At 46.5% G+C, this 275123-nt stretch overlaps 13 protein-coding genes, 1 long non-coding RNA gene and 2 pseudogenes across 24 annotated transcripts; 10 read left to right on the forward strand and 6 right to left on the reverse strand.

Annotated features, from left to right (window-relative positions):
* Positions 1 to 4944: 4944 nt before the first annotated feature.
* LOC141582477 (mitochondrial import receptor subunit TOM6 homolog pseudogene) lies at positions 4945 to 15132 on the forward strand (annotated as a pseudogene).
* A 6357-nt stretch (positions 15133 to 21489) lies between these two features.
* On the reverse strand, positions 21490 to 52178 carry TRIM4 (tripartite motif containing 4). Of its 2 annotated transcripts, XM_074390537.1 has the most exons (7): positions 51639 to 52178; positions 49375 to 49452; positions 42645 to 42740; positions 41648 to 41878; positions 36074 to 36096; positions 35716 to 35813; positions 21490 to 24797 (listed from the first exon to the last, which is right to left on the reverse strand). In XM_074390537.1, the coding sequence occupies exons 1-7, from the start codon at positions 52029 to 52031 to the stop codon at positions 24214 to 24216; spliced, it is 1503 nt and encodes a 500-aa protein (XP_074246638.1). In that variant the 5' UTR covers positions 52032 to 52178; the 3' UTR covers positions 21490 to 24213. The 2 variants fall into 2 exon arrangements, with proteins under 2 accessions (XP_074246638.1, XP_010343053.2); XM_010344751.3 differs by lacking the exon at positions 49375 to 49452 and having other exon boundaries at positions 51639 to 52177.
* Positions 52179 to 56084: 3906 nt separating this feature from the next.
* GJC3 (gap junction protein gamma 3) lies at positions 56085 to 65285 on the reverse strand. The gene is given in 4 exon segments (XM_003945222.4): positions 56085 to 56419; positions 62249 to 62359; positions 62362 to 63026; positions 65154 to 65285. Coding segments are annotated over 3 exon segments (834 nt in total). The 5' UTR covers position 63026; positions 65154 to 65285; the 3' UTR covers positions 56085 to 56360.
* A 26408-nt stretch (positions 65286 to 91693) lies between these two features.
* On the reverse strand, positions 91694 to 100968 carry LOC101035916 (zinc-alpha-2-glycoprotein). Of its 2 annotated transcripts, XM_074390334.1 has the most exons (5): positions 100837 to 100968; positions 96989 to 97249; positions 94280 to 94327; positions 93155 to 93430; positions 91694 to 92251 (listed from the first exon to the last, which is right to left on the reverse strand). In XM_074390334.1, the coding sequence occupies exons 1-5, from the start codon at positions 100901 to 100903 to the stop codon at positions 91968 to 91970; spliced, it is 936 nt and encodes a 311-aa protein (XP_074246435.1). In that variant the 5' UTR covers positions 100904 to 100968; the 3' UTR covers positions 91694 to 91967. The 2 variants fall into 2 exon arrangements, with proteins under 2 accessions (XP_074246435.1, XP_003934262.2); XM_003934213.4 differs by lacking the exon at positions 94280 to 94327 and having other exon boundaries at positions 100837 to 100961.
* Positions 100969 to 110315: 9347 nt separating this feature from the next.
* Positions 110316 to 117518, forward strand: LOC101036757 (zinc-alpha-2-glycoprotein-like). The gene is made up of 4 exons (XM_039460278.2): positions 110316 to 110445; positions 112385 to 112645; positions 115490 to 115765; positions 116967 to 117518. The coding sequence occupies exons 1-4, from the start codon at positions 110370 to 110372 to the stop codon at positions 117248 to 117250; spliced, it is 897 nt and encodes a 298-aa protein (XP_039316212.1). The 5' UTR covers positions 110316 to 110369; the 3' UTR covers positions 117251 to 117518.
* LOC101036438 (gap junction gamma-3 protein-like) lies at positions 117342 to 120213 on the forward strand (annotated as a pseudogene).
* An 8086-nt stretch (positions 120214 to 128299) lies between these two features.
* On the forward strand, positions 128300 to 146693 carry LOC141582454 (uncharacterized). Of its 3 annotated transcripts, none has more exons than XR_012515299.1 (4): positions 128300 to 132484; positions 138296 to 138477; positions 139602 to 139687; positions 141472 to 146693. It is a non-coding gene; the product is annotated as an uncharacterized LOC141582454 (long non-coding RNA). The 3 variants fall into 3 exon arrangements; XR_012515300.1 differs by having other exon boundaries at positions 128300 to 128985; positions 132367 to 138477; XR_012515298.1 differs by having other exon boundaries at positions 128300 to 138477.
* A 4809-nt stretch (positions 146694 to 151502) lies between these two features.
* Positions 151503 to 175038, forward strand: ZKSCAN1 (zinc finger with KRAB and SCAN domains 1). 2 transcript variants are annotated; one of them, XR_012515297.1, is made up of 7 exons: positions 151503 to 151643; positions 160007 to 160522; positions 160749 to 160902; positions 162521 to 162612; positions 162914 to 163040; positions 167039 to 170237; positions 170597 to 175038. XR_012515297.1 is itself a non-coding variant. In XM_003934212.4 (6 exons), exons 2-6 carry the CDS (start codon positions 160097 to 160099, stop codon positions 167929 to 167931), a joined length of 1692 nt encoding a protein of 563 aa, XP_003934261.1. In that variant the 5' UTR covers positions 151503 to 151643; positions 160007 to 160096; the 3' UTR covers positions 167932 to 175038. The 2 variants fall into 2 exon arrangements, 1 of the variants encoding a protein (XP_003934261.1); XM_003934212.4 differs by having other exon boundaries at positions 167039 to 175038.
* A 7925-nt stretch (positions 175039 to 182963) lies between these two features.
* Positions 182964 to 206947, forward strand: ZSCAN21 (zinc finger and SCAN domain containing 21). 2 transcript variants are annotated; one of them, XM_003934211.4, is made up of 4 exons: positions 182964 to 183045; positions 189802 to 190296; positions 190575 to 190767; positions 198152 to 206947. In XM_003934211.4, the coding sequence occupies exons 2-4, from the start codon at positions 189901 to 189903 to the stop codon at positions 198979 to 198981; spliced, it is 1419 nt and encodes a 472-aa protein (XP_003934260.1). In that variant the 5' UTR covers positions 182964 to 183045; positions 189802 to 189900; the 3' UTR covers positions 198982 to 206947. The 2 variants fall into 2 exon arrangements, with proteins under 2 accessions (XP_003934260.1, XP_074246861.1); XM_074390760.1 differs by lacking the exon at positions 182964 to 183045 and adding an exon at positions 183107 to 183849.
* Positions 199146 to 215261, reverse strand: ZNF3 (zinc finger protein 3). 3 transcript variants are annotated; one of them, XM_010344743.2, is made up of 5 exons: positions 215172 to 215261; positions 212503 to 212591; positions 212093 to 212219; positions 210146 to 210181; positions 206689 to 208936 (listed from the first exon to the last, which is right to left on the reverse strand). In XM_010344743.2, the coding sequence occupies exons 1-5, from the start codon at positions 215224 to 215226 to the stop codon at positions 207870 to 207872; spliced, it is 1374 nt and encodes a 457-aa protein (XP_010343045.1). In that variant the 5' UTR covers positions 215227 to 215261; the 3' UTR covers positions 206689 to 207869. The 3 variants fall into 3 exon arrangements, with proteins under 3 accessions (XP_074246862.1, XP_010343045.1, XP_010343046.1); XM_074390761.1 differs by lacking the exons at positions 206689 to 208936; positions 210146 to 210181 and adding an exon at positions 199146 to 199270; XM_010344744.3 differs by lacking the exon at positions 210146 to 210181.
* A 17031-nt stretch (positions 215262 to 232292) lies between these two features.
* On the forward strand, positions 232293 to 235277 carry COPS6 (COP9 signalosome subunit 6). Its single transcript, XM_003934204.4, has 10 exons — positions 232293 to 232405; positions 232629 to 232754; positions 232954 to 233085; positions 233728 to 233816; positions 233917 to 233979; positions 234232 to 234279; positions 234367 to 234481; positions 234567 to 234659; positions 234758 to 234858; positions 234989 to 235277. The coding sequence occupies exons 1-10, from the start codon at positions 232339 to 232341 to the stop codon at positions 235127 to 235129; spliced, it is 975 nt and encodes a 324-aa protein (XP_003934253.1). The 5' UTR covers positions 232293 to 232338; the 3' UTR covers positions 235130 to 235277.
* An 814-nt stretch (positions 235278 to 236091) lies between these two features.
* MCM7 (minichromosome maintenance complex component 7) lies at positions 236092 to 244472 on the reverse strand. 2 transcript variants are annotated; one of them, XM_003934195.4, is made up of 15 exons: positions 244308 to 244472; positions 243031 to 243110; positions 242549 to 242713; positions 242258 to 242382; positions 242003 to 242183; positions 241549 to 241686; positions 241112 to 241261; positions 240808 to 240922; positions 240586 to 240717; positions 240268 to 240351; positions 239311 to 239704; positions 238937 to 239020; positions 237503 to 237671; positions 236634 to 236743; positions 236092 to 236451 (listed from the first exon to the last, which is right to left on the reverse strand). In XM_003934195.4, the coding sequence occupies exons 1-15, from the start codon at positions 244336 to 244338 to the stop codon at positions 236250 to 236252; spliced, it is 2160 nt and encodes a 719-aa protein (XP_003934244.1). In that variant the 5' UTR covers positions 244339 to 244472; the 3' UTR covers positions 236092 to 236249. The 2 variants fall into 2 exon arrangements, with proteins under 2 accessions (XP_003934244.1, XP_010343038.1); XM_010344736.3 differs by lacking the exon at positions 244308 to 244472 and adding an exon at positions 243250 to 243772.
* Positions 244473 to 244593: 121 nt separating this feature from the next.
* On the forward strand, positions 244594 to 250633 carry AP4M1 (adaptor related protein complex 4 subunit mu 1). The gene is made up of 15 exons (XM_003934203.4): positions 244594 to 244817; positions 244925 to 245013; positions 245728 to 245834; positions 245918 to 246014; positions 246926 to 247036; positions 247129 to 247209; positions 247582 to 247644; positions 248349 to 248415; positions 248514 to 248567; positions 248704 to 248810; positions 248911 to 249005; positions 249422 to 249466; positions 249704 to 249754; positions 249867 to 249978; positions 250123 to 250633. Exons 1-15 carry the CDS (start codon positions 244760 to 244762, stop codon positions 250345 to 250347), a joined length of 1362 nt encoding a protein of 453 aa, XP_003934252.1. The 5' UTR covers positions 244594 to 244759; the 3' UTR covers positions 250348 to 250633.
* Positions 250541 to 263173, reverse strand: TAF6 (TATA-box binding protein associated factor 6). 2 transcript variants are annotated; one of them, XM_010344739.3, is made up of 16 exons: positions 263132 to 263173; positions 262697 to 262903; positions 257432 to 257643; positions 257239 to 257325; positions 256958 to 257111; positions 256690 to 256746; positions 256137 to 256256; positions 255440 to 255585; positions 255254 to 255331; positions 255060 to 255161; positions 254184 to 254366; positions 253570 to 253644; positions 253342 to 253467; positions 251821 to 251994; positions 251386 to 251583; positions 250541 to 251076 (listed from the first exon to the last, which is right to left on the reverse strand). In XM_010344739.3, exons 3-16 carry the CDS (start codon positions 257585 to 257587, stop codon positions 250696 to 250698), a joined length of 2037 nt encoding a protein of 678 aa, XP_010343041.1. In that variant the 5' UTR covers positions 257588 to 257643; positions 262697 to 262903; positions 263132 to 263173; the 3' UTR covers positions 250541 to 250695. The 2 variants fall into 2 exon arrangements, with proteins under 2 accessions (XP_010343041.1, XP_010343040.1); XM_010344738.3 differs by having other exon boundaries at positions 263007 to 263160.
* A 217-nt stretch (positions 263174 to 263390) lies between these two features.
* CNPY4 (canopy FGF signaling regulator 4) lies at positions 263391 to 269294 on the forward strand. Its single transcript, XM_003934206.4, has 6 exons — positions 263391 to 263663; positions 266041 to 266167; positions 266266 to 266362; positions 266569 to 266691; positions 267972 to 268089; positions 268183 to 269294. Exons 1-6 carry the CDS (start codon positions 263522 to 263524, stop codon positions 268341 to 268343), a joined length of 768 nt encoding a protein of 255 aa, XP_003934255.1. The 5' UTR covers positions 263391 to 263521; the 3' UTR covers positions 268344 to 269294.
* A 627-nt stretch (positions 269295 to 269921) lies between these two features.
* MBLAC1 (metallo-beta-lactamase domain containing 1) lies at positions 269922 to 271610 on the forward strand. The gene is made up of 2 exons (XM_010344735.3): positions 269922 to 270198; positions 270469 to 271610. The coding sequence occupies exon 2, from the start codon at positions 270497 to 270499 to the stop codon at positions 271295 to 271297; it is 801 nt and encodes a 266-aa protein (XP_010343037.1). The 5' UTR covers positions 269922 to 270198; positions 270469 to 270496; the 3' UTR covers positions 271298 to 271610.
* The last annotated feature ends 3513 nt before the right edge of the window (positions 271611 to 275123 follow it).

Raw genomic sequence — 275123 nt, forward strand, 5'->3', positions numbered from 1 at the left:
AATCAAAAACTGCATGGTCTCACTCGTAGGTGGGTGTTGAACAATGAGAACACATGGACACAGGGAGGGGAGCATCACACACCAGGGACTGTTGGAGGGGGCTATAGGAGGGACAGCAGGGGGTGGGGAGGTTGGGGAGGGATAATGGGGAGAAATGCCAGATATAGGTGACAGGGGGATGGAGGCAGCAAACCACCTTGCCATTAAGTACCGATGCAACAACCCTGCATGATCTGCACATGTACCGCAGAACCTAAAGTGCAATTAAAAAAATAAGAAAAAGAAAATTTGCAGATTCTCCTAGCTCTTTGGGGCCCCAGGCAACAAGGCACCATGGTATCAGTCAGTCCAGGAATATCCTTCTCTCCTTTTTTTTTTTTTTTTTACAATAACCAAGTTGAGAACGCTCAGGTTGGCATCCACAATGCAACTACAAACTGATTTTCTCTTTCTTTCTCCTGTTCTCCTTGGTCTGTAACAGGAATGCCCCTTACTCAGTAGCAGGTGGACACGGCCATGGGTCAAGACACCCCGCTTCATGGGGAAAAGTTTGTCATTCCCACCACTAATTCGGACCACATAACCCTTCTATTCTTCACCCAGAGTGTCAGCAGCAACTTCTGTGGCCATACACTTCTCATAAAAAGTATGAAGTTTGCGTACATTGTCCACTTCAGTGACAGCCTAGCCTAGCAGCCAGTGGCTGGGAAGATGTCCAGCTTCATCCTGAAGCAGCTGAACGCCTCTGAGATGCCACAGAAAAGAGGCTCAAAGAGTTTTTTTTTGTTTTGTTTTGTTTTTTAGATTAAATCTCACTCTTACCCAGGCTGGAGTGCAGTGTCAGGATCTTGGCTCACTGCAGCATCTGTCTCCCAGGTTCAGGCAATTCTCCTGCCTCACCCTCCTGAGTAGCTGGGATTACAGGCATGTGCCACCACACCCAGTTAATTTTTGTATTTTTAGTAGAGATGGGGTTTCATCGTGGTCTCGAACTCCTGACCTCGTGATCCACCCGCCTAGGCCTCCCAAAGTGCTGGGATTACAGGTGTGAACCGTCGCGCCCGGTTGAGATATTTTTGTTTTGTTTTTTTTTGTTGTTGAGACGGAGTTTCGCTCTTGTTACCCAGGCTGGAGTGCAATGGTGCGATCTTGGCTCACCACAACCTCCACCTCCTGGGTTCAGGCAATTCTCCTGCCTCAGCCTCCTGAGTAGCTGGGATTACAGGCATGTGCCACCGTGCCCAGCTAATTTTTGTATTTTTAGTAGAGACGGGGTTTCACCATGTTGACCAGGATGGTGTCTATCTCTTGACTTCGTGATCCACCCGCCTCTGCCTCCCAAAGTGCTGGGATTACAGGCGTGAGCCACTGCGCCCGGCAAGATATTTTTAAAGCCATGTCCATAGCAGCATTATTCACAATATCCAAAAGGTGGACACAGCCCAAGTGTCTATTGACATAAGAATGGGTAAATGAAACATGATATATACACACAATGGAAGGTTATTCAGCCTTAAAAAGAAAGGCAGGTCTGACACATGTTACAAATGGATGAACTTTGAGGTTATGCTCAGTGAAATAAGCCAGACACAAAAGGACAAATACTATATGATTCCACGCATGTGAGGTATTTAGAGAAGTCAAAATTATAGACACAGAAAGTAGAATGATGGTTGCTGTGGGCTGGGGGGAGGGACAAATTGGGAGTCATTTCTTTAAGGGGTTCAAGGGTCCAGTTTGGAAAGATGAAAAGAGTTCCGGACATTGAATGCACGACAGTGTGAATGTACTTAACAGCATTGACTGTCCCACTTAAAAATGGTTAAGATGGCGAATTTTATGCTTTGTGGTTTTTACCTCAATTTAAAAAGGGGCCATCAACACAAACTTTGGAGTTCTGATCTCATACAATCAATGAGATGAATTCCCTGGATACAAGAGAAAAGTAGGGAATTGTGAAGATTTCCCCTGGAGACTAAACGTAGCAAATTAAACCTCTGAAGTCCATTGCGGAAAAACCCTAAGGGGATGGTCTGTCTGGAGCCCAGGAGAAATGGTCCCAGCAGGACCCCAGGCAATTACTGCACATTTATTTCTAACGATGCCCACTGGAGGTTGCTCCCTAGACTTCAAGAGCAGCCCTGCAAATAAGCTGAGGGTGAAGCCCAGTCACCTCTCCTTGGCCCATGCACCAGGGAATAAGGCTCTGTTATCTCCGGCCACCACCCTCTCCCTGCCTCCCCGCCATCTGCTTTCTCATCTTGCTTTCCACGGGGCCCAGGCTTGTGTCCCGGGTCCCAGGCTGCTTCTGAGCTTCCCGCCCTCCTGAGAGAGGAAAGGCCACTCAGGAGGAGGCAGAGGCCTCAGGTGGGGTTCGCAGAAATCAGACCAACTGGACAGGTCAGTGCCCATGTAGGGAAAGAGGGTAAATTAATTCAACCATTGTGGAAGACAGTGTGGCGATTCCTCAATGACCTAAAAATAGAAATCCCATTTGACCCAGCAATCCCATTACTGGGTATATATCCAAAGGATTATAAATAATTTTACTATAAGGACACATGCACACGAATGTTCACTGCAGCACTGTTTACAATAGCAAAGACCTGGAACCAACCCAAATGCCCATCGATGATAGACTGGATAGGGAAAATGTGGTACATATACACCATGGAATATTACACAGCCATAAAAAACGATGACTTTGCGTCCTTTGTAGGGACATGGATGAACCTGGAAACCATCATTCTCAGTAAACTGACACAAGAGCAGAAAATCAAACACCGCATGTTCTCACTCATAGGCGGGTGTTGAGCAATGAGAACACATGGACACAGGGAGGGGAGCACTACACGCTGGGGGGTCTGTTGGGGGGGTATGGGGGAGGGACGGAGAGGTGGGGAGGTGGGAGGAGATAGCATGGGGAGAAATGACAGATACAGGTGAGGGGAAGGAAGGCAGCAAAACACACTGCCATGTGTGTACCTATGCAACAATCTTGCATGTCCTTCACATGTACCCCCAAACCTAAAATGCAATAAAAAAAAAAAGAAACAGAGACACTCCTCCCCAAAGTCCCTAAATGTCTAGCCAAAGACATGTCCTCCTCCTCCACTTCTCAAAGACAAGCAGAACCTGACCCTGAAGGGACCTTAGAAACCATCCAGGGATCCAACCCCATCATTTTAGCAAAGAACAGACTTCCTACATCACAAAGGATTCGATTCCTGGACAACCTCTCTCAGCTTCTGCCCTCATCCCTACAGTGGAGGATTCTCCAGCAATTTCATTACCCAGCAATCCCAGCCCCTTCTAAGATTGCATCTAGGCAGAAACAGAAAATGTTTGCTGGTGCTAATACAGGCTTAGAAGCAGAACGGGTGACTGCCTGCAATGACCACATTGTCACATAGTGAATAATGTAGGCCACTTGGCAGGGAAAAAGCTAGTGGAAGTTAATCCTCAGACTGTTCTCATCACCCTCGAAATGAACATCTTGTGTTTGTTGGCACATGCACAAACATTCTGGCACAGATGCCATCTGCATGTGAAGGTTATTATGCGTTCTGCTGTGAAAATCTATATCCTAGCCGCATGTCCAGACATCGACACAATATTTCATATTTACTCTCTGTGTAGTGTTCCATGGTAACATATTCAAGCTTATGTGCATGGCATTTGAGGTTGGGGCATGGAAAAATACTGAGGCACTGTGTATGTTACTTGTGCATGGAAATGAAACTCCTTAACCCTGAAAACAGGACAGGGAGTAAAATGTGTGGTGTAATAGGAAACCCTAAAAGTGGCCTCCTAAGAATGCAGTTTAAGTGTGTACAAGGTCACAGGCGCCTCAGCAACCCACCTCAAATAACCATTTGATGGATATTGATAGTTAATACAAGCCCTTTCAACAAATGCTTGGTGGAAAAGTCATGGGGAAAACTCTCTCAAAAAAGCTACCCACTAGCCCCGCTCAGCTAAGGTTGTCTGAGTACTTCACTCTTGGCCTTCAGTGCAAGTTGTGAGATCTGCAAGTGGTCCCCGCGATGTGATCACCTTCAAGTCATGCCTGAAGGAGGAGAGCTTATCAATTTTCAGGAAATCCCAGTAAGGGACAGTCCTAACTCCCATCAGGAGGATGGGACGCATGCATAAAATATCAGGGGCTAGGTTATCATGAGTCAAGAAATGACCAAAAGCAGAAAGTATTTTTTAAAACAGTGCAACAGCTACTTAAGTCTATCCAATGCACTGGAAAGCCTGGAGCTCTATACAGGTTTATGCTCTTAATTTGGCAAAAATGCCCTTGGTGTCCTAATCAAGGAATCTTGGATTTATAATTATGGGAGCAGGAAGATTGCAGCCTACGAAAAGGATGTAAGCAAGGTCATTTTACTAATGTTACTATTTTAACCACCTGGGCACTGTTTACGCGCTGCCTTGTATCCTCTTTATCTGCCAGACTGCAGTAAGTCAAACCACCCATCTTCTCCACCTAAAGGGAATTCCGGAGATTTAAAGGAGAAGGAAAAACAGAAACCAAAACAACAGGGAGAAACCTCTCTTCCCCGCTTCAACCTCTTCTATGTGGAATAATGAAGACACTTTTGCTACTAAGGATAAGAACGGACCAAAGCCTTTTCCTCCCCCTATAGAAAAGCCACTGCTCTCTTTTCTTCCACCCTTAAGAAAAACCTGCATCTGTTGGCCCCATCCCCATCAACAGCGCCTCCCATTCCCCTTCAAAAAAGTAAAGCATTCTCAGCAAACTGACACAAGAACAGAAAACCAAACACCGTATGTTAGCACTCATAGGCGGGTGTTGAACAGAACACGTGGACACAGGGAGCGGAGGGTCACACGCGGCAGTCAGTTGGGGCTGGTAGGGGAGGGACAGCGGGGATGGGGAGGGTGGGGAGGGATAATGAGGGGAGAAATACCAGATATAGGTGATGGGGGGATGGAGGCAGCAAACCACCTTGCCGTGTGTGTACCTATGCAACAATCCTGCATGATCTGCACATGTCCCCCAGAACCTAAATTACAATTGAAAAAAAAAAAAGTAAAGGCTGCCCAAGGAACAGTTTAAAAAAACAAAAACAAAAACAAAAAAAACCCGGTCAGCAATCATCTATATAATTGGGTGGCCCTGTCTCCTTAACAAACTTCCCTGCTGGAGGGGCCCTTCCAGGAGGGAAGGAAAGTGGCTGATTACAATTGTCTTTCTAATATGCGAGTTCCCACTTCCTACTTCCAGTATCAGCCTTTCTGGCCTTGTCTTTTTTCTGTTTCCATAAAGTATAGCAAAAAGTTGCATGCTGCCTCCTGGGTTTTATCCCAAATAGCTCTAGCTTTCTTGGTGCCCACAAAAGCCTGGGGCAGGAAAGTTGCTAAAATGCCATGAAGTGCCCATTTAGTCGCCGGCACTCTGGGCAAGTTGCCACTTTCTGGGTTTGCGGTGATGCTCAGGCAGAGTCCACGGGTGGCTGCAGGCAGCTCCAGCCCAGTCCTAAAACTCCTCCTCACCATGGCCACGTACCTTAGTCACTGTGTCCGAAAAGCGGCCTGCTGCTTGCTGTGCTGTGGCCTTTTCTACTTCTGCCCTTCCCTGCCACCCCTCACATGTCTCAGTTAATAAACAATTCCTTGTCTTCCCTAGACCCCCCAAAAATGGCTAAAAAAAAACCAGTCCATGTGCACTCCAACCTTACTAGCCTATGGTGGGCAGAAAAGCATAAAGCAGCCTAAAGTACAAAGTCCTGGGAAGAAGCCCGCTAATAAGGGGAGCTCTCCCACAGCCACGTGTAAAATGCTAACCAGGCGAAGGTAAACAGCTCTGCCAGCTGCTGTCATCTCCAAAAAATAAACGCAGCAGTAAAAAATGTTCGTTTTGCTTTTTTATACAATGTTTTAAAACACTGTTGCTAAAAAACTTCAGAGCAAACCCTGTGCTGCATGTCAGCCTCCCCTGAGCCTCTCTGCTTAGGGGTGGTAGAAATCATCCAAAGCCCAGTATATTTTCAGTACCTTACCTTACAGGGTTGGCTCCGAGTGTGGGTGGCCTAAAAAATACAGGAAAGGTCTTCTCCCAGCCGGTGACTCTCTTGCCTCCTGCCTCCGCCCTGATACGCACGCTTTACCACCTGGTCATTCTCGGGCCGCTTGCTGCCACTTGTAGCCTGCCTCCTCTCAGGGCTAAAGCACCAACAGGTGTCAGGCTATTAAAAACGAAAAAAAGGCTGCCTAAAAAGCCCAAAGCAAGTGTAACAAAACAAAACGAAACAAAAAAACGGCCACAGCCCTGCTTTCCCAAGCTTACTTCTAAAACATTCCAGCTAAAGGCTAATGCAAAAAACATGGCCAGCACCTAAAAACATTTTTTAAAGTTTTTTGGTTTTTGCACACACAAGTTAACTCAATGCAGGTTTCTCCTAGTAACTTGCAGTCGTAATAATGCCTTTCATGGGCTAAAATGTAATAAAAATCACTTAAAATATTCATCTCTTCCATGCCTTAGTTTAATAGGGAGACTTTATGTTTTGCTATTTCTGCATTTTATGTGTTACGTACCTGTCTCATAATCCCTCTAAACACATACAAAAAGCTACAAAGAGCTTCTCTTCTAAAAAAAAAAAAAAAAAAGGCAGCATTGCGTTCAATTGTCAAAATACAACCCTGCTACCCTTTTCCTACCATTAAGCAGAAAACCATTTCATACTATCCTAGCTTGTAATCTTAATTAGCAAGTAGAAATAGCTAACTTTATTAGTAATATCAGCTTCCGTTTTCCAGCCTCTAAACTTCTAAACTTTTTACAAACTCTGCCTATGAAATTTTTATCTATTGTTATTTCTAAGCCCTTGCTTCATATCACTACTGTCTTTAAAATAGTTCAAAAAAAAGGTAAAGCAGCTATAACGTAGCAAAATGTCATGCAAAACTAACAGCACAAAATCCAAAAACTTTTTAAAAGTATGCAACAGGTGAAGTTAAGTGCCCTAATATTAGCTTTACAAACTTTTTCTCGCCAAAACGTAAACATAGGTAGTGATTCCGCTTATGCAGTGTACAGTATGACTCATTTAAATCTTGCACATGTAAAAATGTACTAATGAGTTACTAATGAATCTCTACTAGCTTCGTTTCTTGCAGCACAAAAGCTCCTCTGTGCCTGTCTGTCATCACTATCTTTACATCCCACACATTCACTCTCAGTCTAGCTTACCTAGTTCCTTATAAGAAAAAAAATAAAAACTCAAGCTAATACTCTAATATAACCACAAATGTGGTTTGCAAACTTTCCTGCTTTTTTGCAAGCTTAAGCTCATTTTTTTAATCAAAATGCCCACAGTCTTAAACAAGTTTCATTTAACACTTGCTCAAGCTCAAATAATGATCAAAACTTGTCCGAATTGCCAATAGCATTCTCTCTCTCCTTTTTCCTTAAGGCCTAATGCCAACCCACAAAGTTTAATGCCTAATGCTATTCACCCTTTAAATGTCTTAAATTTCTCCACATAACCGTAAACACTTACACAGGCTTAATACATGCTAACCCCAAAAACTTAAAAAAAACACACACACACAACTAAAAATACAATTGCTCATTTGTTTCAATCTGTTATAACTTTAAGCCTTCCACAAACTATAAAAACTAATAAACCTTACTTAGTGCTCGATTTGCATATGCATGGCATGCAACATAAAACTAGCATTCCCTATAACAACCATTCAGCCCAGTATTAAATAAACTCATTAAACTCTTAAAGTTTAATAAACAAAAAAGGGGGAATATGGGGCTCTCTTTTTGAGAACAGGAGACCACCACACAACCCCCTCCCAATGATGAAAGACCTGTCAGGAAGCTTCCTATTATGGCTTCCAGAAGGGTGCCGGTGAGCGCTGCCGGCTCGGCTAATAAAACCCCCGAAATACCGGAATACCGGACAACGTGGGAGATTGGCTTCGGGGCATCTGCCGCTTTTCCACTGATAGGAATGACTTTCGGAGGAACTTGATCCTCAATTTGGGACTCTGCTGCGGGAGTTTGAATGGCCAGGAACTTGAGTGACATTGACCTCATGGCACCTCAGCCAGGGGTGTAGCCAAACAGACAAATGGAATCCTGTGCTGAACCTGAACCTTCCAAAAAACAGCCTACAATCTGTGACCATCACAAGACGTGCCCTGATGGCAGCTGAAGTTTGATTCAGATGGGCACTTTCCTTCTCCTTATCCCTGCCTAGTTTCCTTTTGTTCCTTGAGTCCACGCAGAATTCCATTCTCTGGTCAGCAAACAAGTTTAAGCTAAAGTATTGCCTCTGTTCTGTAAAGTTCTGTACAAAGTTCCTAAGCTTCTCCAGGGGGTGAACTTTGTTCTTGTCCTGAGAAATAACAATGCTGTTTTAACAAACATTTGAAATAAATACTGCACATAAAAAAAAAAAAAAGAAAGAAAGAAAGACCTGTCATTGGAGAATCAACCAGCAATGATGGTGATGGCTCGGAGGGCGCCTGACGTTACTTGAGGATAGCTAAAGACACTGGATCAACAAGCAACTAACTGACTTGCCACCGTGGAAGCCCCTGCAACTGCAGAGAACAGGTTTCTGATGTATCTGGCTGTAACTGGGGAAAATTCTGAGAAAGTAAGACAAACAGGAATGTTAGTGAGGGAAGAAAACGTTTTGGGTCAATGGGGAACATATTGGAAATCCTGGCATGGGAAAAGGTCCACACCGGTACTTCAACCATATCAGGAGCCTGCGTTGAAAGTATCAGCTGTTCAACCACATTCTGATACTGCTTGCAAGTTCAGTGGAAACTAGGAAACAACCACCAGAAAGAGGGATTAGACGACTCATGGTCACAAGCCCTCTCCCCACAGAGGATGAGGGGACAAACCTTCAGCAACTCAGAATTACTCAGGGATATAAGCCCAGGCAGCCTGGCCAACAATGGCAACGCCCTCAGGTCCCCTTCCAGGCTGTGGAAACCTTATCTTCACTTGCTCAATAAACTGCATTGCTGCTCACTCTCTCAGTCCTTGAACTCTTGTCTGGAGCTGGAGCACCCACCGTGGGGTTAAGGCTCTCTGCTGGGTTCTTCCCTGCGAGAGCAAGGGAAGCCAAGAACCTGAGCCTGGAGTCCACACTGCAGATTTGGTTACATTAGGGTGGCTGGTAATGCTTGTCCTTTGCCAAGTGGGATCAGCTCAAGAACATGTTTATTGAAGTCATCTTCTATACCCCCATTTGTTTGAGATGGAGTCTCACTCTGTCATCCAGGCTGGAGTGCAGTGGCACATTCTCAGCTCACTGCAACCTCCGACTCTGGTTCAAGTGATTCTCCTGCCTCAGCCACCTGAGTAGCTGGGATTACAGGCACGAGCCACCACGCCCAGCTAATTTTTGTATTTTTAGTAGAGATGGGGTTTCACCATGTTGACCAGGATGGTCTCGATCTCCTGACCTCATGATCTAGCCACCTCAGCCTCCCAAAGTGCTGGGATTACAAGAGTGAGCCACCATGCCTGGCCTGTCCCTCTGTCTTTAATGTTATTACATGGTGGGATGCTGACCCACCTTTGTCATCTAGTAATACTTCTTGGACAGAAGGTTAATAAATTCCCCTGTCTTACCCCTTAACTAAAAATTTGAGATGAATTAAACTTAGTAACTCCTGAATTTTATTGTCTAGTAATCCTCCTCTTTGCTTCTCCACAGTAGCACCTAATACGTGTGTTATTTTCATTCCTCAGAACTGTCTTCACTATCAGCCCAAAAGGGATGCTAAGCGTGCAAATTTAACCTTTATTTCTGTTGTTACTATTAATCTTACTAAGGTCTCTAATCAAGCTACATTAGTGCCTAATCTTCCTATATGCCACCCAAGTAGTATGTCTGCAAATCAAACTACTAAATTTGGAAGTCCCCCCAATAGTTCTATCACTTGGTCAAAGTATAGGCTTTCAGAACCAATACTACAACTAAAAGGAAAACAAGCATTAAGCCCTGCCCACACCCAATTTGGAAATGACAACGTCCCTTTTTTAAATGGGTTCTTACACATGGTAAGTACATGACTAGTGGTGGCAACTATACCCTCTCTTTGCACAATAATGTTACTAATACAGTCCTAATTTGTACTACACCCCCCCCCCCATACTTCTGTTTGGGCAAGGCGTTCCTAACATAAAACAAAATCCATCCTTTTATAGTATTAAAGTCTCTTCCAATAGTTGGTATGCTACATGCTTGTCTCATGAAAACATTACACAGTTAAATATAACCTGTGTCATAATTTTAAAATGGCATGCAAAATTGCAACTTCCTGTAAATTTAACCTGAAGCTGGGAAAAAAATTTCCTCTTGTAGTTATTTTAAAAAGCTCATCTGTAAGGGGCTTATCACAAACATATGTCTTCTCAAATTTTTAGTCTTAAGTGTAAATTTTAAAAACAACTTTAAAAATGGTCATAGCAATTACCAACAAGTACCCTTCAGCAATTATAAAAAGGCTTTCAATGGTTAAACCCAAACACTTAGTTGTCTGGGTTAAACATACACATTTGGGTAATGGCTGCTATACTGATTTTTTGTATCTGTTTGCTAGACATTTGCAAGTGCTCTATGCTGCCACCCAATGCATCTACAACCAGGAAAAAATAAAAGCTTACCTCGCATTAGCTAACCAGCACGCTCTAAGAATAAAAAGGGGGAGATGTGGGGGGCACATGGCAACATATTCAAGCTTATGTAGATGGCATTTGAGGTCAGGGCATGGGAAAATACAGAGGCATGTTATTTATGCATGGGAATAAAACTCCTTTACCCTAAAAGCAGGACAGGGAGTAAAGTGGGTGTTGTAATAAAAAATGCTAAAAACAGTCTTCTAAAAATTCAGTTTAAGTGTGTACAAGGTCATAGGTGCCTCAGCAATCCACCTCAAATAACCATTTATGTCCAGAGTTAATACAAGCCCTTTCAATAAATACTTAGTGAACAAATGCTGGGGCGAACTTTCTCAAATAAGCTACTGCCATCCCCACTCAGTTAAAGTTGTCTAAGTACTTAATTCTTGGCATTCACTGCAAGCTATAAGCTCTGCATTCCATATCATTGATATGTCATTGTTTGCAAGCAATTCTCCTATTATTTTGGACATTTGGGTGTCTCAAACTTTTTTAAACTTAATGGTGTCTCAACAAACACCTTTGAACCAATTATCTTTTTCTGTCTGATTGTTTCCTTCTGTGTGCTCTCAAACATAAAATTCCTACATTTGTATACATTTATTTCATCTCTGTAAGTCTTTCTAAGTGAGATAAGAGCACCCACTTAAACAGTTTGCGGTAGAATTTAAAAACTAATACTGAAATAGCACATTGTCTGTTCCACAGTGCACATTTGTTAAAAATCAAGACAATTTAACCTATATAGAGACAGAAAGAGTAGAAAGATGGTGAACAGAAACTGGGAAATGGAGTAGAGAAGGGAGTGGAGACATTGGATTATTGGTAACACAAAGGATAAATTCTTGAGGGGGTAGATACCCCATTTTACATGATGTGATTATTATGCACTTCACCCACTATCAAAACATCTCATGTATGCCATAAGTATTTATCCCAACTATGTGCCCACAAAAATTGAAAATAAAAAAACTTAGAAACGTATTTTAATTTCAACCCACAATGTTATATCCAGTCAAGCTAAGCTTCATAAGTAAAGGAGAAATAAAATCCTTTACAGATAAGCAAATGCTGAGGGATTTTGTCACCACCAGGCTGGCCTTACAAGAGCTCTTGCAGGAAGCACTAAATATGGTAGGGAAAAACCAGGACCAGCCACTGGAAAAGCAAACCAAAATGTAAACTTCATCAACACTATGAAAAAACTGTATCAACTACTGGGCAAAATAACCAGCTAGCATCATAATGACAGGATCAAATTTACACATAACAGTGTTAACCTTAAATTTAAATGGGCTAAATGTCCCAATTAAAAGGCACAGACTGGCAAGTTGGATAGAGTCAAGACCCATCAGCGTGCTATATTCAGGAGACCCATCTCAGATGCTAAGACACACATAGGATCAAAATAAAGGGATGGAGGAATATTTACCAAGCAAATGGAAAGCAAAGAAAAGCAGGGGTTGCAATCCTAGTCTCTGATAAAAACTTTAAACCAACAAAGATAAAAAAAGACAAAGAAGGGCATTACATAATGGTAAAGGGATCAATGCAACAAGAAGAGCTAACTATCCTAAGTATACATGCACCCAATACAGGAGCACCCAGAATCACAAAGCAAGTTCTTAGAGACCTACAAAGAGACCTAGACTCCCACACAATAATAGAGACTTTAACATCCCACTGTCAATATTAGACAGATTAACAAGACAGAAAATTAACAAGGGTACTCAGGAATTGAACTCAGCTCTGGACCAAGTAGATCTAATAGACATCTACAGAACTCTCCACCCCAAATCAACAGACTATACGTTCTTCTCAGCACCACATAGCACTTATCCTAAAATCAACCACATAATTGGAAGTAAAACACTCATCAGCAAATGCAAAAGAACAGAAATCATAACAAACAGTCTCTCAGACCACAGTGCAATCAAATTAGAACTCAGAATTAAGAATCTCACTCAAAACCACACAACTACATGGAAACTGAACCACCTGCTCCTGAATCACTCCTGGGTAAATAACGAAATTAAGGCAGAAATAAATAAGTTCTTTGAAACCAATGAGAACAAAGACACAATGTACCACAATTTCTGGGACACAGCTAAAACAGTGTTTAGAGGGAAATTTGTAGCACTAAATGCCCACAGGAAAAAGCAAGAAAGATCTAAAATCAACACCCTAACATCACAATTAAAACAACTAGAGAAGCAACAGCAAACAAATTTAAAAGCTAATAGAAGGCAAGAAATAACTAAGATCAAAGCAGAAATGAAGGAGATAGAGACATGACAAACCTTTTTAAAAAAATCAGTGACTGCCGGGCGCGGTGGCTCAAGCCTGTAATCCCAGCACTTTGGGAGGCCGAGGCGGGTGGATCACAAGGTCAAGAGATCGAGACCATCCTGGTCAACATGGTGAAACCCTGTCTCTACTAAAAATACAAAAAATTAGCTGGGCATGGTGGCGTGTGCCTGTAATCCCAGCTACTCAGGAGGCTGAGGCAGGAGAATTGCCTGAACCCAGGAGGCGGAGGTTGCGGTGAGCCGAGATCGCGCCATTGCACTCCAGCCTGGGTAACAAGAGTGAAACTCTGTCTCAAAAAAAAAAAAAAAAAAAAAATCAGTGACTCCAGGAGCTGGTTTTTTGAAAAGATTAACAAAATACAAAATACATAGACCACTAGGCAAACTAATAAAGAAGAAAAGAGAGAAGAATCCAATAAATGCAATAAAAAATGATAAAGGGAAGATCACCACTGATTCCACAGGAATACAAACTATCATCAGAGAACACTATAAACACCTCTATGCAAATTCAGCTAGAAAATCTAGAAGAAATTGATACATATACCATCCCAAGACTAAACCAGGAAGAAGTCAAATCCCTGAATAGATCAATAACAAGTTCTGAAACTGAGGTGGTAATTAATAGCCTACCAACTAAAAGAAAAGCCCAGGACCCTATGGATTCAAGGCTGAATTCTACCAGAGGTACAAAAAGGAGCTAGTACCGTTCCTTCTGAAACATTCCAAACTATAGAAAAAGAGAAACTCCTCCATAACTCACTTTATGAGGCCAGCATCATCAAAACCTGGTATCAAAACCTGGCAGAGACACAACAAAAAAATAAAAAAACAAAAAAAGAAAATTTCAGGCCAATATTCCTGATGAATATCCACATGAAAATCGTCAATAATATACTGGCAAATGGAATCCAGCAGCACATCTAAAAGCTTATCCACCATGATCAAGTTGGCTTCATTCTTGGGATGCAAGGCTGGTTCAACATATGCAAATCAATAAACATAATCCATCACATAAACAGAACCAATGACAAAAACCACATGATTATCTCAACAGATGAAGAAAAGGCCTTTGATGAAATTCAACACTTCTTCATGCTAAAAACACTCAATAAACTAGGTGTTGACAGGACATATCTCAAAATAATAAGAGCTATTTATGTCAAACCCACACCAATATCACACTGAATGGGCAAAAGCTGGAAGCATTCCCTTTTAAAACTGGCACAAGACAAGGATGCCCTCTCTCACCACCCTATTCAACACAGTATTGGAAGTTCTGGCCAGGGAAATCAGGCCAGAGAAATAAGAGAAGATGCAAACAAATTGAAAAACATTCCATGCTCATGAATAGGAAGAATCAATATCATGAAAACGGTCATACTGCCCAAAATTTATAGATTGAGTGCTATCCCCATCAAGCTACCATTGACTTTCTTCACAGAATTAGAAAAAACTACTTTAAATTTTATATGGAACCAAAAAAAAAAAAAAAGCCCACACAGCCAAGACAATCCTAAGCAAAAATAACAAAAATCCTAATTTCTGTTCTTTTGCATTTGCTGTGGAGTGTTTTATTTCCAATTATGTGGTTGATTTTAGAACAAGTGCGATGTGGTGCTGAGAAGAATGTGTAGTCATGTCACTGCACTCCAGCCTGGGTGACAGAGTGAGACTCCATCCCAAAAATAAACAAACAACAACAACAAACCCAGTAACCTTAATTGATCCCTCAAATATCCATTCTATCCTTTTTTGTGTTTTTTCTCCTAAATGTCTTTGTAGACCTTCATGCAGTGCAGATTATCTACTTAGAAGAACTCAGAACTGAATACATTCTTCCAAGTATTTGATCAGTAAGAAAGAGGTCCCATCTATTACTCCTTCTTTTCTAAGGCAGCCAACAGTCTCATCTTTCTGGCTGTCACTTCACACTAGTATTTCATACTTAGCTCCTGGTGGACTAAAAGCTCAACTTCTCCCATGCTCCTCCTGATCACTCCAACCCATTAGAGATCTCCACACACTTCCCTTTTATTTAAGTATCTGTATAATTCTATATCTCTTTCCTTATTGGTGTCCATATTTCTCTTCCAGGGTGTAAATTTTTCACCATCTGCCCCATGTTTCTGTTCCTCTCTTCAGTAAATTTCCTAATAATTTCCAATTTTGATACAGAGTGCATTGAATCTGTAGTTTGCTTTGGGCAATATGAACATTTTAACAATATTATTCTTCTAATTCATTTACATGAAATGTCTTTTCATTTATTTGTGTTTTCTCTACTCCAAAACAACATAATACATATTCTTATCATCTTCAGTGGCACATACTCTAAAATCAACCAGTCGGCCATAAAACAATTCTCCACAAATTAAAAGCAAACAAACAAAATTATACCAACCACACTCTCAGACCATAACATAATAAAAATAGAATAAAATAATAACAGCATGCAAAACTATAAAATTACATGGAAATTAAACAACCTGCTACTGAATGACTCTGGGTAAATAATGAAATTAAGGCAGAAATCTTAGTGTAAGGTCTCAGGAAGGGGTCCAGTTTCTGCTTTCTGCACATGGCTAGCCAGTTTTCCCAACACTATTACACTAAAATTAACTCCAGATGGATTAAAGACTTAAACCTAAGACCTAACACCATAAAAACCCTAGAAGAAAATCTAGGCAAAACCATTCAGGACATAGGCGTAGGCAAGGACTTCATGACCAAACACCAAAAGCATTGGCAACAAAATCCAAAATAGACAAATGGGACCTAATCAAACTCCACAGCTTCTACACGGCAAAAGAAACAGTCATTAGAGTAAATGGGCAACCAACAGAATGGGAAAAAATTTTTGCTGTTTACCCATCTGACAAAGGGCTGATATCCAGAATTTACAAAGAAATAAAACAGATTTACAAGAAAAAAACAAACAAGCCCATTCAAAAGTGGGCAAAGGATATGAACAGATACTTTACAAAAGAAGACATAGGCCGGGCGCGGTGGCTCAAGCCTGTAATCCCAGCACTTTGGGAGGCCGAGGTGGGTGGATCACGAGGTCGAGAGATCGAGACCATCCTGGCCAACAAGGTAAAACCCCGTCTCTACTAAAAATACAAAAAATTAGCTGGGCATGGTGGCGCGTGCCTGTAATCCCAGCTACTCAGGAGGCTGAGGCAGGAGAATTGCCTGAACCCAGGAGGCGGAGGTTGCAGTGAGCCGAGATCGCACCATTGCACTCTAGCCTGGGTAACAAGAGCAAAACTCCATCTCAAAAAAAAAAAAAAAAAAAAAAAAAAGAAGACATAAATGAGACCAACAAACATATGAAAAAAAATGCTCATGATCACTGGTCATTAGAAAAATGCAAATCAAAACTACATTGAGATACCATCTCACACCAGTTAGAATGGCAATCATTAAAAAATCTGGAGACAACAGATGCTGGAAAGGATGAAGAGAAATAGGAACACTTTTACACTGTTGGTGGGAGTGTAAATTAGTTCAACCATTGTGGAAGACAGTGTGGCGATTCCTCAAGGACCTAGAAATAGAAATTCCATTTGACCCAGCAATCCCATTACTGGGTATATATCCAAAGGATTATAAATTGTTCTACTATAAGGACACATGCACACAAATGTTCACTGCAGCACTGTTTACAATAGCAAAGACCTGGAACCAACCCAAATGCCCATCGATGATAGACGGGACAGGGAAAATGTGGCACATATACACCATGGAATATTATGCAGCCATCAAAAACGATGAGTTTGTATCCTTTGTAGGGACATGGATGAACCTGGAAACCATAATTCTCAGCAAACTGACACAAGAGCAGAAAATCAAACACTGCATGTTCTCACTTATAGGCGGGTGTTGAACAATGAGAACACATGGACACAGGGAGGGGAGCACTACACACTGGGGTCTGTTGAGGGGAAATAGGGGAGGGACAGCGGGGGATGGGGAGTTGCGGGAGATAGCATGGGGAGAAATGCCAGATGTAGGTGACGGGGAGGAAGGCAGCAAATCACACTGCCACGTGTGTACCTATGCAACAATCTTGCATGTTCTTCACATGTACCCCAAAACCTAAAATGCAATTTAAAAAAAAAGAAAGAAATTAAGGCAGAAATCAAGAAATTATTTGAAACTAGTGGGAACAAAGATATAATATACCAAAATCTCTGGGACATGGCCAAAACAGTGTTAAGTGGAAAGTTTATAGCACTAAATGCCCACATTAGAAAGCTAGAATCTCAAATTAACAACCTAATATCGCACCTTGAGGAACTAGAAAAACAAGAGCAAACCAAACTCAAAGCCAGCAAGAGACAAGAAATAATTAAAATCAGCACTGAACTAAATGAAATTCAGATGCGAAAAACCATACAAAATATCAAAGAAACCAGAAGTTTATGTTTGAAAGAATAAGATTGATAGACCACTACATAGACTAATAAAGAAAAAAAGAGAGAAGATCCAAATAAACACAATCAGAAATGACAAGGGGACATTACCACTGACCCAACAGAAATATATTTTTAAAAAAAAAACAACCCTCAGACAGTATAAAGAACACCTCTGTGCACATAGGCTGGAAAACCTACTAAAAGTGGCTAAAGTCCTGGAAACAAACACTCTCCCATGATTGAACCAGGAAGAAAGTAAAAATCTGAACAGACCAATAACAAGTTCCAATCTTGAATCAGTAATAAAAAGCCTGACAACCAGATAAAGCCCAGGATCAGAAGGATTCACAGCTGAATTCCACTGGGTGTATAAAGAAGAGCTGGTGTCATTCCTGCTGAAACTATCCAAAAAACTGAAGGGGAGGAACTCCTTCCTACTGCATTCTATGAGATCAGGATCATCCTGATACAAAAACATGTCAGAGACACAACAAAAATGGAAAACTTCAGGTTAATATTCTTAAAAAACATAGATGGAAAAATTCTCAACAAAATGCTAGCAAACCTAATCCAGCACAGCAAAAAGGTAATCCACCACTATCAAGTAGGGTTTATCCCTGGGATGCAAGGTTTATTCAACATATGCAAATCAGTAGGTGTAATTTATTACAGAAACAGAACTAAAAACAAAAACCATATGATTATATCAATATATGCAGAATATATTGGGAGTCATCCATCTGGTAGGAGGGCAGGTGGATGACTACAAAGGGGACTCACAAGGTAATGATAGTTCTATTTGATACTGGAGTAATAAATACATAATTCATACATTTGTCAAAACCCATAGAACCATACATCAATAAAGAGCGAACTTTAATATGTATAAAATTTTAAAAATTTAACAGGATGTTGGCAGAATTCCAGGATGAAATGCAGACTGTGAGGAAGAATCTAACTATATTACAAATCTATTACACAATTTCACTGAAGATGATGAAGTGGTAGGGGAAGGAGTTCAATGAAATAACTTTGGAAAATGCTGTTTTGATAGGAAAACATAAGGTTAAAAACAAAAGGAATTGTACACAAACACTATACTCCAGTTGATAAATTTCTCACGAGAAGACAGGTTAACAATTCTGAATCTGCTTTGCGTGTATGACGGGGTTATAAATAAATGGATGGTGGCTGGGGACAGCCAGGTTTCTATCAAAGAAAATTACAGATGATAAGAAAGGAGGGAAGACTAGAATGAATCTCATGGAACTGGATTAAAGTTGGAGATATCAGTATTAATTCATGCTTAGCTGAAGATATAGATGGGTAGATAAAGAAATGTGCATACACTATGGGTATTGTGATGGTTAATACTGGGCATCAACTTGATTGGATTGAAGAAAGTAAAGTACTGATCCTGTGTGTTTGTGAGGGTGTTGCCAAAGGAGATTAGCATGTGAGTCAGTGGGCTGAGAAAGGCAGACCTACCCTTAATCTAAGTGGGTACTATCTAATCAGCTGTCAGCACAGCCAGGATATAAAGCAGGCAGAAAAATCTGAAAAGGCTAGAGTGGCTCAGCCTCCCAGCCTACATCTTCTCCCGTGCTGAATGCTTCCTACACTTGAACATCAGACTCCAAGTTCTTCAGCTTTGGGCCTCAGACTGGTTTCCTTACTCCTCAGCTCCTCAGGTCCTCAGATGAGTCTGCATAATGTGCAGACACCACCCAAAATTGGGCAGCTGCAGCACTACAGCCCCTTTCTAGGACATTCCTGAAGGACAGGAAGTCTGTTAGCTAATTCACTGCAACAGACTGACCTGTAAGAGTGTGTGACTTAAGGTCTTCGTGGCCTTAGGTCTTATTTATACTTTGGTATCTTATTGTCACAGAGCCCATTTTGTTAATCCTGTTGTCTCTATCTTAATATTAATGCTGGGCAATTGTTGTCTAAACTCCAAAAGGGAGGAATTGCACCTGAGGCATGTCTAACTTCTCAGCCCATCATGGCCAGATATTTGTTTTTTAGATTTCTCTGGAGTCCCCTTAGCCAAGAGGGGGTTCATTCAGTCAGACAGGAGGCTTAGGATTTTTGGTTTACAACTGACCGTTTATTCTCAATCCTGTTTGTGTATCAAGAAGCATGGAAAGAGTTTATGGTTTTTGTTGTTGTTGTTGGCTTTTTAAATAAAAATGAATACCTAGGTCCCATCCCATACCTGATGAGACCAGAGGGGTCAATATCAAGACTCAAGCACAGCAACAAAGAACTGTGAAGAATAGGATGGGTAAAGAATTTTTGTTTTCTCAGTTGAAAATGCAAGTTCTTTGCAATTGTATGAAGGGGGACTCATGAAGGCTTAAGAGGAAAAGTTTGGAATCATTGCCACCAAAGATGTAAAAACAAGTCGGGTGACGAAAAAGTTTACCATGCATCTCTAAGAGCCCACTTGAAGGCAGAAAGCAAGAATTTGTAGTAGAATCAATCAACATTTCAACAGCCAGAAGGAAGAGAGGAAAGGCACTAATGAGTTTCCAAAGGATTGGATGTAAAGCAGGCACTCAAGGATGTCCTGACGGGCAAGTATATTCATTTCCCAAGGTGGCCATAACAAACTGGGTGGCTTAAAACTATTGAAACTTATTGTCAAACCTCAGTTTTCACGGCTAGAAATCATAAACCAAGATGTTGATGGGGCCATGCTTCTAAGGAAGGGTTCAACCTTCCTCTTCCCCAGTTTCTGGTAGCCCCAGGTACTCCTTGGCTTGTGACAGCGTAACTCCAATCTCTGCCTCCATCTCCCAGAGCCTCTTTCATGTTGTTTCCATCTTGCATTTTTCTGTGTGTGTGGGCATGAGTGTGTGAATGTGTACATTAATTTCTTTCTTTTTATAAGGACATCAGTCATTTGAATTAGAGCCTACCCAAATGACCTTACCTTGTTTATATCTGCAAACATCCTAATTCCAAATAAGGTCATATTCACAGGTAGCACTTCAACACATCTTTTTGGGGAACATAATTCAACCTGTAACAGCAAATTATCCTGGGAAGTTGAGAACTCAGTAGAAATTGTTGAATCAGGGGGCTGCTCGGGCTGAATAGGAAGACAAGATGGCTGAGATATAAGCAGAGGAGGGGAGTTAGAGAAGATGCTGTAAGTTGTGTAAGAATCCCCACTACTGGCCGGGCGCGGTGGCTCAAGCCTGTAATCCCAGTACTTTGGGAGGCCGAGGCGGGTGGATCACAAGGTCGAGAGATCGAGACCATCCTGGTCAACATGGTGAAACCCCGTCTCTACTAAAAATACATAAAATTAGCTGGGCATGGTGGCACGTGCCTGTAATCCCAGCTACTCAGGAGGCTGAGGCAGGAGAATTGCCTGAACCCAGGAGGTGGAGGTTGCAGTGAGCCGAGATCGCGCCATTGCACTCCAGCCTGGGTAACAAGAGCGAAACTCCGTCTCAAAAAAAAAAAAAAAAACAAACAAACAAAAAAAAAAGAATCCCCACTACTATCATTCAACCCAGCAATCCCATTATTGGGTATATGCCCAATACCCAAAGGCATCATTCGACTATAGAAGCATATGCATTTATATATTCATTGCAGCACTATTCACAATAGCAAAGACACGGAATCAACCTAAATGCCCATCAACAGTAGACTTGATAAAGAAAATGTAGTACATATACACCATGGAATACTATGCAGCCATAAAAAAGAGATCATGTCTTTTTGCAGTAACATGAGTGGAGCTGGAGGCCATTATCCTAAGCAAACACAGGAACAGAAAACCAAACATTACATGTTCTTACTTATAAGGGGAAGCTAAATTTGAGCATCCATGGACACAAGTAGGGAACAATAGACACCAGGGCCTACTTGAAGGTAAAGGGTGGAAAAAGGTATCGAAAAAGTACCTATTGGGTACTAAGCTTATTACCGAGGTAATGAAATAATATGTACACCAAATCCCTGTGACATGCAATTGATCTATAGAATAAACCTGCATGTGTTCCTCTGAAACTAAAATATAAGTTTAAAAAAAAAAAGCCTCATTAAATTGCTGCCTGAAAGTCTTTATTGAAAATCTGGAAGAAAATACATTAAAATGTTAGTAGTACAGAACTTTAATTTTTATACTTTTTTTATCTTATAAACTTTCTACAATAAGTACACGACTTTATATGAGAAAAGCAATCATTATTTTAAAAATAACTATCCAGTAACTGCCACAATCTCCTGAGTCCAGACAATCTAGAGCAGAAGGGTAGAGTGAGGAAAACATACATAGGATTAAAAAAAAATATGTAACAAAATCAAAACCTGAAACAAAGATCAACATCCAGTTAAAGCTTCTGAATAAAGGGAGAGTAGATAGGGGCATGGGCCTTCATCTCAGACAAATCTGGATTTTAATCCCAACACTGCCATTTACCAGCTAGCCAAAAATGAGCTAGTTACTCTATAAAGAGTTTGGTTTCCTCATTTGTACAAATAGGATTTTTCTTTCCATCTCACTGAGTTGTGATGAGAGTCATATGCCATAGTATATGAAGAGGCTAGCAAAAGGTATTTAACAAGCATTCCAACATTCTCATGATGACATGAATAACCCTGCACATACAATATAGGTACTTGATAAATACACAGCACAGTTAATAGTTGAGGGCAGAGACATGGTTGGGAAAGAGGGACTGCAACGTGGGCAGAGTGAGGGGAGAGTCCCACAATTTTTTCTTTTTTTTTTTGAGGTGTAACATCAGTCTTTAATGCTGTCACGCTGCATTGACAAGTCACACACTTTGGTCTCATGTTGGCAGTGGCAATTTACAATGAGTCTAAAGGTCTGAGCACCAGATTGGTATCCAGGAACAGACATTTGTTCCAACTCTCCCTCTCTCCCCAAGATTTCTTCAGAATTCCATTATGGCCCGATACAGAAAACAGTGGCTGCTAGGGACTGGTTTTATTTGAGTGTACACCAATTATACATGGATTATAAAAACCTATTTACAGATGTTCACAGTGCTCCTATAATCAGAAGCAAAGACCCTTTTATCAAAAGGGATTATATCTAGGGGCTGTGGAAAATTCAAAAGGATCAGATCCCTTTGAAAGAGTCCATAGTCCATGAAACAAAAAATTACCTAGGCCACTGGTTAGCCCCAGTGTGCCAAGATTGCCTCACAGAAATGCAAAGCGTGTGATCCATAAAGTGTACACATTCAGCTTTCTAGAGCCAGAGGTCTGGAGGGTCTCTTGCTGGGGCCAGGCTCGCAGACCCTTGCGGGAGAGGTGGCTGCACTTACTGGAGTCACTCGCTGGAAGCTGGCCCCTTGGTCCTGCTGGAATAAGAGGTTATCGCTTGTGGGTGCCAGCCAGGCAGTTCTGCAGGAATAGTTTAGAGGTTCTCAATTTGAGATGGTCAAAGAGAAGACAAGATTCTTCAGGGGAAGAGCAAGACAGGGGAGACAAATACAGAAAAAATACACAAACTGATTACACAACAGAAACAGAGTGTACAGAGTCTGGCAACCAAGACAGCAAGTTGACATCATCTACCAGCCAGAAGCAAAGGGACACAGGGCGATTAAGTCCAGCTGCTGGTCTGCCTCTTGCCCCTGGATAAGGACTGGAGGAGGAGGATGTGGGCCCCTCCCGGGAGGGCTGCCATACCCAGCGGGGCAGACTGGAATGCCTTTTCCTGCTGTTCCAACCAACTGATGCCTTATCACTCAAAAAACCACTCAAGTCTAGTGTACCACTCTGAAGGATTGTAATATATGCTCTGGAAAACATTCAGCAGTACGAAAACCTTCCCTGGGCCCTCCTGCCCTCTCATGGTCCACAACTCGTAGAAAGGTCCAGAAATCCTTGAGCCCTGGAAACGTCCCTGGTCAGTCCTTGGAGAGCTCCAGGTAGCTATATTGGAAGAACCTTCTCAAGTATGGATCTTGATGTCTGGGGGAGATTCCCACAATTTTCTAAGACTAAAAAGTGGGGGAATCAGTAGTTACTAGAAAAAAGAGGCAATGCTCAACTGGATAGAAAAGGATTCTATGCCTTTGTCAAAGTTCACAGAAGTGAAATAAGCCTATACTGTGAGCTGTTCACACTATGTGCCTTTACTGCCAGTTACGGTACTTCAGGCTGCAAGTAACCAAATACAACTGAAACTGCCTTATACAATAAGGGCATCATTATCTCATATTAACAAGGAGCTTGAGATCAAGGAAACTTCAACAATTTAAGAATGGCAACAAAGACTGTTTCTTCTACCTTTCCACCATTCCTGTGTTCTCAGTTCCAATGTGGCTGCTAACATCCATATGTCTTCCCCATATATCTCTTTAAAAGCTACAAAAAGATTCCCCAAAAGCACTTTGGAAAACTTTCTGTCCCATCTCCATTGGCCAGAACCACCTCCCATGGGACTACCTCTTCTGAAGCACACAAAGGGCAGATACTGAACGGCTCGATTAGGGAGATTCGGAAGATGGACTACCCAGGATAGAGACATGATGGGCAGAAAAGGGCCAGGGACGTGTGTTCCTGAGTTGGACTACAGAGAAGGAGTTTTGCTCAGGGGAAGAAAAGCCTCATTTCAGCTGGGCATGGTGGCACGTGCCTGTAATCCCAGCTATTCAGGAGGCTGAGGCAGGAGAATTGCCTGAACCCAGGAGGCGGAGGTTGCGGTGAGCCGAGATCGCGCCATTGCACTCCAGCCTGGGTAACTAGAGCGAAACTCCGTCTCAAAAAAAAAAAAAAAATGAAAAGAAAAGCCTCATTTCCCATCAGTCACTGGTGGAATGACTAAAGATGCTAATGGACTCAACCAAAAAAATGGCCGGAGGCGTGAGACAGAAGAACAAGAAAACGTGTGCAGGTGCACTCCGTCCACAGCGCTGTAGAAGGAGACATTCCCAGTCCCACGATCCAGGTAAACCCCCACCCGGTGGACAGCGGGCTCTTGCTGGGTGGGACTTCCAGGGAAGCCTGTCAAGGGCCAGCAGCCAGCAGCACTCCAATAAACTGCCCAGATTCCCACATCTGGGGACATTTTTGAACGATCAGTAATTCCCATGACGTCCTCCCGACACACCCCAACAGCAACCTCCAGACTATCTCTTCTCTCAATTTCCCAGTAATGTTTCCCTGAGGTGAAAACATTTTTCCCTAGAACACAGGGTAAGTGCTGAAATTTCTCTACATGAGCGGTCTTCTGAGGATTCCTCCATCCAGCGACAAAGTTCCACGCTGTAGAAAACACTGGCCAAGAACTGGCTGATGCTACATTTTTCACATATCTCCCTTCCTGGGAGAAGACGAGTTTGGGATGCGCTGTGTCTTCAGCTAGGTTTACAGCCACTGTGGAGAAAATGAGAGCTGAGGTAAGTAGTGCAACAGCTTATCGTCAACCCTTCCCCAGAAATGCCCATCTTTTCCAGCATCAGTTTCATCTTGCTCCTCCTAACAAGCACTCATGACTCCTCACTGCTGTCCAACTGATCCTCAGCCAGGCCTAGCTGCCCACAGCATGGCCTTTAGCAACCTGAAGTCCTCATTTTCCTTCTGCCCTAAAAGACTAAGCCCTAGGCTGAGCATGGTAGCTCACAACTGTAATCCCAGCACTTTGGGAGGTTGAGGCAAGGAGATCACTTGAGGTTACAAGTTTGAGACCAGCCTGGCAACATGGCAAAACCCTGTCTCTACTGTAAACACCAAAAAAACAAACAAACAAACAAACAAACAAACAAAAAAACACCACACTAGCCCAACGTGATGGCGAGCTCCTGTAAACCCAGGCAGTCAAGGGGCTGATACAAGATAATCACTTGAGGAATATATGTTAAGAGTTTGACAAATGTTTTTCCTGCTTCAACTGAGATAATCACACAGTTTTCCTTTCTTTCTTTCTTTTTTTTAACTTTAATGATATAAATCACATTGATTTTCAAATGTATCCAGTAGGCATAGGTTGCAGTGAGTCAATATCATGTCACTGCACTAAAGCCAGGGTGACCGAGTAAGACTCCAGCTACAAAAAAAAAAAAAAAAAAAAAAAAAAAAAAAAAAAAACTAAGCTCTAGCAACAGGATCTAATTATTTCATGACCCAAGTTTTCCCAATCAGCCTAAAATTTGGAGAGATATTTACAAATTCTCACATGTTGACTCAAAACTAAAACCAAGGCTGCTGACTAGCTGGTTCTCTGGCTACATACACACAAGTGTCACACAGGAGAAAATAACAAGGTCTCTCTTCACAGGTTCCAGCTGTTTACAGGGCATCTCCACAAATCTCCCCACAGCTCATCCAAAACTGAATTATCCTACACCCGCTTCTTTCCTCTCGGGACTGATCCACTTCATATGCAGACATCGTGCCTCCTGTGTTCTCTAAGGTGTCAGTTACCTCCGCCGGAACACTCAGGCTTTGAAATCTTTATTTTCAACTCTTTTTTCCTCTAACCTTCAATAGTAATTAGTCACCAGGTCCTGCCAATTCTACCTCTGAAATTTGTCACTCAGGTTCTTTTCCTCCCCTGCACTCCACTGCCACTGCCTTTACTCCCATCTCCAGCATCAGTGTGTTAATAACATCCTCCCTGGCCTCCCTGCCTCCAAATTCTCTTCCCTCCCACTCTCCACGTCTTGAGTTTGAGGATATATATTTTTTTAAATCAGGAATGTATGTTAGAGTTTGACAAATGTTTTTCCTGCTTCAACCGAGACAATCACATAGTTTTTTGTTTGTTTGTTTGTTTTTTTAACTTTAATGATATAAATTACATCGATTTTCAAATGTTAAACCAACCACGCTCTTCTGGGATAAATCCCATATTACTGTGATTATTATGTACTACGCTTTTTGTGCATCAAAGGATATATAAATTGGTCATAATTATTACATATCCTTTTAATATATTGTTGGATTCAATTTGCTAAAGTTTTCTTAGAATTTAGGTATCTAGGCCGGGCGCGGTGGCTCAAGCCTGTAATCCCAGCACTTTGGGAGGCCGAGGCGGGTAGATCACGAGGTCAAGAGATCGAGATCATCCTGGTCAACATAGTGAAACCTTGTCTCTACTAAAAATACAAAAAATTAGCTGGGCATGGTGGCACGTGCCTGTAATCCCAGCTACTCAGGAGACTGAGGCAGGAGAATTGCCTGAACCCAGGAGGTGGAGGTTGCGGTGAGCCGAGATCGCGCCATTGCACTCCAGCCTGGGTAACAAGAGTGAAACTCCGTCTCAAAAAAAAAAAGAATTTAGGTATCTATGTTCACGAGAGACACTGATCTGTAATTCTTTTCTCTTGTAATGTCTTTGTCCGACTTTGCCATCATGGTAATACAGACCTCACAGAAAGAACTGGGAAATATTCCCTCTTCAAATTTCAGTAAGAGTTCATGAAGAATTGGCATTTATTTCTTAAATGTTTGGTAAAATGTCTCACCAAGAAAGCCATTTGGGGGATAGGTGCAGTGGCTCATGCCTGTAATCCCAATACTTTGGGAGGCCAAAGTGGGAGGATCACGAGGTCAGGAGGTCTAGACCAGCCTGGTCAATATGGTGAAACCCCGTCTCTACTAAAAAAAAAAAAAATACAAAAATTAGTCAGGCGTGGTGGTACCACCTGGAGTCCCAGCTACTAAGGAGGCTGAGGCAGGAGAATTGCTTAAACCATTGATTGTGCCACTGCACCCCAGCCTGGGTGACAGAGTGAGACTCTGTCTCAAAGAAAAAAAAAGAAAAGAAAAGAAAAGAAACAAAACTAAAGCCATTTGAAAGGTTTCTAATACTAATTTCTTTCATAGAAAGGAGATTCTTCCAGTTACCTGTATCTTCATGAGTCAGCTTTGGTAATTTGTGTCTTTTAAGGACTTTGTCCATTTCATCTATGTTGTCAAGTTTATTGGCAAAAAGTTGCTCCTAATATTCTATTATCCTTTTAATATCTGTAATGACATCACCTTTCTCATTTTTGACATTAGTAATGTGTATCTTCTTTTTTTCTGATCATTTTGATTAAAGGTCTGTCAATTTTACTGAAATTCTCAAAGGACCAGCTTTTGGTTTCCTTGGTTTCTGTTGGCTTTCTATATTTCATTGCAGTGATTTCCGCTTTGATTTTTATTATTTCCATTCTTCTGTTAACTTTGGGCTTTACTTGCTCCTCTTTCTCTAGTTTCTTAAGGTGGAAGCTGAGGTCAGTGATTTAAGAAGTTTCTTCTTTCCAATATAGCACTACACACTTTTCTTTAAGTACTGCTTTAGATGCATCCTACAAATTCTGATAGGTTGTGTTTTCCTTTTGATTCCATTCAAAGTACTTCTTAATTTGCCTTTTGATTTCTTCTTTAATTCAAGGGTTACTAAAAAGTCTATTTAGTTTTTTTGACATTTGGAGGGTTTTCAAAGGATATTTTGATACTGATTCCTATCAATTCCACTGTGATCAGAGAACATACTCTGTATGACTTGAATCCTCTTGACACCTGCTTTACGGCCAGCTTAGTCTAACTTGGAAAATGTTTCACATACACTGAAAAAATATGTCGTATATAACTGCTGGGTGAACTGTTCTATAAATAATGGAATCAAGTTGATTGATAGTTATTCAAGTCTACTATATCCTTGCTGATTTACTGCCTAATTGTTCTGAAAATTATTAAAAACACCAAAGGTAATTGTGAATTTGCCTATTTCTCCTTGCAGCTCTATTAGTTTTTTGCTTAATACAGAAGCACTGTCAAGTGCATAAATGTTTAGAACTTGCATCCTCTTGATGGACTGGCCCCTTTATCATTAGGATATAACATTCTTTATCTCTGCTAATAACCTTTGCTCAGTAATCTACTTTGATACTAATATACCCACTCCAGATCTATTAACATGACGTATCTTTTTCCATTCTTCTGCTTTAAACATATATGGTTCTTTATATTTAATGTGTTTCCTCTTTTCCAGTATGCAGTTGGGTCTTGCTTTTTTTTTTTTTTAGCCAATCCAACCAGCTTCTGCCTTTTGATTACAGCATTCAGACCATTTATAGTCAATGTGATTATTAATATGATTAATTTGTCTATTATTTTGCTGTTTTCTATTTGTCCTATATATTCTTTTCCTGCCTTATTTTTAATCATTTTTTATAATTCCACTTTACTTCCTTTATTGATTAGCTACAACTCTTTTATTTTAGTGGTTTAAGATTTATAGTATCATATGACAGACGCACCTCACAGCAGTAACTCAAGCATACCCTGAGAATGACCATATGGTCTAAGGAGAATGTGTGTTCAGACTTCCAAGCTAACAAATGTGGGAGTGGCCAACCCAGAGATTTGCTCCTTATCTATGACGGACATCTGAATAGCTGAACCTCTGGCCCATTCTTGGAATGCAGGCTGTACAGAAGACCAAGACCCTTTGTTTCAAGTTAAATGGAGGTTGTTAGGAGGAGGCTGCTAAGTGAAAATGCTATCTGCATGCTTTTTACACACAGTAGCAATTGGTTTTTGTGTCCAGCCCACTGCTCCTGGATCACCCAGCATGTAAGTTCTCAATAAACCCTATGTCTCATTCACTGGCTCCAGGTCTCTTCCACCTCTCAGACACAGTGCCATCACTACTGGAATTAATAGGGATCTAACACAATTAGCCCAGCATAAGATTGGAGAAAATTCCACGAATGCCAAGACAATGGGATCGGGGAGAGGAAATCCACAGGGGAAATCCTGGGCTGGCTGTCCACATGTATGTAGGGCCCGATAGCCACTATCCTTGATGGGTGGGGCCCACCAGGTGAGTATGGGAATACCCCCAAAATGCTAAAAGTCCTAGAACTGCTGCAGGGGGTGGATCCAACTAAGGGAAAGTCAAACACCCAAGTTGTGGCAGCTACAGTTGGCTGGTCACTCCTGTGCCCAAAGGCTAAGCCTGTGGCACAGGCAAGGGTGTACCAGTTACAAGATGAGCTGCAACTAGAAAGAGATACATTAGCTCAGGCTGAAGTGTTGGAGAGCTCACTGTCCCACCTCTGGGAACAGGATGACAGAATGGAGACACTGGTTTGTTGAGGAGCCTGTTTTAAGTGTCACTGACTGCCACATGGGGTTAGGACTATCATGACTATGTCCTGGGACCCTGGGGAGAGATCTAGTGGGGAAAAGGATGACGACTGGGATGAGTCCATAGAGTTTCCCATCCTCTCGGCATGTCTAATGTTCACCACCAAGATGAAAGAGGACCAACCACACCCAGGGGGGTAGCCCTGCAAGACTTGCCTCCACCTGAAAGAAGGTAGATCACCACAATGCAGGATTGTACTGCTGTGGAATTGGTGAAGCTGGGAAATAGGTTCAGACAGAGTGGGAGACAGTCGATCCCACTCTCCCTGGGATTTTACACTCTCCCAGTTGGTAGGAATGGATTTTCAATGTTCCCAATGCAGATAATGACAAATGTTTGAGGTAGTAAATACGCTAATTACTCTGATTTGATCATTATGCATTTTATACACGTATAGAAACATCACACTGTACCCCATAAATATGTGCAATTATGTAGCAACTAAAAAAAAAGATTTCTCAAGTCAGTTCTTGTACTCCATGGGGGAAGGGCCTAGAATAGAATATACAGGTCACACCTATTTTACATCCTACTCCCCCATCCCCCTGTACTTCTAAAATAACGAATCCCAGTCCTCCTTGTACAAGGAAACAATCATCCTCTTATAGAACATTATAATACCGCCCCCCGCCCTGACTGTCTTACTCTGGCTTCTTGCAAAGCATCGCGGAGAGCCCAAGCCACTGGGTATTGTAAACCAGGCATCAGGCCACTGCCAGGGTTGGTGCTCTCAGAATAACACAACTTCCTGTGTCTTACTAAATTAAATGGCTTCCCCTTTCTTGTACCCACTAAACATCTCACCTGTTGCCCATAGATGGGGTGCAGCAAACTACTTCACCAACTGGGTGCACATGGTGACCTCTCTCCAGAACACAACAGACTACTGGGTCTGCAGAGGGCTTCCCCTCTCCTCCACAGTGGGCCTGCCAAGGCGCATCCACGCTGCTAACCTGAGTGCCTGGAGCCACAACTATACTTGGCATAATGAACCTCACTCACTTCCCTTTAGCAACACCATCACATTATGCAGTGAGTTTCCCACCATCAATGAGACAAAATGACATATTTTCCACCTTGTATGGGAGCAAGTTAATGATACCCCAGCTGTGACGTATATTGTACACGAAGGACAAGGGTAAGTGACAAGAGTGCAGATACAGGTAGTTAAGTCATGCACCCTTATGTATTGAAAGGCATGATAAGAGCATGTCACAAGCTAAACCCATAATATGGTTTAGCTACCCCCACAGCAATGCAACCAATCCCTTCAAATAGCTAACAGTATGTGGCTAGGGTGGCACAGTGACTGTCTCTATTCGAGGGCCCATGCCCTCCCCTTGGGGGATGGGTAGATGGCAACCACAGCTGGCCCTACTTACCCTACAATTGGGCTGGTAGATACACCTGGGGTCACCCTTACCTGCCAGAAACATTCTGTTCCATTTAGACACCATTCCTACTAACTGGGAGAGTGTAAAAGCCAGGCACTTCCAGAAGTGTGCATCCTGGTGGTTTTATCCTTTGGCCATTTTTGCCCCCAAGTGGCAGCAACAGATATAGAGCTGCAAATTGGAGCCTTCACTAAACATATGGCTGCAGCCTTCAAGGATACCTGTGCCATGCCATTACTCTTCACTGGGCAACTATGTAAAATTGCATGGCCCTGGACATCTTAACTGCTGCCCAGGGTGAAGTTGCACATTAATATATACACTAATGTGGTACATATATCCCTGATTACTCTCACATGACAACCGGGGCTATGTGAACCCTAGAAACCCATATTTCAGCTATAGCATCTCTATCTTATGACCCTATAACCATGTGGTTTAATCAACTTCAAGTGCTTGGAAAAGCTTTCTGGAAAGTATAATTGTTACTATGCTTGTCATTGTCTTTTGTTGCAGTGGTTTCTACTGCTGCTGCGGCATCTGGCAGCAATGCTCCTGCACATACCTTGACCCAGGGAAACTGCAGAGAATGGTATGATAAGAACAGGGGGCCACTCAAGCGTATGCTGGGCTGTAGTGTATGGCAGATGCACCTGACAGCAATTAACTCCAGCACACCCTATGGTCTAAGAAGACTGTGTGTCCAGAGTTCCAAGCTAAGGAATCCAGGAGTGGCCAACCCAGAAATGCATTCCTTATCTATCAAGGCCATGTGAACTCCTGGTCTATTTCTTGGAAAGCAAGCTATATAGTGAATCAAGGCCATTTCTATTGGGTTAAATGGAGGATGCCAGGTGGAGATTGCTAAATGAAAATGCCATCTATAACCTGCGTGCTTTTCACAAATTGTTGCTTTTCACAAATTGTAGGAGTTGTTTTCCTGTCCAGCCGGCTGTTCTTGGACTGCCCTGCATGTAGGTTTTCAATAAACCCTATGTCTCCTTCACGATTCCAAGTCTCTTTGGCCTTTCAGACGTGGTGCCATCCTTAATGAAGTCAGCAGGGGCCTGGCACAAGTATACACCTTTTTATTAGTCTCCCTTCAAGTGATATGACACCACTTCACATATAAGAACTGTATCACGGTATACTTTCATCTCCCCTCTCCCAATCTTCACACTACTGTTGTCACACATTTTATTTATAAATATTTTATAAACTCCAAAATACACCACTTTTGTCTGTTGAAATAGTCGATTATTATTAGTCAGGGTTCTCCGAAGGAACAGAACCAAAAGGATGCATATGCCCACGTGTTATGTGTGTGTAGTGTGTGGGTGCATGTGTGCACACATGCTTTCTGGGTTTTGAGATGGGGTCTTGCTCTGTTGCCCAGGCTGGGGTCCAGTGGTGCAATCATAGCTCACTGCAGCCTCAATCTCCTGGGCTTAAGCCATACTCCCGCTGTGGCCTCCCAAGTAGATGGGACTACAGGCAGACACCAGTATGCTCAGCTAATTATTTTATTTTTTGTAGAGGCAGGGTCTCACTATGTTGCACAGGCTGGTCTCGAACTCCAGGCCTCAAGCAGTCCTCCTAACTCAGCCTCCCAAAGCGCTAGCATTACGGATGTGAGCTACCACATCCATCCAGTGTATGAGATTTAATATAAGGAATTGATTAGTGTGATTGTTGCTACTGGAAAGTCCAAATCTGCTGTGTGAGTTGGCAGGCTCAAGACCCAGATAGAGTTGGTGTTCTAGTTTGAAAGTCATTAGACAGGAAGAGCCAATGCTGCAGGTGAAGTCCAAGGCAGTAGTACGCTGTAGAAATCCATCTTGCTCAGGGGAAAGGTCAGCCTTTTTTTTTTTTTTTAACTATTCAGGCCCTCAATTGATTAGATGAGGCCCACCCACATTATGAAGGGCAATCTACACAGGCCTACTAATTTAAATGTTAATCTCATCCAAAATCACCCTCACAAAAACACCCAAAATAATTTTTGACCAATATCTGGGCACTATATGGCCCAGCGTAGTTGACATATAAACTTACCATCACAATTCCTTTTTAAAGGAATAAATAATGACACTAATATATATTTATTCACATCATTACCATTTCTGGTGCTCTTTTATTCCTTTGTGTGGAGATTTCCACCTGGCATTTTCCTTCTGCCTGAAAGACTCTGTCAATCTGCTGTAAACTCTTTCTTTTAGGCTTTAATTTACCTTCAAACTTCTTTATTTCACCTTTGTTTTTGAAGAATATTTTTTGCCAGTTCTAGAACTCTAGGTTAACAGTTTATTCGTTCAGGACTTTAGAGTTTGCTCACTTACACTGTTTCCATTGAGAAGTGTGATGTCATCTTTGTCATCCATTACTTTCCACTTCAAGTAACATGTCCTTTCTCCTGGTTGCATTTAAGATTTTCTTTTTATTACTGGCAAGTTATGATGAGCCTTGGTGTATTTTTCTTCGTATTTCTCGTACTTAAGGTTTGTGGAGCATCTTGAATCTGCAGACTTAGTTTCCATTACATTCAGAAAATCTTTGGCCATTATTTCTTCAAGTATTTTTCCTATTCCATCCCCATCCCCACTCCTCTCCTTCAGGGACTCCAATCAGCATAGATAAGGCTGTATAAATTTGTCCCACAGGTCACTGATGTTGTGTTCTTTAAAATTCTTTTATTCTGTGTATATTTCATTTTGGGTAGTTTCCATTGCTCTGTCTTCTAGTTCGCCATTTTTTTCTTTTGTAATATTTAATCAACTATTAATCCCATTCTGTACATTCTTCACCTTAATCACCAGTCTTCATCTTTAAAATTCTGATCTGGTCTCCATATACCTCTGTGCAGAATATACTTATAATAAATTTTTTAATATCCTTCCATGCTTATTCTAACATCTGTGTCAATTCTAGGTCAGTTTCAGTTGATTATTTTCCTCCATTATGTGTCACTGTTTTCCTATCTTTTTCAATGTGTGACAATATTTGACTGGATGCCAGACATTGTGAATTTAGATTGTTAGGTGCTCTTCTTTTTGTTTATTCCTACCAATTTTCTAGGGCTTTATTCTGAAATGCAGTTAAGTTATTTGGAAAGAGTTTGATCCTCTTGGGTCTTGCTTTCATGATCTGTAAGGTGGGTGTGGAGCAGTACCAGAGAGCAGTACTCTCTACTGATGAACCAAGATTTTCCTGAGTATGCTACCCAGTGCCCATGATCCATGAGTTTTCTGGTCTGGCTGATACGAACCAGCATTGTTCCTGGCCCTGTGTGAGCACCAGGAACCATTCCCTCTAATAGTTTTAGAAGCTTCTATCTCCAGCCATGGGTAGATTTTCATAGGCATGTGCGGATCAGAACTCTGCTGAACACCTAGGAAGTTCCTCCATAGATGGCGAGGGTTCTCTCTCTGTCCGGCTCTCTCCTCTCCAGGACACCACCCAGTACTTTGTGCACTCTCACTGCTTTGTTCTCCGTGGACTCCTGGCTCCATTCCTCAACTCAGCAAGTCTCCCTCACTCTCCCTCAGTTAAGCCAGCCTTAGACGGCCTAGAAACTTCCTCAGGCAGAGGGTAGGGCAATCATAGGTTGACCTTGTTTGTTTCACATTTCTCAAAAATCACCGTCCTTCACTGCCTGATGTCTGGTGCTTTGAAAACTTGTTGTTTGACATACTGTGCCTGTTTTGTTTTTGTGTTTTTATTTTAGTGGCTGCAGATAAGAAAATAATTCCTATTTACTCCATTCTGGCTGAAAGTAAACCTCTACGACATGGTTCTTTCTTTTTTATTGAAGACACGGTCTCACTCTGTTACCCAGGCTGAAGTGCAGTGGCATGATCTCCACTCACTGCAACCTCTGCCTCCCATGTTTAAGCAATTCTTCTGCCTAAGCCTCCTGAGTAGCTGGGATTACAGGTACACACCACCATGCCCAGCTAATTTTTCTATTTTAGTAGAGGCGAGATGTCACCATGCTGGCCAGGCTGACCTCAAACTCCTGACCTCAAGTGATCCGCCTGCCTCAGCCTCCCAAAGTACTGGGATTACAGGCAGGAGCCATTGCACCCAGCCTACAACACGGTTCTCAATCAAGGATGTGCACACGAGAATTGCCAGCACAGCTTCTACAGCATGTACATGCCTTGGTGCCTCCCTGGAGATCCAATGAGTTTATTATATTCAGTCTGTCCTACATTCATCTTCTCAACTTCAACCTCTACCTTTCCCCAAAATACACCTTGTTCTTTAGCCTCATTGGATACCTGCCCCTCCATTTTCTCCACACCTTAACTCACACTGCTGCCTCTGCTTGAAACAATCATCCCCATTTTCCACCTGCCAAACTCCTACTAATCCCTCAAATCTCAAAACTGTCACCTCTGCTGTGAAAACTTTCCCATCTCACCCCCAACAGAGCCCTTCCCTAAACTTCTGTAACATTTTATTTCTACTGCCAGCAAACACTGGCTCCTACTATATTATAGTGAGTGCTGTGTGTCTGTCTCTCCAACGTGCTTATGAACGCATAAAGAAGTGAACAGATTTTTTAATCACTAGCACCCCATAACAATGTGTTAAATAAATGTTTGTTGAATGAAGTATATATCCATTTATTAACCATCTTTTCTGACACTCTTACTAGCTGCATGCTCTGTTTCCTCCTACCTCTTCGGACTTCTCTGTTTATTCTCTTATCTGAAAGATTTCTAAGGAGTCCCAAGTCCTAGAAATTTCTGCTCACCTTGAAATCGCTTTAGCATTTCCTTCATCAATGGTATCTGACACACTGTTTTCATCTTTGGAGCTTCAAGGGAATAGTTCACATCCTGGATCTCACTCCTAAGAAAGTAGAGAAGACTGATCTTACTGGACAACTAGGGTAACCAAGACCCTCACTCGCAGTCAAAGGTTCTCAGCCCAAAGTTCAGATGGCTTTTGTTCCCATTCCTCCTTCCAGAAGTGATCAGGAGTATTTTTCCTCAGATCCCCTTCAGGGTATGCTCAGACTGACCCGTGGAGCCCAGGCCTTGTTTCCCCTCTGCTCAGCCTGTACCTTTACCATGCCACCCAGGTCCCCATAAGAGAACAGGAGTGCATACCTGGTCAACACATCTTTCGGATTCTGTGAAAAGAAGGAAGAAATAAGCAAGTTATGAATCTTCTCCTAGAGATCTGGGACACAACTATGTGAGCAGGTATTTTCTGACAGTTGCTTTTGCACATGTCACATATGATTTTCTGCTGCCAAAGCCAATGGATTGACAGAATCTGGTCGTTTGTTTCATTGGCTCCTCTGCACTATTCGACAATGCTGACTGGTCCCTTTCCTAGGCCTCTACTCTTTCTCCTTGGGCACCATGACATGAACTGGGTCCTGGCTTCCCGCCAGCCTCCCCAACTAGTTTCCATCACAGAGCCCGCTCCTACGCCTGCCTTTTGGTGGAGTCCTCAGAAGCGCCAGCTTTGAGCTTCTGCTCTTCTCCTTCCCTTTGTCTTACAAGATTACTTTTAAATTATAATCGTAAGGGATATTTTATTATGCCCAAGTCCAAAGAGTTTTTTCTACAGGTAAATTTTACTAAACTTTAAGGAACTGAAAATGCCTAAGTTGTAACAGAAAAGAGAAAAACAGAAAATTTTCCCAACTGATTTTTCAGAGACTATTATGGTCCTTAAGCCATGAAACAAAATATTTAAAAAAATATATAAACCCGTTTTACTTAAACACATAGATGCAAAAATTCTAAGTAACAAAATCAGGTAACCAGTGCCAACATGTATTTAAAAAATACAGCTCCTCCAAAAACCTGTAACCCAGCCTAATCATGAGAAAATCATTAGACAAATTCCAATGGGGGAAGCCTACAAAATACCTGACTAGCACTCCTCAAAAACTGTCAATGTCATCAAAAACCAGAAAAGTCTGAGAAAATGGCACAGCCAAGAGGCAACTAAGGAGAGACACTGACAACCAAATATAATCTGGATTCCTAGGTGTGGGTCTGGAGAATAAAATGAACACTAGATAAAAACTGAGGAAATGGAAATAAACGACGAACTCTAGTTAATAATACTCTACCACTGGTTCATTAATTGTAACAAATGAACTATATTAACACTAGATGTTGACAACACAGGAAACTGGGTAAAGGGGTATGTGAGAACTCTGTCCGATCTTCTCAACTTTTTTGTAAATCTAAATTGTTCATTTAAAAAATGGTTAATTACCACATGAAAAGTGCTCAATCTCACTAGTTATCAGGAAAATAACTTCATCAGGACAGGTGTAGTGGCTCATGCCTGTAATCCCAGCACTTTGGGAGGCTAAGATGGGTGGATCACTTAAGGTCAGGAGTGTGAGATCAGCCTGGCCAACACAGTGAAACACTGTCTCTATGAAAATACAAAAATTAGCCAGGCATGGTGGCAGGTGTCTATAACCCCAGTTATGTGGGCGGCTGAGGCATAAGAATTGCTTGAGCCTAGGAGGCAGAAGTTGCATTAAGCCAAGATGGTGCCACTGCACTCCGGCCTAGCAACAGAGTGAGACCCTGTGTTTAAAAAAAAAAAAAAAAAAAGAAACTATCTTTATCAAGGAAAGGTAGATATATATATATATATATATCTCCATATAAGTTTAGAAAGAGGGAAGGGGTGCTGACTAAGGGCAGAAGATGACATTCTGCACCCTTCAACATGGCTAAATTAAACAAGTGACAAATCTAAGTATTGGTGAGGATGCAGAGCAACTGGATCTCTAACTTTACACATTGCTAACAATACTGTAAACTAGAACCATCACTTTGTACCAGTTTGAAAATGGTTTGGAATCATCTACTAAAGCTGAACACACATGTATGTTCTACAACCCGGAATTGTTCTCACAGGTATACAGCTAATAGAAATGTGTATAAATGTGCAGCCAAAAAGATATGTTCACAAATATCCCTGTTTTTACTTAATAATAAAAACAGAAATCATCCAAATTTCCCTCTAAAGAAAAATGAATAATATGCTTTGGTATATTAATATAATGGAATATGACAGGCACTACTGATGTTTTGGTCTCAATAAGTCTTTGCTGGGAGCTGAAGGCAGGCATGTCTTGTACATTACAGAATGTTTGGTAGTATCCTACACACAAGAGATGCTAATAGTAACCACCCTCGAGTTGTGACAACCAAAAATGTCTCCATAAAACGTCAGATTTTGCACTCTGAGGGAGCCAAATCACCCTGATTGAAAACACTGGTGTATAGCAATGAAAAAAATACTTACTGCATGAATCCATCTCACAAACGTAATGTGAGCAAAAGAAGCCAATACAAAAGAGTGCATCCTGTAAGATACTCACTCAAAAATACGCACGAGTGCCAGGCGCAGTGGCTCATGCCTGTAATCCCAATGCTTTGCAAGGCCGAGGTAAATGCATCACTTGAGGTCAGGAGTTCGAGAACAGCCTGGCCAACATGGCGAAATCCCGTCTCTACTAAAAATAAAAAATTAGCCAGGCGTGGTGGCACATGCCTGTAATCCCAGCCACTTGGGAGGCTGAGGCAGAAGAATCGCTTAAACCCAGGAGGCAGAGGTTACAGTGAGCTGAGATCACATCACTGCACTCCAGCCTAGGCAATATAGCAAGATTCCATCTCAAAAAAAAAAAAAAAAGCAAAACGAAACAAGAGTATGAGCGGCCCAGAAGGAGGCTATCCTTTGAGGAGAAGGGAAGGGCGTATTGACTGGGGACATGAGGAAGCTTCTAGGATGCTATGTGTGTTCTACTTTTTGACTTCAGTAGTAGTTACATGAGTGGTCCCTTTGTGATAGTATGTCAAACTTATGATTTACACATTTTTCTCCATGGGTGTCATACTTTTTATTTAAATAGAGACAAGGTCTTGCTAAGTTGCCCAGGCTAGTGCAAATTCCTGAGTTCAAGAGATCCTCCCACCTCAGCTTCCCAAAGTGCTGGGATTACAGGCATGAGCCACTGTACCCGGCCTTAAAACGTGTTTTAATGTTTATTATGACAATAAATGTAACAACTTGTCAAAACCTGTGGAATACAGAGCAATACTTAAAGATAAAAGTATAACAAATAAATTTACCAGCAAACAAAAGGGTAAATATAAATAAGCCAAGCATTCCAACTCAAGAAGTTGAAAACTAGAGAAGAAACCCCAAGACCAATTTAAATAAAACAGCTGGGGACATGCCTCACACCTGTAATCCCCCAACCCTTTGGGAGGTCAAGGTGGGAAAATTACTTGCGCCCAGAAGCTCAAGTGTGCAGTGAGCTATGAACACACCACTGTACTCCAGCCCAGGTGACAAAGCAAGAGCCTGTCTCAAAACCTACATAAATAAAATAAAAATAAAGATAAAAAAGAGCAGATATTAATGGTTTCACTGCAGCATTATTTGCAGTGGTGATGGTGTTGGAGGCAACCTGGGTTATCTATTACTGGAAAAAGGAAGAGGTAAAATGTGAAGTATGCACACGTGAGTTAGAAATGGGTCATGGGGTAAAAGTGAAGAAATAAATTTTAAAAATGGATGGAGAGATAAGTATAGTAAGTTCTCTCAGGCTCTGACATTCTATGTTTCAGTTTCATTTTTTCTTTGTTTTACCTTGTTTTTTGGAGACAGTCTTACTCTGCAGTACAGTGGCACGATCTCGGCTCACTGCAATCTGTCTCCTGGGTTCAAATGATTCTCCTGCCTCACCCTCTCAAGTAGCTGGGACTACAGGTGCCTAACACCATGCAGGACTAATTTTTGTATTTTCAGTAGAGACAGAGTTTCACCATGTTGGCCAGGGTGGTCTCTAACTCCTGACCTCAGGTGATCTGCCCACCTCAGCCTACCAAAGTGCTGCGATTACAGGCATGAGCTACTGCACCCAGCCCCACTTTCATCTTTTTTAATCATTTCCCTAACTTTGCATTTCTGTTTGTTGATATAATTTTTTTGTAAGCATTCTGCTGGTTCACATGTATCTCAGAGGTTTCAAATTCTAATTAGATGTTAAGCCTGTATTTTAAATGTGTTATTTCAGAGACTTTTTCATGACACACATTTGGATATGTACTTGGAACTTCATTCCTTAATCATGCTGTAAAACTTTTGCATAATTCTTGGAAATCATTACATTTAATATTAAATGTTGTATCTATCACATAAAACCCAGCTAGCAATTTCTTATTGATAATAACTAGTGATTGGGTCCAGGTTTCTCTCTTCCTTAAGAGTAGAACAGAATGTTGTCTCTTGCTTACGAAAAAAATAGTAATGGTACACAGAAAATGTTTTTGAGAATATCTTTCAGAGATCATTTCACCTTCAGTCACATGATACGGAAGAAAGAGAAGTTCTAAGACATCTGAGGCCCAACATGAATTATTTCAGCAGTCACAAATGTAGGACCCTACCCAGAAACTAAAAGAAGCGATAAGGATACTTCACCTAAAGAGAATATAAAGGTAAAGATTAACTCAAAGGAAGGCCTTTTGATAACAAACTGGCCTAACGACCCAACCTTAAATGCTGAGTTACAATTGTAATTTTTTGAATGTTGCTAGATACTGGAAATTATTTAAATGAAAGCGCCACTCAAAATATGGGGATAAGAACAAAGTTTAATTAAGCTGTGATTGTAATAAATATAAGCGAGAAAGATATGTTTCTCTTATTGTTGATACAATTATGTACTTGGGAGTTTTATGCTTGCTTTGTTTTATTTTTTTTTTTTTGAGACGGAGTTTCGCTCTTATTACCCAGGCTGGAGTGCAATGGTGCGATCTCAGCTCACCACAACCTCCACCTCCTGGGTTCAGGCAATTCTCCTGCCTCAGCCTCCTGAGTAGCTGGGATTACAGGCACACGCCACCACGCCCAGCTAATTTTTTGTATTTTTAGTAGAGACGGGGTTTCACCATGTTGACCAGGATGGTCTCGATCTCTTGACCTCGTGATCCACCCGCCTCAGCCTCCCAAAGTGCTGGGATTACAGGCTTGAGCCACTGCACCCGGCCTGTTTTATTGTTTAGTAAAGAATTATAAATGTACAAATAAGAAGAATGAAAAAGTCTCAGACATGCTAAGTGTCTGATCCTAGATGAACTATGAGACCATGTGAATCAACTTATCTCCTATGACCTGAGCTCAGCATACCTAAATTTCACATTCATTTCCTTTGAATGGTGAATCTGACTTTGTAGTTGTGTGACAGCAGTAACAGAACTAGCAACAGGCTGGGCGCGGTGGCTCAAGCCTGTAATCCCAGCACTTTGGGGGGCCGAGGCGGGTGGATCACGAGGTCGAGAGATCGAGACCATCCTGGTCAACAAGGTGAAACCCCGTCTCTACTAAAAATACAAAAAGTTAGCTGGGCATGGTGGTGCGTGCCTGTAATCCCAGCTACTTAGGAGGCTGAGGCAGGAGAATTGCCTGAGCCCAGGAGGCGGAGGTTGCAGTGAGCCGAGATCGCGCCATTGCACTCCAGCCTGGGTAACAAGAGCGAAACTCCGTCTCAAAAAAAAAAAAAAGAACTAGCAACAGAGATAAGACATGTCTATGAAACCCACTCACCAGGAAGGACATTCAGCTCTTAAGACAAGAGGGAGCTCAGTTATGAAGGAAGACAAGATCATCCCCACCCATAACTGTCTCACCTGCAACATCTCCAGGCTGGAGGCCTGCCTCTTCTCCCCAACCTCTAAGATGAGCTTCTTCAATGAAGCAATTGTTTGATTGAGTTTTATCCTGTTCTCATTCAGCTTCGTCTTTGTCTCTTCTTCTTCTTTGCTCAGTCTCTGAAGAAACAGGTCCTCTTCTTCCACCAGGAAGTTGTGCAGCTTTGAAAACTCCGCGCTGATTCTCATTCGCTGACTCTTTATCTTATCCTATGGCCACATAAGATTTGCTCACTCCTTTTTCTGCCTGACCCCAGCTACTAAATTCCTTACACAATTCCCCAGTAATCCACAGTCCTTTCCATCTTAATCAATCCCTCTAAAAAAGCTCCTGCCCATCCCCTTAAGTTTCCATTACTCCTTTATTTATATCTACTTGATAGCTCTATCCTAGTCATTATAGTACTCATTCATTCTTCCTAACATTTCAGTCTCTACTACTGACAAGTTTTAAACTAAAACAAACTTTTAAATCTACCACTTAGTTTAGCCCTCAGAACACTGGTTTAGTTTTGTTAAATCTTTAGGAGTGTGTGTGTGTATGTGTGTGCGCACAAGCACCCATGTATACTTCCCAACTACAATTAGCCTCCCTGAAAACAAATCCATTCACCTGTTTCCTTCCACAATGCCATGGGCCCAAACCGACTCCAACGTAGGGAGTGTATTTAGGAAAAGGTAAGAAGGATAGGGGCGCTCCCTTAAAGTAGAGACATGGAGATGAAATATGTGGAACTCATACCACCCAAAGACACTGGCAGCAGGGACAGGTACTTCCTCTCCTATCCCCGTATCTACAAGGGGCCTGACAATTGATGACACCCAGAAAGCTCTTCTTTCAATCACATGCTATGGAGGAAACAGAGGTTCTGAGGCATCCTGCAAACACCATGACCAAAAGGACTTCAGAAGTAAGAAATGTCCCAGACCGAAAGGACCTCAGGAGCAAGAAACGTCCAACTACTTCTGCTATTACCTTCCACTGTGTAGCGTTCTTTGCTTCTGCATCCTGTAATTGCAAGACTCTCTTCATCTTGGCCCCAAGATCACGCTGAGATTGAAGAAGTTTCTCCTGCCAGCAGAAACACGCACAGGTAAGAAAACATGTCTCCAATCACCATCATCTTCTTTTTTCCTTTCTTTTTTTTTTTTTTGAGACAAAGTCTCATTTGTCACCCAGGCTGGACTGCAGTGGCCTGATCATGGCTCACTGCAGCCTCAGTCTCCCAAGCCCAAGTGATCCTCCCACCTCAGCCTCCCAAGTAGCTGGGACTACAGGCACACTCCACCAGGCCCGGATAATTTTTTTATGTTTCGTAGTGACAAAGTCTCCCTATGTTGCCCAGGCTGGTCTTGAACTCCTGGGCTCAACAGATCCGCCCACCTCAGCCTCCCAAAGTGCTGGGATTACAGGAATGAGCCACCGTGCCTGGCAGCTTCATTTTTTAAGAGCTAAAAGTCACTTAATCAAAACAGAGAATGAGATTGAGAAAATACTGAAGATAGCCACAGGCCTCTGATAAGAACTATTCTGGCCTGAAAAAATCACAACACTATATTGAGTTTTCCTAGTAAGTTGGCAAAAACATAAGAAGATTAACAAATATCTCCTCCTGGCAGGGAGAAGGCCTCTGGCACCACAGGAGATGAAAAAGGTGCCTTTTTTTTTGAGGGACAACTGGCAGGATTTAACAAAATTTAAAATGTGTATAATGCTACTTCTAATAATCTATGCAACAAAACACTAGCAAAAATAACCAATATGTAAAGAAATGGTCACTACAGCATTATTCATTATCCACTAATTAGGAATTATTAAATAAATTATGGTATACTGATGCTTTGCATCAATTTCGGGTAGCTGTCTATATACTGACATGAAATACACAGTAAGCTGAAAGCAAGCTGTAAGACAATATGTATTGTATAATTCTGTATTAAAAAGACTAAACTTGTGTATGCACATATGTGTTCATCTGTGTGTGTGTGTATTTGTACATGAAGACAAGGGAAATCTGGAAGGATTTATACCTAAGTATTAATGCTGGCGACTTCCAAGGAATAAGAATGGCTTACAAGTTGGGAGATGGGGTACTAGAAATCTTATACATTTTTGCTTTAATTTCTACAAGTGTCATATACCATTTTTATAATTTAAAAACCCGAGTAAGTTCTTTAAAAATAAAGCAAGTCAATCAACATTGACAAATTGGGCTGAGGGGCAGCACCCAATAGCAGAATGTGAGCTGCAAGGGCAGAGATGGAGGCAGAGACAGGTTAGAGAAACACGCAAGAGAAAAACCCACTGGAACTGATGACCATATGGCTGCAGGAGGAGAGTCCACATGTACCCGCTGGGTTCTAGTTTAAGTAACCGGATGGACTGCAGGTTATTTATCAAATTAAAAAATATAGGAAGATAAGCAGTGTGTAAATGGAGGAAGGAAAATAAATTCCACCTAAATAAATTGAGTTTGAGATGCCTGCGGGACCTGCAAGTGGATATGTTAGCAGTCGAGTCAGGAAGGAGAGCTATGCTGCAGAAGCAGATTTCAGGATTAAAGAACAGGTGGCGGTTAGGGCCTTGGGTGAGTGTAAAATCACCCAGTAAGATTCTACAGAATAAGAGGATGAAGGGTAGAACTGGCAACAGCTACATTTAAGCAGTATGTAGAGGATAAAAATCCTGCAAAGAAGCTAAGGTGAGCAGCTGGTAAAAAACCAAGAGAGAGAGAGAGAGAAAAAAAAAAAAAAAAGAGAGAATGGTTTTTCCTTTGCCAAAGGAAGAGACCATTTAAATTACAAAATTAGTGAATAGTGTCAAATGCTGGACAGTGGCCTGGGGCAACTTTCTATAAGTTTGAATATATGTCAAAAAAAAAAAAAAAAAGGAAATGATTAGACCTAAGAAATAATCTGTAAAAAAAAAAAAAAAAAAAAAAGAGAGAGAGAGAGAAAGGAAAAAAATAATAATCTGTACAACTTTTTAAATTCTTCCCTAGAAAAATAATAATGACTAATAGGTATAACTTTTCATCCAATCATTTACAAGTGACAATAGTTAATATCAAGTTAAATAACTGTCAAGGCTGATAACATCAAAGTTGGCAAGGATATGGAGCAACTGGAACTCTTACACAACATCGGTGGGTGAGTGGAATGTTACCACCATTTTGGAAGAACGTCCAGCATAAAACTAAACATACATTAATCCTAGGGTACAGCAATTCTACTCCTAGACCCAGGAAAAATGAAAACATGTACCCATAAATAAACATGTACAAGAATATTCACAGCAGCTTCTAGAAGCTGCAAACAGCCCAGGTATTCACTGATAGGAAGGTGGGTTAAAAAATGGCAAAAACCACAATTACATTTGCACCCACCTATACAAAATACGAATCTCAAAATCAATATGCTGAGCAAAAGGATCCTACATAAGAATACAGACAATGGAATCACATTTATATGAAGTTCTAGAAAAGGTAAAACTTAATTTGTGTTTGAAAAAAAATCAGAATGGTGGTTATCCTGGTAGAGGAAGGGTGCAGAGAACAACTGGGAAAGGGCATGAAAGAGTTCTCTGGGTGGTAATATCCTTATCTTGAGAAGGGCATTTGTCAAAGCTCAGCAAATGTACAACTAAGATTTGTGTTTTTCATTGTATTAAATTTTACCTAAAAAAATACCATAGGCCAGGCTCGGTGGCTCACATCTATAACCCCAGCACTTTGGGAGGCCAAGGCAGGTGGATCACCTGAGGCCAAGAGTTCGAGACCAGCCTGGCCAACCTGGTGAAACCCTATCTCTACTAAAATCCAAAAAAACAGCCAGGTGTGGTGGCACAGGCCTGTAATCCAGCTACTTGGGAGAATGAGGCAGAAGAATCGCTTCAACACAGAGGCGAAGGTTGCAGTGAGCCAGCATTGCACCACTGCACTCCAGCCTGGGTGACAGAGCGAGACTCTACTTATTAAAAAAAAAAAAAGTACCATAAACAAATGTTAAGCCTGGTTAATGATATACATGCTAAAGTATTTTGTTTGCAATTGAATTTTAAAAGCTTCGAAAGGAAGTAAGAATTGATGTATTAAGAGAGACACAGACAACAGCTATGTGATAAACAAGTCAAATGTTAATGGTAGAATCTAGATGTAGGCATACTGGTGTTATTATAAAATTCTTCCAACTTTATGCTTGAAATTTTCATGGCAAAATGAAATAGGAAAAAATAAAATTAAGTTATAAAAAGGATTTATACAGTTCTGTTAAATGGCACAGTATCATCTGTGCTATTTTCTTTCTACCATGTTTCCCAACATTACATAATCTATTTATCATCTTTAGTGGTTAACTTTAATAGGCATATAACCCTGCTACTCAGTAAGCTCTCTTATGTAATTTCACCTCTTTATTCAATTATAACTGCCACTTTATAGTCACTGTCAAATACGATGTATATGAGGTTTGTAATGAGATAAATATTTGCTCCTTCAAACATGACCAGGCTTTTTGGAACGTTCTCACTTTTGCTTAACAATGAAAAAATAATTATCTACTAAATAGGATTTTCTATTTTTAAGAAAGCCTTAACAAGTCAGCGTGCATGAATGATCTCATATGGTTCTATTATTCAAGACTCTACCTAAGTCTTTTTGAATCCAGCCACAGTTGGGATCTAAACTGGGAGGTGAGTTAACTTGGCAATCCTTGGGGGAAATTAGAAAACACCTTCCCTGCAACAACAGAAACTGCCAGGAGGTGGCAGGAGCGCAACACCAAGCATTTCAATCTGGGTTAGAAATACCGGAAATTTAAAAAATCACTTTCTCTTCATTTAGCACCAGAAAATTGTATATATATAAAACATAAGTATAATAAAAGGCGTACTTTTACAGAATGAAGACATTTACTGATTGTGATCATGTAGTTCAAACAACATTAAACTTCCAAAGATCCTAGTTTCACTCTAGACTTTCAAACCAGCTGTGCATCTGTGAGCAAGTCAGCCTCACTTATTTTCTGATCAAAGCTCCCTTACTTATAAAATGAAGACAATTGGACTAAATGTCTCTTAAATACCATCCCAGCTCTTAAGTTTTGTGAATTCCAGTCACTGTAACTCCTGCAATCAATCCAAGGTGGTAGGTCTACCTGCAAAATATACCTCAAATCTGCCTACGTGCCATCCCCACTGCCACTGCTAGTTTAAGCCATCACATCTTTCGCCTGGACAACTACAATAACCTCCTGATTGCTCTCCCTACTTACACATGTCCTTCTCTCATACAATATCCACAAAGCCGCTGTAGTAGCGTGATCATAACTCACTGCAGCCTCCAACTCCTCAGTACTTGTCTTGGCCTCCCAAGTAGCTGGGACTACAGGTGTGCATCACTGAATCCAGCTAATTTTTGTATTTTTTGTATTATGGTATCTCAAGTTGCCTAAGGTGGTCCTGAACTCCTGGGCTCAAGTGATCCTCATGCCTCAGCCTCCCAAAGTTTGGGATTACAGGTATGAGACACCACACCTATCCTTGGAATAACTTTTCTAAAAACTAATCAGGTATTGTCACTCTCCTGCTCAAGATTCTTCACTGACTTTCCTTCTCACCAAGAAAATTCTAACACTTTATTGTGGCCCAACATAAGCTGGCCGCTGCCTACATCTCATCTCACTTCTCATGCTACCTTTCGCTTTGCTCTTGGTCCTCCAGGCACAGAGACCTTCTTCCTGTCCCATAAACCAACCCAGCTCTCCCCAGCCTCAGGATCTCTTCCCAGTTACTCAGATGGCTGACTCCTCATCCAGCAAGTTTCAACTGCAATGATGTCACCTCCTCAGAAAAGACTGCTCACCTGATTGAAGCCCCTTCTTTTTTTTTTTTTTTTTTTTTTTTTGAGACGGAATCTTGCTCTGCACCCAGGCTGGAGTGCAGTGGCATGATCTTGGCTCACTACAACCTCTGCCTCCCGGGTTCAAGCAATTCTCCTGCATCAGCCTCCCAAGTAGCTGGGATTATAAGTGCCCATCGCCCAGCTAATCTTTGTATTTTTAGTAAAGACAGGGTTTCGTCATGTTGGCCAGGCTGTTCTTGAACTCCTGACCTCAAGTGATCCTCGTGCCTCAGCCTCCTAAAGTGCTGGGATTACAGGCGTGGGATAGAACTTTCTTTTTCTTTCCCAGCATGCCAACACCATCTGTAATGATTTCATTAATTTGTCAGTCTATTGTCTACCTCCACTCTCTGCCCAACTGGACTGTGAGCTCCATGGAAAGCCTTTACCTGCCTTGTTTACCACTGGATTCCCAGCGCTGCATCTGGTCCCATACCACAGCACCTGACACAAAACCAGTGCTAATAAATATCTTGAATGAATTAACAGAATGGAGGGATTAGCCCCTAGAGTCAGGCATAAAGGAAAAAAGAGCTGCGCTTGGAAGCCTTTTCCATGCAAACAATTTGCATCCAGAGATTTATGAAGCTATTTCGCTTTCTCTTTTTCTCCCCTCACCATAATGGGTTTAGAATGGGGATATTTTCCATGGATTTAGGGAACTTCCAGCTGTCTAACTTTTAAGACATAGTCCACCCGTCTGAGTATATGATGAGAATGGGATACAGGGCAGCTCCACACAGGAGCAGTTTATGTTTTTCAAACTACCTTGGGGTGGGGATGGAATAAAAAAGTGGTTGAATGGGGCAATGACTAAGCAGAGCAGGATGGACAGATGGGCAGGTATCAGAGAATTCTGCCCAGTGACCTGCATCCTGAACACCTATGCAGTCAACCTTGAGACATTCAGTTCATCCCAGTGTAATCCTTACCCACTTGCTCCTGTCCTGTTGGGCCACTGTGTTTAATCCTGAAATCCCACCTCTTCTTTAGTGGTTAGAGGACATCAGTTCAAGCTTAGCCACTTCCTAGCTCTGTGACCTTAGGGGCACATAACCTCACATCTCTGTGCTACTGTTGCCTCATCTTCAAAAAGGGAATAACAGAATCCACCAAACAGGATGTCTATGAGGATTTAAAAATTACAAGATGAAAAATGCTTAGACCTGTTGAGTGGTACATAAGAAGTAATGAACCACTGATAGCTATTACTGCTGAAGATGGAAGATGTAAGGGCTCCGTTCCCCTTTCATACCCATCCACTCATATTTTCCTCGGCCCCCACCCACAAGTGTATTTTCCCTTCCGTTTATCTGATGGATCCTCTCCATGTCTTTTGCTGGCTACTAACCATTGACATTTTCAAAGCTTCTCTTTGTGCTTTATTTTTATTTTTATTTTTAACCCTCTATGTGGTCCCCCTAGGAGAATCTCATCTTCTTACTTCTTCCATGACTTCAAGAATAGGCTGAGGATTCTAAAATGTTATTTCTAGCCTCCAAGGCACCCCAGCTCCTGTCCCTCTTCCTTGGACTTCCTGTCAGTTATGTCACACTCAATATATCCCACAATGAGCATGGGATCTTCTGTCCTAAGACTATACTTCCTCCTGTGTACCTTACCTCAGTTAACATGACAGTCATCTACCTGCCATCTGAAGCAGAAATCTGGACTACCATCCAAAATTCTCTCTCTGTCTCACCCACCAAGTCTAACTGGTCACCAAGTTACTCAACTCCAGCTCATAATCACTCCATCCCTCCCTCTCCATCACCCCTGCCCTGAACTAATTCAGGCCCTTATTACCTCCTGGTTAGAATGGTACCACAGCAGCCTAACTGGCCTTCTCTTCCATTCATCCATGTGGATGTCCAAGTTACCCTTCTAAAACATTTATATCATTCCCTGCCTTAAAACCCTGTAATAACTCCTCATTGCCTGAAAGAGAAAAGTCAATCTTTTTAGTATGGCAAATAAGATCCTTCATGATAAAGCCCTGACTTTTTCTTCAAGCTCATGGCCCACCATCCCCGCTTCCCATGCTCCACGCTCCAGAAGTACTGAGCAACCTCCAGGCCCCTCACACATCACATGCTATTCCACTCCACCACATTTGGAATATGCTGTTCCTCTGGCCTGAAATACCCTCTACCCTACCTCTGTGTACCCTTCAAGAGCTAACACGTTTAACTCCTCAATGGAGCCTTTCCTCACTCCTCAGTGATCACTCTGACCTCAGACCTTCTGCACACTTGGTAAATACTTCAACAACTCTCACATGCACTGAAATTAATGTTCTACACACTTAAGTTCCTTACAAGACAAGGCCCATGTCTTTCTCATCCACTTAAGTCCAGATTCTAAAACAAAGTTTGGCATACAGTAAGCATCAATAAACGTTACTGAGTGAAGGAATGAACATACACTTTCTAGTCCAGCTTTGTGTCTGTTTCCTGTTCATAGTCAGCTGGTAGAACTGTACACTATTTTACAGTTTCCAAACATTTTCACTGTCATTAAATTTGTGTGTTTGGCCAGGCAGGGTGGCACACGCCTGTAATCCCAGCACTTCAGGAGGTAAAGACGGGTGGATCACCTGAGGTCAGGAGTTCAAGACCAGCCTGGCCAACATGGTGAAACCCCCGTCTCTACTAAAAATACAAAATTAGCTGGGCATGGTGGCACGTGCCTGTAATCTCAGCTACTCGGGAGGCTGAGGCAGGGGAATCACTTAAAACCGGGAGGCAGAGGTTTCAGTGAGTCGAGATTGTGCCACTGCACTCCAGCCTAAGTGACAGTGCAAGACTCCATCTCAAATATAAATAAATTAAATAAATAAATAAAATTTTGTGTTTATGTACTTACTGCAGATCAATTCTGCTGGAGACCCCTGGAGTTACAGCATCAGTAATGGAAGGGGGTGGGGCTACTCTGGAAAGGATGATCAGGGAAGGTCTTCAAGCTAAACAGTTAAAAGGATCTAAAGGATAGAAGATGTGGGTAAAGAAAGAGAGCAGACTTGAAACAAAAGCAAGAAAGCCAGTGTGGCTGAAGCAGAGTAAGGTAAACTGACTTACACAACTGAAGCTTCTTAACCCATGAGATAGATAGGACAGATAATCCCAAAATTCAAATGTTAAGTGATTTTCCCAACTGATGAAGGAAGCTAGTAACAAAGCCCGCCCTCATCATTACAAGTCAGGCTTTTTCCACACCATCAGTTGTCTATTACATCTACAGATATAGACAGGCACTGTCCAATACAGCATCCATTTAGCCACACAAACACCTAAAATGTAGATATTCCAAACTGCTAAGTGTTATAAACGTAAAATACACACTGATTTCAGACCTATTATGAAAAAGGAGTATAAAATATCCACTGAGGCCGGGCACAGTGGTTACGCCTGTAATCCCAGCACTATGGGAGGCCAAGGGGGACGGATCACTTGAGGTCAAGAGTTCGACACCATCCTGGCCAACATGGTGAAACCCCGTCTCTACTAAAAATACAAAATTTAGCCAGGCCTGGTGGTGTGCGCCTGTAATGCCAGCTACTTGGGAGGCTGAGGCAGGAGAATTGCTGGAACCTCGGAAGCGGAGGTTGCAGTGAGCCAAGACAGCGCCACTGCGCTCCTGCATGGGCAACAAAGTGAGCCTCAAAAACTCATTGATAATTTTCATCTCAATTTCGAATATTTGGGGTAATGATTAAATAAGACATATTATTAAAATTAACATCGCCTCACTTCCTTATGTTTCTATAAAGATTTTAAATTACATATGTGGTCTGTATTACTTCTATTGGACAGCAGCGGCACACAGGCTCTTCAGTATGTTTTTCTTTATCAGGCGCTCCCCAAGGGCCAATTCCTTGAAAATTCTACACAAGAATTCAGAGCTGGTTTAACCCAACTCTGAATTTCGCATGTTGCTTAAAACTTCTTTGAGCTTCAGGGCTTTCATGCTTCCTTCTAACAGGAATGACGGCCACTTCGTAGCTCTTTTAGGAGAATTTAAGTAAACTTTATCGGGCAATATCGTAATGGTCACCGCTACGGCCAGCTCACCCGGTAGCTCTCGACGGCTTCGTCGATGGGTGTCATGACGTGGGTCTGGTGCTGCTGGGACTCCCTGCACACCAGGCACACCGGCAGCTGGTCATCCTCGCAGAAGAGCCGCAGCGGTTCCCAGTGGCGGCCGCAAAGGCCGGGGGGCACCGGGCCCTGGAGCCGGCGCTGCGTCCTCTCCGTCAGCCTGGCCAGGGCCCAGTTGGGTCGCAGGGCGGCGGGCGCCGATGGGTGCCGGCATTCGGGGCAGGGGAACGGGCCGCCGCCCGGCACGCAGCTGCGGTGTAAGCAGCTGCGGCAGAAATTGTGGCCACACTCGATGGACACCGGGTCCCGGAAGTAGTCCAGGCAGATGGAGCAGGTCAACTCCTCCTGGAGGTCCTTAATTTCCATCCTGCTTCCCTGCCCAGGAGCCGGGGTCCGACGTGAGGCTCGGGAGAAGCCAGCCAGCTGCGAGATATCGCTGGGAAGCCAGACGACTTCCGAACCGCGGCAGGCGCCTCACGTAGGAGACGCCACAGCATCTCTTCCGGGTTCAAGACCCAATAGGAACTCGCGGGCATTGCCAAGCCTGAACGCGCAAGACCGGAAGCTGCTGGGTTTCCGGGAGGGAAGCGCGCGAGGGTTGGCCCAAGCCTGGGCGCGGGGCAGGACGGGACGGTGGGCGGCTCCTCCAAACGGCTATAGAGACGCAGAAATCCCTGTGGAAGTCTAGAGGGGACTTGGATAAGGTATTAGAGCTAGACGACCTACAGCCCCTGGTGGAATCAATGGAGGAGATGCTTCTCATCTTGTCCATGCTTTCCAAGTTTCGGGGTTCTGGTCTGTGTTCGCCTGCTAGTCCGATTTAAGTTCTGCAGTCTCAGGAGTTCTGGGCGAGCTGCAGCCTAGGGGCCTGCAAAGCCAGGAAGACTTGAAGGATCTGTGTTGCTAGGCCTGGAGTTTGGCTATCGTGGTGCTGTGTGCTTTAGGTTGGCTCTCCCTGAAATCTTCCCTTTTGATTCAACCGCATTCTCCAGGGAGAGGAACCCATTCTTGCCCTGGATCCCAAGGTCTGGTTGAGTTCCTAGAAAGGCAGGACTTCCTACGAAGGCCCACTGACTCCCCCTGGTGTTTGAGAAGTCAAGGGTACCTTGAGAGCCAACTTTTGGGGAGAAGAGCAGGAAAGGCAGTATTTAGCGCACAAGCTGCTGGGGAGCTTGATTTCCGTATCTTCCCAAGCATGGAAAACAGATGCTTGGTAGAGGAAGCCTGTTCTCAGAGCTTGAGACATACAGTGCAGTAGAGGTTCTAATAGTTAAGTTAGGAAAAGAGAATTTGGGGTTAGATGGTCTTCCCCAGGTATGAGATTTCCCATAAGTATTTTAGGTGGTTCAACTCTCAGGAGGTCTGGGAGCTTCAGGAAGCCCTAAGACAACTTTGGGTGATTTGCTGTGGGTGGCTGTCATCTAAGACAGTAGGAAGTAGCAGGTCCTGTGGCAGCCCTTGCTAGAAGTTCCTGACAATTCTACCTGAGGAGATAAAGACCATGGTGTGAAAGCAACACTTGGAGAGTGGAGCTAGCTGAAGCTGTAGCTCTTGTGGAAACTGTGAAAGACCTGAAAGGACCAAGAGAATGAGTGACGAAGAAGTCAAGTTGTTTAAATGGGGATGATTTGGATTTAGAGATACAACCATTTTGCCATCCCAAGAAACTTCCATGGAGGCTTTCAACAAATAATGTGCTTGCCTGCTTCAGGGAATTATCTATATATCTTAAGTGGATTTTTGATCTTGTGTTTATGAGGTACTTTGCTTTTTATTCTTACCACTTTCTCCCTTTTCTTGTGAATGAGAATTGTTAAAAGAAAAGCTCTGGACCAACAAATTTAGCAGAAGTTCTTTGCACCAAGAACAACTCATGAATTAGGCAGCACTCAGAACCAAAAGAGGTTCAGAGAGCTCTGCCCAGCAGTTTGAACTTTTGTTGGAAGCAAAGTAATCACCTGATTGGCTAACAGCTAGGTGTCTGCCTTATTTGGCCATGATATGATGAGGCATTTGCCTTATTGGGGCTTGGTCTGATCAGCTGTCTGTTAATTGGCTGAAGGTAGGCTGTGATTGGCTGAAACACAGCTATTTGCTATTTAAAAAAAAAGTTAGGCTTCAGTTTGTTTACATACTAAGTTTGGTTGTATTTTGTTATATAGGAACTCAAGTAGCAAGACAGCCTCAGGCTTTTTGCTTATTTAACAAAATTTCCATTGTTTTTATGTCCCAATATCAAATACTGCCTTTCCCATAATAATTTTTCTCGGTAAGTAGTATGATTAAATGATTAGAAAAAGGAGTTCCTGAGATATCTGTTTGGGGTCATTGATAAAAGTTCCACTGAATATCTATTTTTAAAACTTTTAAATTAGACAACTGCTGAATTCATTTTCTTTGCAAATTGGAATACTCCATGGAGAAGTAATCTGAGTCTTTAATATACCAAGCAGGAAGGAATGCTCTTAACCATGAATATTTATGGCATGTGTGTGTCTGTCTATGTGTCTACTTAAGTATTAGATGAGAAGTTTCAGCGTTCCTGCAAAGTATCTATTTCCTTTACAGTAATCAATTAAATCTTTTCAGGTAAATCCCTTAAAATCCTTATGTCTTCATTCCTGCCATACCAGAGATGACCTTCCTTCTTTACTGAGGCTCCCTAATTCACTATTTTCTCCATCAAAAAATGTCTGTAAGTCTGTGTACCAGCCAACGTTCAATCAGAGAAGTGGAATCACTATGACTCTTTATGTTCACAGGGCAAGCAGTTGAGGAGGGAAGATGAACAGAAAGTAGAGAAGAATAAGAATGAATTGGAACCTAAGACATGAGCTGGTCATTCTTTCCCTGTCTCCAACTTTAAAGATATGGATATCCTTGCTAGAGGAGCTGACACTCTTCACCACAGGACTAGACACACACATGGCTCAGGAATCAAAAAAGCTGAAGGATGGCCCAACATGTGCAACCCAGGGGAAGGCTTCTTCCCCATCCCAACAAGGTGAACCAGCTGATTGGTGACAAAGTGCATGAGCTGCAGTAGCACCTAGTGTCCCTGCACCACCCTTTCCCTTTCAAGTATAAAACTGGAGAGCTGCTTCAGTTCTCTCCTTCAAGACTTACACACCAATATCTTTTTTTGGCCTGTTCTAACCAGAAACAAAAGGGAAGGAAATTCTGGGAAACATAATTTAGCTTATCAAAGTTGACATATTTCAAAATTACTACCGTCCACTCTGTATGGAGTTGACAGCCGTACAGACCTCTAAACATACCTTCAAAATAAAGCCCACATCCTGCACATAAGTTATCTCTAGAGAAATTTGACGTCTGTTGTGCACTGAGGATAACAAACTGTAAACCTAGCCCAGTTGCTGACTAGATTGATACAACTGAACCAACACTATGCACTCAAGGGCACTAAAGACCTAGCAGAAGCAAAGACACACTCATCTCCAAGCATAAAAAATACTTCATACTATGAAGAGGGAATTGAAAAAATAATTTAGGCAAAAAAAAAAAAAACCCCACATGTCCAACTTTTAACAGAAAGAAAAAAAAAAGATGCATACATGAAGACAAGAAAAAACACAGTCCAAAGAGAGAAAACAAATCAGTAGAACCTGACTCATAAGACATAGACATTAGAACTATCAAAGATTTTTAAATAACTTTGATTAATGTGATGAAGGCCCTAAGGGGAAAGGTAAACAAAATGCAAGCTCAGATGGGTGATTTTAGCAAATAGATGGAAACTATAAGGAAAAATAAAATAGAAACTATAAAAATAAAACAATTTAATAATAGAGATGAAGAATGCCTTCTGTGGGCCCATTGGTAGACTCACACAATTGAGGGAAAAAAAGATCAAACTTGAAGGTAGGTAAATAGAAATTACTGAACCACAAAGAAAAAAAAAAGTGACAAAAACAGAACAGAGCACCAAGACTGGTGGGAAAATATCAATATCAAATCAAGAAATAATGGCTGAGAATTTCCAAAATTTGTAAGGCACCAAACCAATCCAAGGAGTTCAGAGAACACCGATCAGGATAAATTTTTTAAAAAGAAACTAAGCTTATTGTATTGATACTTGATACACTGCCTAACATCTCCAGATGATCTATTATTTCTGGAAGTTTCCTTTATTATATTGCTTACTTCAGAGAGATATACCCTTGGCTTCATGTTATGGCCAATGGTATAGTCAGTATTCTCAGAGAGAAAGGACTGGTTTCATTTTACCTCCATCCTTTGTTTCTGTCAGAAAACCTCCCGTACCACCAAGTACTCCTTCTCTACACTGCCCATGGAAACGACGAGTCCAGTTCTCATGTCCCAGACTAGCCTTTTGTTACCCACACAATGAATACGTTAAATTGCTTGGCAGGTGACAGTCCAATGGCCACAACCAAGGAGGATGTCTCAAGGGGATTTTATTATTTGTAATAAGTAAGGAGAATACTGAGAATAATACCCCAAAGCAGTGCCTCCCTGAGCAATGGTGCAAACATGGCTTTTATTAGGCTGGTTATCTGAGTCATTGTATGTAGAGGTGGAGTCAAGGCAGCACAGTCCCAGTTGTCAATCATGCTTCTACATATGTCACATGTATAGAAAATGGTGAATAAGCTTCTTGGGCTGGATTTTTAGTATGGTGATGAGGAAAGTTGGCCAAAGTTCATCTCCAATTCAGACATCTTTGGGTCCAAATGGTTTTTGTTTTTCCTGGGCTGAGCTTCTTCCTGGAACTTTTCAAAACAAAAATTCAAGGTATAACACTTACAAGTGGGTAACTTTTTCACAGTGCATACCCAAAACCCCAGGGACCCTGGGTTACCCTTGAGGTTGTACTCATGTGGGACCTGTCAGAAGAGTACTACAAAGCCTTTGAAAACAACCCTCAGAAGGCTGGTTGAAACTTAAAACTTGAACCCAAGTGGGTTAATTACCTGTTAAAACGTAAATATCAACATCCTCCACCAAATTTAACCAAGACCCAGAGCATCCTAATAACATTCAAAATGTCCAGGATACAATCCAAAATTAAGTGGCATGTGAAGAACCAGGAAAATCTCAACTCACATTGGAGAAAAAGTAACAGATGCAATATATAAGTTGCCACACATGTTGGAATTATCAAGACCATAAAGCAGCTATTCAAATGGAAAGTTAAAAAGTCTCAGAGAAGCAATAGCAAATATAAAGAATAGCCCCATAGAAATTTTAGAATGGGGGGCCGGGCGCGGTGGCTCAAGCCTGTAATCCCAGCACTTTGGGAGGCCGAGGCGGGTGGATCACGAGGTCGAGAGATCGAGACCATCCTGGCCAACATGGTAAAACCCCGTCTCTACTAAAAATACAAAAAAAAAATTAGCTGGGCATGGTGGCGCTTGCCTGTAATCCCAGCTACTCAGGAGGCTGAGGCAGGAGAATTGCTTGAACCCAGGAGGCGGAGGTTGCGGTGAGCCAAGATCGCGCCATTGCGCTCCAGCTTGGGTAACAAGAGCGAAACTCCGTCTCAAAAAAAAAAAAAAAAAAAAAAAAAAAGAAAAGAAAAGAAAAAAGAAATTTTAGAATGGGAAAATACAAAAAATGTCATTGCATCATATCCAGGGTACATGCTGTCAACATTGCTTATCACTGTTGATGTTAATCTTGATCACCTGGCTGAGGTGGCATTTGATGGGTTTTTCCACTGTAAAGTTATACTTCTCCTCTTCCCCCATCTTAGTCTTTAGTGGGAAGTCACTATGTGCAACCCATGCCTAAACAGTGAGTAGCTGGTGGGCACGGTGGTTCACACCTGTAATTCCAGCACTTTGGGAGGCTGAGGTGGGTGGATCACATGAGGTCAGGAGTTCGAGAGCAGCCTGGCCAACATGGTGAAACCCCATCTCTACTAAAAATACAAAAATTAGCTAGGCATGGTAGTGCACTTCTGTAATCCTACCTACTCAGGAGGCTGAGGCAGGAGAATTGCTTGAACCTGGGAGGCAGAGGTTGTAGTGAGCTGAGATCCTGTCATTACACTCCAGCCTGCGCAACAAGAGCAAAACTCCATCTCAAAAAAAAAAAAAGTGAGTAGTTATATTTCACCTCCTTGGAGGAGAGTATCTACATTCTTCTGCATGAAAAATTTATCTCCTGCTTATTCAATTATTTATATTATGAACCCATGGATTCTTACTTTATACTTTGGGTTATAATCCAGTACTATGTTGTTTATTTTACTGCTCAGATTATTCCTGTGCTGGCCATTGGGAGCTTTTTTTCAGTTGACACCTGTGTCCCTTTGACAAACTCCTATCATTTTGTAGGGAAGAAGGAGGTGCACTTTCTACCACTAAAAAATCCTCCAATTTTATCTTGTATTTCTCTTCCCTAACCCTAAAGTCAATCATTTGCATTTCTCTAATGATAAATTATGTTAAACATCTTTTCATATGCTTTCTTATTATCTGTATATCTTCTTTGATGATTACCAGAGGATGGGAAGGTAGTAGGGTGAAAGTGGAGATGGTTAATGAGTACAAAAAATAGAAAGAATGAATTAAGAACTAGTGGTTGATAGCACAGCAGGATGATTACAGTCAAAAATAATTGTACATAATGAAATAATTAGTATAATTAGATTGTTTATAACAGAGGCTGAGGTGATAGATGCTCCATTTACCCTGATGTGATTGTTACACATTGAATACCTGTATCAAAATACCTCATGTACCCCATAAATATATAACCTACTAGGTCCATAAAAATTTTAAGTAAAAAAGTTTTTGAAAAAGAAATAGTGCTGAGACAACTGGATATCCACATGCAACAGATGAAGTTTGACATTTATCTTACACCATACACAAAAATTAACTCAAAACCAATCAGAGACCTAATTGTAAAAGCTGAAACTATAAAACTCTTAGCTGGAAACATAGGCATAAATCTTCATGACCATGAATTGGGCAATAGTTTCTTAAAAAGTACAAAAAAATCATAAGCAACAAAAGAAAAAAATGGATAAGTTAGACTTCATCAAAATTTAAAACTTTTGTGCATCATTATCAAAGTGAAAGACAATCATAGAATGAGAGAAAATATTTGGAAATCATACAAACAACAATAAGTATCTAATACCAGCAATATATAAAGAGCTCTTACAATGCAACACCAAAAATACAAAAAAAAAAAAAAACCCTATTTATAAATGGGCAAAGAATTTGAATAGACATTTCTCCAGAGAAGATATACAAATGACCAATAAGCACATGGAAAAACATTCAATGTCATTAGCCATTAGGGAAGTACAAATCAAAACTACAATGACATACCATTTCACACCCACTAGGATGGCTAAAATTTAATAAATAAAAAGTGTTCCCACACTGCTGATAAGAATGTAAAAATAGTGCTGCTGCTGTGGAAAACAGTTTGGCAGTTCCTCAAAAGTCAAGATGTGGAGTTTCCATATGACCCAGAAATTCTATTCCTGGGTATTTACCCAAGAGAACTGGAAACGTGTTCACACAACACTAAAACTAGGGCCAGGTGTAGAGGCTCAGGCCTGTTGTCCCCGCTCTTTGGGAGGCTAAGGCAGGCAGATCACCTGAGGTCAGGAGTTCAAGATCAGCTTGGCCAACATGACAAAACCCTGTCTCTACAACACATATAAAAATTAGCTGGGTATGGTAGTGCGCGCCTGTAGTCCCAGCTACCCAGGAGGCTGAAGCAGGAGAATCACTTGAACCCTGGAGGTGGAGGTTGCAATGAGCCAAGATCACACCACTGCACTCCAGCCTAGGTGACAGACTGACACTCCATCTCCCCCTGAAAAAAAGTGGTACACATATGTTCACAGCAGTGGTAGTCATAAGAGCCAAAAAATAGAAACAACCCAAATGTCCAGAGACTGAAGAATGTATAAACAAAATGTGGTATATCCTAACAGTGGAATAACATTCAACCATAAAAAGGAGTGTAGTACTAAAACATGCCACAACATGAATGAACCTCAAGTTATTCTCAGCGAAAGAAGCCAGACATGAAAGTCCACATTACGCATGATTCCATTTGTATGAAAGAGCAGGAAAACCAATAGAGACAAAAAGTAGAATGATGGTTGTATATTTTGGGTTGGAATAAGAGATTGAGGGTAACATGAGGGGATAGGGTTTTTTAAGTTGATGAAAATATTATTAAATTGGTAGTGTTGATGGATATACAACTCTGAATATACTAAAAGCCATTTAACTGTATACTTCTGTCACTGGTAGAGGGTCGTGACTGCAAGTTGTCCAGGTTCTTGGTGTTTTGAACAAGGAATTGGACAAAATGCCCAGCAAAGCAAAGAAAGAATAAAGCAACAAAAGAATGAAAGCAGGGATTTATTGAAAAGGAAAATACACTCCACAGTGTGGAAGTGGCCAAAGCAGCAGCTAAAGGGCTCCGATACCCACTAGAAGTTTCCCATTGGCCACTTCATGCTCACGTCTTGTAAATAAGCCCACAATCAGTCTGATTTGTTGCAGAAAACAACCAATCAGAGACCAGGGTGAAGTTGCAAAGTTACAAAGGAAGGCTTGTCTGCAAACAGCCTGATTTGTTGGAGACAGACAATTTCTCATCTGCTGTGCAGAAAAGGTGGGGCAGGGGGGTTTGCACAAGAAGTGGCCTCTGGTCCTTTTGTTACTTAGGGTTTTCCTCTCAATTTCATCCTAGGAAGTTGGTGTGAAACAGCCTCATGTTCCCTGAGTCCAGACCCTATTCTGCCTCCCTTTAAGTGGATAAATTATAGGATGTGTGAATTATATCTCAATAAAGTTGTTTTAAAAAGGGATGGTATAAGGAAGAATTCCAAATGATGGCATTTGCTTTCTTCTTTGGTCACTTTGGCTGGGCTCTGGCTACAGTGGGTGAGGGATTCTTACAAAGCACTTGTGCAGCAGGAAGAAAAAAAAATGTCCTAGTTATTGCCAAAGCATCCCTTGGGAACCTCTAACTTAACTTAGGAATAACTTGGGATTCAGACAGATTAAACAAACAAAGAAACTGCTCTTTGTTGAGAATTTCAGGGCAAGAAAAACTAAGAAAAGGCACAGGGTTCTGTAGGAAAAAAAAATAAAAGGATAGAACACTGTTTAACAGAAATGACTAACAGACTCAAGAAAGCTGATATTCGGATTGCAATTATCTGCTGAATCACACTGTGATGTCAACCTCCCTTGCTATTACTCCTGAATCAGCAGTTCAACTCTACTGCCTTTCCATTTTTTTTTTGAGATGGAGTCTTGCTTTGTCACCCAGGCTAGAGTGCAGTGGCGCGATCTTGGCTCACTACAACCTCCGCCTCTCAGGTTCAAGTGATTCTCCTGCCTCAACCTCCTGAGTAGCTGGAATTACAGGTGTGTGCCACCACACCTGGCTAATTTTTAAAATTTTTTTGTATTTTTAGTAGAGATAGGGTTTCACCATGTTGGTCAGGCTGGTCTTGAACTCCTGACCTCATGATCAGCCCATCTCAGCTTCCCAAAGTGCTGGGATTACAGGCATGAGACATCACGCTGGCCTCTACTGCCTTTTCTGTGTGGTGTTGAGGGTTATGAACTTAAAAAGTAGGAACTTTGTCCAGCATATGAGTTGCTGCTGTGCTGGAGACAATGTAACAGCTGCAATAAGAACTGCAGAAATGGAGAATGAGAATTGAGCAGAAATCAGAGCTATTAGTGGTCAAGGAGGCATAAGCCCTTGAATTCACAGTAAACTTCTTTAAGGGTATGGCTGGGCATTTGAATAAATCTCTAGATATTAAAGGACACTGGCATGTATGCTTGAAGGCCAGAGTTTCTGGCTCATGACATATGCTGAAGGTCTGAGGGGCATTCATTTACAAAACTTTGATGATAGGGGGAGCAGAGAATGTGGAAAAACAGAAAAGAGGTAAGTGAAGTCACAGAGACAGGAAGTAGAATTATCTTCAGCAATAGGAATGCCGACAGCAGTCATCAATATTTATTGAGCAGAGCAGGGGAGAGACACCGTTTATGGAGGCTTCTGCTGGCTGACTCTTGAACCAAGCCCATAAAAACTGTGATGCTGACACCAGAGAATTCCAGTGAAAAGGTACGATCAGGAAATGCTTTAAACTACATGGCTCACAGGGCCCTTAGAGGCCCTTCAACAGCCTCTAATTTGTCAGAGACATGAATCCCCCACTCACTGGATGTTGGGAAGAAGTTTTAGTCATAGGGTTTCCTTCAGGCAAGGCCGGTGTCTTTATAATTCTGCAAAGCAGAGAATCAAGCAGAAGTTGAGATTTTTCCTAAGTAGGAAAAGACCTAAACGGAAGTTCAGGAGGGACAATGGACTAGCACTCTTGTCCTTGTTCACTGGAAGGAAGCATCAAGTTGATGGGGATGGACATTGGGATAGATTTTGAGAGCAACAGAGAACAAAGAAAAGGGTTGGGAGTGGCAGTCAGAACACACCTGCCTAGACCCTGGTTACCTACCTGTACTCCCAGAAAGCTGAGGGACCTGCCCCAGAAGGAGATCATCAGGACACAGACATCAGTGACATGTCCTTCTCACCTGCTTCTTGAAACTGCTCTTTGGTTTCCACCACTGGGAGGTTATCGGTTGGTGCCTTGTGTCTTCTGGTGCTCTCTGAAGTCGGGAAGCATTTGGAAGATTTGTGTTTCGGGTCCTCCACCATCTCTCCAAACCCAGAAGCACAAGCTCCAAAAGAGTAAACAAGAGACAGAACCCACTGACTCCAAACATAGTCTTTAGGAAAATGGTCTTCTCAGAGGGGCGGGACAGATTGCAGGTTATACTACCAAGGCAAGGCTCTCGGCGACATGCAAAGGAGCTGGGCATCTGGAACCCGTACAGGTGGTACTGCAACCCCAGGGCTGCCCCCTCCAGGACAAGCCGAGCCCCCAGGTGAGCCACATAAGCCCAGAGCAGCCTGAGGCTTCCAACCCCTGGGGCATCTCTGCTGCTCTCCCCTCCCTGGATCAGGGCCTCCTCCTCCCCCTTCCCCTTTCCTGATTCTTCCCAGTGCCAGATCACGTGATACAGGGTGAAACCCATGTAGAGGGCACTGGGTACAGCCACCAAGATGACCTGGAAGATACAGAAACGCAGCGGGGAGAGGGGTTGGAAAACATCGAAGCAGGCAGCCTTGCAGCCCGGCTGCTGGGTGTGACACACGAATTCACTCTGCTCATCGCCATAGACTCCAGGCCCACTGGCAGCCAGCAGCACAAGGCGGAATCCCAGGAGAACGGGAAGCAGGAGGCGCCCCACAGGGGTAGAGTGGCGGCTCTCCTCTGCCAGCAACTGCCGCAGGAATCTGCCACACATCCTGTTTTGGAGCAGAGGAGAAGGGATCAGTGTTGTTCACCATCCTTCAGGGGGAGCTCCAGTCCACCTTGTCACTCCTAATTCAAGGATCACTTAAGGCAAGTATCTCCAAGTACCTGACTGCTTCTTCAAGAATTTGTTCCCCAAATTCTCTTCCCTGTAATTTGGACTCCCCCTGTGGTCTCAGTCAGAAGGATGGGGTGAGATGCTTCCCAGGGACCATTCTAAGGGTCTCAATTGACCAGAGAAATATGTCACCACCCACCAACTGCAAGACACTATATTTTATGCCATTGAGAGCCGGAGCTTGAGTTCATCTAGGTCGGTCACGCATCCTCCCTCAAAAGCCCCATCTGGGAGGATACCTACAGCCCTACCCCACCTCGTAAGTCTATGGGGTCCCTGGATTTAGGGAAAGCACCCCCAGGGCTCTGAGGGTTTCTGTCCTGGCTCTCTTGAGAGTTATCAGACTAGATGATCATTTGGTAAATTCTCAAGTCTTGCTGTCAGCCTTGTTTTATTTCAAAGTGCAGGTTCAGCACCCTCTAAACACATTTCCAGCAGACCTAGAATTTAACACAGGGTGGGTCTGACATATTTCAAGGGTCAGGGGTTCAAATAATTTCCAGAGGCTCTGTCTAGTGTCCCCTTTCTTTCTCTCCTGTGCTCACCCCGGGCCCATGAACAGACACCTAAATCCTCTCAGAGGGTCTCAGAACTAAGCTGATGTCTTCAGAGCTCACCACAGAGCTTTAGGGGTTTGGAAAGTAGAGAGGGGCAATAGCAGGACAAAAGGACCTTCTGAGGGCCCCTTAATTTGGAGCTCTCATATCTAACCCTAAGCACCGTTCCCTGTCATTCACCTGTCTTCACCTGCAGCTGTTATCACCAAAACAGTGTTTATGTCCTATGCATTCAGGGCCTCCGGAATTCCTGGGTTCAGACAAAATTGTGCTTTCTCTCCCAAAGTCTGCATACCGAAGGGATCTCCCTATATGATAGCCTCCTACCTCCTTGCCCCCTGCTTTTCTGGAACCCTGTGGTCTCCCCAGTCTGGTCCAGTTGTCCCCAGCTCGCCTGTCTCTTTCCCTAAGACCTACATCCTCCTCTCACCAACAAGTCTGCAGCTTTGCCCCACAGTGGACAGGGCCCCCAGGTCAGACTTCAGGACCTAGAGAGCTGAGGCTGAGAAGGAAGGGGAGATGTACCAAAGCCCCCAGCTCAGCATTCAGCATTGTTGGAAAAGCTCAGCTGAAGGGACACCCCTGTTTCTTTTTTGGGGGGGGGCGGGGGGGGACGGAATCTTGCTCTGTCGCCAGGCTGGAGGGCAGTGGCGCAATTTCGGCTCATTACAACCTCCACCTCCTGGGTTCAAGTGATTCTTCCGCCTCAGCCTCCCGAGTAGCTGGGACCACAGACACGTGCCACCACGCCCAGCTAATTTTTTTGTACTTTTAGTAGAGATGGGGTTTCACCATGGCCAGGATGGTCTCGATCTCTTGACCTCATGATCCGCCTGCCTCAGCCTCCTAAAGTACTGGGATTACAGGCATGAGCCACCGCGCCCAGCCAACACCCCTGTTTCTAAGAGTAGAGAAACAGCTTGCAAATAAAGTTGTCTGGGAGGTAGCAGATTCAGAGCTCTGTCAGGATTTTAGTCAGCGAAGCAACTAAGTTCATGAGTTCATGAGTTGGGAGAGGAAGGAAAGGCCAGGATTTGGAGAAATTTTCTAATATCCAAACAGATTTTTTGAAATTCTATCATGATTTTGGTATGAATTTTTCTTATCATCTCTTGGGAGAAAATTTCCAGGATTCTGTTGGTGGCAGAATCCATGCCAAAGAATTAAGGTATGAGGGAGGGAATGCCCACCCCACTGGCCTGGAAAACCTTCTAGATGCTTTTATCCAATGTGGCCAGAGAGCAGCTGCACTGGCATCCTCAGGCATGCAGAATCTTGGTGCATATCTCAGACCTCCTAAGCCATGTCTGAATTTTGACAATCTCTCCGGGCGATCGTGTGCATGTCAGAGTTTGAGAAGCCTCTTGAGAACCCAGAGCAGCCCCCCAACCTCCACCACCACAAGGCCCCGAGCCAGCCCAGCAGCTCTCTGTCCCTGCACTCACCCAGCAGATTTAAGCAGAACGATTCACAACCCACAGCCAGGGAGAGAGGCAGAGAGAGGAGTCCTCAGGCTGGAGCCCGCAGGGTCCCGCTGGGGGCTGGTCCACCCTCCTGCCTCCACCCACTTCCTTTCCCTGCCCTTTTCATTCCTGGCAGCCTTCATGAAGGGGAAAAGAATTGCAGCTGGAGCAGCAGCGGGCCTACTGTTAAAGAATGAGTTCTGCAGAATAACCCTCTGTTGAGAGTGCAGGGTGTCTTCTAAGTGAACTGAAACAGGGATTTTCAGATCATCTGAAGTGGGGAGCAATGGCTTCAGCGTGTTTCCAGCATTGGGGCATGCAGGCAATGGCAGATAGAATAAAAGCCCCTACTCTCCTGCCCAAAGTACCTAAAGCACAAGCTTACCCACAGAAGAATGTGTGTATACATGTATGTGTAAGAGTGTGTGTGTGTGTGTGTGTGTGTGTATGTCTTTGTGTATTCATGTGTGTGTGCTTCATATCCCCAGGCAGCCTTCATCCCAGAATTTGTGGTGATCTCAGGATGTCCTCTCCTCTTGGCTGGGAGAATAGCACAGGCTTCCTGCCACAGCATGATGGGAATCTGCTTCACATCCCCTCAGGAATCCAGAGAGCCCACACCCCTCTCCATCAGGCCCAGGGAGAACTATGACACCTGTCCCCATGGCCATGCCTTGTCCCATTGCTAGAGCGAGGATTCCCTCCAGAGATACTGACAAGAATTGGAAGCAGTGAAGTGAGTGCAGGGAGAATAACTCACGGGGCTGAGGGTGTGTGCAGGGAGGGACTGGTCTCCTGTGTTACAAGTGACAGTGCTCAGGGTCAGTGCTGGACTCTTCACAGAGGAGATGCCAGAGGCAACTTCAGGTATTAGTCTGTTTTCATGCTGCTTGTAAAGACATACCTAAGACTGGGCAATTTACAAAACAAAGATGTTTAATGGACTTACAAGTCCACATGGCTGAGGAGGCCTCACAATCTTGGGGAAGGCAAGGAGGAGCAAGTCATGTCTTACATGGATGGCAGCAGGCAAAGAGAGCGCTTGTGCAGGAAAAAAAAAAAAAAAAAAAAAAACCTTATAAAACCATCAGATCTCATGAGACTTATTCACTATCACAAGAACCAGCACAGAAAAGACCTGCCCCCATGAGTCAATTACCTCCCACCAGGTCCCTCCCACAACATGTGGGAATTGAAGATGAGATTTGGGTGGGGACACAGCCAAACCATATCACCTCAGTTCTGGATACTGCCCCTTGCTAAGGCACAAGGCTCAGTCACAACAGTCCCCTTTATTCATGAGAACAACCAATTCCTGGGTGCAAAAGCATCCTCATAACCCAGGACTGAGACAGACATCCACCACACAAAATCCTATTCCCAGATGGTCTTCCTTTCCCCTGACCCTCTCCAGGATTCCGGTACCTTCTTGTCCAAAATGTCTGCTGCCAGCAATTGGCTCTGCAGGACAGTGGTGCTTGCAGCAGCTGAGATGTCCTACTTATCTGGTGCTCTCCATGGATTCAAGGAGGGGGGTGTTGAGAACATTTTCCAGCCAGTGAAGCTTCTTGACTGAAGGGTGGCTATCCTAAGTGCCTCTTGGAAGCCTTGCAACCTTCCTGTGGTTCCCAGAATGGAGCAACCTGCAGAGCATCCTAAGAGAAACCAAGATCCAAAGAGAAATCTTCTTGGAACTGCTCTCTAAAGCCAAGGGAAAAATTAGCACAAAATAGCATATCAAAAGAGCATCTTACTAAAGTTATATTGAAAGCTTATGTGAATTATAAGATAATTCTCTCCAAAGCAAAGGAAAAATGGCACAAATAGCATATCAAAAGAGCTCCTTACTAACATTATATTGAAAGCTTATACAAATTATAAGATAATTCTAAGTGCACTGATATGTAAACTTAGCAAAGACATGAAAAGACCATTCCTAGAAAAGGTCATTCAAAGCCTGTAAATGTTTAGTTCAGGTAGGACTCAAAGAAATAGTAAAATAGCAATGAAATACTATTTTTACCCACTTGTCACAGACTAGTTTGGGATAAAGTTATTATGTCACACTTTTTTTTTTTTTTTGAGGTGGAGTCTCACTCTGTTGCCTAGGCTGGAGGGCATTGGCACAATCTCGCCTCACTGCAACCTCTGCCTCCTGGGTTCAAGCTGTTCTCTGCCTCAGCCTCCCGAGTAGCTGAGATTGCAGGCACCCACCACACCTGGCTTTTTTTTTTTTTTTTTTTTTTTGAGACAGAGTCTCACCCTGTTGCCCAGGCTGGAGTACAATGGTGTGATCTTGGCTCACTGCAAACTCTGCCTCCAGGGTCAAGCGATTCTCCTCCCTTAGACCCTAAGTAGCTGGGCTACAGGTACACACCACCATGCCCAGCTAAGTTTTGTATTTTTAGTAGAGACGGTTTCACCATGTTGGCCAGGTTGGTCTCAAACTCTTGGCCTCAAATAATCTACCCACCTCAGCTTCCCAAAGTGCTGGGATTACAGGCTGAACCACCATGCCCACTAGTATCACACTTTATAACCTGGGCATGCAGGCCACTTCCAACCTCTTCCATTCATCTGCTGGTGGTCTTAAGATTCCAGGGTAGCACCCTCAGCCCTTGCTCTTGGGGAGAAAAACTCACAGTACACACCTCTCTCCAAAGATATCTTCTCTCTTGGCTGGTCAAAGTGCAGTGGTGTTTTCAACCAATTTATCACAACCAGTTACAAATTTCTTTCTTCCTTCTCTACTCTCACTGTTTCACTTGACTATCCTAAAAAAAAAAAAAAAGAAAAGAATTAAAAAAACAAACAAACAAAGAAAACAAAGACATCTTCCCTACAAAGTTAATTCTCTCTCCCCATAATTTCCAACAACACTGACATTTTATACAACTTTGATGTGGGTGTAGGTTTTAAGAGTAGCAAGCCAGGTGTCGTGACTCATGCCTGTAATCCCAGCACTTTGAGAGGCTGAGGTGGTGGATCATGAGTTCAGGAGTTCAAGACCAGTCTGGCCAACATGGTGAAACCTCGTCTCTACTCAAATCACAAAAAATTGGCTGGGTGTGGTGGTGGGTGCCTGTAATCTCAGCTAATCTGGAGGCAGAGGCAGGAAAATCGCTTAAACCCAAACCTGAGAGGCAGAGGTTGCAGTGAGCCAAGATCGTGCCATTGCACTCCAGCCTGGGCAATAACAGCAAAACTCCATATCAAAAAAAAAAAAAAAAAAAATGAGTAGCATAATTGTTGTTTATTTGTTTTTCCTTTGAATTGCTGCATCTCAGACTAGCAAATTACTTTGCAATGTGATATGTGTTATATTTCCTAAACATTGCATCTTGAAATCCCAACCAAATTTCCAATTTAACATCCTTTTGACTAACATTATTCAGGGCTTAATAAATGATGGATTTTTTTTCTTTTGAGACAGGGTCTCACTTTGTCACTACTGGAGAGTAGTGTGAACATGGCTCACTGCAGCCTCAACTTCCCAGGCTCAAGTGATCCTCCCACCTCAGCCCCCAAAGAGTTGAGACTATAGACATGCACCATCATGCCCAGCTAATTTTTGCAGAGCTGAGGTTTCTTCGTGTTGTCCAGGCTTGTCTAGAACTTCTGGCCTCAAGAAATCTGCCCACCTTGGCCTTCCAAAGTGCTGGGATTACAAGCATAAACCACCATGCCCAGCCTTAAGTTAATTTATGTGTATGTTGTGAGGTAGAGATTCAATCTCATTTATTTGCATATGCATATCCAGTTGTCCCAACACAATTCGTTGAAATGACTGTTGTTTCCCAACTGAATTGTCTTGTCAAAAATACATTGGCCATAAATTTAAGAATTTGCTTTGGTTCAATGCATTCACTTCAGAGAAAAAAAGAAAAAAGAAAAGAATTTGCTTCCCAGCTTTCAATTCTATTCCACTGATTGAATTTATGTTACGTATATTGTTTTTCTCTTTCAATATTTTTTAGTTTTTTTGGGTCTTTTGTAATTCTGTATGAATTTTAGGGTCCACTTGTCGATTTCTTCAAAAAGAGAAGCTGAAATTTTTATAAGAATTGCAATGAATTTTTTATCAATTTGAGAGTACCACCTAGTTAACAACATTAAATCTAATCCATAAACATGGAATATCTGTTATATAGGTTTTCTTTAATTTCTTTCAACAATGTCTTGAAGTTTTCCATGTAGAAGTCCAGCACTTCCTTGATTACATTTATTTCTAAGCATTTTGTTTTTCTTTATGCTATTATAAAGTAAATTGTTTCTTAATATCTTTTTGGAGGGTTTATTGCTAGTGTATAGAAATAGAATTGATTTTAGTATATTGATCTTGTATCCTGTGATGTGGCTGAACTAACTTATTAGTTACAGTAAGTTACTATGGGTTCCTTAGGATTTTCTCTACACAAGATTATGTCATCTTCAAACAAAATTTTATTTCTTCCTTTCTAATCTAGATGTCTTTTTTCTTGTCTAATTGCCCTAAATAGAACCTCCAGTACTAGCTAGAAGTGTTGTTGAATGTAAGTGACAAGATCACACTTCCTTTTCTTGTTCTTTATTTTAGGAGGAAAGCTTTCAGTTTTGTATATGTCTTTTATGCTTACCTATGTCATTATCTTTGCCACTGTTCTTTATTTCTTTATGTGGACTGACTAGTGTTCTCTCATTTCAGTCTGTAGGATTTCTCTCAGTATTTTCTGTAGGGCAGTTATGCTAGCAGTGAATTATCTCAGTTTTTATTATCTAGGATTGTCTCAATTCCTCCTTCATTTTTGAAGGATACTTTTGCTGGATGTAGAATCTTTGGCTGACAGACCTTTTCTTTCTGCATTTTGAGTATGTCATTCCACTGTCCTCCGGCCTCCATGGTTTCTGACAAGATATCAGCTATTAAACTTATTGAGGATCCTTTGTCCTTCATAAGTTACTTTTCTTTTGTGACTTTCAAGATTCTCTCTTAAATTGTTGGGTTTTTTTTTTATCTTGTCTTTGACTTTTGACAGTTTGATCATCATATACCTAAGTGTGGATGTCTTTGAGTCTATCCTACTTGGAGTTTGTTGATATTCTTAAATGTATCAATTAATCATTTTAGCAAATGTGATGCATTTGCAACCACATATCTTCTCCATAGAAACACTATTTTCTGTTAGCCATCTCCATAGATCCCTGAAGGTCAAGACCCTTTGGCCATAATTTCAATCTTCCTGATTTTTGTAATAATTAAAACCACTTTGCGTCTAATGAAGTGCTGCCAAACAGCTTCTGCTGATTCAGAATCCTATGATTCCTGTTGCTATTAGGGAGTGCATATATAAAAGCATCTGCTCTCAGCCTCCATCTACAGAAGACAAACACTACTGAGATCCTTATAATTTTTTTTTGAGACGGAATTTTGCTCTTTTTGCCCAAGGTGGAGTGCCGTGGCATGATCTCAGCTCACCACAACCTCCGCCTCCCAGGTTCAAGCGATTCTCCTGCCTCAGCCTCTTGAGTAGCCGGGTAGCATGCACCACCATGCCCAACTAATTTTGTATTTTTAGTAGAGATGGGGTTTCACCATGTTGCTTAGGCTGGTCTTGGACTCTTGACCTCAGGTGATCCTCCTGCCTCAGCCTCCCAAAGTGCTGGGATTACAGGCATGAGCCACCAAGCCTGGCTCTTACAGCTATCAAACTCCCCCTCACCAGCACATTCATCATTGCCTTGGTGAAATGAGTATTATCCAGGACTTCCCAAGGAAAATAGTCTGGTGGTAGATTTTCTGCTCTTTTGTTATAGATCTATTCTTCCACATCTGTTTATCTGAGAACTGTGAACTCTTTACTCACAATTTTCCATATGAGTTCTGACATCTCAACCTTATTAATGGAAGCGCTTGCTTTTTTCCAACTTTCCAAAATCCACCCCTGTATCATTTCATATCAACCTCCTAAGAATAAACTTGCTAGGGTGTTAAGTCCTGTATCCTATAAGAATGCCCTATATTAACAAACTCTCACATCCAGCTTTCTATTTTAAGTGCACTCCTTTAGATCCAGGATCTTCAGAATCTTCTCTGATATACTTTCCTTGTTTCTGATGACATATATTGTCCAAGTCTTGCAGCTCCTTTAGTATCTAATCCATCCCACTCCTTAATAAGTCGAGTGCTTCCCCAGTTGGGTCATGCTAAGATTTTATCTTTGTTTTGAGTCTAGTGGCCAAAGTGGGAAGTGCAACATATCCTGAGGGGAGCCAGCATTTTCTTATAATGAATTTGTCTAGTGTAAGACTTTTGCAAGGTTTTAAAGCAAGAGTGGGCCTCTATCTTCCAATAAAAAGAGTAAGCCGCTTCTGCAGGACCAAATGGTCCAGAATAATCTGATGATCCAAGGACCTCATAGGGCATCTACCTAATATGACCAGCCCAAGTCTCAGGGTCTTATTCTTCCCTACTGGGGTCCTGGCTTTGGTACTGGAAGCTTCCCTAAGCTGAAAATTTAAACTTCTCTGAAGTTACGCCACTCATAATTAAATCTTCAGCATGGTCTCTCTGTCTTCAGACAATGGGAGATAAGGATCTCTTTAAATGCTGCCAAGGAGGCATTGTAACTCTTACATTTTGCTTTACATTGGTTACTTATTGTTCTGAGCTTGTCATTTTTTCTCTTTAAGGCATTATTGAAGCTCAGTAATAGCCACCTAATTCCATAGTCTTTATACTTGCAATTTGTCTTATAGCTTTTAAATGCCAGACACACTGCATCAGCCAGTGAATCTAACTCCACCTGTGTCCTAGCCAGGTCATTCCGAGTAAAAATCTTTTTTTTGAGACAGAGTCTCGCTCCATCAGCAGGCATCAGGCTGGAGTGCAGTGGCACGATCTCGGCTCACTGCAACCTCCGCCTCCCGGGTTCAAGCAATTCTCCTGCCTCAGCCTCTGGAGTAGCTGGGACTACAGGTGCGTGCCACCACACCCAGCTAATTTTTGTATTTTTAGTAGAGACGAGGTTTCACCATGTTGGCCAGGATGGTCTTAATCTCTTGACCTTGTGATCCGCCCACCTCAGCCTCCGAAAGTGCTGGGATTACAGGCATGAGCCACCGCACCTGGCCCAGAGTAAAAATCTTAACAGTTGCACTGCTGAAGCAAGTCAGAAACAATACCTGCCATCAACATGGCTGCCCCCATTGCCAGAGGGCTGACAAGTAACCCAACCCTAGAATCTCATCCTCATATGAGTTGTGCTTCCTAGGACCACTCCTGGTACCTACTGTCTTAGGTTTGATTCCTTAGAATCAGAACTTAACAGAGATTTGAATACATGTGAGTTTTCTGGTTGGACCTACCAGTAAAAATCTCTAAGAAAATATAGAAAGGAGAAGATGTAATTAAAAAAAAAAAAAAAAAAAAAAAAAAAAAAAAAAAAAAAACCTTGCAAAGATGTGATCTCAGGTAAAGTTTAAACTTGATGTTATCCACAGGGGGCCCTGAAGCATAATTCATACCACAGATTTCATCCACTTGAGGTAAATGGGCTGGTCTTTTGTACTTCAATATCATTCAGTTATTGGCATTGGGATGCCATTGGGGAGAGGAAGAAATAATATTCTCCCAAGTGAAGCTGATGTAAACCAAACAGACTCCATCTTAGCCTCTCCCTCCCCACCACTCCTCCCTTCAGGTGCACAGCTGGGTCATGCTGTACCCAGAACCTTGTAACCACTGCAACTACATCCTGCTTGGCAAGTTCCCTGGCTATTGTAAAAAACCCTGGCTATTATGAATACTCCCCTTGGTAACTAGCAACCATAGAAACTTGGTAACTAACAATCATGGGAACTCCCTTCCCCTTAACTACCTGCTTTCCTCTTCTAACTTTCTTGTTCTGCTTCTGTAAAATTCTGCTTTGCCACCCACTTCTTTCTAAGCAAGGTATAAAAAGGAATCAAGCCCCTTCTCTGGGGCTGAGAGAATTTTTGAGCATTAGCCATCTCTTGGTCGCTGGCAATAAAGGACTCCAGATTTGATCTCAGTGTGTGGCACTTACCTACAACTCGCTCAGTTACAACAAAGCCATCTCTTTAGAAAAGGAGAGTTCATGAGCCAATAACAGCCAACATTAGCAATAGCTTGTGAGTGGCCATGCCAGCCTAGAAAAGGAAATCTAGGCAGGGCACCAACAGTAGATAAGAATGACAGTAGCTTTCTTGTTGGAAACAATACAAGCTGGAAGACAGTGGCAAAACATCTTTAAAATAATCAAAGGAATTAATAGTGAATGTAGAATTATATACCCAACAAAAATATTTTTCAGGCCAGGCATGGGGGCTTACACCTGTAATCTTGGCACTTTGGGAGGCTAAGGTGGGCAGATTGCTTGAGCTCAAGAATTCAAGACCAGACTGGGCAACATGGTGAAAGCCTGTCTCTACAAAAAAAAAAAAAAAAAAAAAAAAAATTAGCCAGGTGTTCTGGCACACACCTGTAGTCCCAGCTACTTGGGAGGCTGAGGTGGGATGACAGATTGAGCCTGGGAGGTGGAGGTTGCAGTGAGCTATGATTGCACCACTGCACTCCAGCTTGGGTGACAGAGGGAGAACCTGTCTCAAAATATTTTTTTCAAAAGCTGAGGCAAAATTAAAACTTTTAAAGATATAGAACAGTTGGAAGAATTCATCTCCAGAGTGAATGGAAAAAATATGTGCACCTTAACAAATGGTAAAAGAAGTCCTTTGAGCTAGAAGAATTTGATACCAGATAGAAACCTGGATCTATATTAGAGAATAAAGAACACCAGAAGTGGTAACTATGAGGGTAAATATAAGGATTATTTTTGTTATTATTTAAATATTTTTAAAGATAATTGATTGCTTAAAGTGAAAAGATAATATATTATGGGGTTTATAGCACATATTGAGGTAAGATACATATACCAATTCTATAAAAGTGAAGAGGGAAGAAATGGGAGTATACTGTAAGGTTCTTATACTGTGTGAAGAGTGGTATAATATCAATTGAAGTAGACTAATAACTTGAAAATATAAAGCATAAGCCCTAAAATAACCCCAAAAGGATTATAGTTAATAAGGCAAACATGGAGATAAAAATAGAATTATATATAAACATATGCTCAATTCAGCAGAAGGTAGAAAAAGAGGAAAGGGGGGACAGATCAAGCAGATGGTACAAACAGAAAACAAATATCAACATGAGAGGTTTAAACCTAACCATACAAATCATCACATTAAATGTAAATGATATAACCATTCCAATTAATAGGCAGAGATTGACATATTAACTTACAAAGCAAGACCTAACTATATGCTGCCCCAAAATAACTTACTTTAATTATAAAGGTACAAGGTTAAAAGTAAAATAATGAAAAATATACCATGCTAATACTAATGAAAAGTAACCTGTAGTGACTATATTAATATCAAAGTAGATTTCAGAGCAAAAATATTACCAGAGATAAAGAAGATATTTGATTGTTAGAAATGAATCCATTCATTAAATCCTAAATGTTTATGCACCCAATAACAGAACTTCAAAATACATAAAGCAAAAACTAATAGAACTACATGGAGAAAAAAGACAAATTCACAAATAGTTAAGAAGCCAACACACATCTCTCAAAAAATGATAGGACAATTAGACAGAAAATCAGTAAACAAATAGAAAGCTTAGACACTGCTATAAGCCAACTTGACCTAATTGACAAAATTGACAATAGAACGTTCTACTCAACAACACATTCTCATCAAGAGCACACAGATCATCTACCAAGAGAGACCATATTCAACACCATAAAACAAGTCTTGATACACATAAAAGGATTTAAGTCATACAAAATACGTTCTTTGATCACAATGGAATTAATAGTGATGGTTTCAGTCCATATCTATATATGTCAAAACATCACATTTTACACTTTATGTGCAGATTTTTTTATGTTACACTTCACTAAAGCTTCTTTTAAAAATATATATAAAGAGCATGAAAAAGTAAGCCTTGTCATCAGGGATCTATAAAGAACTACAAATCAATAGCAAGGATAAACTTAAGAGAATATAGATGAAAGTCGTGAAAATGCACTTCACAGAAGAAATTCAAATGGCCAAGAGACAAATGAAACATTTCCAGAGTCAACCCTTCTGCCTCTGCAAAATCACTTCTCAAGAAGGAGCCACAGAGTCAGGTGTGTTCAGCACATTTTTGCTCACAACACGTGATTATATCCTTGGAAACCAAGAGTTGCGACCCCATCATTCTGGGTTACACAGATGGTCTAGCCAGAGTGACCAAAGTCCTTGTCTAAATGTCCGAAGTGGGGGTGGAAAGTGGGGAGCTGCCTAGGACCCAGGAAATAGGGGACATTTTTCAGTTGCATGAGTTTCTCCTGATTCCTCAATGACTCCATTTATAAATTGTCCCTAACCCGGGGTCAGTGTGGGTATCAGGGGAGGAGAGGAAGGTTGGTGATGGGGGTTGGGGGGATGGGGATTCTGCCTGATTATTTCTAAGCTTCTGACAGCAGCCTAAAGCACAAAGACAAATTTCTCTTTCACAATCATTTTCTGAGGATTAATGCCAGAAAAAGAAGCCCCCAAGGGTAAAGGGAGCTCTCATGCCACTTCTTTATTCTGCCAACAATGCCCTCCTTGTCTCTCTCCTTCCCACCAGACAAGACCAGCCTCCTCCCACAGCCATACGTTGACACGTGCCAAGGCCTGGAGCAACAGGGCACCCAGGGTGAAGGATCACCCAAGGGTAGGGAGTGGGGACAAATGTGAAAGCCCAGCATCTCTGTGCCCCAAGAACGGTGATTAAGTCGTTTGTCAGGGGTAATACCCAAGATTCATTGCCTCACGCCACGGAAATCGAGGAGGTGGGGACAGACAAGGAGGAGCTTAAGAGTGGAGGTTTAATAGGCAAAAGAAAGAGAAAAGAGAAAAGCTTTTTCTCCAGCAGCCAGAGTGGAGCTCCCAAGAGTTGCTTCCGGTTTTGTGGTGAAATGCACGGGGTTTTATAGACAAGCTTGAGGAGGCAGTGTCCGATTTACATAAAGCCCGAGAGATTGATTGGACCAGGTGTTCTATTTGCATAGCCCTTGAAGAGGCTGGCCATCCCACCCTAATCTTTTATTAGGCGGATGGGGTCTCTACTTGGCCCTTGTCATTTTGCCTGCTTTTTTACCGTGTCAACAAAGGAAAAGGAAGAGGGAATCTCCATGTTGAATATACCTGGCTTGCAGATATCCCTTTTCTATTGGCACGGCTGCTGGCATTTACCTATGCAAGCTTTTAGTTTGCTTATCTATGCTTGCAGCTTGATTTATCAGGCAGATTTTTGTTAGAAAAGAAATTATTTGGCTGCTTTTTATTAAAGGGAAATTTTTTTTTTTTTTTTTTGAGACGGAGTTTGGCTCTTGTTACCCAGGCTGGAGTGCAATGGCGCGATCTCGGCTCACCGCAACCTCCGCCTCCTGGGTTCAGGCAATTCTCCTGCCTCAGCCTCCCGAGTAGCTGGGATTACAGGCACGCGCCACCATGCCCAGCTAATTTTTTGTATTTTTTTAGTAGAGACGGGGTTTCACCATGTTGACCAGGGTGGTCTCGATCTCTCGACCTCGTGATCCACCCGCCTCGGCCTCCCAAAGTGCTGGGATTACAGGCTTGAGCCACCGCGCCCGGCTATTAAAGGGAAATTTTACCGAGGACTCTCTTACCCTCACTGTCTGCCTAAATAATTTTTTTGTAGCTCCTGTATCAATGACAGAGGAGATCTTTCTTCTCCCTCCCTCTTTTCCACAGCTGGGTGCATCTGTCTGGTTTCTGGGAGAGTGAGTGAGAAGGAATTGGTAGAAGAAAAGGCTCAGAACTAAAAACAAGGCATCCTCCACGGAGTCGGATACCACAGCATAGGGCCTGGAATACTGTGTGACCTAGAGAAGAGGGAGGCAACGCTAGCCTTGGGCCCACCATTACACAGACATTTGGAAGAAACAAAACTGTAAACTGGTGATTTCCTAAGAGTGCACAGGTTTTAAATCTGTAATACTGACAGTCAGCAAATGCATTTCTCTTACCAGTATGATTCAACTGAGCAACAAGTTGAAGTCAAAGAACAGGTAGGATCCTGATTATTCCATGCTCATCCCTTCTTGTTCATGCCTAGTTGTTCTTTTTCTTTTTCTTTTCTTTTCTTTTCTTTTTCTTTTTTTTTTTTTTTTTTTGTAAGACAGGGTCTCACCCTATCACCCAGGCTGGAGTACAGTGGTGCGATCTTAGATTACTGCAACTCTGACGTCTGGGCTCAAGTGATCCTCCTACCTCAGCCTCCAGAGTAGGTGGGACAACAGGTGCACACCACCATGCTTCACTATTTTGTGTGTGTGTGTGTATTTTTTGTAGCACCATGATCTCGCGATGTTGCCCATGCTGCCTGAATTTTCTAATAAATTTTCCTTCCTGTACTTTTTTTAAAAGATGTCCAGCATCTAGCCCTGTGGCCCAGGCTGGACTACAGTGGCATGATCTTGGCTCACTGCAACCTCCGCCTCCCGGGTCAAGCGATTCTCCCGCCTCAGCCTCCCAAGTAGCTGGGATTACAGGTGTGTACCACCACGCCCAGCTAAGTTTTGTATTTTAGTAGAGATGGGGTTCCATCATGTTGGCTAGGCTGGTCTCAAACTCCTGACCTCAGATGATCCACCCGCCTTGGCCTCCCAAAGTGCTGGGATTACAGGTATGAGCCACCACACCTGGCCTCCTTTCTGTACTTTCTAGCATATAAAGACAAATCTTTCTGCCCCTGTGAGTGTGCAGTGCTGGAAAGCTGACAGGAGGAAAAGGCTGGACAAGAAGACGGTGTGGGCAGCTCTTGACCCCAGCAGCCAGGTCCTCCTTCTTGACCCCTTGCTGCCACACAGTGGGACTCTGCAGCTGACCTCCACCTCAGAGTCCTCTACATTTTCACAAATCCTTACTTAGTGACTTTCTCTATACCAGAATGTCTAGGCCCAGTGAAGTCCTTCCCAGGTTTCAGGCCACTGCCCACCCCAACAATCAGGCCTTCTTCTACTATGCTTTTGAATGCAGGAGGGCTGAGTCTCTGGGATCCTGGAGCCAGGTGGTGGGGATGGAGGATATGAGAAGAGCCAAGTTCAGAAAGTCAGGAAAGAAATCTCATGGGAATGTAAATTACTTCAACCATTGTGGAAGACAGTCTGGTGATTCCTCAAAGATTTAGAACCAGTAATGTGATTTGACCCAGCAATCCCATTATTGGGCATATACCCCAAAGGAATATGAATCATTCTATTATAAGCTACAAGCACACATATGTTCACTGCAGCACTATTCATAGTAGCAAAGACATGGAATCAACCCCAGTGCCCATCAATGATAGACTGGATAAAGAAAATGTGCTATGTATACACCATGGAATACTATGCAGTTATAAAACAAAATGAGATTATGTCCTTTGTAGGGACATGGATGAAGCTGGAAGCCATTATTCCCAGCAAACTAACGCAGGAATAAAAAAGCAAACACTGCATGTTCTCACTTATAACTGGGAGCTGAACCATGAGAACACATGGACACAGGGAGGGGAATAGCACACACTGGGGCCTGTCAGGGGAGGGTGGAGGTCGGGGGAGAGCATTAGGAGAAAGAGCTAATGCATGTGGGGCTTAACACCTAGCTGATGAGTTGATAGGTGCAGCAAGCCATCATGGCACACGCTTACATCCTGCACACGTACCCTGGAACTTAAAAAATAAAATATAATATGACAGAAATCTTCCTGGTGACCTTGAAAGACATTGTAGACTCTGCCCAGGAGAAAGAGGGCCAGTGGACTGAGAACCGCAATTGGCAGGTAAGGACGTGCTGTTTTTTACAAGCTCATGGGGCAGCCCCAAGCAGGTATGAAAAGGAGGATAGTATCAGAGCCCTGAAGGGGAAATCAAAGGCAAAAGTAGAAATGCATAGACATTTCCCCATTCCCCTGGTCCACAACACATCTGCTTCCTCCTTCCCCATCATTCCCTCATCTTCTCTCCAGGCCTCAGCTCACACAGGAAGTGATAGCAGTATCACTTCTTATCCAGGCATCCCCGACCTCCCACCTCCACACCCAATTCATCTGAGGATGATCCCTCTTTAAAGGTATGAGACTTAGGGCTGGACGTGGTGGCTCATGCCTATAATTCCAGTGTTTTGGGAAGCCAAAGCAGGAGGATGTTGAGGCCAGGAGTTCCAGACCAGCCTCGGCAACAGAGCAAGACCCCATGTCTACAAAAATTCAAAAATTAGCTGGGTGTGGTGGCATGCACCTGCAGTCCCCGCTACTTAGGCGGCTGAGGCGGGAAGATCGCTTGAGCCCAGGAGTGGCTGCAGTAGGCTATGATGGCACCACTACACTCCAGCCTGAGTGACAGAGTGAGGTCCCATCTCTTTAAAAAAAGAAAGAATCAGAATGGTGGCTCTGCTAGTCACTACCTGTTTGACAATGAGCAAGTAATTTAATTACCTAGGCTGCATTGCATCAACGAGTTGTAAGAATTCAGTGAAGCAAAACCAGCCTTTTCAGTTTTCTGAGGGCAGAGAAGGTGTGCCTCTTGATCTGCCCTGAAACCCCTTTGCCAAAGACAAAGTTCAGCATTAGGACTTGCTTGGTACATAGAGTCCATGGTTTGCAGTCCATGCTGGATGCTCACAAATTGTTGTTTTCCTTGCCATAGACTGTGAGAGCTACACAGAACCCTAAGGAGCTACTCATCCAGCTAACACATGCAGAAACTGACTCAGAGTAAGTGGTATGTACAGGTCATATGGACTGCCAGATGCAGGGCAAGACTAGACGCCAGTTCCTCAGACCAGGTGAAGCGTTGATACCAAGGCATGCAATAAGGGGTGAAGGGTGGAATTAGAGAACAAAATGCTCAGAATCTGGCTCCAGGAAGACAGATAAGAAGGTAGCCTGGTAGCCAACACAGTTCCTTCCCCGCCCTCCCACACACACAAAAAGAGGGTAGCCTGGGCTGTCTCCTAAGCAGGAGTGATTAAAGCACAGGGAACTGGGAAAGAAGAGGTTATGAGTTACAGGGATGGTGGGCTCTAGGTATTTATAGTAGACGGGATTTATTAAGTACTGTGTACTGGGAACATGTTATCTCATTTATTTTATCTTAATTGTTTTAGAAACAGCATCTCATTCTGTTGCCCAGGATGGAATGCAATGGTGCAATCACAGCTCACTGTGATCTTGAACTCCTGGACTCAAGCCATCCTCCCACCTCACGCTGAGTATCTGGGACTACAGACATGCGCCACCACACCCGGCTAATTTTTTTTTTTAATTATTTTTTGTAGAGTCAGGGTCATTAATCATAATGCTCAGTATATTGGGTAAAATCCTTATTAGGAGTTACTCTTTCAAATAATCAGACAGAAGCGGTTGAAGCCCTAAGCCAAGATTGCACTGATCTCAGAAAGTGGGATTCAAGGGGAGGAAAACAATGGAGAATTGTTAAAAATGGATGGTGGACATGGGGACACCAGGAATTTGGGATCTTGCTAAAAGCAAGATAAAAGATTAGAAGTAATCATTCTAGAATCATTAGACTGGCCAGAGGAACTCTTAGATGGGAAGAAAAGTTGCAAACAGAGCTTTAAAATAATTTTTACTTGGTTTTGAAATACTTATGAATGTCGTCACATCTGGCTCTTCCACTATTTACAAGATATCCAAATAGTTTTCTGACTTCACGGATGCAAAGCTGATTTTTTTCTTCCAGACCGCTCATAGGCTCCTCCTTGTGGCCAAACATGGTATTACTCCTAAGACTCAAACACCAACCTAAGCGTTGGCAAGTGAAGACATTACAGTATTCTAATAATGTCTGGCAAGTGAAGACTTTAAGAGTTTTGTTTTATTCGCAAACTATGCCTCTAACAAAGGTCTAATAGCTACCATCTATAAGGAACTTAAACAAATTTACAAGAGAAAAACAACCCTATGAAAAAGTGGACAAGGACAGGAACAGACACTTCTCAAAAGACATACATGCAGCCAACAAGCATATAAAAAAGCTCGACATCCCTGATCACTTGGGAAATGCAAATCAAAACCACAATGAGATATCATCTCATACCAGTCAGAATGGCTATTACTAAAAAGTCAACAAATGACAGATGCTGGCAATGTTGCAGAGAAAAGGGAACATTTGCATATTGTTGGTGAGTGTAAATCACTTCAATCATTCTGGTAAGCAGTGTGGTGATTCCTCAAAGAGCTAAAAGCAGAACTACCATTCAACCCAACAATCCCATTTCTGGGCATATACCCAAAGGAATATCAAGCATTCTACCATAAAGACACATCCAGCCTGGCACGGTGGCTCATGCCTATAATCCCAACAACTTTGGGAGGCCAAGGCAGGCAGATCACCTGAGGTCAGGAGTTCAAGACCAGCCTGGCCAACATGTCAAAACCCTGTCTCTACTAAAAGTATAAAAAATAGCTGAGCATGGTGGCTCAAGCCTATAATCCTAGCTACTCAGGAGGCTAAGGCAGGAGAACCATTTAAACCCGGGAGGCAGAAGTTGCAGTGAGCCAAGATTGTGCCACTTTACTCCAGCATGGGTGCCTGGGTGACAGAGCTAGACTCCGTCTCCAAAAAAAAAGACACATCCTGGCTAGGCATGGTGGCTCACACCTGTAATCCTAGCACTTTGAGAGGCCGAGGCAGGCAGATCACAAGGTCAGGAGTTCAAGACCAGCCTGACCAACATGATGAAATCCCATCTTTTTTAAAAAAAAAAAAAAAAAGACACATCCACTCAAATGTTTATTGCAGCACTATTTACAATAGTGAAGACATGGAACCAACTTAAATGTCCACCAATGGCAGATTGGATAAAGAAAATGTGGTATATATACACCATGAAATATTATGCAGCCATAAAAAAGAATGAGATCATGTATTTTGAGGGAATATGGATGAAACTGGAGTCTATCATCCATAGCAAACTAACACAAGAACGGAACACCAAATACTGCATGTTCTTGCTTATCATTGGGAGCTAAATAATGAGAACTTATGAACACAAAAAAGACAGGCACTGGGGTCTACTTGAGGGTGAGGGCAGGAGGAGGGAGAGGAGCAGGAAAGATAACTATTGGGTACTGGGATTGATACCTGGGTGATAAAATAATATGTATAACAAACCCCCATAACACATGTTTACCTGTGTAACAAATCTTCACATGTACCCCCAAATCTAAAATAAAAGTTTTAAAAAAGAGTTGTTTCCAAAAACCTTTCTTCCTAGTAGGTTGCAAATTGTATTGAATAAGAATAGTCAGGGATAGGGCCAGGTGCAGTGGCTCACACCTGTAATCCCAGCACTTTGGGAGGCCGAGGCGATGGATCACAAGATCAAGAGATCGAGACCATCGTAGTGACATCATGGCCAACATGGTGAAACTCCATCTCTACTAAAATATAAAACTGGCTAGGTGTGGTGGCACCTGCCTGTAGTCCCAGATAAATTGGGAGGCTGAGGTAGGGGAATCACTTGAACCCAGGAGGCAGAGGTTGCAGTGAGCAGAGATCCCGCCACTGTAGTCCAGCCTGGGTGGCAGAGCAAGACTCCGTCTCAAAAATAAAAGCGAATCAAAACAAAAGAGCATAGGACATAAGGAAAATCTCAGCTATGTTGATTTAGTATTCCATTGCCATGCTTACATGATGTATCAGGATGGCTTTTATCTTGAGAACATGATTTCTAGAGTTGTAATGGCATATCCCACAGATTTGTACTATGCTTGAGTGTGATTCCTTAGAAACAAATATGACTTCAACTCATTCACATTTAGAGAGGGTATTGAGAACCAGGCAAATTCATTCACCCTAAAAATGATTCTAAAGTAAATTGATTGAAGAAATTAGATCCCAAAGATTCTTGGTGGGAATTTTGAAGTATATTCACATTCAAGTGGAGATAAAAGAGGCCAAAATTCAAGAGTTGTGGGCTGACAGGAGAGCTGTGGATGAAGCATCAGTTCTATTTAAAAGGGGGCTGGGCACAGTGGCTCACGCTTTTAATCCCAGTGCTTCGGGAGGCTGAGGTGGGAGGTTGGCTTGAACCCAGGAGTTCAAGACCAGCCTGGGCAACATAGCAAGATTCCATTACAGGTTGTGAGCCACTGCCCCTGGCCTCATCCTTTCATTAGCATAGAGCCCTTAGTTCCCACACCTTTGCTCCACAAAGTGAAGTCAACAGTAACCCTCAGCGTGATGTCTCTTCCCACTGTGGGCCCCAAAGCTAGGTGAAGCTAACTTGCTGGCCTCTGGAGAACCAAAGTCCATGTCTAGAAGTAATTCCAGTAATCTTTCCACAACCTGTGATGAAACAGATTACTAGAAGGGCTTTTTCCTGATGTGATGCAAGATCAAATACACTTTGTGTAATTCAGATTTTAGACTACACCAGCCAAAACCTCACAGACACTGTGCTATTGTCTTGAGTTGGTGACTCTCCTTTCATTCTACCTAATCACCCTCTGGCCTTTGATGACAGTCAGCCTCTCTCAGGACAAGGAGATCATGACTGTAGTCGTGTAGTATTTGGTTCATAAACGGTCTGAACAGGAAATTCAGGCCATTCCAGGTTGGAGAGCAGTGGCGTGATCATAGCTCTCTGCAGCCTTGAACTTCTGGTTTCAAGTAATCCTTCCACCTTAGCCTACTGAGTAGTGGGGACTACAGGCATGTACCACCATGCCCAGCTCTTTTTTTTTTTTTTGGTTTTGTAGAGACAGCGGTCTCACTATGTTGCCCAGGCTGGTCTCAAACTCCTAGACTCAAGTGATCCTTTCACCTCGGCCTTCCAAAATACTGGCACTGTAAGCATAAGCGACCATGCCTAGACACATGTTAATATTTTCCTTATGCGATATTGGATGAGCAGTATGTAGAAATACTACTTGAGCAGGTTTATTCAATTTGGTCAGAGAAGATTAGCCCAATCGCTCAGGAGGAAATTGCCCAGCCAGTGATATTTCACAGCAGTATCTAATACTTTGAACAAATAAAAAATAGCACATGACAGGAAAAACATTTCAAAATTTTTTTAAAGCAAAAGGCAACACGAGGCGGCCAGAACAAAGGAAGATTTGAATGTGAACACTGGCCTCACAGCAGGAGAGGTGGATGGGGGTGGAAGAAGGGAAGGAAACCTCAGAAGATTCAAGCCTTGGCCAAGTGTGGAGGGGGAGCAGTGGGGCAAAGAGCTACTCAGAATTCTGCAAATCTTATTTATTTACTTACTTATTTATTTCAGAGATGGAGTGTTGCTCTGCTACCCACGCTAGAGTACGGTGGCCCCATCTCAGCTCACTGCTACCTCCGCCTCCCAGGTTCAAGCAATTCTCTTGCCTCAGCCTCCCAGGTAGCTGGGATTACAGGCATGTGCCAATACACCTGGCTGATTTTTGGATGTTTGGTAGAGACGGGATTTCACCGTGTTGGCCAGGCTTGTCTTGAATTCCTGACCTCAGGTGATGCACCCGCCTTAGCCTCCCAAAGTCCTGGGATTACAGGCGTGAACCACAGTGCCCAGCCTGAAAACTTTTTTACACAAACCCAGGTCTCTTCTGTGCCTCAGTTTCCCCACACTCCTTGGCACCCTGGGGGACCCGGCCCTCCACTCCAGCCACTCCACATCACCACATTGGCCTTAGCCCACACAGCCAGAGCTTATCTGAGAGCCCTCCACTCCCCAGGGCACAGCTCAAGGATGCAGGAATTGGCCCTGGGGTTCTCAGACTCCCTCTGAGTCCCTGGGAGTGAGTTTCCTCAAATGAGTCACCAACCGCCATGCACAGGTTTCAGCCCCAAAAGACACAGCAGAGCTCTCACCTTGACCTTCTCATGAAGCCTCACCTGCCTGTGTCTGTGCTTTTCCTTCCTGTGGGACAAGAACTTCTTTACATCCTGTCCTCAGCCTCCCGCTCAGGATTATTTCAAAGTCCATCCTCCAAGCTGGGCTCCTTAAGGAAATCATTCCCAGCCTTGGGAATTCTGAGTCAAACATCTTCTCTTTTTGGAAAGCCTCAATTTGAAGGCTATCCCCTCCCCTTTATTTTCTTAATACTTGGGCTCCAACTTGGAAATCAAAGCTGAGAAATTACTGCTTTAGCCTACATGAACTCCACATTTCCTCTTCTGGGGAAAAACGTCCTATCTGAACATAGAGAGCCCCAGGGAAGAAAGCTCAATCAAGAGGGAAAAATACAGCAACTGTATTTTTCAATTCAAAATAGGATGACACCCTTAACAAATAAGAGGATAAAGAATACACAGCTTAGGGCAATAAGGAAACCAAAGTTCACCTGAGCAGGTCAGGGCTAAAAAACATTGAAACGTGGGATCTAGCCTCATCTATAACAGGAGACAGGACTGGGGTGGGCAAGGGGGAGGAAACCTCAGAAAACTGAAGTCCTGGACAAGTGTTGGGGAGGGGGGGAGGGGCACAGAGCCACTGAGATGCCCAGAGAAAAACCCCTGCAGGGAATGATGTATCAGAGATGTGAAGACCTATGAGCTTGTCAAGAGGAGGTCAAAAGAGTGTCCCTACCAGGCATAGTGGGTCACAACTGTAATCCCAGCACTTTGGGAGGCTGAGGCTGGGTGACCACCTGGCCATCTCTACGAAAAATACAAAAATTAGCCAGGCATAATGGGAGGCGCCTGTAATCCCAGCTACTCACAAAGCTGAGGCAGGAGTATCACTTGAACCCAGAAGATGGAGGTTCCAGTGAGCCGAGATCATGCCATTGCACTCCAGCCTAGATGACACAGCAAGTCTCCATCTCAGGGGAAAAAAAAAAAAAAGTGTTTCTAACCAGGTCAGCATAAAGCAGCTGGTGGGAGTGGAAAACACGAGAGCCTGACAAGGGGGTGACCTGGGGGTGGGGCTGGGTTGTGAGCATAGACTGGGCACAACGGGGATGATAAAGGAATCCGGAGAACCACATGTGGGTCCTTCCACGTCACTGCTTCCCCTTTTCCTTTTGTTCTTCATTGCTTTTACCTGTTTAGAAAAGTGGTTTTTTTGTTTGTTTGTTTTTAAGATGGGGTTTCACCATGTTGGTCAGGCTGGTCTTGAACTCCTGACCTCAGGTGATCGGCCCGCCTTGGCCTCCAAAGTGCTTGGACTACAGGTGTGAGCCACCACATCCGGCCTTAGAAAAGTTTTAAGTTGTTAGCCAATCAAGGTTTAGTTAAGATTGTGAGGTCTGGCTCCAACCAATGGAGATCAGATAGCAGTAAAGACGACCCCAAATGCATAAATGAGAAATATGTCTGCTTTTCCTTTGTTCATTGTACTCTTATGGTAAGACTGCTGACGAGGGCACCCTTTCTGCAGGAAATAAAGATTGACTTTTTAAGAGATCCTTTGTCCCAGTGCTGACATTTATTTGCGACCCCGAAAATTTACATATAACAATATTACTACCAATGTCGTAAACACCCTGTGTGTACACCCTGAGATATTGTTTGTAATATCCAGAAGGGGAGAGGATGATATTACTCCAAATATGGCAGAAGATGTACACTCCCCTGTGACATTGCTTGTAATATCCAAAGGGGAAGAGGATGGTACTACTTCCAAATATCGCAGGTGTACACACCCCCTGTGATATTTTTGCTAATATCCATGGGGGGAAAGGATATTATTCACAATATCACAAAGGGTGTACACCCCCTGTGATATTGTTCGTAATATTCAGGGGGGAAAAGAATATTACTCCCAATGTCACAGGAAGTGTAAACCCTCTTGTGATATTGTTCGTAATATCCTGGGGGGGAGGGGAAGCATAATATTACTCCCAATATCACAGTGGGTGCACATCCCCCTCGTGATATTTCTCATAATATCCAGGGGTGGGAGAGGAAGATATTACTTCCAATATGGCAGGGGGTGTACACACCCCTGTGCTATTGTTCATAATATCGGGGGGGGGGGTGAGGATAATATTACTCCCAATATCACAAAGGGTGTACACCCTCTCGTGATATGGTTTGTAATATCCAGGAAGGGAAAGGACGATATTACTCCCAATATGGCAGAGAGGATGATATTATTCCCAATATCACAGGGGGTGTATTTCCCTGTGATATTGTTTTTAAACATTTAGGGAAGGAGAAGATGATATTACCCCAATATCATAGAGGATGGACCTTTCCTGTAATATTGTTCATAATATTCGGGGGGGGACATGATATTATTTTTGAGATCATAAACACTCTGTGTGTACACCGTCTGTGATGTTGTTGGTAGTATCCAGGGAAAAATAATATAATATTACCCCTTACATGGCAAAAGGTGCAATATAAGGAGTAATATCATATATCACAGTACACTCTTCTGTGATATTGTTTGTAATATCCAGGGAAAAAGGAAATATATTGTTCCCCATATCGTGGAGGTTGTAGACCCCCTGTGATGTTTTTCCCAGTATCCAGGAGGCAAAGGATATTACTCTCCATTTCACAGGGTGTATACACCCTTCTGTGATATTGTTCATAATATCCAGGGAGGGAGAATATACTATTACACCCCATATGCCAAGTGGTGTACACTTCCGTGATATTGTTTGCAATATCCAGTGAGAGAGAGGATGATGTTACTCCTCATATTGCAAAAGATGTACACACCCCTGTGATATTGTTTGTATTATTCAGGGGGAGGAGGATAATATTACTCCCCATATCATAGGGAGTATACACCTTACTGCGATATTGTTTGTAATATCCAGAGGTGGATACGGGGAGGATAATATTACTCCCCATATCGCAGAGGGTGTACACTCCCCTGTGATAATGTTCATAATATCCAGGGGGGAGAGGATGATATTACTCCCCCTGTGATATTGTTGGTAATATCCAGGGGGTGAGAGGATGACATTACTCCTTATATCGCAGATGGGGGACAATCCCTGTGATATTGTTCAAAATATCCAGGGTGAAAAGGATGATGATATTACTTCTCTGTGATACTGGTTGTTAAATCCAGAAAGGGAGGGGGTGATATTAGTCCCAATATCACAGAGGGTGTACACCCTTCTGTGATATCGTTCATAATATCCAGGAGGGAAGAGGATGATATCACTCCCAATAATACAGGGCGTGTGCATTGAGCCTGAGATATTTTTCCTAATATCCAAGTGGGGAGAGGATGATAGTACTCCCAATATCGCAAGGAGTGTACCCCCCTGTAATATTTTTCCTAATATCCAGAAAAAAAGAGGGTAATATTACTCCGAATGTCGCAGAGAGTGTGCACCCATTCTGTGATATTGTTCCTAGTATCCACAGGGAAGAGGATGACATTACTCCCTATATCTCAGGGAGTGTACTACTCACTTGTGATATTTTTAATAATATCCAAGGAAAAAGATGATGATATTACTGTCAATATCGCAGGGGGTGTACACCCCCCTGTAAAATTCCTCCAAATATTCAGTGGAAGAGAAAATATTATTAATTATTGAAGGGAGTGTACTCCTCACCTGTGATATTATTTCTAATATTCACTAAGGAGAGGATAATATTACTCCCAATATCACAGGAGGTGTACACCCCCATTTTGATATTCTTTTTAATATTGAGAGGGGAAAAGGTTGATATTACTCCGAATATCGTAGGGGGCATACACCACCTCTGTGATATTGTTTCTAATATCCAAGTTGGAAGAGAATGATACTACTCCCAATATCACAGGGGGCTTATGACTTTCTTGTGATATTCTTCCTAATAGTCACTGGTAGAGATGATAATAGTACTCTCAATATCACAGAGGGTGTACATCCCCCCTCGATATTGTTCCTAATATCCTGGGGAGAAAATGATATTACTACAAACAGTGCAGGGAGTGGACAACCCCCCTGTGATATTGTTACTAATATTCAGGGTTGGGGAGAGGATGCTGTTACTCCCAATGTCGCAGGGAATGTATAACCCTCTGTGATATTGTTCCTAATATCTGGGGAATAGAGAATACTACTCCCAATATCGCAGTTATTGTACACCCTTTCTGTAATACTGTTTTTAACGTTAAAGGAGGGAGAGAATGACATTACTCTTAATATAACAGAAAATGTATCCCCTCCCTGTGATACTGTTTCTAATACCCATAACAAGAGAGACTGATATTACTTCCAGTATCACAAGGGGTGTACGCCTTCCTGTGATATTATTCCCAATATCCAGAAAGGGGGAGTATAATATTACTCTCAATATTGCAGGAGGTGTACACCCCCCTGTGATATTGTTTTTTATATCCAGAGAGGAGAGAATGGTATTACTCCCAGTATTGCAGGGGGTGTATGCCCCACCTGTGATCTTGTTCCTAATATCCAGTGGGGAGAGGATGATATTAATCCCAATATCACAGTTGTTGCACACCCTCCTTTGTAATATTGTTCCTAATATTAACAAGGGGAGAGGACATCACTCCCAATATCACAGGGAGTGTACACCCCCTTTGTGATATTGTTTTCAACATCTATGAAGGAGAGAATAGTATTACTCCCAATATCGCAGGGGACATACACTGCACCTGTGATGTAATATTATTCTCTCCCTTCATGGATATTATAAATAATATCACGGGGGGAGAACACCTTCTGTGATGTTGAAAGTAATAACATCCTCTCGCCACCAGGATACAAGCCACATGCATGGGAGTGGCCACTCCCCCACCATATGATGAGTAATATCACCCCCCTCTCCCCTCTCTGGATCCACAGCCCGTTTACATTATTGGGAGTAATATCATCTCCCCCTTTGGAAATGATTAGCAATATCACAGGGGGGTATACCTCACCAGCAATATTGGTAGTAACGTCATCCTCTCTACCCTTGGATATTAGGAACAATATAACAGAAGGGTTGTCCACCCTCTGCGATATTGAGAGCAATATCATCGTCTCCCACCTGGATATTAGAAACAATATCACAGGGGTTTGTACATCCTGCAATATTAGGAGTAATATCATCCTCTGTTTCTCTGGATATTGGGAACAATATTATCTTCTCCTGCCCTAGATATCACAAACTATGTCACAGAAGGTTTGTGCACTCCCTACAATATTGGGAGTAATATCGTTTCTCCACTTGGATATTAGGAACAGAAGAATTGCTTGAAATGGAGGTTGCAGTGAGCTGAGATCGCATCACTGTACTCCAGCCTGAGCGACAAAGCAAGACTCCATCTCAAAAAAAAAAAAAAAAATCAATTGGATCCTTCTACTGTTTGGATAGTTCCCCCCTCCCCGCCACAGGAAGAGAACATGGATTTAATTTAAACAACAACAAAAAAATTTTTTTTTCAGCTTTTGGAACAAAGTGTTTTTTGTTTGTTTGTTTGTTTTTGAGACGGAGTTTCACTCTTGTTACCCAGGCTGGAGTGCAATGGCGCGATCTCGGCTCACCGCAACCTTCGCCTCCTGGGTTCAGGCAATTCTCCTGCCTCAGCCTCCTGAGTAGCTGGGATTACAGGCACGCACCACCATGCCCAGCTAATTTTTTGTATTTTTAGTAGAGACGGGGTTTCACCATGTTGACCAGGATGGTCTCGATCTCTCGACCTCGTAATCCACCCGCCTCGGCCTCCCAAAGTGCTGGGATTACAGGCTTGAGCCACCGTGCCCGGCGGAACAAAGTGTTTTTTAAAAATGTAGCCTTCAAATTTGGGTTTTCATGAAAGATAAGATGATTAAGCCAGAATTCTACAGGCTGGGAATGACTCTATTAAAGACCACATCTTGGAGGATCAATTTTGGAATAATATAGAGCGGGAGGCTGAGCAGAGGACATAAAGGAAGTTCTTGTCCCACAGGAAGGAAAAGCACAGACACAGGCAGGCGAGGCTTCATGAGAAGGTCAAGGTGAGAGCTCTGCTGTGTCTTTTGGGGTTGAAACTTGTGCATAACAATTGGTGACTCAGTCGAGGAAACCCACCCCCACGGACTCAACTCGGAGGGGTTCTGAGAACCTCAGGGCCAATTTCTGCTTCCTTGAGCTGTTCCTAGAGGGGTGAGGGCTCTTAACTAAGCTCTGGCTGTTTGAGCCAAGGCCATCATGGTGTGGAGATGGGCAGCAGCTGGGGTGGAGGGCAGGGACTCCCAGGAAGCCAAGGAGTATGGGGAAACTGAGGCATAGAAGAGGTTTGGGTTTGTGTGAAAGCTTCAAGAGTTCTAGCACCTCACAGCCAGAGGGGCCATGGCCACACCTATGCACATCAGCATGGGACGCCTGAAATATCCCCAAGGGAGAGGGGGTTTAGGCCACACTTGGACTCGCCCAGGTCAAGGAGCCCAGGAACCACGGCCTCCAGGGGAAACCAAGAGTTTCAGATGAATCCAGGGCTTGACAGCAGAACCAATGAGAAAATCTAGTCACATGTCTACAGCATATCACTGTTAAAAATACCATTCTCTGCTATGCTAGGCAAGGAGGGATGATTGTTTATTAGCTTCTACAGATTGGACAATGGGGTAGGGGAGGGCTCAAGGTGAGATGATTTTGGGGTCCCAGTCTGCTCAGGGCAGGCATCCCAGTCTTCGGTCTCCAAATCCACCTCCCGCCTGTCCCCCCCACATTGCTGCTCAGGCCTGGTGGATCCATTGACGGTGATTTCTAAGGTTCAGGTCCCATGTCAGGCAGGAAGGGTGGCTACTGGGGCTGAGACCCCCACATTGCCTCGAGCCCTTGCCTCCTAACTGGCATCCCCGGGCACCACCAGGGGCTGGGCCAGGCTGCTGTGCTGCACATAGCAGGAGTAGGGCGCTGTGTCGTTCGGGGGCACTGACACCACCACCCAGGCCTGGTAAGTGCCATTTCCACTGTAAAGAATGTCTCCCCCTGAGTCAGGCTCCTGCACCGTGCCGGCCCGAGTCCAGTGCACATCAATTTCCCGTGGGTAGAAGTCGTAGGCCAGGCACTTGAGTTTCTTGTTTTCTCCTGGGGCCTGGTGGCTGGTGACCACCACGGAGGGAGGATCTGTGGAGGGACAGAGCATGACACTGCAGGCTTGAGGTCGACTTCTCCGGGCCCAGGTCTCTTCCCACCCCGACCCCTGGATGTCAGCGATCAGCAGAGCTCTGAGCTCTAAGCTCTGCCCTTGACACCTGAGACACTTTTCAGAAGATCAGGGAAGGCTGACGCTTTCCCAGTTCCTTCTCTGTTGGATCATGGAATATCCTGGCTCCGCTCTCACCCAGTCCCCACCCCACCCATGCATTGACTCGGACAGCAACAAGTTGTGAATGCTCCTTACATTCCCACGTTTCCCATGTCTCAGTGGGCCTTGGAGTTCTCCTCTCCCCGAGTCTCAGCCCAGCAGCTTGATTCAGCCCATGGCTCTATCCAGCAACCTCTTCCCTGCAGCACTGCACACTCCTGAGTCTCACTATGTCTCCAATCCAAGTCAGCTTGCAGCCATCAATTCCTCTCACACTGGCTGGGTCTCATCGTTCCGGAGCTGACATTTTACACACCTCCCTTCTCTCCAGCACCCAGATGGGAGGCGTCATTGTAGAGAGAAACAACTATAGGACTTGGAATCTGAAGTCTGGAATTGGAGTCCTAGCTCTGCCTCTCACAAACAGTGTTACCCTAACCTCTCTGACCTCAAGCTCCTTGTCTGTCAACTGGAGATGATTTGGGGACACCCACCAACAAAGAATGGACTTCCTGGCACCTTCTGCCTGAAATTTTGAAGACGTTCTTTTCAGACCACAAATTATCATCCCAGGGAAGGAATGAATCCTGCAAGATGAAAGCTGGGAGTCTGAGGGAACATCCAGGAACAGGTAAGACCAGACTCAGATGTTGCCTGAGCTCCTAGCTGGAGATCATCTTTTATTCTGCACTTAGTACTGGGGAGCAGGGAGCAGTGAGTACCTTGCCGGTCCAGGATACTTTTGCTGTAGTTCAGGTATTTCCGCAGAGTCTCAGGGCACTCCTCCTCCAGGTAAGCCTTGGCCCGCAGCACATAGACTGGTTCTGCCTCCCACTTCTGCTTGGTGATGTGGGCTGCTGGGTCCAACGGGATCCAGGCTGGGATTTCTTTGTCGAATTTAATGTAGCCCCTTTCATCATAGGTATACTCCCAGGATGCTCCAGTGCTTCTGTTATTCTGGATCTCACAACCGAACCGTCCCTGCAAAGTGTGAGACCCTGAAAATTCCCCCGACCCCACAGAGAGACAGTCAGCCTGGTGAGAAATTCATTGAAATAACTTAGTCCTGCACATTTAGCAATCCAAAAGAAATAAAAGTTTTTGCAATTCAAGCATGCAATCTTTTTATCAAGGCAAATAAGTTACTACTCCAACACACAGCAGACAGAGAGAGGCTAACAGTTTGGTTCAGCATTTCGGGCTTGTCTCAGTTGAGATGTGTTCCTCCTTAAGAAAGCTACAAGCCGGGTGCTGTGGCTCATGCCTGTAATCCCAGCACTTTGAGAAGCTGAAGTGAGTGGATTGCTTGAGCCCAGGGGTTCCAGACAAGCCAGGGTGACATGGCAAAATTTCATCTCTACAAAAAATATATAAATTAGCCCAACATGGTGTTGCATGCCTGTAGTGCCAACTACTCAGGAGGCTGAGGTGGGAGAATCAATTCAGCCTGGGAAGTCAAGACTGCAATGAGCCAAAAATCACTGCACTTAAACTTCAGCCTGGGTGACAGAGTGAGTACCTATCTCAAAAAAAGAAAAAAGAAAAAAAAAGATGAACCCAGTGGCTCACACCTGTAATCCTAGCACTTTGAGAAGCCAAAGCAGATGGATCACCTTAGGTCATAAGTTTGAGACCAGCCCAGCCAACATGGTGAAACCCCATCTTTACTAAAAATACAAAACTATGCTGGGCACAGTGGCTCATGCCTGTAATCCCAGCACTTTTGGGGCAGTACTTTGAGGCAGGAGGATCACCTAAGGCCAGGAGTTCAAGACCAGCCTGGCCAACATGGTAAGACCCCGTCTCTACTAAAAATACAAAAATTAGCTCCGTATGCTGTCACATACCTGTAATCCCTGCTACTTGGGAGGCTGAGGCAGGAGAATCGCTTGAACCTGGGGGCAGAAGTTGTAGTGAGCCAATATCGTGCCATTGTACTCCAGCCTGAACGACAGAGCAAGACTCCGTCTCAGATAAATAAATAAATAACCTGGCGTAGTGATATATGCCTGTAACCTATAGTCCCAGTTACTCAGGAGGCTGAGGCAGGAGAATCACTTGAACCCAGGAGGCAGAGATTGCAGTGAGCCGAGATCACACCATTGCACTCCAGCCTATGTGACAAGAGCAAAACTCTGTCTCACACACACAAAAAAGAGCTACAGAATATGGATAGATTTCTATCTCTTCTACAGCTTCTCTTCTAAGGGCAATTACTTGTTTGAATTTATGCTGAGTCCTGAGGAAGCTGTCACAACTACACCAAAGTGTACTTCTGAATTGGATAGAAATGATTTGTGATTCCATATGAGTAAAGGAAGGCTCGCCTTTTCTCTCAGCTGTAGGTGGAGTTCATATCATCCCCCGAATAACCCTAATCTAATCACTTCTTTCTTCCTGTCTGGTGTTGATATCTTTATCCCAAATCTCTAAAATCCCAACCTTCCTGCCCATTAGCCACAACTCTCAGAAATGGACTTCCTTAGGGCGCAGGACACAGCCTCTTCATCCTGATGATAAAAGAGGTGTTTACCCAGCACTGGTTGGTGCTGTTGGCATAGACTCTGACAGCTCACAAGCTGCCTGGGCTCAAGTCCCAGGTGTCTCCTGCTCCTAGCTGGTGTATTGCCTGAACTGGAGCCACTCACCTCTCTGTGCCTCTATTCCCTCACCTCTGAAATAGCAATGCCAAGAGCACTGTTTTAGGTGGTTATTCTGAGCATTAAATATGCTCATAGATGGGCCTGGCACAAAATAAGTGTTCAGTAAATGTCAGCTACTAGTTTCCTTTTTTTTTAAATGGAGTTTTGTTCTTGTTGCCCAGGCTGGAGTACAATGGCAGGATCTCGGCTCACTGCAACCTCCACCTCAAGTGATTCTCCTGCCTCAGCCTCCTGAGTAGCTGGGACCACAGATGCATGCCACCACACCAGGCTATTTTTTGTGTTATTAGTACAAACAGGGTTTCACCATGTTGACCGGGCTGATCTCAAACTCCTGACCTCAGGTGATCCACCCACCTAAGCCTCCAAAAGTACTGGGATTACAATGCACCCTGCCTAAGATTCTTTTCTTTGCTTTTTCTTTTTTTTTTGAGACAGAGTCTTGCTCCGTCACCAGGCGCCAGGCTGGAGTGCAATGGCAAGATCTTGGCTCACTGCAACCTCTGCCTCCCGGGTTCAAGCAATTCTCCTACCTCAGCCTCCTGAGTAGCTGGGACTACAGGTGCACGCCACCATGCCCAGCTGATTTTTGTATTTTTAGTGGAGACGGGGTTTCACCATGTTGACCAGGATGGTCTCGATCTCTTGACCTCTTAATCCGCCCGCCTTGGCCTCCCAAAGTGCTGGGATTACAGGCGTGAGCCACCACACTCGGCCAGGATTATTTTCTAATACCCTATGTCCATCTCTCTTCTTCCTCCTATCAATTCTATTTCTGTCCATCAAAGCTTCTTCCAGTGTCTTTCCCAATCGCCTGTGCCCCAGCCTCTCCTATTGCTGACACACAGACTGGGCCATTTTCCTTCGCAAGATCTCCCATCCCACACCCTTCAAACGTCTGCCTGTCTCTTTCTTGCTCTTTTTGGAAACCTTCAGATTCCATGTAGCATCTTGGGCATTTTTGTACTTAGAAGCTCAGCTTATGACACCTACTCTATGATAATTTAACATCAGCAGTTCACCAGGCCTGAGGTTGGCTGCCTCAGGGCCAGCAGTGTGGTTTAGGAGAAAGAGTGCTGGGCTGGGACACAGGGACCATCTCTGCACAGGCTCTGCCACCAGCTCCTCCAACCACAGTGCAGGTGGCCCTTCCCGGGTCTGCATCGTATGGAGAGGAGGAACTTTAGGGCTCCAGAACTCTAACAGCCCGCGGTTTTGAATCCAGCACTTCCTGAGCCCCCAGCATGGGCTACCGTGTGTGCTGGTGTTTTGCTCTGTTCATTCCACACATTTCAATTGAGCAAATATTGGCTGCACCCTGTCCTAGGCGATAGAGCTGCAAGCGAGATCAGGACAGACTGTGACATCCGTCATGGAATGAACATAGTTAAATATTACAAAACTGTTTGGAGGTGGATCTCAATGCTCCAATGTTTGCAGATTTCAACCAGATATTTTGGGAATGTCTCACTGTCAACAGCTGGGACTGGCAGAGCCACCAGCCAAGCCCAGGTCTGAGTGACTTGGAGAGTGGCTCACTCTCCAGGCAACCTCCCTGGTCAGGGGTGAGTCTGATGCCTTCTCACTGGGGGAATCAGCCTCGGATGGGTGGGGGTGTGGAGGTGAGAGGTCAGAGGTGCCTGGGTAAGAAGTGACTCTGCCATCACTTCCTGTGTGAGCTGAGGCCTGGGGTGAGGATGGGGCAATTGACAGGGAAGCGGGGAGCACCTGTGCTGTGGGGTGGGCGGGATGCGGACCTGTCTGCGTTTCTGCTGTGCCTTCGGTTCCTCCTCTGGGATTGGGACTGTTTCCATCCTGCTGACCCCTTGCCACTCACACCTGGGGGGCCTCTTGGGTTAGACCTTCCACCCCCACGGTCTGTTGTTCACTGACCGTTACTGTCGTTGTAATAATCCATGATGTCGTTCAGGGTCTCCATAAAGATGTCTTCCCTGGCCTTCTGAAGCTGGCTGTCCTGCTCCCAATCCTCCATTCCTTCCACCTGTCTCCAGAGTCCTAGGGGCCGAGATCTCCTGTCTTTACTGTCGTACTCGAAGAAGGAAAGGTCATTGAGGAAGCCAAAGGCCTGAAACTTGGGGACGTCTCCAACAGGCTTGGACAGTCCCGTGTAGACATAGGTCAGAGAGTAACGACCTGCAAAAGAAAAGACTCTGATGGTTGAGATCCATGCAAGGGTCCCACCGTGGGGCTGCAGAGGCCAGGAAGGAAGACCTGCCCACTGGCCTCTTCCTTCCCAGCTCTTTCTCCTGCCATCAACCTCACACCACTGGAAACTCATACTGTACTTTCATGCTGGAGATGTTATTTCACAGACCACTGTGTCTTCACTACATTGTTTCCTCTGCTTGACATGTAAGAAGATAATATTCCTCAGCCTCCTTGAAGATACATTCAGACCATGTGACTGAGTTTTGTCAAAGAAGAATGTGCAGAAGTGATGTCTTTCTTCTTGTCCAAGACCCTACCAGCTGGCTTGCCCCCTCTGTTTCTCATCCCTTGAGGTGACGACTTTGAAGGCCACAGGATAATGTGAGAGAGTCCCAGTATGCCTTTAGCCTGGATCCCTGAGTCACCTCATGGAGGAAGAGAACCTTGACCAATGTGCATGGAATCTGACATAAATAAGAAATTAACATTAGAAATGCTGGGCTCGGTGGCTCAAGCCTGTAATCCCAGCACTTTGGGAGGCCAAGGCAGGCGGATTACTTGAGATCAGGAGTTGGAGACCAGCCTGGACAACATAGTGAAACCCCATTTTACTAAAAATACAAAAATTAGCTGGGTGTGGTGGTGCATGCCTGTGATCCCAGTTGCATGGGAGGCTGAGGCAGGAAAATCACTTGAAGCAGAGAGGCAGAGGTTGCAGCGAGCCAAGATTATGCCATTGCACTCCAGCCTGAATGACAGAGTGAGACTCCATCTCAAGAAAAAAAAAAACACACACAAGTTAACATTTCTAGTTTAACCTGACAAATACATATAGTTAGAAAGGATAGAAAGGAAAATTTACTAGAAAATTTAAGAAATCACCCAGACTGGATTAGCACAGCGTTAAGACTAGGATGGAGCTCAGAATTCCCAGGGTTGTACCTTGCCTTTTGGGTACAAGATGGGAGCTGAGAGATGGGGACATTTCCATAATAGTTCCACAATTATTTTATGATACAATTTACACAGGTGCTAATAATGTTAGAGGTCATACGGCAGATTCCTAGTTCAGTTACTAAAATTATTCTGGCTCATGAGTTTCTAAATGTAATTAGCATTTAAATCAGTAGAACTTACAACTGGATTCCCGGACATAGAGAGTAGGATGGTTACTGGGAATGATAGTGGTAGCGGTGGGGGGAAACTGGAAGGATGGTTAATAGAAATAGAAAGAATGAATAAGACCTACTATTTGATAGCACAACAAGGTGAATCTAGTCAATAATAATTAATTAGAAAAATAATAATAATAATTAATTGGGGCCAGGTGTAGTGGCTCACGCCTGTAATTCCAGCACTTTGGGAGGTTGAGGCAGGTGGATCACTTGAAGTCAGGAGTTCAAGACTAGTTTGGCCAACATGGTAAAGTCTCATCTGTACTAAAAACACACAAATTAGCTGGGCATGGTGGCGCACACCTGTAGTCCCAGCAACTCGAAAAGTTGAGGCAGGAGAGTTACTTGAACCCCAGAGGCAGAGGTTGTTGTGAGCCAAAATTGCACCACTGCTCTCCAGCCTGGGCAATTCTGTCTCAAAAAAATAAAAAATAATAAAATAATGAATAAGACTTACTATTTGATAACACAATGGGGTGGCTCTAGTCAATAATAATTTAATTGGGGCCCGGTGCCGTGGCTCACGCCTGTAGTTCCAGGACTCTGGGAGGCTGAGGTGGGTGGATCACTAGGGGTCAGGAGTTCAAGACCAGCCTGGCTAACATGGTGAAACCTCATCTCTACTAAAAATACATAAGTTAGCCAGGTGTGGCAGTGCACACCTGTAATCCCAGCTACTCCAAAGAGTGAGGCAGGAGAATTGCTTGAACCTGACAGGCGGAGGTTGCAGTGAGCCAAGATCACACTACTGCACTCCAGCTTGGTTAACAGACCAAGATTCCATCTCATAAAAATAATAATCATAATTTAATTATACACTTTTAAATAACCAGAAGAGTATACTTGGATTGTCTGTAACACAAAGGATACATGCTTGAGGGGATGGATACCTCATTCTCTATGATGTGATTATTTCATATTGCATGCCTGAATCAGAACATCTCATGTACCCCATAAATATATACACATACCATGCACTCACAACTTCTTTTTTTTTGAGACCCAGTCTCTCTCTGTTGCCAGGCTGGAGTGCAATGGAGTGATTCGGGGTTGGGTTCAAGCAATTCCCCTGCCTTAACCTCCTGAGTAGCTGAGACTACAGGCGTGCACCACCATGCCTGGCTACTTTTTTGTATTTCAGTAGAGACAGGGTTTCACTATGTTGGCCAGGATGGTCTCGATCTCCTGACCTTGTGATCTGCCTGCCTTGGCCTCCCAAAGTGCTGAGATTACAAGCCTGAGCCACCGCTCCTAACCCCTACATTTTTTAATTTGCAAAAAAATCAGTAGACCTTGAGTAAAGCAGATAATTCTCCACAGTAATGGACCTCATCCAAACAGTTGAAGGCCTTAAGAGAAAAAGCCTCTGCCTACAGTCTGCCCTTGAACTCAAGACTAAGACATCAACTCTTCCCTGGGTCTCCAGCCTGCTGGCCTGCTCTGAAGATTTAGGATTTGCTTCTCCTCCCAATATTGTGAGTCAATTCCTTGAAATAAATCTCTACTCTCTCTCTCTTTTGTATACATGTATATAAATCTCTTCCTGTGTGTATATGTGTGTGTGTGTGTGCGTGTGTGTGCATGCGCGCATGCATGTATATGCAGTGTATGTATGGATGTGTATGGACATATATATGTATATGTGTACCACCTTTTAGTTCTTTTTCTCTGGAGAACCCTGAATAATTCAGATTTTGGTGCAGAACAGGATTAACATTCCAAAGTGATTGTTCTACAACGAGCATGTAACACCTTTTCTGACAATTTGTAAATATCGTGAATTTTAAACTCACACAGCTGAGAAGCCATTCCCTTTTATTTATTTATTCTGCACATTCCCATGCCACAAACAGCCTCCTGCCCCATCCTAGCACTGACTTGATCTCCGCAAGCTCCCACCGTCTTCTCTTCAGGCTACTCACCTTCCACACCCACTGCTCCCGTGTCTGAGTGTGGGGTGAGGGCACGGGTTTCCTTCTAGCACCTCCCTCCAGCTGACCTGCCTTCTCACTTTCCCCTTAGGGCTGCTCTCTCTTTCCCTCAGCGTCAGGCAGGTGTACCCAGCCATCGGGAGCAGAAGCAGCTCCAGGTGTGTGCTTCCTGCTCCGTCCTGGCTGTCTCACCCTTGGCAGGTCACTTGGTCTTTGGAGTCTTTGTTTTCACTGTAAACTAAGGGTTTTAGATTCAGATTCCTGAAGGTCTTATTTAGCATGAGGGCAGAGGCTCCCTGAATGCTCCTGGAAGTGTGTGAGCTGAGTGAGATGACAGCCTGGGGCACCCGTTCCTACCGGATGCCAGGGAATCCCAGCTGCATCTGGCCCTTCTCCCAGCCACATGTCCTGTTCCTCACCTCCTCCCAGTCCTCTCCAGCACCCTCCCCTTGCTTTCCCCACTCACCATCTTGGGTCCCCTGGGGGACAGCAGGACCCAGAAGGAGCAGCAGAGACAGCAGGACAGGCACCATTCCTACAGTTGTGCCTACTTGGAGGGTTCTGGGCAGGAGGCACAGATATTATCCTGGGTCCTGGGGCCCTGCCCAGGGGAGGTGGATCTACAGTACAGGCCAATGGGAGTGCCAGGACGGGCTCCTCACCAGACAGACAGACAAAAAAAAAAAAAAAAAAAAAAGATACACGAGCCAGCTGGGCAGAGGTTGCAATGAGTCTACACACAGGATATGCAAATTTAGAGCTGAGACAGTTGATCTCTGGACTGAGGCTATGTGTGTGCCTGGGGCAGAAAGATGCCAGTGGGTGGAAGGTGTGTGTGACGGGTGGCAGACACCTGGGAGGCACCATCCTTCCTGTCTATTATGATAATCCCTGGGACAGTAGGGGCATTTGTGTGTTTTCAGACCATACTTCATCCCTACCTTCTGGAAAACCCTCAACCTGTCCAGGTCATGGGCCTGGGTAGACCCCAGCTGGGATGGGACCCTCACTGTCCCACACCTGACCCTGCCAGAGCTGTCTGGAGGACGTTCACATCCACATCTCTCCCTCCTTCCTTTCTGTGCCTGTGGAATCCCAGCCTTCCATGATGGAAGCAGAAATAGCGCATCCTCCTTTTGCAGCCTCCCTGGCAACAGAACGAGCAGGTGTGCGTGGCGTTCATGCTCAGCAAGCCGAAGCTACTGCCCTGGACTTTGGGTCATGTGTCTGGACAACAAAGAGGCAGGCACAGTGGACAGCGTTTTCTGGTGGTCTTGGGAGTGGTCACAACTCCAGCTCCTGAGGACAGTGGGGCTGCGGTAGCTGTGGGAGTGTCTGGGTTCCAGTTTCTGGTGGTGTCTTCGGTTCACCCCGGCCCTCTGGTGCCCCCTCCTGGCAGCTGTTGTGTGTTTACAGGGCTGGGTCTCAGTGTGATTGTGACTGGTCTGCTTCTGCAAAATCCGAGCCTGGGTTCCCAGCCTCACTAGGGAAGCAAGGACTGGAGGCAGCATGGGGTCTCAGCCCCAGAAGCCATCCTTTCTGCCTGACATGGGATAGATGAACCTCAGAAATCACCCTCACTGAGCTGGATGCAATGGCTCACACCTGTAATCCCAGTACTTTGGGAGGCCAAGGTAGAAGGATCATTTGAGGCCACAAATTCAAGACCAGCCTGGGCCACAAAAGGAGACCCAGTCTCTACAAAAAAAAAAAAAAAAAAAAAAAAAAATTAGCTAGCCAGGCATGGTTAGTTAAAACTTTTAACTTTTAACTTTTAACTAATACATGCATACCTGTATTCCCAGCCGGCGTCTGGGGCAGAAGGATCGCTTGAGCCCAGGAGGTCAAGGCTGTGATGAGTTGGATTGCACCAGTACGCTCCAGCCTGGCCAACAGACCCAGACCCTACCTCTAAACATGAAAGAAAGAAATTACCCTCAATGGCATCAGAAAGGCTGGGAAAGTAGTGCACAAAGACAGACACTGGTGGATTTTGAGACAGAAGACTGGAATGCCTGCCCTGAGCTGACTCACACCCCAAAATTGCATCACCTCAAAAACATTCCTAATGTCTAAACTGCGGAGCCTAACAAACAGTAACCTTCTTCTCTAGCACAGCAGAGGATGGTATCTTTAACTGCTGAATGCTTTAAAATGTCATTTGATTTTCTCATTTGTTCTGCTCCCAAGCACTGGATTCATCTGAAACTCTTGGTTTCCCCTGGAGGCCATGGTTCCTGGACACTCTGACCTGGGTGATCCCAAGCATGGCCTGGATCCCTGTCCCTAGGAGTTGTTCAGGCATCCCCTGCTCAGGTACATAGGTATGGCCATGGCCCCTCTGATTGTGAGGTGCAAGAGCGAGATTCAACCGAGTCACCAACTGCCATGCACAGGTTTCATCCCCAAAAGACACAGCAGAACTCTCACCTTGACCTTCTCATGAAGCACCATCTGCCTCTGCCCCTGCTGTTTCTTCCTGTGGGACAAGAACTGCCTTTACATCCAAAGCTCAGCCGTTCATTCTATACTACTCCAAAATCCATCTTTCAAGCCAGGTTCCTGAAGAAAATCATTTTCAGTCTTCAGAATTCTGAGCCAAACATCTCATCTTTCTTGAAAGCCCAAATTTGAAGGCTATATCTTTTTTTTTTTTTTTTTTTGAGCTGGAGTTTTGCTCTGTCACCCAGGCTGGAGTGCAGTGGCATGATCTCAGCTCACTGCAACCTGCGTCTCCTGGATTCAAGCAATTCTCCTTCCTCAGCCTCCCGAGTAGCTGAGATTATAGGTGCCCACTACCACACCCAGTTAATGTTTTGTATTTTAGTAGAGATGGGATTTCACCACATAGTCAGGCTGGTCTTGAACTCCTGACCTCAAATGATCTCCCTAACTCGGCCTCCCAAAGGGATGGAATTATGGAATTACAGGCATGAGCCACCTCGCCCAGACTTACCTTTTTTTTTTTTTTTTTTTTTTTTTTTTTTTTTTTTTTTCCCTGCTGCTTTGGCTTCCGTTTGAAAATTAAACTCTATTTGAAAATTAGACTCCTTTAGACTATGTGAAATTCACATTTCCTTCTTCTGGGGTAAAAAGCTCTATCTGAATACAGAGGGCCCCAGGGAAGAAAACAGTCAAGAGAAGGAAATGTAGAAACATTATTTTGAAATATGATGACAGCTTGCAGAAATAAAAGATAAAAGATAAACACTCCAGGTCACCGAGGAAATCAAAATCCTTGTGAGCCCAGCCAGGCTAACAAAGATTTGAATATCAGATGTGTCCTCATCTGTAACAAGAGAGCGGGACTGGAGTGGACAAGGCAGAGGAAACCCAGTCCAGGCCAGGTGTGGGAGAGGAGGAGAGGGGCTCAGAGCCACGAGGCACTTGGAGAAAACTTCCTGCTAGGAGTCAGATTTCAGAGGCGATGGGAAGGCCTAAGGCAGTTTGTTAAGAAGAGGTTGAAAGACTGTTCCTAACCAGGTGGGCATGGGACAGCTGAGAGGGGTGGTCACAAAGGCCCCACAAAGGAGGTGACCTGGGGGTGAGGCTGTGCCAGGGGCATATGCTGGGCACATCAGGGACAATAAAGGCATCCAGGGAACCACAGGTGGGTCCTTCCATGGTCACTTCCTGTCTCCCCAACAGAGGACCACCCACAGGTTCTCCTACAGCCAGCCGACTTCGAATGCAAACATAGGAAGCTCCAACCCAAAGAGTCTCATTGCCACAAATTATCTTCTTCTTTAATAATTTCCCAGTCACACTGGTTGAGTGGCTCATGCCTGTAATCCCAGCACTTTGGGAGGCCGAGGCAGGCAGATCACCTGAGATCGGGAGTTCGAGACTAGCCTGACCAACATGGAGAAACCCCCATCTCTACTAAAAACACAAAATTAGCCCAGCATGGTGGTGCATGCCTGTAAGCCCAGCTACTCAAGAGGCTGAGAGGCAGGAGAATCGCTTAAACCCAAGAGGTGCAGGTTGCAATGGGCCGAGATCGCTCCATTGCACTCCAGCCTGAGCAACAAGAGTGAAACTATGTTTAAAAAAAAAAAAATTCGGGCCGGACACGGTGGCTCAAGCCTGTAATCCCAGCACTTTGGGAGGCCGAGGCGGGTGGATCACGAGGTCGAGAGATCGAGACCATCCTGGTCAACAAGGTGAAACCCCGTCTCTACTAAAAATACAAAAAGTTAGCTGGGCATGGTGGTGCGTGCCTGTAATCCCAGCTACTTAGGAGGCTGAGGCAGGAGAATTGCCTGAGCCCAGGAGGCGGAGGTTGCGGTGAGCCGAGATCGCGCCATTGCACTCCAGCCTGGGTAACGAGCAAAACTCCGTCTCAAAAAAAAAAAAAAAAAATTCCCAGTCACATTTTATTTTATTTTATTTTGACAGAGTCTTGCTCTGTCACCCAGGTTGAAGTGTAGTGTGAGATCTCAGCTCACTACAATCTCTGCCTCCCAGGTTCAAGTGATTCTCCTGCCTCAGTTTCCAAGGTAGCTGGGATTACAGACACGTGTCACCACACCCAGCTAATTTTTGTATTCGTTCAGTAGAAACGGGGTTTCACCATGTTGCCCAGGCTGGTCTCAAACTCCTGACCTCAAGTGATCCAACTGCCTCCACCTCCCAAAGTGCTGGGATTACAGGCATGAGTCACCCAGCCGGGCCCCCAGTCACTTTAGAATAATAGCATGTTGCTTTGTATTCGGAGGGTCTCTCTCAATTAGCCCATCAACCCTGAAAGTGCTGGAAAAGGCCTGGTTTCCAAATAACTGGCTTCCTCTGTGCACACTGAGTCTTATTGTATGCATTAAAAATTACCTTGAGAAAAATTGGCAAAAGAGTAGATGGCACAGAAAGATGGAGAATCCCTGACCTAGAAGAATGGGGCAGTTGGAGAACACAGGGTGTGACAGAAAGGACACACTCATGGTCGTGCCCCATTCATTGCACGGCATTGCATTGTCGGAGGGCTCAGGAGGGTCTCTGGATGCCAGTGAGACCCCAGCCGCAGCCAGCTTCCAGATTCTTGACACCATCTGGAGAAAGAATTTAGGGACGAATCAGAATGAAGCAAAAGGCCAGAAGCTTTTATTGCAAAGCGGAAGTGCGCACAGGCATACTCGTGAGGATAGTCACACACAGCAGAGTTTGAGTTTCTAATTTTTCAGGTGTTTCTTTAATTAGGGAATGGAGTCATCGCTAGGTATTCTGGCTGAGCACGGTGCCTCACACCTGTAATCGCAGCACTTTGGGAGGCTGAGGCGGGTGGATCACTGGAGCCCAGGAGTTTGAGACCAGCCTGGGCAACATAGTGAGATCCCATCTCCATAAAAAAATGAACAAAAATTAGGCGCATGTCATGGAAACTGCCTATAGTCCTAGCTACTTGGGAGGTTGAGGCAGGAGGATTGCTTGAACCCAGGAGTTCAAGGCTGCAGTGAGCCATGATTGCACACTGCACTCTAGCCTGGGTGACAGAGTGAGACCCTGCCTCAAAAAGAAATAATCATTAGGTATTGTGGAAAAGGAGGGGATTACAGGAACATTGCCCACCACCCCCGTTACTGTTCCCTTTCTCCCTATTTGGCTTTGCCCAGAAGAGCCATGGACATGTTACCCCGACCAGGGTTTTGGCCATTTTCTCTTCATTATTTGGGATGTTCTGTTACCCTGTGGCTTCTTTGCCTAGTTTTTGTTTCAGCTGTTGTTTGGGTTTTCCATCCTGCAACCACCCAGTGCTATTCTTATCTCAACCGGACACATCCATTGGACTGAAGCTCCCAGAAGCTGACTCCAACCTCCCTACATTGCATTGATCGCCCCCACCTACCCCACCGCTCAGTTGTCTTCAGGAAGTCTGTTTCCACCAGATTGGCTTCAGTAACCCTCGAATATGTCTGGCGCTGTTTCTTCTTATCTTTACTCATTAACACAGAGATCTCTTTTTGGAAGTGTTTGTTGATTGTCTTCTTCCTACCCGGCATTGGGCTAAGCCCTAGGAAGAGAGAAAGGAGCAGGACAAACCCCATCCCTGTCCTTATCAAACGCGTTCTCATCTGCCCCCAGAAATTCTATCCCTGATCAACGTTCTGCTCATCCACAACCCCTCTGACAAAGCCCTTCCCAATGCCATTTCAGGTTTTCTTTCTTTCTCCATCAAAGCTCTTGGTAACACCTGCCATCAGTAGCAACTACAGGAATGTTGGAATCCCAATTTGTTATTCGATTTATGATTTGGTAATTAGGTTACAAAACCTATTTCCTGTTGTTTGTTGAGAAATGCTGAGTGTATAATAAAACAGATTGTTTGCTAAGAAGAATGATGGCAAAGAAAACCTAGCCACCTTCCGGCAAGTTGAAAACTGCTTGGGGCATTCTCAAGCAGCAAGACAGTATATGCCTATCACACACCAATTAAAACAATTCTTTAAGTGTGGGATATGTGACCCTGCCCCCATGGTTCCCTCGTGGAAAATACTTTAAAGTTTGCCTGTGGTCAGTGGTAAGCAGGCACCAGCTGCCTAACTAGTTTATTTTTGTTCTATGAGAAAAATACCAAACACCTGTTTGTTAATAATAATCACCTGTTCAGCCGGGCGCGGTGGCTCAAGCCTGTAATCCCAGCACTTTGGGAGGCCAAGGTGGGTGGATCACGAGGTCAAGAGATCGAGACCATCCTGGTCAACATGGTGAAACCCCGTCTCTACTAAAAGTGCAAAAAATTAGCTGGGCATGGTGGCACGTGCCTGTAATCCCAGCTACTCAGGAGGCTGAGGCAGGAGAATTGCCTGAGCCCAGGAGGTGGAGGTTGCGGTGAGCCGAGATCGCGCCATTGCACTCCAGCCTGGGAAACAAGAGCGAAACTCCGTCTCAAAAAAAAAAAAAAAAAAAAAAAAAAAAAAAAATCACCTGTTCAGAGAGAATAACTATGTTGGTCAGAGTCTGCTCAAGGCCCTCAGCCTGGAATTCTGTCAGCCCGCTGACAGCCACTCTCAGCTCAGAAGACTGTTGTCCCCCAAGACAGTTCCATTTTGCTGTTCTATCTGGGTGTCTGCTTCTTAATGCCTTCAGCACCACCTGGGTGAGGGTCTCTATGGCCAAGCTGGTCTTGGTAGTTGCTGTTAGGTTTAATAATTAGGCATTATTAACCAGGTGCGGTGGCTCACGCCCGTAATCCCAACACTTTGGGAGGCAAAGATGGGTGGATCACCTGAGGTCAGGAGTTCAAGACCAGCCTGGCCAATGGGCTGAAACCCTGTCTCTACTAAAAATACAAAAATATTTTTTAAAAAATAAAAAAATAATTAGGCATTAAGGGCTTGGGGTTTTTTGTTTGTTTTTGTTTTGTTTTGAGATGGAGTCTCACTCACCCTGTAACCCAGGCTGCAGTGCAGTGGCATAATCTTGGCTCACTCCAACCTCCACCACCCAGGTTTAAGCAATTCCCCTGCCTCAGCCTCCCAAGTTAGCTGGGACTACAGGCACGCATCACCATGCCTGGCTAATTTTTGTATTTTTAGTAGAGACAGGGTTTCACCATGTTGTCCAGGAGAGCGATGGCAAGGAAAATCGAGCCAGCACCCCCAAGCAGAAAACTGCTCATGGAGTTCTAAAATAGTAAACATGTGTATATCACACACAGTTAAACTAGTACTTTAAGCACGGGTTATGTGACCCTGCCCCTGTGGCTCCCTCGTGGAGAAAGCTTTCTAGTTTGTCTTTGATCAGTAGTAAGCAGGCACCAGCCTGCCTAGTTTATTTTTGTTCTATGAGAAAACACGGAACACCTGTGTGTTAATAATCATCTATTCAAAACATGTGGGTCAGAATCTGTTCAATGCCCTTAGCCCAGAATGTTGTCAACTCCCTGACGCCCTCAGCTCAAAAGGCTATTGACACCCAGATAATCCCACTTTGCTGTTCTATCTGGACGTCTGCTTCATTCCCTCAGCGCCGCCTGGGTGGGGGTCTCTATGGCCAAGCTGGTCTTGGAATCATGCCCCATTAGACTTCATCCCTTTCCCTTACTCATCATTACTAAATTTTCTCAAAAGCAAGCTTGAGAGAATGAAAGGCCCAGAGACCCCTTTACTTACTTCTCCAAACATACAGTGCCCTTCTCCTAGTTCCATGGTTCCAACATGACAGGCTGGTCCACAAAGAGTTTCCTCTTGATCAATGACTACCATCTTCAGGCTGGTTTTGACTGGTTTCCCAAGGACGTGCAGAAAGTGGAGTTCTGCCAGGCATGGTGGCTCACGTTGTAGTCCCAGCACCTTGGGGAGGCTGAAGCAGGAGGATTGCTTGAGCCCAGGAGTTTGAGACCAGCCTGGCCAACACGATGAAATTCCGTCTCTACTAAAAATACAAAAATTAGCCAGGCAAGGTGGTGGGCACCTGTAATCCCAGCTACTCAGGAGGCTACACACACATACACACACACACACACACACACACACACTCAAAGGCAGTCTCACTCTGACACCCATGCTGCAATGCAATGGCACCCTCGAAGCTGGGTTCCAGTGATTCTCCTGCCTCAGCTTCCTGCCTAATTGCAACTACAGGCACACGTCACCAGGCCTGGCTAATTTGGCTTTTTTTTTTTTTTTTTGGTGGGGGTGGGGTCTTGCTGTGATGCCCAGGCTGGTCTAGAGTTCCTGGCCTCAAGAGATTCTCCACCTCGGCTTCCCGAAGTGCTAGGATTACAGGTGTGAGCCACTAAGACTGATGCAAGCGCTCCTTTTAAATTAACCCATTTTGTGACTTTTTTTTTTTTCATAAACGCCTTCAATGAGCACTTCCAATCTACCACAACAGATACCTCAGTCTACGGTTTAAGTTATCCCTGCACAGCAGGCCTGACAGAATCCCCCAGACCCCTAGTTTTCACTGGATTCAGCCCCAATCTGGCCCCATAACCAACCTCAGCTTCCCAGCCCTCCATTTCCCTGAGCAACTATTGCCTGGAAAGAATCCTTGTACCAATCTCTGTATCCGCCAGGAGCATCCGTTATTAAAAATGTAATGCAGTTACTAGAAATGTAAGCAAAAAAATAAACGTATTTATTGGTTAGCTCTCAGAATCCACAGAAAGGATGAAGAACCCAGGCTCAGAATTCCACAGGAGCAGAGCAGTCAAAATCACACCAGCTACCGGCCCGGTAAACACACAGAAGCTGCTAGCAGGGGGCAGCAGAGGCCACAGCACGAGATCTACAACATCCCCAGGGACTGGGGCTCAGACGCCCCCACAGCTACTGCAGCCCCACTGCTCCCGGGAGCTGGCGGCCGCAGCCCCTGCCGAGACCACCAGAAAGCATCGTCCACTGTGCCCGCCTCTGTTTCCCTGACACTTGACCCGATGTCCAAGGCGGTGGCTTCGGCTTGCTGAACGTGAACGCCGCGCACACCTGCTCGTTCTGTTGCCAGGGAGGCTGCAAAAGGAGGATGCGCTACTTCTGCTTCCCTCATGGAAGGCTGGGATTCCACAGGCGCAGAAAGGAGGGAGAGATGTGGATGTGAACGTCCTCCAGACAGCTCTGGCAGGGTCGGATGTGGGCGAGTGAGGGTCCCACCCCAGCTGGGGTCTACCCAGGTCCACGTCCTGACATGTTGAGGGTTTTTGTAGAAGGCATGGATGAAGGCTGGTCTGACAACACTCAAGCCCCCGTACTGACCTCAGAGGCTGTCAGACTGGAAGGGCGACACATATCAGGCATCTGCCACCTGTCACACACCTCCCACCCACTGGCAGCCTTCCGTCCCAAGCACACACAAAGCCTCAGTCCAACAATCAACTGTCTCAGCTCTGCAGTTGTATGTCCTGGGTGTAGACTCGCTGAGCACCTCTGCCCAGCCTGGCGTGTGCATACTTCTTTCTCACTGTCAGGGGAGGAGCCCGTCCTGGCTCCCATTGGCCTGTAGATTCACCTCCCCTGGGCAGAGCCCCAGGACCCAGGATCATCCTGTGCCCTCCACTCAGGCACAATGGTAAAAATGGTGCCTGTCCTGCTGTCTCTGCCGCTCCTTCTGGGTCCTGCTGTCCCCCAGGGGACCCAAGATGGTGAGTGGGGAAAGCAAGGGGAGGGTGCTGGAGAGGACTGGGAGGAGGTGAGGAACAGGACATGTGGCTGGGAGAAGGGCCGGATGCAGCTGGGATTCCCTGGCATCTGGTAGGAACGGGTGCCCCAGGCTGTCATCTCACTCAGCTCACACACTTCCAGGAGCATTCAGGGAGCCTCTGCCCTCACGCTAAATAAGACCTTCAGGAATCTGAATCTAAAACCCTTAGTTTACAGTGAAAACAAAGACTCCAAAGACCAAGTGACCTGCTAAGGGTGAGACAGCCAGGACGGAGCAGGAAGCACACACCTGGAGCTGCTTCTGCTCCCGATGGCTGGGTACACCTGCCTGACGCTGAGGGAAAGAGAGAGCAGCCCTAAGGGGAAAGTGAGAAGGCAGGTCAGCTGGAGGGATGGTGCTAGAAGGAAACCCATGCCCTCACCCCACACTCAGACACGGGAGCAGTGGGTGTGGAAGGTGAGTAGCCTGAAGAGAAGACAGTAGGAGCTTGCGGAGATCAAGAGTCACTGCCAGGATGGGGCAGGAGGCTGTGTGTGGCATGGGAACGTGCAGGATGAATACATGGAAGCGAATGGCTTCCCAGCTGCGTGAGTCCAACATTCATGACATTTACACATTGTCAGAATAGCTGTTTCATGTTCATTTTGTAATAAGCATATTTAGGATGTGGTTAGGATTTTAATCCCATTCTGCACCAAAATCTGAATTATTCAGGGTTCTCCAGAGAAACAAAACTAATATACATTGTATACACACGCACATACAATATACACTGTATATTCATATATACACTAAATATATACGTGTTTGTGTGTACAAAAGAGAGAAAAAGAGGAGTTTTATCTAACATTTCTAATGGCTCACACAATTCTGTGGGCTAAAAGTCCTAAATCAGCAAAGCAAGTTAGCAGGCTGGAGACCCAGGAAAGAGTTGATGTTGCAGGCCTGAGTCCAAGGGTAGTCTGGAGAAGAATTCTTTCTTCTTTGTGGGACCTCAGCCTTTCCTCTGAATGTCTTCCACTGATGGGATGAGGCCCACCCACATTATAGAGGGTAATCTGTTTTACTAATTACTGATTTTAAATCTAACGATTAAATCTACTGATTTAAAGGCTAATCATGTTAAGAAACTCGTGAACAAGAATGACTTCAGTACTTCAACGAGGAATCTGCCATATGATCTCCAACAGTACTAACACTCATGTAATTTATATTCTAAATTAACTATGGAACCAATTATGGAAATGTCCTCCTCTCTCAGCTTCCATCTTACACCAAAATGTAAGGTGCAATGCCAAGAATTTGAGAGGAATCCCAGTCTTACCCTGTGCTGACCCATTTTGGGTCACTTCTCAAGTTTACTAGTAAACTCATCTTCCTACACTTTCTAACTCGGTGTATTTGTCTGGTTAGACTAGAAATGTTTGTTTCTTAGTCAAGTTCAATGCAGATTGGCCAAGGTGACTCGGGGACCCAGGATATTTGCATCTTGGGACTCTTCTATTTCATCCTGTGGCCTCCATAGTCATCAACTAAAGGGATAAGAGGCAGTAGGGACAAGCCAAGCAGTAGGGTCATGGATCAGAAGAAATACATCAGTCACTTCCACTCACTTTCTTGTTTGACAAAACTGAGTCACATGGTTTCAATATATCAATAAGGAGGCTGAGAAATATTGTCTTCTTCTGTGCCAAGCAGATTAAACTCTGCAGTGAAGACACAGAATGGTCTCTGAACTATCATCCCCAGCATGAAACCAGAGGCTGTTTGCTTGAGTGAGGCTCCAATGGTGTGATGTGACAGCAGAGGAGAGAGGTGGGGAGGAAGAGGCAGCGGCCAGGCCTCCCCTCGTGGCCCACGCAGCCCCACAGCGGGACACCCTTTCATGGCCCCAGCCCTCAGAGTCTTTTCTTTTGTAGGTCACTACTCCCTGACCTATCTCTACACGGGGCTGTCCAGGCCGAGCAAAGGCATCCACAGGTTGCAGGGTACCATATTCCTCAATGACCAGGCCTTCTTCCGCTACGACAGTGAAGACGGGAAGGCTGAGCCCCTGGGACCATGGAGACACGTGGAAGGAGTGGAGGACTGGGAGAAGCAGAGCCAATTTCAGAAGGCCAGGGAGGAATTCTTCCTGGAGACCCTGAACGACATCATGGAGTATTACAATGACAGTAACGGTCAGTGAACAACAGACGGTGGGGGTGGAAGGTCTAACCCAAGAGGCAGCCCCCCAGGTGTGAGTGGCAAGGGGTCAGCAGGATGGAAACAGTCCCAATCCCAGAGGAGGAACCGGAGGCACAGCAGAAACGCAGACACGTCCGCATCCCGCCCACCCCACAGCGCAGGTGCTCCCCGCTTCCCCGTCAATTGCCCCATCCTCACCCCAGGCCTCAGCTCACACAGGAAGTGATGGCAGAGTCACTTCTTACCCAGGCACCTCTGACCTCTCACCTCCACACCCCCACCCATCCGAGGCTGATTCCCCCAGTGAGAAGGCATCAGACTCACCCCTGACCAGGGAGGTTGCCTGGAGAGTGAGCCACTCTCCAAGTCACTCAGACCTGGGTTCAGCTGGTGGCTCTGCCAGTCCCAGCTGTTGACAGTGAGATGTTCCCAAAATATCTGGTTGAAATCTGCAAACATTGGAGCATTGAGATCCACCTCCAAACAGTTTTGTAATAATTAGCTATGTCTATTGCATGACGGATGTCACAGTCTGTCCTGATCTCGCTTGTAGCTCCATCGCCTAGGACAGGGTGCAGCCAATATTTGCTCAATTGAAATGTGTGGAATGAACAGAGCAAAGCACCAGCACACACGGTAGCCCATGCTGGGAGCTCAGGAAGTGCTGGATTCAAAACCGCGGGCTGTTAGAGTTCTGGAGCCCTAAAGTTCCTCCTCTCCATAAGATGCAGACCTGGGAAGGGCCACCTGCACTGCGGTTGGAGGAGCTGGTGGCAGAGCCTGTGCAGAGATGGTCCCTGTGTCCCCAGCCCAGCACGCTTTCTCCTAAACCACACTGCTGGCCCCGAGGCAGCCAACCTCAGGCCTGGTAAACTGCTGATGTTAAATTAATATAGAGTGGGTGTCATAAGATGGGCTTCTGGCTGGGTGTGGTGCCTCACGCTTGTAATCCCAGCACTTTGGGGGAGTGAGGTGGGCAGATCATGAGGTCAGGAGTTCCAGAGCAGCCTGTCCAATATGGTGAAAACTTGTTTCTACTAAATACATATACACCCAAAAATTAGCCAGGCGTGGTGGTGTATGCCTGCAGTCCCAGCTACTTGGGAGGCTGAGGCAGGAGAATCACTTGAACCCGGGAGGTGGAAGTTGCAGTGAGCTGAGATCGTGCCAATGTATTGCAGCCTGGGCAACAGAGTGAGACTCCGTCCTCCCCACCTTCCAAAAAAAAAAAAAAAAAAGTTGGGCTTCTAAGTACAAAAATGCCCAAGATGCTACATGGGAACTGAATGTTTCCTAAAAGAGCAAGAAAGAGACAGACAGACATTTGAAGGGTGTGGGATGGGAGATCTTGGGAAAGAAAATGGCCCAGGCTGTGTGTCAGCAATAGGAGAGGCGGGGGCACAGGTGATCGGGAAAGACACTGGGAGAAGCTTTGATGGACAGAAATAGAAATGGCAAAGTGCATAATGATGAGGAGGGAGGATGAAGAAATGAACACAGGGTATTAGGAAATAAAAGCAGCTGACATTTACTGAGCACTTGTTTTGTGCCAAGCCCATCTGTGGACATATTAGTGCTCAGAATAACCCACTGAAACCGTGCTCTTGGCATTGCTGTTTCAGGGGAGAGGACATAGAGCCTCAGAGAGGTGAGTGGCCCCAGTTCATGCAGCACACCAGGTGGGAGCGGGAGACACCTGGGACTTGAGCCCAGACAGCTTGTGAGCTGCCAGAATCTATGCCAACAGTACCAACCAGTGCTGGGTAAACACCTCTTTTATCATCAGGATAAAGAGGCTGTGTCCCCCACCCTAAGGAGGTCCATTTCTGAGAGTTGTGGCTAATGGGCAGGAAGGTTGGGACTTTAGAGATTTGGGATAAAGATATCAACACCAGAAAGAAAGAAAGAAGTATTCGGCTGGGCAGGGCGGGTCACGCCTGTCATCCCAGCACTTTGGGAGGCCGAGGCAGGTGGATCATGAGGTCGGGAGTTCAAGACCAGACTGGCCAACATGATGAAACCCCGTCTCTACTAAAAAAATACAAAAATTAGACGGGCATAGTGGTGCATGTCTGTAATCCCAGCTACTTGGGAGGCTGAGGCAGGAGAATTGCTTGAACCAGGACAGAGGAGGCAGAGGTTGCAGTGAGCTGAGATCACCCCACTGCACTCCAGCCTGGGCTACAGAGTGAGACTCCATCTCAAAAAAAAAAAAAAAAAAAATACAAAAATTAGTCGGGTATGGTAGCACACGCCTGGAACTCCAGCTACTTGGGAAGATGAGGCAGGAGAATCACTTGAACCCAGGAGACAGAGGTTGCGGTGAGCCAAGATTGCGCCACTGCACTCCAGCCTGGGCAAGAGAGTGAGAGTCTCTCTCTCAAAAAAGAAGTGATTAGATTAGTTAGATTTAGGTGATGATATGAACTCCACCTAGAACTGAGAGAAATCACAAACCACTTCTATCCAATTCGGAAATGTACTTCGGTATGGTTGTGACAGCTTCCTAAACACTCCCTGTATATTTAAACTAATACAAAGAGATGCTACAGAAGAGATAGAAATCTGCCCACAGCCCCTAGCTCTCTTAATTTCCCTGGCTGGGAGGAATGCATATTTCATCTCAAATTGGCCTGAAATGCCAAACCATAAAGACTTTGCCACTGTCTGTCAACTGTATGTCCAGATAAAATCATATGCCATGATTAAGGAACAGCATGGTTAGATTGCAAAAGCCTTTCCTCCTATTGAGTTGTGAAGAGTTCAGGACTAAGAGTTATTGAGATGGCATTGGCACTAGGCTGACTGGCTCCCTGTGGGGTTGGGGGAGGTTTCAGGGATTCATGCCTTGCAGGAAAGATTTGGTTGTGAGATCCAGAATAACAGAAGAACTGAAGTATTCTGGAAGAATGCCTACGATGGAAAGGACTACATTGAATTCAACAAAGAAATCCCAGCCTGGGTCCCCATGGTCCCGGAAGCCCAGAACACCAAGCAGAAGTGGGAGGCAGAACCAGTCTATGTGCTGCGGGCCAAGGCTTACCTGGAGGAGGAGTGCCCTGCGACTCTGCGGAAATACCTGAATTACAGCAAAAGTATCCTGGACCGGCAAGGTACTCACTGCTCCCTGCTCCCCAGTACTGAGCCAGGAAAAACCAAGATGATCGCAGGCTAGGAGCTCAGAGAGCATCTTAGGCCAGTCTCCTCCATCCATATAAGTCACGTAAACCCCCAGTTTTCACCTTCTAGGATTCATTCCTTTCCTGGAAGGACATCAAAACTTCAGGCAGAATGGGCCAGGAAAGCCACCGATTCACTGGTGGGCTTCCCTAAATTTCACCCATTGACAGATGAGGACCTGGAGGTGAGAGAGGTGAGAGTAACACTGACAGTAAGAGGTAGAGGTCAGGCTGGTGTGGAGGCTCACGCCTGTAATCCCAACACTTTGGGAGGCTGAAGCGGGTGAATCACTTGAGGTCAGAAGTTCAAGACCAGCCTGGCCAACATGATGAAACACTGTCTCTACCAAAAATACAAAAATTAGCCAGGTGTGGTGGCAGACACCGGTAATCCCAGCTACTCAGGAGACTGAGGTATGAGAATCACTTGAACCCAGGAGGACGAGGTTGCAGTGAGCCAAGATGGTGCCAAGGCACTCCAGCCTGGGCAATAGAGAGAGACTCAGTCTCAAAAAAGAAAAAAAAAAAAAAAAAAAAGAGGCAGAGCTAGGACTCCAATTCCAGACTTCAGATTCCAAGTCCTATAGTTGTTTCTCTCTACAATGACGCCTCCCATCTGGGTGCTGGAGAGAAGGGAGGTGTGTAAAATGTCAGCTCCGGAACGATGAGACCCAGCCAGTGTGAGAGGAATTGATGGCTGCAAGCTGACTTGGATTGGAGACATAGTGAGACTCAGGAGTGTGCAGTGCTGCAGGGAAGAGGTTGCTGGATAGAGCCATGGGCTGAATCAAGCTGCTGGGCTGAGACTCGGGGAGAGGAGAACTCCAAGGCCCACTGAGACATGGGAAACGTGGGAATGTAAGGAGCATTCACAACTTGTTGCTGTCCGAGTCAATGCATGGGTGGGGTGGGGACTGGGTGAGAGCGGAGCCAGGATATTCCATGATCCAACAGAGAAGGAACTGGGAAAGCGTCAGCCTTCCCTGATCTTCTGAAAAGTGTCTCAGGTGTCAAGGGCAGAGCTTAGAGCTCAGAGCTCTGCTGATCGCTGACATCCAGGGGTCGGGGTGGGAAGAGACCTGGGCCCGGAGAAGTCGACCTCAAGCCTGCAGTGTCATGCTCTGTCCCTCCACAGATCCTCCCTCCGTGGTGGTCACCAGCCACCAGGCCCCAGGAAAAAACAAGAAACTCAAGTGCCTGGCCTACGACTTCTACCCACGGGAAATTGATGTGCACTGGACTCGGGCCGGCACGGTGCAGGAGCCTGACTCAGGGGGAGACATTCTTTACAGTGGAAATGGCACTTACCTGACCTGGGTGATGGTGTCAGTGCCCCCGAAAGACACAGCGCCCTACTCCTGCTACGTGCAGCACAGCAGCCTGGCCCAGCCCCTGGTGGTGCCCGGGGATGCCAGTTAGGAAGCAAGGGCTCGAGGCAATGTGGGGGTCTCAGCCCCAGTAGCCACCCTTCCTGCCTGACATGGGAGCTGAACCTTAGAAATCACCGTCAATGGATCCGCAAGGCCCGAGCGGCAATGTGGGGGGACAGGCGGGAGGTGGATTTGGAGACTGAAGACTGGGATGCCTGCCCTGAGCTGCCTCGAACCCCAAAATCATCTCACCTTAAACTGCCCCCCATTGTCTAATCTGTTGAACCAAATAAATAATCACCTCTTTTTGTCTGGCATGATGGAGAATGGCATTAACTGTAAAATGCTGTAGAAATATGACTGGATTTTCTCATTGGTTCTCCTCCCAAGCACTGGATTCATCTGAAATTCTTGGTTTTCCCTGGAGGCCGTGGTTCCTTGGCACCTTGACTTGGGCAGTTTCAAACATGGCCTGGACCTGCTGTCCCTTAGGGATTGTTCAGGTGTTCCCTGCTGATGTCCACAGGTGTGGCCATGGCCCCTCTGGCTGTAAGGTGCTAGAACTCTGCAAGCTCTTTCACACAAACCCAGGCCTCTTCTGTGCCTCAGTTTCCCCACACTCCTTGGCACCCTGGGGAAACCGGCCCTCCACTCCAGCCACTCCACATCTCCACATTGGCCTTGGCCCACACAGCCAGAGCTTATCTGAGAGCCCCCAGCTCTCCAGGGCACAGCTCAAGGACGCAGGAATTGGCCCTGGGTTTCTCAGACTCCCTCTGAGTCCCTGGGAGTGAGTTTCCTCAAATGAGTCACCAACCGCCATGCACAGGTTTCAGCCCCAAAAGACACAGCAGAGCTCTCACCTTGACCTTCTCATGAAGCCTCACCTGCCTGTGTCTGTGCTTTTCCTTCCTGTGGGACAAGAACTTCTTTACATCCTGTCCTCAGCCTCCCACTCTGGATTATTTCAAAGTCCATTCTCCAAGCTGGGTTCCATAGAAGAATCATTCCCAGCCTTCAGAATTCTGGGTTAATTATCTTATCTTTCATGAAAGCCTAAATTTGAAGACTATGATTTTTTAACACTTTGACTCCAATTTGAAAATCAAAGCTGAGAAATTATTTTTTTCAAGCCCATATGAAATCCACCTATCCCTCTTCTGGGGGTAAAAAAAATCAATTTAACAGTAGCCAGCTTCAGAAAAGAACATGCAAATAGTCAAAAGGAAAAAATATAGCATATGATATGTGAAAATATCAGGACACTTTGAGCAAATAAAAGGTAAAAGATAAACATTTCAGATCAACGAAGAAACCAAAATCCACATGAATAGACTAGGGCTAAGGAAAATTGGAATAGGAGATGTGACCTCACCTATAACAGGGACATGGATGATGATAAAGGAGGGGACAGAAACTGCAGGCCTCAAGTCCTGCCAGGTGTGGGGCAGGAGGAGAGGGACACAGGGCTACTGAGATACTCAGTGATTTAGATTTCGGAGAGACGTGGAGGCCTAAGACAGCTTGCCAAGACAAGGTCAAAAGAGTTCCGTACAGAATAGGATATTACCTATCTTGTTCTTTTGAGTCTCCAGTGCCTACCAGGGAATCAAATATACAATAGGTCCAGGCATAATGGCTCACGCCTGTAATCTCAGCTCTTGGGGACACGAAAGTGGGAGGATTGCTTGAGCCCAGGAGTTCTAGATCAGTCTTGGCAACTTAGCAAGATCCCAACTCTACATTTTAAAAAGTAAAAAATTATCTGGGCATGGTGGCACACACTTGTAGTCCCAGCTACTTGGGAGGCTGAGGCAGGAAGATCACTTGAGCATGGGAGGTCAAGGCTGCTGTGAGCTATGATTGCACCACTGCACTCCAGCCTAAGCGACAGAGCAAGACCCTGTCTCAAAAATAAATAAATAAACAAAAAGGCCGGGTGTGGTGGCTCACACCTGTAATCCAAGCACTCTGGGAGGCTGAGGCGGTGGACGACAAGGTCAGGAATTCAAGACCATCCTGGCCAAGATGGTGAAACCCTGAATCTACTAAAAATACAAAAAATTATCCAGGTGTGGTGGCACAAGCCTGTAATCTCAGCTACTTGGGAGACTGAGGAAGGAGAATTGCTTCAACTTGGGAGGTGAAGGTTGCAGTAAGCCAAGATTGGGCCACTGCACGCCAGCCTGGGCAACAGAGTTCTTTAAAAAATATGTATCAATGACGTGTAATAATCTTTTTTTAAGCTCCCTAACAGGTTATGTGGCAGGTTCCTGCGGCAGCTGCTGGAAGAGGAGAGCCGCCACTCCACCCCGTGGGGCGCCTCCTGCTTCCCGTGCTCCTGGGATTCCGCCTTGTGCTGCTGGCTGCCAGTGGGCCTGGAGTCTATGGCGATGAGCAGAGTGGATTCGTGTGTCACACCCAGCAGCCGTGCTGCAAGGCTGCCTGCTTCGATACCTTTCACCCCCTCTCCCCGCTGCGTTTCTGGGTCTTCCAGGTCAACTTGGTGGCTGTACCCAGCACCCTTTACGTGGATTTCACCCTGTGTCACATGATTTGGGACAGAGAAGAATCAGGAAAGGGGAAAGGAGAGGAGGAGGCCCTGATCCAGGGAGGGGAGAGCAGCAGAGATGCCCCAGGGGTTGGAAGCCTCAGGCTGCTCTGGGCTTATGTGGCTCAGCTGGGAGCTCAGCTGGTCCTGGAGCGAACAGCGATGGGGTTGCAGTACCACCTGTACGGGTTGCAGATGCCCAGCTCCTCTGCATGTCGCCGAGAGCCTTGTCCATATAGATTAACCTGCACCTTTTCCTGCCTCTCAGAGAAGATCATCTTTCTATAAAGCCATGTTTGGGGTCAGTGGGTTCTGTCTCTTGTTCACTCTTTCTGTTGGAGATTGTGCTTCTGGGTCTGGGAAGACTGTGTAAGCCCCTGCGGAACTTCCTAGGTGGGGCCTCTTCCTCCAGCCATGCTCTGGCCCTGAGCAGCAAAAGGAACCTCCAGCAGACCCTGTGAGCAATCCATCAGCCTGGCCCGCCTTGTTCCATCTCAGACACCATGTGCCCCACAGCCCTAGTGAATAGGGGTGACGTATCCTGACCTCCCCCACCTGTGGATACGGCCAAGTTGAGGTACCGGTCAACCAAAGGAGCTGAAGGAGTGAAGGACCTGCCATCGCCCAATACGTGGGATGGTTATATTGATTAATTCAAGTGGAAAATTTTGGAGAAATTGCACTCACGGAAAGTGCTAACTGGGCCAGGCACTGTGGCTCACACCTGTAATCCCGGCACTTTGGGAGGCCTGGACAGGCAGATCTTTTGAGGTCAGGAGATCAAAACCAGCCTGGCCAACATGATGAAACCCCACCTCTATTAAAACTACAAAAATTAGCTGGGCATGGTGGTGGGCGCCTGTAATCCTAGCTACTTGGGAGGCTGAGGCAGGAAAATTGCTTGAACCTGGGAGGTGGAGGTTGCAATGAGCCAAGATTGTGCCACTGCACTCCAGCCTGAGTGACTTTACCAAATACCAGCTGAGCCAGGAGACCCCCCACCCAGGCGGCACTGAAGGTAATGAGAGGCAGACAGCCCGATAGAACAACAAAGTGGGTCTAACCGGGGTGGCAAGCAGCCTTCCAAACTGAGAGCCTCAGGGGCAGACAGCATTCCAGGCTGAAGGCCCCAAGTACACGCTGACTCATGCATTCATTCTCCCTGAACAGGTGATCGTTATTAACAAACAGGTGTTCTGTATTTTCTCATAACTCAAAAATATACCAAGTAGGCAGCTTACCACTGACTACAGACAAACTAAAAGGTATTCTCCATGAAGGAGCCATGGGGGCAGGGTCAGCTATCTCAAAGAATTGTTTTGACTGGTGGATGATATTTATACATTGTCCTGGCACTTTGGAATGCCTCAAATGGTTTTCCACTTGGGGAGGGGGTCAGCTAGGTTTTCCTTGCCATCGTTTTTCCTAACAAACAATATACTCTATCATACACTCAGCATTCATCAATATCCATAAACTCAATATTTCTCAACATGACTCTGTCTCTCAAAAAAAAAAAAAATGCTGGTGTTCCTTAGGACTGTGTTGCAGGCCCTCTCTCTTCCCATCCCACACCCTCACTCTTCCTGGATAACCTTCCCTTTATCTGTAGCTTCAGCCACACGTCCTTGAGGATGACTTCCCAGTAGAGATCCCGAGTCTGGGCTGCTTCTTGAGTTCAAGCTTAAAATCCTGTCTGTCGGCCAGGTGAAGTGGCTCATGCCTGTAGTCCCAGCACTTTAGGAGGCTGAGGCAGGCGGATCCTTTGAGGTCAGGTGTTTGAAACCAGCCTGGCCAACATGATGAAACCCCGTCTCTACTAAAAATACAAAAAGTTATCCAGGTGTGATGGCACATGCCTGTAATCCCAGCAATTTGGGAGGCTAAGACAAGAGAATCACTTGGACCCAGGAAGTGGAGGTTGCAGTTAGCTAAAATCACACCACTACACTCCTGCCTGGGTGACAGAGACTCCGGTCAGGTGCTTCCTAGGCTCAGACACCTGGTCTGGGAGCAGTGCGCTCCTCTGGATCCTTGAGCACTTAATCTTCATGTGCAGGATCTTAAAACACACTGTGCGGATTAGTGTCAGATTTCCTTCTTAAGCCAATAGAATAGAACCGTAGGTTTCAGGATTCAGGATTCTCCTCACAGGCAATTCAGTTGCAGTTGTGTATTATTGCCACCAGAGGACACTATGTATCCTGCTAACATGATGAAAGGCTCTCCTAGCAGATTTAATAACCTGTAGGGAGAACATTTACAATGTTAGCAGTTTTCTTTTTTTCTTTCTCTCTCTTTTTTTCTCACTCTGTCACCCAGGCTGGAGTGCAGTGGCACGATCTCGGCTCACTGCAACCTCTGCCTCCCGCCTCCTGGGTTCAAGCGATTCTCCTGCCTCAATCTCCAAAGCATCTGGGATTACAGGCACACGGCACCATGCCAAGCTACTTTTTGTAATTTTAGTAGAGACAAAGTTTCACCGTGTTGGCCAGGCTGGTCTCGAACTCCTGACCTCATGATCCACCCGCCTCGGTCTCCCAAAGAGCTGAGATTACAGGTGTGAGCCAAGGAACTAATGATGAGGCCAGGAGCTAAGGAACTAATGATGAGGCCAGGAGCAGTAGTTCACGCTTGTAATCCCAGTACTCTGGGAGGCCAAGGCGGGTGGATCACTTGAGGTCGGGAGTTTGAGACCACCCTGGCCAATATGGTGAAACCCTATTTTTACTAAAAATACAAAAATTGGCTGGGCATGGTTGTGGTGGGTGCCTTTAATTACAGCTACTCGGGAGGCTGAGGCAGGAAAATTGCTTGAACCTGGGAGATGGAGGCTGCAGTGAGTCGAGATCACACCACTGCACTCCAGCCTGGATGACAGAGCAAGATTCCATCTAAAAAAAAAAACAACTAATGAATGACAGTGTCTTGGGAAAGGTCGTGCCACACAGATTGCGATACGGGGTTAAAGTCAAAATTGTTATTATTTTTTTTCTGAGATGGAATCTTGTTCTGTCACACAGGCTGGAGTGCAGTGGCACGATCTCAGCTCACTGCAACCTCTGCCTCCTGGGTTCAAGCAATGCTCCTGCCTCAGCCTCCTGAGTAGCTGGGATCACAGGTGTGCCACTGCGCCTGGCTAATTTTTTTGTATTTTTAGAAGAGACAGGGTTTCACCATGTTGGCCAGGCTGGTCTCGAACTCCTGACCTCGTGATCCGCCCATCTCAGCCTCCCAAAGTGCTGGGGTTACAGGCGTGAGCCACTGCACCCAGCCAGTGTCAAAATTATTGAGTATGCCTGGTGTGGCCACAGGTAGTGCACAAGAGTGGAGCTCAGTGGCACGTGGGGGACCCAGGCTGCCCTGACTAAGGATGCAAGGACCGGAGCCTGGCCCTTCCTCCCTGTGCAGGACGTATTGCACTCCATCCTGGGTGACAGAGCGAGACTCTGGCTGAAAAAAAGCAAACCAAAAACAAACAAAACTAATGGGTCCTAGGCTTAGTAATTGTGATGAAATAATCTGTACAACAAACCCCCATGACATGAGTTCACCTCTGTAACAAACCTGCACATATACTCCTGAACCTAAAATAAAAGTTGTTTTCATTTTTTATTTTATTAATAAAAAACTTGTAAATGAGGAAGAGAGAAGGAAAACATGGGAAAGGAAACAGCTGTTCAGTCAAGGCTGTGAACCTTTCTGGGAAGAAGGATCTGGATGTGGGAGCAGTGGGCTCCTCTGGATCTTTGAGCACTTAATCTTTATGTGCAGGATCTTAAAACACATTGTGTGAATCAATGTCAGATTTCCTTCTGATGCTGCAATGGGCAGTCTTAGCTTGCAGACCCCACTGACCCTGCCTAGTCCTGCTCTGTGAGGCTCTGCTCACCCTTTTCATGTGGGGCAGAGCTGCGTTTGGTGTCTGAATTCCTTTCCACCTACCCAGCTTCCTTCACAGGATCTCCCCCAGTCCACAGCATCTCCTGCACCACCGCCTCATCTTGTCGGGTTTTTCTCAAAAGACCCAAACTAACACGGTGTCTTTACTGGGATTTGGTTAAATGTTACTATCCAAGTCTATATGACACCAGAGCTCGGATTAATCCAGAACCGGCTATTGGAACCAGATGCTTTTATAAATAGACCCAGTTTTTCAACGAGAGTTCCAGCATGTGGGAAATAGTGGTGCAGAGATCAGTTTCTAAGATACGTTGATTTAAAATACACCTGTAAGTCGGCTATTTTCAGGAAAGTCATAGTGGCTCATGCCTATAATCCCAGCACTTTAGGGACCCATGTTGGCCAGGCTGGTCTCGAACTCCTGACCTCAAATGATTTCCCTGCCTCGACCTCCCAACATGCTAGGATTACAGGTATGAACCACCATGCCTGACCCAATAGTTATTTTTTTCTAATCCTCTCCCTCTTCCTGCCCTCCACCTTCAAGTAGAGCCCAATGTCTGTCGTTTCCTTCTTTGTGTTTAGGAGTTCTCATAAGTTAGCTCTTACTTATGTGAGAACATGCAGTATTTGGTCTCGTTTCTATGTTAGTTTGCTAAGAATAATGGACTCCAGCTCCATCCCATCCATACTTCCACAAAATACATGATCTTGTTTTTTATGGTTGCATGGTATTCCATGGTGTATATGTACCACATTTACTTTATCCAGTCTGTAACCGATGGGTGTTATCCAGTCTGTAATTATCCCAGTCTGTAATTGATGGGCATTTAGATTGATTCCATGTCTTTGCTATTGTGAATAGTGCTGCAATGAACATTCACATGCATGTGTCTTTAGGATAGAATGATTTATATTCCTCTGGGTATATACTCAGTAATGGGATTGCTGCACCAAATGATAGTTCTATTACCAGTGTCCAGGTTCTTGGCATTTTGAACAAAGAATCTGACCCCCACCCAAAAAAAAAAAAAAAAAAAAAACGCGCACACAAAGCAATGAAAGAAAAGCACAGATTTATTGAAATGAAAGTACACTCCACAGAATGGGAGTAGACTCCAGCAACAGGCTCAAGAGCAATGGTTACAGAATTTTCTGGGGCTTACATACCCTCTAGAGGTTTCCCATTTGTTACTTGGTGTACACCCTATGCAAATGAAGAGGGTGCTTCCTGACATTAGCTGAAGTGAAGTTACGAAGTTACTTACTTGAGCATAGAAAGTTGGGGTTTTGGCTGGGTGTGGTGGCTTACACCTGGAAACCCAGAACTTTGAGAGGCTGAGACAGGCAGATCATTTGAGGTCAGGAGTTCAAGACAATCCTGGCTAACACGGTGAAACCCCATCTCTTCTAAAAATACAAGAGTTAGCTGCGCGTGGTGGTGCATGCCTGTAGTCCCAGCTACTCAGGTGGCTGAGGCAGGAGAATTGCTTGAACCCGGGAGGTGGAGATTGCAGTGAGCCAAGATTGCTCCATTGCATTCCAGCCTGGGCAACAGAGCAAGACTCAGTCTTAAAAAAACACACACACAAAAAAATAAGAAAGTTGGAGTTTTGCTCTTTGATTTATAGGAAGTCCTTAGATTACCTGCCTCCAGACCCTGTTCTCCTGCCTCAGTTCTGCTTTCAGCGCTTTGAGGAAGCTCCATATTGCTTTCCATGCAACTCTCCAAGGACAACTTCTTTCTTTCTTTTCTATTTTTGGGGCAATTTTTAATGACATCAAATTCATATAACATAAAATTCAGCACTTTAAAATGTACAATTCGGTGACTTTTCATTTTCACAAGGTTGTACAATATAACTTTTATTATTTTATTTATTTATTTATTTATTTTTAGACGCAATTTCACTCTGTCACCCAGGCTGGAATGCAGTGGCTCTATCTCAGCCCATTGCAGCCTCCATCTCCCAGGTTCAAGCAATTCTGCCTCAGCCTCCCAAGTAGCTGGGGTTACAGGCATGCACCACCACACCCAGCTAATTTTTCTATTTTCAGTGGAGATGGGGTTTTGCCATGTTGGAGCTGGTGTCAAACTCCTGACCTCAAGTGATCTGCCTGCCTCGACCTCCCAAAGTGCTGGGATTACAGGCATGAGCCACCATAGCTGGCCATAACTACTATTTTAAATAGTGTAGAATATTTTCATCACCCCAAAAGGAAAACCCAGTACCCATTAGCAATCTGCCATCACCCACCCCAGGCTCTAGCAACCATTTATCTACTTTTATTTTTTTTCTTTTTTTGAGGCAGTCTTGCTCTGTCACCCAGGCTGCAAAATCGGTTTACTGAAACCACTGCCTCCCAGGTTCAAGTGATTCTCCTGCCTCCTAAGTAGGTGGGACTACAGGCACCTGCCACCACACCTGACTAATTTTTGTATAGAGACAGGGTTTCACCGTGTTGGCCAGGCTGGTGACCTCAGGTGATCTGCCCACCTTGGCCTCCCAAAGTGCTAGGATTATAGCCGTGAGCCACCACACCCAGCCTCCATGGTAATCACTCTTTCTGAATTCAAATAACTGATTATCCCCATGAACTTGTGGATTTGTTTTTCCTCTTCATCCATGAAATTCTCTAGAGAATTCTCTCTTGTCATCTCTTGGCTGTGCTTTCTATCTCGCCAATTTTCTTTCTCCAAAGAGCTTCCTCTGCAAAGATGCTTTGTATATGAAGACCATTTGGGGGTTGAATCAAGACCAAGTTTCACAACCTAAAAGTAGGTCACAAAGCTTCCTTGCCTCTATCCGCTGCAAATCTGTAAGCTCTTCAGCTGATCCAATTTCTCTCTTTTGCATATATATATATTTGAAACAGAGTCTAGCTCTGTCACCCAGGGTAGAGTGCAATGACACCATCTTGGCTCACTGCAACCTCCCCCTCACAAGCTCAAGCAATTCTCCCTCCTCGGCCTCCAGAGTAGCTGGGATTACAGGCATGAGCCACCAAGCCCAGCTGATTTTTTTGTATTTTTAGTAGAGACAGGGTTTTGCCATGTTGGTCAGGCTGTTCTCAAACTCCTGACCTCAAAAGATCTGCCCACCTTCGCCTCCCAAAGTGCTGGGATTACAGGCGGGAGCCACCACACCCGGCCAATTCTATTTTTAATTTTATTGAAGAGGCACTATTTTGTTTTCCACAGGGGCTGCACCATGTTATATTCCCACTAGCAATGCACAAAGATTCTAATTTGCCCACATCCTCACCAAACACTGCTATTTTGTTTTCAGTTTTAGTTTTTATATAGTACAGGGAGAGTATCCCTAATCCAAATACCTGACCTCCATAAGTTACAAAACCAGAACTTGAGGGCCATCACGGTGTTCAGAGAAAATACTCATTGGAGCATTTCTGACAGGATTTTGGAATTAGGGCTGCTCAACCAGTAAAGCAAATATTTCAAAGTCAAAAAAAAAAAAAAAAACTGAAATCTGAAACATTTCCGATCCCAAGCGTTTCAGATAAGGGATCCTCAAACTATAGCCCTGCTGATGAGTGAGGCGTCTTCTCGGAAGTCTTGCACACTCTCTTCTGTCTGCTTTGATCTGTCATGGGTATTCTACCATTTTGAAAGCACAATGAATTTTATCAGTGTTCATTTCTGATGAGAGGCAGTCCAGGCAGTGGAAAGGACATGATCCATGGTCCCACAAGCCCTGGCTTCTGACCCAGGTCACTGTGAGACCCTGAGCAAGCAAGAACTTGCTCCAGGCCTGTTTCCTTGGTCTCTGGGGGAAGCCAGCATGATAATCAGCCATGCTCCAGCCCCTCAGCTGAAACTCAGGCCCGGATGCATTGTAAATGGATTTCCTCTTCCACACGTGTGCTGCTGAATTCGATTTTTCTTCCTTCCTTCCCATTTCCTTCCTTCTCTCCTTTCTATTCCCTTCCTTTTCCTTTCCTTCCTTCTCTCCTTCCCTCCCTCCCTCTCTCCCTCCCTTCTTTCCTTTTTTCCTTCCTTCATTCCTTCCTTTTTTCTTTCTCCCTCCCTCCCTTCTTCCTTCCTACCTTCCCATTCCCTTACCTCCTTCCTTCCCTCCCTTCCATTATCTTTCCTTTCCTTCCTTCCCTCCCTTCTTCCTTCTCTTCCTTCCCTCCCTTACTTTTTTTCTTTTTTTTCCTTTTTAAGACAGGGTCTCACTGTGTTGCTCAGGCTGGAATGCCATGGTGCAAGCACACCTCACTGCAGCCTCTGACTCCAGGGCTCAAGTGATCCTTCCATTTAAGACTCCCAAATAACTGGGACTACCAGTGCGCCCCACCACAGCCGGCCCATTTTATTAATTCTTGGTAGAGACCGGGTCTCGGTATGTTGCCCAGGCTGGTCTCGAACTCCTGGCCTCAAGTGATCCTCCCACCTCAGCCTCCCAAAGGACTGGGATTACAGGCATGAGTCACCGCTCCCAAGCTCTTCTCCCTTTTGACTCATTTTGAGGCCCCTGTCGCAGGGAGTGGCGGGGAGGGCGCGGGGGAACGGGGGTTGCCTCCTAGTCTAGGGAACCACCGAGATGCCGGGCCTTCGAAGTCCTAGAGAGGGCTCTTTGGCCGCGGACGCCGGCTGCACTTCCGGCCTTTGTGGGCAGTGGCGCCAGCGGCCTGCGGCTGTCAGTGCTGTTTGTCTCTGCACGCGGCTGGGTGAGGGGTTTCTCGGGACTCCCAGCGAGAGGCGTCTGTCCCCAGGCACGCAGCGCCAGTCTCTCTCCGGTCCCCCTTTGTTCCCCGAGCCAGCTGGGAAGACTAAAAGGGCGGGGGCTGGGGGCGGTCCGCGGTTGGACCCCTCTTTTCTGGCACCCTTGGAACCTGCAGGCTGCCGATTTCCGGCCGACCCGGCTCCCACCAAAATCCATGCTGCCGTCCGTGTCAGCTCCTTTTGCAAATGGCCTGGGAGAAAGTCCGGGTTGTTGTACTGGAAAACGCACTCTGCATCCCTTGACTTGCAGTTTTTAATCATTCTCCAACGGGCAGTTACTCCCAGTAGACGTCAAATGAAGATTCAGACAAGAGTTTTGCCTTTCCCAGGATGGGACACTTCAGCAAGGGTGCCGGTACTGACGTGGGTTCTCGGTTTACTCTGAGACGGCTTAAGAGAGAGATGCAGGTGAAAAGCTTGTGGGCAGGGATCAGGGAAGACTTCCACAAAGTGGCTTGTATTCGGAGGAGGGGTAGGAATTGGATACGTGGACGACATGCTCCGCCATCCAAGAAGAACATTCCAGATGGAGTTCAGACAAAAGCACAAAGTTCCAAAAGTGAGAAGTACAGAGAGAGTGGTAAATATTTCGACGCCATCCTGACAAATGGTTGTTTGTGGGTTTTTTGGGGGGAGGGGTGGAGGCAGTCTGGCTCTGTTGCCCAGGTTGGAGTGCAGTGTTGCGGTCACGGCTCATGGCAACCTCCGCCTCCCGGGTTCAAGCAATTCGCCTGCCTCAGCCTACCGAGTAGCTGGAATTACAGGCGCCCACCACCTTACCCAGCTAATATTTGTATTTTTAGTAGAGACGGGGTTTTGTCATGTTGGCCAGGCTGGTCTCAAACTCCTGACCTCAGTCTCCCAAAGTGCTGGGATTACAGGTGTGAGCCACCGTGCCCAGCCCCATCCTGGTAACTGTTTGTTCTGTGTTGGGGAGTGGTGATTAAAGAATGTGTAACCACAGATCCCTTCTGCTAAAAATAGCCAAGCCCCTTAAAAAAATAAGTTAAAATCTCTGGATTTGTTTTCTAGAAATAGTATAGCAGGAGAACTGACTGCCACTTACTAACCAATTTATTTAACCTTTCTGACTTTCAAATTCCTGATTTCTAGGGAGATAGCAATAGTATCTTGTAATAGGGAGGAACAGATGAGGTTAATTAGTATAAAGCATCCACCACAATGTGTGTGGCAGGCAGTAGTAATACGTCAGAGGTTTGTCATTGTTTTTACTATGAATAAGCATTAAAAATGTGATGTGGCCGGGTGCGGTGGCTCAAGCCTGTAATCCCAGCACTTTGGAAGGCCGAGGCAGGTGGATCACGAGGTCAGGAGATCGAGACCATCCTGGTCAACATAGTGAAACCCCATCTCTACTTAAAATACAAAAAATTAGCTGGGCATGGTGGCGCGTGCCTGTAATACCAGCTACTCAGGAGGCTGAGGCAGGAGAATTGCCTGAGCCCAGGAGGCGGAGGTTGCAGTGAGCCGATATCGTGCTATTGCACTCCAGCCTGGGTAACAAGAGCGAAACTCTGTCTCAAAAAAAAAAAAAAAAAAAAAAAATGTGATGTATCCCTTCCCATTATGGAGCCTCCGTCTCTGTACAGTAAGCAATGTTGGAAGAGGAAGAGAAGCAGTAAATTCCAGAAAGTGATAAGAAAGATGTATGTGGAACTGATAGTAACCTATTCAATCCTCACAAAATTTGGGACATCATAATGTCTCTTATACCCATAAAACACCTCATAGCATTTTTATCTGTGTAAAAGCAAGCATGATAATATATATATTTTAAAATAAATATACTAGGCCGGGCGCGGTGGCTCAAGCCTGTAATCCCTGCACTTTGGGAGGCCGAGGCGGGTGGATCACGAGGTCGAGAGATCGAGACCATCCTGGTCAACATGGTGAAACCCCGTCTCTACTAAAAGTGCAAAAAATTAGCTGGGCATGGTGGCGCGTGCCTGTAATCCCAGCTACTCAGGAGGCTGAGGCAGGAGAATTGCCTGAACCCAGGAGGCGGAGGTTGCGGTGAGCCGAGATCGCGCCATTGCACTCCAGCCTGGGTAACAAGAGCGAAACTCCGTCTCAAAAAAAAAAAAAATAAAAGAAAAATAAATAAATATACTTTGTAAATCACTTTCTTGTTTTTTTGAGACAGGGTCTGGCTCCGTTGCCCAGGCTGGAGTGCAGTTGCATGATCTTGGCTGACTGCAACCTCTACCTCCTGGGCTCAAGCCTTGGCCTCCCAAAGTGCTGGGATTACAGATGTGAGCCACCACACCTGGCCCTTTCTTTCTTTTGTGTCTTTGGATTTGTTTTTGTGGAGAGGGGACCAGATAGGTCTTTTTTCCTATGACCAATTATTAAACCCATGTTCCTTATTTTTCTGTTTGAAAGCCCCTGCCTGGCACTCAAAACAAGCCCAAAGCTAATAGAGTTGGGAAAACTACTCAAAACTATGTATATATTTCCAATCAAAACTTCAAGGAAAAGCAGTAACAGTCCTCATTAAAGATGTTAGCACTGGCCAGGCGTGGTGGCTCACGCCTGTATTCCTAACACTTTGGGAGACCAAGGCAGGAGGCCGGCTTGAGCCCAAGAGTTCAAGACTAGCCTGGGCAACATGAAAACCTCATCGCCACCAAAAAATATATACAAAAATTAGCTGGGCATGGTGGCACATGCCTGTAGTCCCAGCTAGTCAGGAGGCTGAGATGGGAGGATTGGTTGAGCCAGGAGTTTGAGGCTGCAGTAAGCCATGATCACTCCACTGAACTCCAGCCTGAGCAATGGAGGAAGAAGCTGTCTCAAAAAAAAAAAAAAAAAAAAGATAAGAGCTTTCCTCACACATCTTCTCTGTCCATTCACATGTCTGTGTTGTAACTGAATCACAGGGTTCAGTCACTCGCTGTTGGCAGAGTCTGATTAACAAGAACAAGATGTGGTATAAAGTGACTTTTTATTCCAAAGCTAGCTTAGGGGAAGAAGTACAGGCTTCCTGCCTTAAGGGTGTCCCTTCAACTCTGGGGCAGAAAGCAGGGACTATTAAAAGGGAACTTGAGGCCGGGTGCAGTGGCTCATGCCTATAATCCCAGCACTTTGGGAGGCCGAGGCGGGTGGATCAGGAGGTCAAGAGATCGAGACCATCCTGGTCAACATGGTGAAACCCCGTCTCTACTAAAAATACAAAAAATTAGCTGGGCATGGTGGCGCATGCCTGTAATCCCAGCTACTCAGGAGGCTGAGGCAGGAGAATTGCCTGAACCCAGGAGGCGGAGGTTGCAGTGAGCCGAGATCCCACCATTGCACTCCAGCCTGGGTAACAAGAGCGAAACTCCGAAACTCCGTCTCAAAAAAAAAAAAAAAAAAAAAGGTGGGGGGGGACTTGGCATGAATGGCATGCAGGGGAGGGAGCAAGCAGGTGGGTGGTCTACAAAACTAACTTGGTGTTTTAACCAGATTGTCTAGTTGGCACCTTTATGGGCAGAACTAGGTTGTAAAGGTGGCCAAAACTCCCCAGGTGGAAGAGAGTTTCAAGTCAGGCACGCTTTGGGTTGTAAATGGACTGTTGTCCTCGAGGTGGTCTCCTGGTGGGAGTGAGTTCCATTCTGGAGCTTCTCAGCGTGCAGTTAGATAAGCTTGCCCTATTGGGAGTGTCTGGTGAAGGAAAAGTAAGAGGTTATAATTGCATTCCTAAAGAGCTAAGTAGGAAACAGGGCAACAGGGGGAGAAAGAGAAAAGAAGAAAGAAATAATAATAAAATAAAATAATAACTCATTCTATTTCTCTTAGAAAATAGGGGTACTCAGTTACAATGTGGGGCTGTCAGAAGCCGACCTCAGGTCTGGGCATGGACAGACTTTCTCCATTATGTGCTCCCCTTAGATGATCTGGTGGGAATAGGACTCCCAATTGTCAGTGTCTGTAGCTTTTTTTTCTTTCCTCTGTCACCCAGGCTGGAGTTCAGTGGCCTGATATCAGCTCACTGCAACCTCCACCTCCCTGCTTCAAGCAATTCTCCGGCCTCAGCCTCCCTAGTAGCTGGTATTACAGACGCGCACCACCACACCCAGGTAATTTTTGTATTTTTAGTGGAGACAGGGTTTCACCATTTGTCCAGGCTGGTCTCAAACTCCTGACCTCAGGTGATCCACCTGCGTCAGCCTCCCAAAGTCCTGGGATTTCAGATGTGAGCCACCACACCCGGCCAGTATCTGTAGCTCTTATCTCTGGGTCAGTTTCTCCAGAGGAAAACCCTCTAGTCTCCTTCCTGAAAAGTCCAAGCCCAGCTGCCACTCTTTACCAACAGAAGTAAGGACTTAACCTTTGAAAGGAGGAAAGCTAGGGCTGTTCACCCATGGTGAGTCTGAAATCCTACACCCCTCAGGCCAGCAATCAGACCCTGCTGGCCTGAGGAATACTGAGCACAGTTGAGGTTGTGGACGCTACAGAGAAAACAAAAGGATTAAATAGATATTTACTTCCTGAACGGTGAGACCCTCTCCTGGCATTTTGGCGCACACCTATAATTCCAGCTACCCAGGAGGCTGAGGTGGGAGGATAGCTTGAACCCAGGAAGCAGAGGTTGCAGTGAGCCGAGATTGTGCCACTGCCCTTAAGCCTGGGTGAGAGAGCAAGACTCCATCTCAAAAAAAACCAAAAAACTAATTTTGTCTGTAGACGTGAGGTTTGCTGGCTCTTTCTCCCTCATGCGCCTCCAAGATGTACCATAGAAATTTAGACATTTTATGGATTGCCTTGGAATTGAAAAGGTAGTAACAGCAACTCCGGGAGTTCCTGCCAAGTTCTACCCCAAGTGGAACAAGTTGCTGATTGTTACCTTCCCTGGATTTTAACCAAGGTGATAAATAAATACAGTGGGAGGGGATATCTGGGAGAAGTAGAGGCTTTGACTCCAGACCTTGAGCTTATTGAAGTCAGAAACTTTGTCCCTGATCAATAAAAATAGTTTTTGGTTTTCTTTTTTTTCTTTTTTTCCCTTGGGTTCAAGTGATCCTCCTGCCTCAGCCTCCAAGAAGGTGAGACTACAGGTGAATACCACCACACCCGGCTTAATTTTTTATATTTTGTAGAAACAGGGTCTTGCTGGCTGGACGCGTGGCTCATGCCTGTAATCCCAGCACTTTGGGAGGCCGAGGTGGGTGGATCACCTGAGGTTAGGAGTTCAAGACCAGCCTGACCAACATGGTGAAACCCTGTCTCTACTAAAAATACAAAAATTAGCCGGGCATGGTGATACATGCCTACAATCCCAGCTACTTGGGAGGTTGAGGAAGGAGACTCGTTTGAACCTGGGAAGCAGAGGTTGTAGTGAGCCAAGATCACACCACTGCACTCCAGAAAAAGAAAGGAAGGAAGGGAGGGAGAGAGGGAGGGGAGGGAGAGAAAAGCAAAGAAGAAACAGGGTCTTGCTTTGCTGCCCAGGCTAGTCTTGAACTCCTGGCTCAAGCAATCCTCCTACCTCAGCCTCCTAAAATGCTGAGATTACAGGCTTGAGCCACCACCCTGGCCCCACTTTTCTTAATTGCAGGGACAGGATGGGGTTTGGAATACAAAAGAGCTGTTCCTACTACTTACACATGCATATTTTTGAGCAAGTCCATTCTCCTAGCGAAGCCTTAATGTCTTTTATCTCTAAAATGGGGACAATCGACCCTACCTCATTGAGTATTTGTGTAGATAAATAACACATAAAAAGTCCCTTTCACATCAAGGGTGCTCAAAATAATGGCAGATATTATCATTCTGATTTATCTAGACAAGGAAACTCTGAGACATTAAAGCACCATCCAAAGGACACACAGCTCATTAGGGGTAGGAGCAAGAATACAATTTGTTTTCTTGACTCTCCAGCTAATAGTCTTGCTTCTACCCTGTACTGCTTGAAGAGGAGGCTTTAGTTTTATTTATTTATTTATTTGAAATGCAGTTTTGCTCTTGTCGCCCAGACTAGAGTGCAATGGCACCATCTTGGTTCACTGCAACCTCCACCTCCTGGGTTCAAGCGATTCTCCAACCTCAGCCTCCCAAGTAGCTGGCATTACAGGCACAAACCATCACGCCTGGCTAATTTTTGTATTTTTAGTACAGATGAGGTCTCACCGTGTTGGCCAAGCTAGTCTTGAACTCCTGATCTCAGGTGATCTGCCTGTCTCAGCCTCCCAAAGTGCTGGGATTACAGGTGTGAGCCACCCTGCCCAGCCTAGTTCTTTTTTTTTTTTTTTTTTTTTAACCACATTTGAATTGCTAAGGTAAGAAAAGTGTCAGGGCGTCAGGGCTGTAGGATGTTAGGAAATAAAGGTTCTCCCCTTTTCTTTCTTTCTTTTTTTTTTTTTTTAAGAGACAGGATCTTGCTCTGACACCCAGGATGGAGTGCAGTGGTATGATCATAGCTCACTGCAGCCTCCAACTCTTGGCCTCAAGTGATCCTCCTGCCTTCATCCTCCTGTAGCTCACACTGCAGGCACATGCCACCACACTCAGCTAATTTTTGTATTTTTTGTAGACACAAAATCTTGCCATGTTGCACAGGCTCATCTCAAACTCCTGGCCTCAAACAATCGTCCCGCCTCAGCCTCACAAATTGTTGGGATTACAAGTGTGAGCCACCATGCTCCACTCCACCCCTTTTCTAACACCAGCCTCCCTGCTACCTTGTTTTCTGCTGCAGGCAACAGGCTCCCTCCTCTCACAGCCAGACCTTGGGCAAAGCTTAGTTTTCTGTACTACATGGTATAGGAGGTATTAGTGAGCACCACCCCTGCCCCACCTATCCCCTCCTCCCCGCTCTTTCCCCATCCATCCCTGCCCCCAGTCTCACCCCCTCCAGATGCAGGCTCTCTTCCACTGAGCAGAGCTACTCTGCCAGGGCAGTTACAAAGATTCTTTGTAATGTGTTTACAGGAGGAGAGTGTGAGAGTGGGGCCTGGCTGTACTGATGGGCCCACCAGGCTTGTTTACATAAGCAGAGGAGCCAAAGCAGATGACCCTTTGTAAACAAAGTCCAGAGCTCCATGCTCCAGCCGCCCAGTTTCTGGGCTACACCACACAGAAGCAGCATGGAGGAGCCTCTTGACCCAGGGAGGGTTGTTGACTCGGCTGGGTGAGAGATGTTTGCACAGGGAGGGAGCTAGCAGGGCCATCTGGCTATTCTGCTCAATGCTGGGCCATTTGCAGGTCAAGCACCCTCAGAGTTCCAGGGCCCCTGGGAAGGCAGCCCCAGCCAATACCATTTCTTCTTTGGGGAAATTTCTAAAACATTATGATTTTTACACTTTTTTCCCCCAGTAATTACACCCAACCCAAATAAACTGTGAAGTTTTATTTTGCAAGGTGGTGAGAAATGTGGTTCTCCGCATTTAAAATGTGGGGGTGGCTGGCACCTAAAAGTCCTCTGCAGTTTACAAAGCATTGCCATCTCTACAATGTCATACCATCTTCAGGGTAGCTAAGTGGGTAGCTACTGCCAAAATCATCCCTATTTTACAGATGAGGGAGTCGAGACTTAGAGAGGTCAGGTCATTTGCACAAACCAAGTGCCAAACAAGATGCGGAGGCTGGAGAGTGACTCCAGATTTTACACCCCTTCTACTCTGACACTTTCCTCTTCATTGGGCTGAAAAATAAGGCAAGAAGAGAGCTTGTTTCACCACATAACCGCCTTGCAGCTGGCTCCCAGTAGAGACCATCACATCTCAGACATGCTGGAAGCAAAAGTGGTCAGCAACAAGGGGCACCTGGGGTTCCCCCAAGGACACCACCAGTAGGCTATTCCCTGCACCCCACTCAAAGCCTTCCATGAAGAGGCCAGACGCAGTGGCTCACACCTGTAATCCCAGCACTTTGGGAGGCCGAGGCAGGTAGATTACCTGAAGTCAGGAGTTCGAGACAAGCCTGGTCAACATGGTGAAACCCCATATCTATTAAAGATATTAGTCGGGTGGAGCAGCGAGCACCTGTAATCCCAGCTACTGAGGAGGCTGAGGCATGAGAATCGCTTGAACCTGGGAGGCGGAGGTTGCAGTGAGCTGAGATCTTGCCATTGCACTCCAGCCTGGGTAACAGAGCAAGACTCCGTCGTTACCCCTACCCCTGCCCCAAAAAAAAGAAATGAAAAGGAAGAAAAAACCTTATATTGAGAGACTGAACCCCAACTGTGTGAAAGTGCATGAAGCATACACAGAGAATCCCACCACCAGCTGAAATCATGCAGACAAGAAAGGGAACATGATATAGAATCACAGAAACTTTCCTCCAAGTTCCTTTGCTCTCGTCTCCTCTTGGGCTTTGTCTCCCCTGCATTCAAACCTGCACAATACCTGAGTCCCCATTAGTGCTCTAGCTACTTCCTTCCAGTTCTTTATCCTCCCTTTTACAACCCAAAACACCAAACCTACCCGAAAGGCATCGTCATTTCATCTTTTTTTTTGGAGACGGAGTCTTGCTCTGTTTCCCAGCCTGGAGTTCAATGGCGTGATCTTGGCTCATTCCAACCTCTATCTCCCAGGTTCAAGCAATTCTCCTGCCTCAGCCTCTTGAGTAGCTGGGATTACAGGCATGTGCCACCACACCTGGCTAATTTTTTTATTTTTATTTTTAGTAGAGATGGGGTTTCACCATGTTAACTGGGCTGGTCTCGAACTTCTGACCTCAAGTGATCCACCGGCCTCGACCTCCAAAAGTGCAGGGATTATAGGTGTGAGCCACTGCACTCAGCCTGTGTTTATTTATTTATTTTGAGACAGAGTCTCACTCTGTCGCCCAGGCTGGAGAACAGTGGCACAATCTCTCCACCTCCTGGGTTCAAGCGATTCTTGTGCCTCAAGCTCCCAAGTAGCTGAAATCACAGGCATGTGTCACGACACCTGACTAATTTTTTTGTATTTTAGTAGAGATGGGGTTTCACCATGTTTGCCAGGCAGGTCTTGAACTCCTGACCTCAAGCGATCCACCCACCTCAGCCTCTCAAAATGCTGGGATCACAGATGTGAGCCACCATCCCTGCCCCAGCCCAATTTATTCTTTAGTGATCACTTTTCTGTAACAACTGTGTGACTGTGTTTTGCAGCTTTTAAAACATTTTTTCTTTTTTCTTTTGAGATGGAGTCTCACTCTGTCACCAGGCTAGAGTACAGTGATGCAATCTTGGCTCACTGCAACCTCTGCCTCCCGGGTTCAAGCAGTTCTCCTGCCTCACCCTCCTGAGTAGCTGGGATTACAAACATGTGCCACCACACCCAGCTAATTTTGTATTTTTAGTAGAAATGGTGTTTCTCCAAGTTAGTCAGGCTAGTCTGGAACTCCCGACCTCAAGTGATCCACCCACCTCGACCTCCTAAAGTGCTGGGATTACAGGCCTAAGCCACTGCACCCAGCCATATTTATGAGTTTTCAAGTACTCTCTACTTCGAAGCCCTGACTTCTCTTCCCCCCACCAAAAAATGTTAAGTAGCCCTCTCCTTTATCCTTCTTTATTCTCTCTCTACATTCACTATTTGTTTGTTTGTTTGTTTGTTTGAGATAAATTCTCACTATGTTGCCCAGGCTGGTCTCAAATTCATAGGCTCAAGCCATCCTCCCACCTCAGCCTCCCGAGTAGCTGGGATTATAGGCATGAATAACCACACCAGTTCTTCTCTCTCTACATTCATTACCACCATAGATTGTTTTTTTGTTTTGGGTTTTTCTGCTGTTGTTGTTGAGACAGAGGCTCTCTCTTTTGCCCAGGCTGGAGTACAGTGGCATGATCTTGGCTCACTGCAACCTCTGCCTCCGGGGCTTAACCGGTTCTCATTCCTCAGCCTCCGGAGTAGCTGGGACTACAGGCATACACCACCACACCTGGCTAATTTTTGTATTTTCAGTAGAGACAAGGTTTCACCATGCTGGCCAAGCTGGTCTCAAACTCCTGACCTCAAGTGATCCACCATACTCAACCTCCTGAACTGCTAGGATTACAGGCATGAGCCATGCACCTGGCCCACCATAGATTGTTCAAATCAGACTGTGACTCCTGGAACCAGATGTTGGAAGGATCATGTTGCAGGTAAAGGACAGCTTACTTCCTTGCCACTGCCCTAGGCTGTCTCTGGATATGTTTGCACATCCACCCTGTGCTGCTGCCTTATGCCATAGGCTTCTTGGAGTAATGACAGTTCTTTTCCTTTGTAAACTATTCAGTTATTTAGAGGAAGTTCCAAGTTGGTCCAGCTGCTCTCCAGATTCCAGCCCAACTCTGAGATGTGTCCCCATGCTGTGTGTTCTCTGTCCTCTGACATTTATCTTTACCAGAGGGAAAACTTGGCAGGCCCTGCTAGAAATGACTCCCAGTTTGCATGTGATGGAAACCCCAGGGATTAGAGAAGTTTGAGCATTGCATCCTAAGGTCGAATCCCAGGAATTTTTTTTTTTTTTTGAGATGAGTGTCGCTCTGTCACCAGGCTGGAGTGCAGTGGCAAGATCTTGGCTCACTGCAACCTCCACCTCCCAGGTTCAAGCGATTCTCCTGCCTCAGCCTCCCGAGTAGCTGTGACTACAGGCATGTGCCACCATGTCCAGCTAATTTTTGTATTTCTAGTAGAGAGGGGGTTTCACCATGTTGGCCAGGATGGTCTCGATCTCTTGACTTGTGATCCACTGTCTCGGCCTCCCAAAGGGCTGGGATTACAGGCATGAGCCACCGTGCTGGGCTGAATCCCAGGATTGCAAAGAAAGTCATGCAAAATTTATAGAGTGTGGGCCGAACTCAGTGTGGACAATGGCCTGAAAGACAAAGCCTGAAAACACAGTCTGATGTTAGCATGGTCTTCTTTGCTTTAGTTCCAAAAAAGTGAGGAAGTCCCACCTTGTCTCAGTTAGATCCCTGTCAGCCACTAGGGTTATATTGAGCTCTGTCATCTTTTGTTACCAAGCAATCAATGGGCTCACTGCCTGACACACATAAAGCCCAATACCATGAAACTGGCTGATTTTTTTTTTTTTTTTTTTTTTTTTGAGACAAGAGTCTGACTTTGTCCCCCAGGCTGGAGTTCAGTGATGCAATCATAGCTCACTACAGCCTTGACCTCCTGGACTTAAGTGATCCTCCCACCTCAGCCTCCCAAGTAGCAGGAACTACAGACATGTGCTGCCATCCCTGGCTAATCCCTTTTTTATTTTTATCTTTTATAGACAGAGTCTTTGCCCAGACTGGTCTGAAACTCCTGGGCTCAAGCGATCCTCCTGCCTCAGCCTCCCAAAGTGCTCAGATTACAAAGGTGAGCCACTGCTCCCATCTAGCACCAGCTTTTGAGAAAAGAAAAGCTTTATTGTGAGTCAGTCTGGCAAGGAAACACTCAAATCTGTCTCCCAGAGCCAGGGGCTAGGTCAGGTTTTATAAGCATAAGGTAATGACACTGATTGGCTCTTGAAATAAGGTGATGCCAGGAGGTATGATCTGACTGAGTCCTGTCATGAGGTGCAGCCAGCACTCAATCTGATTGGATCCTGGATCCTGCCATGCGGTGCCCGCTTCTTAATTCAGTCCCCCTCTTCAGTCTGAGCACCTAGGTTCCGTCCTGTGGTTGCATGCTTGGTTCATCTGGTCATGCTCTGGTTACCTGACCTTCACCTAGGGGTCCAATGGCAACTGAAAAATAACTCACAATTTTGTTACATAAAAATATAACCAGATTGATCTGATGCATTTACACTTTGTGTACTGTAGACAGAGGATGCGCTCTCATTGGCCCTGATGCAAAGTAGGCGAGCCCCAAAATGGGGCTTAGCCCACAAGGTTTCTTGGCTTTGCCCAGGAAAAAAATCAAGGGCAAGCTGGAGGGAGAAGAAAATTGCTTTATGGAAGAGGCAGTGTCATAGCTGCAGTGCTCTTACAGCTCCATGACTGCTCCTGCAGAGCAGGGATTCGCATCTCAGGACAGTTTTGAGTCTTATTTATACCTACTTTTTTTTTTTTTTGAGATGGAGTCTCACTCTTGTCACCAGGCTGGAGTGCAGTGGCATGATCTCCACTCACTGCAACCTCCACCTCCCAGGTTCAAGCGATTCTCCTGCCTCAGCCCCCCAGTAGCTGGGATTACAGGTGCATGCCACCACACCCTGCTAATTTTTGCATTTATTTAGTAGAGACCGGCTTTTGCCATGTTGGCCAGGCTGGTCTCAAACTCCTGACCCTCAAGTGGTCCACCTACCTCAGCCTCCCAAAGTGCTGGGATTACAGGTATAAGCCACCACACCCAGCCTACCTACTTTAATTACACGTAGATTAAGGGGCAGTTAGTCCAGAAATTACTAGGGAAGGACGAGTAACTTCTAGGTTGTCAGCTCATTGCCATGCAAAGGGGTGGTAACACCCAGGGGTTGCCATGGCAACAGTAAATTGACATGGCCTACTGGTGGGCAAGTCTTATGAAAAGCTGCTTCTGCCCTGGCCCTCTTTTAGCTAGTCCTCAATTTGGTCCAGAGTCCAAGCCCCACCTGTGGAGTCAAGTCCCTCCTCCTCTCTCAGCACTGCTGGGAAAGAGCTTCAGGATGGACCCACACATACCACTCAAGCTCAGGAGTCAGTCAACAGCCCAGAGCTCTAAACTCACCTTGTGTCCAATGCAATTGAGGCCACATATATATATATATATATATATATATATATATATATATATATAGAGAGAGAGAGAGAGAGAGAGAGAGAGAGAGAGAGAGAGACAGAGATAGCAATACCGTTAGCATGTGCCAAGCCCTGCAACTGCTGATTTACATGAATCAACTCCATCATGCAAGCCTCATGACAACCCAATGAGCTGTTTGAATCCTCATTTTACAGAGAAACCAAGGCTCCAAAAGTTCAAGTAACTAGGCCAAGAGTACACGGTACAGAGAAGATGAGAACCAAGGCCGCGTCCAGCGCCCGTCCCCTACACATCATAGCAAAGAAGGATATAACTTGGGCTTACTTGGGAATGAGGCCACAAGGCTGAGGGGTTTTTTGGTTTGTTTTGATTTGATTTGATTTGGCACTAATGTTCTCATAAACATCCTCATTCAGACCCAGGTGCTTTTGCAGTCATGGGACTGGATGTGGGCTAAGACTCTGTTGTCCGTGGCTGGAGTCCAAAGCTGAGAACAAAGAAGGACAAACTTCAGGAGGACACTCCCAGCTCACAGCAAAGATCCCAGATGCCACCTACATGACAGACAGAAAAGCTCAGGTGTTTTGCTTGCTCACCCAGTTTTTCTGCTCCTCAAGTCTGGATGAAACCAGGAAGAGAGAAAGGACTTTGTAGAAGCCAAATGCCTTCTGCCTATCAAAGGGGGCATCCCTCTCCTCCTCCGTGGCTGGTTCCGTTGCCCCCTCATCATGAAGACAAGTGAGGATGTCTTCAAAACCTGGGGCAGAGGCCCGGCACTGTGGCTCTCGCCTGTAATTCCAGCCCTTTGGGAGGCCAAGATGGGCAGATCACTTGAGGCCAGGAATTCAAGACCAGCCTGGCCAATATGGTGAAACCCCATATCTACTGAAAATACAATGGGCGTGGTGTTGGGCACCTGTAACCCCAGCTACTGGGGAGACTGAGGCAGAATAGCTTGAGCCAGGAGGCGGAGGTTGGAGTGAGCCAGGATTGCACCACTGTAGTCCAGCCTGGGCGACAGAGAGAGATTCCATCTCAAAAAAAAAAACACAAAAACAACTTGGGTGTAGGGGAAGCAGGAGTCTCAGTCACAGGGGAGACCCCATATCTACAAAAAACCTCATCCTCTAGTTGAGCATTATTTTAGGTAGAAGACTCTCCCACCTAGGCAGATAGTGGATGATTCAATAAGTCCACTAAGATGGCCAGAGAAGGTAGCCAGAGAAGGTAGCCAGAGAAGGTGGCCAGAGAGGGGAAGCAGCACCAGAGGAGGTCCATGTTCCAGCCAATTGAGTGGCCAAAGATGCCTAAGTTTCTCACAGATAAGTGGACCCAGAAGCGGGTAGCTGGGCTTGAGCTATCCAACTGGTGCCCCACCCCAAGAGTCCCCACAAAAGGAGGTTGTACAGTGCCCTGCTAGGGGCAGAAGGCAGATCGACAGGGATAGGGGACTGAGTAGTAAGCAGGTCCCCAAGGCACCCTGAGGATTTCATCCCTGAACTCCACCAGCCCACGTTTGGGTGGCTGACACACAGTAGTGGTAGACTGTGTTTTCCAGAAGTGACCATGGCAGTATTTTTGGTCCCACATTGCAATTCCAGAATCACACCACTTCCCATCAAAAGGTGGCATCTGGGAGGCTGAGATAGGTGGATCACCTGAGGTCAGAGTTTGAGACCAGCCTGGCCAACCTGGCCGTCTCAACTAAAAATACAAAAGTTAGCTGGGCATAGTGGCAGGCGCCTGTAATCCCAACTACTCAGGGAACTGGGGCAGGAGAATTGCTTCAACTCAGGAGGCAGAGGTTGCAGTGAGCCAAGATTGTGCCACTGCACTCCAGACTGGGCGACAAAAGGGAGACTCCATCTCAAAAAAAAAAAAAAAAAAAAAAAAAGGCAGCATTGCCAGGCATGGCGCCTGTAAAACCAGAACTTAGGGAGGCCAAGGCAGGAGTATTGCTTTAGCCCAGAAGTTTAAGATCAGCCTAGGCAGCATAGTGATCATACCACTGCACTGCAGCCTGGGAGACAGAATAAGACCCTGTGTCAAATACACACACATACACACATACACACACACACACACACACACACACACACACACATTTGGAGACGGAGGGAGAGAGATTGTCAAGATTGTCAATTTACCTTCTTCCCTGAATCAATCTCTCTCTCTCTCTCTCTCTCTCTCTCTCTCTCTTTTTAGGACAGAGTCCTGCTCTGTCACCCAGGCTGGAGTGCAGTGGCACGATCTCAGCTCACTGCAGCCTCCACCTCCTGGGTTCAAGCGATTCTTCTGTCTCAGCCTCCCAAGTAGCTGGGCTCACAGGTGCATGCTACCATGTCCAGCTAATTTTTTGTATTTTTAGTAGAGATGGGGTTTGACTATGTTGGCCAGGTGGGTCTTGAACTCTTTTTTTTCTTTTTTTCTTTTTTTGTAATGTGCCCTACACCTGGGGTCTTGAACTCTTGAACTCTGTCCCCCCCGCCTCAGCCTCTGAAAGTGCTGGGATTACTGGTGTGAGCTACCACACCCAACCTGAATCTTCTATTGATATTTATTTTTTAATTGTTATTAGGCAACTCTGAAATGTCCATGAAGATGGTTCATCTATGGGAATGAAAATTACAAGCTATTGTCTTCTCAGGATAAATGGAACATATTTCTTAGTTTCCTACAAAGGGCCCTTGCCTCTTCCTGTGAGATTTTTCAAATATGTATTTTTGACATTTCTTTTTCATTATCAGATTGTGACAAGAAGGAAATTGCATGTGGAAAAAACTCTATAGGATAAGCAGAGCCTGCTCGATCCCTTTCCAAGCCTTCTGTGACCTCCCACCTGGAAGCAATAGCAACAGTGCCCCATCTGGAGTAGCCACTGCCATGATGCTGGCTGCAATGAGGGAGGCACGGCTGGGACTGCAGCACTCCATGGAGCTGGAGGGAGCTGCAAACACGTGGAAGCCCCCCTCCTTCCAAGTTGGAGGAGCAGGAGTCCCTCTCTCCCAGGAGCAGCTGCAGCCACCCAGCCACAGCCGCAAACCCAGGCATCTCTGCACTCTCAGGAACCTGGCAAGCCTCTCTGCCCCCACAGGTTTGGAAGTGCCTGTTCCCACTGCCTGGCCTCTCCCTGCTCCTGGCACCCACTTTGATTTCAGAGCAAAGTTGTGTCTAAGCCCTGGAGCTGTCACCACCTGGCTGAGTGTAAGCATGCTTAGGCAAACCTGACACACCAGCCCCTTGCCACCCCAGCCCCCTCCAGACTTTGAGCACCCATGACCACAGGAGGGAGGCTAAGGCAGAGCAGCTGGGCACGAGCCTGCAGGCACCCCTCAGTATGAACAGCCTGACTGCTGTGGGAACCATGGATGATAGAACAATGGTGGCAGGAAGCAGACAGTCCAGTGAATGGAAAGGGGTGAGTCCCCAGTGAAGCCCCACCGTTAGGCCAGGGATGGCCTGAGGCCTGGAGGTCAGGCTGCAAGTTCTGTGGACTGGAGTGGGAACTTACTGTGCTTTTTCAAGGCCTGCCCATGGACCAATGAGCAGGCACTTCCTTCCCTCTGAAGCCCATAGAAACCCCAGACTCAGCCAGACTCCATCAGATAACAGGATGACTTGCCTGTGGAGAGGAGCTACCCACTGTTGGTCTCCGAGCTTCTAAGATGTTCTGTTGCTGATTAAAGCACTTCTTCACCTTGCTCACCCTCTACCTGTCTGCGTACCTCATTCTTCCTGGATGCAGGACAAGAACTAGGGACCTGATGAATGGCAGGGCTGAAAGAGCTGTAACACAAACTCAGCTGAAACACACCCCTTGCTGGCCATGTTGTGGGTGACAAGAAGGAGAAGAGAGAGAAGGAGAGAAGAGCTTTGGTTTTTCAGGGAGCCCAGACCTGGGAGCTCACCAAGCCAGGGCTGTGACATGCTCTTTAGGGCTCTGTGGTTACTGGTGTCTCCAAGCTTCTGGGCACCACTGCATTCCCCACTGCCAGCTATGGAAGCTGCTTGCAGTATGCCTGGTCTAGCCACAGCCTTGCAGGGAGCAGGCACACGGAGCTGCCTGCCCTGCCACAGCCAGCATGCCTGGCTGTGCTCAGTGGCCCAACCCCACACTCACTCACTCACACACTCCTCACCCCTCTATGCCTGGCTCACCCTTGGCAAGTATGGGATCAAGACTGGTAGCACGAGCCAAGAGCAGCCTGCCAAACCGAGTGGGCAGAATGAGCCCAGAGGGCCCAAGCAAAACTCCAGCAAAGGCACCACTGGCCACAGAGGTTTCTGGCCAGAAAGATTACACCCCAAGGGTCCTGTGACAGAAGCTAGGGGGAAAAAATATGGATTTTGCATATGAAGGGCAACCAAGAGGCCAAGAAAGGAATTTGTGTATGATGCTCCAACATTTCCCATGCTAATTAAGATGATGGTAGGATTTCATGATACACCAGTTCCAAGGAAAGTCATCACCCAATGCTGGATGAAGTCATGGCTGCCTTCAGAATGTAGTAGGGAGGTGATTCTCCAGTGAAACTTTATGGTCTCTCAGAGCCAGAATGGGAAGAAACCTTTAACGACAGTTCACAGCTCACTTTTCCATGCAAAGAAGCATACCTCAGGGTCCTTCATGCATGGTTTCTGCAACACGGCGTGACATGCTAGAGGAACGCTTCCCTTCAGCATTGACCCCACTAACTTTCACAACACGAAAGTCAAACTTAGGAACCCATAATTTCTAGGGTGCCCTTCGGGAACTTTTTATTTGCTCAGGGCAGCTAATTTTTAATTTGTGGTGTTTTTAAGCACCCTGTCTCTTTGTAATCATAAATCATTACATTTCATGATTCTTTCAGCACTTTCATCTTTGAGTTCTTTCAAAACTCTTGCGTGGATACCACCTGATCTCATCAGCTGAGCTTCTTTGCTGACACGTCTAGAACCTTGGTGTTACCAGTGTTATTGCCTATAGCCCCTCTGACTATCTGTGGGACCAGTAACCTCATTTCTTGGAATCTACCCTTAGGAAGTAATCAAAGATGTTAAGTATGGGCACGGTGGCAGGCCGAGGTGAGCGGATCACTTGAGGCCAGGAGTTCGAGACCAGCCTGGCCAACATGGTAAAGCCCCATCTCTACTAAAAATACAAAAATTAGCCAGGCACGGTGGTGGGCACCTGTGATCACTGCTACTTGGGAGGCTAAGGCATGAGAGTCGCTTGATCCCAGGAGATGGAGGTTGCAGTGAGCTGAGATCATGCCATTGCACTCCAACATGACAACTGAAGGAAACTCTGTCTCAAAAAAAACAAAAACGGACAAGTGCAGTGTCTCATGCCTGTAATCCTAGCACTTCGGAAGGCCAAGGCTGGCAGATCACTTGACACCAATAGTTCAAGACCAGCCTGGCCAACGGGGTAAAACCTTGTCTCCATTTAAAATACAAAAATTAGCCAGGTATGGTGTTGGGCACCTGTAATCCCAGCTATTCGAGAGACTGAGGCAGAAGAATCACTTGAACCTGGGAGGTGGAGGTTGCAGTGAGCCAAAATCATGTCATCTCACTCCAGCCTGGGCAACAGAGAGATACTCTGTCTTTAAAAAATAATAATAAAATAAAATAAAAAAATATTCTTTCTAAAGAGGGGCTTATGTATTTGTTTTTCTTCCATGCTGATACTCTTTTTTCCTATGGTCTCTGGAGAATGTGCTCCCTAACTTTGGGAAAAAAAGAAAAGATAACAGAAATGTTGTCCACCAATCTGTCCCCATCCCACCACCTCATCACACACACCTGACAGGTGCTTTGCAAAGACTTCTCTCAGCAAAAGCCACACTACCATGGTGGAAATGAAGATCTCAGTAGCACTTAACGGAGGCATCCATGAGGATTAACTCAGCATGTCCTGGATGATGGAACAGGGATCACAATGGTTTTTTTTTGAGACAGAGTCTCACTCTGTCACCCTAGATGAAGTGGAGTGGTGAGATCTCAGCTCACTGCAACCTCTGCCCCAGGCTCAAGCAATTCTCCTGCCTCAGCCTCCTGAGTAGCTGGGATTATAGGCACCCGCCACCATGCCTGGCTAATTTTTGTATTTTTAGTAGAAATGGAGTTCACCATGTTGGCCACGCTGGTCACAAACTCCTGACCTCAGGTGATCCACCTGCCTCAGCTTCCCAAAGTGCTAGGATTACAGGAGTGAGCCACTGCACCCACCCCATATTCTGCTCATTTTTTTTTCTTTAATTTAGGGACCTACTGTAGCTGGAAGAGAGGAAGTGACTGCAGAAGAATACGTGGTCATTACCTAATTGTTATTAGACAGTGGTCAACTGGGACCTGCCTGAGGTCTCCTCACCCATACCCCAGTCTTTCTGTCTGGATAGCCCATCCTCTGGAGACTCCTGTGGCCTGACCTCCTCCCACCTGGGCCATCCACCTTACCTAAGGAGGACTAGACTTCCCTGCAAGCAGGGCCAGTGAGCAGCTTGCAGATGCTGTGTGAATTTGTTTGATGTTGCCATGGTACTGAGGCCACAAAAATTGTTGGGAAGGTTGATTCTGGTTTAAGGCCGTGATGAGATGCAAAGAATTAAAAACAGCCAGCTGCATCTGTCATTATACAAGGCTAATTTCCTCCAGTGAGTGGCTAGGGAGCTCACTTCCAGAATACACAGAGAATTTCCTTATGCAACAAGAAAAAGACTCTATTCTTTGAAAGGGAAGGAATTGCAACTGTGTTTCCGTGTGTGCGTGTGTGTGTGTGTGTGTGTGTATGTGTGTTTGTTTGTTTGTTTGTTTTGAGACAGGGTCTCACTCTCATGCTGGAGTATAGTGGCACCATCATAGCTCACTGCAGCCTTGATCTCCCAGGCTGAAGTGATCTTCTCACCCTAGCCTCCTGTGTAGCTGGGACTACAGGCAGGTGTCACCATGCCTAGCTAATTTTTTTTTTTTTTTTTAACTTTTGATAGAGATGAGTCTCACTATGTTGCCCAGGCTGTTCTCAAACTCCCACCTCCACCTCCCAAAATGTTGGTATTACAGGCATAAGCCACCACACCCAGTAGAGACAGTCTCACTCTGTTGCTCAGCCTGGAGTGCAATAGTGTTATTATAGCTCACTGTAACCTTGAACTCCGGTCAAGTGAGCCTCCTGCCTCAGCCTTCAAAGTAGCTAGGACTGCACACATGTGCTACCACACTTCACTAATTTTTTAAATTTTTAATTTTTTTTTTTTTTTTTTTTTGAGAAGGAGTCTCATTCAGTCACCCAGGCTAAAGTGCAGTGGCGAGATCTCAGCTCACTGCAAACTCTACCTCCCAGGTTCAAGCGATTCTCTTGCATCAGTCTCCCAAATAGCTGGGACTACAGACGCATGCCACCATATCCGGCTAATTTTTGTATTTTTAGTAGAAATGGGATTTCACCATATTGGCCAGGCTGTTCTCAAACTCCTGATCTCATGATTTTTGCCCACCTTGGCCTCCCAAAGTGCTGGGATTACAGGTGTGAGCCACCGCGCTTGGTCACTTTTTTTTTTAGTAGAGACAAGCTGTCATAATTTTGGCCAAGCTTGTCTTGAACTCCTGACCTCAAGCAATCCTCCCTCCTCAGCCTTCCAAAGTGCTGAGATTAGAGGCTGGGATTACACTGTGCCCAGCCACGAGTTTTGAAGTAGTATACGTGAATTCACATCAGTTATTACATTGAGCTTTTCCAGGGGGCAAGGAACAAAGTTAGACAGAGATTTGTTGGCTCAGGGATTTGTTGTAAGGACATGCAAGCAAGTAGGGAGACAGAGCACAATGGCATCTGCAGCTAAATCAAGCAATGTAGAGAATGAATCATTGTTTGGGGCCTGGAGGTTATTCGGGCTGTCATCTTGCCGAGCTGTGCGCCCCCAGTACTAGGTGGCTGGGTCCCCTTCTGTGTGCTCTGCCATTGTGCTGGGCCAGCCCTTGGTTTCTGTGGGAAGCAGAAAAGTTCCTTTTTAAACTTTCCTTTCTTGTTAAAGAATAAATCGCAAGTGTGCTAATAACTTTGTTAAGCCCTATCCTATATGGCTGTTAGACATCCCATGCTTACAGGCACGCAGTACATTCTATGTCCTTGTACTTTAACCAAGATACCTGTGCTGTACGTGCTCACAGGCATGTCCCAGCTCTACATTGCTTTTACCTGTTTAGAAAAGTTTTAAGTTGTTAGCCAATTGGGTTTTAGATTGTGAGGTCTGGCTCCAGTCAATGGAGATCAGACATAGCAGTAAGGATGACCCCAAATGCATAAGGGATAAATATGTCTGCTTTTCCTCTGTTTGTTTTACTCTCATGGCAAGATGGCTAGTAAGAGTACCCTTCCTGCAGTCCAGGAAGTAAAAATTGAGTTGCTAAAAGATCCTTTGTCTCAGTGCTAATTTTTCTTTGTGGCACTGAGCATCTATTTCCATCAGTTTCTACAGCTGTTTGTCTTTCTCTCCTAACTTATGACTTCCACTGCCTCCTGGCTCCTATCACCTGATGACTTCTGCTTACTGATTTCTGCTTGCCTTCTGGTTTTCTATGTGTGTCTGTCTCACATTTAAACTCCCAAACAGGTCAGGTGCAGTGGCTCACACTTGTATTCCCAGCACTCTGAGAGGCCAAGGAGGAAGGATCACTTGAGGCCAGGAATTCAAGACCACCCTGGCCAACATGGTGAAGCCTCATCTCTACTAAAAATACAAAAATTAGCCAAGCATGGTGGCATTGGCAAATGCCTGTAATAACAATTACTTGGGAGGCTGAGGCATGAGAATCGCCTGAACCAGGAAGCAGAGGCTTCAGTGGGCAGACTGTGCCACTGCCCTCCAGCCTGAGTGACAAAGTGAGACTCCGTCTCAAAGAAACAAACAAAGAAAAACTCCCAAAGAAAGAGGACCTCATTGCTTCAATCAGTCACAACCGTTCTGGTCATCAGACCACTCACACCAGGCCAGCTCCTGGTTCTACTGGTCAGCATACATATTAGCTGTGCTGCCAAAAGGGGCCCACACCTGTTGATCCAGTCAGCTCAGGTCAGAACAATTCTCTGATCCAATCAGTTTTAGTCCAAAAAGTGTTCATTTATGGGTCCATGTAAATGTGGATTTTTTTCCCATCTCTGCCACCCCTGAGACAGCAAGAACAACCCTTCCCCTTCCTCCTCTCCTCAGCTTACTCAATGTGAACATGATGAGAATGAAGACCTTGATGATGATCTACTGCCACTTAATGAATAGTAAATATATTTCCTCTTTCTTAAAAAACAGTGTTCACATGGTACGAATGTAGCAGATACTTCCAGCGTACCAGCCTCCTCTTCAACACAACTATGATTTTGAACAGTGTTTAAAATATCAATAAATATTTATTTGTATATGAAAACAGGAAAAGGATAAACTAAAGCCACGGGGGTTGTGTTAGGGTGAAGGGATCACAGGTAATGACTTTTCTCCATTTTGCAAATTTCCTTTAATGATACTGTCATTGCCTTTTTTTTTTTTTTTTTTGACACAGAGTCTTGCTCTGTCGCCAGGCTGGAGTGCAAGTGGAGCCATCTGGGCTCACTGAAACCTCTGCCTCCTAGGTTCAAGCAATTTTCCTGCCTCAGCCTCCTGAGTAGCTGAGACTACAGGTGCGTGCTACCACGCCCAGCTAATTTTTGTATTTTTAGTAGATACCGGGTTTCACCATGTTGGCCAGGATGGTCTCGATCTCTTGACCTGGTTATCAGCCGGCCTCAGCCTCCCAAAATGTGGGCAAAGATGAAGGCTGTAATTGTGGTAGCTTGTGAAAGCACTTTGAAGGTACAAGTGTCTGTTATTACTCTGAAAACTCCTTTTAAACGGTTATAATAGCATATGCCACATGAGCAAAGCATGGAACATTATAACTATGCTTGCTTGTGGAAAGACATCCCTTGTCCACAGGCCAAGTGTTTGAAAATACCACCCACTGCATACAGCTCCAGGGCCCCCGAGAGAAGCTACCATGGCAGCTTCAGGAAACCAGCTTCCCCAGCTTCACTTTGATCTTCCTCTGCCTACACTCTTGCTTCAGTTCCTCTGCCACAGACATACAATTACCAAGTATTATTATTGCTTGATAATAACTATAATTACTACAAGGAATGCCTGAGATGGAAAAGACAGGTGAAATCGAACTTTCACATGGACTGGCGTCTGAGCTGGAGAGTCTGTTTGAGTTTGAGTCGAGGAAAGCCTGAAACCCCCCACCCCCCACTCCCGTCGGGCCCTGCATTAACTGGGGGCGAACAAGGACCCGACCCACCAACCTGGAGGCTTGAAAACTTAAGGCCAAGGTGCCCGGTCCAGCGATTCGGAAACCGAGATGCAAAGTCCTCCCTCCTTCCTAGAAAGGACCCGGAAGCGCGGCGCGGTCCCGGAAGGCGAGGTGCTGACACACTTCCGGCCTTTGTGACTCATTGTGTCTGTGTCGAGGCGTCGGGAGGGCCTAAGTCCGTGTGCGGTGCCCTTCGGCCGGCCTGAGCCCCAGAGCCAGCTCCCCTTTCTCGCCCAGCGCCCCCAGGCCGCTCCCGGGGCTCACGGTGAGACTTGGGGCCGGCCTCTGGGGTGGGCGGGCGAGGCCGCAGGGGTGTGTGCGCGAGGGTGGGCTCCGCATCTGCAACCCTGGGACCCCCTCCAGGCGGCCCGGGTGTTGTGCGAAGAGAGTCCATGCCCCTGCCTCCTGACCGGGCCCGGCCGCAGGAAGCGTCGTCTTCCTTGGGAGACATGTCCGCCCCACCTCCGGGACCAGGCGGGGAGGGGACGAGGGTTTCAGTGGCCGGGGGTGCCCGGAGACGTGGGGAGAAGTTAAATGCGGGCCCCTCTCCGGCAGTGTCGTCATCGCCCTTGGACGTTTCTGCAAACGGGGTCGTGAGGGAACCGACCCCTGTCTTGATTTTTCTGCTCTCCCTTCGTCGCCATTTGCTTTGATTCCGGTGAGGCGTTTCTTCCCTCCGGGTCCTTCGAGACCTCGAGGTGAAATGAGCGGAAGGCTGAGAGATGACACATTTTGAGGTGCCGCATTCGTTTCGAGACCTGGTTTTCCTTCTCCCACCCCCACCACTGAGCGGTGATTAAGGAGTATTTGAAGCCTAGTCATAGTGGATAAAGAAGTGATTGGTATCTAGTAGAGATTATATACACCCCACTCTGTTTCAGCATGATGGAATGTTTTGAAGGCTTTGTAAAAGAGCTGTCCGGGACGTGAGGAGGATTTTTTTCAATTCTGGATAGTTGCTCTGTTTGACATGGAGTGGGAGAGAAGTGAAGGGAATTTGGAAATTTCACGGTGTCACTGGGAGGCTGATTAGCTGAGTGACCTTGGATAAGACAAGACACTCACCAAGTCTTAATTTCGTCATCAACAAAACTAACTGGATTTTCCCCAAAGGTCCTTCCGACTTCGAAATGATTTGGTCGATGTAATTGAAAAATTCAACTAGAGTTTAGCCCGACACTCCTCACTCTTTCCCGTCCCTTTCCTGCCTTGCCCCCGGTACACAATAAGATACTTTCATTATAGAGAGTGGCTTTCCATGGCCTGAGACCAAAGAAAGCATTTATTGTACGGGCCAGTGCTAGGCGGATTGGAGACGGTCAATAAATACTTGTTGAATTGAATTGTGGAGAATTCATTGTAACCACATCACAAAGCACTGTTAGTATATATGCTGAACGAGTGTGGAGAAATCGCTGTATTACATAGGGAACCATGATGATTTGCCCCAGAATGTGTATCCAGATTTGCATCTTCTCTGAATTACCATACAAGATTCTTATTATTTCAGGCAGTTTTCACCAATCTGAAAATACAAACAGGGGGAGCTAGCTGCTTAGTCTTTTGCTTATTCTCCACTTGATTTAAAAGCATTTAAAGTTTTTTCTAATGTTTTCTATTGCATCCAAATACAGATGAGTAGCATATTAAATCTAACGTTTTCATTCTGTGGGAGTATCAATATTCTTTGAATAGCTAGCCATCTTTTAAGGTAGCTTTTTCATATTAAAACATTTGATAGCTTCATTTTTAAAAAAAAAAATGGGCATAAAGGGCAATTTATTTAAACCTTTCAGGTTTTTTTTTTTTTTTTTTTGAAACAGAAGACAGAGTCTTGCTCTGTCGCTCAGGCTGGAGTGCAGTGGTGAGATCTTGGCTTACTGCAGCCTTTGCCTTCCAGGTTCAAGTGATCCTCCTGCCTCAGCTTCCTGAGCAACTGGGACTACAGGCATGTGCCATAAAGCATGGCTGATTTTTGTATTTTTAGTAGAGACGGAGTTTCACCATGTTGGCCAGGCTGGTCTCGAACTCCTGACAGACAATCCACCCACCTTGGCCTCCCAAAGTTCTGGGATTACAGGCATGAACCACTGTGCACCCAGCCTTTGTTTACGCTTTCAGGACTATGCCCTGGAAAAAAAATACCGAGCTGTTTAGAAAACAGCCTTTGAAATAAACAGTTTGTAATTTAAAGCCTTATTTAAGAAAATCCTTTCCGTTTATCTTAGGTGAGAACTGAAGTATCCTAAGCTGCTGGGGGTAATTAAAGTGGATAGTATGTCAGTATGTTTTTCAGCCCATCTTCACCCAGAGATAATTTCCTACTATCTGGAACCGCTAACCTACCTCCATTTGACTGATAAGGATACAAATGCCAGAGAAGTTAAATACCTCACTCAGGGATATGCCACTCATTTGTGGGAGATTAGAACTTAGTTATTGATGCCTGAGCAGCTTTCACTATTACGGGGCTTGTCCCATTGCTTAATCTTTTAAGCAGGCTGAAAATTGGAATGTTCAGTTAACATCTTTTAAGCTTATTGAAAAAAATTAAAACATTTCTGTAGTGCCTACTAAATCCCAAGCACTATTTTAAGTGCTTTTTATCTGTTACCTCATTTAATCCTCACAGCAACTCTGGGGCAAATGCTCATTTGTATTCCCATTATACAGATGAGGAAACCAATACAGAGAGAGGTTAACTTGTTGGCTTGCCTAAGGTCATGAACTAGTAAGGGGTGGAGCAGCTTTAATGCTAAGGTGAAACTCATCCAAGTAGCCCATGTAACTAATTTGAGGGCAACATTGAATGTAGAATGAACAGGACTTTTTTTTTTTTTTTTGAGACAGAGCCTCTCTCTATTGCCCAGGCTGGAGTGCAGTGGCACAATCTTGGCTCACTGCAACCTCTGCCTCCCGGGTTCAGGCGATTCTCCTGCCTCAGCCTCTCTAGTAGCAGGGATTACAGGCACACGCCACCACACCTGGCTAATTTTTGTATTTTTAGTAGAGACAGAGTTTCACCATATTGGTCAGGCTTGTCTTGAACTCCTGACCTTGTGATCTGCCCGCCTTAGCCTCCCCAAAGTGCTGGAATTACAGGCATGAGCCACTGCTACTGCGGTGGCCTGAATGGGCTTCTAAAAAATAGTAACATTGTCAATTTAATCAAGTGTATTTTTAAAACAGGCTTGCAAGGAATCATGCTAAGTGGTCTAAGCAGCACAAAGAGGCATGCTCTTAACAATAGTCTAGTTGAGGAAGAAGGCAAGAGAAATTACGGAGAAAAAGTCGGCACAGTGTCTCACACCTGTAATCCCAGCACTTTGAGAGGCTGAGGTGGGTGGATCACCTGAAGTCAGGGTTCAAGACCAGCCTGGCCAATTTGGTGAAACCCAATCTGTATTAAAAATAAAAAACATTAGCCAGCCATGGTGGTGGGCACCTGTAATCCCAGCTACTCTGGAGGCTGAGGCAGGAAAATCGCTTGAACTTGGGAGGCGGAGATTGCAGTGAGCCAAGATTGCACTCTAGCCTAGGCAATAAGAGTGAAACTCTGTCTCAAAAATATATATATATTACAGAGAAAGAAACATGAGAAACTACCTAGCAAATGTTTGATGAAGAGTATTAGGGTCTTTTTTTTTTTTTTTTTTTTTGCAAGGAGAACTGCAGTATTGGGGTCTTTAGAGACAGAAGAGAAGACTACTTAGATCATCTGACAAACCTAAAATAAAACCCAGCCTTTCCACTGCTGTGATGGGTCTTCCCTGGACGCCAGAGTAGGAGCAGAGAAATACTGAGGGAGGGGAAGATGACCTGTCCCAGTTAGGGACAGAAGGAATGTACCCAGGTCCATGTCTGTTTCCCTCTGGACTCATTTCCTCCTTAGAGTCGCATCCTGTTGATTCCCACTGACCCAAGAAGTGTCCTGCTCAATTGCTGAGGCAGGATACAACTTCCACAGTAGGGATTTCTGGTGGCTGGGCTAGCTGTCACACTAGTTGTGCTTAGTTACCATGTTTGAAGGTCCCACTTGGTTATGTTGTGGACATTCAAGTTCCCCACTTGAATCTTCTGCTCTGTCTCCTCCTTTTTTCCCAGGAATGGCTTCAGTCACATAGTGACCCTCTGGTGAAAACTGGGCAGTAGATGAGGCTGTTCCTGAGTGATTTTTTTTTTTTTTTTCTTTTGAGACAGAGTTTCGCTCTTGTTGCCCAGGCTGAAGTGCAATGGTGCAATCTCGGTTCACTGGAACCTCCGCCTCCTGGGTTCAAGTGATTTTCCTGCCCCAGCCTCCCAAGTAGCTGGGATTATAGGCGAATGCTACCACGCCTGGCTAGTTCTTTGTCTTTTTAGTAGAGACAGGATTTCTCCATATTGGTCAGGCTGGTCTTGAACTCCCAGCCTCAGATGATCCACTCTCCTCGGCCTCCCAAAGTGCTGGGATTATAGGTATGAGCCTGGCCGTGATTTTCTTTTTTGAGACAGAGTCTCCCTCTGTTGCACAGGCTGGAGTGCAGTGGCGTGATCTCGGCTCACTGAAACCTCCACTTCCCGGATTCAAGCTATTCTTCTGCCTCAGCCTCCCAAGTAGCTGAGATTGCAGGCACACACCACCATGCCCAGCTAATTTTTGTATTTTTAGTAGAGACAGTGTTTCACATGTTGGCCAGGCTGGTCTTGAACTCCTGAACTCAGTGTATCCACCACCTTGGCCTCCCAACATGCTGAGATGACAGGCGTGAGCCACTGTGCTCAGCCTCTCAGTTCTTTATATAGTGGGATAAGCGTAGCTAGCTCCTGAGATTGTTATGTGGTCAAGTGAAATGCTTAATACCCGGTACCTAGAAAGCACTCAGTAAATGTTGGCTCTTACTATTATACCTACGAGAGGGTTCTGAACAGCAGTAAGTGGCAAGTGGCATTTTAGCTTAGCTTTGAAGGATAAGTAGGACTTGAAAAGGCAGAGAGGACTGAGGAGGAAGCCCCAGATATGGAGTGTGATGTGGAGAAAGAATGGCAGTCAAAATACAAGGCATATGTAGGAAATACTGAGGAGAGTGCTTTTGTTGGATAGGGAAGGTTTATGGGGGGGATTGATGGGAAAAGAAGCTTGAGGGGAAGTTGGGACCCGGCACTGGAGAGTATTGACTGCAAGACTATAGAGTTTTAGAAAGAATAATCTGAGAGGTGGATTGTGGGAGAGTAGGGAGAAAATGAAGGCAGGGAACCAAAGAAACGAAGCTGGACTTCATGGAGTAGATAGATTAAGTATGGCTTGTAATCCCAGTACTTTGGGAGGCCAAAGCAGGTGGCTCACTTGAGGCCTGGAGTTTGAGACTAGCCTGGCCAACATGGTGAAACCCTGTCTCTACTAAAAATACAAAAATGAGCTGGGCATGGTGGTATGTGACTGTAATCACAACTACTCAGGATGCTGAGGCCAGAGAATCGCTTGAACCCGGGAGGCGGAGTTGCAGTGAGCTGAGATCATGCACTCCAGCCTGGGCAACAGAGCAAGACTCTGTTTCAAAAAAAAAAAAAAAAAAAGATAATTTTTGTGCTGTTATATGTACGTGATCCCTTTCCACCAAAGTTAAGAATATGTTTAATGAGCACCATATAACTGAAAATGCTTTTGCTGATTTAAATCTCTTGGTTTAACTCATCATGATAAAGCAATTGAATGGTCTGTTTCTTTTTTTTTTTTTTTTTGAGACGGAGTTTCACTCTTGTTACCCAGGCTGGAGTGCAATGGCATGATCTCGGCTCACCACAACCTCCACCTCCTGGGTTCAAGCGATTCTCCTGCCTCAGACTCCCAATAGCTGGGACTACAGGCTCGCACCACCACACCCAGCTAATTTTTGTATTTTTAGTAGAGACAGGGTTTCACCATGTTGACCAGGATGGTCTCAATCTCTTGACCTCATGATCCACCTGCCTCAGCCTCCCAAAGTGTTGGGATTACAGGCATGAGCCACCACGACCAGCCTGAATGGTCTGTTTCTAAAGCTTCAATTTGATGCTCAGTTTTGATGGCTGTAGAGGTGAAAAAAGTTACTTCACAAAGATTTGTAGTGTCAGTTCTGCTTAGTAACTTTGATCCAACCCGTCAACCATGCTAAATTTTTATTGTTGAAATTCAAAGAGTATATTTCTATTTTCCATTACTTTAAATCACCTGTTCTTACAAATGAATTAGGCAGTGCCATTTTATATCTTTAACAAATAGGCTTAAGACCCACCTGAAATTCTTAATTAGAAAGATTTTTAAACAGGTTAGAAAATATTTCCAAGTTTCTCAGGCTGGAGTGCAGTGGTGCAATTTCTGTTCACTGCCACCTCCACCTCCCGGGTTCAAGTGATTCTTCTGCCTCAGCCTCCCAAGTAGCTGGGACTACAGGCATGCGCCACTACGCCAGCTAATTTTTGTATTACTAATAGAGATGAGATTTCACCATGTTGGCCAGGCTCATCTCAAACTCCTGACCTCGTGATCCACCCACCTTGGCCTCCCGAAGTGCTGGGATTACAGGTGTAAGCCACCATGCCCAGCATTTCTTTCCCCCCAGACAGGGCCTTGCTGTCACCCAGGCTGGAGTGCAGTGGTGTGATCATAGCTGATTGCAGTCTCAAGCTTCTGGTCTCAGTTCTCCCACCTCAGCCTCCTGAGGAGCTGTGACTGTGGACGGTCCCCATGCCCAGCTCATTTTTTTCTTTTTCGTAGAAACTGGGTCCTCTGTGTTGCCGAGGCTGCTCTCAAACTCCTGGCCTCAAGCAATCCTCCTGCCTCAGCCTCCAAAGGGCTGGAATTATAGGCATGAGCCACATCTGTCTACAAGAGTCTTAAAGCTGCTTGTCTCTTTTATGAGAGTAGTATTAGTTAAAGCTAGATTTTTTTTTTTTTTTTTTTTTTTTTTGAGACAGAGTTTTGCTGTGTCGCCAAGCTGGAGTACAGTGGCATCGTCTTGGCTCACTGCAACCTCCATCTCCCACATTCAAGTGATTCTTCTGCCTTAGCGTCCCAAGTAGCTGAGACTAAAGTCATGCCACCATGCCCAGCTAATTTATATATATATATATATATATATATATATATATATATATATATATATATTTTTTTTTTTGAGACGGAGTTTCACTCTTGTTACCCAGGCTGGAGTGCAATGGCGCAATCTCGGCTCACTGCAACCTCCGCCTCCTGGGTTCAGGCAATTCTCCTGCCTCAGCCTCCTGAGCAGCTGGGATTACAGGCATGCACCACCATGCCCAGCTAATTTTTTGTATTTTTAGTAGAGACGGGGTTTCACCATGTTGACCAGGATGGTCTCGATCTCTTGACCTCGTGATCCACCCGCCTCGGCCTCCCAAAGTGCTGGGATTACAGGCTTGAGCCACCGCGCCCGGCTTAATTTTTATATTTTTAATAGAAACAGGGTTTTACCATGTTGGCCAGGATAGTCTCAATCTCCTGACCTCATGATCCTCCTGCCTCAGCCTCCCAAAGTGCTGGGATTACAGGTGTGAGCCACACCCAGCCAAAGCTAGATTTTAAAATCCATTATTTCACATAACTGGTCTCAGATAAACCAGGCTACATCACAGTGTCTAAAATGAACAACACCTGTGACAGGTCAGCACAGACTAAGTAAGGGTATTAGTGTCAATTTGTATGTTAAATATGGCTTAATTTCTCTCACTTTTAAGATACAAACATTCTAATATTTTTTTGTATCCCTTCAGGATTATCTTGTACTTTGGAAACCACAATTTAGACTGGCCAAGGCGCCTATAAAAGTAGCAAAAATAGCTAGATGGTACAAAAGTGGTCCCAGGGCTTCAAATTTGGTGGAATATTGACTCCACTAGGCAGCCCCCTGCTACTGACCAAACGTAAGCCTCAGTTATGTCATCTGTAAAATGGCAGTTTACAATTTGGCTGACCTGCTAGGGCTGTTGTGGGGACAAAAGAGGACGGTACATGTACCACTTTAAGCCTGGCACCTGGCACCCTGCTAACATTCAGCTGTCTCTGGGCCAGGCACCATCAGTTCTCCGCTTCATAAGCTGCTGTCCACCTGCAGGTAAATCACTCTGACTCCAAGCAAACACCCTAAGGGTGGAGTCTGCTTGTTTGAATCCTGTGTTTGAGGTTTCTGTTTGCCAATCTTGATACATGATGTGACAGTAGAGACTATTTTTTTCCTCAGTTTTTCAGGATCATTATTTTTTTGAGACAGAATTTAACTCTTGTCACCCAGGCAGGGAGTGGAGTAGCGCAATCTCGGCTCACTGCAACCTAAGCCTCCCGGGTTCAAGCGATTCTCCTGTCTCAGCCTCCCGAGTAGCGAGGATTACAGGCATCTGCCACCACGCCTGGCTAATTTTTGTATTTTTAGGAGAGGTGGGGTTTCACCATTTTGGGCAGGCTGGTCTTGAACTCCTGACCTCAGGTGATCTGCCCATCTTGGCCTCCCAAAGTGCTGGGATTACAGGTGTGAGCCACCGCGCCTAGCCTCAGGAGCATTCTTATAGTGCCTTGATGTGCTGCCTCTCATGAAGTATTAGCAGCACAGGTCACTTTTCATAAAGGTACATACTAATTTTTTTTTAATACTTCAGGAATAGTACAGAAACACATCATAAAACGTCTCCCAGGATTTAAAGGCAAGCGCAGACCCTGTTTGGATCAAATCAGTTCCTGGAGCTTGAATGATGACCGCTGAATCACGAGAAGCCACGGGTCTCTCCCCACAGGCTGCACAGGAGAAGGATGGTATTGTAATAGTGAAGGTGGAAGAGGAAGATGAGGAAGACCACATGTGGGGGCAGGATTCCAGCCAACAGGACACGCCTCCTCCAGACCCAGAGATATTCCGCCAACGCTTCAGACGCTTCTGTTACCAGAACACTTTCGGGCCCCGAGAGGCTCTCAGTCGGCTGAAGGAACTTTGTCATCAGTGGCTGCGGCCAGAAGTAAACACTAAGGAGCAGATCCTGGAGCTGCTGGTGCTGGAGCAGTTCCTTTCCATCCTGCCTAAGGAGCTCCAGGTCTGGCTGCAGGAATACCGCCCCGACAGTGGAGAGGAGGCCGTGACCCTTCTAGAAGACCTGGAGCTTGATTTATCAGGACAGCAGGTAAAAACAGGTGAAACCTATTATTACATGTGAGCAGGGCACGGATGTTGAAGCTGGAGCCAGGAGAAGTATTAACAGTCTTTAGGTGATTAGGTGGTTACCCTGTCTGAAAAAGGTTCTGGCCTTCTCCTCCCTCCATCTACCTGCATACAGTCTGTTTTTAAATATTTTAAATTTCTATTTACAAAGTGATTTACGCACAAGCCCAACCTATTTTTGTCTTCAGGTCCCAGGTCAAGTTCATGGACCTGAGATGCTCGCAAGGGGGATAGTGCCTCTGGATCCAGTTCAGGAGTCCTCGAGTTTTGACATTCATCACGAGGCCACCCAGTCCCACTTCAAACAGTCCTCTCGGAAACCTCGCCTCTTACAGTCGCGAGGTAAGAAGCAAGATTTCATTTGGGGAAAGAGAAGTGATTCAGGATGAGAGTCCTCTCTGTGCTGCTGAGTGCCTGTAATGAAGAAGCATGCCTGGCCTAGGCAACATAGCAAGATACTATCTCTACAAAAAATAGAAAAAATTGCCAGGTCTGGTGGCACACACCTGTGGTCCCAGCTACTCAGGAGGCTGAGGTGAGAGGATTGATTGAGCCCAGGAGGTTGAGGCTGCAATGAGCTGTAATCATGCCACTGATCACCCAACCTGGGCAACAGAGCAAAGACCCTGTCTCAAAAGCTACTTACAGAAAAGAATGAGGCTGGATGTGGCGGCTCATACTCATAATCTCAGCACTTTGGGAAGCTGAGGCGGGTGGGTCACTTGAGGTCAGGAGTTCGAGACCCAGCCTGGCCAACATGGTGAAACCCTGTCTCTACTAAAAATATGAAAATTAGCCAGGCATGGATGGCATGTGCCTGTAATTTCAGCTACTCGGGAGGCTGAGGCAGGAGAGTCACTTGAACCCAGGAGGTAGAGGTTGCAGTGAGCCAAGATTGCACCATTGTACTCTAGCCTGGGTGAGAGAGCAAGACTCTGTCTTTAAAAAATTGATTAATTAGTTAATTAAAAATTTTAAAAAACAGTCCAGGCGCGGTGGCTCATGCCTGTAATCCCAGCACTTTGGGAGGTGAGGTGAGTGGATCACCTGAGTGGGGAGTTCAAGACCAGCCTAACAACATGGAGAAACCCATCTCTACTAAAAATACAGAATTAGCCAGGTGTGGTGACAGGTGCCTGTAATCCCAGCTACTCCGGAGGCTGAGGCAGGAGAATCACTTGAACCCAGGAGATGGAGGTTGCAGTGAGCTAAGATTGCGTCATTGCCCTCCAGCCTGGGAAATAAGAGTGAAACTCTGTCTCAAAAAAAAAAAAACTTACACAGAGGTAAGAAGACCTCCTTACTTCCCTGCCTTTCTGGATATTGCTACTAAAGTGTTATTTTTTGTTGTTGTTGTTTTTCTGGATTTCATTGAGACAGGGTCACACTCTGTCATCCAGGCTGGAGTGCGGTGACATGATCATAGTTCACTGCAGTCTTGACCCATTGGGCTCAAGCCATCTTCCCACCTCAGTTGCTACTAAATATTTTAAAGCTGGGTTGTGTTTCCCATAAGTGTAGGCATCAGTGGGATTCTCATATCCTGGTATCATTCCTTGGACTGGACAAAATTAGGAGCCAGACTTGAGTCATGGGTTGAATGGACCCACTTCTACAGCTGAGAATAGGAACCTGGGTTCTCATCCTGGCTCTGCCACTCTTAACTGGGAATGTGACAATGGGCAAGTCATTTGCACTCTCAGGGACTCATTTTCCCTTTCTTTAAAATAAAAGGATTGGATCAGGTGATAGGACCCTTTTATGACTCCTGCTCAAGAGTAGAGGTCTTGGGAAAACTGAGGCCTGTGTTCTCTTGTTTGTGTTGTCTGGAATTCTCTATTTGGTACCTAAACACTGAACAGTGAACATGCTGGTGCAGGAAGGAACGTGCCCCAAGACCTTCTTTGAGCAAAGCTCAGAGCAAAGCTAATTTACTTACAGCTCCTTTCTCCTTCCCCAGCTCTTCCTGCCACCCACATTCCTGCACCCCCTCATGAGGGGAGTCCCAGAGACCAGGCAATGGCATCTGCACTATTCACAGCAGATTCCCAGGTGAGCTGTGGCCCCTCTGCCCTCCTGAGTCCCCAGCGTCTGCCTCTGTTCCTGAGCTCTCTTTGTGGTCTCCACACAGGCTCTGGATGCCCCTGCTCTCAAAGAAGTCCCAACCCTGTCTCTTCCTTTTAGTGTCTTTCTACCACAAACTCCCCTCTGCCCCCAGGCTCTGGCCACCTTTTCCCTTCCAGCATTCTATGGCTTTGCAGCCACCTCTGTTCCTGACTCCAGGTTTTTGGGCAATGGGATCATTCCTGAGTTTGGAGCGGGAAATGACTGTGTTTGTCTCCTGTTATTTCAGGCAATGGTGAAGATTGAGGACATGGCCGTGTCCCTCATTCTGGAGGAATGGGGATGTCAGAATCTGGCTCGGAGGAATCTCAGTAGGGACAACAGGCAGGAAAATTATGGGAGCGCGTTTCCCCAGGGTAAGACAGATGCAGGCTTACTGTCTGATAAGATGGTTTTGCCTTTGCCAGGCACAGTGGATCACACCTGTAACCCAAGTACTTTGGGAGGCCAAGGCAGACGGTTCATGAGGTCAAGAGTTCAAGACCAACCTGGCCAACATGGTGAAACCCCATCTCTACTGAAAATACAAAAATTAGCTGGGCATGGTGGCACACATCTATAATTCCAGCTACTCGGGAGGCTGAGGCAGGAGAATCTCCTGAACCTGGAAGGTGGAGGTTGCAGTGAACCAAGATCACGCCACTGCACTCCAGCCTGGGCAACAGAGCGAGACTGTCTCCAAAAAAAAGAAAAGAAAAGGCCGGGCGCGGTGGCTCAAGCCTGTAATCCCAGCACTTTGGGAGGCCGAGGCGGGTGGATCACGAGGTCAAGAGATCGAGACCATCCTGGTCAACATGGTAAAACCCCGTCTCTACTAAAAATACAAAAAATTAGCTGGGCATGGTGGTACGTGCCTGTAATCCCAGCTACTCAGGAGGCTGAGGCAGGAGAATTGCCTGAGCCTAGGAGGCGGAGGTTGCGGTGAGCCGAGATCATGCCATTGCACTCCAGCCTGGGTAACAAGAGCGAAACTCCGTCTCAAAAAAAAAAAAAAGAAAAAGATGTTTTGCCTCTTTGTGTGTTAGCTGTAGGAGCTCTGATGTGTTCAGTTGAATGTTGATAAAGCCTTAGAGACTACCTAGACCTATACCCTTTTTTAAACCAGAGAGTGAGAACATTTGTGTTCATTTAACTCCAAAAGCATGGTATTGTGACACTGATTCCAGATGGGTTTTTTATGGCTAGGTAGTTTTTGCTCTTTAAAATCAGAAATAATTGTGTTCTGAGACCACTCATTTGCCTGAGAGGCAGCTCTGCTGCATTCCCATGGATTACAATTTAGGTGGCTCTGTCAGGGGAATATCTCTTTCCTAGCAGAGATGCCAATACACTGCTTTGTGTAGTTCTACAACTTGCACCCGGACTGTCCTTGTAATCAGGATTCCCAGCTTCTAAACTTAATGGTGATTTTAAGAGCTCTGAGTCCTGGATGTGTAGTAAGAATGAGGAAGTTCAACAGGCATTAGCCAGATAAGACAAGGTGACACTGTTAGCAGACATTTTCATTTGGCTCTACTAGATAGTAACCCTTCAGGACAGTGCTGCAAAGAGGCCCTCACATAAGTTCAGTAATAAACAGGTCCATAGCAAGACTTCTACCTGGGAGGGCAAAGGGAATTTGAATAAACCGTGAACATGAAGGATGTTACTAATGAGACTTCGAGTTCTATTTTCAATCATAGGCATAAATGGGGCTTATAAATTCTCTTGGTACTTGCTCTTTGTACTAGATGAATTTTTTCTTTCCTTTTTTTTTTTTTTTTTGAGACAGTCTTGCTGTTTCCCAGTGCAGTGGTGCAATTATAACTCACTGCAGCCTCAACCTTCCAGGCTCAAGCCATCTTCCCACCTCAGCCTCCAGAGTAGCTGGGACTACAGTCATGCATCACCATGCCCAGCTAACTTTTGCATTTCTTGTCATGTTGCCCAGGCTGGTCTCAAACCCTTAGGCTAAAGCGATCCATTTGTCTCTGCCTCCCAGAGTTCTGGGATTCACAGGCATGAGCCATAATACCCGGCCTTCAGTATTAATTTCAGTTTCTTTTCAGTTCTCAGTTATTCTGTGTCAGTCAGTGAAGGGTTTAATTATGTTTACTAATGCTATAACCACTTTTTTTTTTTTTTTTACCTACCCCTCTGTTAATTTGAGCACTGTCAGCTCTGTGCTCCTCTCCCTGATGGAGAGAGACTATTTCCTATGTCTGAAGGTTCCTGTAGCCTGCCATGTTCAAAACAAGTTCCTTGGCTAGGCACAGTGGCTCACACCTGTAATTCCAGCACTTAAGGGGGCTGAGGCAGGAGGATCACTTGAAGCCAGGAGTTAAGGACCATCATGGGGAATATAGAAAGACCACTGTCTTCACAAAAAATTTTAGCCAGGCAGGGTGGTGCAGGCCTGCAGTCCCAGCTACTTGGGAGCCTGAGACAGGAGAATCACTTGAGCCCAGGAGATTGAGGCTGCAGTGAGCTGTGTTCAGGGCACTATACTCCAGCCTGGGTGACAGAGCAAAACCCTGTCTCCAAAACAAAAAACCAAGTCCTTGTTTGCCTGCTAATCATCAACTTGTTGATGGAAAACTCACAGAATTGGAGAAATACTTTTTTAAAAAACTGTGTTCCTTTGTTTCTGCTAATACTACTAATCATTTTCTATGAAAGACCAGTTCTTTTTTTTAAACTTATGAATACTTGTTAGAAATGGAACATGATCTCTTTTTTTTTTTTTGAGACGAAGTTTTGCTCTTGTTGCCCAGGCTGTAGTGCAGTGGCACAATCTCAGCTTACTGCAACCTCTGACTCCCAGGTTCAATCGATTCTCCTGCTTTAGCCTCCCATGTAGCTGGGATTACAGGCCTGAGCCACCACGCCTGGCTAATTTTTTGTATTTTTAGTAGAGACGGGGTTTCACCATGTTGGCCAGGTTGGTCTCAAACTCCTGACCTCAGGTGATCCACCTGCCTCGGCCTCCCAAAGTCCTGGGATTACAGGCTTGAGCCACCACACCTAGTCATAATATTTTAAATGTATACATATGCCTTCCAATTAATTATCAGGTGATCCAGTAATAGAACTGTGACCTCTGAAGGCTCCTGCTTGGCATCCCTTTCCTCTTCCTGTAACTTGTTCTCTTCCCTCTGCTAATTCCCTGTGTCTGTTTCTTCCCATCCTCTCCCCAGGCTCCTTCTGTTGTCAGTTTCCCCTTACTCTCCACTCTTTGCTGTCTCATCTTCCAAATTTTTGTTGCAAAACTGGAACAACAGATTTCCCTGTTGTCCCAGTTTTTCCCCTTTTCTCCTATTTAATCTCCAATTAATATTGTAAAGTCAGGCTGGACGCAATCACTCATGCCTGTAATCCCAACACTTTTGGGAGGCCGAGGCACTCAGGTCACCTGAGGCCAGGAGTTTGAGAGCAGCCTGGCCAACATGATGAAACCGAAACCGCATGTCTACTAAAAAATATAAAAATTGGCCAGTGTGGTGGCTCACACCTATAATCCCAGCACTTTGGGAGGCCAAAGCAGATAGATCATGAGGTCAGGAGTTCAAGACCAGCCTGGCTAACATAGTGAAACCCTGTCTGTACTAAAAATACAAAAAATTAGCCGGGTGTGGGGGTGGCCACCTGTAGTCTCAGCTACTCTAGAGGCTGAGGCAGAATCGCTTGAACCCCAGAGGCAGAGGTTGCAGTGAGCTGAGATCGCTCCACTGCACTCTAGTCCGGGTGACAACATGAGATTCTGTCTCAAAAAAAAAAAAAAAAATTAGCTGGGCGTGGTGGCGTGCACCTGTAGTCCGGCTACCCAGGAGGCTGAGGCAGAAGAAGTGCTCAAACCCAGGAGGCAGAGGTTGTAGTGAACCGAGATCACGCCATTGCACTTCAACCTGGGCAACAGAGCAAGACTCTGTCTCGAATGAAAATAAAAATAGGGCCGGGCACGGTGGCTCAAGCCTGTAATCCCAGCACTTTGGGAGGCCGAGGCGGGTGGATCACGAGGTCAAGAGATCGAGACCATCCGGGTCAACATGGTGAAACCCCATCTCTACTAAAAATACAAGAAATTAGCTGGGCATGGTGGCGCATGCCTGTAATTCCAGCTACTCAGGAGGTTGAGGCAGGAGAATTGCCTGAACCCAGGAGGCGGAGGTTGCGGTGAGCCGAGATCGCGCCATTGCACTCCAGCCTGGGTAACAAGAGCGAAACTCCGTCTCAAAAAAAAAAAAAAAAAAAGAAAAGAAAAATAATGCGAAGTCATTTTGTAGCCATGTAGAAGCTTCCCAGGAAACTGTCACTTGATCCACCTGTATATTCAAAAGAAAAAGGTGCGATATGAATTTTCTATTTGTTGTATCAGGTAGTGAAAACAGGAATGAGAACGAGGAGTCAACCTCAAAGGCCGAAACCGTGGAAGACTCGGCATCACACGGGGAGACAGCCGGAAGATTCCAGAAAGAGTTTGGAGAGAAACATGACCAGGAGAGCAAAACAGGAGAAAGACAGCAGAAGAACTCTGAGGAGAAAACCGGGAAAGAGAAGAGAGATTCAGGGCCAGCTACAGGAAGGGACAAAAGAACCACCACAGGAGAGAGAGGCCCAAGGGAGAAGGGGAAAGGATTGGGAAGAAGCTTCAGCCTGAGCTCCAACTTCACCACCCCTGAAGAAATTCCCACAGGAACAAAGTCTCACAGATGTGATGAATGTGGTAAATGCTTTACAAGAAGTTCAAGCCTTATCCGCCATAAAATAATCCACACTGGAGAAAAGCCCTATGAATGTAGTGAGTGTGGGAAAGCCTTCAGTCTTAACTCCAACCTTGTCCTACATCAGAGGATCCACACGGGAGAGAAACCTCATGAATGTAACGAGTGTGGGAAGGCCTTCAGTCACAGTTCAAATCTCATCCTCCATCAGCGCATCCACTCTGGAGAGAAACCTTATGAATGTAACGAATGTGGGAAGGCCTTCAGCCAGAGCTCAGACCTCACCAAACATCAGAGAATCCACACGGGGGAGAAACCCTATGAATGTAGTGAATGTGGAAAAGCTTTCAACCGAAACTCATACCTGATTTTGCATCGGAGAATTCACACTCGAGAAAAGCCCTACAAGTGCACTAAGTGTGGCAAGGCCTTTACCCGCAGCTCCACGCTCACTCTGCATCACAGAATCCACGCCAGAGAGAGAGCCTCTGAGTACAGCCCAGCCTCCCTTGATGCGTTTGGCGCCTTCCTGAAAAGTTGTGTGTAAAGCAAGAATTTGCCATGAAGCCATTTCCCCCTTTTGTTTCTAAAATTATTTCAGAGATGTGTGCCCATAGAGGGAAAAAGAAATACAGCCTCCACGGATTAGAAAACAAAAATCACACTTAAGGATCCTTCTGGTCACATCAGCAGTGTTCTGCCTTTGTGTAGTAGTTGAGCATATAATCCTTCCACACAGTCCCTGCAGGGAAAAGCTTATGTGATGGATAATCCACGTGAGATTTCCATACAAGATAAAAGCACACGCATAGTAAAATGTCAAGCTTTTTCAAGGTAACGAGGATACCTTTAAGGCACTCTTTGACTCCGGCAACCACAACGTAATAGTTAAAAGATCAAGATTGGCTCCACGAACATGATACGGAGGTTAAGATGCTACTTACTGCAAACAAGCCCTACTTTGGCCAACATCTTGCTTATTTCTCAAAAAAGAGGAACAGTGAAAACAAAAATGACATGGGGACATGCTGCTCAAGCTAGTTATGTATATGATAAGTTACATATATGATCACTGGTAGCCTACCAAAGCTATAGAAATCTAGGACTGTGCTAGTCAGTATCAAACCAAAGATTTCTATCTCTTCCTGCAAGAGAGGGTATGTGCACCAGTCTACAGTTCCAAAGGACTGCAACAAATGTAGATGGTTCTATCCTCATCCCTGAGATCAATTCTACTGAAATGGCAACAACAACTCAAAATACTTCTCTCCCTTCTTGAAATCCCTAAAGCACTAGAGCACTCCCAAATGCATTTCTCTGCAAGTTAGCACTTGATTGTATACTGTCTTTTAATCCTTCATTGTTTCATGTATGAAGTTTTTAATCACCCCACCCCAAAAAAATGATTCGGTTGTCAAGGGATATATTTCTGTCCCTGCCAGCACAGTGCTGGACATAGTGAGTGCTGAAAACCTAAGAAGCACTCATTAAGACTGACTTCTAACAGGACTTCTATGTGTGTGATAAAGGCCTGTGAATCGTGAGTCCCTGAAATACAGTAGCCTGGCCTAGGTTCTAAAGAGGACCTTTGTAGCCACAAGGCATGCTAAACCTCGAGGGTCTGATGCTATTTTTGTTCCAAATATAAACGAAAGGCACTGGTTAGCCGCCTGCATAGACTTTCTAAACACAGATCACTGAGTGAATACCATGGAATGTCAGAAGTGACTCTACCATCGTCATCTTAAAGAAGAAAAATAACACTGACTAAGGTCATTTTTTTTTTTAATCTCCTTATGTGGCGAAGCTCTTAGAATTGTTTTAGCTTCTGAACAGTGTAATGATTTGGGGATTTTCTGAATCATTTGTAACTTAGATACTGGAGCTCAGAAGATGTGATTTTTATTGCCTTTCAGAAAAAGGAATGTGGTAAAGAGCATTTTTTTCCACACTTTTCCAGTAACTGCAAAAGCATTAGTTGTTAACTGGCAATTACTAAATGCATTTTGTTGCTCTGAGAAGCTCTCCACTGTACTGAGATGTGTCTGGCTGTGTCATCATGATGCACAGTGACTTTTCTGTTTCTCATCACTAGAGATCGAGGTGAAGTTATGAAACTTTCATTGGTCCCATCGTCTGTTCAGAGGGTGCAACTGCCTACCTAGAAGCTGATGGCAGAGACTGTTTCACACACAGGAAACCCATGTATTGTGGGCTGTGTAGGTAGTCATCTGCACTCAAGTAGGACAAGGGTCCTACCCAAGGGTAGGACAGCCCTGCAGAAACTTAGAAACATAAGCTGAGAACAAACCTCAAGACTATCAGTGTGACCTCCCCATAACAAGAGAACCCCATATACAGTTTGAGACTTTCACTTAAGAAACTTAAACTAAAACTGTATTCTTGAGTCTTTCACTGATCAACGGCTGACATCCATGGGTCCAAATGGTTTTATGTGGTGCCAACTAAGTGGGAGCTAAAATTGTGCACAGTGGCCGTTCTTTGGCCTCCCCTTGACTTTATGACTTAAATCAACCACAACTACTTATAGCTTCTAAGCAGTTTCATCAATGTTACTCGGGAAAACATGTTGCAAGTCAACCAGTCACCAGGATATTTCTACCCATGCAATGGAGGAAAAACCTGTTACTCCAGAAGAGTATATTTAAGCAACTTTTTATGGTAAAGTGGAGGTAGAAAATGTATTAAGGATTTTCTTCAAAGAATAAGCCACAACAATGGTTGTGTGGAAAACTGCTGGTGCTTTTGAGCAAGGACTTTTGCCCTCTAGAAGGCAACCGAGGCCGGATGCCGTGGCTAACACCTGTAATCCCAGCACTTTGGGAGGCCAAGGTGGGTGGATCACCTGAGGTTAGGAGTTTGAGACCAGCCTGGTCAACATAGTCAAATCCCGTCTCTACTAAAAATACAAAAATTAGCTGGGCATGGTAGCAGGCACATGTAATCCCAGGTACTTAGGAGGCTAAGGCAGGAGAATCACTTGAACCCAGGAGGCAGAGGTTGCAGTGAGCCAAGATTGTGCCATTATACTCCAGCCTGAGTGACAAGCAAAACTCTGGCTCCAAAAAAAAAAAAAAAAAAGGCAACTGCAAGTGAGGTGTGGAACTCCAGGCAACAATCCAAACACTGACCTTGTTTTTTAAGAGGGAAAGGACTTTGGTCATGTTTACATTGGCTTTTTTTCCTTTCAGCCACAGGTATACGCTGATACGATTTGGCCATCATTTTTGGGTTTTGTTTTTGAATGGAAAATGTGAGCTGTGCCCTCACATTTAATTCCATTTCATTGGGACATCTTCCTGACTTTGTTGGATAGCTGCCACTGGGATTGCTTCAGATCTTCAGCACGTGCTCTCCTTGAAGTAGCTATTTGAAGATGTGTTTTCTGAAGAAAAGAGGCTACAGCTGTTTATTAAAACCACTTGCAGTGCATTCATTTATCAGATGCTCAGTGCAAAGTGTAATTGGGTCGTGGTCAAAAAATGTAACATCTCATTGGCGTTCGAGATAGTCATTCAAAAGTTTTTGGCTGGCTGAAGTTAACAGTTGAAACACCCTCTGGTTAACCATTAGCATGCTAGTTGCCCTAATGGAAATTTTTGAAGAGTTTCTCAATATATACTCTGCCCTTGCCAGGAGGAGAAGTAAAATCTTCAGGTTGTGGCGTATTTGTTTCTGCTCCAGCCTGGAAGGCAAGGCTAAAACCTGAGAATATTGATGTATGAGACATCTTGATATTAAGGCACTTAATATTAAAGGCATAAAAGTGAAACTGCTAAATACGTGTAGAGAGATTGACGTGTGATACGTGGGACAGTTCATATAGACGTCAGATAATTTATTCCAGAAAGGAACCTCTTGAATGTGATGAATATGGCAAAGCCTTTAATCACATCTCAGCCCTTAGCATCAGAAAGCCTACACTGTAAATAAACTTTATGAATATTATGTGTGAGGAAAACTTTCATGTATAGCACTCATTTCTTCAGACAAAATGAATTATATCGTTATGTTCCAGTCATGTGATTAATTTGAGAAACACTGCAAGAGGGAGCTCAATCGTGGCCCAGCACGGTGGCTCACACCCATAATCCCAGCACTTTGGGAGGCCGAGGCGGGTGTATCACGAGGTCGGTAGTTCGAGACCAGTCTGGCCAACAAGGTGTGAAACCCTGTCTCTACTAGAAATTAAAAAAAAATTAGCCGGGTGTGGTGGCGCATACCTGTAGTCCTAGCTACTCGGGAGGCTGAGGCAGGAGAATCGCTTGAACCTGGGAGATGGAGGTTCCAGTGAGCTATCAAGCCACTGCACTCCAGCCTGGGTGACAAGAGTGAGACTCCATATCAAAAAACAAAAAAGGGAACTCAGTCTTAACTGCAGAGGATCTACAGACTGAAAAGAAAATGTGGGGAAATGCTTTAAAAAAAATAGCAAAATGTGCGACTTCTTTAAAAAATTGTTAATGTTGGGTACTTCCATATATTTTATATGACCATAATGTCTGTCTGTGTTTTGTACCTTCAGTCTCTGTTACTGTTCTGTGTGTTATCTGTAAGCAGATTCTGTGTTTTATTTTAGTCTGTTTGACAGAACATATCACTCAAAAATGAAGTTTCGGAGCAAACTGAAGTAACCAGTGTGGTTGTAGACAGAAAGTCAGCTCACAGAACAAAGCAGCGGGGAGATGAAGGGAAAAGTTTCATAGTTCGGTGCTTATCAAATCAAGATATTGGTACATTTGTGAGGAAAGACAGGATAATGGGGCACTAAAATGGAACTCCTTTAAACATGCAGCATTTTGAGTTTTTCTTCAAAACCAAGAGGTTGACCTCTGAACTGTCAGGTCACCATTGCACACAAAGGGGTGGATTCTCTTGTCAGCAGAGGGTCTTCTCCATGAAGTGAGAGTGGGAAGTGTACAGGAATGGCCAAGTGGGACTGCTTAAGCTGACCAGGTTCTTTAAACTGAACTCATGCTTTCCCACTGACTCACTCTTAAATCCTTATGCTTAGAAAATTGGGGAAAGCACTGGCTGGGCTCGGTGGCACACACCTGTAATCCCAGCATTTTGGGAGGCTTTGGCAGGCGGGTCACTTGAGGTCAGGAGTTCGAGACAAGCCTGGCCAATATGGTGAAACCCCGTCTCTACTAAAAATACAAAAATTAGCCGGGCATGGTGGTGAGCACCTGTAATCCCAGTTACTTGGGAGGCTGAGACAGGAGAATCGTTTGAACCAGGGAGGCAGAGGTAGCAGTGAGCCCAGGGTGTACCACTGCCCTCCAGCCTGGACAACAGAGTGAGACTCTGTCTCAAAAAAAAAAAGGGAAAGAAAATTGGGGATAGGAGAACAGCAATGGGCATTCTCCAGAATTGGATGCAGGTGCATTGTCGTGGCATTGCAGGAAGTCTGCAGTTTTGCAGTATTCCCGTTGCTGTGTTCCTGTGTTCACTGCTCCCACTTTTCTTCCCCTGGTCTATGATGATTAGGAGAAAGGGTTGTGAAGAATCATTGCTGTGAAAGAATTGTTTTTGAATTTCTATCCTAGAGTCAGTCACCTTTATTCCAGGTAGTCGTGCTGATCTGCTTATCCAAAGCCAGCTAACCAAGTTCATCCTCATGGAAGACTATGAGTTGGAGTAACAGTACTAAAATACACTCAAACAGTGACAGCAATACTTGCCAGGGGGGCCATATTTCTCTGTCCTACTCTGAGCAACTTCTCGGAATTACTTCTGAGGGGGGCTGGGGTTTTCCCATCTGGGAAATTGAGTGAAGGTCTGCAGATTGTTAAATATAGAATCAGAGAAAAAGAAAAGTCAGTGGTATAAATAGATCATTTTGTAGAACTTAGGATGATTTTTATTTCAACTACTGGAGAATTTAATAAAAAGCATTATTGTTTGAAAAGTTTTTCTAACATAGATTTAGGTTGTGTTTTTAGAATGGACACTACTGTACATTTAAAATCAATTATTTTGCTATTCAGATTAATGTTTTATTATCTGAAAATGAAATTATCTGTTTTACTTTTCAAAGCTTTGTGAAACAAACTTGAAGTTATAGGGAGGTAAGCCATCTCCAATTCTGCAGGTCAAACAGAAGTTTGGGAAATATTTTAACATCCCACAATACAGAATGTCTTAACATGAGAATTGAATTTCATAATGTCTGGTTCCATTTAATAGCAAACACCACCCCAATCTCATGTTTTCCTGTTATCCTAAAACAATGGAAGGAAACCAGGTGTTTGGTAAACTTCTAAATCATGGTCTGCGATGATTTTAATCTGAGATTCTCGCCTCCACTTACTAAAGAGTCATGACTCAATTCAAATTGCACAGTAATCAGTAAAGTGAATATATCTTTAAAATGGAATTTTCTCCCTTCAGCAAGCACTCATTAAGCAGTGAGGCTGAGTATATTAAAATACAAAGAAAGATCTGTGTGAGTGATTGAAAGGTGATACTAAAAAACTTAAGATTTCATTCCAGTTTCAGGTTTGGGTTTTAAGTTCCTTTGGTCCAGGAAAGGGTCCAGGCAGCCACAGTTGCCCTAAATCACTGTCATTAAGTCTTCCAGCAAGGTTAAGTGCGTTATGGAAGGAAAAGGGGGAAGTGGACTGTAACAGCTTCGAACTCCTGGGCTGAGGAAGAGTACTTAGGAGGCCTGAGGAGGGGCCAAGGAAAGGCTGTTGGGATGTGTTAGGGTTGGTACCTGAGGGCCTTCCCCTCACTTCAACCAGGGAAGAGCATCTGGCTGCTTTTTAAATTTTTTGTCTGCCCTAGCAAAGTCAAAGCATGTTAGATTAGAGATGCTTCTGCTGATTGCAAGGGTTCTTATTTGAAAATACATGAGGGGGGTGGGGTGGGAGGAGGCAGATTGTGGTTATGCAGGAAAATCTTGTTCTAAAAATACGAGTTTGGGAGTAAGGGGTGGGATATCCAAGCAGAATCAGTAATTATTTTAAAATGAGCATATGTATTTTTATTAACTTTTAGTTAAATATAGATTTTACAGTGAGGTGAGCATAAGCCTAGATCTATATAGAGAGCTAACTCAGGCATTGTCTTGTTTTTTGTAGACTATTAAAAACAACCTGTCCTGTTTTGTCAATTCCCAGCTTCTTTTAGAATAAATTAGACCAAAAGAAGAAATGTACTTGTCTCTGTATACCCGCAGAATGAAGTTACCGTTGTTAAAAACTGGATTTTTCATTTTACTAGGTTCCGAAGAGTCCAGATGCTTGGTAGATGTTCGGTATGTGATTTTTAAAATTGAGTTTGTTCACTTAAAGTTCTCCTTAACATTTCTAGGAAGACTTCTTTCAATAAATAATGGAATCTTAGAGGAAAAGTGGGTTTTTAAAAGCTAAGAAACTCCTCCACTAAAAGTAATCGTTGGAAACCTCGATTGAGGTCTAAAGTTTTAATCCTAAGAGAAATGGCAGCATAATGAAACATGTACACATTTATAGTCAGTGGTCCATCTTAGGAGGCCAGTGGTGTCTGATAAATACTAGAGTAGTGAGGTCGGGGAAGGAAATTGTGGGGATTTGTAATAAATATTCTCTTTATGTTGTTTCTCTTCTGAGTCATGGTAAAAACAATAAATTATCATCTCTAGGTGGCAGTGCTTGTGCTGGTTTTTGTTTGTTTGTTTGCTTGTTTTTTAAATCATCCTTGGTTACATAAATACACATTGGGAGCAAAGAAAAGTATTTCAAAGTTAAAAGAACTGGAACTGCGACCCACAAACAAAATTGTCACGCAAAACTCTCTGTTGACTTTGTAAACCAAAAATAAAATTCAAAGACCTCCCAGTCCTCGGAATGAACCCCTCCTCTCAGCCAAGGACATTCCAAAGTTAACCTGAAAAACGAGTTCAGGCCATGCTGGGAAGTGAGAGCCAGATATGCCTCATTATACCATCTTCCCTTATGGAATTACTGGTACAACAGACTCTTTAAGACTGATGGACATGGTTGGGAACAGTGGCTCACTCATAATCCCAGCACTTTGGGGAGCCAAGGTGGGTGGATCACCTGAGGTCAGGAGTTCAAGACCAGCCTGGCCAACATGGTGAAATCCCATCAATAGTAAAAATACAAAAATTATTCAGGTATAACTTTAAGACTGGATGTGGGAAAAAAAAAAAAAAAAAAGAAAAGAAAAATACAAAAATAAGCCAGGCATGGTGGCGGGTACTTGTAATCCCAGCTACTTGGGAGGCTAAGGCAGAAGAATCACTTGAATCTGGGAGGCAGAGATTGCAGTGAGTCGATATGGCGTCACTGCATTCCAATCACGTGACAGAGTGAAACTCTCAAAAAAAAAAAAAAAGACTGATGGACATTTACAATCTGTTCTCTCTGACGCCTGTCACCTGGAGGCATCATATGCATGATAAAAGCTTGGTCACCACTGCCCCTTATGGTAACCCAGACATTCCTTTCTACTAATAATAACTCTGAGTTTTATGCTGTCGTCCACACTGGAGTGCAGTAGCACAATCTCAGCTCATTGCAACCTCTGCTCCTGGATCTAGTGACTTCACCTCAGCCTACTGAGTAGCTGGGACTACAGGGCCAGCTAATTTTTCTTTTTTTTTTTTTTAATTTTTTTGTAGAGATGGGGTTTCACCTTGCTGCCCAGGCTGGTCTCCAGAGTTGCTCCGTGGAGTGATTGATAACTTCCTTGCAGCCGGGTTTGCACACATCAGAGGAGCTGTGGAGCAAGTGCTGCCCCGTGATGCTTGCACAGAGCTGGTTGGTGCAGTGACTTGAGTAAAAAGAGTTGGGAGGATGTGAGATATGTACAGGAGGCATCCAAACACATCTATTAACTGTTTTTATTCACACTCTGACAATGTGTGATTTTTTTTTTTCCCCTTTTGTGGACAACGGGGTCTCGCTGTATTGTCCAGGCAGGTCTCGAACTCCTGGGCTCAAGCTATCCTCCTGCCTCTGCTTCCCTAAGAGCTGGCATTACAGATGTGAGCCACAGCGCCTGGCGACAATGTGTGATTTTTTTTCCCACACCAATGCTCTAAGTCTCTGGACACCGACTGGGTGCCCTACAATTCAATTCAATTCTGACACTGCCTGGAGCTGTTGCAGACCCCATAGGTTGTGGGCTCAGTTCCTCAAGACTGCCCCCATTTCAGACTCTAGTCTTAAGTTCTGAGTTTTCACCTGTGCTCCTGACCGGCTATAAGTCAAGGGCTTCCACAACCCTCTCCTCAGGCTCAGGTTTGATAATTTGCTAGGATGCCTCATAGATCTCATATATATTTTTATTATATATGCACACACACACATCTTTCTTGACATAGGGTCTCTGTCACCCAGGCTGGAGTGTAGTGGTCCAGTCGTAGCTTACTGTGGCCTGAAACTCCTGAGTTCAAGCAATCCTCCTGCCTCAGCCTCCTGAGTAGCTGGGGCCACAGGGACACACCACCAGGCCCAGGTATTTTTTTTTTTTTTTTTGCATTTTTTGTAGAGACAGTCTGGCTATTTTCCAGGCTACTCTTGAACTCTTGGGCTCAAGTGATCTGCCTGTCTTGGCCTCACAGGTGTGAGCCGCCACACCCAGCCTTATTTTTGTTTGTTTTAATAATTATTTTTCCTTTTATAGAGATGGGGTAGGGGTCTCCCTATGTTGTCCAGGCTGGTTTTGAACTTCTGTCTGTCCTCAAGCAGCCCTCCCACCTTGGCCTCCCAAAGTGCTGGGATTACAGGCGTAAGCCACTATGCTGGACCCAGAACTGGATTTTATTTGTATTTATTTTCTTTATTTAGACAGGGTCTCAGACTGTTGTTCAGGCTGGAACGCAGTGGCACGATCATGGCTCACTGCAGCCTCAACCTCCTGGACTCAAGCAATCCTCCTATCTCAGCCTTAGCTGAGACTACAGGCATGCACCACTACACACACACACACACCACTACGCATACACACATATATTTATTTATATATATATTTATAATAAATATATTAAATATATATATATATATATATATATATATATATATATATATATATATATTTTGGTAGAGACAGGGTCTTGTTATGTTACCCAGGCTGCTGGTCTCACATTCCTAGGCCTCAAGCAATCCTCCCACCTCAACTTCCCAAAGTGCTGGGATTACAATCATGAGCCACCATGCAAGGCCCTAAAATCCAGTTTAACCAAGAACCTCCTGCTGTTAGTTTAGTAAGAACCTCTTGCCCTCCTCCATATCTAATTACTTCTTTTTTTTTTTTTTGAGACAGAATCTTTCTGTTTTCCAGGCTGGAATTCAGTGGAATGATCTCAGCTCACTGCAACCTCCACCTCCTGGGTTCAAGAGATTCTCCAGACTCAGCCTCCCAAGTAGCTAAGATTGCAGATGCACACCACCATGCCCGGCTAATTTTTGTATTTTTTTTAGAGATGGGGTTTCACTATGTTGGCCAAGCTGGTCTCGAATTCCTGACCTCAAGTGATCTACCTGCCTCAGCCTCCCAAAGTGCTGGGATGACAGGTGTGAGCCACCGCTCCCAGCCCATATCTAATTATTCTTAATATCTGATCAGGTTCCTTGTCCTCCACTATCCCCCAGGCAATGTCTGATCACCCTGGCCTGTCTTCAGCAAGAATACCCCTTCCCTCTGATGTTTCCTCTTGATCATTTTCCATCCACTGACTCCCATCCCGCTCCTTGGCTATAAATTCCCACTAGCCCATGTTGTGTTCAGAGCTGAGCCCAATCTCTCTCCCTCACTGCAAGATCCTATTGCAGTGGTCCCTGTATTTATTAGGATGGTCCTGAATAAAATCTTCTTACCATGCTTTAACAAGTATCATTGAACAGTTTTTTCATTAACAGTTTAACTCCACCATTCCACTTCCATTCTCTTTTCCTTTCTTTTCTTTTTTTTTTTTTTGATACAGAGTCTTGCTCCATTGCCCAGGCTGGAGTGCAGTGTTGTGATCTCAGCTCACCGCAACCCCCACCTCCTGGGGTCAAGCGATTCTCCTGCCTCAGCCTCCTGAGTAGCTGGGATTACAGGTACATGCCACCACACTTGGCTAATTTTTGTATTTTTAGTAGAGATGGGTTTCACCATATTGGCTAGGCTGGTCTTGAACTCCTAACCTTGTGATCTGCCTGCCTCAGCCTCCCAAAGTGCTGGGATTACAGGCATGAGCCACAGCACCCGGCCTCCTTTCAATTTATTTAGCAAATATCTTTACAGCTTTCTAACACGCTGTACATGTCTTCTGCTTCCGGGAAGAAAAAGGGACGTGTTCAGAGTTGTCATGGGCCAGAGGATTGTTCAGCCTACTCTTAGGGAAGTCAAGGTTTGGTTACCCTCTACTGGCCAACATTGCTGATGGCAGCAAAAATGGGTGATGATGAGAATAAGCGAGGAAGATCCAGAAAACCACCTTTTTAGAGAGAATCATGAACACCTTAATGGAAATGGAGGGAAAGTGCCAGAGACAACACTGAACACTGGAATCTTTTCCTTTCCTGGACTTCTACTGCAAAGAGCACAAGAATTATTTTTCTTTTGTCAAGTCAAATAATCTCCCAGGCCTGATGGTGCACACCTGTGGTCCCAGCTACTCCAGAGGCTGAGGCAGCAGGATTGCTTGAGCCCAGGAGTTCTCTACCAGCCTGGGAAACATGGCAAAACCCCTACAAATCTTTATTTATTTATTTCTTAAGATGGGGTTTCACCATGTTGGCCAGGCTGGTCTCGAATTCCTGACCTCAAGTGATCCACCCACCTCAGTCTCCCAAAGTGCTGGGATTGTAGGCGTGGGCCACCATACCTGGCTTTTTTTTTTTTTTTTTTTTTTAATAGCTAGGCATGATAGCGTGTGCATACTCAGGAGGCTGAGGGGGGAGGATCACTTGAGTCCAGGAGTGGGGGCTGCAGTGAGCTATGATCACACCACTGCATTCCAGCCTAAGCGACAAGAGTGAGGCCCTGTCTCAAATAAAAATAAAAATCTCTTGAGACATAGAAAATACACAGGATTGGAGAATCTGGCTTGTGCTCTCAGCTTTGATACTAATTAGCTAACTAGTGTACCTTGGATCTGACTCTTCAGGCACTGGTTTCTTCATCTGAAAACAAGAGCTTAGCCAGATTGTCCGTAAGGTCTCTTTTGACATTAATATTTTACAGCTCTAAGCCCCTTTGCTTGAGGAGTATCTCAGCCCTGGAAAACACAATGGGTTTGGAAATAGAAGAATTTTCTTTTTTCTTTTTTTTTTGAGACAGAGTCTTGCTCTGTCTCCCAGGCTGGAGTGCAGTGGTGTGATCTCGGCTCACTGCAGCCTCTGTCTCCCAGGTTCAAGCAATTCTCCTGCTTCAGCCTCCTGAGTAGCTGGGACTACAGGCGTGTGACCATGCCCAGCTAATTTTTGTGTGTGTGTTTTTAGTAGAGACAGGGTTTCACCATGTTGGCCAGGATGATCTCGATTTCTTGGCCTTGTGATCCACCTGCCTTGGACTCCCAGGAAATAGAAGGATTTTCTTCAAGTCCCAGCATAATCAAGTAATGGTTTCATAACTAGGCAAAGACCCATTGACCAAGAGGCTGGTTGGAACCCCTACCAAAGCATTGATACAGGTGTGGATCATGGAATGTGTGCAGGTTTCCTGGTTTTTCCCTCTGTCCTGGTGATCCTGTTTCCATTTCCCATCTCTTTCTTTCCAGTCTAACTGAGAGGCAGTAGAGTGCCTAAAAGCACAGGCTTTGGAGAAAAAGGGCCAAGTTTCAATCTTGACGCTCCCATGTGTCAGTTGTGTGATACTGGAAAAGTGACTTTTCTGAGCCTGTTTCCTGGTCTATAAAATGGAAATTTTTAGGGTCAGGCACAGTGGCTCACACCTGTAATCCTGGCACTTTGGGAGGCTGAGGCAGGTGGATCACTTGAGGTCAGGAGTTCGAGACCATGGGGGAATGAATGAAAAAGACTGACCAGGTCAGGCTCGGTGGCTCACGCCTGTAATCCCAGCACTTTGGGAGGCTGAGGCGGGCAGATTACAAAGTCAAGAGATTGAGACCATCCTGACCAACATGGTGAAACCCCGTCTCTACTAAAAAATACAACAATTAGCCAGGCATGGTGACACGCGCCTGTAGTACCAGCTAATCAGGAGGCTGAGGGAGAAGAATCACTTGAACTGGGAGGCAGAGGTTGCAGTGGGCCGAGATTGTGCCACTGCACTGCAGCCTGGCGTCAGAGCGAGACTGCATCTCAAAAAAAATAAAATGAAAAAGACTGACCATGTGATAATTGTTAAAGCTGGCCAGTGAGTACATGAGTACATGGAGGCTTTTTTTTTTTTTAGAGAAAGCAAGTTTATTAGAGAAGAAACAGAAGAATGCAGATGGAGGCTCATTTTCTCTAAATTTGCATGCCATTAAACATTTAAAAAATTAAAATTATCCTGGAAAATAGGGGAAAATGATGTTGAGTATCTATGAATTCATGGCACATTTGGACAGGGAATTCCATGTGCAGGCAGGCATGCTGATGTTCCCCAACACTTGAGTTTTGCAGGACCAGACAAAAGCAAATTCACTGGGGGCCAGAGGGAGTAGCACTGAGGTTGAAAACACAGAATCTTCAGTCTGAAAACCTGCAGCTGAGCCAGAGAAGCAGGAGGAAAAGACAGTCAAAGACATCTTCATCAAGTCCTGCGGCATCAGGAGTCCAGCCCCTAGGTCTTCTACTCAGGAAGTTTAGGACCCACAGAAGGGTGAGGCTACTTCTGATTGATGTCACCATGACCCTGGTCTGCAAAGTCGAGGACTAAACTCTTCTTTTCTTGCCCAAATTCCTATTTAACAGGCCTGGGGAGTCACCCCCTACAAACCAGAAAGCCTCATCAGGTGGGTTTTATTTAACCTTATATAACCTGACTGACTTTCCAACCAGGCTCTGGCATAACATCACACGGCAGATAAAGAAGGAAACCAAAATATTTTTACCCCAAATATGTTTCTTTGCCGTATCTTGAAATAGCCATGCAAAGCTGTGTCTTGCAGGGAAACTCTACAGTCAGTAGAGAATCCCTTTCCCTTCCAGGCCTTATTCCTAATCCAGGAGAGAATCAGCTGGGCCCCTGGCACTTTTTAAAGTCTGATAAGAAATAGTTGCAGTCTGTTCTCTCTAAAACCTGCTGCCGGGAGGTCCCATCTGCATAATGGAAACCCTGGTCTCCACAACCCCTTAGTTCAGCGGTCCCCAACTTTTTGGCACCAGGAACCAGTTTTGTGGAACACAATGTTTTCCACAGATGGCAGGAGGGGGATGGGTGGTTTCCTGGTTTCAGAATGATTCAAGCACATTACACCTATTGTGCACTTTATTTCTATTATTACATTGTAATATATAGTGAAACAATTATTCAACACATCATAATGTAGAATTAGAGCCTAGAGCTTTTTTTCCTGCAATTAGAGGGTCCCATTGGGGGGTTATAGGAGACAGCAGCAGATCATCAGGTATTAGATTCTCGTAAGGAATGCACAACCTAGATCCCTCACAAGTGCAGTTTACAATAGGGTTTATGCTCGTATGAGACTCTAATGTTAAGGCTGATCTGGAAGGAGGCGGAGCTCAGGCAGTAATAAGAGCGATGGGGAGTGGCTGTAGATATAGATGAAGTTTCGTTCCTGCAGTGTGGCCCAGTTCCTAACAGGCCATGGACTGGTACCTGTCTGTGCCCCAGGGTTTGGGGACCTCTGCTTTAGTTAACCCAGACATTCCTTTCTATTGATTATAGGGCTTTAGACAACTACTTTCAGCCAATTGCCAATTAGAAAATCCTTGAGACAGTAACTTTCAATCAATTGCCAATTGGACAATAACTTTCAGCCAATTGCCAATTAGGAAATCCTTTAGTCAATAGCTTTCAGCCAATTGCCAATCAGACAATAAACTTTCAGCCAACTGCCAATTAGAAAATCCTTGCCTCCACCTATGACTTGCAACATCCCCAACATTCCAATTGTCCTGCCTTTCCCACAGAACCAGTATGCAGTGATTGGTGTCTTATGTCTCCCTAAATTGTATAAACCCAAGCTGTAGTCCGACCATCATAGGCACATGGTCTTGAGGACCTCTTGAGACTGTGCCTCGTGCCATTCGTCACTCATATTTGGTTCAAAATAAATGTCTTCAAATATTTTAGTTTGAGTCATCGACAAAGTATGAACTCAATCTCTGGCTTCACGGACCAAGCACGAGGTTCCATGTCCGTAAACCTGGCCCGAGGTGCTGGACCTGAGGGTACGCAGTGATCTTGGGCTACGAAGTCCGTGAGAAGAACCGAGGTGGGCACCCTAGCCCATGCCCTCTTGCCCCAAGGCGTCGGGGTGGGATGGGAAAACCTCCGAAGCCTTCATCTGGTCTGACCGTCTTTAGTAAAAACAGAAAAAGTCCCTAGCTGTTCTTTGGGGATCGATTCAGCATCTCCCTGATGTCTCAAGGGCCAGGAACACAGAGAAGACCTCCCGACTTTCTAGAGGGGCCGTAGCCGAGGGGGCGGTGCTATGACGCACTTCCGGCTGCGCGGCCCAGAGGTCCGCGGTGCTGTCTCCCGGTACCTGGAGCGGCTCTGACTAACGGTGAGCCTGCTTGTCCCGGGTTAGCGAGGCGGACGGGAAAGGGCGCCTTGGCTGAATAGTTTGGGAAGGGAGGAGTGGGTTTAGTAGCTGTGGCTTCTGAGGACCCTACCTAGACTGGTCCTACCTGGGCTGCGGGGAGGAGCTCTCTGTCCCCGCCCAGCCCCTGCTGGTGGAGGCGCTAGCTCTCTGGAAAGAGCCTTTTCTTCCACCCGGGGCTTAACAAATGAAAACTGTACGAACAGTTTTCTGGAAGTTCTTTCGCGTTCCAGAATAGCTTTTTTGTGCGCTCCCCAAGCCAAGCCGTCTATCAGTCTAACCGTGTCCGCCTTTTTTTCTTTCTCTGAACTGGAGGTCCGAACCATCCAAGGGGTTGGAAACCTGTGAGAAGCCGAACCTCATTAGAAGTCTTGGGTAGAATCCAATCCAGAGGAAGAAATAGTCCCCTCGGGCTTTGTTCGAGCTGGAACCCACACGCGTAGGGATCTGCTTAGGGTTAGAAAAACATTTTTAAAGAACCATGTATAAATTAGAGTGTCGAAACAAAGTTGGTTTGGGCCGAGTTCGGTAGCTCACGCCTGTAAGTCCTAGCACTTTGGGAGGCCGAGGCGGGCGGATCACTTGAAGACAGGAGTTTGAGAGCAGCCGGGCCAAACCCCATCCCCACTAAAAATACAAAAATTACCCGGGCATGGTGGCGTGCGCCTGTAATTTCAGCTACTCGGGAGGCTGAAGCAGGAGAATCGCTTGAACCCAGGAGGTGGAGATTGCAGTGAGCCGAGATTGCACCTGCCTAGGGATTTGCAGGTACAGACTGAAGCATTTTAGCACAAGTTGATAAGTGCTGTTCTGCTTTTAGAATCTATGATAATTTGATTTTTTTGTGCCTCATCTTGTTACAGAACAGACTTGGGGCACCTTCATAAGGCCATATAAGCTTTGGGAAATTGTCATAAAGGAGGAGGGAAAATGGACACAGAACAATGGCCTTCTGTTTATGGTAGACCATGAACTTTTGCTTGATGGGCCTCTTGAGCTAAACAGTCTAGATAGCTTAGAAAAAAGTCACTGTGGTGGAAGACAGTTTGAGTTAGTAATGAAGCCTCTTTTAAAAGACAGGATTTTGCTTTGTCACCCAGGCTGGAGCACAGTAGTACAGTCACAACTCACTGCAGCCTGGAACTCCTGAGCTCAAGTTACGCCTCAGCCTGGGCAACAAAGCAAGACTTCGTTTCTACAAAAATAATAATAATAATAATAATAATAATTAGCCAGCTGTGGTGATGCACACCTGTAGTCAGCTACCTCAGAGGCTGAGGTGAGAGAATCACTTGAGGCCAGGAGTACAGGGCTACAGTGAGCTATCATTGGCGCCACTGCACTCCAGCCTGGGCAACAAAGTGAGACCTTGTCTCTATAATTTAAAAAAAAAAAAAAGTGGGCAGAGTGGCTCACGCCTATAATCCCAGCACTTTGGGAGGCCAAGGCAGGCAGATCACGAGATCAGGAATTCGAGACCAGCCTGACCAACATGGTGAAGCCCCCATCTCTACTAAAAATACAAAAACTAGCCAGGCGTGGTGGCAGGTGCCTGTAATCCCAGATACTCAGGAGGCTGAGGCAGGAGAATTGCTTGAACCTGGGAGATGGAGGTTGCCGTGAGCCGAGATTGCGCTACTGCTACTCCAGTCTGGGAGACAGAGTGATACGCTGTCTCCAAATAAATAAATAAATAAATAAGATAACGACCTGGTGAAGTGGTTAAAAGAACTTGAAAAGACCTGGTAAAGTGGTTCACGCCTGTAACCCCAGAACTTCGGGAGATCAAAGCAGGAAGATGGCTTGAGACCAGGTGTTGCCAGGCTTCAGCGAGCTGTGATTGTGCCACTGCACTCCAGCCTAGGGAACAGACTAAGACACTGTCTCTAAAAAATAAAAGTTTTAAATTAAAAAAAAAAAGTGTGAAAGAGGACTCAAGGGATGTCTCCAGGTTTTTTGGTCTGTGTAAAAAGAACAATGAGAGTTGCCATTAATTGAGTTGAGCAGCTTTTGAGGGAAAGATGAAAAAGTCTGTTCTGGACATGTTAAGCTTGAGATGTCTTACTGGAAATCCAGATGGTGATGGCAGGTGGGTAGTTAGTCGCATGAGTCTGGAGTTCAGAAGAGAGGTCAAAGTTGAAGGTACAGTTGGGGCAGTTGTGAGTATATAGATGGTAATTAAAGCCATGCAACTGGTGAAATCATCAACAAGAGTGAGTGCAGGAAGGAGGAAGGGCACCCAGCCTGCCACTTGTTTGTAGTCTTTCTGCATTGTGCATTTGAATTGTGTGCACTGCAAAACTGATGTGCTGCTGGGCGTGGTGGTTCACACCTGTAATCCCAGCACTCTGGGAGGCTGAGGTGGCCAGATCGCTTGAGGTCAGACTAGCCTGGTCAATATGGTGAAACACCAGCTCTACTAAAAATACAAAAATTAGCTGGGCATAATGGCATGCGCCTATATTCCCAACAACTTGGGAGGCTGAGGCAGGAGAATCGCCTGAACTTGGGAGGCAGAGGTTGCAGTGAGCCAAGATCACGCCACTACACTCCAGCCTGGGCAATAGAGCAACACTCCGTCTCAAACAAAACAAAACAAAAACTCAAAACTGATATGCCTAGAATAAATTGCTTAGCTAGTGAGCTTGCCAAGCCAATGGCTCAGCAGCAACATCTGAGGAAATTTTTTTTCTGTAATTTGCAGAGGCAATCGTATGATCCGTTGGCATCTGTGAATCTGGATTCACCAAGTTCTCAGAGTATATCCTACATGAATGTTATGTTACTACATGACTGCCTGGTGACTTGCCATGTTTCCCAGGCCAAATCAGACTGTGAGCAGCCCAAACCAGTTCCTTTCCTGGTCTTGGGATGCCCTCCTCTGGATAGAGTATGAAATTTTATAATAGTTACATAAAGTTACTCTATCACTGAGGAGGTCTCCTTTTATTTTATTTATTTTTTTTGTGAGGGAGTCTCACTCTGTCCCCCAGGCTGGGAGTGTAGTGGCACGATCTTGGCTCACTACAGCTTCCACCTCCCAGGTTCAAGTGATTCCCTGCCTCCACCTCCTGAATAGCCAGGATTACAGGCGTCTACCACCATACCCACTAATTTTTGTATTTTCAGTAGAGACAGTAACTTGTAATTTTGTGGTAACTATATTTTCTTAGGTTTAGCATGTGGCCCTAAAGAACCAGAAACCCAAAGGAACCGATATTCTTGCCCCACAGAGTCCCATTTTCAGTGAGGCTGTTTCTGGAGTTTATATGATGACCAACCTACTAGGCATGGCCCCAGTTCACCATGTTGGCCAGGCTGGTCTCACTCCTGGCCTCAAGTGATCCGCCTGCCTTGGCCTCCCAAGGTGCTGGGATTACAGGCGTGAGCCATTGCACCTGGCCACTCCTTTTAAATATTCTCAAGAATGCTCTCCAGCGCAGCTACCTCTGCTATTTCTTATTTATTTTAGCCTTTGGTGCTCATGCTTTTGTTTTAGGAGGTGAAATGGCTTTGCACCTCCCCTGACTCAATTTTTATGTAGTATGGAACTTGGGCACTCCATTGCTGTACTGGTTGCATACAGACTTATTTGACCGAAGAATCCTTTATTCAAATTATTGGTTATAGTGCTTTTGAATACATTTCGGGAAATAATTCTGTATGCATTTTTTTCTGTGCCTTACAGAAACAAATTCGTTTTCATGCTTTGGGTTGCTTCCTGATGTTTGTAATTCCACTGCTAAACACTCCAACCAGCGTTAGTTTCTTTTTTCTTTTTATTTTATTTTATTCTTTTTATTTTATTTTATTTTATTTTATTTTATTTTATTTTTGAGACGGAGTTTCACTCTTGTTACCCAGGCTGGAGTGCAATGGCGCGATCTCAGCTCACCGCAACCTCCGCCTCCTGGGTTCAGGCAATTCTCCTGCCTCAGCCTCCTGAGTAGCTGGGATTACAGGCACGCGCCACCATGCCCAGCTAATTTTTTGTATTTTTAGTAGAGATGGGGTTTCACCATGTTGACGAGGATGGTCTCGATCTCTTGACCTCATGATCCACCTGCCTCGGCCTCCCAAAGTGCTGGGATTGCAGGCTTGAGCCACCACGCCCGGCCTATTTTTATTTTTAAATTTTTTTAAGACTAATAAAAGACTTAATTTCATAAATATGAATCATCTTTACAAAATGTTAGCACTAAAGCCCATTTGTTTGTCACAAAAACTACTTACGATTTTTCTTTTTTTGAGATGGAGTCTCGCTCTGTTGCCCAGGCTGGAGTGCAATGGCATGATCTCAGCTCACTGAAACCTCCCCATCCCAGCTCAAGCAATTCTCCTGCTTCAGCCTCCTGAGTAGCTGGGATTACAGGTGGTGCCACCACACTAATTTTTAAATTTTTAGTAAAGACGGTTTCTCCATGATGACCAGGCTGGTCTTGAACTCCTGTTCTCAGGTGATCCACCTGGCTCAGCCTCCTAAAGTGCTGGGATTACAGGAATGAGACATTGTGCCTGGCCCTTATAATCTCTTTTGAGATTTTCTCATTCTTTAAAAAACAAAATTTGGAATTCCAAAAAAGAATGAAAAATGTGGAAATCATCTATAATTCCATAACCCGGCAATATCACTGTTAAGTTTTGGTCTCTTTCCTTCATTTTGTGTGTACTGTTTATAAATGCATGACTTTTTTTTTTTTTTTTTGAGACGGAGTTTCACTCTTGTTACCCAGGCTGGAGTGCAATGGCGTGATCTCGGCTCACTGCAACCTCCACCTCCTGGGTTCAGGCAATTCTCCTGCCTCAGCCTCCCGAGTAGCTGGGATTACAGGCACGCTCCACCATGCCCAGCTAATTTTTTTTTGTATTTTTAGTAGAAACGGGGTTTCACCATGTTGACCAGGATGGTCTCGATCTCTTGACCTCGTGATCCACCCGCCTCGGCCTCCCAAAGTGCTGGGATTACAGGCGTGAGCCACTGCGCCCAGCTAAATATATGACTTTTAATATTTTTTGTCAAGGCAGATCCATGGAGATTATCATGTGTTTGAAATTAGCATAATTGGTTGTTGTTGTTTTTTGTTGAGGCAGGGTCTTGTTCTGTCGCCCAGGCTGGAGTTCAGTGATGCAATCACAGATACAGGTCACTGCAGCCTTGACCTCCTGAGCTTAAGTGATCCTCCCACCTCAGCCTCCTGAGTAGCTGGAACCACAAGTGTGTGCCACCACCTGGCTAATCTTTGTATTTTTTGTGGAGATGAGGTTTTACCATGTTGGCCAGGCTGGTCTCAATCTCCTGACCTCAAGTGATCTACCTGCCTTGACCTCTCAAAGTGCTAGGATTATAGGTGTGAGCCACTGCACCTGGCTCGTCCATTTTTTTTGTTTGTTTTTTAGACAGTCTTGCTCTGTCACCCAGGCTGGAGTGCAGTGGCATGATCTCGGCTCACTGCAACTTCTGCCTCCCAGGTTCAAGCGATTCTTATGCCTCAGCCTCCCAAATAGCTGGAATTAACAGCCATGTACCACCATGCCCAGCTAATTTTTGTATTTTTAGTAGAGACAGGATTTCACCGTGTTCGCCAGGCTGGTCTTGAACTGACCTCAAGTGATCCACTGCCTCGGCCTCCCAAAGTACTGGGATTACAGGTGTGAGCCACCACGCCTGGCCAATTAGTATCATTATTATTTTTTATTTTTATTTTTTGAGACAGTCTCGCTCTGTCACCCAGGCTAGAGTGCAGTGGTGCGATTTCAGCTCACTGCAACATCTGCCTCCCAGGTTCAAGCAATTCTCCTGCCTCAGCCTTCCAAGTAGCTGGGATTACAGGCGTGCACCACCACGGCCAGCTAACTTTTTGTATTTTTAGTAGAGAAGGGGTTTCACCATGTTAGCCAGCATGGTCTTGATTTATACTGACCTCAAGTGATCTGTCCACCTCAGCCTCCCAAAGTGCTGGGATTACAGGCATGCTGGCCAATTATTTTTAATGTACTAGTTAATTCTACCCTTCAGTATGACCCTGGTTATACTGACAGTCCCAGTCATTTGGCTAGTGAATTTTCATTGCTCAAGCTAAATGTCTTAGGTTTGAACAGATGGCATCTGGCTAGGAGATAGCTTGATAAAATCTCAGAAACTATAATGTCTATAGTGGTGAGGTTCTCAACTAGGTTTTAGAGCAAAGTTAATTTTAAAATTGTGCTGCCACATTGTACTTTTTAAGAGAGTGGATACCACTGAAATCAAAGTAGGATATCCTGAGCTAATTCCAGCATTTTATTTATTTTAATTTTATTTTTTGAGATGGAATCTCACTCTGTCACCCAGGCTGGAGTGCAGTGGCACGATCTCGGTTCATTGCAACCTCCGCCTCCCGGGTTCAAGCGATTCTCCTGCCTTAGCCTCCTGAATAGCTGGGATTACAGGTGCCCAGTTAATTTTGTATTTTTAGTCAAAACGGTATTTCACCACATTGGCCAGGCTGGTCTCAAACTCCTGACCGCAGGTGATTTGCCTGCCTCAGCCTCCCAGAGTGCTGGAATTACAGGCATGAGCCATTGTGCCTGGCTCATTCTGGAAAGATTTTGAGCAGTTGTTTTTATATGGTAGTTTTATGGTGGACATAATTTCCACAGTTTCTTGTGCTAAAGGTATGGCTGTAAAGACCCCAAAACGCTTTTCAGTTTGATTATTTTACATTAACTATATTTTCTTAGGTTTAACGTGTGGCCCTGAAGAACTGGAAACCCAAAGGAACCAATATTCCTGCCTCACAGAGTCCCATCTTTAGTGGGGCTGCTTCTGGAGTTTTTACGATGACCAAGGTCCTAGGCACGGCCCCAGTTCTGGGCCCTAGGCCTCCACAGGAACAGGTGGGGCCTCTGATGGTAAAAGTCGAGGAGAAAGAAGAGAAAGGCAAGTGCCTTCCTAACCTGGAGATGTTCCGCCAGCGCTTCAGGCAGTTTGGGTACCATGACACCCCTGGACCCCGGGAGGCTCTGAGCCAACTCCGGGTGCTCTGCTGTGAGTGGCTGAGGCCCGAGATCCACACCAAGGAGCAGATCCTGGAGCTGCTGGTGCTGGAGCAGTTCCTGACCATCCTTCCCCAGGAGCTCCAGGCCTGGGTGCAGGAGCACTGCCCGGAGAGCGCTGAAGAGGCTGTCACTCTCCTCGAAGATCTGGAGCGGGAGCTGGATGAGCCAGCACACCAGGTAGGCAGGGAGACCTTTGTTATTCTAGGAGAGTAGAAGCATAACATTCTAGGCAGGAACAAGAGTAAGATTTGCTGAATGGAAATTTCTACTGAATTTGACCATATTTCCTCCTATTTTTCTCTGTTATCCTAAACTAACCTTTAGCCTTGGGAATGGAATGGGATGGGTATTTTCCTTTTCTCTTTCCTAGAGGCTCTACATAGCTCTCCTGGGATTTTCATTCCAGTTCTTAAAGTGAGCCATGCACAAACCCAGCCATTCCTAATTGTCTCTAGGTCTCAACTCCTCCAAATGAACAGAAACAGGTGTGGGAGAAGATATCCTCGTCGGGAACAGCAAAGGAATCCCCAAGCAGTGGGCAGTCACAGCCCATGGAGACCAGTCACAAATATGAGTCTTGGGGGCCCCTGTACATCCAAGAGACTGGTGAGGAGCAGGAGTTCTCTCAAGATCTGAGAAAGGTCCGAGGTAAGGATCACCCATTAGACTCTTGTTCAGTGCCCCAGGCCTCTGTGGTATAATTAATAATTCTTGGTTGTGAGATGATTTCACAGATTGACTTGATTTGTTGGGCTGACTGGGTGGAAATAGTTCACCTTCCTCCCCCAAGTTCGGCTCTCTCAGCCTGGGTCCTAGCCTGGGAATGGATCACTCTTAAAGGATCAATTTCTCTTTGAAGTCTGGGTATTATAAATAACTTTTTTAAAGGATCGATTGAAGTGAGTTTAATAAAGAAACCATTAACAGAGGTGTAGACAGTTCAAATGAACCGATAAAGAATAGCGTTGCACCAGACAACAGTGAAAAGCTATTACTCCCTGTGAGCCTAAAGGGACAGAGGGGGCCCCGTTAGCAGAACCAAAAGAGCTATAGTCATGGAGGAGGGGGTCACTTGATAGGAATTGTGGCTGTAGGCCTTGCCATGGGGCGAGGAGAAAACAGAATAAATACCAGCTGCACCCTTCTCCTGCCCTTAAATCTCCTGCTTTTGTTCCCCAATGGCAAACCCAGTTGGCAGCCAGAGAGCAGGAGAGACAAGACAGTGTGGCCCTTAGGGTCAGCTTCCTGGAGCACAGGGTGGGGCAGAGAATGTATCTGGGAAAGGCCAGTGGAAAATAATTGGTGACCTCCTTTCTGAAGCTGTGGAAAGAGATGGGGCGTTTTTCAAAAGTCAAAGATATATTAGGTGACTACTCCTGAGCTCAGATCTCCATAAATTATGGTTTATATAATAAACTCAGAGGCCATAAATGAACATTCCCTGTTGGGTGTTTTTTTGAGACAGAGATTCTATCTGATACCCAGGCTGTAGGGCAGTGGCATGATCGTAGATCACTGCAGCCTCAATCTCTGGGGCTCAAGAGATCATCCCACTTCAGCCTCCCAAGTAGCTTGGAACACCTCGCCTGGTTAGCTTTTTATTTTTTTGTAGAGACAGGGTCTCACTATGTTGCCATGGCTGGGGGTGTTATTTTGTTATTTTATGGTTTCTACTCTTAAGTACCTTCGTTTACCTGGAGAATTAGAACTAAATTCTTGAAACAGAGTTAATGATTAATTATATGTTTGCAAAAATATGACACATTATTCCGAATCCTAATAGTTTCAAACCAGGACTTTGCTTATGTGTTGGTGGTATAGGCCACTATTTGTGTGTGGTGTGATTTCATGACAAGTCCATGGCCCTCAGAAATCTCCCTCCTTGGCATGCCTACTGTGTCTCAAACGTGAAACTCCATTGTGGGAACAGTTTTGAGCTGTGTTAAAAATCACATTTTCTGGGAAAAGTGAAGAATTAAACTGTTAGGTGAATTCTTCACGGTTTATGGTGGACACAGTAGCCCTCTCCAGGCAGTTGGGGTCTCCCCGGAGTTGCCACAGTAATTAGAGATTAAAGTAACCAGAGACCAGCCAGTCATGGTGGCTCACACCTATAATCCAAGCACTTTGGAGGCCAAGGTGGGCAGATCACCTGAGGTGGGGAGTTCAAGACCAGCCTGACCAACATGGTGAAACCCTGTCTTTATTTAAAAAAAAAAAAAAAAAAGCCGGGCGCGGTGCCTCAAGCCTGTAATCCCAGCACTTTGGGAGGCCGAGGCGGGTGGATCACGAGGTCGAAAGATCGAGACCATCCTGGTCAACATGGTGAAACCCCGTCTCTACTAAAAATACAATAAAACTAGCTGGGCATGGTGGCGCGTGCCTGTAATCCCAGATACTTAGGAGGCTGAGGCAGGAGAATTGCCTGAGACCAGGAGGCGGAGGTTGCGGTGAGCCGAGATCGTGCCATTGCACTCCAGCCTGGGTAACAAAAGCGAAACTCCGTCTCAAAAAAAAAAAAAAAAAAAAAAAAAAAAAAAAATATATATATATATATATATATATATGTATATATGAGAAAAAAAAAAGTAGCCAGAGACCTATTTGGTCAGTTTTATTTTCCATATCTCTTGGTGTAGCCCTCGGCAGTACTACACAAAGAAGAGGGTGGAGTGGAAGGATTATCAGACCCAGTAACAGGCTTGAGTTTTAGTACCCAGATGGGACAGAAGTCAAAGCTTCTGGGCCCTCCAAGGAAAGGAAAGGCAGGTGGCGAAAGCTTTGCATAAAGTCCTTTTTTTTTGAGACCAGTGATGCTGTCCCCCAGGCTAGAGTGCACTGGCACGATCTCAGCTCACTGTAGCCTCTGCCTCCCAGGTTGAAGCGATTCTCCTGCCTCGGCCTCCCAAGTAGCTGCGATTACAGGCACCCACCACCACACCAGGCTAATTTTTGTATTTTTAGTAGAGAGATGGGGTTTTGCCATGTTGGCCAGGCTGGTCTCAAACTCCTGACCTCAAGTGATCCACCCATTTTGGCTTCTCAAAGTGCTGGGATTACAGGTATGGGCCACTGCACCCAGCCCTGCATAAAGTCTTAAAAGGTTATACTGTCAGCATGAAAAGGTATCCTGGAGCGAAAAAATGAGCCTGGTAGCATAGGAAGTTGCCGGTCAGGCTGAGCTCTGAGTGAAAATCAAAGCGTACCCTGAAACATGGAAACCCCTGGCATTTACCGCATTAGTGATTGGGATCTTCCTTTGTGGTGCCTTCATGGTCCAGAAGTCTCCAAGCCAAGAAATTAACACCAACACTGGCCCTGGGTGCCAGGCAAATGTGAAGCCACAGACAGACAATTTCAGTGAATTCTGGAATATTTCAGGCCATGCAAGAATCAGTGGGGGAAGTGGGGATGTGGAATAGGCAACAAAGCCTTTTTAGAGAATAAAAATCATATCCAAACAGAGTGAGAGTCCGGAGAAACAACAAAAGGAGAATTAAAGCCAAAATAGTCTGCAATAATAGAACATCAGTGAACAGTTTTGTTGTTGTTGTTGTTGTTGTTGTTGTTTTGAGACACGGTCTTGCTCTGTTGCTCAGGCTGGAGTGCAGTGGCACGATACCGGTTCACTGCAACCTCTGCCTCCCAGATTCAAGTGATTCTTCTGCCTCAGCCTCTTGGCTGGGATTACAGGTACATACCACCATGCCCAGCTAATTTTTGTATTTTTAGTAGAGACGGGGTTTCACCAGGCTGGTCTTGAACTCCTGACCTCGTGATCCACCCTGCTCGGCCTCCCAAACTGCCAAGATTACAGGCACGAGCCACTGCACCCGGACTGAAAAGTCTTTATAAAATAAATTGGTTTAAAATAATATTTGTTTGTTTGTTTTGAGACGGAGTTTCACTCTTGTTACCCAGGCTGGAGTGCAATGGTGTGATCTCAGCTCACCGCAACCTCTGCCTCCTGAGTTCAGGCAATTCTCCTGCCTCAGCCTCCTGAGTAGCTGGGATTACAGGCACACGCCACCATGCCCAGCTAATTTTTTGTATTTTTAGTAGAGATGGGGTTTCACCATGTTGACCAGGATGGTCTCGATCTCTTGACCTCATGATCCACCCGCCTTGGCCTCCCAAAGTGCTGGGATTACAGGATTGAGCCACCGCGCCCGGCCTGTTTGTTTGTTTTTAATGTAGGGTCTGGCTCTGTCACCTAGGCTGGAATGCAGAGGCATGAAACACAGCTCACTGGAGCCTCAACCTCCCAGGTTCAAGTGATCTTCCCACTTCACCCAAATTTTTATTTATTTATTTTTTTGTAGAGATGGGGTATTGCCATGTTGCCTAGGCTGGTCTGAAACTCCTGGGCTCAAACAATCTGCCTGCCTCAGCCTCCCAAAGTGCTGGAATTACAAGCATAAGCCACCGTGCCTGGCCTTAAAATAATTTAAGACATAATTCACTGAGACCTTAAAAAAAAAAACTGTTAATAAAAACACACACAGGCACCTTTGATAAAAACAAAATAGAACTTCTAAAAGTCAAAACTATAGTCATTGAAATTAAGAATGCAGTGGCTGTTGTAAATAATCAAGGAGATGATTAGTGAATAGAGGTAGATGTGAGGAAGTCATCTGAAATGCTGCTTAGAAAGATTAAGGTGGCAGGCATTGGCCATCAATGTGGAATTAGACGAGGATGTCCAGCATGTTTAACAGCTGTTCCAGAGAAGGACAGAGTTGGAGAAGGCAGACACGGTGGCTCACACCGGTCATTTCAGAACTTTGTAAGACCTAGGATAGCAGATCTCTTGGGGCCAGGAGTTCGAGACCAGACTAGCCAACATAGCAAAACCTTGACTACTAAAGATATGAAAATTAGCTGGGTGTGGCACTCGCCTATAATCCCAGCTCCTCAGAAGGCTGAGACATGAGAATCACTTAAACCCAGAGGCAGAGGTTGCGGTGAGCAGAGATCACACCACTGCACTCCAGAGTGGGCAACAGAGCTAGACCCAGTCTCAAAAAAAAAAAAAAAAAAAAAAAAAGAGGCCGGGCATGGTGCTTACGCCTGTAATCCTAGCACTTTGGGAGGTGGAGGTGGAGGCAAGCAGATCACGAGGTCAGGTGTTCAAGACCAGCCTGACCAACATAGTGAAATCCTGTCTCTACTAAAAATTTAAAAATTAGTTGGGTGTGGTGGCGCACGCCTATAATCCTAGCTACTCAGGAGGCTGAGGCAGGAGAATCGCTTGAACCCAGGAGGTGGAGGTTGCAGTGAGCCGAGATCACACCACTGCACTCCAGCCTGGGCAAGAGAGCCACACTCCGTCTCAAAAAAAGAGGGAGAAGCACTAGTGAGAAAGAGAAAATGTTGAGTTGTCCAAAAGTGATGAAAGATATAAATCCTAAGATTCAGGGCCAGGCGTGGTGGCTCACACCTGTAATCCCAGCACTTTGGGAGGCCAAGATGGGCAGATCACGAGGTCAGGAGTTCGAGACCAGCCTGGCTAACACAGTGAAACCCTGCCTCTACTAAAAATACAAAAAATTGGCCAGGTGCGGTGGCTCAAGCCTATAATCCCAGCACTTTGGGAGGCCGAGGCGGGTGGATCACGAGGTCAAGAGATCAAGACCATCCTGGTCAACATGGTGAAACCCCGCCTCTACTAAAAATACAAAAAAATTAGCTGGGCATGGTGGCACATGCCTGTAATCCCAGCTACTCAGGAGGCTGAGGCAGGAGAATTGCCTGAACCCAGGAAGCGGAGGTTGCGGTGAGCCGAGATTGCGCCATTGCACTCCAGCCTGGGTAACAAGAGTGAAACTCCGTCTCAAAAAAAAAAATACAAAAAATTAGCCTGGCATTGTGGCACATGCCTGTAGTCCCAGCTATTTGGGAGGTTGAGGCAGGAGAATCGCTTGAACCTGAGAGGTAGAGGTTGCAGTGAGCCAAGATCATGCCACTGCACTTCAGCCTGAGCAACAGAGCGAGACCCTGCCCATCTTACAACAAGTAACGAAGACATAAAAGACAGATTACCCCCTTCAAAGGAATGCTGATTAGACTGATGGCAAACTTCCCAACAGTAACAGTGCAGGCTGGAAGACAATGAAATAAATAGTCCGAGTAAAATCTTTTTGAATTTTTGCCTCATTCAGCTATTTTTAAAATGTTAACTTTTGGTTGGACATGGTGGATCACTTGAGGCCAGGACCAGCCTGAGCAACATGGTGAAAACCCCATCTCTACAAAAAAACAAAAATTAACTGGGTGTGGTGGCTAGTGCCTGGGGTCCCATCTACTCAGAAGGCTGAGGCAGGAGGATCACTTGCGCCTAGGAGGTGGAGGTCGCAGTGAGCTAAGATCATGCCACCTCACTCCACCTGGGCAGTAGAGCCAGACCCCGTCTTAAAATAAAACAAAAGTTTTATGAAGTTACTTCTATCCCACACATGTAGTTCATGGCCGTGCAGTGACTTGAAGATAAGTTTGGGTGTAGGCAAGCAATTGCTCATTATGGAGATTGAAAAGGACTTTAGCTGCTGCAGCTCTGGGCCCCAGCAGATGGTGAGGAGAGGCTGAACCTGGAGGCAGCTGATGGTCACTGTCAGTGAAGCAAGGAGATAAATGGCTGGTCAGAGGGAGAGACTGTCAAGGCAGTTCCTAGGGAAAGAGAAAAAGGACTTAGGAGGAAGGTAGCTTGCTGACTGAGGCTTCTGTACCCTCAGGGGATTAACAGTCCTCAAAGGGGGCCCATTTTTCAGAGCAAATTTCTCTTACTCCCCTTTTCCCGGTTTGTGGATGGCTAGGTGGACATTGAAGAGGTTTGACTGCCTGGTGAGGTGCTCTAAAAAGATAAGCTGGTTCCATCTGATTTCAACAGTGAGCGTCACTTTATAACTAAATTACAATATGTAGCCAGTGTAAGTGAAATGATGAGCATTAAGCCCTCCTGGAGATCACACGCTTTCATTCCGATTGATACAGATCTGGAGCTGGAAGGACTGTAAATGGTCTGTCTGGATGCCCTCTTTGATCGCTTTTATGTTCAGCTGCTATGGGAACATGGGTTTTTGTGAGTTTACCACTCAGCATCTTCCTTAATTGTCCTTGTCATTTTCCTTAACTCTGGCCCTGCAGCAATCATTCTCCCTTGTTTTTTTCTGCCTGAGGCTCAGCTGTTCTCCTTTAAAAAAACAAACAAACAAAGCAGCCTGGCACTGTGGCTCACGCCTATAATCCCAGCACTTTGGGAGGCCGAGGCGGGTGGATCAAAAGGGTCAGGAGTTCCAGACCAGCCTGGTCAACATAGTGAAACCCCGTCTCTATTAAAAATACAAAAAATTAGTTGGGCATGGTGGCAGGCACGTGTAATCCCAGCTCCTCGGGTGGCTGAGGCAGGAGAATCACTTGAACCCAGGAGGTAGAGTTGCTATGAGGTGAGATGGCACCACTGCACTCCAACCTGGGACAGAGTGAGACTCCATCTCACAAAAAAGATAGTCTCAATCTTGCACAGTCCAGCACAATCACAGTTCACTGCATCCTTGACCTTCTAGGCTTAAGTGATCATCTCACCTCAGTCTCCCAAATAGCTGGACCACAGGGGCACAACATGCCTGCCTAATTTTTTTATTTTTATTTTTGGTAGAAATGGGTCTCCCTATGTTGCCCAAGCTGGTCTTGAACTCCCAGATTCAAGCCATCCTCCTGCCTTGGCTCCCAGAGTGCTGGGATTTCAGGCCTGAGCCTTTGTGGCTGGCTACTGCTCTCCTATATGCTGCATTTTGTCTTCTGTATTGGAAGTTGTTTTTCTGGCAGAAAAAGCCATGTTCTTCATATCCTAATAGCTTCGGGTGGGGACTTGTGTGAAAGTGTGGGATTGTAAATTAGATTGGATGATGCTTTACTTGTATCCATACGCTATTGTGAGCTCTACTTAGTCACCTTTCAGAGTCCATCAGTCTCACCTGATGGTCCTGTTTCTCTGGGAACAACTGAAGTATCCTTAATCTGCTTATTGTTTCAGATTGCAGATTGAGTACCCAGCACAAGGAGTCAGCAGATGAGCAGAAAGGTTGTGAAGCAGTTGGGCTCAAAGGGGATATCATTTCTGTGATTATCGCCAATAAACCTGAGGCCAGGTTAGAGAGGCAGTGTGTAAACCTTGAAAGTGAAAGAGGAACAAAACCCCCTCTTCAAGAGTCAGGCTCCAAGAAAGGTAGAGAATCAGTTCCTACTAAACCTACCCCAGGAGAGAGACGTTATATATGTGCCGAGTGTGGTAAAGCCTTTAGTAATAGCTCAAATCTCACCAAACACCGGAGAACACACACTGGCGAGAAACCTTACGTCTGCACCAAGTGTGGGAAAGCTTTCAGCCACAGCTCAAACCTCACCCTCCACTACAGAACACACTTGGTGGACCGGCCCTACGACTGTAAGTGTGGAAAAGCCTTCGGGCAGAGCTCAGACCTCCTTAAACATCAGAGAATGCACACCGAAGAGGCACCATATCAGTGCAAAGATTGTGGGAAGGCTTTCAGTGGGAAAGGCAGTCTCATTCGTCACTATCGGATCCACACTGGGGAGAAGCCTTATCAGTGTAACGAATGTGGGAAGAGCTTCAGTCAGCATGCGGGCCTCAGCTCCCACCAGAGACTCCACACTGGAGAGAAGCCGTATAAGTGTAAGGAGTGTGGGAAAGCCTTTAACCACAGCTCAAACTTCAATAAACACCACAGAATCCACACCGGGGAAAAGCCCTACTGGTGTCATCACTGTGGAAAGACCTTCTGTAGCAAGTCAAATCTTTCCAAACATCAGCGAGTGCACACTGGAGAGGGAGAGCCGCTATAACTGTCAAGTACACTCATGTCGTCATTGTTCTAAAGTTTAGAATGTGAACAACAGGAAGAAGTTTTGTCATTGCAGTACAGTATTGATTCCAGCAGTAGAATTTGTATCACCAGGGGATGCCTGAGGAGTGAGAGCTCCACGGTGACATGGTAGGCAGGAGGTCCTCATTCGGTGTCTGGAGGTTCCACACTTGCCAGTTCACTGGGGCAGAGTCCCCTCACCACAGTTAGGGTTCCAGTAAACCATGCCAGCATTACCTTTTGTATAGTTAAACTGACTCGTATCCAGTATAGTTAAGAAAGAAACATTAAGATTATTTCTGCTTTGACATATATTCAAGAATTTTTATTTGTAAAGAATTGAGCCACACTGAACACAATTGAATGAGATTCAGAATAAACTTGTAACAGTTTGTAATGCCTCAGGATTATTATTATGACAAATGATGTGTTAGTTATTGAATACTTACAGATGGGGAGAACTGTTCCTACTGGTTTAGCTTTTAGAAAATTTGCATTTGGGGTCAGGCATGGTGGTTCATGCCTGAAATCCCAGCACTTTGGGAGGCTGAGGTGGGTGGATCACCTGAGGTCAGGAGTTCAAGACCAACGTGGCAAAGCCCCATCTCTACTAAAAATACAGTTAGCCAGTCGTGATGGTGGACGCCTGTAGTCCCAGCCACTTGGGAGGCTGAGGAGGGAGAATTGCTTGAACCCAGGAGGCAGAGGTTGCAGTGAGCCGACACTACACCACTGCACTCCAGCCTAGGTGACACAGCAAGGCTCCATCTCAAAAAAGCAAATGCTTTCACCAGCTCAAGAACTGGATACCAAGAGCCAGGGCCATGTTGAACTGTCCCAGGAAGAGCACACCCCCCACAGTAGTTGTGGATGGGTTTGTGGCAGACAACCATTATCAGCTAGAACTTGTCTTTTTTATAGAAGTTACACAGGAGTGTTTTCCACATCTTCGAGGGCTGCAATAATCACTTCAGTTCCATTCAGGGCGTGGTATTGTTTCTTGCCATTTTGATTGGTTGGAAGGGCAGGATGTGCAGGAGATTCCACTTGACCCTTCTTCCTATGACCTATGCTACAGGAAAAGTAACCAATGTGCTGGGCATCTATCCCCTTGCTAAACATATCCCAATTATCTTCTCAGGGATATGGCCATAGGCTGGGTCTGTTCCCACTGAGCCCACTGAGATGGATTTGGGCCAGGACTCCATTTATCAGCTGACCTCTGTCTGGAGGGCAATGGTAAGTTTTAGATCCGTGTCATCTTACATCCATATCAGAAAGCCTCTCATTTTTTTTTGGCCGGGTGCAGTGGCTCACGCTTCCAGCACTTTGGGATGCTGAGGCGGGCGGATCATGAAGTCAGGAGTTTGAGACAAGCCTGACTAACATGGTGAAACACTGTCTCTACTAAAAATACAAAATTAGCTGAGCGTGGTGGCACATGGCCTGTAATCCCAGCTACTCGGGAGGCTGAGGCAGGAGAATTGCTTGAACCTGGGCAGCAGAGATTGCAGTGAGCTGAGATCGAGCCACTGCACTCCAGCCTGAGCAAGAGTGAGACTCCATCTCAAAAAAAATGCCTCAGAAGGCCTGGACATTCCGTTTTCCTAGTACATTACTCTAGTGAACAGCCAAAGGTGCTTTGGTGAAATATTTATTGCATATACTTGTGGTACAATTAGAAGGTCTTCAAAGAAACCCAGACTCCTCTTAAGTTGATAGATTCTGGATCCTCATTCTGAGCCTCATTCCAGATGGCTCAGCTCTGGAAAGTAGAGGAAGAAATGCTATTTCCCATTGTAACAGCTGGTATCAGCCTTCTCATCAACTCTTGGGTTTGTTTGTTTATTCAAATCAAAGCCTTACCCTGTTGGCTGTCTTTCCTAAGAACATCAAGGGGTATTAGCCAATGCCACAGATCCCTGTGGGTCAAGACACTCCAGTTGGCTGGGCACAGTGGCTAATGCCTGTAATCCCAGCACTTTGGGAGGCTGATGGAGGAGGATCACTTGAGCTCAGGAGTTCAAAACCAGCCTGGGCAACATAGTAAGATCCCACCTCTCTTTTTTTTTATTATTATTATTAACATTAAACAACAATAGCAACAACAATAGACCAGTCACAATGGCTTATGCCTGTAATCCCAGCACTTTGGGATTTGGGAGGCTGAGGTGGGCAGCTCACCTGAGGTCAGGAGTTCAAGACCAGCCTGACTAACATGGTGAAACCCTGTCTCAACTAAAAATAAAAAAACTGGGTTCAGTGGTGGGTGCCTGTAATCCCAGCTACTTGGGAGGCTGAGGCAGGAGAATCACTTGAACCTGGGAGGCAGAGGTTGCAGTGAGCTGAGATCGTGCCACTGCATTCCAGCCTGGTGACAGAGTGAGACTCCATCTCAAAAAAAAAAAAAAAGAAAAATCCTAGTTGCCACTCTGGCCCTGTTGCCCATCGTGCCACTGCATTCCAGCCTGGCGACAGAATGAGATTACATCTTAAAAAAAAAAAAAAAAGAAAAATCCTAGTTGTCACTCTGGCCCTGTTGCCCCATCGTGCCACTGCATTCCAGCCTGGTGACAGAGTGAGATTACATCTTAAAAAAAAAAAAAAAGAAAGAAAAATCCTAGTTGCCACTCTGGCCCTGTTGCCCATCATGGTAATTGTGTCCACTTTACCTGTGACAGCTAAGTGCCACCACCTGGCCTCTGCTGACCAGTCCTCCCCATTAGCAAGGGAACTCTGTTCTATGGCAGAATCTCCTGCTATTAACCCCGCTGAGGCAGCTACCACTGAACACTCATGGTGCTCTCCTCAGTTCATCCCTTACTGTCTTGGTGAATGGGAAGTTATTTGGGACCTCTGGGATAACATAGGTGTTTGGTTCTCAGGTCTCATGTAATAAATTCATTTTAATACACATTGAGTCTGCTGACACTCTTCTCTGCTAATCATTTCAGCAGCTTTACCTCATTTACTGTAGGCAAACATTCCTCACCAAGTATTGGGTTTTTTTTTTCTTTTCATAGAGATGAGGGTCTCACTATATTGCCTAGGCTAGTTTCGAACTCCTGGGCTCAAGCAGTCCTCTCATCTCAGCCTCCTGAGTAGCTGGGACCATAGGTGTGTTTTACCACGCCCAGCTAATTTTGATTTTTTATAGAGACTAGGTCTCACTATGTTGCCCAGGCTGGTCTTGAATTCCTGAGTTCAAGCGATTCTCCTGCCTCGACCTCCCAGAATATATGCCATGTATCAACTACTGCTAACATCATTTGCAAATCCCATCTCTGCAACCTCAACTCAAAACAGTATCTTTCCACTCCATGTTTACTGAACTTACCCAGGGCTTGATGCTGGTTAGATGAGGATGAGGAGCAGAATCAAAAGAAAACCTAAGATTTTTGACCCTGACAGGTTTACCGAAATTTTAAGAGGTGGCAATAAATGGGAAAGAGGTATCTGGTTTGAAACATATTTTGAAACTATAGAAAGTCCAGGTGTAATTGCCCTGCAGTCCACTGGAGACCCACAACTGAAGCTTGGGAGAGCCATCAGGACATGGGCAGATTTTTTTTTTCTTCAAGATGGAGTCTTGCTCTGTCACCCAGGGTGGAGTGCAGTGGTGCAATCTTAGCTCACTGCAACCTCTGCCTCCTGGTTTCAGGCGATTCTCCTGCCTCAGCCTCCCGAGTACCTGGGATGACAGCATGTACCACTACACCCGGCTAATTTTTGCATTTTTAGGAGAGATGGGTTTTCACCATGTTGGCCAGGCCAGTCTCAAATTCCTGGCCTTGTGATCAACCTGCCTCGGCCTCCCAAAGTGCTGGGATTACAGACGTGAGAACACAGGCAGATTTAAAACTTACTTGCATAGGCTGGGTGTAGTGGCTCACATCTGTAATCCCAACACTTTCGGAGGCTGAGGTGGGAGGATCACTTGAGGTCTAGAGTTTGAGACCAGCCTGGCCAACATGGTGAAACCCCATGTCTACTAAAAATACAAAAATTGACCAGGCACAGTGGCTCAATTCTGTAATCCCAGCACTTTGGGACGCCAAGGCAGGCAGATCACAAGGTTAGGAGTTTGAGACCAGCCTGACCAACGTGGTGAAACCTCATCCTAAAATACAAAAATTAGCTGGGCATGGTGGCACGTGCCTGTAATCCCAGCTCCTCAGGAGGCTGAGGCAGAGGAATCACTTGAACCTGGGAGGTGGAGATTGCAGTGAACCAAGATTGCACCACTACATTCAAGCCTGCGAGACAGAGTGAGATTCCGTCTCAAAAAAAAAAAAAAAAAAAAATTGGCCGGGTGCGGTGGCTCAAGCCTGTAATCCCAGCACTTTGGGAGGCCGAGGCGGGTGGATCACGAGGTCAAGAGATCGAGACCATTCTGGTCAACATGGTGAAACCCCGTCTCTACTAAAAGTGCAAAAAATTAGCTGGGCATGGTGGCACGTGCCTGTAATCCCAGCTACTCAGGAGGCTGAGGCAGGAGAATTGCCTGACCCCAGGAGGTGGAGGTTGCGGTGAGCCGAGATCGCGCCATTGCACTCCAGCCTGGGTAACAAGAGCGAAACTCCGTCTCAAAAAAAAAAAAAAAAAAAAATTAGCCAGGCATGGGTGCGGGCGCCTGTAATCTCAGCCACTAGGAAGGCTGAGGCAGGCTTGAACCCAGGAGGCGGAGGTTACAGTGAGCTGAGATTATGCCACTGCACTCCAACCTGGGTGATAGCAAGATTCCATCCCAAAACAAAAACAAAAAACCTATTTGTATAGAGGTAACAGCTGAAGGCTTGAGAGTGGAGGTTCCACGAGTAATGGCATGGAGAAGAAACATGCTGATCCCATGACTGAATGCTGAGTAGTCGTCAGTTAGGGACTGAGAAATGAAAAATCATCATGGGAAATAAGAATCTGTAGGAGACTCATATGAGAACACTTTACAGCAGTTTCAAACTTAACTTTTAAAAACACTTTTTTTTTGAGACATGGACTCCTTTTGGCCCAGGCTGGAGCAGTGGGCACCAAAACATAATCACAGCTCATTGCAGCCTCAAATGCCTGGGCTCAAGTGATTCTCCCACCTCAGCCTCTCCAGTAGCTGGGACTACAGGCGTGCACCACCACACCCAGCTAATTTTTTGTAGAGACCAGACCTCACTATGTTGTCCAGGCTGGTCTCAAACTCCTGGGTTAAAGCAATCTTCCTGCCTTAGCCTCCCAAGGTGTTGGGATTACAGGCGTGAGCCACTGTGCCCGGCTCACATTTGCATCTTAGGTTTCTCTGTGGCTGTAAACAGCCTCCTACCAATGATCAAATTAAACAGTTTTTATCTGCCCATTGCCACCCAACAATCAAGAACTCTGTTGTCAGGGACCTCATAACAGTAAGACCTTTCTAGTTTAGGTTGCTGGTCTTTCTTTTGAGACAAAAGTTTCACTCTTATTCCCCAGGCTGGATTGCAGTGGCACAGTCTCCGTTCACTGCAACCTCTGCCTCCTGGGTTTAAGAGATTCTCCTGCTTCAGCTTTCCAAGTAGCTGGGATTACAGGCATGTACCACCATGCCTGGATAATTTTTGTGTTTAGTAGACAGGGTTTCACCATTTTGGTCAGGCTGGCTCGAACTCCTGACCTCAGCTGATCCACCCTCCTCAGCCTCCAAAAGTGCTGGGGTTATATAGGCCACCGCATGCCTATATAAGGGGAAGTGAGGAACCCTGGCCTAGGTTGCTGGTCTTAAGTATTGCACCATACAGAATGACCTGCAGCTCATAAAATCACAAATGTGAGTATGAAGTGGGAGTGGCTGTGTACATTGAGACAGTCTGTAGAAGAATCTAGAGGAATACAATACAGACCTCAGAGAAAGAGGGGGTGGTATCATGTTTGTGACTATAAAGAATGGTTGGCCAGGTACGGTGGTCCATGTCTATAATCCCAGCACTTTGGGAGGCCAAGGCGGGTGGATCATGAGGTCAGGAGTTCAAGACCAGCCTGGCCAAGATGGTGAAACCCCATCTCTACTAAAAACACAAAAATGAGCCAGACATGATTGCAGGTGCCTATAATCCCAGCTACTCAGGAGGCTGAGGCAGAGAACTGCTTGAACCTGGGAGGCGGAGGTTGCAGTGAGCCAAGATTGCGCCACTGCACTCCAACCTGGGTGACAGAATAGGATTCCATCTCAGAAAAAAAGGGAATGGTTACCTATAAATAAATTTTATTTGAGAGTTTCACGCATGGTTGTCCAGGCTGGAGTGCAATGGTTCCATCTCCACAAGTTCAAGGGATTCTCATGCCTCAGCCTCCCAAGTGGCTGGGATTAGAGGTGTGTATTAATAATAGAGATGGGGTTTCACCATGTTGGCCAGGCTGGTGATCCACCTGCACCAGCCTTCCAAAGTGCTGGGATTACAGGCATGAGCCACTACTGTACCTAGCTCTTATTTCATTTTTGAGACAGTCTTGGTGTCACCCAGGCTAGAGTGCAGTGGTGCAATCACAGTGGCTCACCACAGCCTCAACTTACTGGGCTCAAGCAATCCTCTCACCTCAGCCTCCCAAGTAGCTGGGATCACAAGTGTGCAGCACCACACCCAGCTACTTTTAATTTCCTTTTTTCTAAAAAAAAAAAAAAAAAAAGATGGGGTTTCACCATGAAAGCCAGGCTGGTCTTGAGCTCCTGACCTCAGGTGATCCATCCACCTCGGCTTTCCAAAGTGCTAGGATTATAGGCATGAACCACCATACCTGGCTTTTTTTTTTTTTTTTTTTTTTAATTTATTTTAAAGACCAGCTATTTTTTTGTTGTTGTTTTTTTTTTTATTTTTGTTTATCCAAATTGGTCCTTTAAGTATAATTTTTTCTTTTTTTGAGACCGAGTTTCACTCGTTACCCAGGCTGGAGTGCAATGGCGCGATCTCGGCTCACCGCAACCTCCGCCTCCTGGGTTCAGGCAATTCTCCTGCCTCAGCCTCCTGAGTAGCTGGGATTACAGGCACGCGCCACCATGCCCAGCTAATTTTTTGTATTTTTAGTAGAGACGGGGTTTCACCATGTTGACCAGGATGGTCTCAATCTCTTGACCTCGTGATCCACCCGCCTCGGCCTCCCAAAGTGCTGGGATTACAGGCTTGAGCCACCGCGCCCGGCCCCTTACTTTTTTTTTTTTTTTAAGTTCGTTGTACAGATAGGGTCTTGCCATATTGCCTAGGCTGGTCTGAAGAGATCCGACCGCCTTGGGCTCCCAAGGTGTTGGAATTATAGATATGAGCCACTGCACCTGGCCTATAAATAAATTTTAGGCTGGGCACCGTGGCTCATGCCTGTAATCCCAGCACTTTGGGAGGCTGAGGCCAGCAGGTTGCTAGAGCTCAGGAGTTCAAGACCAGCTTGGGCAACATGGTGAAACCCCATCTCTACAAAAAATTAGCTGGGGGGGCGTGGTGGCACATACCTGTAGTCCCAGCTATTCTGGAGACTGAGACACAACTGCTTGAATCCAGGAGGCAGAGGCAGCAGTGAGCCGAGATCATGCCACTGCACTCCAGGCTGGGCAACACAGCAAGACTCTGTCTCAAGAAAAAAAAAATTTTTAAGTCAACTTTCAGATTCCATTTATAGTCACCAACATGTCTTAACTGATGTTTGATCCAAACACTGCACAAAACCACACTCAATCTCTCCTGAAAAACTATTCTGTTTAATAGTGCACTTCATTTATGCTACAGGATGAACAGGGTTGGGAAAACAATGGAAGGTCATCCTGTCGGTTGGGAAAAGTCAGGGAGCACCATCCTCACCCGGCAAGGAGCTCTGCCACCAGGCTTAGGTGGTGCTGCCACCAGGCCTGCCTTCTCTGGGCTTCACTTTTTTTTTTTTTTTTTCCTTCCTTTTGGGCCTTGCTCTTTATCTGCATTAATCTTCAGCTGCTGAAGAATCAGAGATGGAGGCAGAAGCAGTCCAGCTACTGGGGCCAGATGGCAGAGGTGAGAGGGCAGGGCAGCCAGGCTAAGTAAGGTCCTTGAAAGCATCCTTAACCAAGCATTTAGAGAAAATCACTTTCATCATAGGAGTGGAAAGATGACAGGAGAGGACAGGAATCAGAGGCCAATGCTAAGTGCTTCTGACTCTTTCCCTCATAGCTGCTTGGATAGATACACCCAGTCAGCCCCATGACAACTGGGTGCAGCGGGGTGGGGGGGGGGTGGAGTGTGGAGGTGTCTTCCAGCAATATCACCAGGTTTCTCTTAGAAACATGGTCTGGCTGCTCTAAGAGCCCTAAAAGACACCATCATCACAGATGTTTCTGAATCTTCCACCCTCAATAAAAATCTCGATGACAAATTTCCGTAATTAATGAAATCATGAAACAAAACACCATGTTCCTTATCAAAACTTAAAGCTGGACTAGGAACAGTAGCTTTGAAATACAGCCTCCCTTTCCCCTCCCTAGCAAATAACAGGACCCAGAGCCTCCTTTCCACTGCTGGCTGTGCGGACTACATGGACTCCAGCTAAAGGAATCCATGGAATTCTGACCCAACTGTGCTTCCATCCCCACCTTGGAAAGGTTCCTCTGCTGTGAGGAAAAAAAGGGTTTAGTGCAAACTCCTTTCCTAAATGGGGTGACTGGTCCCAGAGCTGCTTTCGATTCCCAGCACGCCATCTGCCTGCCTGCCTTGTCACTTTCCAGGGCTGGTGCAATTTCCAGGAAAATTCACCGATTCGCCCAGTCTGCCCCATTCTCTGAAGTGAAAGGTCTGAGTTGGAAGGAACACATCCTAAGCTGTTGAGATTTATAGAATAAGGCAAAAACTCTTGAGACTCAGGGAAAGTGAGGAAAATGGGTGTGTGGCTCTTTCATGTGGACTCTCTGATATTTAACTTGGTTGTAACTCTGAGGGAGCTTTTGCTCATGCCCATCCCATTCAAAGGCTTTTCTCCAGTGTGAATTCTCTGATGGCGAACAAGAGCTGAGCTGTACCTGAAGGCTTTCCCACACTCGCTACATTCATAGGGGTTCTCCCCGGTGTGGATTCTTTGATGCTGAATAAGGCCTGAACTGTAGGTAAACTTTCCTCCGCATTCCATACATTCGTAGGGCTTCTCTCCAGTGTGGATTCTCTGGTGCTGATAGAGGTGTGAGCTCTGGCTGAAGGCCTTCCCACACTCATTACATTCATAAGGTTTTTCTCCAGTGTGGATTCTCTGATGGTGAATAAGGGTGGAGCTCCTACTGAAGGCCTTCCCACATTCATTACAGGCATAGGGTTTCTCACCAGTGTGGATTCTCTGATGGTGGGTGAGGGTGGAGCTCCAGCTGAAGGTCTTCCCACACTCATTACATTCATAGGGTTTCTCCCCTGTGTGGATCCTCCGATGCAGAATGAGGGCAGAGCTACAACTGAAGGTTTTCCCACAATCACTACATTCATAAGGTTTCTCCCCAGTGTGGATTCTCTGATGCTGAATAAGGTGTGAGCTCTGGCTGAAGGCCTTTCCACACTCATTACATTCATAGGGCTTTTCCCCGGTATGGATTCTCTGATGCTGAATAAGGTCTGAAGTTCGATTAAAGCTCTTGCTACATTCATCACACTTGTGGGGTCTGTCTCCCACAGGAAGTCTCTGATGTGAGATAAGGTTGGAATTCACAGTGAAGCTGTTCCCCAAATCACTGTATTTCTCACTTCTCTCTCCCATGGGGGTTAGCTTCTCAACTGTCACTTGGCCAAAATCTTGCATTTTCCTGTTCAATCTTTCTCCAGGGGAGTTCCCCAGTGGCCTCTTTAGACTGACCTCTTGTCCATAGGCTTCTTTAAACTTAAGACCCTGAGACATATCCTTTTGAAATCTTCCCAGCAGGACCCCATGTGATCTTGTGTCTTCAGAAACTGCTTGATCATTTTCAGTTCTGGTCTCACCATCTGACATAATAAAAAATGCAAATGTCACTTGTTCCTTGAGGAAGAGTGAAAATCACAGGACGTGATCATCAGGGAATACCTATAGTGCCAAAAGCACATACCTGCAGAGAGGCCTTATATGTGTGCACCTAAGGCAAAATAAGACATCCAAGCTAAGGAGACAGGGAAGGCACAGGGCAGAGAGCAAAACCAAGGAGAAACAAGGAGAGCTGGGAGTAAAGAGGAAGCTGAGTGTGTGTGAAGGGGAGGATGGATCAGGCAGAGAGGTAAGAAACCAACATTAGAAGAGGAAGGTCGTATTGCTTAATGAAGTGACAAAGCCTTTAGAGAGGTCACGGATGGTGGATATAACTGGGGACACAGTGACTACAAGAAGGGAGAACAAATACAGTACAGATGGTGAGGAAAGCGGGAAAGGGCGAGGATGCTAGTCATCGACATGGCCCTGTAAGAGCAATCATGGCTGTCATTATGCCACAAATGCCAAGCCCATGGAAATGGCAAGACGGCTGAGTCTGCCTCTGGGCCCTATGCATAAAAAGGCTATGCTCACACATGAGGCTATGCAAAGAGTCTCAGTGTCTGACTTCTCTGTTTTTGTTCCTCTGGAGTTTCTAAAGGCAACTCTAGGCACAGAGGATACATGTAAAGGGTCCAGAGAGTTTTTTTTTTTTTTTTTTTCCCCCGAGAAGGAGTCTTGCTCTGTTGCCCAGGCTGGAGTACAGTGGCATGATCTCAGCTCACCCGAACCTCTGCCTCCCAGGTTCAAGTGATTCTCCTGCCTCAGCCTCCTGAGTAGCTGGGATTACAGGTGCACACCACCATGCCCAGCTAACTTTTGTATTTTTAGTAGAGACATGGTTTCACCATGTTGGTCAGGCTGGACTCAAAACTCCTGATCTCGTGATCCACCCACCTTGGCCTCCCAAAAGTGCTGGAATTACAGGTGTGAGCCACTACGCCTGGCCACCTTTTTAGTTTAATTGATATTGTAAAGAGTAAAGACAGGGCAATGTGTGTTAGGGACAGAAACAGCTGTTTCTCCCTCACCTGAACAGGTACCTCTTAGGACCCCTCTGCTCTCAGTTCCCTTCAAACCCAGGCCCCTTGGCTCTTCCTCTCACTCTAGCAGAGAGATGGTGGCAGGATTCAGAAATGGGAATCCTGCTCATGAGGAGAGACATGGGACAAGGAGGTTTATCTGCTCACCTCGAGAGTCCCAGAGCTCAATTCCAGACGCCAGATCTGTAGAGGACAGAAGGGAAATGTACAGGGCAGTCTCAAATGACAGGAAGGCCTCCTGGCTATGCTCGGGAAAATGCCCAGTAAGACTGGGGTGAGAGACAAGGAATTCCACATCCTAAAAATTAAGAAGCTAATTTCTCTTTGCTTTTTTTTTTTTTTGAGACAGAGTCTTGCCCCGTCGCCAAGCGCCAGGCTGGAGTGTACTGGCGTGATCTTGGCTCACTGCAACCTCTGCCTCCTGGGTTCAAGTAATTCTCCTGCCTCAGCCTCCCGAGTAGCTGGGACTACAGGCACACGCCACCACATCCAGCTAATTTTTATATTTTTTAGTAGACATGGGGTTCCACCATGTTGGCCAGGATGGTCTCAATCTCTTGACCCCATGATCTGCCTGCCTCGGCCAAAGTGCTGGGATTACAGGCGTGAGCCACCGTGCCCAGCCAAGAAGCTAATTTCTTAACTTTCTTTTTTTTTTTTTTTTCATTTTTGAGACAGGATCTCACTGTCGCCCAGTCTGGAGTGCAGTGGTGTGTTCCTGGCTCACTGCAACCTCCCAGGTTCAAGCAATTCTCCTGCCTCAGCCTCTCAAGTAGTTGTGATTACAGGCATGTACCACCACGCCCAACTAATTTTTTTGTATTTTTAGTAGAGATTGGGTTTCAACATGTTGGCAAGGATGGTCTCCAATTCCTGACCTCAGATGACCTGCCCACCTCGGCCTCCCAAAGTGCTGGGATTACAGGCATGAGCCACTGCACCCAGCCTAATTTCTTAACCTTTCTAAGTTTCTACAGAGCAGCAGGGGCACTAGGTCCCTAGAGGTGACCAGCAGAGAAGGGGAGGACAGAGACGTGGGCACAGAGCAGCATTTCACGTGTTCAGAGATCACAACACACTCATCCTTTGGAAAAGTCTGTGGATTATATATTAAGTCCTAGGAATAAAATGGAAAAAGTACCAGATTTGGAGTTACTGGGCCCAAGTTTTGCCACTCATTAGCCTAATGACCATGCGTGCACAAGGCATTAAGACCTCTATCCTCCCCTCTACTTTATTTATTTACTTACTTATTTTTTCAGACAGGGTCTCTTTGTGTCACCCAGGCTGGAGTACAGTGGTGCAATCTCAGCTCATTGCAACCTCTGCTTCCTGGGCTCAAGTGATTCTCCCACCTCAGCCTCCCAAGTAGCTGGGACTACAGGCATGTGCCAACATGTCTAGCTAATTTTTTGGATATTTGGTAGAGACAGGGTCTCAGCATGTTGCGCTGGCTGGTCTTGAACTCCTGACCTCACGTGATCTTCCTGCCTTGGCCTCCTAGAGTGTTGGGATTACAGGTGTGAGCCACCTCACCTGGCCTACTTTTACTTTCCTTACCTGTAAAATGAGGAATAATACTAGCTGCCAATTTACTGTGTTACTGTGAAGATTAAAGAAAGTAGATGAGAACTCTAAAGTTGCAAACTGCTGTATAAATGAATTAAGATTGTTCTTAGAATTTTCTGAGACTAAGTCAGTCCTTAGCTAGGCCAGGCATGGTGGCTCATGCTTATAATCCCAGCACTTTGAGAGGCCAAGGCAAGTGGATCATTTGAGGTTAGGAGTCCGAGACTAGCCTGGCCAACATGGTGAAACCCTGTCTCTACTAAAAAAAATAATAATAATACAAAAATTAGCCAGGTGTGATGGTGCAGGCCTGTAGTGCCAGCTACTTGGGAAGCAGAGGTGAGAGAATCACTTGAACCTGGGAGGTGGATGTTGCAGTGAGCTAAGATCATGCCATTGCATCTCAAAAAAAAAAAAAAAAAAAAAAAAATCTGAAACAGTCAGCTGTTTTCAGTGACTAGATTGTTACTAGAAAACAAGCAAAGAAACACCAGTGAATTTTGTTAAGGAGGCAGAACTACTTACCCAGTGAGAACACATTCCCATAATTCTCCAGCATCACATCTCTATAGAGGTCCCTCTGAGCAGGTTCCAAACGTTTCCACTCCTTCCGGATGAAGTACACAGCTACATCCTCAAATGTCACCAGCTCCTGAAACAACACGTGCTAGCATGCAGTTTCAGGGTGAGGAATGCGAATAGCAGCACCAAAAAGATACCACTGAGGACTGGGCTGAAGAATGTGCATTTGGGAAGGGAGGAGGAGGGCAGGGCAGAGGAAGAGACAAGACTCCACGATGGAAGGCGAGGGAGGGTCCACAATTCAGCAGGACAGAACCATGGGCCTGATGGAGGAGATCAGGGTTTCAGGTTCTGAATGAGATGTCACTGCACAGAAAATGGAAAAGAAAAGGATGAAGGGAACCACAGCTCACCTGGGACTTGGCCTTTAGGAGCGCAGCTGCCAACATCTCATCTCCCAGGCTGTCCTTGTCAGAAAAGGCAGGAACTTTTGAAGGAAGAGCTGAAGGGCAATAAAAGGGCCAAGGAGTGAGTTCATCTGCTGTGTAACCTCCCAACCTGCTGACTTCCCAACCCACAGAAAGCTCTAGGGGTCCTGGCACAACATGGGACCCTCTCTCTCACATTTCTAAGTTTGTCTCTGCAGCTAGCAAAGGTGTGTCCAACAGAGGCACAATCAGAGCGGGTCCATCCTGCCTGAGCAGATGGCCACAGGCCTGGTCATTCTTGGTCTCCAGTCTGCCTCAGGTCCCCTCCTCTCTCCAGTCACTCTTTTCTCAATGAAACCGCCCAGTCCTATCTTAGTTATTACTGCATTCTTGTCCATTCACCGAAGCTTGGCCAGAAACATATGATCCTGCTCTTGCATGAAGTTCTACTTTTTTCTTTTAAGATGGGTTTTGCTATGTTGCCCAGGCTGGTCTTGAACTCCTGAGCTCAAGTGATCCTCCCGCCTCAGCCTCCCAAGTAGCTGGGTTTACAGCATGCGCCACTGCACCCGGCATAAAGTCCTTAGACCAGAGAAAAACCAGCAGCTCCACCCCAGCCCTGACTGAAAACACAATGCCCATTGCTCCTTTCTCTCCAACCCAGATCAAATCTTTTTTTTTTTTTTTTTTTTAAAGACGGGGGTTTCACCATGTTGGTCAGGCTGGTCTTGAACTCCCGACCTCAGGTGATCCACCTGCCTTGGCCTCCAAAGTGCTTGGATTACAGGCGTGAGCCACCACGCCCAGCCAACTCAGATCAAATCTGTACACTACAGATGTTTCCTGTTTCTGTGTTGGATCTCTTATCTTTTTCTTTTCTTGAGACAGAGTCTCCCACTGTCACCCAGGCTGGAGTGCAGTGGCGCTATCTTAGCTCACTGCATTCTCTACCTCCCGGGTTCAAGCAATTCTCCTGCCTCAGCCTCCCAAGTAGCTGTGATTATAGACATCTGCCACCATGCCCAGCTAATTTTTGTGTTTTTAGTAGAGATGGGGTTCTACCACGTTGGCTAGGCTGGTCTTGAACTCCTGACCTCAAGGGATCCACCTACCCTGGCCTCACCTATGCTGGAATTACATACCCTTTTTCTGCAATTCTCAAATTTACGTATTAATCTCTTAGAGACTCTAGAGTCCAGGCATGGTGGTTCACGCCTATAATCCTCACACTTTGGGAGGCCAAGATGGGCAGACTGCCTGAGCTCAGGAGTTCGAGACCAGCCTGGGCAACATAGCAAATCCCCATCTCTACTAAAAATACAAAAAATCAGCCGGCATGGTGGTGTACACCTATAGTCCCAGCTACTCAGGAGGCTGAGGAAGGAGAATCGCCTGAATCCAGGAGGTGGAGGTTGCAGTGAGGCAAGATTGTGCCACTGCACTCCAGCCTGGGCAACAGGGCAAGACTCTGTCTCCAAAAAGAAAAGAGAGAGACTCTAAACCCCAGAGATACTAGACCTGCCGAGTCACCAAACAAAAGGACCTTAAATGCTTTCTTCTAATAAGCATGGGAACAACACCTATTAAGACTGAAACTGGCTCCTAAATCAGGGACACCCTATGAAAGCAAAATATATTTCACTGGCTTCCTATTTACTCTTTTTGCGTATGACCCACAAAATCACTCCCAAGGGCTTCCTCTAAAAGCATGCTCCTAAAAAGCACAAACTCTGCCTATTAAGTCAGCTACACAGAATGCCTGAAAAATGGAATGACTGACACGGTTTCCTTAATCTCACATGAGGTGCTCACAACCCTTCAAATTGCCTCAGTGGCCAGGCGTGGTAGCTCATGCCTGTAATCCCAGAACTCTGGGAGGCCAAGGTGGGCACTGAGGTCAAGTTTCAAGCCCAGCCTGGCCAACATGGTTAAACTCCATCTCTACAAAAATACAAAAATTAGCTGGGTATGGTGGTGTGCACCTGTAGTCCCAGCTACATAGGAGGCTGAGGAGGGAGAATTGCTTGAACCCAGGAGGCGGGGCGGAGGTTGCAGTGAGCAGAGATCATACCACTGCACTCCAGCCTAGGCAACAGAGCAAGACTCCATCTCCCCCGCCAAAAAAAAAGGCTGGTCACAGTGGCTCACGCCTATAATCCCCAGCACCTCGGGAGGCTGAGGTGGGTGAATCATGAGGAGTTTGAGGCCAGCCTGGCCAATGTGGTGAAACTCCATTTCTACTAAAAGTACAAAAATTAGCCAGGCATGGTGGCACATGCCTGTAGTCTCAGCTACTCAGGAGGCTGAGACAGAACTGCTTGAACCCAGGAGGCAGATGTTGCAGTGAGCCAAGATCACACCACTGCACTCCAGCCTGGGCAATAGAGCAAGACTCCATCTCAAAAAAAAAAAAAAAAAAAAAAAAAAAAAAATCTGCCTCAATCTGCCTCAGTTATCAAACCTATCAAGCTGTCATTGATTACTGTTTGATCAGCTTCCTCATTAAGCTGTGAGTTACTGAATGGCAAATAGTGTGTCATTCCCATCTGGATTCTAGTAGATTCTAGTAGTTAGCCTAATACCTGGTGAATGAGCAATTTTTCACTGGATAATCGTTGAATGGCTAACAGAATGAATCAATCCCTATTCCTCACCACTCTCAAGCAGGGCCTGAGGTTCCTGAGATACGAGATCGGCCTGAGTTTCCATGGGAAGGGCAAGGTGCTCTCTGGTCTCCTAGGTGCAGACTCAGCGGAAAGCAGGTTTTGAAGGAGAATGAGGAAGCACTGCAGAAGCAAAAGTTCAAGGTTCAAAGATAATTCAAAAAAACTCTCCTGAATACAGAAAGATGGGAGCTAGCATTTCAGTGAGTACCTAGGAACAGTGACAAGAAATGCAGCCACTGGGACTAGTCTTCTATTTTATTTATTTTTTAAAATCTTTTTTTGAGATGGAGTTTCACTCGTCGCTCAGGCTGGAATGCAATGGCACGATCTTGGCTCACTGCAACCTCTGCCTTCCAGGTTCAAGTGATTCTCCTGCCTCAGACTCCCAAGTAGTTGGGATTACAGGCACATACCACCATGCCCGGCTAATTTTTGTATTTTTAGTAGAGATGGGATTTCACCATGTTGGCCAGGCTGGTCTTGAACTCCTTACCTCAAGTAATCAGCTGACCCCAGCCTCCTCAAATCCTGGGATTACAGGCGTGAACCACCACACCCAGTGTCAAACTAGTCTTTTAGATCCTGGTAAATATACTCCCTGGAATGAGACTACCACCAGTACCAAGTTCCTCAACAATACCCCACCCAGTTTTGGCTGCCCCTCTCCACAGTGTAATATTTATCACAAAAAGCAGGAGTGGGTATATACATGCACTGGCATAAAAAGCACAAACTATGCCTATGAAGTCAGCTGCACAGAATGTCTGAAAAATGGAATAACCAACACAGTTTCCTTAATCTTGCATGAGGTACTCATGCCTGTAATCCCAGCACTTTGGGAGGCCAAGGCGGGTGGATGGCTTCAGGTCAGGAGTTCGAGACCAGCCTGGGCAACATGGCGAAACCTCATCTCTACAAAAAATACAAAAATTAGCCAGGTGTGGTGGTACACATCTGTGGTCTAAGCCACTCAGGAGGCTGAGGTAGGAGGATCACCTGAGTTCAGAAGGTCAAGGCTGCATTGAGCCATGATCTTACCACTGCACTCCACCTGCGTCTAGACCCAGTTGCTATATTTCCTCTCACTCAGAAGGCATTAGCCTTCTTATCTTCCTTTTCTCATAAAATAGTTCCTTGGATCAGAATGTTAAGTCCCTGAAGCCGGGACGGATGTATTTTTTTTTTTCTTATTGAGTCGGAGTCTCGTTCTGTTGCCCAGGCTGGAGTGCAGTGGCATGATCTTGGCTCACTGCAACCTCCGCCTCCCAGGTTCACGTGATGCTCCTGCTTCAGCCTTGAATTACAGGTGCATGCCACCATGCCCAGCTAATTTTTGTATTTTTAGTAGAGACGGGGTTTCACCATGTTGGTCAGGCTGGTCTCAAACTCCTGACCTCGTGATCTGCCTGCCTTGGCCTCCCAAAGTGCTGGGATTACAGGTGTGAGCCACCAAGACCAGCCCAGATACTTTTTTTTTTTTTTTGAGACAGAGTTTTACTCTTGTTACCCAGGCTGGAGTGCAATGGCGCGATCTCGGCTCACCGCAACCACCGCCTCCTGGGTTCAGGCAATTCTCCTGCCTCAGCCTCCTGAGTAGCTGGGATTACAGGCACACGCCACCATGCCCAGCTCATTTTTTGTATTTTTAGTAGAGACGGGGTTTCACCATGTTGACCAGGATGGTCTCGATCTCTTGACCTCGTGATCCACCCGCCTCGGCCTCCCAAAGTGCTGAGATTACAGGCTTGAGCCACTGTGCCTGGCCTCCCAGATACATTTTTTAAACATAAGAGCCTTCTTTTTCACCACACAAATTACCAACAATGAGGTTCTTTATTACTCTGTTTTTATTTCTACTAATGTCTCCACTCCACAGTTACTACCATAATCAAAAGAGGCCTGTTCTCTGTGGCTTACTGGATAAAATGTAATATTAGTACTTAGAATAAGGCTTGGATCTCAAGTACAAGTTTCTACTCCACACCTGAATGCTGGAGCAAGAGTGTCCTACGGCTGGGCAAGAGCGTATGAAAAAAAACGTGGGGCCAGACGTGGTGGCTCACCCCTGTAATCCCAGCACTTTGGGAGACCAGCCTAGCCAACGTAGCGAAACTTGGCCTCTACCAAAAATTAAAAAAAAAAATCAACCAGAGATGGTGGCATGTGTCTGTAATCCCACCTACTCAGGAGGCTGAGGCAGGAGAATCATTGGAATCCGGGAAGCAGAGGTTCCAGTGAGCCGAGATCACGCCACTGCACTCCAGCCTGGGCAACAGAGCAAGACTCCATCTCAAAAAAAGACAAAAAACCTGGATTTTATCTACCTGTCTTTATCTCTTTACTCATTTGCTCAAATACCAAATGTTTGTTGAGTACTAACTCTATTGCAAAGCACCACTGCAAGGAGTGAAAAAAAAAATCAGGAATGCAAAAAGTATTTGCTTCGTAATTAGAGACTGTTACACTCACATACGGCATCAAAGGAAAAGGGTTAGATAGGAGAATGTTTGAGAGAATAAAAGAAAAAAAACAACAAATGAAGAGGGGCTGTGTTTGAGAGTCAACTGCAAGTTTGGAGAACTCTGGTCTTCAGGTAGCAGGGGATAGAGAATGCCCAGTATCAGCGCCCTTACACAGTGGAAAGCACTGACTCAGTTACAAGCCAGACCACTGGCAACCAAGGTGACACACCTTCTTGTCACCATCGCCCTCCCAGCAGGGTCCCTTCAATGCTGTCTCAGAGCCAACCACCATAGCCTCTCATCAACCACCTTTACAATCTCCGGGGCTATTTAGGAGCTGACACCCTCAACAAGTCAGCTTTCAGTACAAACTCCTAGAAAGGCAGGTCAAAAGTCTGACCCCAGAGAAAAAGGCAATGCTCCCTCTCACAGCTGGGTTAAGCAAAGCTGGAAAACTCAAAGGCATATTGTTGAGAACAAGTACCCAGTGTCCAGATCGGTAAACAGTGTTCCTCATAGAAAGAAAACTCTCCATTGTGCCCGAATGGCTTCAGGTCCAGGCTGGGCCCTTTCCCTGCTCTGTTGTCAGACTCTCTCCCTGGAGGCGCCCCTAGGGACTGAGACAGATGGCCTGGCAGTGAGAACGAGCCACGGAAAGCATTACCTGCCTGATTCTTTCCTTCCTTCTTTGAAGTCAGTCCCTAGAAGGCCAAAGAAGCAATTACTGGCAATTTAGCAGCTTCTATTCAAGTTCCTGGGAATTCTCACTTTTGTCGATGCCAATGCTGTACGATTAAGGGGAAAAAAAGGAATTTAAAATATTCATGCAAATGTCTTTTTTTTTTTTCATGTGAGACAGGGTCTCATTATGCTGCTCAGGCTGGAGCGCAGTGAGTTTGAGCTCACTCCAGCCTCAAACACCTGAGCTCAAGCAATCCTCCCAACTCAGCCTCCCAAGTAGCTAGGACTAAAGGTGTGCACCCCCACATCTGCCTGAATTTTTAAAACTTTTTTTGTAGAAATAGGGCCTTGCTATGTTGCCCAGGAATTTCCTGGCCTCAAGTGATACTCCTGCCTCAGCCTCCCAAAGTGCTGGCAATACAGGTGTGAGTCACCAAGTCCAGCCTAAACTTCATTTCTAATCAAGATATTTAGAGAAAAGGAAAAAAAGATAGAATGCTTATTATATGCTATTAAACACCAATTAAGACAACCACAACTGGTATTTGCATTGCGCCCATGGAGAGAGATGAAAGGGAATGGTAGGTTCTCAGATCCACTTCCACCCAGGGTGAGAAAGTTCTAACGTTCTGGCCAGGCACAGGGCTCACGCCTGTAATCCCAGCATTTTGGGAGGCCGAGACAGGCAGATCACCTGAGGTCAGGAGCTCGAGACCAGCCTGACCAACATGGAGAAACCCCATCTCTACTAAAAATACAAAATTAGGCCGGGAGCCTAAAAATTAGGTGGCTCATGCCTGTAATCCCAGCATTTTGGGAGGCCAAGGCAGGCGGATCACAAGGTCAGGGGATCAAGACCATCCTGGCCAACATGGTGGAACCCCGTCTCTACTTAAAATATAAAACTTAGCTGGGCATGGTGGTACATGCCCGTAGTCCCAGCTACTCAGGAGGCTGAGGCAGGAGAATTGCTTGAACCCAGGAGGCAGAGGCTGCAGTGAGCTGAGATTGTGCCACTGCACTCCAGCCTGGGCGAAAGAGCGAGAGATTGTCTCAAAAAAAAAAAAAAAAAAAAAAAAAAAAATGGCATGGTGGTGCATGCCTGTGATCCCAGCTACTCAGGAGACTGAGGCAGGACAATCGCTTGAACCCAGGAGGCAGAGGTTGAGAGGTTGTGATGAAATGGGATCACACTACTGCACTCCAACCTGGGCAACAAGAGTGAAACTCCGTCTCAAAAAAGAACAGAAAAGAAAAGAGAGTTCTAACGTTCTGTCAGCTAACTTGCTAGACACTGCACTCCCAACTACTTCAGCAGGGAGTATGCTCCAAGTTGCACAGCTAAGCCATTAGAATTCTTCAGGTGATCATTGAAAATCTATTTCCTTGGACCTTCACCTCACAGAGACCTAGTGTGTCACGGAAATTCAATGACTGGCCACGTGCAGTGGCTCACACCTGTAACCCCAGCACTTTAGGAGGCTGAGGTGGGAGGATTACTTGAGCCCAGGAGTTTGAGGCCACAGTGAGCCATGATGACACCACTGCACTCCAGCTGGGGCAACACAGTGAGACTTTAATACACAAAAATTTTAAAAGGAGAGGGGGAAAAAAGGCCAATCGCAGTGTCTAACACCTGTAGCCTGTAATCCCAGCACTTTGGGAGGCCAAGGCAGGTGGATCACCTGAGGTCACGCGTTCAACACCAGCCTGGCCAACGTGGCAAAACCCCATCTCTACTAAAAATACGAAAAAATTAGCCCGGGCGTGGTGACTGGTGCCTGTGGTCCCAGCCACTCCAGAGGCTGAAGGGGACAACGCTTAAACCGGGGAGGCAGAGGTTGCACTGAGCAACCTCCACTGGACTCCAGAGCTAGACTGTCTCAAAAATAAAAATTAATTTTTTTAAAAAAGAGCTTCAATAACAGAATCTTCTCCTTATACCCGACTGTCCATTAAACACGTATAATCAAATGATGCCCACTCTCCACAGATGTCTTTTCTGGAGAAAAAAATAATACGCTTAGTTCTTCTAATTAGTCCATTGGTTTCAGGCTCATCACCCTGCTATCCTCTCCTGGAGTTTACACAAGCCCTTCAGAGTGTAAACACCGATGTGGATTCAATCCCACTTCTGAAGTGAATCAAACCAGAAATCTAATACAACTGAAAATGGAGCCTGAGCCAGGTGTATCGCTGGATGCATTAGGCTCCAGCGGGATTACCCTCGGAATCGGAGTCTGCACCCGCTCCCAGCCTTCGTTCTAACTCCGTACGCTTTGCAGAACTACTACGCTGATCCTTGGACCCAGCTCCGTTAAAATAAACTTCCTCTCTTGCGACGGGCGCGAATAACCGTGTTAACGTCAGATAAAAACGTCTGGGAGAAGTACCAAGTTACAGTCGCTGTCGTCAGCTGCTATCAAGAGAGAGGCGCCCCTACCTCTCTGCTGAAACTTTTAAACGCTCTAGCTGGGGCGCCGTTTAAGTCACAAAATCAGAACCGGAGCCCCATTCCTAGCCCCCACGCAGGGTCCCGCTAGGCTTGGGGGGATCCCTGGGGAAGCGAAGTGGAGGACAGACTGCAGGGGACGTCGGGGCACCTCCCCAAACCCTGATCCGGGCAGGCCTCGGGACCCCGCGGGCCGCAGCGGCACAGACACCACCCCCTTCCCCGGCGACCACAGCCTCCGTCTTACCGCGAGCCCTGGGGACGCCCGGACTCACCCTGGTGGGCAGGGACGAGAAATGTCGGGGGCCGGACACGAACCAGGCCCTGTTGGACCCTGTCACAGACCCGCACACCGGGGACAGAACAAAGAACGGAAGTTCCCCCTCGTTTCGCTTCCGGGTTGGTTGTTCTTGCCACTCACCCGCGCCCCTAACGCCCACTTGTTCTGTCTAGGAAAATGGGAGGTCCTCGCCTCTCTGTGGTTTGCTGACTCAGGGCGGCTGGCAGGCGGCGAGGGCAAGGAGTCCGATCGCTGCCGCGGCACTCGGGGATCTGTAGCCGTGGGGTTGGCCGGCTGCGCCCCCTGCTGGCCGCGCAGGCACGAAAACGGCCGACCACGGTCCTGGGCCTCAGGACGCATGCTCCGGCACCACCAGCCATCGGGGCGGGCAGCGGGGGCGAGCGGAAACGTCGAGCCCGCGCTCTTCAGGCTGTCCAGTAAACAGCAGCCGCAAACGCACAGTTCTTGACGGATTCATCAATATTAAAAAATTGACCCTTACTCAAAACTTGCTTCCGAAGAAACCGATTTTTTGTTGGTTTCTTGTAAAAATGCCCCCTTTAAATTACCTACATCTGAAGTAAACATTCCAGCCCATCAGAGTTGACTTGAGGACAAAACCCGTGTACAGGTGATGAGAGCAGAGAAGACGGAACTACCGGCGGGCCGCGGTGGCTCACGCCTGTAATATCAGCACTTTGGAAGGCCAAGGTGGGCGGATCACCTGAGGTCAGGAGTTCGAGACCGGCCTGGCCAACATGGCGAAATCCCATCTCTACTAAAAATACAAAACAATTAGCCGGGCGTGGTGGCGCGCCCTTGTAATCCCAGCTACTCTTCAGGCTGGCACAGGAGAATTGCTTGAACCTGGGAGGTGGAGGTTGCAGTGAGCCGAGATCGCGGCCACTGCACTCCAGCCTGAGCGACAGTGTTGTCTCAAAAAAAAAAAAAAAAAAAAAGGAAGTGAGGCGGGATAGTTAAGGAAGTAAGGAAGTAACCCTGTCCTGGGGACTCCGCAACCAACCGTGGTGACCTCACAGCCAACACAGTAAGTCCTAGTATTCCTATTGTAATTGAGCTCATTCAAGAAGAGCGCTCTCCAGTTGGGACTTTCGCTGTAGGGAGCATGCATATTTTGACTTTTACCTGTCCTCAAAGTGACCCTTTGCTTATAACCATAGTAAAAAACACGCCTGTGGGTGGAGATTTAAGATGCTAATGAAACATGCAAGTATGAGCAAGCCTGTACACTCACTGCACATGTGCCCCTAGAGGAGCACCCAGAGCTCCCATCTCTATGTAAGACCTACCTCCCACACAGGGGGTCTCTCTAGAGCCAGCCTTTGCTGTTTCATTCTTAGGGGCAGCCCTCCCTGAACTCTCTCCCTCTCTCAGGGTGTAATGTCTACTCTGCACTTAACTTTCAAAATATTACTTTCCTTTTTCAATAAATTACTCTATGCCACATTTCCTTCATCTTGTTTCTTTTGTTCTTTTCTCTTTTTTTTTTTTTGTCTTTGTTGCTGTTGTTGTTGAGACAGAGTCTGCTTTTGTCCCCCAGGCTGGAGTGCAGTGGGGCAATCTCGGCTCACTGCAACCTCCATCTCTCAGTTTCAAGCGATTCTCCTGCCTCAGCCTCCCAAGTAGCTGGAACTACAGGTGCTCAACACTACGCCCGGCTAATGTTTTTGTATTTTTAGTAGAGACATGGTTTCACCTTGTTGGTCAGGCTAGTCTCAAACTCCTGACCTCAAATGATCTGCCCGCCTCAACCTCCCAAAGTGCTGGGATTACAGGTGTGAGCCACCATGCCTGGCTTTCTTGTTTAAATTTTTTTTTTCTTTTGAGATGGGGGTCTTACTCTGCCTCCCAGGCTGGAGTGCAGTGGCATGATCTCGGCTCACTGCAACCTCCACCTCACAGGCTCAAGCAATTCTCCCACCTCAGCCTCCTGAGTAGCTGGAACCCCAGATGCATGCCACCACACCCAGCTACTTTTTTTTTGTAGAGATGGGGTTTCAACATGTTGCCCAGACTGATCTCAAACTCCTGAGCTCAAGAGATCCGTCCATCTTTAGCCCCCTAAAGTGTTGGGATTACAGGTGAGCCACTGCACCTGGCCTTAAATTTTTTTAAACTAAGAGATAAGAACTGAGGTATCACAACAGCCGTCAATAGAAGGAAAGCTTTCCTTCTGTTCATGGTTTCCTCTGCCTTCTTCAACATGTTGTCTTTTCTTTTTTAGAGACAGGGTCTCACTCTGTCACCCAGGCTGGAGTACAAGTGGTGTGATCATACCTCACTGCAGCCTTAACTTCCTGGGCTCTAACGATCCTCCCTCCTTAGCCTCCAGAGTAGCTGGGACCACAGACACGCACCGTCATGCCTGGCTTCCTTTCTGTTTTGTAGACTGGATACTGCCAGTTCATGAATCCCAAATAAAGCCAACTCAGTCTTTAAAATTCAAGTTGTTGGCCGGGTGCGGTGGCTTGCGTCTGTAATCCCAACACTTTGAGAGGCCAAGATTGGTGAATCACCTGAGGTCAGGAGTTTGAGACCATTCTGGCCAACGTGGTGAAACCCCGTCTCTACTAAAAATACAAAAACAAAAATTAGCCGGGTGTGGTGGCGGGCCCCTGTAATCCCAGCTACTTGGGAGTCTGAGGTGGGAGAATGGCTTGAACCCAGGAGGTGGAGGTTGCAGTGAGCCAAGATTGCACCACTGCACTCCAGCCTGGGCATGACAAGAGTGATACTCCATCTCAAAGAAAAAAAATACACACACACACACACACACACACACACCCCAAAGTACATTTATGGCCTGTTTCCTACAACTAGAGTGCAAGCTCTATGAGGTCAGGACTTTGTTCAGTGCTGTAGCCACAGCACCTGGACTTACACCTGCCTGGTAGGCACTCCTAAATATTTGTGAAATTAATGACTGATGAGTGGATAGATAAACACTGACCCATGCCAAAAAGGGATACTTTTTTTTGTGGGCTGGGGGGATTTTTTTGGTTTGTTTTGAAAGAAACAAACATGGTGAAACTGTCTCTACAAAAAATACAAAGTTTAGCCTGGCATGGTGGCATGCATTTGTAGTCTCAGCTACTCAGGAGCCTGAGACGGGACAGTCACTTGAAGGCTGAAGCTGCACTGAATTGTGATTGTAACTCTGCACTCCAGCCTGAGTGACAGAAAAAAAGACTATCTCAAAACCAACAAAACAAAAACAAAAAAAGAAACGTTTAGCAAACTGAGTTCTGGAAAGTGCACCATCAACTGATTCAATTTCAAAGTCATCCTTAAATTTCACAAAATGGCTGTTTTATGAGTTGTATAATTATCTGAACAATGTTCCACTTGAGACAAGACAAAGGAGTTCTTTAATGTGTGATAGAGCAGTACAAACTATCAACTTTACTAACCCTAGAATAATTCTCATCTTGTTTTTATTTTAGCCTTCAGTCTAGCTGAGAAGCACTCTGCTCCTTAGAAACTGCCTAGCATTCTTTATAAAGAGATACATTTAAAAAAAAAAAAAAAAGATGGGGTTTCACCATGATGGCCAGGATGGTCTTGAACTCCTGACCTCGAGTGATCCACCCACCTCGGCCTCCCATAGTGCTAGGATTACAGGCATGAGCCACCTCCTCCAGCAAAGAGATACATTTTACTGGCTAGGCTCCCTGGTTCATGCCTGTAATCCTAGCACTTTAGGAGGCAGAGGCAGGCGGATCAGTTGAGTTCAAGAGTCTGAGAACAGCCTAGCCAACATGCTGAAACCCCCTCTACTAAAAATACAAAAATTAGCTGGGCATGGTGGTGCAAGACTGTAATCCCAGTTACCTGGGAGGCCAAGGCACAAGAATTGCTTGAACCCAGGAGATGGAGGCTGCAGTGAGCCAACATCTCGCCAAAGAGATACATTTTTCTGACCTTTTTTTCCAAACAGAAACGAGGCGTTATGTGCCTTTTTTTTTTTTTTTTTTTTTTTTTTGGACAGAGTTTTGCTCTTGTTGCCCAGGCTGGAGTGCAGTGGCACGATAGCTCACTGTGACCTGCACTTCCCTGGGTTCAAGCAATTCTCCTGCCTCAGCCTCACGAGTAGCTGAGATTACAGGTGTGTGCCACCACAGCCAGCTAATTTTGCATTTTTATTAGAGACAGGGTTTCTCCATGTTGGTCAGGCTGGTCTCGAACTCCCGACCTCAGGCAATCCACCCGCTTCGGCCTCCCAAAGTGCTGGGATTACAGGTGTGAGCCACCATGCCCAACCCATTATGTGCTTTTCTTTACCAACCCTCTCGGTTTGTCCAGACCTGGTTGATTCATTGCTGGAGACTAGAATAATTCTTTTTTTTTTTTTTTTTTTTTTTCTTGAGATGAAGTTTCGCTCTTGTTGCCCAGGTTGGAGTGCAATGGTGTGATCTTGGCTCACTGCAACCTCTGCCTCCCAGGTTCAAGTGATTCTCCTGCTGCAGCCTCCCAAGTAGCTGGGATTACAGGCGTGTACCACCACACCAGGCTAATTTTTGTATTTTAAGTAGAGGTGGGGTTTCACCATCTCTACTGGTCTCGAACTCCTGACCTCAGGTGATTCACCCACCTCAGACTCCCAAAGTGCTGGATTACAGGCATGAGCTACCATGCCTAGCCGCGGATGTGAATTTTGAAAGACAAGGTGATGGAATGTAGAGAGAGGTTGGACAGGATGGGAAAATTCAGATGTTCCTAGTATGGTACCTAATACCCATATTTGGAAGAAGGAGAGATAGAATATACAGATTGTCAACCTAAAAGAAGACCAGAGAAAAATATCTCCTAATTTAATGAATTTATGCAGGAATAAGCAGAGAGGATTATAGTCTGAACACACAGCTATAGCAAACCACAGATGCACCAGAAGACGGAGTAAGAAGGGAAAGATTTTATTGGCAAAAAAGGAGAAATTCAGCTGGGCAACATGGTGAAACCTTGTCTCTACCAAAAAAAAAAAAAAAAAAAAAAAAGCATGCTGTGATGGTGCACGCCTGTAGTCCCAGCTCCCCAGGAGGCTGAGACAGGAGGATCGCTTGAGCCCAGGAGGTCAAGGCTGCAGTAAGCCAGGATCACAGCACTGCACTCTAGCCTGGGCAACAGAGCAAGACCCTGTTTCAAAAAATTAAAAAAGGCCGGGCGTGGTGGCTCAAGCCTGTAATCCCAGCACTTTGGGAGGCCGAGGCGGGTGGATCACGAGGTCAAGAGATCGAGACCATCCTGGTCAACACGGTGAAACCCCGTCTCTACTAAAAATACAAAAAATTAGCTGGGCATGGTGGTTCGTGCCTATAATCCCAGCTACTCAGGAGGCTGAGGCAGGAGAATTGCCTGAACTCAGGAGGCGGAGGTTGTGGTGAGCCGAGATCGTGCCATTGCACTCGAGCCTGGGTAACAAAGAGTGAAACTCCATCTCAAAAAAAAAAAAAAAAAAGAGAGAGAGAGAGAGAAAAGGGAAATAAAAGAAAAAAAAAGAAAGGAGAAATTCACATAAGCTGCTTGCAAACAGAGTTCATTGGTTCCGGAGCTTCAAAGCTGGAGCTGGTGTCAGTTCATTAGCGGAGATGCCCTTACTAGACAAGTTCTCTTTTCTTTTTGAGACAGAGTTTCACTCCTGTTGCCCGGGCTAGAGTACAATGGCGTGATCTTGGCTCACTGAAACCTCCGCCTCCCAAGTCCAAGCGATTCTCCTGCCTCAGCCTCCTGAGTAACTGGTATTACAGGCATGTGCCACCACACTTAGCTAATTTTGTATTTTTAGTAGAGACTGGTTTCTCCATGTTGGCCAGGCTGGTCTTGAACTCCCAACTTCAGGTGATCCGCCTGCCTCGGCCTCCCAAAGTGCTGGAAGTACAGGCATGAGCCACTGTGCCTGGCAACAAGTGCTCTTTTTATTATTTTCTCTTTTTCTTTCTTTTTTTTGAGACAGAATCTCACTCTGTCGCCCAGGCTGGAGTGCAGTGGCACAATCTCAGCTCAATCTCCACTTCCCGAGTTGAAGCAATTCTCCTAACTCAGCCCTGAGTAAATGGGATTACATGTGTGCCTCACCACACTCGGCTAATTTTTGTATTTTTAGTAGAGATGGGGTTTCACCACGTTGTCCAGGCTGGCCTCTAACTCCTGACCTCAAGTGATCTGCCTGCTTCGGCCTCCCAAAGTGCTAGGATTACAGGCATGAGCCACTACACCCAGCTGACAAGTGCTGTTTTGACAGCAACTTCTCTGAATTGCCACATACCTAAAAAATGTCTAGTAATAAACCTGGCCATAGAAATAAGCGTGTTTGGCCGAGCGCGGTGGCTCATGCCTGTAATCTTAGCACTTTGGGAGGCCAAGAAAGGTGAATCACTTCAGCCCAAGAGTTTGAGACCAGCCTGGGCCACACAGGGAGACCTTAGTGAAGCAGGAGCAGGGAACAAACCTTTCAAATGCGGAACTGAGGCAAGAAGTGGCTTTTTATTTGGCCAGGAGCTGCAGAGGGAGGGCTACAACCTTATTCACTGAGCTCCCCAGGCTGCAGCTTCTCTCCCCTTTTATAGGCTTACAGAGCTAAAGGGGAAACTAAGGCAGAACTATGTCATTGTCCATTTGCTCGACGTTTGACCTTACAGTGTTTTGGCTTTATTGGTTTGCTAATTCATATGCAGTATGAGTGGGGAGCAGCAGGGGAGGGGACTTACAGAGACAAGACAAAAGCAACAAGCTGTTTGTTGGCAGAGGTGTTTCCAGGAGGGAGGGAGCCTGGTGTGGAGACTTGGGGGCATGACCCAGTGCCGGGCTCCAGCCAGCAGAGATAACATTCATTTGCAGCTCTTCCAAGGTTAACAGCTAGCAGAGATGCTGGAAACTAAAAAGGGAGTCATTTTCCTAGCTCTTTCATATCTTATTTTATTTTTCTTTTTCCTTCTTCACCCTCCTTCCATCTTGGGGAGGGAGGAGGTGAAATAGAAGGAGGGGAGGGGGTCTCCCCTCTCACCAGTTTCTACAAATAATTTTTAAAAATATATTAGCCAGGCATGGTGGTGTGCACCTGTAGTCCCAGCTACTCAGGAGGTTGAGGTGGGAGGGTCTCCTGAAGCCAGAAGTTCAAGACTGAAGTGAATCGTGATTGCACTACTGTACTCTAGCATGGGCAACAGAAACCCTATCTCAAAAAACCAAAATTAAGGCTGGGCGTGGTGGCTCACACCTATAATCTCAGCACTTTGGGAGGCCAAGGTGGGTGGATAACCTGAGGTTGGGAGTTCAAGACCAGCCTGACCAACGTGGAGAAACCCCGTATCTACTAAAAATACAGAATTAGCTGGGTGTGGTAGCACATGCCTGTAATCCCAGCTACTTGGGAGGCTGAGGCAGGAGAATCACTTGAACCTGAGAGGCGGAGATTGCAGTGAGCCAGGATTGCACCATTGCACTCTAACCTGGGCAGCAAGAGTGAAACTGTCTCAAAAAAAAAAAAAAAGAAAGAAAGAAAAAGAAAGGACTGAAGCAGGTGTCTCGATCAGCAAAGGTTTATTGAGCTAAAGTTTGAGGATGTGCCCAGGAAAAACACAAGCAAACAGGAGCATCTGTGACCTATGCTGTTTTTTTGAGACAGAGCCTCAGTTTGCTGCCCAGGGCTGGAGTGCCATGGCATGATCTCAGCTAACCGCAACCTCTGCCTCCTGAATTTAAGTGATTCTCCTGCCTCAGCCTCCCTAATAGCTGGGACTACAAGTGCATGCCACCATGCCCAGCTAAGTTTTTTGTATTTTTAGTAGAGATGGGGTTTCACTGTGTTACCCAGGATAGTCTCAATCTCCTGACCTCGTGATCCGCCTGCCTTGGCTTTCCAAAGTACTGGGATTACAGGCATGAGCCACTGCGTCTGGCTGACCTGTGCTTTTTAAAGAGAGTTTTGGTTTGTAACTGATGCACCAAAATTAAATGATTATTTTAAAAAATTAAGACTAGGCCGAGTGTGGCGGCTCATAACCATAATCCCAGCACTTTGGGAGGCCAAGGTGGGCAGACCACCAGGTCAGGAGTTCGAGACCAACCTGGCCAACATGCTGAAACCCCATCTCTACTAAAAATACAAAAATTATCTGGGCTTGATGGTGTGTGCCTGTAACCCCAGCTGCTAAGGAGGCTGAGGCAGGAGAATTGCTTGAACCCAGGAGGTGGAGGCTGCAGTGAGCCGAAATGATGCCACTGCACTCCAGCCTGGATGACAGAGTGAGAGTCTGTCTCAAAAAAAAAAATTAAAAATTTAAAGAGAGTTTGGGAACTCCGTATTTAAGGGGAGAAAGCCTACAGGAGGAAAATAAGGAGGAAGGAGAGGCAGTGAGGCAAATGGTTATCTTTTTTGGAATAGGGTCTCACTCTGTTGCCCAGGCTGGAGTCTAGTAGGTCCATCTCCGATCACTTCATCCTCTACTTCCCTGCTTCAAGCAATTCTCCTGCCTCAGCCTCCTGAATAGCTGGGATTACAGGTGGGCACTACTAGGCCCAGCTAACTTTTGTATTTTTAGTAGAGATGGGGTTTTGTCATGTTGTTCAGGCTGGTCTTGAACTCCTGGCCTCAAGTGATCCACTCACCTCCCAAAGTGCTGGGATTACAGGCGTGAGCCTGCAAATGGTTACTTTCTTGTGAGGTTCTCATCAGTGTTCAGTAAATCCACGTTTTACGTAAAATACAATAAACATTTGAAAAGAGGGAGTGGAGGAAAAAGTCAATTATCTGTGTGTCTCAGGATAGGTGGCAGGATGATTTCTGATCCTCCATGTTCTACACCTGGGAAGATAAGCTTGTAAACATTATCTGTGTGAGATTTCACAGAACTGTTTAGGGCTTGTTCATAGGGGGAATGCGTATACTGAAAGATTTAGAGGCTAATGAGGAACTTCTAGGTGAGCAATTTGTTAGGGAGACCATCTGGGGAGGTATATGCCCTTTGCCATTGTGGGAACCTGGCTTATGTAAGAGGCTATGACACAGGGTTGTGGAATTACAGCTATCTGGGAACAAAAAGGAAGGCAGTTTTGACTCAATCCCCAAGCCTAAATTTCCTCAGCATGCCCGCACCATGCCCAGCTAATTTTGTTTTCATTTTTTGTAGAAACAAGGTCTCATCATGTTGCCAAGGCCAGTCTCAAACTCCTGGGTTCAAGGGATCCTTCTGCCTTGGCCTCCCAAAGTGCTGGGACTACAGGTATAAGTCACCATGCCTGGCCTTGTAGAGTTATTTCCTTTCTTTCTTCCTTTTATTATTATTATTATTTTTTTTTTTTTGAGTCTCGCTCTATTTTGCCCAGGCTGGTGTACAGTGGCGCAATCTCAGCACACACAGCCTCCGCTTCCCGAGTTCAAGTGATTCTCCTGTCTCAGCCTCCCAAGCAGCTGGGATTACAGGGCCCTGTCACTACCCCTGGCTAATTTTGTTTTTTTTTTTTTCTTTTTTTATTTTGAGACAGAGTCTCGCTCTGTCATCCAGGCTGGAGTGCAGTGGCACGATCTCAGCTCACTGCAACCTATGACTGGTTCAAGTGATTCTCCTGCCTCAGTCTCCCGAGTAACTGGGATTACAGGCATGTGCCACCATGCCCAGCCCAGCTAATTTTTTGTGTTTTTAGTAGACATGGGGTTTCACCATGTTAGCCAGGATGGTTTTGATCTCCTGACCTCATGATCCACTTGCCTTGGCCTCCCAAAGTGCTGGAATAACAGGCATGAGCCACCACGCCCGGCCTAATTTTTGTGTTTTTAGTAGAGATGGAGTCTCACCATGTTGGCCAGGCTGGTCTCAAACGCCTCACCTCGGCCTCCCAAAGTGCTGGGATTACACGTGTGAGTCACCATGCCTGGCCTTGGATTATTTTTGAAAGTCCTTGAGACAGTCCCTATCTCAGACATGCAAGCACGAGCCCCTCTTGGTGTTCTCACCATTCCAATTTGTTTGGGCCTGACGATGTGATTTTGTCCTGTATCTGCAACTTTCATAAGATAGAGACACTCAAAACCAGATTGCACCCTACATTATTCCTTCATTCACTCAAAAAGTATTTAGGCACCAATGAGTCAAGCACCGTGTTGGTCACAGGGGATACCATGATGAACAAAAGAGAAGGAACAGTCCCTTGAATGGAAGAGTGAGGAATGTGAAAAACAGACACAGAGGGCTGGGTATGGTGGCTCACACCTATAATCTCAGAGATTTAGGAGGCCGAGGATGGAGGACTGCTTCTGCCCAGGAACTGCGGACCTAGCCTGGACAACTAGCGAGACCCCTGTCTCTACCAAAATAAAAAAAAAATAAAATTAGCTGGGTGTCGTGGGGTGCACCTGTAGTCCCAGCTACTTGGGAGGCTGAGGTGGGAGTCACTTTAGCCCAGGAGTCTGAGGCTGCAGTGAGCTGAGCTGAGGCCATTGCACTCCAGCCTGGGAGATGGAGCGAGACCCTGTCTCAACAAAACCAGACATGAGGGCCAGTGCAGCTGAAGCGTGAATATCAAGGGCTAGAAAAGTAGAGGTCAGGCCGGGGCAGTTCAGGCAGGGCCTTACAGAGTGTGGTTAGTTATTTTGGATTTTATCGTGAAGGCAGTAACACGACATTTCATTCATTCTGCAACAGCCTTAAGAACTAAGCGTTTTTGGCTAAGCCCCGTGGCTTACGCCTGTAATCTCAGCACTTTGGGAGGCCGAGGCGGGGATTGCGAGGTCAAGAGAGCGAGGCCATCCTGGCTAACACGGTGAAACCCAGTCTCTACTAAACATACCAAAAATTAGCCAGACGTGGTGGTGTGCGCCTGTAGTTCCAGCTACTAGGGAGGCTAAGACAGGAGAACGGCTTGAACCCGGGAGGCGGAGGTTGCAGTGCGCCGAGATCGCGCCACTGCGTTTCATTCCAGCCTGGGCAACACAGTGAGACTCCGTCTCAAAAAAAAAAAAAAAAAAAAAAAAAAAAAAAAAAAAAGAACTAGGCATTCTTACCCCAATTTTACAGACGAGGACGATCAAGCCATTAAGTAATTTGTCAAACGTTACCCGCAGGCGACAGGCGGGGACAAGGTCTGCGAAAACCCGCGAGGGCGTCGGGATCCCTCAGCCATAGGACAGTCAGCCGGGCCGGTGAGCTGCCCGCTCCGGGTTACTCCCGGCCGGCCGCGCGCCGCGAGGACACTGAACATGCGCCTCTCGCCTTACGGAAGCCGGGAAGGAAGGGGGCGGGGCCGAGGCCGGCGGGCGCGGGGAAAATGGCGGCGGCGGCTGCAGCTGCGAACGGGACCGGAGGGAGCAGCGGGATGGAGGTGGATGCAGCAGGTAACGGGCCGTGTGGGGGCGGCTTCCAGAGACCTCCTTCAGGGGTGCGTTGAGGCCTCCCTGTGCTCCCAGGAGAAGGGAGGAGGGCGGAGCAGCAACATCTTTCCCTGGGATAAGTTGCGGGAGGGAAGTGTGGCCCGGGCTCCATCGTCCCCCACTGCCATCTCCAGGGAAGGACGTGGGGCCCGGACTCTCACCTTCTCTCCTTTCCCTCCACCCTTAGTGATCCCCAGCGTGATGGCCTCCGGAGTGACTGGGAGTGTTTCCGTCGCTCTCCATCCCCTTGTCATTCTCAACATCTCAGACCACTGGATCCGCATGCGCTCCCAGGAGGGGCGGCCTGTGCAGGGTGAGTGTTGGGCATAGCCTCCAGCCTCCTCTCCTTGCTCACCTCCCCTAGACGGTCGTCTCTTTCCCTTTTTTTACTGGAACCAGTTCCCCCTCCCACAAGTCATCGTTTCCCCAGTACTTGGCTCCCAGTGACCTCAGACCCTTAGGTGACAGAAGTTTCCTTACCCTCACCTTTTCCATGTCATTCTCTTTCCTAGTGATTGGGGCTCTGATTGGGAAGCAAGAGGGCCGAAATATCGAGGTGATGAACTCCTTTGAGCTGCTGTCCCACACGGTGGAAGAGAAGATTATCATTGACAAGGAATATTATTACACCAAGGAGGAGCAGTGTGAGCGGAACAGACGTGGGGAAGAGGGGTGGGAATTAAGAAAAATGTACAGGGTGGGGAAGATGGAGAAAGTTGGAAATAAACAGGAGAGGAAGCCAAGAACATAGGATAAAAAGTTAAGAGAGTAGCTGGAGAGATCTCAGAAAAAGAACACAGAGTTCTTTCTCAAAAAGGAAATAAAGGATAAAATAAGACAGGATAGAAGGGAGTAATTATTCTAAACTGAGCCTGGATTTGAGGAGCGGGGAGAGAAGCTGGTGAAAATACACCAGGAGCTTCATATTGAGGAAAGACGGCTTAAAGTATTACTATGTCAGGCTGGGCACGGACCGTGGCTCACCCCTGTAATCCTAGCACTTTGGGAGACCGAGGCAGGCAGATCATGAGGTCAGAAGTTTGAGACTAGCCTGGTCAACATAGTGAAACCCTGTCTCTACGAAAAATACAAAAATTAGCCGCAGGTGGTGACGCGTGCCTGTAGTCCCAGCTACTCAGGAGGCTGAGGCAGGAGAATCGCTTGAACCTGGGAGGTGGAGGTTGTGGTGAGCCAAGATCGGACCACTGCACTCCAGCCTGGGCAACAGAGCAACTCTGTCTCAAAAAAATAATAATTACTGTGTGTTTTGGTCCTTTCCCCTTCAGTTAAACAGGTGTTCAAGGAGCTGGAATTTCTGGGTTGGTATACCACAGGGGGGCCACCTGACCCCTCGGACATCCACGTCCACAAGCAGGTATACATCTCACACCTGTGCGTGCTGAAGCAGAGAATGGGGGATGAGGGGAAGGAGAAAGGGGGGCACCGACTTCCTGTGCATCGTCCCTCTCTTTCAGGTGTGTGAGATCATTGAGAGCCCCCTCTTTCTGAAGTTGAACCCTATGACCAAGCACACAGATGTGAGTAATATCCCATGCCTACTCTGTCACGATTGTCTGTTGCTGTACCTTTTGTTGTGTGACACTGTATTGGGGAATGCCAAATGCCACTTACCTGCTGTGACTCTGGCTTAGTCATTTAATCTCAAACTGTGAAATGAGGTAATCCCTACTTCATTGGTTTCTAGGGAAAATTAGTTGAGAGGAAATGTGTGAAAGTGACTAGCCTCAATGTTGGCAGATAGTATTCAGGTTTCTCCATCTCCTCCACAGCTTCCTGTCAGCGTTTTTGAGTCTGTCATTGATATAATCAACGGAGAGGTAAAATCCTACCCTTCAACCCTCAGATCCTGCTTTGTCCTCTTTCCTGCTTTTGATTCTCCCTTTGTGGGTTACCTTGCCCTGTAGGCCACAATGCTGTTTGCTGAGCTGACCTACACTCTGGCCACAGAGGAAGCAGAACGCATTGGTGTAGACCACGTGGCCCGAATGACAGCAACAGGCAGTGGAGAGAACTCCACCGGTAAAGGAGGGGATTCCTTGGAACTGGGGGTGGAATGTGCGTCCACATCCTGTCTCAACCTCCTCCTGTCCCCATCCCCTTGCAGTGGCTGAACACCTGATAGCACAGCACAGTGCCATCAAGATGCTGCACAGCCGCGTCAAGCTCATCTTGGAGTACGTCAAGGCCTCTGAAGCGGGTACGTCAGGGGCTTCCCTGACATTTCCCTGGGGTTCTTCCTCTCCCTTCTGGGGAAGTGACAGCATCCAAATTAATCCAGCCTTTTTGTGCCTTTAGGAGAGGTCCCCTTTAATCATGAGATCCTGCGGGAGGCCTATGCTCTGTGTCATTGCCTCCCAGTGCTCAGCACAGACAAGTTCAAGACAGACTTTTACGATGTGAGTGTAAAACCCAGATGGGGAGGTGGGGCTTATGCTGTCACTTTCACGTGCAGAACTGGGGACTGCTGTTCCCTGGGCAAGCCATAAGGGATCCCCTGAAGAACTGGTCCTTTCTGTTCCCTCCCAGCAATGCAATGACGTGGGGCTCATGGCCTACCTCGGCACCATCACTAAAACGTGCAACACCATGAACCAGTTTGTGAACAAGTTCAACGTCCTCTACGACCGACAAGGCATTGGCAGGCGAATGCGCGGGCTCTTTTTCTGATGCGGGTACTTGAAGGGATGATGGACAGGGGTCAGGCAACTGTCCCAAAGGGGAGGGCACTACACTCGAGAAACCGCTGTCATTTAATAAAAGGGGAACAGCCCCTGAGCACCCCTGTCGGTGGCTCTGTCCTCTCTGTTAGGCACCACACTGGTTTGTCCACTTGGATGTTCGTCGAAACTCATTCCAGCCTTGCTCACAAGCCCTTCTGATGCTCTTCAATGAGGGAGGCACTGCCACTTCAAGTGACCCCATGTCAATCACATGGACTGTCTTTAGCATCCAAGGCTGTCTGCTTCCAACTAAGCAGTCTCTTCTATACTTTTAATGTCACCCTCGACATCATCTTATGTAGCCCAACCCTATAAATTTGACAACTGATTACTTTCCCAAGCTAAATTGTTTTTCATACATGCAAAAAGGAATAAGATTTTTATTAGAAACAAGTCTAAGCCTTAATCCTGTGGGCACTGTTGAATTACTAGAAGGGAGAGTTTAGCAATGACTGTTTACTGCATACTTTGGAGATTTGGAGAGGCAGTCAGGAAGTGGTCTAAAGGTTGTGATTGCTCTATGTGATCACTTGTGCCCTGATTGTCATTACTCACTAACCAGAGGTTTAGAGTGGGAGTTGGGAACTAAGTGATTAAGTAATGACCTATTTGCTAGAAAAGGGGAAAAACTGAGAGACTCTGCATTTCATACTTGCCCCGTATCCCCAGAACCTGGCTGGCACACAGGCAGTATGAGACTAAGGGAGTCAGGGGCTCAAAAAGTAAAGCCCCAGCTCAATTATCTCCAAATAGCAGGGACCTCTTAGTTCTTGCTGCATTCCAGTGTATATACTGGGGCCCAGCAGGGAGATGCAGTTTACTCCATTTACTGAGTAGAAGCATAAAAAGGAACAAGGTATGAATCTAAAAAATGCAGAATACCCTATTTTAATACAAGTCAGGCCCAGGTTAGAAGGTTGCAATCTACAAACACTTTATTAGCAAAAGGAGTAAGTGCAGCATGAGAGAAAGAGAGGCCTTTCCTTCCCCTCAAGGGTATCATCGCCCCTTCCCAAGGGGCAGGCCAGCATGGAACAAGTGGACCCAGGGTCGCAAGCAGGCTGGAATCAGACAAAAGTGATCCGCGTCCGGGAAGCATTGACCTGCCAGACATTGAGCTCCTCATATTCATCCAGAGCTGCCTGGAACTGAGCAGGCGTGAAGCCCCGAGATATGCAGCGCTGCTCTGCCTCAGAGAACCGGACACTTCGGCCCCCTGAGACTAGTTCACGGACAGTGGCAAATATCACATCTGCTGGTCTCTGAGTCCTGAAGGAAATGAGTGGATGTGTAAGGTCAGGATGCAAACAGGAATGCCCAACATCAACAGAGAACAATGGTGGTCAGTGTCAGAATGAGGCCAACCTCAGACATGTGGACACAGAAGTCACAAAGTGATCTGCTCAAGAAAGCCAAGGTGACTCAGCTTTGTCCTTCACTAAACCACTCACCTAGCTGTCTGCCCCTTGTCGCCTAGAAGTGAGTCCTTTGACATCTCCATTAGCCTGATGGCTTCATTCACATCTTCCTTTTCCACCACGTCCACCATTCGCAGACGCGCCTAAGGAGAAGGTAGGGGAGAGATGGGAACAGGAGGAGGGCAATGGAACAAGGTCAGGGAACACCCTTGTTCTGGCTGGGCAGCCCATGGGTCACCTACTCACAAAACAGGAGTGGAGCCCCTCCCTTCCCCCCAGCATCCGCAGTGTTGGGCCGGCACTGTCAGACCGAGACAAGTGCAATGCCCAGGGCAGCGTCCAGCAATTGCCCAAGTCTCCGCCTCTCAACACTGGCCAGTCCCGGAGTTCAGCTGTCCTGTGAGGGAGACCAGACCCTTTTGAACTCCACTGGGCTCCCCACCACGACAGATGGAGCTTGGGGAGCTCAGCCAAGAAGACAATTGGCAGAGAGAACGTGTCCCGGGGGCTCGGGAAGTGCTAGCTCAGCAGTAGGTCGGGTAATCACACTACCTGCACGAACAGCACTTTGGAGCCCCCAGGACTGAGGTCCAAGACGGAAGGACAGAAAGGAAGGTTTGCAGCACAGGATCTAGGACAAGGGTAGTGAAACGGACCCAAACCACCCCCTCAGTGAGGGTTAAGAAGTGGGGAAAAGGCCTTTCCCTCCGCAGACGCTGTGCGTGCCCTGCTGGAGCAGCAAGTACCCACAGTGCGGTAGCACGGAGAGGACCACTATCTGCACTGTCAGCACTTTAGCCCCGGCAGGGCTGGAGCAGGAGGGAGGCAGCGATGAGAGCATGGTAAGGAGCGGCCCTTTTAAGGGTCAAAACAGATGGCCCTCCAGCAGTTTGGGCACTTACCAGAGCAGTGGAAAGGCGCAGGATTGCCAGCAGGGTCCGAGCAGAAGTATAGGTGGCATCCTTACTAGCCCAAGCCTCGCGCCTCATCTCCACGTATGCTGCTGTGATGTAGTCAGCCAGAGACTCTGGCACCGTGGGCTGTTTCTCTCGGCACATGGCTATGTAACGCCTGTGGGAGAAGGTTTGTGGGGAAGCAGAAGAGGGAGATGGGAAAGGGAGTGAATATGAGCCCTTTTTTTTTTTTTTTTTTGAGACGGAGTTTCGCTCTTGTTACCCAGGCTGGAGTGCAATGGCACGATCTCGGCTCACCACAACCTCCGCCTCCTGGGTTCAAGCAATTCTCCTGCCTCAGCCTCCTGAGTAGCTGGGATTACAGGCACGCACCATGCCCAGCTAATGTTTTTTGTATTTTTAGTAGAGACGGGGTTTCACCATGTTGACCAGGATGGTCTCGATCTCTCGACCTCGTGATCCACCCGCCTCAGCCTCCCAAAGTGCTGGGATTACAGGCTTGAGCCACCACGCCCAGCTATGAGCCCATTTTTTTTCTGCACCAGGAACCCCCATTTAACAAAGTCCCCTCCAGGAATTTTAAGTGGAAAAAACATATTAGTGGATGATTCTTTGCTTAGCTTAGTTATCATTGATGGATTTCACCAAATCTATAGTCCCCACCCACTATATCTTCCAAATTATTTCCATCTTTTCCCCCTGGAAAATGGCCTTTGAAACAGACAAATCTGTCTGTCATCAAGAGATAATCCACTCCCCTCCACTGAGTGCATGACATGGCAAAACAGATATAGCTTGGGATGAGACTCCAGTCTAAACATGAAATTCACCTGTATTTCATATATGACTGACACACATAACTTAAAGGTAATTTCATTAAAACTAGTTTTATGGGCCAGGCACAGTGGCTCACGCCTGTTATCCCAGCACTTTGGGAGGCTGAGGTGGGCGGACCACAAGGTCAGGAGATCAAGACCACCCTGGCCAACATGGTAAAACCCTGTTGCTACTAAAATGCAAAAAACTAGCTGTGCGTGGTGGCGGGCGTCTGTAGTCCCAACTACTCAAGAGACTGAGGCAGGGGGAATCACTTGAACCTCGGGAGGCAGAGGTTGCAGTGAACCAAGACCACAACACTGCACTCCAGCCTGGCGACAGAGCAACTCTTGCTTCAAAAATTAAAAAAATTTGTATGTAGGTAATAAAGTTTCCTGTGTCCCTTTCACCTAAGTGTGGAATTGTCCACTTAAAAGTTACTCTCATTTGACCAGGCTCCAGGGGAATCCTGGCTATTCTCAGGCTCTGGACATGTCAGAATCAGGAAGTGGTGGTGTGAAAAACACCCTAAGACTAAACCCTTTTTCAAGAGGCTTGTGTGGCCCATGCTGACAATGTGTGCCCATCTGCTCCCAGCTCTCCTACCTCATGAGCTTCATGTCCAGAGGTTCAAACTGGGAGGGGGGCTGCCGGCTGTGCTGGTGCACGTAGGTTATGTGCTGGGCCAACCTGGATAGAGGGGAGACGAGGAGGAACACCCTTTATAGGGCTACATACCCATGTCCTCTTAGGTATCCCTCCCTTGGCTCCACCCATCTCATGGTATAGCAGGAACAAGCTTTCCTGGGAAATCCTCATCAGCATTTCAGCCCCAACCCACCATTTCCTGAGAACCTTAGACCAGCCCCTGATAAAAGGGGGAGGCTCTGGGATTTCCAGGAGCTGGGTATTTATTTTCTGATTCACCCCCTGCCACAGATCATTACAGGGGACCTCTTTGGGTGTTGAACTTCATTCACCGTAGGTCATTGTCACGGTCAGGCCGGTCCTGAATCAGCCAGAGGAGGTCAAACCGGGAAAGCAGTGCAGCAGGCAGCTGTATATTCTGCTCCAGGCTGCGGCGAGGGTTGTAGCGCCCGTAGGCAGGGTTGGCAGCAGCCAGGATAGAGCAGCGGGCATTGAGTGTGGTGAGGATGCCAGCCTTGGCGATAGAAATGGTCTGCTGCTCCATGACCTCGTGGATGGCTGTGCGGTCGGCCTCAGCCATCTTGTCAAACTCATCAATGCAGCATACACCCTGGTCAGCCAGAACCAGGGCCCCACCCTCTAAAGTCAGTTCTCCACTCACGGAGTCTCTCAGCACAGCTGCTGTAAGCCCCACTCCCGAGGAGCCTCGACCTGTTGTGTACTGGCCTGGAAGAGAAGAAATAAGGAGCCATGTTAAGAGATAGAAAGGAATGAGAAAAAAAGCAAGTAAAGGACAAGAAACGAGCCAGAGAGGGGAGGCCGCGCTGGGATTGTTCCACCTGCCTCAGGCCTTCCCCAGGATGCCCAAGGTTCGGTGGGGCACTGGCAACCTCCTCCCCCTTCCCCTGCCACCAGTTCTCTCCAGAGCGCAATTGTGGCTAAAACCCTGGCTCCTGGGCTCAAGTCATCTTCAGGCCTCAGTCTCCCAAGTAGCTGAGACTATAGGCACTGACTACCACATCCAACTAATTTCTAAAACTTTCTAGTAGAGGCCAGGCATAGTGTCTCATGAGGTCAGGAGTTCAAGACTAGCCTGGCCAACACAGGGAAACCCATCTCTACTAAAAATACAGAAATCAGCCGGGTGCAGTAGGAAGAGCACTTCTGGCCCCAAATGATTGTCCTGCCTCAGCCTCAGAGCAGAGATTACAGGTGTAAGCCACTGTGCACCCCACTTTTTAAATAAATACTGTCACTATGTTCACCTCTCTCAAAGTCCAACTACTTACTGCGGGGGGCCAGGCGATCAATGTACGACAGGAGCTGAGACTTGGCCACACCAGGATCCCCCATCAGACAGATGTTGATGTTGCCTGGAGGAAGGCAGGCAGCCCTGGAATGACTATTCTCCCAGTACAAGTTGGCCAACAGCAGAGCAATTTTGAGTTCTGCCTCCCCCTGCACACCTAGCATTACTTCCAAGCCCTCCCTGTGTCCATGAAGCGAAGATGCCCACTCTTACACTGTGACCTATGGGGGTATTTGTCATCCTTTCTTCCTCCCAAATGACTTCATCTACCCTAAGCCTTTCCCTTTTTTCTTCTTACCCCTGATTTTCATGCCTCGAGGAGACTGGTCCACACCCCCGACTAGCAGGAGCAGCAGTGCCTTCTTCACATCTTCGTGCCCATATATCTCTGGAGCAATTGAAGCTGCCAGCTTTTCATAAAAATCCTCCTCTGTGGAGAATTTTAAGGTTAAAGTATTTTCTGGGGAAAACGGGTGGGGGTAGGATGTAAACGGAATTTCCTCTCTCTTCTGCACATTACCTGCAATCTGCCTCAGCTCTTCCCTGCTGAGTTCTCCAGCCCCAGACTCATCGTCCTCACTCTTGTTCATCTTCACAATCCGATGGGCTTCCAGGTAGGTTTCTGAGAGTAAACCCTTAGGCAGGAAAATGTCAGGATACAGATGCAATCCTTAGAAATTACCCACCAGATTCTTCAACAAGTTCTTGGTAAAGCACTGTGTTGTGTTTTGTTTGGTGTTTTGCTGCTCACTTATTCTCTGTGCGGGTAGAGTGGGTGAGGGGAAACGAACGATCTGTTCCTCACATCAAACTCCCTTCCTTACCTGTACCACCTGTCGGAACCCAGTGCGCAAGACTGGCAGAAAGATACCAGTGACACTGACGTGGTCTCCAGGCTGGGCGATCCTTGTGTTCTCTCCTTCTACCAGCACCGTGATACTACGAGGGATATTTCCCACAGGTACTTGGTCACTCTAGGGGAGGGAAAGGCACATAAGGCCAGAAGAAATGGACAAGGACCCAACCTTCCCTCCCTAGGCATCCCACGCCAAGACTCCCAGCCTGCCCAGCCACAGATAAGCCCACAGGATGGAAGCCGGGACTGCCTTTCCCCTTCCCAAGACTCTCAAGAAATTCCACTTCCACCTCACTCCTGCACTTCCCTCTTTTGTTCTTCTTTCTTCCTGCCACTCCACCAGTGACTACAAGATTCAAGTGGACTTCTGATCCACCTGCCCAGGGCCACGTACCCCAAACTCACATGTTCTTGCATCTTCATCTCCTGGAATTTGATGAATTTGGAGCCCCGTGTCTGCAGATACAGCCGCCCTCCTGAGCGGTTGGTTTGGCACTCCTGGCTTGGGCACATGATCAGAGGCATGAAAGTGGGAGATTGAATCTAAAATTGAGAACAGAAACACCAAAGGAAGTCAGCAAAGGAAGTCAGAAGAAAAAAGAGCCCCATCTTGTTGGTCCCTTGAATCACATTTTCTCTTCATGGCAGACATCTTTGAATCAAGAACCCTTTGAGCTTATTCTGGGTCAACAGAAGACACCCAGAAAATAGGTAGAAAGACCACTACACACCCAAGAATGAAAGGTGAACACACAGGTAGCTTTTACAACCAGAGAAAATGCTAGGCACCATGGATCATATCAATTTCTTCACAATGACTAAGCATGAAGTGCTTTCCTGCTCCTTGCTCCACACGTACCGGCTGGTAGGTCTCTGCCCCGCACTGGTCACAAGTGTAAGTGGCCACCACCATCTTGGGTTTCACTTCAGAGACACGAATGACGATTCCACGCACAGTCACCAATTTCCCCACAGAGTCAGCCCGCACATCCCGGATCACACGAGGCTTGTTGCTGCTTGGGCCTTGAAAATACAGCTCACTAAGAGGAGAAAACAGTCACAAACAAGATCCTGGGAACCAATCCCTACATCCTTCCCAACAGAGACCACTTACAATCTGCGCATGAGTTCAGCGGGATACTGGTTCTGGGGACTTCGGGCCGTCCCAGGGTCCCGAGTCCGCTGTTCCATCATAAGCCGATGCTCAATATAAACATCCAGGACATCTTTATTTACCATCTAAAAGAGAAGAACAGAAAAAATGAGCAACGGGATAGGGAAAGGAGACCACGGACAATGCCAGGCAGAAGTGCCCCTGCTTTCTGCCTGGCTCAAAAAACATCAGTATCTGAGCAGCTTAACAGAAGCTGAAATGCCTTGCCCTGCATTGTTTCCAGCCACTTACCTCCCTCTCCTTGTACTGAGGCAGCAGCTCTTGTACCGCATCAGCAAAGAGCTTTGCGTAGCGTCTGGCATTCTCACAAATTGAGTCCACCAACTCAGGGTCATCCTCAGCTACGTCATCCAGGTCCACATACAGAGCCACCTGTTCCCTATGAGCCAGCCGAACCTCAGGTGGGGAAGAGACAGCAACACCTCAGAGCCACGTTCACTTGTTCACCAGTGTTCATGCATGAAGATGCTTCACTGAGAGCTCAGCACGGGCTCTGGGCATCCACAGGAGAGAACACAGCACTTCAGAGAGTGATACTCAGGTCTCAGCCCCCAAACTTAATTATTATGAATATACTATAGCATCACATTCACTTACCAGGTATCAAATGCCCTGTTAAACATGTCAGAAAAACGTCCTTGATGAAACAAGATGCTTCTTAGGACTTCTTAAGCACCCCACTCCTCATTCCGTTTACCCAATCTTAGACTTACCAATTGGTTCCCATACTTGAACTGTTTCTTCCCAAGTTCATCATCCTGGTAGAACTCTTGTAAGAACTTTTTAACCTTTTCTGTAAGGTAAAATGTAAAATCATAAGACACGAACTTTAAATTACTGCCCATCCCTCTGATACAAATGCAAGACACCTATTTTCACTTAAAACACGACCTATGAACTAGTTAACCGTAAGAGCACTTAAATAAACCTACCGAATTCTCCCCCAAAGTGGGCATAACTCTTTTACACAAGTTTGTTTTTAAGCAGCGAAGAATAAAGAGGCCGTGGCAGTTCACAGACGATCCAACATCATCTTCCCAGGGGAATTCCGGTCCCTACTTGAGTTTAACTAAAACCCTAGCGCCCTTCCTCACTGGCGTCCCACACTCCGATCTCAAGGTTCTCAGCTTTCCTTCCACCCCTATGATCCCCCACTTTCTTTGGGTCCCCGAGCCCCTGATCTCGCCAGGCCCTCTGCCACTAGGCGGGTCGCGCACCCCACCCCCGCTCCCGCCAGCGCTTCCGCTCTTAGTAAACAAAGAAGCACATGGGCCCGGATTCCAACCGCCTCACAGCCCGGGATTCCTCCGCCCAGGGCGGGAGCCCGTCCAGCCATTGGACAACCCGCCCGGGGCCGCCGCGATCCCATCCCACTGCGGCCTTTCCCGGGCACGAGCGAAGCTCCCGGTTCCCAGGCACGCCCCCTCCCCCGGGCTGCAGCGCTCTCCTAGGCCGCCGCGCGGAAGGACACTGTTTACACGACACACCCTCCACCGCATCGCGCCACTTCCGCCCAGCTCCACTTCCGCTCGGAGGGCGGCCTCCAACAGCCAATCCCGGCGCGCAGCGGCCCCGGCCTGCCCGCCCCCAGGGCCTCCGCGCGCCTTCGGAGGACGCGGGAACTGCGGAATGCCCAAAAGCGCGTAGGAAAGTGGGCCCAGAACCCCAGAGTCCTTAGGGTTCCCCGAGGTCTTGGGCGCGATCCTCCCCTATGCGGCGCACCCCAGCCAGGTTAGCGCCCCCCAAGCCCCCAACTCCACGACCCTAACACCTTTACTACGTGGGATTACCAGCTTTTCTTAAATATGGATGCCACCTGCGCCCCTCCCAGGCCTCGTGGGCCTCAGCCGAGCCGCCGCCCGACCCTGCCTGTAGCCTCGTGCGCCCCAGAACTCGCTGATCCCTGCACACAAGACCCCAGCTCACACCAACAGGTGTTCCCCGGGAGGCTCCCCAGGCAGGACGCCCTCGCAGGTTTGTAGATCAGTACCTTTCTCGAGCGCGTAGTCCTTCAGTGCCATCGCTGCCGAGGCCTGTACGGCAGCGCTTGGCGCACTCAGAGGTGTAGGTCCCGGGGAAGCTGAGAACGTCCGCGCGGTGGACTGTGGCCGACCAACCGAAATTGGCGCGAAACGTCGCCCCCACGTGACCGGCGCCACTGTCTGCCGGCCAATCGCAGAGGCCAGCCCTCTCCCCGCCTCCAGCTAGGCTCAAGCCAATCACCAGGCGGGTCTGGAATGAGTGACGGGGAGGCGGTGTGGGCGTCGGGAGGGAATTGCAGGGCTAGGCTGGGCGGGCGCCGGGTTTCCCGCGGTCCGAGCTGGCGTGGGCGGAGGAGAATCGCTCTTAAAGGGCCAGCGCAAGCGTGTTCTTTTGTTCCGGGGCCTCAGGGCGGGGCAGGCCCGAATTTCGCCGTCTTCTCGTTTACTCTCCAGAAAGACCATGATTTCCCAGTTCTTCATTCTGTCCTCCAAGGGGGATCCGCTGATCTACAAAGACTGTATCCTAGACCCGAGGGGCTGGGAAGGGGCGGAGGGGCCGGGCGGGAGGGGCTCCCGGGGCCAGCCTGTGTCGCAGGCTTCTTCACTGAGTTCTTCCACCCGCCAGTCCGTGGGGACAGTGGCGGCCGGGATGTGGCCGAGCTCTTCTACCGGAAGTTGACGGGACTGCCAGGAGACGAGTCCCCTGTTGTCATGGTAACCACGGGCGGGAGGCGGGTGGGGAGCGGGGCGCCGGCTGGCCAGGTGGGCGCCGCTCCCTCCCAGGGCTGATTCCTTAGTAGCTTCCACTTGGGATGCATTCTTCCAAATAAAACTAACAAGAGGCCCGGCGCGGTGGCTCATGCTTGTAATCCCAGCGCTTTGGGAGGCCGAGGCGGGCGGATCACCTGAGGTCAGGAGTTCGAAACCAGCCTGGCCAACATGGTGAAACACCTTACCCCCCGCCCCCCGCCTCTACTAAAAATACAAAAAAATTAGCCAGGCATGGTGGTGGGCGCCTGTAATCCCAGCTGCTAGGGAGGCTGAGCCAGGAGACTCGCTTGAACCCGGGAGGCAGAGGTTGCAGTGAGCCGAGATCGCGACACTGCACTCCAGCTTGGGCGACAGAGCAAGACTACACCGGGTGGGGGTGGGGAAGGGGGTGGGACTAAAAAAACTTACAGTCCATCAGGTGCCATCAACACACCAGGCCCAGCTCCCTTCATGATTCCATTCTCAGCAACTAGGGGTAGGTACTGTAATTAACCCCGTTTCCACATTGGGAAGCTGGGTTCAGGGACCTGTCATGTATCTCCCAAAGTCACTGCTACTGTGACTAGCAAGAGGCATCGGGATCCGAGCTCAGGTCTCCTGGGTTCTGATCACCCCACCTCCCTTTTCTTAACGCTGTTCTACCTGCCTGTGTCTCAGCATCATGAGGGCCGTCATTTCATTCACATCAGACACAGCGGCCTCTATTTGGTGGTCACAACTTCAGAAAACGTTTCTCCTTTCGGTCTCCTAGAACTGCTCTCCAGGTGAGGAGGGCTGGGCTGGGCACGTGGTAGCTAGCAGGAGTCTAAGAGGAGGAGGAAATGCACACTCCCAGGTGTTTCTTCAGGTTGTCCACCCTTCTGGGTGATTACTGTGGCTCTCTGGGTGAGGGGACCATCTCCCGCAACGTGGCTCTGGTCTACGAACTCCTGGATGAAGTGCTGGTAAGAATCAATGATCCCCTTCTGCGGCTCCCGCCCAATTTCCCTGGAGATACTTCTGTTCTTCTACTGCCTCAGGCTGTGGTTGGGAGGCCAAGTCTACTTTTTTTTATCTTTTAGAGATAGGATTTTGCTCTGTCGCTGAGGCTGGAGTGCAGTGGTGCAATCATAGCTCACTGTAGCCTGGAACTCCTGGGCTCAAGTAATCCTTCTGCCCCAACCTCCCCGATGCCCAACTAATTGTTTATTTTTTATAGAGACAGGAGTCTCGCTCTGTCACCCAGGCTGGAGTGCAGTGGCTGGATCTCCAGTCACCGCAACCTCTGCCTCTCGAGTTCAAGTGATTCTTCTGCCTCAGCCTCCTGAGTAGCTGGGACTACAGGCACATGCCACCTGCCTGGCTAATTTTTTGCATTTTTAGTAGAAATGGGGTTTCACGCCGGGCGCGGTGGCTCAAGCCTGTAATCCCAGCACTTTGGGAGGCCGAGGCGGGTGGATCACGAGGTCAAAAGATCGAGATCATCCTGGTCAACATTGTGAAACCCCGTCTCTACTTAAAAATACAAAAAATTAGCTGAGCATGGTGGCATGTGCCTGTAATCCCAGCTACTCAGGAGGCTGAGGCAGGAGAATTGCCTGAACCCAGGAGGCGGAGGTTGTGGTGAGCCGAGATCGTGCCATTGCACTCCAGCCTGGGTAACAAGAGCGAAACTCCGTTTCAAAAAAAAAAAGCAAGAAATGGGGTTTCACTATGTTGGTCAGGCTGGTCTGGAACTCCTGACCTTGTGATCCTCCTGCTTTGGCCTCACAAAGTACTGGGATTACAGGGGTGAGCCACTGCACCTAGCCCTCACTCCACCTTTTTTACCCCTTCTCTCCACTGACTTATCAGACTGTCCTTCCTTTACCTCTAGGATTATGGCTATGTACAGACCACATCTACGGAGATGCTGAGGAATTTCATCCAGACAGAAGCTGTGGTCAGCAAGCCCTTCAGCCTCTTTGACCTCAGCAGTGTTGGCTTGGTCAGTAGAGAGAAAGAGGAGGGTGAGGAAGGAGAAGGGGTGTTGGCTGAGGTTGTCAGACCTGAGGATTGATTGCTTTGGATACTTTACAGTTTGGGGCTGAGACACAACAAAGCAAAGTGGCCCCCAGCAGTGCAGCCAGCCGCCCCGTTCTGTCCAGTCGCTCTGACCAGGTGAGGGAGGGATCCATGGGATCCGACCTTGTGGTTTTGCTCTGGGACCCCGGAGTCCAAGATCTTAGGCTGAGCACAGTGGCTCATGCCTGTAATCCCAGCATTTGGGGAGGCTGAGGCGGGCAGATCACCTGACATCAGGAGTTTGAGAGCAGCCTGGTCAGCATGGTGAAACCTCATCTCTACTAAAAATGCAAAAAGAAAAAGATCTTGGTACGTCTTCCACCTCCCCTAGATGTGGGAATCACTTCTGGCAACTATGTCCCCACCCTAGAGCTGTAGCTTTGACCATTCTGTCCTTTCTTCTCATCTGTCCATTTCAGAACGTAGACTGTTCTGCTTCCAACCACCCAAATCTTCTCTCTTTCTCAGAGCCAGAAGAATGAAGTTTTTTTGGATGTGGTTGAGAGATTATCTGTACTGCTAGCATCTAATGTAAGTTTGAGCTCCCATCCCTGGAGCTGAGGACAAATGAGATTTGGGACACGTGTTGGGGTGGCTAAGACTCCAACAATGGCTGGGCATGGTGGCTCATGCTTATAATCCTAGTGCTTTGGGAGGCGGAGGTGGGAGAATTACTTGGGGTCAGGAATTTGAAACCAGCCTGGGCAACATAACCAGACCCTGTCTCTACAAAAAATATAAATAAATTACATAGGCATGGTGGTGTACACTTGCTGTCCCAGCTACTTGGAAGGCTGAGGCAGGATGATCACTGGAGCCCAGGAGATTAAGGCCTCAGTGAGCCAAGATGGCACTAATGCACTCTAGCCTGGGTGAGAGAGCAAGATGCTGTCTCTTTAAAGAAAGAAGTAGGCATGGTGGCTCATGCCTGTAATCCCAGTACTTTGGGAGGCCGAGGCTGGTGGATCACTTGAGGTCAGGAGTTTAAGACCAGCCTGGCCAACATGGTGAAACTCCATCTCTACTGAAAATACAAAAATTAGCCAAGCATGGTTGTGGGCACCTGTAATCCCAGCTAGTTGGGAGGCTGCGAGGAGAATCACTTGAACCTGGTAGGCAGAGATTGCAGTGAGCTAAGATTGTGCCATTGCACTCCAGCCTGCGTGACAGACCAAGAGTCTGTCTCAAAAAAAAAAAAAAAGAAAAACTCCAGCCTTGACCTCTCTGCCTCTCAGGGCTCCCTACTGAAGGTGGACGTGCAGGGAGAGATTCGGCTCAAGAGCTTCCTTCCCAGTGGCTCTGGTGAGGCATCTGCAGGCGGGACGTAGGGTTGGGGCAGGTTTCTTGGTGTCTTACACTGTGGAGTTTGCGAGCTCTCCTAATGTTCTTTCCTCTGCCAGAGATGCGCATTGGCTTGACGGAAGAGTTTTGTGTGGGGAAGTCAGAGCTGAGAGGTGAGGAGAAAGGGTCTGTCTCTCCCTGGGGTAGGTCATTGCCAGAGAGTTCATGGAGAGAAGTCAGAGACGGATCTTCCCCCTCCTTTCTCCTCTCCCAAAACACGAGTTAGGAGAGAAGTCTCTCTCTTTCCAGGTTATGGGCCAGGAATCCGGGTCGATGAAGTCTCATTTCACAGCTCCGTTAATCTGGACGAGTTTGAGTCTCATAGAATCCTCCGCTTGCAGCCACCTCAGGGCGAGGTCAGGATTGGGGTGGCCTTGTAAATTCGTCCACCATGGGGTAGGGGGCAGTGTGGGGTTGAGGAGACCAAACTGACCCTGTTGCTCTCTGGTCTCTCAGCTGACTGTGATGCGGTACCAACTCTCCGATGACCTCCCCTCACCACTCCCCTTCCGGCTCTTCCCCTCTGTGCAGTGGGACCGAGGCTCAGGCCGGTGAGACCATTTCCTGGGTTCCAGAAGTACCTTGGAGCCCAAGCCAAGATGTGTATGTTCCCAACACTCATTGCAGAGTTGGGGTGGTGGGAGAGGTGATGAAGTGCAGATTGGAAAAAGGCTTGGGCTGGGCATGGTGGCTCATGCCTGTAATCCCAGCACTTTGGGAGGCTGAGGCAGGAGGATCACTTGAGTCCAGGAGTTCCAGACCAGCCTGGGCAACACAGTGAGATCCAGTCTCTCCAGGGGGAAAAAAAAAAAGGAAAAAGCTTTAGCTAATGGAGTTGGGCTGGGCTTCAGCTCTTTCCCCTCTTTGAAGTACAGCCCACACAGCCCTGCACGGAGGTCCCCGTTAGGGAATGGTGGGATGCCAGTTAGAGATGGCCCGAGTCATGGTGTTTTATTCTCTCATCCAGGCTCCAGGTTTACCTGAAGTTACGATGTGACCTGCCTTTAAAGAGGTAAGAGTGGAGGCCGGTGAGGCCGGGTTCAGCTCTGTGGGGTAAGAGACAGGGCCAGGACACCTGGTGCTTCTCTGTTCAGATGCACCTGCCAGCCTCAGAATCCGTTTAGGTAGAGGCTGTAGCATTTGGGAAGGTGGGAGGCACCTGTGCTGAAATCCGATTGTGACATTGAAGGGGAACAGGACAAGGGACAATGCTTTCCTGGGGCTGACTTTGTTCCCGTCTCCTCTGTAGCCAAGCCCTCAATGTCAGGCTGCACCTCCCTCTGCCTCGAGGGGTGATCAGGTAAGTGTGCGCGCCCTGGGAGGTAGTAAGGCACAGGGGAGGAGTGAGCTCAGCACAATGAGCCTGCCCAGAGAAGGTGTCAAGCTCAGCACCTTCCCTCTCCAAACTCTAGCCTCTCTCAGGAGCTGAGCAGCCCAGAGCAGAAGGCCGAGCTGGCAGAGGGAGCCCTTCGCTGGGACCTGCCTCGCGTGCAAGGAGGCTCTCAACTCTCGGGCCTTTTCCAGGTATTTGCTGTTGACCCTCCAGCCCCTCTCCTCCTACCTTCACTTGCAGCACCCGCCCTACCCTCCTGAAGCAGTTACTGCCTGGTCCCCCCAGCTTGGTCAGCTTCCTGCCCTCCTTCCTCTCCCTGCCTCTGCCCCTCACAGATGGACGTCCCAAGGACCCCAGGACCTCCCAGCCATGGGCTGTCCACCTCAGCCCCTCCTCTAGGGCTGGGCCCTGCCAGTCTCTCCTTCGAGCTTCCCCGGCACACATGCTCCGGCCTCCAGGTCCGCTTCCTCAGGTTGTCCTTCAGGCCCTGCGGCAATGCCAACCCCCACAAGTGGGTGCGACACCTAAGCCACAGTGACGCCTATGTCATTCGGATCTGAGGATCCCCTAATGAGGATACAGCAGCCAAGGCAGCGGTTTGTCCCATGGAAGGAGGACAGTCTTTCCTTTTCCAGCTTTCTGGCCTGCAGACTCTGGGCAGGAAGAGTCCTGAGTCCTGAGAGACCAGGAGGGTGCAATGGGGGCAGCCTTTCCATGGTATATGACGCAGGAAGGACTACAGTGGATCAGAACTTAGAAACCAAAGTTTTATTCTGAGGAACTGGCTGTACAATATCTAAAAAGAAAGTGACATGAAGGAAGCAATCTACAACTTCCTTCCACCTAGTGTGCATGCATGTGTGTACATGTCTGCATGTGTGGGAATCCGGGGGCGAGCAGGTGAAGCATCATGGTGCAGGCTGAGGGGAGCTGGAGCTGGGGGGCTGGGAGCCATTCGCTTTTGGAGTCCCTGGAGCTGGAGGGGGACTGTCCCCAGCTTCCTGCTTCCCCCCGCAGAGGGCACTGCTGCTGAGCGGAGAGGGGGATGATGCGGGGGGAGGAACTGGAGAAGGGTGGGAGGCAGGGCCTCCTTTACCCTCCCCTGTCGGGGGAAGTGAAACCACAATGTACTTCTGGACGCTCCCAGGACCAGAGGGAGCGGTGCTAGCAGGTGCGGTGGTGGCAGTGGAGACCAGCTTGACGATGGGCTGCACGCTGGGGACGGTGGTGGTGACAGGCGAGGTGGTGGTGCAACCTGAGCCTGGGGCTGAGGTGCTGAGAGACAGGACCTGGGCAGAAAGGAAAGTCAGGGCCACTTGCCCTGTGTCCTCCCGGCTCCCTAGAGGCCTGGCAGGGACACTTTACTTGCTCACTTTCTGAACAAGTTGTTCCTGTAGTTGACCCTGAAGACACTGTGGCAGGAGGCCTTGCTCATGCAGGGCAGCTACGGCCCTGCAGGACCCTGATGGGTGCCCCTTCCAGCTCCTGACTTGGGGCCCAGAGGGGACTGTGCTCTACTCCGGGGCCTCCTCAGGGTGCTCTGTGACCTGGACTCTCCAGATGATCCCCCCATCCCCGTCCCACACATCTCTGCGTACCTGCTGGGTGGATGGGGCGCTGGAGGACGACGACATTACAATAAACTTGGTTGGAGGAGGGGAAGGCTGCGGTGGTGCAGCCGCGCGTGCGGACACCAGTGTCTGGACGGGAAGTGCGATGGAGCCAGGAACCTTCAGCAAGCCAGGGGTTCGAGGACCAGGCTGTGGGGCCTGTGAGAGGGTCAGCGTGGGCCGGGGCTGCAGGGGAGAAGAGGAGAGGGGGAAATGGAAGTATCTCCTAAGGAGAGTCTGAAAAGAAACACCTGGGCTCCCCTTGCTCTTCCTCAGTGGCTCTCACTGGGGCTGGGACATCCTCACTTGGGCCTGGTCACCCCGAGACTGCTGACTCAGGGCCCACATGGCTGTGTGTGAGTGCCTGTCCCACACCGGAGTCCCCTGCTTCCTCCTATCCCTCCTCCCCACCTGGCCACGGACCTGTGTGATGGTCAGAGTGGTCCTGTTGACCTGCTGAGCCTGCAGAGCAGCCTGGGCCCGAGCCTTGACCACATGGGAGCAGAGGAGGGGCCCGAGGGACCCAAATTCTGCCCGATAGGCGTCCTGATTGTCAGGCGGTGGGCGCAGCTTTGCCAGAACAGGGGCACAGTGTTTCTGCAGACAAGAAAAGCCATGTTGACGGAGGGCTGGTGGCACTGTGAAAAGAGCCTTGGGGATGGGGCAACAATCAGTGCCCTGCTGGAAGCCACACTATGGTGAGCTATTGGTGTGTGTACGGAACATTGGGCTTTCTCATACGAAAACACAGGCACAGGGCCAGGTGCAAATGTCTGATGCCTGTATCCCAGCACATTGGGAGGCCTAGGCAGGCAATCACTTGAGGTCAGGAGTTTGACACCAGCCTGGCCAACATGGAGAAACTGTCTCTAGTAAAAATACAAAAATTAGCCAGGCGTGGTTGTACACACCTGTAGTCCCAACTACTGGGGAGGCTGAGGTACTAGAACACTTGAACCCAGGAGGTAGACGTTGCAGTGAACAGAGATTACATCACTGCATTCCAGCCTGGATGACAGTGAGACTCAGGAAAAAAAAAAAAAATGACTGGGCATGGTGGCTCACACCTGTAATCCCAGCACTTTGGGAAGCTGAGGAAAATGAATCACCTGAGGTCGGGAGTTTGAGACCAGCCTGGCCAACAGGGTGAAACCCCGTCTCTACTGAAAATACAAAAAATTAGCCAGGTGCAGTGGTGTGTGCCTGCAGTCCCAGCTACTCTGGAGGCTGAGGCATGAGAATAGCTTGAACCTGGGAGACAGAGGTTTCAGTGAGCCTGAGACAGTGCCACTGCACTCCAGCCTGGGTGGCAGAGTGAGGCTACATCTCAAGAAAGAGAGAGCAAAAAAAAAAATGAAAACGGGCACTAACGTGTGAATGAACTTGAATACCTGGGCGATCTCTACAAGATAGTTAATTTAGAGAGCATTTGCCTTGTACAGAGACCACACAGTGATGCAGAAGCACTGGGGGCAGTACAGTCTAAATGTCACAGGCCGAGTGTGAAGAACCTTTTTTTTTTAGGGGGTGGCGGTCTCCCTTTGTAACCCAGGCTGGAGTATAGTGGCATAGTCATAGCTCACTGCCACCTTGAATTCCTGGGGTTGAGCAATCCTCCAGCCTTGGCCTCTCGAGTAGCTGGGACCACAGGCACATGTCACCACTCCTGGCTAACTTTTTGGTTTTTGTATGCAGGGTCTCACTGTGTTGCCCTGGCTGGCCTCATACTGCTCCGCTCCCAGAGTGCTGGGATTACAGTCAGGAGCCATCACGCCCAGCTGCCTCATTTCTTACTCAGCCTGAGCCTCAGTCTTTCCATCTGTAAAATAGTATCAGACTCCAGTGTGCTCTAAAAACATGAGGCAAAGACTGGAGTAGGTGAATAAAATATGCCGTATGGCTGCTGAACACCGCTTGTGTCTCGGGGACAGGGGCTTCGGTCACCAGTAGGAGACTCTGCACATGGTCAGCTCCGATCCGGTCGATGTTGCTCAGCACAGGGCCATCCAGGACGCTGCGAATCCGCTCCCCTTCCTGTTGCAGCCGGGGCAGAATCAGTGTCTTGATGACCTGTTGGAAGGGAAGGGGAAAAGCCAATGCCAGGGGGTCACCAGGGGTCTCTCAGGTGGGGACACGGTTTCCTCCCCCATTTCTTCCTCCCAGAGGCCTAACATCGTGTCCCAGCTCAGCCAGGCCTGCGATGGAGCCATAACGAGTTGTCCAGGGCGTCTTCTCGTCCACCCAGCTCTGTAAGGGGAAGGAAATAAACTCACATGAAGGGGCCTGAAAGACTGATTGTTAGAGACCCCAGTCTTTCATAGACACTTTCCTTGTAAACCATTAGACATTACAATAAGGCCGGGTGAGGCAGCTCACGCCTGTAATCCCAGGACTCTGGGAGGCCGAGGCAGGCAGATTACTAGAGGTCAGAAGTTTAAGACCAGCCTGGCCAACATGGTGAAACTCCATCTTTACTAAAAATACAAAAATTAGCCAGTTGTGGTGGGAGCCTATAATCCCAGGTACTAGGGAGGCTGAGGCAGAAGAATTGTTTGAACCCCGGTGGAAAGGTAAACTGAACAGAGATCACACCACTGCACTCCAGCCTGGGCAACAAAGAGAGACTGTCTCAAAAACAAAGGCATTACAAGTCCCTTGGACCCCCCGCCCTCCGCAAGTTCCAAGTTCCAGTCCCCCTTTCCTCTGCCTCTTGTTGCCACTGCCACTGCCCCCAGCCAGAAGTGGCCAGTGATGAAACAAATGACGCTCAAGTTATCTTGGCTCACCTTGGTGAAGGTCTTGGTGATCCGGGACTGGATGTTGTTAGTGGTTGTACTAAAATGCTTGCAGATCTGGGCCACCAGGCGGGCAGCAAAGTCTCGGAGTGCCCAGTGATTGTCCACATCTGGTCGCAGGCATAGTTGTCTGCTCACGATGCAGGTCATCACAGCTGGAATCAGCTCATGGACCTAAGGGAGAAGGGGCAAGGCAGGTGATTCTGGTTTTCTTGTGTGTGTGTTTGAGACAAGGTCTCGCTCTGTTACCCAGACTGGAGTGAAGGGGCATAATCACTGCTCACTGCAGCTTCAACCTCCTGGGCTCAAGCAATCCTCCCATCTCAGCCTCCCAGGTAGCTGAGACCAGAGGTGTGCACCACCAGGCCTGGCTAATTTTGTTTTTTATTTTTAAGATGGAGTTTTACTCTTGTTGCCCAGGCTGGAGTGCAGTGGCGCCATCTTGGCTCACCACAACCTCTACCTCCTGGATTCAACTGATTCAGCTTGAGCCTCCCAAGTAGCTGTGATTATAGGCATGCACCACCATGCCTGGCTAATTTCGTCTATTTAGTAGAGATGGGGTTTCTCTGTGTTGGTTAGGCTGGTCTCCAACTCCCAACCTCAGGTGATCCACCTGCCCCAGCCTCCCAAAGTGCTGGGATTACAGGTGTGAGCCACTGTGCCTGGCTGTTTATTTTTTTGTAAAGATGGTAGTCTCATTACATTGCCCAAGCTGTCCTCAAACTCCTGATTTCAAGTGATCCTCCCACCTTGGCCTCCCAAAGTTGCTGGGATTCCAGGCCTGAGCCACCACTGACCACTGGCTTCCTCTTGTGGCAGCAGGATCCCTGGTCCCTGGATGGGAGGGTGGGCAGGACCACTCACATATTTTTCTAGATACAGCGTGGGGTTGTCCATCAGTGCCTTCACCATACGCATCAAGTAGATGAGCAGGGCCAGGTTATTCTGAACCACATTCACACGGACCTGCGGGAGGGAGGAGTGCTGGGCATGGGGCAGGGAGACCCTCATAAGAGCTTCCGCTGCTATCCTTTCACCATGGGAACTCGTGCTCTCACCCCCTCCGAGATGAAAGTACTGAACCGTGGCAGCATCTGATAGAGCCCAGGGTCCGTGGCAATGCTCTGCAGGGCTTCCTGTGGGAGGAGGGAAGCCAGTGAGATGAAGGTCGCTTGTGGGGAGCAATTCATAGGAGCCCTGGAAGGAGAAGTCTTGGGGCCAGGGCAGGCTGGTGGGGCCCTCACCGCTCTCTTGGCCTCGCAGGAGCCCACGCAGGCCTCAGTTATCTCCTTGTAGTACAGCTGCTGCTCCACAGACAGCTCGTGGATGCTCCGGGGCTTCAGTCGTAAGGGGCCCCCCTCCAGCAAGGGCGGTGCCTTCTTCTCTTTCCCTGTGTGATTGGAGAGGTGAATCTAACAAAGAAAGCTCCGGAAGCCTCAGTACCAGATGAACCTTAACCCTCCTCCTCCCCTGAGACCCAGGAGATGCAGCTTCCTCTCAGGCTTCCTGATCCTTTCTGGGGCTCTCTGGCCCTGATCTCAGCCACTTCACCAATAGCCACATGGAGGCCGGGCATGGTGGCTCACATCTGTAATCCCAGCGCTTTGGGAGGCCAAGGCAGAGGGATCACATGAGGCCGAGTTTGAGACCAGCCTGGTCAACATAGCAAAACCCTGTCTCTACAAAAAAAAAAAAAAAAAAAAATTACAAAAATTAGCAGGGCATGGTGGCGGGCACCTGTAATCCCAGCTACTTAGGAGACTGAGGCAGGAGAATCGCTTCAACCCGGGGGGGGAGGTTGCAGTGAGCTGAGATTGTGTCACTGTACTGCAGCCTGGGTGACCGAGTGAGACTCTGTCTCAAAAACAAAAAAGAAAATAAAACAAACAGCTATGTGGCTTTGAGCAAGAGTCCAGAGAGGCCTGACCTAGGAGGACTGACCTTTGCTGTCGGCTGTGGCAGCCCCTTGACCTTTGCCTTTCAGGGGTCCGTCTTCCTCTTGGCCTGGCTTGGCCGACTTTAAGGGTTCTGTGGCTTCAGCCTTCTGTTGCTCTTTGGGAGCTGGTGGGAAAGAAGGCACAGTGGGAAGGGTGATGAGAGTAGCAGGAAAACTAAAAGGTGGGAGAAGGCTGGGTACAGTGGCTCACACCTATAATCCCAGCACTTTGGGAGGCCAAGGCAGGCAGATCACCTTAGCTCAGGAGTTCAAGACTAGCCTGGCTAACATGGTGAAATCCCATCTCTACTAAAATTACAAAAAACTAGCCAGGTGTGCTGGTGTATGACTGTAGTCCCAGCTACTCGGGAGGCTAAGGCACAACAATCACTTGAACCCAGGAGGCAGACGTTGCAGTGAGCCGAAATTGTTGCACCACTGCACTCCAGCACTCCAACATGGGCGACAGAGTGAAACTCCATCACATACACACACACAAAGGTGGGAGGAAGGGGAAAGAGACCAGATACCCACAGGGTGGGGCATGAAGAGGGTTACCTGGGGGTGGGTTCTCAGGGATAGCTGGCTGGCAGCCCTCGATGCTCAGCCAATGAGCTGTAAGGAAGGCAGGTGTCAAGGTGAATCGCCACATATGGACACTGGGGAGTTGCTCCATGCTATGGAAGCTGTGTTTCCACTCCTGCTCCCCTTGCAACTCACCCGGGATCTCACACTGAGGTTTTTTTCTATTGTGAGGCTCCTCACACCCACACGCATCTGTCTGCCTTTCCCTCCTCCCTGCCACCCTCCTCTCCCCTCCTTCAACCTTTGAGGCAGACGTCCAGGGGCACCCGGGGCAGAGGGGTATTGATGATGTCGCTCAGATCAACCTCCTTCTCCTCGTAGAAGTAAAGCTCCCGGCCCCCACCAGAGGCGAAGCGGAAAGGAATGAACTCCTGGGCATGGAAGCCATAGAGTGGCTGTAGCAGGAAAGAGGGGCATGTGTGAGAAAGGAGCTGAAGGAGACCTGGCTGAAGGATGGCGTCTCACCCTGATCTCCACTGCCCTGTCCCCATCACCCGCCCCCTGCCTGTCTCCCCCAGTCACCTCAACATTCTTTAGCTTCAAGGCATAGTCAATGTCACTGGTGGTGAGCTTCTGCCGCTTCCCCATGTGCATGAACTTCAAGGCATCCTGGGACGGGTGAGAGAACAGATGTCAGCCCAAGACCCTAAAGAAGGAAGGGGCCCCAGGCAACATCCTGGACCCAATATGGAGCTAGAGAGAAGGGCTGAGTCACCTGTGCAATCTCTTTGATGCGGTAGCTGACCTCATCCGTCAGCAGCTGACAGGTCTCCTCCTGAATCTGGGCGATGCCCATGGATTCAGCCACCACCTTCATGGACTCCGAGGGCAGCACAGTGTTGCTAAGCTTCAGCTTCTTCTCCTCAGCCATTCTGGAGCCTTTTCCTCCCCAGCAGGATGAAGTCCCTGGTGGAAAGATGGGAGACCCTGGCAGAGGGATGGGGCAGGCAGAAGAAAAAGAAATGTGAGGCATGAGAAGAGGACCAACAAAGGGAAGACAGTGGAGAGAAGAAGGAACTCAGGGTGTCCTCCATCCATCACCACATGAGTCAGCCCTGAGGTGTAACGGAGAAGGAAATCTGGGCTGGGGCCAGATGTGGTGGCTCATGTCTGTAATCCCAGCAGCACTTTGGGAGGCCAGATCACTTGAGGTCAGAAATTCAAGACCAGCCTGGTCAACATGGCAAAACCCCATCTCTACTAAAACTACAAAAATTAGCCAGGCATGGAAGTGCACACCTGTAATCCCAGCTACTAGGGAGATATAGTGAGACCCCATCTCTACAAAAAGTACAAAAATTAGCTGGACATATAGGCGTAAAGCTATAGTTCTAGTTACTCAGGAGGCAGAGGTGGGAGGACTGATAGAGCCCAGAAGCTCCCTGATCAAGCAGTGCTCACACCTCAGCTTCCCAAGTAGCTGGGACTATAGATGTGTACCACCAACACATCTAATTTTTTTTGGTGGGGGGGTGCAGAGGCAGTCTCACTATGTTGCCCAGACTGGTCTTGAACTGCTGGCCTCATGCAATCCTTCTGCTTTGGCCTCCCAAAGTGCTGGGATTACAGGCCTGGGTCACCAGGCCCAGCCCAGATTTCTATCTTTTTCTGTTACACCTCAGGGCTTCATTCCCAGCACTTTGAAGTCTTGGGCTCAAGGGATCCTCCAGCTTTGGCTTCTCAAAGTGTTGGAATTAGAGGCATGAGCCGAAGTGCCTGGCCCAGCCTTAGCTTTCCTTATCTGCACAGCAATGCCATCCATCCAGGCACTCGTTCTTTATCTAAGCCTTCACATCAAATCCACCAGGTGGTGGCTCAGACCTGTAATGCCAGAACTTTGGGAGGCTGAGATGGGCAGATCACTTGAGGTCAGGAGTTCGAGAACAGCCTGGCCGATGTGGAGAAACCCTGTCTCTACTAAAAATAGAAAAATTAGCCAAGTATGGTGGTGCGTGCCTGTAATCCCAGCTACTCAGGGGGCTGAGGCAGGAGAATCACTTGACCTTGAGGGGTGGAGGCTGTGGTGAGTTGAGATTGTGTTATTGTATTACAGCCTCAGCAACAAAGACACTTCATCTCAAAAAATATATAAAAAAATAAATCCTGGCCGGGCGCGGTGGCTCAAGCCTGTAATCCCAGCACTTTGGGAGGCCGAGGCGGGCGGATCACGAGGTCAAGAGATCGAGACCATCCTGGTCAATATGGTGAAACCCCGTCTCTACTAAAAATACAAAAAATTAGCTGGGCATGGTGGCGCATGCCTGTAATCCCAGCTACTCAGGAGGCTGAGGCAGGAGAATTGCCTGAACCCAGGGGGCGGAGGTTGCGGTGAGCCAAGATCGCGCCATTGCACTCCAGCCTGGGTAACAAGAGCGAAACTCCGTCTTACAAAAAAAAAAATAAATAAATAAAGGCCGGGCGCGGTGGCTCAAGCCTGTAATCCCAGCACTTTGGGAGGCCGAGGCGGGCGGATCACGAGGTCAAGAGATCGAGACCATCCTGGTCAATATGGTGAAACCCCGTCTCTACTAAAAATACAAAAAATTAGCTGGGCATGGTGGCGCATGCCTGTAATCCCAGCTACTCAGGAGGCTGAGGCAGGAGAATTGCCTGAACCCAGGGGGCGGAGGTTGCGGTGAGCCAAGATCGCGCCATTGCACTCCAGCCTGGGTAACAAGAGCGAAACTCCGTCTCACAAAAAAAAAAATAAATAAATAAAGGCCGGGCGCGGTGGCTCAAGCCTGTAATCCCAGCACTTTGGGAGGCCGAGGCAGGTGGATCCCAAGGTCAAGAGATCGAGACCATCCTGGTCAACGTGGTGAAACCCTGTCTCTACTAAAAATACAAAAAATTAGCTGGGCATGGTGGCGCATGCCTGTAATCCCAGCTACTCAGGAGGCTGAGGCAGGAGAATTGCCTGAACCCAGGGGGCGGAGGTTGCGGTGAGCCGAGATCGCGCCATTGCACTCCAGCCTGGGTAACAAGAGCGAAACTCCGTCTCACAAAAAAATAAATAAATAAATAAATAAATCCACCCAATAGTCCAACCTGACTGTCCTGCTCTCACTGCTTGGCCCATGTCACCATCATCTATCCCCTGGTAACTCTCAAAGCCTCCAGACAAGGTCCACCGATGTCTACCCTTGCCTCTCTCTACATCTGTTCCTAACTTTGCAGCCAAAATGCTAATGTCAAACTGTAAAGCAGACTGTCATTTCTTTGCTCAAACCCTTATAATAATGGCTCTCCACTTGCCACAAAGTAAAACCTGAAATCTTTATAATGGCCCGGCGTGGTGGCTGAGCTCATGCCTGTAATCTGCATTTTGGGAGCTGAGCTGGTAAGACTGCTTGGGCTTAGGAATTCCTGACCAGCGTGGTCAACATAATAAACCCCATCTGAGGCTAGGCACAGTGGCTCACACCTGTAATCCTAGCACTTTGGGAGGCCAGGAGTTCAAGACCAGCCTGGCCAACATGGTAAAACCTCTCTCTACTAAAAATACAAAAATTAGATGGATATGGTGGTGGGCGCCTGTAATTGCAGCTACTTGGGAGGCTGAGGCAGGAGAATCACTTGAACCCGAGAGGCAGAGTCTGCAGTGAGCAAAGATCATGTCACTGTACTCCAGCCTGGGTGACAGAGCAAGACTCTTTCTCAAAAACAACAACAAAAAAAAGACAAAATCCTTTTCATGTCCTACAAAGCCCTTCAAAATTTGCCTTCTCCCCATTACATCTCTGACTGCCTTTCCTTCCTTCTTCCACTTTGATCCAGACACATATTCCTTCAGGCTGCTCCTTAAACTTGCCAGGCATGCTCTTGTCTAATAGCCTTTACTCCATTCCCTCTGTCTGGAATGTTCTTCCAGAATGCCTGATTGCCTGCCTACCCTGACCACCCTATTTAACTGTGCACTCTGCCCTCAGAGTGGGGGCAGCCCACTTTTTCTTTTCTTTTTTTTTTTTAATGAATGCCACTTTTTCTTTTCTATAGCATTTAACATCTGGGTCGGGTGCAGTGGCTCACGCCTGTAATCCCAGCACTTTGAAAGGCCGAGGCGGGCAGATCACAAGGTCAAGAGATTGACACTATCCTGGCCAACATGGTGAAACCCTGTCTCTACTAAAAATACAAAAATTAGCTGGGTATGGTGGCATGTGCCTATAGTCCCAGCTACTTGGGAGGCTGAGACAGGAGAATCACTTGAACCCAGGAGGCAGAAGTTGCAGTGAGCAGAGATCACGTCACTGTACTCCAGCCTGGTGACAGAGTGAGACTCCATCTCAAAAAAACAATAAAAACTTCTAATTCATTGTATCATTTCTTACTGTTTATTACCCCCGCCACATACCATATAGACAGGGCTCTTTATTTGCTTTTTATTTTTTTTTGAGATGGAATTCACTCTTATTGTCCAGGCTGGAGTGCAATGGCATGATCTTGGCACACTGCAACCTCTGCCTTCCGGGTTCAAGCAATTCTCCTGCCTCAGCCTCCCAAGTAGCTGGTATTACAGGCATGCGCCAGCACAGCAGGCTAATTTTTTTTTTTTTTTTTTTTTTTTTTTGAGACAGAGTCTTGCTCTGTCGCCAAGCGCCAGGTTGGACTGCAGTGGCGCAATCTCGGCTCACTGCAACCTCCCCCTCCTGGGTTCAAGCAATTCTCCTGCCTCAGCCTCCCAAGTAGCTGTGACTACAGGCATGCGCCACCACGCCCAGCTAATTTTTGTATTTTTTTAGTATAGACGGGGTTTCACCATGTTGACCAGGATGGTCTTGATCTCTGGACCTCGTGATCCGCCCACCTTGGCCTCCCAAAGTGCTGGGATTACAGGCATGAGCCACCGCGCTCGGCCTAATTTTCGTATTTTTAGTATAGATGGGGTTTCGCCATGTTCCTCAGGCTGGTCTCAAACTCCTGACCTCAGGTGATCCGCCTGCCTTGGCCTCCCAAAGTGCTGGGATTACAGGCGTGAGCCACCATGCCCAGCTGACAGGGCTCTTTATTATGTTCACTAATGTATTCCAGGAGCCCAGCCTGGGACATCATAAATATTTGTTAAGTAGATGAATTAGTTGTAAGGTTTAGAGATGTTGGTACTCGGTAACTACTAGTTATCACTGTCATTAAGATAATAGGTCACGGGCACAAACTTCGAGCCTATACTTTAGTTAAAAGCAAAGTAGACCAGATGCAGTGGCTCATGCCTGTAATTTGGGAGGCCGAGGTGGGAAGATCACCAGAGGTCAGGAGTTGGAGACCACCCTGGTCAACGTGGCAAAATCTCATTTTTTTGTAAAAAACACAAAAATTAGCAGAACATGGGGGTGGCCACCTGTAGTCCCAGCTACTTGGGAGGCTGAGGTGGGAGAACCGCTTGAACCCAGGAGGCGGAGGCTGCAGTGAGCCGAGATCATGTCACTGCACTCCAGCCTGGGCGACTGAGGAAGACTCTGTCTTTAAAAAAAAAACAACAACAAACTGGAGCCAAGCAAGGTAGCTCACTCCAATAATCCCAGCACTTTGGGAGACAGAGGTAGGTGGATCACTTGAGGCTAGGAGTTTGAGACAGCTTGCTCAACATAGTGAGACCCCCATCTCTGCAAAAAATGAAAAAATTAGCCTGGTGTGGTGGACCTGTCATCCCAGCTACTTAGGAGGCTGAGGTGGGAGGATCACTTGAGCCCAGGAGTTCCAGGCTGCAGTGAGCCAAGATGGTGCCACTGCACAGCAGCGTGGGCAACAGACAGAAACCCTGTCTCAAAAACAAAAAGTTAACGTGGCACACTGGAGCCGGGCATTAGGAAGATTAACCTCAATACTGTTCAGGAATAGTACAGGTCGTAGGGTGGGGCTGTGCTGGAAGGATGGGAAGAGGGAGGCCAAAGAAGAAATTGGTTCTTTTCAAACCATCCCTAGTCTCCTCCCCAACTTTTTAAAGTCTTATCTATAGGGAACACAATTATTCGAGACATACTCTGTGCCTGGCGCCGCGTTTACAAGAGAACGTCGTGTCCCACTTCCCTGGCGAACTCTTACGAATCCTTCAATACCCGGCGGTACCCTCTGTCAGTAAAGGCTCATAAAACACGCTACAGTCACAGGATCTCCTCAGATGCAGGAAGGCGTCCCAGGGGAGGATTAACTTGAGCGGGATCCCAGCAGAGAAGCAGGTCGAAAATCCCTGGGGAGCACGAAAGGAGGCTCAGAGAGCCCACCTCATCTGCAACATCTCTCCAATGCAGACACATACACAGGGTCCCCACGAGCACGGACACACAACCGACCGTCTTCTTTCTAGTCCCCACAAGGGACCTTCAAAGGGTCTCCTCCAGTGTACCACTCAGACCCGCCCCCGCCAGCCAAACCCGGGGAGCAGGAAAACTCTGGCCGGAGCCGAGACGCCGCTCACCCGGCGCTCGGCGCCATCTTGGCCCCGCCCCCTCCTGGGAGCAGGTCCTGGCAGAACGGAAGTGCAAGTCACTACCCCTTCCCCGTGCCAGAATACGTTCTGGACTCACGGAATGAAATTATATTTTAATATTTTGTTTAAACATCTACAAATAAGAAGCATTCCCTCCTGGTTAAATTACTGCAAATTATTCTTTCACTACCCGGCTGCCAGGACCTTCAAGAGGCGCCACAAAACGGAGGCGAGGAAACTTAGAGCAATGAGGCCCCGCCCCCATCGAGCTGATTCTGCTCAAGCGCCGACCTTGCCAGGCTGGATTTAAGGTTTCCGCCAGCCGCCTGGGCATTTAAAGGACCCACTGCCTTCCCGAAGTTGGTTTGAAAGCAAGCGATGGTTGTTTGTGGACGGCGCTTTGTCATGGGACCTATGCGGTTGGGAATATTGCTTTTCCTTTTGGCCGTGCACGGGGCTTGGGCTGGGAAGCTGAAGGAGGAGGATGATGACACAGAACGTTTGCCCAGCAAATGCGAAGGTATCTGAAGTGGGTAGCCCCTGTTGGCATCGCCCGGCCACACCTCCTTCTTCTAGGCCGGACCTCTTGGACTGTATTGGGTGGGTCACCTGAACTCCTTGAAAGCTTGAGGGAGGTTCTGGTGGAGCTTGGCTGAATTTGGATGGATGGGAAGCAAACGTGTAGTGCCACCCCAAAGTTATGGCACTTCCCAGGAGGCATTCAAAGAGAGCCTGCATTTTTTTGGCTGGCTTGGACCCCCGCAACCCCCCCCCCCCCAGTGGATTGTGGGAATTGTAGTTCAGGGACCATCGGCCCTGGGGGACTGCCAACTTCAGAGCATCTTAAGTGCGTGTTTCCCGTCACCAGACCTTAATCTGCAGAGGCTGCAGGAGCTGTGTGTGAGGCTCAGGCCTTGTGGACATCTGCTGCCCCACCCTAGCATAGACGCTCCCAAATTACAGGCCCCACGCCCCCCTGAGGGAGTTTGAGAGTGAGTAATTCTGCCCTTCAAGCTCAAAAACAACAGGAGGCCACACAACTAGGAGAGGTTCCCCATCCGGGTGAGACTTTGCAGACGGTGTGTACTACGTGGATTTTTCAGCAAGCAGCACTTTCCGTAGCTGCACTAGTGTGGGGCCCAGTTGAGAAAGGGGGCACTTCAGAGCTGGCCCTGATCCCCTAGTTTGCTGCCCTCCTGCCTTTACATTTCTTCCCTGGATTCTTGAGGGAAGAAAGGTAAAGTCATGAAAGGTGGTCATGATACTCTCATGACTTGGTCCTCCTCTCTGTCTCTTTTCACCTCTGTGTTCCACTCTTCTTCCAGGATCTGCCAGTCTTTTTAAACACAGACTTAATCACTTGATTGTATCAGTCCTTGCTTTAAAACCTCTGCAGGCCTTTGATCAGAATACAGCCAATGGGGCTACACACAGTGGCTCACATCTATAATCCCAGCACTTTGGAAGGCCAAGGTGGGAGGAACACTTGAGCCCATGAGTTCAGAACCAGTTTCACCATATCTTGTCATCCTAGGTTTTTCTGTCCCAACTACGCTGACAGAGACCCGTAGATAGAGATAATAGGTCTTATTGCTGTCTATATTGTTAGTGTGCATACAGAAGGAGCTCGATAACTCCAGGATAACAGTGAATACTTATACTGTGCTATGTGCCAGCCTTTATATATGTTGATTTATTTAATCCTCATCACACTCCTATGAGGGACATACTATTATTAATCCCATTTTATTTATATATACGTATAGATAGATATATTTTTTTAGTCTCACTCTGTCACCCAGGCTGGAGTGCAATGGTGCCATCTTGCCTCACTGCAACCTCTGCCCCCCAGGTTCGAGCAATTCTGCCTCAGCTCCTGAGTAGCTGGGATTACAGGCATCCGCCACCACACCAACTTAATTTCTTCTGTATTTTTAGTAGAGAGGGAGTTTTACCATCTTGGCCAGGCTGGTCTTGAACCTTGTGATCCAGCCACCTTGGCCTCCCAAAGTGCTGGGATGACAGGCGTGAGCCGCCGTGCCCAGTATTTTATTCTTGAGACAGAGTCTTACGCTGTTACCCAGGCTGGAATGCAGTGGCAAAATCTCAGCTCATTGCAACCTCCTGAGTCCAAGTGATTCTCCTGCCTCAGCCTCCCAAGTAGCTGGGATTACAGGCGCCTTCCCTCACACTTGGCTAATTTTTATATTTTTAGTAGAGATGGGATTTCACCATGTTGCCCAGGTAGGTCTCAAACTCCTGACCTCAAATGATCTGCCCACCTTGGCCTCCCAAAGTTCTGGGATTACAGGCGTGAGCTACCACGCCTGGCCTATATATGTTGATTTATTTAATCCTCATCACACCCCTATGAGGGATATACTGTTATTATCCAATTTTATTTATTTATTTTTAACATATTGCCCAGGCTGCAGTGCAGTGGCAGGATCTCAGCTCACTGCAACCTCTGCCTGCTGGGTTCAAGTGATTCTCCTGCCTCAAGTCTCCCAAGTAGCTGGGATTACAGGTGTGCACCACCACACCTGGCTAGTTTTTGTATTTTTAGTAGAGATGGGGTTTCACCATGTTGGCCAGGCTGGTCTTGAACTCCTCAAGTGATCCACCTACCTCAGCCTCCCAAAGCGCTGGGATTACAGGCATGAGCCACATGCCTTACCTATGATCCCATTTTAGAGATGAAGAAATAGAGGCACAGCAAGTAGCAAGGTTGTCACACAGCTGCTAAATGACTGAGCCAGGATTCCAACCCAACCAGTCTGGCTCAAGTCTGCACTTGAATGTTCTGCTGCCTCTGCTGCCTCAGGTCATCTGCCGAATGAATGGCTGATGCGTTTGTCTGTCTTTCACCTCCCCCGGATGTTTCTCTTCCCTGCCAGTGTGTAAGCTGCTGAGCACAGAGCTACAGGCGGAGCTGAGTCGAACTGGCCAATCTCGAGAGGTGCTGGAGCTGGGGCAGGTGCTCGACACAGGCAAGAGGAAGAAACATGTGCCTTACAGCGTGTCGTGAGTCCTCCTCCATGCTTCTCCACCTTCCAACCCCCAAAGGAGCCCTGGGAGTCCCTAAGGCATCCAAGGAATCTTTGTTTGCCCTCTTTCCACAGAGAAACAAGGCTAGAAGAGGCCTTGGAGAATTTATGCGAGCGGATCCTGGACTACAGTGTTCACGCTGAGCGCAAGGGCTCACTGAGATATGCCAAGGTCAGACCCTTCCCCAGGGCAGGACTCCACTTCTCAGAAACAAATATCTGTATTCCCTGAGGTCCTCCAGAGGTTATCTGCCCATCATCTCACCATCATGGAACTCACCCCTTAATCTCCAGCAGTTGACAAAACTGAAATGGCAAAAAGGGGAAGGGAGGATTGGGGTGGTGGGCTGGGCTGATACCAAATTCTTAATTTCTCAGGGTCAGAGTCAGACCATGGCAACGCTGAAAGGCCTAGTGCAGAAGGGAGTGAAGGTGGATCTGGGAATCCCTTTGGAGCTGTGGGACGAGCCCAGTGTGGAGGTCACATACCTCAAGAAGCAGGTAGGATAAGATACTGCACCATCCAGGGAGGTGAGAAGGGAACCTGAGAGGGGAGCTGGGTTAGGGTTTGACTGTAGGAGATGTCTACCTCTGAGCAGGGGGAAGCGGGGAGAGTGAGGACTGTGCCATTGATTAAAGTGGTTCCAGGAGCGACCGGACATGGTGGCTTACACCTGTAATCCCAGCAATTTGGGAGGCTGAGGCGGGTGAATCACCTGAGGTCAGAAAGTTGAGACCACCCTGGCCAACATGGCGAAACCCCGTATCTACAAAAAATACAAAAATTAGCCAGGCGGCCGGGCGCGGTGGCTCAAGCCTGTAATCCCAGCACTTTGGGAGGCCGAGGCGGGTGGATCACGAGGTCGAAAGATCGAGACCATCCTGGTCAACATGGTGAAACCCCGTCTCTACTAAAAATACAAAAAACTAGCTGGGCATTGTGGTGCGTGCCTGTAATCCCAGCTACTCAGGAGGCTGAGGCAGGAGAATTACCTGAGCCCAGGAGGCGGAGGTTGCGGTGAGCCGAGATCGCGCCATTGCACTCCAGCCTGGGTAACAAGAGCGAAACTCCGTCTCAAAAAAAAAAAAAAAAAAAAAAAACTAGCCAGGCATGCTGGTGTGTGCCTGTACTCCCAACTACTAGGGAGGCTGAGGCAGAATTGCTTGAACCCAGGGAAGTGGAGGTTGCAGTTAGCCAAGATCGCACCACTGCAGTCCAGCCTGGGTGAAAAAAGAAATCATAATGAGCCCAATGTGATGACACACAGCTGTAATGCTAGCACTTTGCGAGTCTGAGGTAGAAGGATTGCTTGAGGCCAGAGTTCGAGATCAGCCTGTGCAACAAGAGACCCTTCTCTATAAAAAATAATAATAATTTTAAAATTTAAGGAAAGTTTTAGAAGTTGTCATGGTTGCTAATAGTATCCACAATCACTTATTGAGCACTTACTGTGTCCCAGACTCTGGACCACATACTTTGCATCTGCTGCCTCATTTTACCTTCACAACAACCTGAGGTGGTAGGTGCAATTACCATACATATAGTACAGGCAAGGAGCTGAAACTCAAGAGTTTAATAACCTACTTGGCAGAGTAGGTGCTGCTAAATGTTTGTTGAATGATTGAGGATCACATATCCAGTTGGCCAAGCTTAGCGTCCTGACTACCTGCCTCTCCAAAATCAGTCAGGTTGAGCAGCTAGAACAGGGAATGGAGAGCAGACAGGAGAGATTCCAAATCCGTCCAGAGCAGATTCTCTTCTGGCCCTTCTACTTGCCCAGTGTGAGACCATGCTGGAGGAGTTTGAAGATGTTGTGGGAGACTGGTACTTCCGCCATCAGGAGCAGCCCCTACAAAATTTTCTCTGTGAAGGTCATGTGCTCCCAGCTGCTGAAACTGGTAAGCGTGGGGGTTGAGCTCCTCTCCTGCCAAGCCACAGCCTCCCCTGCCTCCAGGACTAATACCTAAGTTGTTTTCCCTCATCCAATCTAGCATGTCTACAGGAAACATGGACTGGAAAGGAGATCACAGATGAGGAAGAGAAAACAGAAGGGGAAGAAGAGGAAAAGGAGGAAGAAGAGGAGGAAGAGGAAGGGGGAGACAAGATGACCAAGACAGGAGGCCACCCCAAACGTGACCGAGAAGAACTTTGACCCTTGCCTTTGAGCCCCCAGGAAGGGAAGGGATCACAGAGAGCCCTCTGAAGTCTGCGCTCTCCCAGCTCACAGTTTTCAGGGTATGTTTGTGAGTGACTCCAACCAAGCTTGTAGCCGTTTTCTCCAGTCTAACCTCAGGCAAGATCCTGGTGAAGCAGCATGCCATGGCTTGCCGGGATGGAGGGTGGGGGTGGAGGTCCTGCACTTATAGATGAACTCCATCCAGCCCCTTAATTGGCAGGTGTGTGTGCTGACAGTACTGAAAGCTTTTCCCTTTAACTGCTCCCCACCCCAACCCAGAGGTCACCAGTAGCACTGGAGCTGTGGGCTTTAGGAAAGTCACTTACCTCCATAAGGTCTGTTTTTAGACCCTTCCAAGGAAGAGGCCAGAACGGACATTCTCTACAAACTATATATATTGCCTGTATCCAGGAGGCTACACACCAGCAAACCGTGAAGGAGAAATGGGACACTGGGTGATGGCCTGGAGTTGCTGATAAGTTAGGTGGGGTAGATACTTGGTCTACTTCAGATCAGTGTCACTGAGAGCCTATCATATAGTTTCATAGGTGCTAAATTTTCTATATCGCTATTAAATTTTTTTTTTTTTTTTCTAAAAACTACCTGGACCCAAAGTTTCAAACAACAGCAGGGCACACATTATAGCTAGCTGGTCGATGAGGCAGCACCCAGAATGGCCACTGTCTTGTTAAGCTCAAGCTCCAGCCTGGGCAACAAAGTGAAACCCCATCTCTATAAATATGCACACCCACACGCATACGCACACACACAACCCCAAAAAAAAGCTGCAGGCGCAGTGGCTCGTGCCTGTAATCCCAGCACTTTGGGAGGCCGAAGCGAGCGGATCACCTGAGGTTGGGAGTTCAAGAGGAGCCGACCAACATGAAACCCTTCTCTACTAAGAATACAAAAAATTAAAAAGCCGGGCGTGGTGGTGCATGCACCTGTAATCCCAGCTACTTGTGAGGCTGAGGCAGGAGAATCACTTGAACCTGGGAGGTGGAGGTTGCGGTAAGCTGAGATCGCGCCATTGCACTATAGCCTAGGCGACAAGAGCAAGACTCCTGTCTCCAAAAAACAAAACAAAACTAGAAGGGCATGCATGTCTGTATTCCCAGTACTTCGGGAAACCGAAATGGGAGGACTGCTTGAACTCAGGGGTTCAAGGCAGGGGCAAGCTATGATGGCGCCCCTGTACTCCAGCCTGGGGGACTGGGCAAGACTGTCCCAAAAGAAAAAAAATACCAGAAGCAGTGGCTCACATATGTAATCCCAGCACTTTGGGAGACCAAGGCTGGAGAATCGTTGGAACCCAGGAGTTTCAGACCAGTCCCGGCAACAGTCTCTACAAAAAAGAGAGAGAGAGAGAGAGAAGAAAGAAAAAGGAAGGAAGAAGAAAAAAGAGAATATAAAGCTTAGCTGGGCTTGGTGGTGCGCGCTTGTGGTCCCAGCTACTTAGGAGGCTGAGGCGGGAGGATCACATGAGCCCAGGAGGTCGAAGCTGCAGTGAGTTCTGATTGCGCCACTGCACTCCAGCCTGGGCAACAAAGCGAGACTCTACCTCAGAGCTAATGGCGATTCATAATTGTGAGCCCAAGGAAGCTGCTGGGGTCGCGGGGCGGGGAACCGACAGGCGGCTGGAGTCCAGGCAGCCTCCTCCGGCATACAGTGAAGAAGGCGCCGGAACTACAGCCAACGCCGCGGCGCCACTTCGGCCGCCATAGCTGGGCTCACGGAAGCGCGCAGAAGACAAACTCCCACAGGCGTTTTCGCTTTCTTCGAGCGAGGCAAGACTCGGAGAGGTCCAACGTAGAGCGCGGCTGGGGTTCGAGTAAGGGAAATACAAAGGATAGCCTTTTGGGGGGTGACGGGAGAGGACCTACCGCGAGAGGAACGGGGCGGGGGCCGCGAACGCCAAGGGAGGGGAGGGCCCTCGTGGGAAGGGAGGCTGGGTGATACCATCTTGGGCAGGGGTCGAGGGTGATACCAACTTAATGAGAACCAAGGCTTAGAGGCAGTGGTTAGGGGCCCGGCCGGGCACGGATGGAGGACAGCGGAGGGACAGCACGGTCGCCCACTGCTCCATTTCCTTTCTCCTCAGCCCGTCCCTCCCTGCCAGAAGCAGCCTCATGCGGACCGAGCCGCTGCGCGGGGCGTCCCCTCTGCTGGTGCCCGGCGACCCCTACTCCGTGGTGGTTCTGCTGCAGGGCTACGCGGAGCCGGAGGGGGTGGACGACGCCGTGCGCGCCGACGGCTCCGTGACCCTTGTCCTGCCCCAGACCTGGGGTTCGGCATCCAGCCACGGAGAGTCCCCGCGCGAGGGTGGCGGCGCGGAGGCCGCCCTGGAGGAGGCGGCCCGTGGCCCCATCCTGGTGGACACTGGGGGCCCCTGGGCTCGGGAGGCGCTACTGGGGGCGCTGGCGGGGCAGGGCGTGGCCCCGGAAGACGTGACGCTGGTAGTGGGGACCCACGGGCACTCGGATCACATCGGGAACTTGGGGCTGTTCCCAGGCGCGGCTCTGCTGGTCTCGCACGACTTCTGCCTCCCTGGAGGCCGCTACCTGCCCCACGGACTGGGTGAGGGGCGGCCCTTGCGCCTGGGCCCGGGGCTCGAGGTGTGGGCCACGCCGGGCCACGGGGGCCATCGCGACGTGAGCGTGGTGGTGGCTGGCACGGCTCTGGGCACCGTGGTGGTGGCGGGGGATGTGTTTGAGCGAGATGGGGACGAGGATTCGTGGCAGGCGCTGAGTGAAGACCCCGCAGCCCAGGAGCGGAGCCGGAAGAGGGTCCTGGTCGCTGCCGACGTGGTCGTACCTGGTCACGGGCCCCCCTTTCGAGTGCTCAGGGAAGCCTCGCAGCCCGAGACTGAGGGTGAAGGGAACAGCCAGCAGGAGCCAGTGGTCGGAGACGAGAAGCCCTCTCTGCACTGATCAGCCCGGAGAGAGAGTGGCTTCTTGACGGGGAAGCCCGTCAGCGAGGAGCTGCTGGAGACAGAGTACTGTGGTCGGCCAGTCAGAGCAGTCAAGGGTGGTAGCTTCCAGCCCTTCCAAGAGGCCAGGTTTCTAGTAAGGACAGAGTGCACTTGACACTGCCATCACGTCGTCAGAGACACTGCCTGTCTCTGCAACCAAACTAAGATCAAAGGACGGGCTCAGCCCCTGTGCATCCTTCCTGGGCCTCAGTAAAATGGGAGAGGATTCCTCCGAGGGGCCTCCAAAATAAAAATGGAGACTGCATTGAAAATCATAGTATCCTAGTGTAAATGTGAAGTACTGACAGTGATAATTGTGCAAACATGGTACTTGCCAACTTCAGCAAGGGGCACACTTTAGCCAATTGCCTGCCTTTCTTTCTTTCTTTTTCTTTTTTCTTTTTTTTTTTTTTTTTTGGTTCTCAGAAGAATCGTCCTTCCTTCCTTCCTTCCTTTTTTTTTTTCTTTCTTTTTTTCTGAGTCTCGCTCTTGGGAGTCACAGGCATCCACAAAGGCCTTTGGACCCCCAGGGGCACTCAGATGGGACAGATGAAGGAAAGGAGCAAGTCCGCCTCGTTGTGGACAATGAGCAGGCCTGGGTGGATGCTGTCTGGCATGGCCAGGCTGCAGGTCATTTCCCAGGCATCCGCCTCCTGGGTTCAAGCGATTCTCCTGCCTCAGCATTTTTTTTTTTTTTTTTTTTTTAGTGGAGACCAGGTTTTGCCACGTTGGCCAGGCTGGTCTTGAACTCCTGACCTCAGCTGATCCATCCGCATTGAGCCACCACACCCGGCCTATTATCCCTTTTCACAAATAAGAAAAAGCTGAAGTAATGAGCGGTTAAGTGACTTCACCTTAAGTCATCAGAGATGACATAAATAGTAATTGGTGGCTGGGTGAGGTGGCTCATGCCTGTAATCCCAGAGCTTTGGGAGGCTGCAGAAGGAGGATTGCTTGAGGTCAGGAGTTTGAGACAAGCCTGGGCAACATAGCCAGATCCCATCTCTTAAGAAAAAAATTAGTTGGGTTTGGTGGACCCCGCCTGCAGTCCCAACTATTTGGGAGGCTGAGGCAGGAGAATCACTTGAGCTTAGGAGTTGGAGGCTACAGTGAACCGTGATTGCACCACTGCACTCCAGCATGGGCAACAGATCAAGACCCTAAAAGTTACTGGCAAAAAGTAACTGGCAGAGCAGAGATTCCAACTTAGGCAATCTCGCTGCAGAGGTGGACTTTACCTCTACGTGGCATTCTGAGGCAGCTCCTGCACTGAATAACAGATTGATTTCCAATCGACCAATGCAAAAGGGATATGTGGTTCTTCTTTTCTTTTTTTTGATACGGAGTTTCGCTCTTCTTGCCCAGGCTGGAGTGCAGTGGCATGATCTTGGCTCACTGCAACCTCCATCTCCCAGTTTCTTTTTTTTTTTTTCTTAGAGACAGGGTCTCGCTATGTTGCCCAGGCTGTAGTGCAGTGGCTATTCACAGGCGCGATCCCACTACTGATCAGCACGGGAGTTTTGACCTGCTCTGTTTCCGGCCTGGGCCGGTTCACCCCTTCTTAGGCAACCTGGTGGCCCCCCGCTCCTAGGAGGTCACCATATTGATGCCAAACTTAGTGCAGACATCCAATCGGCATAGTGCACTACAGCCCCGAACTCCTGGGCTCAAGTGATCCTCCCACCTCAGCCTCCCAAGTAGCTGTGCCTACAGGCATATGCCACCACACCCAGCCAGCTCCCAGTTTCAAGAGATTCTCCTGCCTCAGCCTCCCAAGTAGCTGGGATTATAGGCTTGCGCCACAATACCCAGTTAATTTTGTATTTTTAGTAGAGACAGGGTTTCTCCATGTTTGTCAGGCTGGTCTTGAATTCCCAACCTCAGGTGATCCGCCTGCCTCGGCCTCCCAAAATGCTGGGATTATACGAATGAGCCACCATGCCTGGCTAGTTTATTTTTTATAGAGATGGGGTCTCACTATGTTGCCTGGGCTCAAGTGATTCTCTTGCTTCGGCCTCTCAAAGTGCTAGGATTACAGGTGTGAGCCAACCTGCCCAGCCTGGAAGAAGGTTTTGGTTCACCAAACAGTCCTTCTCTCACTGGCAGGTCTCTGGCAGGTGTTCCGCTTGTCTTATATGGCCTCTGACCCAAAGCCTAGTGTCTAAGCCACCGCCATACACATCTGCAGGTCCCCTCTCTTGTTTAAAACTATATGTCTGGCCAGGCGCGGTGGCTCAAGCCTGTAATCCCAGCACTTTGGGAGGCCGAGGCGGGTGGATCACGAGGTCAAGAGATCGAGACCATCCTAGTCAACATGGTGAAACCCCGTCTCTACTAAAGGTGCAAAAAATTAGCTGGGCATGGTGGCGCGTGCCTGTAATCCCAGCTACTCTGGAGGCTGAGGCAGGAGAATTGCCTGAACCCAGGAGGCGGAGGTTGCGGTGAGCCGAGATCGTGCCATTGCACTCCAGCCTGGGTAACAAGAGCGAAACTCCGTCTCAAAAAAAAAAAAAACAAAACAAACAAAAAAAAAAAACTGTATGTCTGTTGCTAGGCATGCTGGCTCACACCTATAATCCCAGCACATTAGGAGGACAAGGCAGGTGGGTCATTTGATGTCAGGAGTTTGAGACCAGCCTGACCAACATGGTGAAGCCCTGTCTCTACTGAAAATAAAAAATTAGCCGGGCGTAGTGGCACGCTCCTGTAATCCCAGTTACTTGGGAGACTGAGGCAGGAGAATCACTCGAATCCGGGAGGTTGAGGTTGCAGAGAGCCAATTGTGTCCCTGGATTCTAGCCTGGATGATAGAGGGAGACTCTATCTAAACAAAAAACAAAACAAAACAAAAAAACAACCCAAAAACTATATGTCTGTGGGTTTTGGTAAATCCTGCAGAGAATAACTCGCATCTGTCTCCTGGTCCTCATTGGTGCACCTGCACATCCTCCCCTTGCCACCAGAGGGGAGTCTAGGTTTGCCTCCAATTCCCTGGTCTCCATCCCTGATAAACCCTTCCTTCTCTGGGCCTAAATCCCCCTTTTCCCTCTTATCTCCACTGTTGCCAACCCTGCCTCCACCATCTCCATCCTAGACATAGAACAAGGAGCTTGTCTGCACACAGAAGAAAGAGACAGAGGCGCTGTCTCTTTAGGGAATAGCTAATGAAATTGGATCCCTGGCCGGGCGCGGTGGCTCAAGCCTGTAATCCCAGCACTTTGGGAGGCCGAGGCGGGTGGATCACGAGGTCAAGAGATCGAGACCATCCTGGTCATCATGGTGAAACCCCGTCTCTAGTAAAAATACAAAAAATTAGCTGGGCATGGTGGTGCATGCCTGTAATCCCAGCTACTCAGGAGGCTGAGGCAGGAGAATTGCCTGAACCCAGGAGGCTGAGGTTGCGGTGAGCTGAGATCGCGCCATTGCACTCCAGCCTGGGTAACAAGAGCGAAACTCCGTCTCAAAAAAAAAAAAAAAAAGAGAGAGAGAAATTGGATCCCTGAGGTCCTGGGGATTTCTTGCACAACAGGTCAAAAAGAGAGAGAGATGCCAGAGAAGATGGACAGACCACAAAGGGAAAAGCCGCATAAATGCACAGATCAAAGGGAGAGTTGGGAAAGTGTTACCTGTCAGTGGGAGACCCCGTGGGAGATCCCGCAAGTGACGAGCAAGGGTCTGAAGTCTCAGCCTGTTCCCATATGAATACAGAACTAAAAAAGAATTCGAGATATAGTTACATAGTTATTCCTATATATAAAATCATGCATAATCACAGTTAATCATAT

The sequence above is a fragment of the Saimiri boliviensis genome, chromosome 20, assembly GCF_048565385.1.
Source record: "Saimiri boliviensis isolate mSaiBol1 chromosome 20, mSaiBol1.pri, whole genome shotgun sequence".
Lineage (NCBI taxonomy): Eukaryota > Metazoa > Chordata > Mammalia > Primates > Cebidae > Saimiri > Saimiri boliviensis.

Coding starts and splice junctions, on each gene's coding strand:
- TRIM4 (XM_074390537.1), bottom strand. CDS start 52,031: ATGGAAATTAAGGACCTCCAGGAGGAGTTGACCTGCTCCATCTGCCTG. Junction 36,097..41,647: donor CCAGCCTGGAGATGTTGCAG/GTGAGACAGTTA, acceptor TTCTTTTCACAG/AATCCGAAAGATGTGTTGAC. Junction 24,798..35,715: donor AATGCTAAAGCGATTTCAAG/GTGAGCAGAAAT, acceptor TTTTCTCCACAG/TGGCTGTAAACCTAGCTGAA.
- LOC101035916 (XM_074390334.1), bottom strand. CDS start 100,903: ATGGTGCCTGTCCTGCTGTCTCTGCTGCTCCTTCTGGGTCCTGCTGTC. Junction 94,328..96,988: donor TTATTACAACGACAGTAACG/GTCAGTGAACAA, acceptor TTCTGCCCCCAG/GTTCAAGCGATTCTCCTGCC. Junction 93,431..94,279: donor CCAAGTAGCAGGGATTACAG/GTATGTGACAGC, acceptor GGGAATTTTCAG/GGTCTCACACTTTGCAGGGA.
- LOC101036757 (XM_039460278.2), top strand. CDS start 110,370: ATGGTAAAAATGGTGCCTGTCCTGCTGTCTCTGCCGCTCCTTCTGGGT. Junction 110,446..112,384: donor CCCCCAGGGGACCCAAGATG/GTGAGTGGGGAA, acceptor TTTCTTTTGTAG/GTCACTACTCCCTGACCTAT. Junction 112,646..115,489: donor GTATTACAATGACAGTAACG/GTCAGTGAACAA, acceptor GGGAGGTTTCAG/GGATTCATGCCTTGCAGGAA.
- ZKSCAN1 (XM_003934212.4), top strand. CDS start 160,097: ATGATGACCGCTGAATCACGAGAAGCCACGGGTCTCTCCCCACAGGCT. Junction 160,523..160,748: donor TTGATTTATCAGGACAGCAG/GTAAAAACAGGT, acceptor TTTTGTCTTCAG/GTCCCAGGTCAAGTTCATGG. Junction 162,613..162,913: donor TATTCACAGCAGATTCCCAG/GTGAGCTGTGGC, acceptor CTGTTATTTCAG/GCAATGGTGAAGATTGAGGA.
- ZSCAN21 (XM_003934211.4), top strand. CDS start 189,901: ATGACCAAGGTCCTAGGCACGGCCCCAGTTCTGGGCCCTAGGCCTCCA. Junction 190,297..190,574: donor TGGATGAGCCAGCACACCAG/GTAGGCAGGGAG, acceptor AATTGTCTCTAG/GTCTCAACTCCTCCAAATGA. Junction 190,768..198,151: donor AGATCTGAGAAAGGTCCGAG/GTAAGGATCACC, acceptor TTATTGTTTCAG/ATTGCAGATTGAGTACCCAG.
- ZNF3 (XM_010344743.2), bottom strand. CDS start 215,226: ATGGAAACTCAGGCCGATCTCGTATCTCAGGAACCTCAGGCCCTGCTT. Junction 212,220..212,502: donor TCCTAAAGGCCAAGTCCCAG/GTGAGCTGTGGT, acceptor GTGTTGTTTCAG/GAGCTGGTGACATTTGAGGA. Junction 208,937..210,145: donor TGAGCTCTGGGACTCTCGAG/GTGAGCAGATAA, acceptor TTATTATGTCAG/ATGGTGAGACCAGAACTGAA.
- COPS6 (XM_003934204.4), top strand. CDS start 232,339: ATGGCGGCGGCGGCTGCAGCTGCGAACGGGACCGGAGGGAGCAGCGGG. Junction 233,817..233,916: donor ACATCCACGTCCACAAGCAG/GTATACATCTCA, acceptor CCTCTCTTTCAG/GTGTGTGAGATCATTGAGAG. Junction 234,660..234,757: donor CGTCAAGGCCTCTGAAGCGG/GTACGTCAGGGG, acceptor TTGTGCCTTTAG/GAGAGGTCCCCTTTAATCAT.
- MCM7 (XM_003934195.4), bottom strand. CDS start 244,338: ATGGCACTGAAGGACTACGCGCTCGAGAAAG. Junction 243,111..244,307: donor GGACTACGCGCTCGAGAAAG/GTACTGATCTAC, acceptor TTTACCTTACAG/AAAAGGTTAAAAAGTTCTTA. Junction 240,718..240,807: donor AGAGCTGAGGCAGATTGCAG/GTAATGTGCAGA, acceptor AATTCTCCACAG/AGGAGGATTTTTATGAAAAG.
- AP4M1 (XM_003934203.4), top strand. CDS start 244,760: ATGATTTCCCAGTTCTTCATTCTGTCCTCCAAGGGGGATCCGCTGATC. Junction 247,645..248,348: donor CTGTACTGCTAGCATCTAAT/GTAAGTTTGAGC, acceptor TCTGCCTCTCAG/GGCTCCCTACTGAAGGTGGA. Junction 249,006..249,421: donor TGGGACCGAGGCTCAGGCCG/GTGAGACCATTT, acceptor TCTCTCATCCAG/GCTCCAGGTTTACCTGAAGT.
- TAF6 (XM_010344739.3), bottom strand. CDS start 257,587: ATGGCTGAGGAGAAGAAGCTGAAGCTTAGCAACACTGTGCTGCCCTCG. Junction 257,112..257,238: donor TGAAGCTAAAGAATGTTGAG/GTGACTGGGGGA, acceptor TTCCTGCTACAG/CCACTCTATGGCTTCCATGC. Junction 256,257..256,689: donor CCCTGAGAACCCACCCCCAG/GTAACCCTCTTC, acceptor CTTTCCCACCAG/CTCCCAAAGAGCAACAGAAG.
- CNPY4 (XM_003934206.4), top strand. CDS start 263,522: ATGGTTGTTTGTGGACGGCGCTTTGTCATGGGACCTATGCGGTTGGGA. Junction 263,664..266,040: donor TTTGCCCAGCAAATGCGAAG/GTATCTGAAGTG, acceptor CTTCCCTGCCAG/TGTGTAAGCTGCTGAGCACA. Junction 268,090..268,182: donor GCTCCCAGCTGCTGAAACTG/GTAAGCGTGGGG, acceptor CATCCAATCTAG/CATGTCTACAGGAAACATGG.
- MBLAC1 (XM_010344735.3), top strand. CDS start 270,497: ATGCGGACCGAGCCGCTGCGCGGGGCGTCCCCTCTGCTGGTGCCCGGC.